Here is a 231,578-nt window from a genome sequence, read left to right as displayed (position 1 = left end):
CACCCCTTTGCTATGAAGCCCATAAACAAGATTTGGTGGGACAAATTACCTTCAGAAGTCACATAATTAGTTAAATAAAGTCCACCTGTGTGCAATCTAAGTGTCACATGATCTGTCACATGATCTCAGTATATATACACCTGTTCTAAAAGGCCCCAGAGTCTGCAACACCACTAAGCAAGGGGCACCACTAAGCAAGTGGCACCCTGAAGACCAAGGAGCTCTCCAAACAGGTCAGGGACAATGTTGTGGGTTGGGTTATAAAAAAATATCGAAAACTTTGAACATCCCACGGAGCACCATTAAGTCCATTATTAAAAATGTTAAAGAATATAGCACCACAACAAACCTGCCAAGAGCGGGCCGCCCACCAAAACTCACGGACCAGGCAAGGAGGGCATTAATCAGAGAGGCAACAAAGAGGCCAAAGATAACCCTGAAGGAGCTGCAAAGCTCCACAGCAGAGATTGGAGTATCTGTCCATAGGACCACTTTAAGACGTACACTCCACAGAGCTGGGCTTTACGGAAGAGTGGCCAGAAAAGTCTTCGCTTAAAGAAAAAAATAAGCCAAAAGGCATGTGGGGAACTCCCCAAACATATGGAAGAAGGTACTCTGTTCAAATGAGACTAAAATAAATTTTTGGGGGCCACCAAGGAAAACACTATTTCTGGCGCAAACCCAACACCTCTCATCACCCCGAGAACACCAACCCCACAGTGAAGCATGGTGGTGGCAGCATCATGCTGTGTGGATGTTTTTCATCGGCAGGGACTGGGAAACTGGTCAGAATTGAAGGAATGGGCCTCCCGGGTGGCGCAGTGGTCTAGAGCACTGCATCGCAGTGCTAGCTGCGCCACCAGAGTCTCTGGGTTCGCGCCCAGGCTCTGTCGCAGCCGGCCGCGACCGGGAGGTCCGTGGGGCGACGCACAATTGGCATAGCGTCGTCCGGGTTAGGGAGGGTTTGGCCGGTAGGGATATCCTTGTCTCATCGCGCTCCAGCGACTCCTGTGGCGGGCCGGGCGCAGTGCGCGCTAACCGAGGGGGGCGGGTGCACGGTGTTTCCTCCGACACATTGGTGTGGCTGGCTTCCGGGTTGGAGGCGCGCTGTGTTAAGAAGCAGTGCGGCTTGGTTGGGTTGTGCTTCGGAGGACGCATGGCTTTCGACCTTCGTCTCTCCCGAGCCCGTACGGGAGTTGTAGCGATGAGACAAGATAGTAATTACTAGCGATTGGATACCACGAAAATTGGGGAGAAAAGGGGATAAAATTTAAAAAAATTATAATAATAATAATAATTTAAAAAAAAGAATTGAAGGAATGATGGATGGCACTAAATACAGGGAAATTCTTGAGGGAAACCTGTTTCAGTCTCCAGAGATTTGAGACTGGGATGAAGGTTCACCTTCCAGCAGGACAATGACCCTAAGCATACTGCTAAAGCAACACTCAAATGGTTTAACGGGAAACATTTAAATGTCTTGGAATGGCCTAGTCAAAGCCCAGACTTCAATCCAATTGAGAATCTGTGGAATGCACTTAAAGATTGCTGTACACCAGCGGAACCCATCCAACTTGAAGGAGCTGGAGCAGTTTTGCCCTGAAGAATGGGCAAAAATCCCAGTGGCTATATGTGCCAAGCTTATAGAGACATACCCCAAGAGACTTGAGGCTGTAATTGCTGCAAAAGGTGGCTCTACAAAGTATTTACTTCGGGGGTGAATAGTTATGCACACAAGTTTTCCGTTTGTTGGTGTTATTTCTTGTTTGTTTCACAGTAAAACATATTTTGCATCTTCAAAGTGGTAGGCATGTTGTGTAAATCAAATGATAACAAAACCCATCAAAAATCAATTTTAATTCCAGGTTGTAAGGCAACAAAATAGGAAAAATGCCAAGGGGGTGAATACTTTCGCAAGCCACTGTATCAGAAAGAACGTTGCGGTCCCGCCCGCCATTGGGGAAAACAACCTGTGGTTAACTAGGTTACCCCAGTTGCTCACAGCAAACACTTGACCTTTTTCAATAGCAATTGTCTTGTCTCCTTGTTTTAGTCAATTACAAAACTATATTTAAGAAAAGTACATGCATAACGATTACTTTTCAACATTGCCTACTCATTAGCGTTCTCACTAATTAGAAAACCGTAATATTGTAGGGCTTCCCTCATGCCCCTTTTCATGACGGTGCTAACAGACACGTGGGTGAGTGAGTCACTAGCTAACTACTGACCGGAACTTTAAACTAGCCAAGACCAACAACACAAACAAACGGATTATACAGCTACAAGTAGTGAATAGTTACAAATGGACCATACTAAACAAGTTAAATGTTTTCCGCACACAGAGCTAGCGCTCTAGCTAGGTGTAGCCTACTCGGACACCCTCTCCCACACCGAATAGCCTGAAGCCACAGGGCTTTTCTCGCAAGCTTCTGTTTCCCTACGCGGGAGCATTGCGAACCATAGGCTGGGAATTCTGACCTGGTTACATGTACATTGAACAACACAGCAGCTTTTCGGCATGTTTTGTTATTTCTGTATAACAAAAAAAGAAATGACAAAGTTGGCTCTTTTACACTGAGGGTAAATGAGAAAGAATGTTTGTTTTCCAATTTGTGTGCGTGGTTGACGGGAATTTCTTATTATGGAAAAATGGCCTTTTATAAACATTTCTTGCAAGTCTACGTAATTGTACATGTTAGCAAAATCTTTTTTTAATACCACACAAATTACCCGAAATTACAGGCTAAGAATGGACAGAAAGATAGGCCTATGTGTTCATCTTATCATATTTCTCCAATGCCAAATCAGTGTCTTCTTTCCAACTAAACTGTCCCTGTTTGCAAATAATTTAAATAATTTAATCTAAGACGTCATTAGGAATCTGAGCATTGTACTTTCAAAAGTTAGGTCTACCCAAGACAGAGTAGGCCTACTGATGCAGAAAAATGTAAGCTTTAACTGCTGGCTACTCTCCTTCCATGTCTTAACCCAGGTCACAAGTGTTTCCCTAAAAGCTGTCTGGGTTTAAACATCTTCTATTGTACAGAGAGTGAATAAAGTAGTTTAATCAATTGATAGTGACAGAATTAGATTACTTCTCAAGTCAGGCTCTGAATGTCAAAGAAATTAAACAATGATATCCCCAAATGCATCAGTCACGTCTTTCCCGAGTATTTTACAGCTTGTTTCTAGCATAAAGTATCGCAGACCAAAGCGCTGTTACAGATCGCTTTATATAATCTGATCCGTTTTAAGCTGTGCTTTTTGCAATTTTCTTTAATAAAAGGTAGGCCTATGGCATACCCCCTCAATTCGAGTGTTGGTTTTAACTTAACAGCCCTTCACTGACATGGAGGTAGGCATGGTGGGTGAAGGAATTGACCAACAAATCTATAGATATAGCATTTAGTTTAATTTTGTCTGTCAAACAGGTAGGCCTACCTCTTATTCCTAGGAACAAATTGTTGTAAGTCTAATTAAAATGAAGACGGTTTAAATGAATTATGTCTACTCAAATTTGCCTACTTTCTGCACCATGAGCTGTCCATTTATAATTGATTGTGCCACGGCTGCTGCTTCAAATATCAGCACCACAATGTAAATTACTCTAATCTGTTTTATTGTGAGGTCAATAACTCATAAATACATTATGGGCAAAACACATATTGTTTTTATTAAAATCAATTATAGTAGTAGCACGCTATCAAAGTTGCCCTCTGGTCCTCCTTCTCATCTTCGTGCTCTCCTTCTCAAACTGAACAGAACATAGGCTAGTCTATGTGTAAAATAGTGATTTTTTGGGGGACTATGCCTAATCAAAAACTGCAGGCACTTCATGTTTTTGATTTAACCGACCTGATCAATTAGCTCAGTTGGTCAGGGCTGCGTTCAGTACACAAAAACGTAATAGAACGTTCAATTGAACGGAAACAGTGCTGTACTGAACGACCAGTTGAAAAACTGCGGCACTCAAGGAACAGGGTTGCCTACCCCTGCTCTAGGGTCCTGTGGTGAAATGATTGCTGTGCAAGGTATTGGGCAACAGCTTTCTTCCAGGGCCCATTCTCACAAAGCATCTGGGGAGTAGGGATTGTGATATAAGATAACCTCCCCCTTGTCAATGTAACTGTACTCAGTGTGAAGGCAAAACTGATCCTGAAATCAGTACTCCTACTCATGGATTCTTTGTGAATATGGGCCCTGGCCTGTCAGTATGCTGGCCGGTCAGTAATGCCACTCCATCTGAAATGCAACAAAAACATGAAAAAGAATTTGCTTAGTCAGTCAGTAACTTTGCTAACTAGCAAATGAAACAGTCATGTAGCGAAATGTGCACAAGCCCCCCAAATCAGCCAAATTATATGAAAACAACACCACAGTTCTGTGGGTGTGGCTTGAAGCAATGAGTGACGTATTTAAAGGGCAGCGGTACATTTTGAACCCACAACCCATCCACATTTTTCAACTGATCGTTCAGTACAGCACTGTTACAACTGAATGCCTTCAACTGAAATGTGTCTTCCACATTTCACCCATCCCCTCTGAATCAGAGAGGTGCGGGGGGGCTGCCATAATCAACATCCACAGCACCCAGGGAACAGTGGGTTAATTGCTTTGCTCAGGGGTGGAACAACAGATTTTTTACCTTGTCAGCTTGGGGATTCGATCCAGCAACCTTTCAGTTACTGGCCCAACACTCTAACCACTAGGCTACCTGCATTGTGGATCAATGAAATTGGCTATCAGCCTATTCAGTGACACCCACAGAACACAACTGTGAAGTGTTTACACACATATTAACCTCATCGCTCTTATTGCAGGACTTTGTTGGACATCACCTCACTATTCAGCCTATTGTGAATATTGAACATTCATATTGTAATGTACAGCCTTACCTATGGATCTTGGGTCCATGCAAATGGGGTATCAGCCTACTCAGTGACCTCCAGAGAATACAACTGTGAAGAGTTTACACATATTAGTGTAATAGCTCTTATTGCAGGACTTTGAGTGTGGGAAATCACCTCCCCAGTAAGTCTATTGTGCGTATTGCACATTTATATTGCAATGTACAGCCTTACCCCATTTCATGGACTCAAGATCCATAGGTATCAGCCTACTCAGTGACAGCCACAAAACACAACTGTGAAAAAAAAGTTCACACAAATATTAGTGTCGAAGCTCTTTTTGCAAGACTTTGACACCCCTGTGAAATGAGCCACATTAGTTCACAAGTCAACCTACTATGTGTATTGAACATTCAAATTGCAATGTACAGTTTTACCTAGGGATGTTGGGTCCATGAAATTGGGTATGAGCCTACTCAGTGACACCCATAGAACACAAATGTGAATAGTGTACACAAATATTGGTGTCGTAGCTCTCAGGACTGACTGTGGGAAATCACCTCACTATTCAGCCTATTGACTGGTGAGCTAATGTGGCTCATTTCACAGTAGTGTCAAAGTCCTGCAATAGGAGTTGTGACCTTAATATTTGTGTAAACTCGTCACAGTTGTGTTCTGTGGGTGTCATTTAGTGGGCTGATACCTATGGATCAAGTAACGCGCTGTGACATTGATCGACCAATGATTTGATCAATGTCACAGACATTTGACTGGCTCACCCTTATTATCATATTGGAGGAATAAATAAATAAATAAATAAATGAATAAATATATAAATGAATAAAATTAATTAAAGTTAGAATAATTAGATAATACATACAGAAATAATTAAATACATACAGATATGTAGAGAAAATATATACATTTTAGTCAGCATTTTAGTATTTCCTTGCTCATTTATTGAATTATGTGTGGATGTATTTATCTATTTATGTGTGTGTGTTTATTTATTCATTTCATTCTAATTATGGCAGGTTTGGTCTTCCATACTGGAAGGGTGTTTTCACACTCGGTCCCTTTCAGACTATTTTTGTGAAGTCAGTGCTCTTCACATAATTTTTTCTGCAGTGTGAATGCTCCAATTGAACTCAGACCCCTCAAATGAGCCCTGGGCTGTTTTTGGACATTGATTAGTGATTGTCAAGTATGAAGTTTTGTACCGACACAATGTTCAGATTATTTGTTTGAAATACTGTATGTGATCTATAGGCTATGAGACCTTCATAAGCTGTTTATTCAGATGTGGGTTTGAATCAATAATGTATATAAACCCTTGATTGCTGATGCTACGTATTTGCCATTGAGAGGCTTTGAAACACTCGGTTCGGCCATATTGGTACTCCCCAGTAGGAGCAGTCCTCTATAGGAATGAATGGAATTCTACAGTATTTCAGTTAAATGTTTCAAGGACAAATTACATGTATTTAAGTGTTTTTTGTTGTTGTAGTGGGGACAGTAATAATTATAATCTCTTAAAAAGTGTTAGGTTTTGGCCAGGACTATTCAGGTTTTGGTCACTAGATGCCCCCATTGCGCCTTTTTGAACCTTTAGTTTTTTCCCTTGTTCTATTGTTTGCACATGTGCCTTATTTCCTTGTAGGTATTTAAACCCTTAGTGTTCCTCAGTTCTTTGCTCTGTGTTTGTATGTTAGCACCCAGCCCCAGCCATGCTGTGAACATATATTTCTCTAGTTGGATTTTCCTGAGGTACTCTGGTTTTGTTCTTGTTTATTTTTGATTAGTCATTTGAGGTTTGTTTTTTCCCTGCTGTTCTTACCACTTTGTGGATTTTCATTGTATTTTGGAGGATATTCATTTTTTCTCTTGGCTTTACTTTCTCTTTGACTTTACTTTTTATTTTTTGCCTGAAGATCTTTTACCTTGATTAAACCACCGTCTCTAGTACTGCTGTGTCTGCCTCATCTTCTGGGTTCTCACACCGGGTCCTGACAAAAAAGATCCTTTAAGGAAAATGTTTTTAGATTTGATCATGTTTAGCGTATATAATATAATTTAAAAGTATGTATTAAGGTGTCTGTAATATAATACATGGGGCAAAAACTAATGTAGACATTAATAAATGCATTTCTATAGCCTACAACATATTTTTTACAACAGTGGGGGAATACCAAGATGGCTTCAACACAGCGCCCCTATGCACCCCTATCTGTCATCTAGTGTATATATGAATCATTGGTTTGAATAGTGTGAGAAAACAACAATATTTGGTGAGAATCACAACATCGGGTACAAAATCAATGCTAGCTCATAAAGCGGCAGAAGGCTACATTGGGTGTACAATTTTCTGCTATTTATTCTGTTACCAATATCATATATCATGTACATGTTAATATTATCTTCTGATTATATGTATTATATCTCATCTTTCAACTAAAAGCAATCTTTCAGCTTCCAAAATGTAAGTAGGTATATCTAGATGTCCAGGAACACGTTCTGATAGAATGGCTTGTCCTGCAATTTGTAAAAACCCAGAGTGCATTGAGTGGATGTTGGAAAATGATCTTGGTTATTTTCTAAACATAGCAATGTGAATGCAAAGATGACACAGACCTCAAAATAGGTGAAGTGAACTGGCAAAAGAGTCCACATTCACTGAGTTCTATAGCTTTTTTTTTTTTTACCCCAGAGTTCACTTTAAAGAGGTGCTATGCTTCGGGGGGCTCTTTGAAGGTGTCTATGTTTCTTTGGAGTGTTAACACTGCACAAAAAATAACTCGAACCGCACTGAGTTCACAGAAATGGGTGAAAACACCCTTAAAGAGGACTATATGTGACATTAATTCCTATGGAGGACTGCTTTTCTGAGTAGTGCCAATATGCCCTCTTATTGGCCAATACATAACATCGGCAATCCAAGGTGGCAAGTAGCCTAACGGTTGGAGAGTTGGACCAGTAACCGAACAGGTCGCTGGTTTGAACACCCGATCTGACAAATAAAAAAATCTGACAATGTGCCCTTGAGCAAGGCACTTAACCCTAATTTGCTCAAGTGGCACTGTACTTCTATGGCTTACCCAGTAAAACAACACATTTCACTGCACCTATCCAGTGTATGTGACAATAAAACACCTTATTCTTATAGACATCATTGAGGGATACCCATGTTGCTGGAGATCAGAAGTGTCCGGTTAGAGAAAGACAGGTCGAGGTTGCCAGGGTCAGAGTAGCACACAAGGTGTCGTATTCTGAGGCAGTGAAGAGGGTAGTAGAGGAAGATGGGTCCAGGGCAAGGCATCCTAAGAGGCTCCCTGTGAGTAGGTCAAGGCCAATAGAGAGCAATGGGAATACCATGTGCTTCAATAAGGTTGCCTTCTTAGCATTCAAAGCCATGGTTATCAACTGTACTGCAGAAATGGAATGTAAATCACATAAAATAGATGCTGTGGTGGCAGCTGCAGAGAAGTACTTGGGTGTACAAGATGGTTGAAGATGGTTTGCTGTTCTCCCAAGCTGGGCCTGGTGTAGGATCAGATAGGGCCAAGTAGCGTAATACTGTTGAGTTGTTGTTTATAGGGCAATATTTCTTCCCTTTTCCCTTCCATTTTTGTATAGCTGTATAGGGATACAGTCAGTGGCCCGTGACCGGCCTCACACTCAGGACAGGAGGTGGCGGTGTATGCACCTCACAGTTTGACGCAATCCGCCAATTCAATTTAAAGAAGAAGAAGAACGGCGGGGCCTATTCAAGAAGGTGTGCTTATGGCGTTGACGGAGATTGCGGTAAATAGCTTGCTAAATAAGTTAAATATGAACTCAGTTATTGTTTTCTTTGTTCTGTTTGTTTAATAGTTGTGCGTATACATCTATTGTGGGAATTACGGGTTTATTCCCATTAACCATGTTTAATTTACAAAACCTGAATTTAGGCATGAGGCCTTTTAGCTAGCTAGCTTGCTATCTACTGCGACAATTTGCTGCTGGCTAATGCTATTTAGTTACACAAATAAAGCAATCGCTAAATGTGTCGTATTTGTAGCCAACTAATCACAGATCGAGCTGCTAGTGTGACAGACTATTGTTGGAATTACAATGCATGAGTCATGATGGAAAATGGTGAAATGCTATTTAGCTTAACGATGCAACGACCAGCTTAGCTAGATTGCTACGTTAACTAGTTAACTGACTATAGCTCGCCTAACGTTAGCCCGACCGACGTTAAATTGAGCTTTACTGAAGTGTATCAAGTCAGTCAACGAACTAAGCTAGCTTTGTATTGCTTCTATACGAACACTATGCATTATATACTAACTAGCTACATAGTTATCTAGCTAAATTGGTAGGAAATTAGCTAGGCAAACACTCGGTGCAAATGGAGGATACCAAGTTTACCGCCTTGCAGCTGCTAACATATTAGTCTGAAAACATTTTCTCTCTCAGACTTTTTGAATTGTTAAGGCTCCCCATCACTCTTCCCCTTGGGGTTATCCTGCCTCTGGTGGTCCCAGCGTTTATCAGGTTGTAGGTAAGGAAATCATCTCTTCGCACCCATTGTGCGTTCCAATCACTGGTGACTGGTCTGATTTTGTGCTTTTAGGCCTATAACTATCCAAATCAAGATTAACTGCATCCCCTTTTCCTGTACGATATATGCACTGTGATGATTCTCAATCTCTATACCTCAAATCTCTTAAAGATGGTCATAGTAGAACAGAGATGCAGCGTACCAAATGTGCAGTGCATGGCACAGCAAATGTTATTAATTTCTCCAATGAATACGTGTTCCTGTCTCTGAGGATGCTCAGATGTGTATTCATTTCTTTCTTGCTGTGGTTCTTCAGGGAGGGACAGCTCTGATGATGGAGAATGGACAGGGCACAGGTGGGAAGCTTGGCCTGCCGCCTCTCACCCCGGAGCAGCAGGAGGCTCTACAAAGGGTGAGCCTATTACATAAACATGACTAAATACAGGTGTATACGTAATGACTCAAGATCAGTCAATTTGCCTGCAGTTCCACTATTCTCTCTCACGCGGACTGACTTTTCTTCAGGCAAAGAAATATGCTATGGAGCAGAGCATTAAGAGTGTCTTGGTGAAGCAGACCATTGCCCATCAGCAACAGCAGCTCACCAACTTGCAGGTGAGACGTGCTGAATTCTGTACTCCTGCAACTAAACTCTCCATCCTCTTGACCATATGTTCTTCTCTTAACACCAACCACATGCACTCAATTTTAGCCTTATTTCTAAGAGTAACTTGGACTATCACATATACAGTTAAAAGTATCTGCCCTAGTAACTTTGTCGTTACAAACATTACTTGATTGTTCAGTAGCACAAAAAAATAGTAACATCATTCACAACTGCAGCACAGCATATACAAGTATTTCTCTGCTTACGGTGATGGGATAGGGATGTTTGTCCTCTTGCTTCTGCCTCTCTTTTTCAGCTAGAGAAGATCAACATGAAGACTTAGTTAAACATGTTGAATGCTTTGCACTTGGTCCCACATAGGGTGTTTGAATGTCTCGAATGTGGGGAAATGTTGTGAAATGCTTCGGGGCAGATTGGAGTGGGTGGGACTGCAGAGGGAAAGTCATATCAGTCCTGAAAGTCTTTTAGGGGATGTGTGTCTAGCTGATGTATATCAAAGTAATGACATTTGAAAAAGCAAAGCTTAAATATCTAACATACTTTTCAGCATCTTTTTCATCTTTACTGTCTTTCAGATGGCAGCAGTGACAATGGGCTTTGGCGATCCTCTCTCACCTTTACAATCGGTCAATAGATTATTAAACTTTTTTCTCTGTTCGCATTCCTGTTAAAAAGGACGGTTACCCTTCTTTGATCGGCCACTCTGGCCTCAATCATAGCCATAGCAGCTGACCAAAGAACTCATATTTCAAAAGAAGACATGGTTTTTAATATTATAATTATGAGGGACCAGTTCTTACACACACTGTTTCTGCATAATTCAGTCTGGTTATTGAAGCCATGTGTTTGTATGCCCACTGCACCATTTCAGAAGAAATACCCTGAAGTACTTCCACTAGTGGCAACAGCTGTTGATGTGTTTTTTTTTGTTTGTTTAACACTGAAAGTGATTTATATTAGGACGTTATGTATGAATTCATACATTTGAGCACAATATAAACTTCATCGGGGCATTTTAGCAGTATGATGGCTTTTTACACTAGCCTGAAATGGCTATCCAAGGGTGGTTGAGAAAATTAACATGGGGAGGTCCATGTCTTCTTTGTAAATATGCTGGTACGTTGCATTGATTGAAGCTGAAAAAGCCAGCTTTGGTGTGGGGCTAAAGAGGGTTAGCAGTCTCTTTCAGTAACCAAAGATGAGAGAACTGCTCAAACAGGAATTTTTGGCAATCTCAAATTTTTATTTTGTAACAGGGGAAATCACTTTTCTCTTCTGTAATAGATTAGGCTGTTAGTTTTGCCTGTGGGTGATTAGTAAAAGCAGCTATGCTCAAGTAAAAATACTTGAGTAAAGGACCCAGTAAACTCTGCTTTCAGTGGTTAACCATCCCTCACTCCCCTTAGAGACGTAAGTGTAAAATGTTTTCCTTAGGCTTTTAATGGATGCTATTCAACTGATATAGGTGTTTATTTCATTTGTGCACCATGTTGAAATGTCACAATATACAGTATATGCAGCCCTGGACTACAGGTCAGTTTCAGGAGCCAAATATTAGCGGACGTCCATGTTGTCACCTTCAGTGCTTTCACCCATATTAATGCAGTAATGAGAAATATACATTTTTTTAATTACGTAGCTGTTTGGGTGCCTGCATTCACCAAATTGTTAATCTTTGTGTAGATAGTCGCAAAATCGTTGTCCGGGACTCTGTCGCGTATGCCCAGATTGCATCTGTCCCTGACATTGGCCTGTACGTCTATTGTTGGGAAAAGTAAACACCATACAGAATTAAACAAATAAATGACATTTCAATGTAAAAAAATAAATAATAATTTACCCATACACATCTAGATAGATTTATTTTTGTGTGTTCTTGCTTTCTTAGACCCCCTAAACATCATGGTGTGTTTTTCTCCGGGGTTACCAGGTGGCGGCTCAGCGTCAGCGTGCTCTAGCCATCATGTGCCGGGTGTATGTGGGCTCCATATACTATGAGCTCGGGGAGGACACCATCAGACAGGCCTTTGCCCCTTTTGGCCCCATCAAGAGCATTGACATGTCATGGGACTCCGTTACAATGAAGCACAAGGTCTGTGTATAGAGCACCCTTAAACCACATCACACAGCGTTGCAATGTGATTAGAATTAGATCTGTACTAAATTATGTGAGGGGAAACTTTTGAAGCACAGCAGGAGAATGTGGCATGCACGTGTCTGTAATGCAGTGGACTGTTGTCCCATGGTTGTGTCTGTCTGTGCAGGGCTTTGCCTTTGTGGAGTATGAGATCCCGGAGGCGGCACAGCTGGCTTTGGAGCAGATGAACTCAGTCATGCTTGGGGGCAGGAACATCAAGGTGAGTGGCCTGGAGAGTCAGCCTGTCCGGCCCAGTGGAAGTGGACCTCTCAGAACCCCCTCTATACCCCTGGAAAGAGGGGTGCTCCTGCTATTACCTTTTTAACCTTTTTGTTTTCTTTTCATTTCTATCGAGAACGCATGGAGCCAGTTCGAAATCCTCATTTCGCTCTTTCCGTGTAACTGAACTATTATTTCTGTGTGAATCACTAATTGGTAGTCTTTCTAAATTCTGTATGGAAGTGTATCTAAAGCCACTCATTTCTTTTTGTCTTTCTTTGCTTGTATGTATGTCAATTCATTTACAGGTATGCGTGTGTGTGTTTGGGTGCGTGTGTTTTGTGTGTGTGCGCGCATGTCTGTGTGCGCGCGGGTGTTTTTTTTGTTTGTTTTTTGTGAATGTCTGTGCTGTGTTCTGCTTCCATGATGTCATCACCACATTGTTTTAGTGACCAGTTCCTCTAGGAAGCCCGGGCAGCGTACGATGATGTGTTGCTCTGTGTCCGAGATGTGCTGATGATGGGCTGCGCCTGGTTGGTGTCGCTTGGCCGCCCCACCTGCAGCACAGATCATATACTACATAGCCGCTTATAGAGACGCTCCAAACACTAGCCTATAGATGGACAGTTAGAGGAGATGCCTCCGACTTCTCGGTCCTAGAAAGTGTAGTGCTAGCCACACGTGTGGTTTTATTTCCACTAGTTGATCCTCTTTTTTTTTTTTTTTTTCGTGATCTTCGCTCTAGTTAATTTCCAGGTGACGATTTTAAAGTGACTATCTGAGTTTTTGGTATGTTGTCAGTTTTCATAATCCAGAAAGAAAAGGGAGATTGTGAGAAAGACGTGTCAATAGAAGGCGTTGTCTCTACTCTATAGTGCAGGTTGTCACGTTTCACATCACTCGTATTACCTAAGCCTTTGCAGAAAGCCCTGGTGGAAAGATGCTGTTTAGCAAGGCTAGTGGAAACTTGGCAAAGAATACATTGGGCTGCGATTACATTTTAGTTATTTAGCGGATGCTCTTATCCAGGGCGACTTACAGTAGTGAGTGCATACATTTTTTTCTTTGGTACATTTTCGTACTGGTCCCCGTGGGAATCGAACTCACAACCCTGGTGTTGCAAGCGCCATGCTCTACCAACTGAGCCACACGGGACCAATTGCAAAGAGAAATGGTCTCCTTCGATCTCTAATTGCATTGCTCCAGTTGAAGGCGTTAGGTGATTTTGGAGCTCGAGGTGTTGCGTTGCTCGGTCAGTGGGCTGTGACACCCCACTCATTGGCCCTGTGCTGGTATCTGTGCTGTAGGTGGGGCGGCCAGGTAACATTGGTCAGGCGCAACCCATCATCGACCAGCTGGCAGAGGAGGCGCGCGCCTACAACCGGATCTTCGTGGCTTCCGTCCACCCTGACCTCTCAGACGAGGACATCAAGAGCGTCTTTGAGGCCTTCGGGAGGATCAAGTCCTGCACGTTAGCCAGGGACCCCACCACAGGAAGACACAAGAGCTTTGGCTTCATCGGTGAGCAGAGAGGCGTTTGGCGGCCCTCAGGATGTGCTGTTGCTGTGTGTTTGTCCTCCTAACTTCTCCTTTTCCCCCCTCTCTCCCTGGCAGAGTATGACAAGCCCCAGTCGTCCCTGGATGCAGTGTCCTCCATGAACCTGTTTGACCTGGGGGGCCAGTACTTGCGGGTGGGCAAGGCCGTCACCCCGCCCATGCCCATGCTGACCCCCACCCAGCCTGGTGGCCTGCCGCCCGCTGCAGCCGTGGCTGCTGCAGCAGCCACCGCTAAGATAACGGCCCAGGCAAGTATGATTCCCTTCCAAAGGGATCTATTGGCCTTCCAGGTAAATATACCTCTGATATACAGTGAGCTCCAAAAGTATTGGGACAGCAACACATTTCCTTGTTGTTTTGGCTCTGTACTTCAGCACTTCGGATTTGAAATGATACAATGACTGAGGGTAAAGTGCTGACTGTCAGTTTTAATGTTAGGGTATTTTCAGCCGTATCGGGTGACCCATTTAGAAATTACGGCACTTTTTGTACATGGGGGACCAAACATATTGGGACAAAGTCACTTATGTGTATTAAAGTAGTACAAATATTTGTGCTAGCCTCCAGAGTGGCGCAGCGGTTTAAGGCACTGATCCCAATGCTTGAGGCGTCACTACAGGCCCGGTTCAATCGCAGGCTGTGTTGAAGCCGACCGGGTGACCCATGAGGCGGCGCACAATTGGCCCAGCATCGTCCGGGTTAGGGCAGGGTTTGGCCGGCCGGGATGTCCTTGTCCCATCGCGCTCTAGCGACTCCTGTGGCGGGCCGGGGGCATGCACGCTGACATGGTTGGCAGTTGTACGGTGTTTCCTCTGACACATCGGTGCGGCTGGTTTCCGGGATAAGGGAGCAGTGTGTCAAGAAGCAGTGCGGCTTGGCGGGATCGCGTTTTGGAAGACGCATGGCTCTCAACCTTCGCCTTCTGAGTCCGTACAGGAGTTGCAGCGATGCGACAAACCTGTAACTACAAAAAATATATATTTGTGCCTCTAACTTTCTCACTAATCATTACTCACGATTCATTCAGGATTATCCATAATCACAGTAGCATCCACATTAATGTTGAAGTGTTTAGAAACATTCTATTCTTATTTACAATAAAAGTGACTCCAAAATGACTACATTATTTACCATTAATTTCTATTGGGCACAAAATAATCTGAAATGCACCCAAAACAAACAATAAATACATCCAAAAAATGTGTAGAGTCACAAGCTTGATATAGTCATTGCGTGCTATGAATATAGGACCAAATACTAAACATTTTAATATAATACGCAAGTGAATTTGTCCCAATACTTTTGGTCCCCTAAAAATGGGGGTGTGAACTATGTACAAAAAGTGCTGTAATTTCTAAATGGTTCACCCGGTATCAAAATACCCTCAAATTAAAGCTGAAAGTCTGCACTTTAACAGTTACTGTATCGTTTCAAATCCAAAGTGCTGGAGTACAGAGCCAAAACAACTAAACATTTGTCACTGTCCCACTACTTTTGGAGCTCACTGTAGGTAGCTAGGTGTGACCTTTTATTAAAATGTGCTAAGTATAATGAATATACTAACGATAGAAATGTAATGTATGTGTATATAAAGCTGAATGTTCTATTTTCATTAACATATATTTTGATGTGCCCTGCCGTAGAATTTAGTACAGTATTTGATGAATTGATAATGCAGAACCCGTGCAGGGCAATATAAAGTCTTCTATGTTCACTACTCTGTGTTTGCTAACATGTGCTGTGCCATGTCTGCTTGTTGTGATGTGAGCTCAACCCACGGTTGCAAAAGTTTATCCCCTGTGAAAAGAGGGCTGGCCCTCTTCCCTTGTAATTCTAAGTACTATAATACTAAGAAGCAAAGCTCTTCCTGAAAAATATACTGAACACAAATGTTGACGCAACATGCAAACATGCACTATTAATCTGACATGAGCCTTGAGGACTGTAGGATTGGGCTATTTTACAGTATCAGATATTGAAGGTAACAGCCATCGTTGATTGTGACAGACGAGATATATATATTTCAACCTGACTGACACCAAGCAGTAAAAAGCTGACCGGCCACGCCAAGTTGCCTATTCCTTAGGTTATGCAGGCTATAGCAGTTTCAATAAATGTTAAACAATTTACAGAATGAAAGAGCAATGTAGACAGAGCTAAGATTTTCAACAAAGCAGCACAAAATGTCCAGTCAGAATTATTTATTTACAGTTGAAGTCGGAGGTTTACATACACTTAGGTTGGAGTCGTTAACTTGTTTTTCAACTACTCCACAAATTTGTTGTTAACAAACTATAGTTTTGGCAAGTCGGTTAGGACCTCTCTAGGAGGCAGAACGCGTCTCCTTCCTGAGCGGTATGACGGCTGCGTGGTCCCATGGTGTTTATACTTGCGTACTATTGTTTGTACAGATGAACATGTTACCTTCAGGCGTTTGAAAATAGCTCCCAAGGATGAACCAGACTTGTGGAAGTCTACTTTTCTTTTCTGAGCTCTTGGCTGATTTATTTAGATTTTCCCATGATGTCAAGCAAAGAGGCACTGAGTTTGAAGGTAGGCCTTGAAATACATCCACAGGTACACCTCCAATTGACTTAAATGGTGTCAATTAGCCTATAAGAAGCTTCTAAAGCCATGATATAATTTTCCAGAATTTTCCAAGCTGTTTAAAGGCACATTCAATTTAGTATATGTAAACTTCTGACCCACTGGAATTGTGATACAGTGAATTATAAGTGAAATGATCTGTCTGTAAACAATTGTTGGAAAAATTACTTATGCCATGCACAAAGTAGATGTCCTAACCGACTTGCCAAAACTATAGTTTGTTAACAACGTATTTGTGGAGTTGTTGAAAAACAAGTTTTAATGACTAAATTAACAGGCACCTCAATGATTATATGCACCGCAGGATAAGCTAGTTAACCTAGTAATATCATCAACCATGTGTAGTTAACTAGTGATTATGTGAAGGTAGTTTTCTCTAAGTTACGGTAAGTTGCTAGCTAGCATTAAACTTGTCTCCTTGCTGCACTCGCGTAACAGGTGGTCAGCCTGCCACGCAGTTTCCTCGTGGAATGCAATGTCATCGACCATAATCGTCGTCCAAAAATGCTGATTACCGATTATGGAAACTTGTAATCGGCCATGCCGATTTAATCGGTCGACCTCTAATAAAGTTGAAGCCCATTTCATTTTTTTACCGCAGGTGTCTATTTTAAGTCTTTCTCCCGCCGCGCTATTCATGATCAAACAATGAATTTATCTGACTGAATTCTAGGCATTATCTAAAGGAGTTCTCAAAGTTGAGTAATTTGAATAACCTGATCGGCCTAAGATAATGAGGGAGAATAAACGATAGCAAGATTGAAAAATCGAACGAGTTGTTTGAAGAAACCTTATAGTTGAGAAAAGCTTATTCTAAAAGAAATCATGCATGCATCCTTGTCGTTGCGAACCGAACGGCCAAAGTCCAAATCCTACTAATTAAAATAGCCTATCAAAAGCATTAAGACAAGTTAAAGTTATGAGTATTTCCTATATAGGCTATTCTAATAGTGTTTAATGTTCTAAAGTTGCAGCTTTCAAATAGTAACATTTGTGAAAGTCAGTCTATAGGCGATTCTCTATCACATCAGAGTTGTGTGTTCTGCACCCGGGCCCATCACACGACGAACAGCCAGCGAGGCTCCTGACTGTCACTTTTGCGTCGGCGCACACACACACACCTCTTTCGTGCCACAGCTCCAACCGTGAGGAATAATTATCTTAAAATAAAAGATTTGGCTCCAAAATATATTTTGGCATGATTCCTCTCGTCCCTTCCGTTGTCTAAATTTCCTTTCGTAGGATAGCCGCAAGCAAAGTCATCAATAACCGTAGGATGATTGGTTGAGCCTTCTTGTTTGCGTGAGATCACCCCGAGCCCTTACCAAAACATGGCTGATAACTTCTCTCCTCGAACCTAAAACCAGTAGGAACCACCAGCTTCAATGATGGTTCTTAAAATGTGTATCATTTGGCCCTAATCTATGGATTTCACATGACTTGTAATGCAGATATGCATATGTTGGTCACAGATGCCTTAAACATTTTTTTTTTTTAAAGGTAAAGGTGTGGATCAGATCCAGTCAGTATCTGGTGTGACCACCACTTGCCTCATGCAGTGCGCCACATCTGCTTCGCATTGAATTATTCAGGGTGTTGATTGTGGCCTGTGGAACGTTGTCCCACTTCTCTTCAATGGCTGTGCGAAGTTGCTGGGTATTGGCGGGAACTGGAACATGTTGTCGATCTAGAGCATCCCAAACGTGCTCAATCGGTGACATGTCTGGAGAATGTGCAGGCCATGGAAGAACTTGGACATTTTCAGCTTCCGTGAATTGTGTACAGATTCTTGAGACATGGGGCTGTGCGTTATCATGCTAAAACAAGAGGTGATGGCGGCGGATGAATGGCACGATAATGAGCTTCAGGATCTCATCACAGTATCTGTGCATTCAAGTTGCCATCGATTTAAAATGCAATTGTGTTCATTGTCCGTAGCTTATGCCTGCTCATACCATAACCCCACAGCCACCATGGGGCACTCTGTTCACAATGTTGACATCAGCAAACCGCTTGCCCACCCAATGCTATACACGTGAGCTACGGTTGTGAGGTCGGACAAATTTTCTAAAACGACATCGGCAGCTTGTGGTAGAGAAATTAACATTAAATTCTCTGGCATTGTGTTGACACAACTGTACATTTGAGTGGACTTTTTTTTGGTCCCCAGCACAAGGTACACCTGTGTAATGATCATGCTGTTAATCAGCTCCTTGATATGCCACACACTGTCAGGTGGATGGATTATCTTGGCAAAGGAGAAATGCTCACTAACAGGGATGTAAACAAATTTATGCACAAAATTTGACAATCTGGGATCTTTTTATTACAGCTCATGAAACATGGGACCAACACTACATGTTGCGTTTATATTTTTGTTCAGTATAGTTTATCCAGTAACCACTGCATTTTAGAAGGATAGTTACTGACTGAAATGTAGCTAGCTAGCAAACTGGCCAGCAAATAGCCACAAATGTTACTAGCCAACTAGTCGTGGATGACCTATTATTTGATACATTTGGGTTAACTTGCTCATATCAAGCATCAGACGGCTTGCGGGAAGGTAAAAAATAACATTTAGTGGACTCGTTTTATGAAGGATCGGACAGTGAAATGGATTGGTTAGCTAGCTGGTAAGGCTTTAATTTATTTCTTAATTAATCTGAAGCTGGGTTTCCCAAGTTGTTCAGTGCTTAGTGCTCATGCTGGCGAACAAGCTAAACACTTGTGACGTCACTCACCCAAGAAGGCTCAATCAGTCACCTGACTTAACTCAAGAATATTAATGACTTTGCCTCCCGACTGTCCTGCGAGCTCGCACTGGTGGTCCTTTTTTACCGGTCTTTTTAAAAATGGTCTTTTTGTGAAGTCTTTTGGGGGTTGGCCAATAGGGGGCCAATATCATTGAATATCGCAATGTTTTATGGGTACTTAATCACGATAGGACAAGGTGGACATCCCCCAACCCTAATGCAGAGTAGAGCACTATACATGCTGTATGAAGTCTGACTGTGCAACCTCACTGTGTTTTCCTGCTAATGCGTCCCGCCCCTCTCTCAAGGAGGCTGTGACCGGGGCGTCCATCTTGGGGGCGATGGCCGGGGCGAACCAGATGGGACAAATGGGTCAGATGGGACAAATGAGTCAGATGGGACAAATGGGACAAATGGGACAAATGGGCTCCATGGGCATCCCTCAGGCAGTCATGGCTGCCCAGGCCCCCGGAATGATCACAGGTGTGTATCGAGACATGTGTGAGTACAAAGAGTATTGTCCACTGACCTATGCACTCACTTAGGTCTGTTTTGAATCTTTTTAGAGGGTTAGAGGATCGTTTTAAATGATTTCAAGTGTGTATCTTATCTACTCAATGCTACAGTGTTGAGCGGGATTATCTGGTCAGCCAGGTTTTGTAGTTTTTCCATCTGATCCTGCTCATTTGAGATTGTGTTTAAAAAAAAAACTTGACTACAGTTTGTTCACATGCGACCAATTAGACAAACAATGACATTGCAACAGAGGATTTGACTCCTATGAATGGCCATGTTCTCTCGGAGAAACCATATTAATGAAGATGTATTTATGTATGGCTGATGTGTCTGAATGTCCCTGTAGGTGTGACTCCAGTGCGTCCTAACCTGCCAGTGCTGCCCCAGGTGGGCCTGGTCAACCCTGTGCTGGCCTCACCGCCTGTGATCACCAACCCAGCCCAACTCAACCCCTCTCTACAAGAGCTTCAGAAGAAGAAGCAGGAGGAGAAAGAGATGCTGCAGGATGGGACAGGCCAGGAGATGTTGAGCGACCAAGAACACATGAGCATTTCAGGAAGCAGCGCCAGACACATGGTCATGCAGAAACTGCTGAGGAAATCAGAGGTAAGATCAGACATGAAGATGTGTGCGTAAATATAGTTATTTCGGAAAGTTTTCAGACCCCTGGACTTTTTCCACATGGCTACGTTACAACCTCATTCTAAAATAGATTAAATTGTCCCCCCCCCTACCCCATAATGACAAAGCAAAAATAGTTTTTTATAAATGTTTGTACATTTATAATTATTCAGACCCTTTACTCAGTACTTTGTTGAAGCACCTTAGGCAGCAATTACAGCCTCAAGTCTTCTTGGGTATGTATCTACAAGCTTGGCACACCTGTATTTGGGGAGTTCCTCCCATTCTTCTCTGCAGATCCTCTCAAGCTCTGTCAGTTTGGATGGGGAGCATTGCTGCACAGCTATTTTCAGGTCTCCAGAGATGTTCGATCGGGTTCATGTTCAGGCTCTGGCTGGGCCACTCAAGGACATTCAGAGACTTGTCCCGAAGCCACTCCTGCGTTGTCCTGGCTGTGTGATTAGGGTCGTTGTCCTGTTGGAAGGTGAACCTTCACCCCAGTCTGAGGTCCCGAGTGCTCTGTAGCAGGTTTTCATCAAGGATCTCTCTCTACTTTGCTCTGTTCATCTTTCCCTCGATCCTGATGTGTCTCCCAGTCCCTGCCGCTGAAAAACATCACACAGCATGATGCTGTGGGTCGATGTGTAAATTAGGTATCCGGTTTATTTTGAATACATTTGCAAACATTTCTAAACCTGTTCTCGTTGCAATTATGGGGTATTGTGTGTAGATTGATGAGGAAAACACATGTATTTAATCAATTTTAGAAAAGGTTGAAATGTAAACAAAATGTGGAAGATGTCAAAGGGTCTGAATACTTTCTGAATACACTATCTACTATTATATTATACTATTAATACTTTTACATATGCATTCAGACCTTTTGCTATGAGCTCAATTTCGAGTCTCAGGTGCATCCTGCCGCCCCATGGGCCTAGTGGTTAGAGCGTTGGACAAGTAACCGAAAGGTTGCAAGATCGAATCCCCGAGCTGACAAGGTAAAAATCTGTCTTTCTGCCCCTGAACAAGGCAAAGTTAAATAAGTTAAATGCAGCATTGAAGTTCCCCAAGAACACAGTGGTCTCCATCACTTAAATGGAAGAAGTTTGAAACCACAAAAACTCTTCCTAGAGCTGGCCGCCCGGCCAAACTGAGCAATCGGGGGACAAGGCCCTTGGCCAGGGAGGTGACCAAGAACCCGATGGTCACTGACAGCTCCGGAGTGCCTCTGTGGAGAATCTTCCAGAAGGACACAACGATCTCTGCAGCAGTCCACCAATCAGACATTTTTATGGTAGTGGCTTGACGGAAGCCACTCTTCAGTAAAAGGCACATGACAGCCCGTTTGGAGTTTGCAAAAAGGCACCTAAAGATTCTGACCATGAGAAACAATATTCTCTGCTTTGATGAAACCATGATTGAACTCTTTGGCCTGAATGCCAAGCGTCACTTCTGGAGGAAACCTTTAACTAGGCAAGTCACTTAAAAACAAATTCTTATTTACGATGACGGTCTAATCCGGATGACACTGGGCCAATTGTGCGCCGCCCTATGGGACTCCCAATCAATGCCGGTTGTGATACGTTCTGGAATTGAACCAGGGTCTGTAGTGACGCCTCTAGCACTGAGATGCAGTGCTTTTAGACTGCTGCGCCACTCGGGAGCCCATGCTGTGGGGATGTTTTTCAGCAACACTAACCTTGACAAACTTCATCAGATGACAGTCCTATAACATCATATTACACAATACATATATGCTTTGTTCGAAAATGTGCATATTTAGCGGTACAAATCGTGGTTTTACAATGTGAATACGTAGTGAAAATGCAAAAAATTGTCCGGAGAAATCTTGGAGAGTCATCTAATCAAATAACTCATCATAAACTTTACTAAAAAATACATGTTGTACAGCAAATGAAAGATACACTAGTTCTTAATGCAACCGCTGTGTTAGATTTACAGCTTACGTTATAGCGAGACAGCGCCCAAAATCAGGGCGGAAAATATGTCTAAACATTTTCAACAGAAATACGAAATAACATCATAAATGGTTCCTACTTTTGATGAGCTTCCATCAGAATGTTGTACAAGTTGTCCTTTGTCCAGAATAATCGTTGTTTGGTTGTAGAATGTTCCTCTTCGCATGTCGAATTAGCAACCAAAGCGAGCCATGTGGCACAAACGTGCCCAACATCACATAACGCAAAGAAAAGAAAAGGCCGAAAATCGCAATAAACTGATATAACTCGGTTTAAAATAACTACTTTATGATGTTTTTAACACATATATCAAATAAAATCAGAGCCGGCGATATCTAACGTCTGTACCGAAAGCTTTTCAGAACGCAATCTGGGGTCCCTTCTCCCAAGACAATGAAAATTCTGGTCACGTCATTCCAAAAGCTCTTGTTCGGCCTCAGATCAAGCTAGACACCCCATTTCACCTCTCACTGCCTATTGACATCTAGTGGAAGGCGTATGCAGTGCATGTAGATCCATAGATTTTAGGCAAATTAATAGGAAGGCCCTGGAACAGAGCCTCGATTTCAGATTTTTCACTTCCTGTCTGGAAGTTTGCTGCAAAATGAGTTCTGTTTTACTCACAGATATAAAAGAAAATAGCGCCCCCCTATTGAGAAAAGGTTTTAACTGACCCTCTCTGCCTATTCATTGCCATTTTACCTGTTGTTGTCTTAGCTGAATAGCTGTTGTTGTCTTACCCATTGTTGTCTAAGCTAGCTCTCCCAATCAACACCTGTGATTGCTTTGTCTCGCTTTGTCTCTCTGTCAATATGCCTTGTTTACTGTTGTTTAGAATAGTTTTCATTGTTTTAGTTCACTTGCGGAGCCCCTAGTCCCACTCAACATGCCTCAGGTACCTCTTTTGTCCCACCTCCCACACATGGTGACCTCACCCAGCATAACTAGTGCATCCAGAGATGCAACCTCTCTTATCGTCACTCAATGCCTAGGTTTTTATCTCCACTATACCCGCACCCTACCATACCCGTCTGTACATTATGCCCTGAGTCTATCCTACCACGCCCAGAAATCTGCTCCTTTTATTCTCTGTCCCCAACACACTAGACGACCAGTTTGATTAGCCTTTAGCCGTATCCTCAACCTACTCCTCCTCTGTTCCTCGGGTGACGTGGAGGTTAATGTTGCGTGTCCCCAGGTGCTCTCATTTGTTGACTTCTGTAACTGTAAAAGCCTTGGTTTCATGCATGTTAACATCAGAAGCCTCCTCCCTAAGTTTGTTTTCCTCACTGCTTTAGCACACTCTGCCAACCCTGATGTCCTTGCCGTGTCTGAATCCTGGCTTAGGAAGGCCACCAAAAGTTCTGAGATTTCCATCCCCAACTACAACATTTTCCGTCAAGATAGAACTGCCAAAGGGGGAGGAGTTGAAATCTACTGCAGAGAGAGCCTGCAAAGTTGAGTCATACTATCCAAGTCTGTGCCCAAACAATTAGAGCTCCTACTTTTAAAAATCCATCTTTCTAACAAGTCTCTCACTGTTGCCGCTTGTTATAGACCCTCCTCGGCCCCCAGCTGTGCCCTGGACACCATATGTGAATTGATCGCCCCCCCATCTATCTTCAGAGTTTGTACTGTTAGGTGACCTAAACTGGGACATGCTTAACACCCCGGCCGTCCTACAATCTAAACTAGATGCCCTCAATCTCACACAAATTATCAAGGAACCCACCAGGTACAACCCTAAATCCGTAACCATGGGCACCCTCATAGATATTATCCTTACCAACTTGCCCTCCAAATACACCTCTGCTGTTTTCAATCAGGATCTCAGTGATCACTGCCTCATTGCCTGCATCCGTTATGGGTCCGCGGTCAAACGACCACCCCTCATCACTGTCAAACGCTCCCTAAAACACTTCAGCAAGCAGGCCTTTCTAATCGACCTGGCCCGGGTATCCTGGAAGGATATTGACCTCATCCCGTCAGTAGAGGATGCCTGGTTGTTCTTTTAAAAGTCATTTCCGCACCATCTTAAATAAGCATGCCCCTTTCAAAAAATGGAGAACTAAGAACAGACCCTTGGTTCACTCCAGACCGGACTGCCCTCGACCAGCACAAAAACATCCTGTGGCGGACTGCAATAGCAGTGAATAGTCCCCGCGATATGCAACTTTTCTTTTCTTTTTTTTCTTTTTTTCTTTAAAATGTTCTCCCCTTTTCTCCCCAATTTTCGTGGTATCCAATCGCTAGTAATTACTATCTTGTCTCATCGCTACAACTCCCGTACGGGCTCGGGAGAGACGAAGGTCGAAAGCCATGCGTCCTCCGAAGCACAACCCAACCAAGCCGCACTGCTTCTTAACACAGCGCGCCTCCAACCCGGAAGCCAGCCGCACCAATGTGTCGGAGGAAACACCGTGCACCCGCCCCCCTCGGTTAGCGCGCACTGCGCCCGGCCCGCCACAGGAGTCGCTGGAGCGCGATGAGACAAGGATATCCCTACCGGCCAAACCCTCCCTAACCCGGACGACGCTAAGCCAATTGTGCGTCGCCCCACGGACCTCCCGGTCGCGGCCGGCTGCGACAGAGCCTGGGCGCGAACCCAGAGACTCTGGTGGCGCAGCTAGCACTGCGATGCAGTGCTCTAGACCACTGCGCCACCCGGGGGGCCGATATGCAACTTTTCAGTGAAGTCTGGAACCAATACACAGTCAGTCAGTTAGGAAAGCGAAGGCTAGCTTTTTCAAACAGAAATTTGCATCCTGTAGCTCCAACTCCAAAAAGTTTTGGGATACTGTATAGTCCATGGAGAATAAGAGCACCTCCTCCCAGCTGCCCACTGCACTGAGGCTATGAAACACTGTCACCACTGATAAATCCACGATAATCGAGAATTTCAATAAGCATTTCTCTACAGCTGGCCATGCTTTCCTCCTGGCTACCCCGGCCAACAGCTCCGCAGCTACTTTCCCAAGCCTCCTCAGCTTCTCCTTCACCCAAATTCAGATAGCAGATGTTCTGAAAGAGCTGCAAAACCTGGACCCGTACAAATCAGCTGGGCTAGACAATCTGGACCCTCTCTTTCTAAAATTATCCGCCGCCGTTGTTGCAACCCCTATTACCAGTCTGTTCAACCTCTCGTATCGTCCGAGATTCCTAAAGATTGGAAAGCTGCCGCGGTCATCTCCCTCTTCAAAGGGGGAGACACTCTAGACCCAAACTGTTACAGACCTATATCTATCCTACCCTGCCTTTCTAAAGTCTTCGAAAGCCAAGTTAACAAACAGATCACTGACCATTTCGAATCCCACTGTACCTTCTCCGCTGTGCAATCCGGTTTCCGAGCTGGTCACGGGTGCACATCAGCCATGCTCAAGGTACTAAACGATATCATAACCGCCATCGATAAAAGACACTACTGTGCAGCCGTCTTCATCGACCTGGCCAAGGCTTTTGACTGTCAATCACAGTATTCTTATCGACAGACTCAACAATATTGGTTTCTCAAATGACTGCCTCGCCTGGTTCACCAACTACTTCTCAGATAGCGTTCAGTGTGTCAAATCGGAGGGCCTGTTGTCCGGACCTCTGGCAGTCTCTATGGGGTTACCACAGGGTTCAATTCTCTGGCCGACTCTTTTCTCCATATATATATCAACGATGTCTCTCTTGCTGCTGGTGATTCCCTGATCCACCTCTACACAGACGACAACATTCTGTATACATCTGGCCATTCTTTGGACACTGTGTTAACCTCTCTGGGGTATGTGGGACGCTAGCGTCCCAACTGGCCGACATCCAGTGAAAATGCAGAGCGCCAAATTCAAATAAATTGAAAAAAAATTACTTTCATGAAATCACACATTCAATATACCAAATTAAAGCTACACTTGTTGTGAATCCAGCCAAAGTGTCAGATTTCAAAAAAGCTTTACGGCGAAAGCAAACAATGCTATTATCTGAGGATAGCAAACAAACACAGACCATCATATTCCAACCCTCCACGCAGAAATAAAGATATAATTCATGCCTTTGACGAGCTTCTTCTGTTTGCACTCCAATATGTCCCATAAACATCACACATGGTCCTTTTTGTTCGATTTAATTCCGTCGACATATATCCAATATGTCCATTTATTTGGTGCGTTTGATCCAGAAAAACACCGGTTCCAACTCGCGCAACATGCCTACAAAAGTTACCTGTAAGCTTTGTCCAAACATTTCAAACTACTATTGTAATACAGCTTTAGGTATTTCTTAACGTAAATAATCGATAAAATTGAAGACGGGATATACTGTGTTCAATACCGGAGGAAAACAAAGTGTAACTAGCTTTCAGGTCATGCGCCTCTAACAAAGAGTACACTTCCCTCTACCCTCATTCTGAACAGTGTTACTTCTTCATTTCTCAAAGGGAAAAACCTCAACCAATTTCTAAAGACTTTTGACATCCAGTGGAAGCGATAGGAACTGCAAGAAGGTCCCTTAGAAATCTGGATTCCCAATGAAACCCCATTGAAAAGTGGACCCCCCCCCCCCCCAAAAAAAAAAAAACTAAATCTGAATGGTTTGTCCTTGGGGTTACACCTGCCAAATAAGTTCTGTTCTAGTCAGACATGATTCAGTGTTTTCTATCCAAATCTACTAATAATATGCATATCTTAGCTTCTGGGCATGATTAGCAGGAAGTTTAATTTGGGCACGCTTATCATCCAAAATTCCGAATGCTGCCCCCTATCCTAGAGAAGTTAACAAACCTCCAAACGAGCGTCAATGCTATACAACACTCCTTCCGTGGCCTCCAACTGCTCTTAAACGCTAGTAAAACTAAATGCATGCTTTTCAACCGATTTGCTGCCCCCGCCCGACTAACATCACTACTCTGGACGGTTCACCTAGGTGTCTGGTTAGACTGTAAACTCTCCTTCCAGACTCATATTAAGCATCTCCAATCCAAAATTAAATCTAGAATCGGCTTCCTATTTCACAACAAAGCCTCCTTCACTCATGCTGCCAAACATACCCTTGTAAAACTGACTATCCCACCGATCCTTGACTTCGGCGATGTCATTTACAAAATAGTCTCCAACACTCTACTCAGCAAACTGGATGCAGTACATCATTGCCATCCGTTTTGTCGCCAAAGCCCCATATACCACCCACCACTGCGACCTGTATGTTCTCGTCGGCTGGCCCTCGCTACATATTCGTTGCCAGACCCATTGGCTCCAGGTCATCTAAGTCTTTGCTAGGTAAAGCTCAGCCTTATCTCAGCTCACTGGTCACCATAACAACACCCACCCGTACAACACACTCCAGCAGGTATATCTCACTGGTCATCCCCAAAGCCAACTCCTCTTTGGCTGCCTTTCCTTCCAGTTCTCTGCTGCCAATGACTGGAACGAATTGCTAAAATTGCTGAAGTTGGAGACTTATCTCCCTCACTAACTTTAAGCATCAGCTATCTGAGCAGCTAACCGATCGCTGCAGCTGTACACAGCCCATCTGTAAACAGCTCATCCAACTACCTTCCTCATCCCCGTATTGTTTTTATTTACTTTTTTGCTCTTTTGCACACCGGTATTTCTACTTGCACATCTATCACTCCAGTGTTAATTTGCTAAATTGTAATTACTTCGCTATTATGGCTTATTTATTGCCTTACCACCTCACGCCATTTGCACACACTGTATATAGACTTTCTATTGTGTTATTGACTGTACGTTTTGTTTTTCCCTTGTGTAACTGTTTGCCGCACTGCTTTGCCTTATCTTGGCCAGGTCGCAGTTGTAAATGAGAACTTTTTCTCAACTGGCCTACCTGGTGAAATAGAAAATAAAATTGTTTGTTAATATGGACACCAAGGAAGTTGAAGCTCTCAACCTGTTCCACTACAGCCCTGTCGATGAGAATTGGGGTGTGCCCGGTCCTCCTTTTCCTGTAGTCCACAATCATCTCCTTTGTCTTGATCACGTTGGGTGAGAGGTTGTTGTCCTGGCACCACACATCTGCAGAGAAGAATGGGAGAAACTCCCCAAATACAGGTGTGCCAAGCTTGTAGTGTCATACCCAAGAAGACTCGAGGCTGTAATCACTGCCAATGGTGCTTCAACAAAGTACTGAGTAAAGGGTCTGGATACTTATGTAAATGTGATATTTCTTTTTTTGTCTCGTCATTATGGGTTATTGTGTATAGATGGAAGATTTTTATTCGATCCATTTTAGAATAAGGCTGTAATGTAACAAAATTTGTAAAAAGTCAATGTCTCAATAGTTTCCGAATGCACTGTATTTGCCTTGTTTAAATGCAAAAAATTGACAAGTTGCAGTACTTTCACTGAAAAGTAGATATTATTTTTAATGTAATGCGATTTGGGTAGGAATACATATCGACTTGTCTTCCCCTCCCCTCCCCAGTCTACGGTGATGGTGTTACGGAACATGGTGGGGCCAGAGGACATCGATGACGACCTGGAGGGCGAGGTGACAGAGGAGTGCGGCAAGTTTGGTGCCGTCAACCGGGTCATCATCTACCAGGAGAAGCAGGGGGAGGAGGAGGATGCCGAGATCATCGTCAAGATCTTTGTGGAGTTCTCCATGGTCTCGGAGATGAACAAGGCCATCCAGGCACTCAACGACCGCTGGTTTGGGGGTCGCAAGGTCATCGCGGAGGTCTACGACCAAGAGCGCTTTAACAGTAGCGACCTCTCCGCATAAACTGTCCGAAATGGTCGCCCAACACCCATCCCATACCCGTTGCTCAAACTCACTTCAGCCACGATCACTGCTGCTAGAGATTTGGGCCTCTTTTTAAATTGTAATTTTTTTTTATTGATGTTGATGTTAATATTAATATTATTAATGGTCTCTTTTGAGGGATTGGTTAAGAAAATAATATTTGCACCTCATGGATTTTGTTTTGTCACCTACTGTGAAGACTTGATTTATTTTGTATTATTTGCAGTTTTTTTTGTTATCAAATTGAGAAGTCATTAGGTTACCCCCATTTTTAAGTTGTCAGGACTCTTTAAAAAGCGATTTAGAGCTATTGGTTCCCATTTACCCACAAAAATAAATTCTTCAACTATGTGAATGTCTGTTGTGAATTTCTTATGGGTTTGGGAAGGAAAAATCCAATTTCAAATACTAATATTACAAATTTCTTGACATTTCAATAGAACATAGTCATTTCAGTTAGCTACTGTATATTTAATTTTAGTTATTTCAAAATGGTCTGACAGCAATTATTGACCTTGGCTGTGAAGACCACTAATTCATCTTTAAAACATTTTTTTTGTCAGCATCACTGGGGTTTGGGACAATTTTTTTTCACGTTTTTATAAATTGAGTTTCAATGATTTAGATGCATTGAAAATGGATACTGAACACATTTGAATGAGATCTGTTATTTTGTTAAAATGTTTCTGATTGTGGAATTCCCAGTTTCATAAAGCTTATTTTATATAACACTAGATTCTGGAGACTTTTTTTACAAGGTTGAATAATTGACTGGTTGTAGCCTATAATAGGCCTAATTATACTGTATCTTTGCAAGTGTTGCATGAAAATGTGTTGGTAAATGAGTCACCATCTGTCGATAATTGTAAAAATGTTGATTCTGAAAACATATACCTGTACCTATGTTTGTCCTGTACAACCGCGGGTTGCTGAAATTCATACTTTCAATCAAAACTTTGATCGAAAACAGACTTTTTCCTAATTTGTGTTGCTCAACTCAGCACAAGTGTGCTTGTGCCAATTGAATCTCAGTTTGTAATATGTCAAGGCCGCTACTTCTCCAGATGAGCGACACAAATTAGGAAAAAGTTGGTTGTATTCTATACTGAACACAAGTATAAATGCAACATGTAACAATTTCAATGATTTTATTCAGTTACAGTTCATATAAGGAATCAGTCAATTGAAATATATTCATTAGGCCCTAATCTATGGCTTTCACATGACTGGGCAGGGGTGCAGCCATGGGTGGGCCTTGGAGGGTATAGGCCCACTGGGGAACCGGGCCCAGACAATCAGAATGAGTTTTTACCCACAAAAGGGCTTTATTACAGACAGAAATACTTCTGTTTCATCGGCTGCCGCTGGTCTCAGACGATCCCGCAGATGAAGAAGCTGGATGTGGAGGTCCTGCAAATTTTAGTGGCTTTTTTATCACCAAGCACAAAGTACACCTGTGTAATGATCATGAAGGTTAATCAGCTTCTTGATATGCCACAGCTGTCAGGGTTATCTTGGCAAAAGAGAAATGGCCACTAACAGGAATGTCAACAAATTTGTGCACAACATTTGAGAGAAATAAGCTTTTTATGCATATGGAACATTTATGCGATCTTTTATTTCACCTTGTGAAGCATGGGACCAACACTTTACATATATTTTTCAGTATATAAAAGTTGTATTAAAAGTATGAATTGTATCACCCTGCTGAAGGACTGTAGTTGTACAAGACAAACATGGGTACAGGTAAGCATTTTCAGAATAGCCATTTTTACAAGTATCGACTAATGGGATTTCAATGTTACTAGCAAATCGTGCGAACAGTTATCAATACTCAACTCCACCTCCATATAAGAGAACTGAGTTGAGTGTTGCTCAGCAAGCATGAATGAGGTCACATGTCTACCTGTCAGCGGGCGCACTCATGACAATCTGCGATAGGCCTACGCATTTGCTGAATTCGGCTGAGTTTAAGTCTACTTTGCTTTCATTACCGCTAGATGGGGATATAAAGCAACAAAAGCAGAGTGGTTTCGCCACGAACCTAAAGGCAACCATCTTCTAAAAGGCACATTTAAGACCTCCTAGCCCCTTGGGGTCGCTATTACATATGTAAAGTTTTGGGTGCTTGCCGAGGGAGGGAGAAGGAATGAATGGATGCACTTGATTTTATTTTCCTGTGTATGTGTGTTCGCACTGGCCGGCGTATGCAGTCATACCCGCGTGGAGGGCGGTAGTTGTCCTCCAAAAAATAAGAATCCACAATTGTAAAAAATAATGCAATATTATCTCTAGTTGGATGTCTATTACTATGAAGTAAATGTTGAGTATGCACTTGGTAGACATGTGTGCGCCATGAGATGAGCGGCGTAGAAAGTGCGTCTTTGCACCTTTGGGAGGTGTCAGTTGAAAGGGGGTGTAAATCATGCACACCCAGCCACAACAACAATAAGGAGGAGCTGGAAGGTCGTGGTTAGCACTCCCCACCACATTTTTACAACAGCACCACACACCCGGCCGGATAGTGAGGAAACTCCCCAGCGGAGTATTTAACTACAGAGGTTTCCTTCAGACCGGTATTTGGTCAAATAGCGTATGTTTGTTCGCTAAATGAAGACTGAGACAAAAGCCCGAAGACCCACACAGGTTGCCCGCATCCCCCCAGACTCCTGCGTGGCCCTCCAGACGAGCGCAGCTTGCCACAAAGCGGCGGTACCTCCGGTTTAGTGAACATAATCCTGTTGCTGATATTGTGGGTTCAACATTTGTTGGTTTAAACGCTTCATATGACTTCTGGTTATTATTTTCAGTGCAAATAGTTATTGAATGACTGCCAATTGTCGGTTTTGAATTCCTAAGGTCGTTATATTGCAGTTTGTTTCCGTAGCCTAAAGAGGCACGAGAGATCACAAAGGTGGCTAATGTTAGCGACTAGCTCGCGACACAAACGAGTTCCATCTCCATACGTAACTTCGAAAGGTCGTTCGGTGTGCTTACACGGGACTATTCGCATTAAGCAGCAGGACACACATTTGTAACGGGGAGCCAAATACTATTTGCCTAGTTAGTTGGCTATCTTGCTGGACAGGCCAGCTTCCTTGTATCAAATAACAAATGGGCTAGTGTTAGCTAACGCTGACTGAGCTGCATTTAATATTGTCGCACAAGTAAGGAAATGAAGACGTTCATTTAATTTAGTAGTATTTTTATATTATCAGTATGATGGCATTTTAATGAGAATTGACTTTAAGCTAACAATCAAGTTAGATAACTTTAGTTATTATATTTGTATGTATCAATCACATTTTAGTTTGATTTGAGTCGCTGAGAGCCAACGAAAAGGACTGGAGTTGGGATGTCAATTGACGATCGGAATTAATTCTGTCCCTGGTTTTAACCGGATTTTTGGCCTCTTTGGATCGACGTGGGAGCAGCGGGATTTCGACGTCCACTCTTATCTGTCACTGTCGATATTTTTTCCTCTCCCTCCTCCCCCACAACCGTTCCCCGTTTCTTTCTCCGATGCGGATTGTTGAGTAGCACCGGCAATCAAATCAATACGGCAGCCGGACATGCTGAAGTGTATCCCTTTGTGGCGCTGTAACCGCCACGTCGAGTCGGTGGACAAGCGACATTGCAATTTGCAAAATGTCCCCGACGAGATATTCCGCTACAGCCGCAGTCTGGAAGAGCTTCTCCTCGACGCCAACCAACTCAGAGATTTACCCAAGGTAAGCAACCAGTGGTTATAATTAAACACACATTGTGGCCTATATTGGCCGTCCAAATCATTATCATGCACGGTCAAATCAAGGCATGCAACCATGAGAAACTCCCAAGGGACAGGTGGCTGATGTTTTGATTGTCTGCCTGTCACGCATCTGTAAACATGTGTTAACTTCATCAGTATTTAATCAATTGAGCATAGTAACTAACTAATGCAGGAAGAACATTTGTTTTATTTGGAAAGTGGTTTAAATGTCATTAGTTCATATTCCAAACACTGTCTTGTGTGAATGTTGTAGCTACTTTAATATTCTGGGGGGTTATGACTGTGTACACCAAGGTATGATGTTACCTGTATGTCCTATTCTTGCATTGGATAACCATTGACAATGGGAATCAAAGCAACTGGGGTAGGAGGCTGCCTGCTCTCTGTTCAGATTAACACTGATGACAGCAGGGAGTAGGAATCAGAGGAGAAACGGGCCTCTTTCTGCCTTTGGATGCTTGCTGTTGGAGTCACAGGCAGAGGAGGCTCATGCTGCAGTGGAGTGGGCGTGCTGCATGATATCAAATGTGTAGACGGACTCAGCAGATGAAAGGAGCTGGCTGGCACCTCACTATGTTGCCTGCAATAACTGCATGATCCAGTGGGATTGGAAACGGCCAGTGCTATCTGGAATCCTTGGGATGTCCTTACCCTAAACCCTTGCCATAGCCCTAACCATTTTACATTTCAACTTCAATGGGGTAGGGACGTCCTAAGGAATCCGGTTAGCATGGACCGATTGGTAACAGAGGGAGGAGGCTTTTGTGGAATGAGTCTCCCTCCTCCACCCACCCACACTCCTCCTACATGAAAAATCACCAAGGCTTTGCTTGCATGTCCCTTGTTTATTTTAGGGGAGCTGGATGGTTATCTGGCCATGCAACATACTCATTTACACCAGAGCACTGGGGCGGAACAAATTGCCTGACTCTCGTCTCAATTTGCAGATGTGTTCATTGTCCTGCTCCAGTATAAGGGAATGGCTGTGGAAGATAATGGCGCTCAAGACTTAATACTAATTATAATACGTTTAAGTTGTAAAGCGCATTTATCAGACCCAAGTCACACCAAAAAATAAATGCAATCCAGAACACAGGCAACAATCAAAGCTATATATACAGATGTCGCCAGATCCAGGGGACATGAGAACAGAATTAGCAGAGGTCTTTGAAAGCTTTTCTGAACAGCATGGTCTTGAGCTGGAGGACACTCTGCAGCCCTAATAGTGTCTGGAACACAGGAGGTTGGTGGCACCTTAATTGGGGAGGACAGGCATGTGGTAATGGCTGGAGCGGAATGGGTGGAAAGGTATCAACATCAAACACATGGCTCCCATGTGTTTGATGCCATTCCATTTATTCTGTTCCAGCCATTATTATGAGCCCCCCCCCAGCAGCCTCTACTGGTCTGGAAGTGCGTTCTGGAGCCCTGCAACTGAAAGCCCTGTCACCCATAGTTTTTAGTGTGCTGCGGGGCTGGTGAAGTGAGACAGACCTGGACGAGCGACGAGTGAGTGAGATGTGCTGCTGCCATGGGGATAACAACTACCCCCTCTCATTGAAACTACAGAAATTCAAGGCCAACCGTGGTACTGCAGGCATTGTTTGCAGAAAACAGGATCCCCCATTATAGTGAATGGGGAAATGTCAATCTTTGCTTCTAATACACCAGATGCATGTCCTTGAAACAATTTATTTTAAAATCGCACACAGAAGAAGTTCTAAGGATTATTTAGTTGCTAATGGCAGCTTGCAGAACCCCGGTCCGCCTTCAACTTGAGTTACTCAATGAGAGGGGGTATCACTGAGCGCTTGCAACGACACTCCCTGGAGTAGCTCAAACTTCACATGTTATGTCTCCACGAGACGCCATCTTAATCGACTTCATTTGGCTTCAATGCACTATTGAGTCTTCACAGGAATGAATGGTATCTTGTGATCGACGGCTTTGCCCATTCTTTTTAGTCATTGGCTTCTGCTCAGAAGTTCTGAGTCAGGCTCTCAGACATGGCTAATGTTGTACAGTGGTGGTGAGGAGAGTAGCAAGTTGCACAGGCACCAGTAGTGTCTGTGTCCACAATCCCAGGTCATAAGGAGCTACAGTTAGACAACAGAAGAATGCAAAATCCCTAGCAAGAGTTTGAGCACCATTGTAAGTAGTTACTTGTAAATAGTCACTTGTAGGCCTAAGTTGTAGACCATTCTGTTGAGCCCACTTGAGTCGTGCTCTGAGTCCCAGGCCATTCTGTTCAGCTATGAGTTTACTGGATTGTGCTTACAATCTGGTTTGTCACCCTAGACCTTAGTCTTCGTGTCTCTCACATGTTGTCTTTTAGTTTGTACCCAGACGTAATGTTGACGAGAGAGCGTGTGTGTGGTTGTTTGTGCCGACTTCGCCAAGGGACGACTGTTACGAAACATGTGGTTATGTTCACTGGAGGAGGGACTAAGACGGATAAGGAGGGAGTTGTTTAGGGGAGCATCTCAGTATAGCTCTAAGACTCACAAAAGCACACACAGACATCCAGTTGTTTAATATTTAATCTGGCTGCTAGTTAGGCTAGATGCAGACTTGGGTTTCCTGACACAGATCGAAGCTGCTGGGGGAGGCTGTACCCAAGGGTGCATTGCCTGGCCTGCTTGACTCAGCCCAGCCACCGTGAGCCTGGTGGTGCAGGAGGCCGTGAGGCTGGCAGAAGGCATATAATCAGGGCCGCTAACGCACACCAATAGACCCCTGTTCACAGCGCTGGCTTAAGCCGAGAGACAAATATGGTGTGACAGAACAGCTCTAGCGCATGTCTGTAGCCGTGTTGCGTGCAGACACAAAGCATATGGTCCCCTTGCCTGCAGTCCTAGGAGGGCTTCGGCGAGAGGGGGCCATCAAAGGTCCATGCAGGGTCATGAATGTGGAGAGAACCCAGCAATAAAAGAACGCTCTAATATAAAATGATCGCCTGTTCTCATTTGGGCACCTTGTCCTGCGACGACAGCTATTTATGGCATTTCTAGCTCCCTACAGCGCCAATTTTTTTTGTTAACAAATGGACGGTAGGACTGGCCCTTCTGGGGCGTATTTTGCCCATGGTGCCTGGCGTGCTTGTTATTCAGATGTCTCAAAAATAATAATCAGGTCATATCAGCATCTAGTAACTTCTTTTAGGAAACGTCCCCTCTGTGGTTATTCCCTTCCAAAAAGGTCTGTATTCATTGGTCCATTTCCTGGTGAACAAGCAAACCATTAGGCAACAGCAGTTCTAATGGTTTCCATGTTATGGTTTCTAATGGTGAAAGTCCCGAACACACACGATACATATTGAGATGTTTTCTAATCGTTTTATTGAAAAACACAACAGCCGTGCGGCTTGTCACATTTTATTCACTAGCCCAATTCTCCATCTCAGTTTTGGGCTTGTAGGAATAGTCTTAATATGAGAATTGCACCGTATGGATAGCCCTCACAGAGTTGTCATTTGACTATTCAATGTGAGTTGGGCTAAAGCGTTAGGTTGCGAAGAGAGGGCAAACTGAATTGCGTTCATTGAGGACTGGCTTAACTTGTGAGAATGACAGCATAATTTATTTTTAACCATGAGTAAATGTCATTTGTTTTCTACCCAAAGTTGCAAAGATAATGTTGTGTTCCATTTAATAAACAGCAACATTTTATAAAAGGTTGTGGAAGTAGCAATACTCCATACTACAGACACAGAGAACAGATACTGTATGCTGGTTGTATATTGTGTACTGCAGTGGGATTTTTTAACCTTTTCTTGGATTCCTCATGCGTTACTCAATGGTAGGAATACGTTTTGTTCAAATGATCGGATGTAGGGTGCTATAATTATTTAATATTATGTCAAGCCTATAAATTAAAGGGCCAATTTGGATCAAATTTATTTATTTAGCCCTTCTTACATCAGCTGATTTCTCAACGTGCTGTACAGAAACCCAGCCTAAAATGGATGCAGTCAATTAGCTTAATTTCTCAGATCAAATTAAATTTCAGCCAAATAATTTTATAGAAACAGATAAGATTAGCATTCCTAACTACAGAAACTATTTCGGAACAATCAGAGATGGTGGGTGTCATGGCTTGCTGAAATGGGGCTCCCGAGTGGCTCAGCGGTCTAAGGCACTGCATCTCAGTGCTAGAGGCATCACTACAGACCCTGGTTCAATTCCAGGCTGTATCACAACCGGCCGTGATTGGGAGTTCCGTAGGGCGGCGCACAATATGCCCAGCGTCGTCCGTGTTAGGGTTTGGCCGGGGTAGGCAGTCATTGTAAATAATAATTTGTTCCTAAAGGACTTGCCTAGTTAATTAAAGGTTCAATAAAAATGACTTGGACCGACTCGGTCTTCTCCGTCTAATGCGCCACCATGTGTGCCAGATGTCATTGACAATAATTGTCTCACACCACCTTCAAAGTTTCACTGGGCTGTGAAACTTTGTGGGCTGCAGTGGGCTGCAGGGTGGCCTAAGGCCATCACCACTACACGGACCCAATATCTGTACCGAAGTCTGCTTGAGCAATGCTCAATGACACCTGGCACACACAACCCATGAGGCATTCATTTTCGCCATACAGTCAAGAAGGTAAATTTGATGTATGCGATGAAGGCAAATTAGTACTATAATGGGGGTTGGGCTGGGGGGTGTAGAGGGATGGATTTGCTTTATAGGGTTTGGGGAGGGGGGATTTAAGTGTGAACAGATGGAGAGTCAGATGCTCTGACGGTCTTAGGTTCACTGCGGTTTACTTGAGCTCCACCTGGCGACCCTGGCTTATGTGTGCTGTATTGCTTTTATCTGGTTAGCCTTGCATGGTAAAAAAGTACATACAAATGTTTTATTGTCCCATACATCGGATAGGTGCAGTGAAATGTGTAGGTTTTACATGGTCAGCAATAGTAGCGCGGTGCACCTGGAGCAAATGAGGGTTAAGAGCTTTGGTCAAGGGTACGTCGACAGATTTTTCACTGTCGGCTTGGGTATTCAACTTTTCTGTTGTGGGCTGTGGGACTCATTTTGTCGACTGGCTCCGGTCCAGGGTGTTTTTCCCTATACGTTTGTTTCCTTTAGAAATATTACTGAGCCGTTGTATTGCACTGGAAGAACGAAATTGCGTGCTTGGGACAAGTTGTGCAGCTCAAACAGAACCAGCTTACCTGTAAGGCTGGCCAAAAAAAGAAGCTTGCCTCCATTGAACCCTACTTCTGTACTACTATACAGAACAGAACCCAAAAGGACCCTTGGAGAGAGCAAGCGGTCAGGAATTTCCCCTCACGCCCATATGTTCTGAGCTCTTAACATCAAGCTCTGTTTTCTCATAACGCAATGCCTAATCCTGGCTATTCCTTAATGCGTCTTTTGTGTTGCTGCTAAGTAGGGTTCCTCTGTGGTTTTCACAAATACCACTGCCTCGTAATGCCAGTGACAAAAACACGGAGGAGTGCTGAAACGGACTAATTTCAATGTCCACCAAGTGTGTCTCTGAGAAGCAGAGGGCTACGTCATTCTCTCCTGGATCTGTAAATGACTAGAGAAGGATCGCTCATGGATCAAGGTCCTTGTTGGGAAAAGCGTTATCTGCGGTTCCCTCTTGCGCCAGCGAAGCATTTTGTGAATGCGCCGGCCCAGGCACTTGTGAGGAAATGGATGTGGGCGCATCCCAGCCCACTCTGGAGGATCAAGTTGAGGAGACCGGTGGAAGTATCTTTTAACAGTCTTGAAGTCTTGTGACAGGTTACATAGTAGCCCATTCAGCCTTTCCTGACACCCTCTACCTAGCCACTCATATCCAATATCACGGCCTTTTGTCCCAGCACTCTATGTTCTGTCCTGCCCTTGGCTTGGCATTTTACACTCAAAACACACCAGTCAGAAACAGACATTTGCACAAATCGAAGGTTGGCGGCAGAACAGGGCAGGCCTTCAGTAAAGCACACGAGGACATAGTATTTTTGTCTTTTTTAGGAAGAAAGGCAAGGTCACTGTCAAAAGCATCTCCCAATAACCTTGATAAACTTGTCAGTAACTTGGCCCAGTGGCCCCCGTCAGAATTTACAGCTACACTTGCAGCTGCACTTTTTCAGTTCCCTGCTTTTCTAGTTTGAAACAAAGATGCATTTGTCAGAATGCAATCGGCGCAGCAGGCTTGCTAGTGCTACGTTGCGGCTAGAATATATCTGCTTGGTCTTCCATTGGTCTCCCATTGTCCTGTATGTAATGACTGGTTAAAATGCTTGGTGGGTGTGGTGGATGTCTGCACCCAGAGTCTGCAGAACAGGTTTGAAGAACGTCTCTCCCTGTGTTATTACTGTTTTTGGATCAGTTACGCTCGGCATCCTGCTAGTAAACAAACGCGTGAAAACCAACTGCAGGTAGAGATCTGAGGAGCTGGCGAGTTAATGAGGTGGCTGCAGTGTAAGCTAAATCTGCGTTATCAACAAAAGTGTCACTCGCATCTAGGCCTGGCACACTTACTGTGTAACTGACGGTTATGGATGAACACTCATGGTCATGAAAATAAAATAACCGCCATAAGTTTAAAACAATATTTGTATATTTTTTACGAACAGTTTGATTGAAGCTGGAATGGCTGGGCATTCGTGCGGTTGAGTCAAAATCGCAGAAACAAACACGGGATGGAACTTTGTTGCCCCTTGCCGAAACAAGCAAGGTGTTGTAGCAGACGATGAATACAATGGGATTGGAACCTCTAACCCTGCCAGTTTGACTGGTAAACTCATGGTTAAACTCGCAATGGCTGCCTGGTATTGTGATGCAGTAATTTCCATGGTAATGTAGAATGTTCAAATTATGTTAACTGATGTGGGTCATGCAATGGAATATATTTTTTTTATAATGTGAGTTGAATCAACAAATCACAGCACATATTGATAGGTACGCTTCCTGCTTTTACTTCATGTTTTGCTCGTATGGGTACAGTCGCAATGGCTGCCAGTCTGCTCATTATGCCATAATTTACTTGAATTGGGATGGCCGTTCTAATTCTATACGGAACAAAAATAAGAAATGCAACAATTTTCTATGAATTTACTGAGTTACAGTTCATATAAGGAAATCAGGATTTTGGAAATAATTCATTAGGCCCTAATCTATGGATTTCACATGACTGGGCAGGGGTGCTGCCGTGTATGGGCATGGGAAGGCATAGGCCCGCCCACTTGGGAGCCAGGTGCACCACCTTGGGAACCAGGCCCAGGCAATCAAAAGGGATTTATTACAGACAGAAATAGTCCTCAGCACCCTCCGCCCTCTCCCTCAGACGATCCCGCAGGTGAAGAAGCCGGATGTGGACGTCCTGGGCTGGCGTGGTTACACGTGGTCTTCTGTAGGGGACCATACCTACTCTCATCCTCAGTGCGGTTTCATGTCTCTAGGATAAATCTAAACTGTGGGTTGTTTTGAGGACATTTGCAGGTGTGCGTGGAAATGCTGAGCTAAGAATCATGTTTTGACACATTTATCCTGGTTAAGGGGATTAGTGCAGAACAGTAACCAGTTGGCCTACATTTATTAGGGAGGGAGCTAAGTAGCCAACTTTAGCAAGGTGATACATCATGGTGTAATGTAGGCTGTTGCCTGACCTTAAGCTGTCCATCAACTAGACCGTATCTAAAGATTTGAAGACCAAAGTATTTTATTTGAACAGTCTAGAGCAGGTATTGCCAAACTGGGGTACGCCAAATAAAAATATGAATTCACATTTTCTAACAGTCCATTTATATTTTCCAACGGTGCTATACATTTGGGTGAGGTTTTTTTTCTCACCTGAGTAGCCTCGTTTCGCTGCCAAAAATACAATTTTAACTATCTAGTGCTCAGCGAAATAACAACACTATGTCAAATACAGGTAGCCTAGTCAAATAATTAACATCCAATCACATTAACCGTTACTCTCGCGGGAATTCCATTAACGGTCCGTATGTAGCCAAACGTAGCTGCTGTGTGCTTCATTTGCTTGAAAAATGGATAAATGTTTTTAAAAAGTAAGGCCGCGTCCATGGAGACACATACCAGCTCTACTGGTAGTACTGCTACTACCAGCTCTACTGGTATGGTAGTACTGCTACTACGAGCACATCCAATGCTAGCATCAGTAATTCTACATTTGTTGTTAGCCCAGCTAGCATGGACGCTGACAGCTGTGAATCTGATGCAGCCGAAGAGCTACTGCCCCCTTACCTGGGAAAGCACCGAACAGCAGACAGGGACGTTGGACCATCAGAGGCGCAAATATGAGAACATTGATTTGGGGTTCACTTATATTGGGGGTAGTGCCTTTCCTCAGCCACAGTGTGTGTATGTGCAGAACCTCAAAACTCAATGAAACCTTCACTCAAGTGCAGACATTTTAGAAACTAAACATGCCAATTTAAAAAATAAGCAGCGGGAGTATTGAGAGAGAATTCAGACTACTTTCGGGTAGTAAGACCTGTATAAAAAGCAACAGAGACCGTTAAGAAGGGGCTAGAAGCGTCTTATTTGGTGAGCCCCATACTATTGTGGAGGACTGAATTCTTCCAGCTGCCAAGGATATGGCTGGGACAATGCTGGGGGAATAGGCCAAAATAAACATACAGACTATGCCGTCATCAAACAACTCTGTTTCACAACGCATCAGTGACATGGCAGGAGATGTTTTGAAACAATTACTGATTCCCATACCAGTAAATACTATGCGTTACAGCTGGATGAGTCGACAGACGTGGCGGGCCTGGCACAGCTCCTGGTATATATCCGTTACGTTTATGGGGGGTCAATTAAGGAAGACATCCTCTTCTGCAAACCAGGACAACGGGAGAGGATATTTTTAAAGTACTGGACAGCATTGTGACGTCAAATGGACTTTGATGGTCAAGATGTGTTGGTATCTGTACTGATGGCGCAAAAGCCATGGCAGGGAGACATAGTGGAGTGGTTACGCGCATGCAAGCAGTTGCTCCCGACGTCACTTGGGTATACGACAGCATCCACAGAGGCTCTTGCTGCCAAGGGAATGCCTGACCGCTTAAAATACGTTTTGGGCGCTACAGGGAAAATGGTTAAATTTGTTAAAGAAATACCCCTGAACTCTTGTGTATTTTCTGCACTATGAAATGATATGGGCAGTGACCATGTAACGCTTTTACAACATACAGAAGTGCGCTGGTTATCAAGGGGCAAAGTATTGATATGATTTTTGAGTTGCGAGATGAGCTTAGTTTTCTTTACTGACCATAATTTACACTTTTCTGACTGATTGCATGATGATGAGATTCTCACACAACTGGCCTAACTGGGTGATGTTTTTTCTCACATGAATGATCTGAATCTAGGATTGCAGGGACTCTCCGCAACTATATTCAATGTGCGGGACAAATTGAGGCTATGATTAAGAAGTTGGAGCTCTTCTCTGTCTGCATTAACAAGGACGACAACACAGATCTTTCCATCATTGTTAGATTTTTTTGTTGTGTGCTAATGAACTCAAGCTTACATTTGACAATGTCAAATAGCGAAGCACCTGAGTGAGCTGGGTGCGCAATTACGCAGGTACTTTCCCAAAACGGACGACACAAACAACTGTATTAGTTATCCTTTTCATGCCCCGCCTCCAGTCCACTTACCGATATCTGAACAAGAGAGCCTCATCGAAATTGCAACAAGCGGTTCTGTGAAAATGTAATTTAATCAGAAGCCACTACAAGATTTCTGGATAGGGCTGCGCTCCGGGTATCCTGCCTTGGCAAATCGACCTGTTAAGACACTGATGCCCTTTGCAACCACGTACCTATGTGAGAGTGGATTCTCGGCCCTCAGTAACATGAAACTAAATAAAGGCTCAGACTGTGTGGGGGAAATTATTTAAGACTGAGACCAGTATAACCCAACATTGCAGAGTTATGTACATCCTGTCAAGCACACCCTTCTCATTTATCTGTGGGGAGTTATTCACAATTTTTGTTTTATTTAAGTTTTATATGTAAGCTGGCTAAAATAATGAGAGAAATAATTGATTATATTATTTGTGCTAAGGGCTTCACCCGGCCGTGAAAACAGCCCTCAGTCCCCCCCAACTCTGTCTGCCCTCTCGTGCACAGGCCAACCAGGCTAATATGCCCGAGCGAGAGTGTCCTCTGGGACCTCCTCTTTAATTCCGTTCACTCTTTTTGAGCACAAATGGACAGATGATATTGGAGTGTTTATTTTTCTCTCTCCAGTCTCTTGTGTATGTTTGTTCAGCCTTGGGTCATAATTGTAGTCCAAAGGAAAGGGCAATTTGGGACCGCGTTGCTAATACTGAATGTCCTGTAACCACTTCCACTTTTGTATTTATTGATATGAATAATTTGTTTTAAGCGGTCTCTCTTTCACAAGTCAGCATTGTGTTTTTGTTTGTGTTATTTGGATCTCACATCTCCATTCACCCCCTGTCCCACTCTTTAACCTAATGCAGGGATTTTTCTTTCATTGTAATCCTTGGTCGGGCTGCCTAATTTTTATATATATATATAAAATAAATTCTTCGCCTAAGTCCCCAGATATAATAAATAAAGCCTCCCCCCCCCACAATTTTTTAAAGTGTAAACTTAATCTATCCACCTGTGGATGGTGTGGCATATCAAGAAGCTGATTAAACTGCATGGACATTACACAGGTGCACCTTCTGCTGGGGAAAATAAAAGGTCACTCTAAAATGTGAAGTCTTGTCATAACACAATGCCACAGATGTCTCAACTTTTTTTATTTTTTATTTTTTTAATTTTATCCCCTTTTCTCCCCAATTTTCGTGGTATCCAATCGCTAGTAATTACTATCTTGTCTCATCGCTACAACTCCCGTACGGGCTCGGGAGAGACGAAGGTCGAAAGCCATGCGTCCTCCGAAGCACAATCCAACCAAGCCGCACTGCTTCTTTAACACAGCGCGCCTCCAACCCGGAAGCCAGCCGCACCAATGTGTCGGAGGAAACACTGTGCACCTGGCCCCCTTGGTTAGCACGCACTGCGCCCGGCCCGCCACAGGAGTCGCTGGAGCGCGATGAGACAAGGATATCCCTACCGGCCAAACCCACCCTAACCCGGATGACGCTAGCCCAATTGTGCGTCGCCCCACGGACCTCCCGGTCGCGGCCGGCTGCGACAGAGCCTGGGCGCGAACCCAGAGACTCTGGTGGCGCAGTTAGCACTGCGATGCAGTGCCCTAGACCACTGCGCCACCCGGGAGGCCTGATGTCTCAACTTTTGAGGGAGCGTGCAATTGGCATGCTGACTACAGGAATGTCCACCAGAGCTGTTACTAGATGTTTTGAATGTTAATTTCTCTACCATAAGCCACCTCCAATGTCATTTTAGAGAATTTGGTAGTACGTCCAACCGTCCTCACAACCGCAGACCACGTGTAACTACGCCAGCCCAGGACATCCACATCCGGCTTCTTCACCTGCGGGATCGTCTGAGACCAGCCACCCGGACAGCTGATGAAACTAAGGACCATTTCTGTCTTTAAAGCCCTTTGAGTTACCCCCACAAAATCTGATTGGCTGGGCCTGGCCACCCATGGCTGCACCCCTACCCAGTCATGTGAATCCATAGATTGAACTGTAACTCTGTAAAATTGTTAATTGTTGCATTTTTATATTTTTGTTCAGTATAGATATAAAGTATGATGGGTACACTTCCTGCTTTGCTCCTATGGGTACAGTAGCAATGTAGACCACCCTATAATTAGAAAAGATGGTTGACATATTAAAAAAATTGAAAATAATAAAATAAATAATAATTGTCTTAAAGAACTAACATTCGCCAAAAATAAAAGTTAGACCGGGTGAATTGAAAATGCAAAAATCATTGAATTTAGCAGTATTCATTTTATTATGTTGGAGCAAAAGAACACCGCATAATCCATGGCAAATGCGTAGAATTAAATGTATTTTTCTCCACAGATTATGCACTAAAAAAGTGTAGCCTAATGTCTGGCCAGGTATAGGAAGTTCACAGCCAGAATCTAGAACGTACACACTGTACGGACCCTGTTTCCATAAAGTGCTGTACTGCTTTGTATATTGTCTTCCTCTATTCCAGCCATCTCTCTGGGAGGGTAGAGGCCTCCCCTGCGACTCTGCTGGCTGAACTAGGCCAGGACTGGTGATAAATCACACCTGCCACCGGCCTCTCTCTGAAAAACCACATTAGTTCCCCCTGCTCTACCTTCTTGTCACGCCACTGTTCTCTTTTTTGCTTGTTCTCTCTCGGCAGGAAGCTGTGGCGCAGTGGTTCAGTAGCATGGGAAACTACACCAAAGGACACTTCCTCTAGTCTGTATCTCTGATGCAATTTTGTTTTAAGGATCTGTCTGTCATCATAGTGTATGTGCTCAGTCCCACTTTTGAGAAGAGCGTGTTAGGTGAGAGGTAACCAGAAGTGATGAGCTAGTGGAGAACATTGTTTCGAGGTCTCTGTTAATGCAGAAGCACTATTCATCAGGTTCCTTTGTCGGAGCTGATGACCAGCTGGTCTCACATCCTGCTCCCCCTTCCGTCCCCCACCGGAGATGGATTAACAGGAGCCCCCTCCAGAGGAGGAAGTGATCCTGGGTGCCTCAGAAGTGAGCAGGGTAGGTAGGTGCACTCAGCCCCACTAATCCCCAGTCCTTAGGGAGAGAAGAGCGCTTCATCTCTGACCACAGAACAGCCAGGCAGGCTGAGCGAGGGTGTCTGGTGGAAAACCATAGAATTATATTTCTAGGTGGAAAAACAGCCAGCCAGGGAGACTGTCGTGGAGCTAAGAGCCTTGCAAGCCCTAGGGAGGTACACACACGCAAGACCACAGAGAAGGTCATGCCTTGCTTTCTGGTAAACACAGATGATGCCTGATGCTGATGGTCATTGCTCCTATCAGGGTAGTGTCAACCATAAACAGGCGCTTCTGTGTTTCTGAGGTGAGTCTCACAGCTCTCCCTCTTGCACTCTGCACGCAGTCACCAGCCTCCAAGGTAAACAATGAGCAGAGGCAGCAGAATAATTGAAGCTGCAGTGGTGGGAGGTGGCTCAGTGTCTGTGTGCAAGGCTGGTGCGCTGCGATAGGACTGATGTGCCACACGTCCAATAATTAAGAGGCAGGGACTGTGCGACATGGAGTCATGGTGGCCTCGTAAATGTCACACCATTCTCTCACGCTCTCTTTCTCTGTGTTTTGGTATTTAAAGTCGGTCTGGAGCCTCACCGGTCAAGTGCGCTGACCTGCCGATCTTAGATGGCTGAGAGTCAATGTCCTGACAGGATGCTTTCTGACAAAATGCCTCCACATCTGCCTGCCTGCCTTAGGCTTGCAACTTTATAGATTCAATACCAGTCACCAGCATGGTTTTGCTCCATGAATAGACAAACCAAGACATTTAACATACAATAGATGTGTGTTATTTGTTGTAAAAACACTGAACATTTTCAGTGTTCGTTATCCCAACATAAGAGGTGGTAGAACTCTCTTCGGTATAACCCATCTGATCCTATTTAAAGCCTCAAAAGCAATTCACCCGCTGCTCGTGAGTCTCTGAGGTGGAGGTGTTCAAATACTACCCTGACATTTCTTTGGCTGTTTTGGGACCTTTGATCTCCACCGGAGCTCTGGTACTGCTGCTGCGTTGCCACGTGATAGTTCCTTAGAGGGCCCTCCATCAGACTACTGATCACCCCCCACCCTCCAGGGAGCGTATTGACCAGGATGGCACCACTAGTACTGACCACAAACAAATGCTAATGCTGGCCTTAAAGACTGCCTGCTTCATACGGTCATCCAAAGCCTCCGTCTCTGTCTCGCGGAAACCCAACACCACCTCTCCTCTTGTTAGGTGGTGTTCTGTGGCGGTGGATTCTCTGGGTTCCATTTGACTGTACTACCAGCATTAGTGTTCTGTATCTGCACTCTCCTACTTAGTATTTTCAAAACTTCATAGAACTGATGCATCCTCTCCATATACAGTGATCTCAGTGTGCTGTAAGCCCTTTCTCTCTCGGTCAGTCTATGGACTGTTCTCATCACCAGTTTATTAGCCTGGGTAGTTATCCGCCAGTGGCCAGAAGTAGAACAATGTGTCTCTACAGTGCAGTGAGCCCAGCTGATACTAAACTCTTTTTCCCAGACTGTCAGTCCGTGTCTTGAGTCCACACAAAGCGCTGGTTTGTTTCCCCTGAGGGGAGGGGGGGGACTGTCTGTTGGTCAATCGGTGTGGAGGTTCTGGGCCCAGGCCGCTGATATGTTGACGTCCGTGTTTTTCTTGTTGATTCCTTTTTGTTGGGAGTGCCTCGGCGAGCAGGAAGTGTGAATGAATAATCGAGTGAGCAGTGGAATGCGTTGTTTTTGTTTTGGGGGAGGCGCTAGCTGCTGTGAGTACATCATCGCGCATTTCGGCTGTAGACACACTGGGCCTTGTTGTGAGCAGAGGGACACACAGGCTCAGAACCCAGCATAATATGACACACTGACTCGTGATAGCTCAGTTTCATCCTGTCTGTTTTTCTTAATCTTTTCTTGCTATCACTCATTTGCGTTTACTTAACAGTGCCTCTTACATTAGCCTATGTGCCTTCAATCACTCACTCACTGTGACTCGTAGGGCTTCTGATAAGTCTGGGTGGGCCCTGGTGGAGATAAAACGAACGTTTTACGGTGGTGGTGACAGCAGTGTTTAGTATGTAGAGGACTCTTTACACTACTCAAGTGCTCTTTACGCTACTTGCTGTGACTCCCAGTTATATCCGATCATCTTTTAAATATTTTTTTTGCAGTTCAGATTGTCAGATAGGCACTTGCATAATCCCAGTCTCTCTTCTGTAGAGGCGGTTGTCTGAATTTAAAGGAACGTAGGCCTAGATTAAATAGCGGGCCCCACGAACATTAAAGCATTGTGACAGTAATAGGGTATTTTTGAGTGACGACTATAATGTACAATGGCAAACTGTGAGCTGGTAACAACACGTGTGTATGTGTCATACAGTGGGGAGAACAAGTATTTGATACACTGCCGATTTTGCAGGTTTTCCTACTTACAAAGCATGTAGAGGTCTGTAATTTTTATCATAGGTACACTTCAACTGTGAGAGACGGAATCTAAAACAAAAATCCAGAGAATCACATTGTATGATTTTTAAGTAATTAATTTGCATTTTATTGCATGACATAAGTATTTGATACATCAGAAAAGCAGAACTTAATATTTGGTACAGAAACCTTTGTTTGCAATTACAGATCATACCTGTAGTTCTTGACCAGGTTTGCACACACTGCAGCAGGGATTTTGGCCAACTCCTCCATACAGACCTCCAGATCCTTCAGGTTTCGGGGCTGTCGCTGGGCAATACGGACTTTCAGCTCCCTCCAAAGATTTTCTATTGGGTTCAGGTCTGGAGACTGGCTAGGCCACTCCATAACCTTGAGATGGTTCTTACGGAGCCACTCCTTAGTTGCCCTGGCTGTGTGTTTCGGGTCGTTGTCATGCTGGAAGACCCAGCCACGACCCATCTTCAATGCTCTTACTGAGGGAAGGAGGTTGTTGGCCAAGATCTCGCGATACATGGTCCCATCCATCCTCCCCTCAATACGGTGCAGTCGTCCTGTCCCCTTTGCAGAAAAGCATCCCCAAAGAATGATGTTTCCACCTCCATGCTTCACGGTTGGGATGGTGTTCTTGGGGTTGTACTCATCCTTCTTCTTCCTCCAAACACGGCGAGTGGAGTTTAGACCAAAAAGCTATATTTTTGTCTCATCAGACCACATGACCTTCTCCCATTCCTCCTCTGGATCATCCAGATGGTCATTGGCAAACTTCAGACGGGCCTGGACATGCGCTGGCTTGAGCAGGGGGACCTTGCGTGCGCTGCAGGATTTGAATCCATGACGGCGTAGTGTGTTACTAATGGTTTTCTTTGAGACTGGTCCCAGCTCTCTTCAGGTCATTGACCAGGTCCTGCTGTGTACTTCTGGGCTGATCCCTCACCTTCCTCATGATCATTGACGCCCCACGAGGTGAGATCTTGCATGGAGCCCCAGACCGAGGGTGATTGACCGTCATCTTGAACTTCTTCCATTTTCTAATAATTGCGCCAACAGTTGTTGCCTTCTCACCAAGCTGCTTGCCTATTGTCCTGTAGCCCATCCCAGCCTTGTGCAGGTCTACGATTGTATCCCTGGTGTCCTTACACAGCTCTCTGGTCTTGGCCATTGTGGAGAGGTTGGAGTCTGTTTGATTGAGTGTGTGGACAGGTGTCTTTTATACAGGTAACGAGTTCAAACAGGTGCAGTTAATACAGGTAATGAGTGGAGAACAGGAGGGCTTCTTAAAGAAAAACTAACAGGTCTGTGAGAGCTGGAATTCTTACTGGTTGGTAGGTGATCAAATACTTATGTCATGCAATAAAATGCAAATTAACCTCTAACGAGTCTCCCTCCCGGATCCGGGATCCTCCTCATCAAAAAAGCTGACTAGCATAACGGGACAGGGATATCATATAATATAATTTCATGAAATCACAAGTCCAATACAGCAGATGAAAGATAAACATCTTGTGAATCCAGCCATCATTTCCGATTTTTAAAATGTTTTACAGCGAAAACACTATGTATTTATATTAGCTCACCACAATAGCCAAACACACAACGCCATGTTTTCACCATGTTTCCACCGCATAGGTAGCTTTCACAAAACCCATAAATAGAGATAAAATGAATCACTAACCTTGAACAACTTCATCAGATGACAGTCTTATAACATCATGTTATACAATACATTTATGTTTTGTTCGAAAATGTGCATATTTGAGGTATAAATCATAGTTTTACATTGCAGCCACCATCACAAATAGCACCAAAGCAGCCAGAATAATTACAGAGAGCAACGTGAAATACATAAATACTCATCAAACATTTATGAAAAATACTTGGTGTACAGCAAATGAAAGATAAACATCTTGTGAATCCAGCCAATATTTTCGATTTTAAAAGTGTTTTACAGCGAAAACACAATATAGAATTATATTAGCTTACCACAATAGCCAAACGCACAACGCCATTTATTCACCGCCAAAATAGCTTTCACAAAACCTAGAAATAGAGATAAAATTAATCACTAACCTTTGGACAACTTCATCAGATGACAGTCTTATAACATCATGTTATACAATACATTTATGTTTTGTTCGAAAATGTGCATATTTAGAGGTACAAATCCTGGTTTTACATTGTGAATACGTAGCCACAATACGCCAAAATGTCCGGAGATATTTTGGACAGTCACCTAATCTAACCAAAGAACTCATCATAAACTTTACTAAAAAATACATGTTGTGCAGCAAATGAAAGATACGCTGGTTCTTAATGCAACCGCTGTGTTAGATTTTTTTAAAATAACTTTAGTACAGCATGCAGTATTGTGAGACAGCGCTCACATATTCTCCGCCTTGTTGGAGTCAACATTTACCACAAAAATATGAAATAACATAAATATTCTCTTACCTTTGTTGATCTTCCATCAGAATGTTGTGCAAGGAGTCCTAGTTCCAGAATAAATCGTTGTTTGGTTTTAGAATGTCCATTTCTTCTGTCGAATTAGCAACTTTGGCTAGCATTGTGGCGCGAACATGCCCATCAACTGTTGGCGCCTGGAACGAAAAATTCAAAAATTCCCAATAAACGTTGAATAAACTGGTCAAACTCGGTTGAAAATCCTACTTTATGATGTTCTTCTCATATGTATCCAATAAAATCAGAGCCGGAGCAATTCGTTGTGTATACCGAACGCTTTTCAGAAGACAATGTGAGGTTCCCCGGCGCGCAATTGAAAACTGACAAAGGAGCGGACCTGTCACTCCAAAAGCTCTTATTCGGCCTCACATCAAGCTAGACACCCCATTCAACCTTCTACTGCCTGTTGACATCTAGTGGAAGGCGTATGAAGTGCATACAGATCCATAAATTAAAGCCAGTTGAATAGGCAGGCCCTGACACAGAGCCTCATTTTCAGAATTTTCACTTCCTGTGTGGAAGTTTGCTGCCAAATGAGTTCTGTTTTACTCACAGATATAATTCAAACAGTTTTAGAAACGGTGTTTTCTATCCAATAGTAATAATAATATGCATATTGTATGATCTAGAACAGAGTACGAGGCCGTTTAATTTGGGCACGATTTTTCCCAAAGTGAAAACAGCGCCCCCCTATTAAGAAGTTAATTACTTAAATATCATACAATGTGATTTTTCTGGATTTTTGGTTTAGATTCCGTCTCACAGTTGAGGTGTACCTATGATAAAAATTACAGACCTCTACATGCGTTGTAAGTAGGAAAACCTGCAAAATCGTCAGTGTATCAAATACTTGTTTTCCCCACTGTAGCTTACATGCTGCCATGAATAACAAGTGTCAACTAATGAGATGGGCACACTAGAGCGCACCCATACATCTTGTGTGTTTGGCTACAGGATTGACAAAGGGAGCCATTGAGCCCCACCAGCGTCTCTTCCCCCGCCCCAAGCACATCTTTTCATTCTTCAACATAGCAAGAACGCTCCAATTGTCTGCTCAATTTTGCACCAAAAGTGTGTTGCTCGGCGCAGTTAACCCTTTGCATATGGTCTGTGTCCCACCATGACACGGTAGCTCCCTCGGTTTCTTAGAAAGTTGTTCGGATAGGGTAGCCAAAGTTATTATCTAAGTGTTGACAGCTAAGGGCCTATGGCACGTTTTTTTGTGTGTAATGCTGAAGTTATTTGTATGCTTAAAATGTTATCTAGCATAATGCACGAAGCAACACTTTGTGTTTAGAAGTGAAAGGGTCAGTTGTACAACTGAATGTATTCAACTGAAATGTGTCTTCCGCATTTAGCCCAACCCCTCTGAATCAGAGAGGTGCGGGGGGCTGCCTTAATCAACATCCATGTCTTCGGCGCCTGGGGAACAGTGGGTTAACTGTTTTGCTCAGGGGCAGACAGACTTTTACCTTGTCAGCTTGGGGCTTCGATGCAACAACCTTTCGGTTACTGGCCCAACGCTCTAACCACTAGGCTGAGGTAGGGCTTGGAATTGCCAGGGACCTCTCGATACGATGTGCCGATACGATATGTATTGCAATTTGATACTGTGCTTTTATTGCGATTCGATGATCCAAACATATTGCTCACCATATACAGTTGAGGTCGGAAGTTCACACTTATGTTGGAGTCATTAAAACTCGTTTTTCAACCACTCCACAAATTTCTTGTTAACAAACTAGTTTTGGCAAGGCGGTTAGGACATCTACTTTGTGCATGACACAAGTAATCTTTCCAACAATTGTTTACAGACAGACTATTTCACTTAACTCACTATCACAATTCCAGTGGGTCAGAAGTTTACATACACTAAGTTGACTGTGCCTTTTAAACGGATTGGAAAATTCCAGAAATGACGTCATGGCTTTAGAAGCATCTGATAGGCTAATTGACATCATTTGAGTCAATTTGCGGTGTACCTGTGGATGTATTTCAAAGCCTACCTTCAAACTCAGTGCCTCTTTGCTTGATGATATGGGGAAATCAGCCAAGACCTCCACAAGTCTGGTTCATCCTTGGGAGCAATTTCCAAACGCCTGAAGATACCACGTTCATCTGTATAGACAATAGTACGCAAGTATAAACACTATGGAACCACGCAGCCGTCATACCGCTCAGGAAGGAGATGCGTTCTGTCTCCTAGAGATGAACGTACTTTGTTGCGAAAAGTGCAAATCAAGCCCAGAACAACAGCAAAGAACCTTGTGAAGTTGCTGGAGGAAACCGGTACAAATGTATCTATATCCACAGCAAAACGAGTCCTATATCGACATAACCTGAAAGGCCGCTCAGCAAGGAAGAAGCCACTGCGCCAAAACCGCCATTAAAAAAGCCAGACTACGGTTTACAACTGCACATGGGGACAAAGATTGTACTTTTTGGAGAAATGTCCTCTGGTCTGATGAAACAAAAATAGAACTGTTTGGCCATGAAGACCATTTATGTTTGGAGCGAAAAGGGGGAGGCTTGCAAGCCGAAGAACGCCATCCCAACCGTGAAGCACGGGGGTGGCAGTATCATGTTGTGCGGTTGCGTTGCTGCAGGACTGACTGGTGCACTTCACAAAATAGATGGCATCATGAGGGACGAAAATTATGTGGACATATTGAAGCAACATGTCAAGACATCAGTCAGGAAGTTAAAGCTTGGTTACAAATGGGTCTTCCAAATGGAAAATGACCACAAGCATACTTCCAAAGTTGTGGCAAAATGGCTTAAGGACAACAAAGTCAAGGTATTGGAGTGGACATCACAAAGCCTTGACCTCAATCCTATAGAAAATTTGTGGGCAGAACTGAAAAAGCGTGTGCGAGCAAGGAGGCCTACAAACATTACTCAGTTACACCAGCTCTGTCAGGTGGAATGGGCCAAAATTCACCCAACTTATTGTGAGAAGCTTGTGGAAGGCTAACTGAAACGTTTGACCTAAGTTAAACAATTTAAAGGCAATGCTACCAAATACTAATTGAGTGTACGTAAACTTCTGACCCACTGGGAATGTGATGAACAAAATAAAAGCTGAAATAAATCATTCTCTCCTCTTATTCTGACATTTCACATTCTTAAAATAAAGTGGGGATCCTAACTGACCTAAGACATGGATTTTTTTACTAGGATTAAATGTCAGGAATTGTGAAACTGAGTTTAATTGTATTTGGCTATGGTGTATGTAAACTTCCGACTGCAACTGTATCTGCTGCAGAGGGACAAGGGCGCCATGAGAACCAGTTTTGATCAAGATAGGCTTGGGCGGTATACCGTATTTGGAAATGGCCACGGGATGGTTTTTCTATATACCATCAATACCGTTAACCATTTATTTAGTTCGTTATTTTTTTAAATGTGAATATTAGTAATTACTTTTTAAGTAAATACCTGCAGTGAACTTGTGCAATACATTAAGAAATAAAGATTGCATTCTTAATTTCACCTGTCACATAATTTTACATTATGAACCCTTTGTTTGTTTGCAAGCACACACTGTTGTGCAGCCTGGTGATCTACTTACAGTATGGAATTCACAATTAAATGTTTGCCAGCTAGATATCTTATAACTATTAAGTTAACTGTGTAAAATGTGCTAAATTCACTGCAGTTGTTCATTTGGTTTGATAATTTAGTAGCTAATTGACTAAGTGGTTAGCACCTTCCAAAATGTTTTGCTTGCTAACAGCAGAGAATCCCCTCCTGAATCAAGATCCTTGCTGTCTAATTTGTTTTGTGTCCAGCAAATTGTGAGTAGCATTTTTTTTTATATTTTATACTTTTTTTATTTATTATTTTTTTTATAAAAAAAAAATAATAATAATAATTAAATGTTATCCCCTTTTCTCCCCAATTTTCGTGGTATCCAATCGCTAGTAATTACTATCTTGTCTCATCGCTACAACTCCCGTACGGGCTCGGGAGAGACGAAGGTCGAAAGCCATGCGTCCTCCGAAGCACAACCCAACCAAGCCGCACTGCTTCTTAACACAGCGCGCCTCCAACCCGGAAGCCAGCCGCACCAATGTGTCGGAGGAAACACCGTGCACCTGGCCCCCTCGGTTAGCGCGCACTGCGCCCGGCCCGCCACAGGAGTCGCTGGAGCGCGATGAGACAAGGATATCCCTACCGGCCAAACCCTCCCTAACCCGGACGACGCTATGCCAATTGTGCGTCGCCCCACGGACCTCCCGGTCGCGGCCGGCTGCGACAGAGCCTGGGCGCGAACCCAGAGACTCTGGTGCCCTAGAACACTGCGCCACCCGGGAGGCCCGTGAGTAGCATTTTTGAGTTACTTGTACAACTTTATGAGCTGGGATGTCTGTCCTGCCAGTACTTTAGGTCAGAGACTATTAAAATGTTCCCGCCGCGCTCGTTAGCATTTAGTTATCATTCTCTATGGGTTTTTAGATGTACCTGTTAGCATTGCTAACCTACGGATTGCAATGACACCCCTTGTGTTCAGTGCAGCTATTACTGAATATCCCGGTATGGCACAAGGTCGATATGAAGGTATGACAATCTAGATACCGCCCAAGCCTACTCATGGAAATAAAAGTGCTGAAAACAAATTGTCTCCTTATTTAAAAAGATGGAGAACAAGCTATGAAGGAAAGTTTTTGTGCAGGTACAACCAACTAGCGCAAGAATAATATAGCGACATGGCAAAACGATACGCTATATCGTCAACAATAATATCCCGACATGTAACTGTATTGACCACCCCCCATCACTAGTGTATACATTTTCTCTCAATCAAGCTCTTCGATAGTGTTTTCTCCCCCCCAAAAAGTGTTTGCCGAAGTTAACTATTGTTTTCTCCCTCTTCTCTGTTTGGGAGGTAGCTTATGCCAGACTTGTGAGTGACCAATTTGAATGTATTGTATCTTTCTGAATGTGTGTACTGTGAATAATTAACTCACCGTGGGCCTCTGAGTGCCCTAGCACGTGATGCATGCAAGGGGAATGGAAGGAATAACTGGCGCCTCAGCCATCCCCCAACCACACTGATCCCAGCTAGTCGAAATTCCTGGCTGAAGGGGCCACACACAGACACGCTACATGCACACAAACTTAGTAGTTTAACCGCTACTAAGAAACACACGCCACACACACAGGTTTACATAGATGCAATCACACATGGACAAACACAGAAAAGCTACATTCACACACACACACATGTTCTGAAAATGTTCATCCGAGGCACATTGTACTTCAACTAATCAAACTTGACTTTAATGTCGGCCGTATTAAAATGAACGTGCTCTAATTCTTATTTATTTAAGCCGTCCTCTATACCCCAGCGGATTTCACACAACCTGAGCCTGGGTAAGGAGCTGGAAGAATGTAGGAGACATTTAGACAGAGCAGTTCAAAGAACTGCATGGTTTAAAAAACCCTGTTTGGTAATGAGATGGTTTTACAGAGAGCCCTGGTCTTATTCAAGTAATCCTGCCCAACATGAAAGACTGCTCAGGCTACACATTATTCTTTTGAAATGATGCAGTAAGGCTGTCAATATTCCAGATTTACAGCATGGTGTTTGAATAATAGTGAAGTTGTTTTACCTGAAATGCATTTTTGCAGATTTTGCTAGTTTATTGTAACGAGGATATTTTCTCGTTTCAGAAAAGCACTTGCATATTTGAGATCTTGTTGCAGGTGTGTGGGAATAATGCAACTATCTGTTTTTAGATTAAATGTGTTTTCACCACCTAATCTGTGTTTAGAAACCGGTGTATTGTTTGTCCAGTGTGCTTCTCTCGCCCTCCAATCTTCCTTGTGAACTCCAGCTGTCAGCCACTGCCCCAGTCTCACCCTGTCACTCCTGGACAGGACAGCTGCTGGAAGCCCCTGACATGGAGCTCTGGCAGCCACTGCAGTAAAGTGCATTAGTTAACCTACCCTACTGAGGCAACACTCACCCTTCTCGCTGTCACCACCTCCCGGCAACACTCACCCTTGCAATGCTGGGCTGACACCGAAAATGAATGATAATGATGATAAAGTATGTGCACCCCTGGGGTGTTTTCAGGCACACAGACTTTTACGCTCTCTTGTTCCTCATTCTTCTCTCCACTTCCCGCTACAGGTTGAAGTTTCCCCTAGGTACAGATCTAGGATCAGCTTCCCATCCCCCAGTCTTTAACTGTTGGGGAGGAATGCAAAATTTAACCAAGATCAGCCCCTAGGGGCAACTTCCCCTACTTCCCATTTCTCTATCAGAGGCAGTACCTGTTTTGCATGCTATTTTGTCAATAGTGTCACATCCGTTTGCAAACGATGTTAAAAAAAATATATACATATCCTTGAGTTGACGTTGTATATCCTCGTTACAATAAACACTGTAAAGTCCATGGAGAATAAGAGCACCTCCTCCCAGCTGCCCAGTACACTGAGGCTAGGAAACACTGTCACCACCGATAAATCCACGATAATCGAGAGTTTCAATAAGCATTTCTCTACGGCTGGCCATGCTTTCCTCCTGGCTACCCCGGCCAACAGCTCCGCACCCCCCGCACCTACTTGCCCAAGCTTCCCCAGCTTCTCCTTCACCCAAATCCAGATAGCAGATGTTCTGAAAGAGCTGCCAAACCTGGACCTGTACAAATCAGCTGGGCTAGACAATATGGACCCTCTCTTTCTAAAATTATCCACCGCCATTGTTGCAACCCCTATTACCAGTCTGTTCAACCTCTCTTTCGTATCGTCCAAGATTCCTAAAGATTGGAAAGCTGCTGCGGTCATCCCCCTCTTCAAAGGGGGTGACACTCTAGACCCAAACTGCTACAGACCTATATCCATCCTGCCCTGCCTTCTAAAGTCTTCGAAAGCCAGGTTAACAAACAGATCACTGACCATTTCGAATCCTTTCGTACCTTCTCCGCTGTGCAATCCAGTTTCTGAGCTGGTCACGGGTGCACCTCGGCCACGCTCAAGGTACTAAACGATATCATATCCGCCATTGATAAATGACAGTACTGTGCAGCCGTCTTCATCGACCACGGCTTTCGACTCTGTCAATCATCGTATTCTTATTGGCAGACTCAACATCCTTGGTTTCTCAAATGACTGCCTCGCCTGGTTCACCAACTACTTCTCAGATAGCGTTCAGTGTGTCAAATCGGAGGGCCTGTTGTCCGGACCTCTGGCAGTCTCTATGGGGTTACCACAGGGTTCAATTCTCTGGCCGACTCTTTTCTCCATATATATATCAACGATGTCTCTCTTGCTGCTGGTGATTCCCTGATCCACCTCTACACAGACGACAACATTCTGTATACATCTGGCCATTCTTTGGACACTGTGTTAACCTCTCTGGGGTATGTGGGACGCTAGCGTCCCAACTGGCCGACATCCAGTGAAAATGCAGAGCGCCAAATTCAAATAAATTGAAAAAAAATTACTTTCATGAAATCACACATTCAATATACCAAATTAAAGCTACACTTGTTGTGAATCCAGCCAAAGTGTCAGATTTCAAAAAAGCTTTACGGCGAAAGCAAACGATGCTATTATCTGAGGATAGCAAACAAACACAGACCATCATATTCCAACCCTCCACGCAGCAATAAAGATATAATTCATGCCTTACCTTTGACGAGCTTCTTCTGTTTGCACTCCAATATGTCCCATAAACATCACACATGGTCCTTTTTGTTCGATTAATTCCGTCGATATATATCCAAAATGTCCATTTATTTGGTGCGTTTGATCCAGAAAAACACCGGTTCCAACTCGCGCAACATGACTACAAAAGTTACCTGTAAGCTTTGTCCAAACATTTCAAACTACTTTTGTAATACAGCTTTAGGTATTTCTTAACGTAAATAATCGATAAAATTGAAGACGGGATATACTGTGTTCAATACCGGAGGAAAACAAAGTGTAACTAGCTTTCAGGTCACGCGCCTCTAACAAAGAGTACACTTCCCTCTACCCTCATTCTGAACAGTGTTACTTCTTCATTTCTCAAAGGAAAAACCTCAACCAATTTCTAAAGACTTTTGACATCCAGTGGAAGCGATAGGAACTGCAAGAAGGTCCCTTAGAAATCTGGATTCCCAATGAAACCCCATTGAAAAGTGACCCCCCCCAAAAAAAACTAAATCTGAATGGTTTGTCCTTGGGGTTACACCTGCCAAATAAGTTCTGTTCTAGTCAGACATGATTCAGTGTTTTCTATCCAAATCTACTAATAATATGCATATCTTAGCTTCTGGGCATGATTAGCAGGAAGTTTAATTTGGGCACGCTTTTCATCCAAAATTCCGAATGCTGCCCCCTATCCTAGAGAAGTTAACAATGCTCCAAACGAGCGTCAATGCCATACAACACTCCTTCCGTGGCCTCCAACTGCTCTTAAACGCTAGTAAAACTAAATGCATGCTTTTCAACCGATTTGCTGCCCCCGCCCGACTAACATCACTACTCTGGACGGTTCACCTAGGTGTCTGGTTAGACTGTAAACTCTCCTTCCAGACTCATATTAAGCATCTCCAATCCAAAATTAAATCTAGAAAATCGGCTTCCTATTTCGCAACAACGCCTCCTTTACTCACGCTGCTAACACCCTTGTAAAACTGACTATCCTACTGATCCTCGACTTCGGCGATGTCATTTACAAAATAGCCTCCAACACTCTACTCAGCAAACTGGATGCAGTCTATCACAGTGCCATCCGTTTTGTCATCAAAGCCCCATATACCACCCACCACTGCGACCTGTATGCTCTCGTTGGCTGGCCCTCGCTACATATTCGTTGTCAGACCCACTGGCTCCAGGTTATCTATAAGTATTTTCTAGGTAAAGCTCTGCCTTATCTCAGCTCACTGGTCACCATAACAACACCCACCCGTAGCACGTGCTCCAGCAGGTATATCTCACTGGTCATCCCCAAAGCCAATACCTACTTTGGCCGCCTTACCTTCCAGTTCTCTGCTGCCAGTGACTGGAACGAATTGCTAAAATCGCTGAAGTTGGAGACTTATCTCCCTCACTAACTTTAAGCATCAGCTATCTGAACAGCTTACAGATCGCAGCAGCTGTACACAGCCCATCTGTAAAAAGCCCATCCAACTACCTACCTCATCCCCATATTGTTTTTTTTGCTCTTTTGCACACCAGTATTTCTACTTGCACATCATCTGCACATCTATCACTCCAGTGTTAATTTGCTAAATTGTAATTACTTCGCTACTATTTGCCTATTTATTACCCTACCTCCTTACTCCATTTGCACACACAATATATAGATTTTTCTATTGTGACTATACTTTAGTTTATACCATGTGTAACTTTTTTTGTTACACTGCTTTGCTTTATCTTGGCCAGGTCGCAGTTGTAAATGAGAACTTGTTCTCAACTGGCCTACCTGGTTAAATATATATTTTTTTTTAAAGCCGCATACAAGCATTTTGCTACACACTCCAAAGACGCGTATGTGACAAATCAAATTTGATTTAGATTTATTCTCCTTAAGGCAGCTCCAAAAAGCAGGTGTTTCAGCCTAGCTCAGTGCTTTCTGTGGTGGAGGGGCAGCCAGGGAAAATACAGAGCGTAGGAGTTGGTAATCTTTTCTAGTTGTGCTGTGATTGGCTCAGTGTTCTGTTTCATGGGGACACTACTTCACCACAGAATCTACAGGGTGAGCTAGGCAATTCAAGCCCCCTTGGGTGCTGCCATAAGTGCCTGTCCAAGAAGGCTCAAGGTCATTGGCCACAAATGTTGACATCAAATCACGTATCTACCTTAGCTTTGATTGGACTGATCATGTCAACATCATACTTTCACAATCTTAGCTAGCGAGACATCAGTCATCATGAATCACCTTCACAATCTACTGGCAAATCCTTTTCAGGCCTTGTCATATGAACAGATTTTATAGATCAAACACATCAGTGCTCATCGGTCATTGGACATAAACATTACAAGTCGGAAATTGCAAATTCAGCAATGAGTGGTTTGGAAAGAATCATTGGCCGCAAAGCATTCACTGTTTTGCTTGTTATTCGGTGGAGATTGAGGGTGTGTGTGTGTGGTCCAACTCTGGGTTTAAGGATTTAAAACATCTGTTTGAAAGGGTCTCTTTTCCAAGCTTAAAGGATAAACCTACACATGCAACACCATGGGCCAGAAAAGGTTGAATACATTGGCCATACTGTCAATCCAGCATGACTTCTGCTGCGTTCATAACTGAAAACTGGGAAATCTGACTTCAGTGCGTTCAAGACAAGTTTGAATTCTTAAATGAGCTTGGACTGGGAAAATACATCTTGAATGGTGTATTTCAGTCTTCCCGACTGGAAGAGTCGGGAACTCTGGCCTCTTTCTAGAGCTCCGACCTGAAGATCACCGATTTGACCCCGCACGTTTAATTTTTTTAAATTTTATATATTTCTTAGTTGTCTGGAAAGCACCATATATTCAGAGTATGCCAGACTTTGATTACAAAGATTGATGGCAAGGTTTGCCCACAAGAAGGAGCACCGTGCCACGTTCAAGTGAGCACAACAACAATATTGTATACTGCTGCATAAATGTGATATGTATACTGTAGCTAAAAAAGTAATACTACGTGTATGTTGTGTAGTAAGTTGTTAGTAGCCCATGTGTCTCACCCTAAGAACTTGGTCCCTCTCCCCTCAGAACTTAGCCCACTGTTCTGACTTGGTGGTGCTAATGTAGCCTATCGCTTGTTTTAGAGATGTTATCATTGAATATTGTAAGAGCTTTCATTGTCTGCTTATATACCCTCGTTATTTATCCTGTGGTTCTGACTTGGTGTACAGGGAGAATACTGTAAGAATGAACCATGTTCTGAATTCTGTCGATGTCCATTTCAAAAGTGCTGAGCAAATAGTTATATTGACTACTCGCTCATTGTCTTAATCAAAATTACGGCTTGCATCTTATCCGCTCATGGTTCTCTTATGCAATAGTTTGTACATCTTAATTGTTATATTTCTTTATATAGGTCTGTCTCGTTAGTAGCTTATCATTTTAAGCAATGTTGGAATGATTTCATTGTTTTGCTTACGTTATGTATTATAATTAGATACTATATGTTGTTGGGTCTGTAACCATGTTTTCCAGTGACAGTGTCTTCCCATTCAAATATTTAAAAGTAATAGACCAAAGTAATTCCAGTTGATATTGTGAAGGTTGTTTTGTTTGCGCAATGCACTCTGTGTCGTTATATTGTCTGTAAAAGTGGACACCATTGATTTGTATTTTCCTTCCTTTTTAGACCACATAGGCATAATACAATGTTGTGTAGTGGCTTTGCTGGCATGCATTAAAACATATGGTTGAGTTTACCCCACCAAGATTTACATGCCAAAATCACCACTGGTAGGTATCAGAGGTATTCTGCAGGAGCCATACAGACAAGGTGGCACGGCAGATGGGGAGACGGGCACGGTGGCGTGGCAGAGTAGTGTGTCCCAGCTGAATTACTGGGGCGTTGGAACTTGAGAGGTCAAGGACGTGTGTCTGCATCGCTGCCTGGAGGCTACAGTATGACTTCATTAGACTAAACACACACACCAGGGTTAGTCTCAATTGAATTGAGAATCCTCATAAATTCCAATTCAGTTCTTGAATTTGAATTGTAGTAAATAGGATACAGAATTCTAATTGGAATTACAGGAAATACAATTGAATTCAATGACATTCAAATGTCTCATCTATTCTATAATTCTATAACTTTTTTTAAATATGTAAACGCGACATGTAAAGTGTTGGTCCCATGAGCAGAAATAAAAAATCACAGAAATTGTCCATACACACAAAGCTTATTTTTCTCAAATGTTGTGCACAAATTGTTCTCCGGCTGTGGGAAAACATTTTCGAACGGTCATCCGACCTGAAGATCACTGACGTCATGATTTGACCTCGTATTTTTCAGAGTTCCCAGTTGTCTTGAAATCACCACAACATGCAGCTGCTGCTCTTGCGCTGTCTGGCAGATTTTCCGCACGAAGGCTCTATCTGTATGCTGAGTGTGATAAATAAGCTGCATAACAAATATACAGTACACCTGCCAATTTAATTCTACAAAATTATGCAAATTAACCTATGGAACGGTAAGTATGAACAGTTAAATGTATTTCCAGCGACTGCTATTTCTATCAATGAATAGGCAAAAACAGGTTTGTTGAATTGATTAAAAATAAAAACTTAAATACACATTTACTTAAGTATTCAGACCCTTTACTCAGTACTTTGAAGCACCTTTGGCAGCAATTACAGCCTTGAGTCTTCTTGGGTATGACGCTACAAGCTTGGCACACCTGTATTTGGGGAGTTTCTCCCATTTTTCTCTGCAGATCCTCTCAAGATCTGTCAGGTTGGATGGGGAGTTGCTAAACAGCTATTTTCAGGTCTCTCCAGAGATGTTAGATCGGGTTCAAGTCCGGGCTCTGCCTGGGCCACTCCAGGACATTCAGAGACTTGTCCAGAAGCCACTTCTGCGTTGTTTTGGCTGTGTGCTTAGGGTCGTTGTCTGGTTGGAAGGTGAAACTTCGCCCCAGTCTGAGGTCCTGAGCGCGCTGGAGCAGGTTTTCATCAAGGATCTCTCTATACTTTGCTCTGTTCATTTTTCCCTCGATCCTGACTAGTCTCCCAGTCCCTTCTGCTGAAAAACATCCCCACAGCATGATGCTGCCACCACCATGCTTCACCGTAGGGATGGTGCCAGGTTTCCTCCAGACGTGACGCTTAGCTTTCAGGCCAAAGAGTTCAATCTTGGTTTCATCAGACCAGAGAATCAAGTTTCTCATGATCTGAGAGTCTTTAGGTGCCTTTTGGCAAACCAAGAGGGCTGTCATATGCCTTTTACTGAGGAGTGCCTTCCATCTGGTCACTCTACCGTGAAGGCCTGATTGGTGGAATGCTGCAGAGATGCTTGTCCTTCTGGAAGGTTCTCCCATCTGAGCTCTGTCAGAGTGATGACTCTGTCGGGTTCTTGGTCACCTCCCTGACCAAGGCCTTTCTGCCCCGATTGCTCAGTTTGGCCGGGTGGCCAGCTCTAGGAAGAGTCTTGGTGGTTCCAAACTTCTTTCACTTAAAAATGGAGGCCACTGTTCTTGGGGACCTTCAATGGTGCAGACATTTTTGGGTATCGTTCCTCGAATCTGTTCCTCAACACAATCCTGTTTCGAAGATCTACAGACAATTCCTTTGACCTCATGGCTTGGTTTTTGCTCTGACGAACTGTCAACTGTCGGACCTTAGAGACAGGTGTGCCTTTCCAAATCATGTCCAATCAATTCAATTTACCACAAGTGGACTCCAATCATCCTTGATGTTTCTACAAATTGATCACTGGAAACAGGATGCACCTGAGCTCAATTTCAAATCTTATAGCAAAGGGTCTGAATACTTATGTAAATAGTTACTTTTTTTATTAACATTTTCTAAACTTATTTTTGCTTATCATTATGGGGTATTTCGTGTAGCTTGACGAGGATTTTTATTTAATCCGATTTTAGGAACGGGCTGTAACGTAACAATGTGGAAAACGGGAAAGGGTCTGAATACTTTCTGAATGCTCTGTATAATTGTATATTCTAAGCACTAAGGTTAAGAGTATATGAACATTGTTTCCAGAGGAAAGTGATGCATCTTGATGTTTGACCTGTCAGATTCAATGAAACTCGTGAGTTGAATTTCTTTGATTTGCACATAATTAAATTCTACTTCCGGGTCACTCAAATTCTACATCCTCCTGGGGTTTGTTCAACTCAAATTTCAACTCATGATTTGAATGCGAGTCGATTTCAAAATTGAGCCAAACCCTGACACACACACTGGAGTGGGATGACGTAAGCCCTTCTGCTCCTGAGGGGTGTGGAGCCGCTACTCCTGTAATTATATCGTCTTCATAATAGCAATTAATGGGATTTCACTTCATCCTTAGTTGAACCACCCCTGTGCTGTCAGTGTTACTACCTTTACTCAATGGTGTTACATCGTTTCATGGGCCTGCTTTTGTTCTGGCCTCACCCATCTACAAAGGGGTCAATTCACAATCACATATCACAATCACATTTGGAAAGTATTCAGACCCTTGACTTTTTCCACATTTTGTTCCTTTTACAGCCCTAGTCTAAAAGTGATTAAATTGTTTTTTCTCTCCATCAATCTACACACAATACCCTATAATGACAAAGCAAAAACAGGCTTTAAGCAAATGTATAAAAAGAAAAAGATCAATTGAATTTGCCACAGGTGGACTCCAATTTGTAGAAACATCTGAAGGATGATCAATGGAAACAGATGCTTTTTCATTATGAGATATTGTGTGTAGATGGAGGAATTATATATATTTTTCAATACATTTTTGAGTAAGGCTGTAACGTAACAATGTGGGAAAAGTCGAGGGGTCTGAATACTGTCCGAATGCGCTGTAAGTATGCAAATAAGGGTCATTGCGGTCAAAGCTTTAACGCCAGATCATAGCATATGTGCATAGACTAGCTAGTAATGGTTTCCACTTTCATACAGGCAGCTGCATGTTATCTTATGCCCTAGATAAGCTTGGTCATACTGGAGGAAAGAGTCATCCATCCATACTCACTCAGTCATACCCTCAGTTTAAGCTATAGTCCGTCAGATCTCAGTCTAATCATGGATGTTGCTGGCTGCATCTCTCCCTTCCCTCCAATCCAAACGCTGGTCTCCAGGGAGATGTTACATTAATGGGGACCTTCCTGGGGATTGTGAGCTGGGAGTTGTTTACCCAGTATATCTAGAAATCACCAACCCTTCCCACCACAGTGCTGTTCACTCTCAGCCAGCCATGCAGTGTTGCTGTGTGCACCGTGGTTTCCTAGTATCAACATTTTGAGTCTGGCTCTGAATCATAGAGCTGGATAGAGAAGAAATTGACTACTTTAAAATGGAGATGGCCCTCAATGGTTCAACTCAAATTTCAACTCATGATTTGAATGCGAGTCGATTTCAAAATTGAGCCAAACCCTGACACACTCCCTGCCGGGGAGGGGGTGTATTTGGACCCCCCTATGTTTTCTGATGGCCAACACTCCGTGATTTTAATTTGGGAAATCTGTTCCCAAGTGTTTCCTCGCATAATAGCCACGTTATCATATACAAATGTAAGCAATAAAAATAAATAAAACTGGCCTCCCGTGTGGCGCAGTGGTCTAGGGCACTGCATCGCAGCGCTAGCTGCGCCACCAGAGTCCCTGGGTTCGCGCCCAGGCTCTGTCGCAGCCGGCCGCGACCGGGAGGTCCGTGGGGCGACGCACAAATGGCCTAGCGTCGTCCGGGTTAGGGAGGGTTTGGCCGGTAGGGATATCCTTGTCTCATCGCGCTCCAGCAACTCCTGTGGCGGGCCGGGCGCAGTGCGCGCTAACCGAGGGGGTCAGGTGCACGGTGTTTCCTCCGACACATTGGTGCGGCTGGCTTCCGGGTTGGAGGCGCGCTGTGTTAAGAAGCAGTGCGGCTTGGTTGGGTTGTGCTTCGGACGCATGGCTTTCGACCTCCGTCTCTCCCGAGCCCGTACGGGAGTTGTAGCGATGAGACAAGATAGTAATTACTAGCGATTGGATACCACGAAAATTGGGGAGAAAAGGGGGTAAAATAAAATAATATTTTTTTTTTTAAAGATCCCAGATATGTTCCATAATCACAAAGCTTATTTCGCTAACATTTTTTGCACTAATTTGTTTACATCCCAGTTAGTGAGCATTTTATACTTTAACCTCTCTTGGGTACATGAGACGTTAGCGTCCCACCTCTTCAACAGCCAGTGAAACTGCTGGGTGCCAAATTCAAATACAGAAATACTCATTATAAAAATTCAGAAAACAAAACATACTTTACATAGGTTTAAAGATTAACTTCTTGTGAATACAACCACGGTGTCAGATTTTTAAAATGCTTTATGGCGAAAGCATACTTTACGATTATTTGAGAACATAGCCCACTAGACAAATCATTACAAACAGTAACCAGCCAAGTAGAACAGTTACACAAGTCAGAAATAGAGAAAGCTAATCCCTTTGATGATCTTCAGATGGTTGCACTCAGCAGACATTTAATTTACGCAATAAATGTTCCTTTTGTTTGATAGTCTCTTTATATCTAAAAACCTCCGTTTTGTTGCGTTTTCTTCAGTAATCCACAGGCTCAAACGCAGTCAGAACAGGAAGACAAATTGTATCCGTAAAGTTCATAGAAACATGTCAAACAATGTTTATATTCAATCCTCAGGTTGTTTTTAGCCTAAATAATCGATAATATTTCAACAGGACAATAACCTCGTCAATTTAAAAGGTAAACAAAGGCACTCTCTCGGTCTCGCGCATGAAAAAGCTCTGACACTTTAGGGTCCACTCATTCAGACTGCTCTTACTTACTAATTTTTCAGAATACAAGCCTGAAACAATTTCTAAAGTCTGTTGACATCTAGTGGAAGGCATAGAAACTGCAATTTGAGTCCTAAGTCAATGGATACTGTAATGGCTTTGAATAGAAGAAAAAAATAGAAAAGAAACTACTTCCTGAATGGATTTTTCTCAAGTTTTCACCTGCCAAATCAGTTCTGTTATACTCAGACACTATTTTAACAGTTTTGGAAACTTTAGAGTTTTCTATATTATATGTTATATGCATGTTATATCTTCTGGGCCCGAGAAGCAGGCAGTTTAATTTGGGCATGCATTTCATCCAAAATTCCGAATGCTGCCCCCTACCCTAGAGAAGTTAAAGTAATCCATCCACCTGACAGGTTTGGCATATCAAGAAACTGATTCAACAGCATGATCATTACACAGGTGCACCTTGTGCTGGGGACAAGGCTGTTTTGTCATGCAACACAATGCCACAGATGCCTCAAGTTTTGACATGCTGACTGAAGGAATGTCCACCAGAGCTGTTTTCAGAGTACGGCCAACCGGCCTTGCAACCTCAGACCATGTGTAACCACGCCAGCCCAGGACCTCATGCAGCTTCTTCACCAGCGGGATCATCTGAGACCAGCCACCCGGACAGCTTATGAAACAGAAATATTTATGTCTTTCATAAAGCCCTTTTTGTGGGGGAAACTAATTTTGATTGTCTGGGCCTGGCTCACCAGTGAGTGGGCCTGGCTTTGAAGTGGGTGGGCGTATGCCCTCCCAGGCCCATCCTTCGCTGTGAACCTGCCCAGTCATGTGAAATGCGTAGATTATGGCCTAATGAATTTATTTCAATTGACTGATTTCCTTATATAAACTGTAGCTCAGCAAAATCTTTAAATTGTTGCGTTTTATATTTTTGTTCAGTATAGTTGATGATCCCTGCCATAGGAGCTCCTCTGGGATGAGATGCAAGCCCGAGTTTGTTCTTGGGCTCAAAGGTATCTAAATCTGGAGCAGGTTTTTTATGGGGACACGGCAGTGTTTCTGATATCTGTGGACTAGCCTACATGGCTTATGGGCAGTAGCGGATTTAGTTATGGGTGACATGGGCAGCCGCCCAGGGCGGCATCTTGCCGGGGGCAGCACGGGGCGCCCGCACTAAAAAAATTGAAATGGTCACATTTGCGTAACCGGTTTTCTAGCGCTTATTTGCACGTCACGTCAATGATATCATGTCAACTTGTGGGCCTGTGAGTCAATTAACCTTGTCGGAGTGGGTGCCCTGATTCTAGTTTGTAAGCCAGGTAGGCTACAGCCTGGGAAGGTCTCCCCACTGGACGCCCGAGGTAGGGGGAGCGGGGTAATCTATCAAATAGCGCGCCTCTAACTTTGTACAGTACTAATGCAATTAGTAAAATCAGTCACTATGAAATGCTACCAAATAATCCACAATTCATTCATAATACTGTGTGAAACTATATATTCAGACATATTGTTGCATTGTTTTCTGGTTTGTGCGAAATCGTTTAAGAATAATATAAAACCAGTCTGCACACCACCAAGGTGAGTTGGTTAATTCTTGACTCTTGGTTGATAGTGTTGGGGGATAGATAATGTATTGATGCTCGAGTGCCAAATCAACACATGGATAAAGGGTCTAAGCCATCAGTTTAGAAAGAGGAAAGAAGAGAAACACGCAAAAGATAAAGGTATGCAGCTACTTAAAGACGTCTATATTATGCTGATATTTTGTATCTTTTGTGATATTGAGTATTTGTGGTGTCTTATGCTTAGGGCGGCAGGTAGCCTAGTGGTTAGAGCGTTGGGCCAGTAACCGAAAGGTTGCTGGATCAAATCCCTGAGCTGACAAGGTAATAAATTAATAGTGTAATAATTTGATTCTCTCTTGTATTTATATACCATTTGTTTCTATTTGTCTTTGTTACTGATTTTTTTTTAAATATATTTGAGTCTTTTTATTTTTGTATATAGTTTTAAATGTTATTATTTGTGTGTTTCCAAATGGCTGAAGGGGGGTTTTACCCAGGGAGCCATACAAGCTAGAACCGCCACTGCTTATGGGGATGACTTGGAAACGCTCCTGTTTTTTTTGTTCTACTACAATGGTGGATTTTGTTTCCCTCTTGATCTGAATGTGTGCATTTTAATTTTGGGGTCATTGCATGCCAACATGTGTTACGCCGTGGTAGTAAAGAAAAGCTGCATCCCTTATGTGGGTGAAATGAATTAAAAAAATTAAACTTTCAGCCCCTGGGTTTGACTCATCAGTCTGTTGCTACGGTGAGAGAAAAACCCCAACTCACAGCAGTTTAATCCAGCTTTGGAGGCACAACTGACAGATGTTAGTAAGCTCTGGTCCGTGCAAAGCAGGCCTGTCGATATTTGAATTCAGCAGCCCCCCCCCCCCAATGCCAATTCCCAGGCAGTGTTATGACAAATTTGGGAATTTCTGGCAGCGGGTGGCATGCTTTGTTGAGGGCCCTGCTGCTTGTCTGTTCCTGTGTTTAAACCAGTTACTGAAAAGAGGAACGTTTCATTTGGATTTCCTAGGAAGCGAGTTTCTATGCCTTTATTATTAAACAAAGTTGGATCCTTAATTAACATTAAGAAAAATCCATAAACACAACAGCCCCCCCCACATAATTAAAATCACAGTGCAGTTAACACAAAACATTATTTTCTGTGTTATAGCCTAACATGGCCTGGGGAAAGTTGTGTAATTTAAAACCAGAGAGGAAGAGGCGAACTTCAGGCTACTGGTGAATTTGCCAGGCATACAAGACAAGGCATTGCTCAATGCAGATTACCAAGATTTATGCGCACGGTTCTGCCTGCCCCTCTTCCTCGCACTGGCCTACCTGCGCTTTTTCTTTGCTAATGATGCAAGTGTGGTTTCAGTCTTCAGTCTGTTGTATGTAGAATATCCTAGCCTATTCATGGCACTGACGTTTGCGCGACACGGTTATTTTCGGGCCTGTCTTGTGAGCACTGGGTACTCTTTGTTGCTGAGTGGTTTGGGGTGTTTTTGTCTCATACTATGAAATTACAGAAGGCTACCGGTAGCTTGCATCGATTACCCGTTTCAGATGTAATGGAATGTGGCCCCTTGAATGCCCCTCTGCTACGGCATGTTTGTCTGTTAGGGTACGCTACTGCTTTTTAAATGCTGACACTACCTCTGGAGATATGAACAGGCATTTTACTTGTCTGTAAAGGAATGCTGCTTCTGAAGCGGGACTCTGTCCTAAAAAAAGTACTTTAAAGTTAATTAAATTCCGTGACTTACCAAGACATCTAGGAAAAGAGAACCCATCTAGCTACCATACCAGAAAAAAACAGTGTTAAAAAAACAACACGGCAGCACATCAATCAGCAACATTTTCAGGGAAACAATACAGAACATTTTATGCCGGCGCAGAGTTCTACTGTCTGAAAAGGTACAGACTCTTCTGGTACGGCACTCATTTTAATTGTCTGAAAAGTTATCAATTGTCGCTAAGTATTCACACCCCTTGACTTTCTCCACATTTTGTTTGCACAGTCAATTGAGATTGTGTCACTGGCCTACACACAATACCCCATAATGTAAAAGTGGAATTATGTTTTTAGAAATTAACAAAAAAATGAAAAGCTGATTTTTGTCTTGTCAAGTATTCAACCGCTTAGTTATGGCAAGCCTAAATAAGTTAAGAAGTAAAAATGTGGGATATGTAACACTTTTTCAACTTCATATTAATCTCCAGCACCACCCCAACATCAACATGTGTGAAAATGGTGCATTGCTATGTTTTGTAGTAAAAACGAGGAGGATAAGTGTTTCCAATGACATCAGTGTGATTTTGACCAATTGTGAGTAGGCATTGCCTAGTCATTTTCTATTGCACATCACTCTGTGCAATAGTGTTTAACATGATTTTTATGACTACCTCATCTCTATACCCCACACATACAATTATCTGTAAGGTCCCTCAGTCGACCAGGGAATTTCAAGCACAGATTCAACCACAAAGACCAGGGAGGTTTTTCGATGCCTCGCTAAGGACACCTATTTGTAGATGGTAAAAATAAGACATTGAATATCCCTTTGAGCTTGGTGAAGGTATTAATTACACTTTGGATGGTGTCAATATACCCATTTACTACAAAGATACATGCATCCTTCCTAACTCAGTTGCCGGAGAGGAAGGAAATTGCTCAGGGATAAGGCACTAAAACTGCAAAAAATTGTTGTTGTTTTGAATACACCAAATGTTAGGGGCCAATTCAACAAAACCCATTACTGAGTACCACTCTTCATATTTTCAAGCATGGTGATGGCTGCATCATGTTATGGGTATGCTTGTCATTGGAAAGGACAAGTGAGTTTTTTAGGATGGAAAGAAACTGCACAGACAAAATCCTAGAGGGAAAACCTATTTCAGACTGCTTTCCAACAGACACTGGGATAGAAGTTCACCTTTCAGCAGGACTTTAACTTAAAACATAAGGACAGATATACACTGGAGTTGCTTACCAAGATGACATTTGAATGTTCCTGAGTGGCCTAGTTACAGTTTTGACTTAAATCGGCATGAAATCTATGGCAGGGATCATCAACTAGATTCAGCCGCAAGCAGATTTGATTTTAAAATGTAAAAAAAAAAATATTTGCTTAAACTTGGTGCCAAATAAAACCACCCGCGGGACAAATTTGCCCTGCGGGCCACCAGTTGAGGAACCCTGATCTATGGCAACTTAAATGGCTGTCTAGCAATGATCAACAACCAATTTAAAAGGGCCTGAAGAATTAAAATAAATAATGTGCAAATATTATAGAATCCAGGTGTGCAAATCTTACCCAGAAAGACTCACAGCTGGAATCACTGCCAAAGGGGATTCTAACGTGTATCAACTCAGGAGTGTGAATACTTAATTAAATTAGATATATTTCATAAAATCTAAAATGTTTTCACTTCGTCATTATGGGGTTTTGTGTGTAGATGGGTGAGGGGAAGAAGTCTATTTAATCCATTTTGAATTTAAGCTGTAACTGTGGAATAAATCAAGGGGTATGAATACTTTCTTTATGCACTGTATGTAATAGGACCATTCTGTAAATTGACAATGTAAATATTTTATCGATTTAACAGAACCTAAAAAAAAAAATGGCAGGTTAAAAAATAAATAAAAAATGAAGCAAATTTGTCCATTTGTCACATCCCTACTCAAGGGAAGTATCCATAAGTTGTCATGGATACAATGAAAGTATGCCTACTCTTTGTGACGGTATGTACTGTTAGCATGTTACATTTCAGCTTCCATTTGATGAAAAATCCAGCTCGCGATATAGGTCAAGTGTGTTTCTCCGGGGTAGCCAGAAGTGCCATGGCCCTGTTTGAAACAGTCCTGCCTCTGGCTCATCTACTGCTCTGTTCTGCTTTTACACCACACTGAGATGACTGCACCTGCCCAGCCATCTGACACAACCCTGTCTAGTGTTTTTGACAGGGAATGATGCATCTTTCTCACCATCAGATCAACGATATGGAATTTGGACAGCCTCACCAGCGACGTCAGTGTTCTAATGCTCCCCAGTTGTGATCGTCTTGTGCTTTTCAGGCATGATATTATGTTAATTTGCAGATTCTTTGCTTTGTCCTCCCACTAAAACTTTGTGTGTCAGCAGTGGGGTTAGGATCGGTGGCTCCCTGGTGTAGTCGGGGCGCATTCCTCAATGTATGTCTGGGCTGGTGTGTAACCTGCTGAGTGAGGCTGTATCTCAGCAGGTTGTGTGTCTTGGAGAAGGGAGGCAGGCAAGGAGCCTGGTAATGCGGAGGCTGCCATGAAGCCACTGACGCTCAGGCACATGATCCTGTGAGGGGGCCGCTGCAACCTGGATAAACAGAAGCTTTGTGCCCACACATTTTAGATGCAGATAGTTTTGGTCATACCTATCTCGCGCTCACACATCACACACACAGTACACCTAGAGATACTTTTTATTGATTCTTTATCTCTGGACATGAGCACTGGAAAATCGTCTGTCTCCATCAAGGCCAGTGAGAATGTGACAAAAACAGGTATGTGCTTATTGGTTACAGTCATGAGTCGTCACCCCTCCCCACCTATCGTTGACCTAGTTCTGCTGGATTCTGGGTTGTGTCGATAGTGAGCAGTAGTATGGGGGAGACGGGTTTGGGGTGAGACATCTTAAAGTGCAACGGTAGTGGGAGGAGCTGATGACTATCACTTTACAGCTCTACCACCACTGGGCCACACAGCCACTCTCAAACCCTTTATTTGGCTACACATCTAATGGCTGTAACCTACAGTGCCTTAGGAAAGTATTCAGACCCCATGACTTTTTCCACATTTTGTTACGTTACAGCCTTATTCTAAAATTGATTATATTGTTTCCCCCCCCCCTCATTAATCTACACACAGTACTGCATAATGATAAAGCAATAACCGTTTCTTAGAAATATTAGCTTTTTTATATATATATAAAAACGGAAATCACATTTACAGTACCAGTCAAAAGTTTGAACACACCCACTCATTCAAAGGTATTTCTTTATTTGCATTATTTTATACACTGTAGAATAATAGTGTAGATATCAAAACAATGAAATAACACACATGGAATTGTGTAGTAACCAAAAAAGGGTTAAAGAAATCATAATATATTTGAGGTTCTTCAAACCCTTTGCCTTGATGACAGCTTTGCACACTTTTGGCATTCTCTCAACCAGCTTCACCGGGAATGATTTTCCAACAGTCTTGAAGGAGTTCCCACATGCTGAGCACGTGTTGGCTGCTTTTCCTTCACTCTGCGGTCCAACTCATCCTTGGGTTGAGGTTGGGTGATTGTGGAGGTCAGGTCATCAAGTGCAGCACTCCATCACTCTCCTTCTTGTTCAAATAGCCCTTACACAGCTTGGAGGTGTGTTCTGTCATTGTCCTGTTGAAAAATAAATGATAGTTCCACTAAGCGCAAACCAGACGGGATGGCTTATCACTGCAGAATGCTGTTGTAGCCATTGTGGTTAAGTGTGCCTTGAATTCTAAATAAATCCATGTCACCAGCAAAGCACCCCCACACAATCACACCACCACCTCCGTGCTTCATGGTGGGAACCACATGTGGAGATCATCCATTCACCTACTCTGCATCTCAAAGACACGGCGGTTGGAACCAAAAATCTAAAATATAGACACCATCAGACCAAATGACAGATTTCCACTGGTCTAATGTTCATTGCTCGTGTTTCTTGGCCCAAGCACGTCTCTTCTTTTTATTGGTATCCTTTAGTAGTGGTTTCTTTGCAGCAATTTGACTATGAAGGCCTGATTCACACAGTCTCCTCTGAACAGTTGATGTTGGTATGTGTCTTTTACTTGAACTCAAACATTTATTTGGGCTGTAATTTCTAAGGCTGGTAACTCTAATGAACTTATCCACTGCAGCAGAGGTAACTCTTGGTCTTCCTTTCCGGGTTGACTGACATGCATGTCTTTAAAGTAATGATGGGTTATCTTCTGTATACCACCCCTACCTTATCACAACACAACTGATTGCCTCAAACACATTAAGAAGGAAAGAAATTCCACAAAGGATCTTTTAACAAGGCACACCTGTTAATTGAAATGCCTTCCAGGTGACTACCTCATGAAGTTGTTTGAGAGAATGCGCGAAGCTGTCAAAAGCAAAGGGTGGCTACGTTGAAGAATATCAACTATAAAATATATTTTGATTTAACACTTTTGGTTACTTCATGATTTCGTATGTGTTATTTCATAGTTTTGATGTCTTCACTATTATTCTACAATGTAGAAAATAGTACAAATAAAGGAAAAACCCTTGAATGAGTAGGTGTGTCTAAACTTTTGACTGGTACTGTAAGTATTCAGCCCCTTTACTCAGCATTGAGTCTTCTTGGGTATGACGCTACAAGCTTGGCACACCTGTATTTGTGGCGTTTCTCTCCATTTTTCTTTGCAGATCCTCTCAACCTCTGTCAGGTTGGCTGGGGAGCGTTGCCGTACAGCTATTTCAGGTCTCTCCAGATATGTTCGATCGGGTTCAAGGCCGGGCTCTAGCTGGGCCACTCAAGGACATTCAGAAACGTGTCCCGAAGCCACCCCTGTGTTGTCTTGGCTGTGTGCTTAGGGTCATTGTCCTGTTGGAAGGTGAACCTTCACCCCAGTCTGAGGTTCTGAGCGCTCTGGAGCAGGTTTCATCACGGATCTCTCTGTACTTTGCCTTAATCCTGACTAGTCTCCCAGTCTCTGCCACTGGAAAAGAAGCAGAATTTGCAGAGAGCCACATCAATTTACAGAAATACTCATCATAAACTTTGATGAAAGATACCAGTGTTATACATAGGGTTAGAGAAACTTCTCCTTAATGCAACCACTGTGTCAGATTTCAAAAGAGCTTTACGCCAAAAGCACACCCTGCGATAATCTGAGTACAGCGCTCAGTAACCAAAACAAGCAATACAGATACCCGCCATGTTGTGGAGTCAAGTCAGAAATAGCATTATAAATATTCACTTACCTTTAAAAAAAAAAAAAATTATATAAATGTTTTACCCCCTTTTCTCCCCAATTTTCGTGGTATCCAATCGCTAGTAATTACTATCTTGTCTCATCGCTACAACTCCCGTACGGGCTCGGGAGAGACGAAGGTCGAAAGCCATGCGTCCTCCGAAGCACAACCCAACCAAGCCGCACTGCTTCTTAACACAGCGCGCCTCCAACCCGGAAGCCAGCCACACCAATGTGTCGGAGGAAACACCGTGCACCCGCCCCCCTTGGTTAGCGCGCACTGCGCCCGGCCCGCCACAGGAGTTGCTGGAGCGCGATGAGACAAGGATATCCCTACCGGCCAAACCCTCCCTAACCCGGGCGACGCTAGGCCAATTGTGCGTCGCCCCACGGACCACCCGGTCGCGGCCGGCTGCGACAGAGCGTGGGCGCGAACCCAGAGACTCTGGTGGCACAGCTAGCGCTGCGATGCAGTGCCCTAGACCACTGCGCCACCCGGGAGGCCCATATTCACTTACCTTTGATCTTCATCGGAATGCACTCCCAGGAATCCCAGTTCCACAATAAATGTTTGTTTTGTTTGATAAAAGGTAAGTGGGGCGACGCACAATTCTTTTTGTTTGCGCGTTTAGTTCACTAATCCAAATGCACAAACCGCGGGCACTAAGTCCAGACAAAGTTTAAAAAAGTGCCATTACAGTTCGTAGAAACATTTCAAACGATGTGTATATAATCAATCTTTAGGATGTTATCATAAATCTTCAATAATATTCCAACCGGACAATTCCTTTCATTAGAAAAGAAAGGGAATGGAGCTCGTGCTCATGGCCGTGCGTGAGACTAAACTAAAGGCTTTCAGCTGAGGCACCTACTGTGAGTGGTCTAATTCACTCCCCTTTCACAATAGAAGCCTGAAACAACTTTCTAAAGACTGACATCTAGTGGAAGCCTTAGGAAGTGCAATCTGACCCCATTTACACTGGATATTGGATAGGCAATCACTTGAAAAACTACAAACCTCAGATTTCCCACTTCCTGGTTGGATTCTCAGGTTTTTGCCTGCCATATGAGTTCTGTTATACTCAGACATTATTTTAACAGTTTTGGAAACTTTAGTGTTTTCTATCCAAATCTACTAATTATATGCATATTCTAGCTTCTGGGCCTGAGTAACAGGCAGTTTACTTTGGGCATGCTTTTCATCCGAATGTGAAAATACTGCCCCCTTGCATGAGGTTAAGGGGTCTGAATACTTTCCGAAGGCACTTATCTCTTCATATAGCTGCCTGTCAGATTCCTCTGGGGTGATAAGATACAAAATGACTCCCTATATATTCCCTATGTCAATATCGCAATGTCAATTAAAATGTGATTCATTGTTAAGACTTACCACACTGAAACACAAACACACACACCCTCACTAGTGATGCGTGGGGCAGCTGTTTGTTCGCCCACAATTGCTCATAACCCGACTATACAGTATGTGATAAAGTGAAAATCTTGAGTCCTGCACCTGACCCTAATTCGTAAATATAGAAAATGCGCTTTTCAGTCAGATGCCGGAACTGAGTTCTTGACGGAGGTGCAGGATTTTATTTAGATAGGCCTATGTTTCTGCTTGTAATTTCCAACATTTTGGTAGGCTATTTGTTAGTCGCACTGAACAGAAATTAACGCAACATGCAGCAATGTCAAGGATTTTACTGAGTTTACAGTTCATATAAGGAAATCAGTCAATTGAAATGAATGTATTTGGCCCTCATCTATGGATTTCACATGACTGCGAATACAGATATGCATCTGTTGGTCACATACCTCTTTAAAAAAAAAAAAAAAAGTAGGGGCGTGAAAGTCAGTCCGTATCTGGTGTGACCACCATTTGTCTCATGCAGCGCGACCCCATCTGCTTCTCATAGAGTTGATCAGGATGTTTATTGTGACATGTGGAATGTTGTCCCACTCCCCTTCAATGGCTGTGCGACGTTTCTGGATATTGTTGTACTGTTGTCCCACTCCCCTTCAATGGCTGTGCGACGTTTCTGGATATTGTTGTACCCGTCGATCCAGAGCATCTCAAAGGGTGACGTGTCTGGTGAGTATGCAGGCCATGGTGGACCTGGGACATTTTCAGCTTCCAGAAATTGTGTACAGATTCTTGCGACATGGGGCTGTTCATTATCATTATGCTGAAACATGAATGGCACGACAATGGGCTTCAAGTACTTGTCACGGTATCTATGCATTCAAATTGCAATCAGTAAAATGCAATTGTGTTTGTTGTCCATAGCTTATTCCTGCCCATACCGTAACCTTGGGGCACTCTGTTCATAACTTTGACATCAGAAATCCGCTCGCCCACACACCATACAAGCGGGCAGCCGTCTGCCTGGTACAGATGAAACAGGGATTCATCCGTGAAGAGCACACTTCTCCAGCGGCCATGAAAGATGAGCATTTGCTCACTGAATATGGGTTACGACGTCGAACTGTAGTCTGGTCAAGACCCTGGTGAGGACGACGAGCACGCAGATGATACAGGCTTTGGTTTTTCCATTTTATGTTTTGAGGTTGGACTTCAGCATGTATAGCACGTAGGGCGCACAGTTTGGTGTCACCTCGTTAGTCAGTATGTGTTACACCTGTGCTGGTTGCCATCTCATTAGTGGGAAGGAGTTTCACCTGCGTTGGCCCAGTGCTCCAGTTGTCTTGATAGATATGGAGATACCTTTAGTTGGATCTCCCTTTCTGATTTCCCTGTTTTTGTTTGCTCCACTTTTTGGTTTGCTTCCTAACTCATTTTATTTGACCTTTTATTTAACTAGGCAAGTCAGTTAAGAACAAATTCTTATTTTCAATGACGGCCTAGGAACAGTGGGTTAACTGCCTTGTTCAGGGGCAGAACGACAGGTTTTTACCTTGTCAGCTCGGTGATTCGATCTTGTAACCTTTCTGTTACAAGTCCAACGCTCTAACCACTAGGCTACCTGCCGGCCCAACGTTTGGGTTTTTCTTTTGTTTGTTCTTAGTGAGCAAATTTAGTGGGCACTCATGGTGGGTGTCTTTTAGGTCCTAGTTGTTGCTGCTATGCAACTTTCATGAGTGTCTTTTTAGAACCCCTCCTAAAACACCACCTGTTTTGGTGGTTGTCAGTGACTCTTTGTTAGTTCCCCCTTCTGTTTGAGTGACATTTTGGTTTTCTTGCTGGGGAAATGTAACACAGTTTCTGACAGTTTGTGCAGAAATTCTTTGGTTGTGCAAACCCACAGTTTCATCAGTTGCCCGGGTGGCTGGTCTCAGATGATCCCGCAGGTGAAAACGCCGGATGTGGAGGTCCTTGGCTGGTGTGGTTACAGGTGCTCTGCAGTTGAGGCCGGCTGGACGTACTGCCAAATTCTCTAAAACAACGTTGGCGGTGGGTTATGGTAGAGAAACTAACATTCAATTCTCTAGTAACAGCTCTGGTGGACATTCCTGCAGTCAGCGTGACAGTTGCACACTCCCTCAACTTGAGACATCTGTGGCGTTGTGTGACACAACTGCACATTTTAGTGGCCTTTTATTGTCCACAGCACAAGGTGCACCTGTGTAATGATCATGCTGTGTAATCAGCTTCTTGATATGCCACACCTGTCAGGTGGATGGATTATCCTGGCAAATGAGTTTTTCCCACTAACGTATGTAAACAAATTTGTGCACAACATTTTTAGAGAAACAAGTGTTTTGTGCATATGGAACATTTTGGGTATCTTTTATTTCAGCTCATGAAACATGGGATCAACACCTTTTTTATATTTAGAGTTTTAGATCTGTCAGTGTAGATACATGCAGCTTCTCTTCGGTCATTACTTGTTGCCCTAGAAGACTAAATAAAATAGCCTATGTCATACATCGATAGAATGAATGCTTCAATCTAGTTGACATGCGTAAAGTTTCCTTCATCTCACCTTCTCTAGCACAGCAAAGATGTTTAGGGACCGGGGAGAAAATACAATAACTAAACAGAATTTTCAATATTTCCTGTGCAAAATGTTCAAGTTACATCAAAGGTGCAAAATGCAGAAATCGCTCTGCAATCGCTGAAATAGTTAGGCTAATTTCAGTTTGACAAAACAAGCAATGTACTGCATAATGTACAGAATCATTGTACTATCTCGCTGTGAAATGTTTTCAATAACCAAAGATATTGTACACCAGCTTCAAAAACAGCTGAAAATACAACAAAGTAAAAGACGCAAGATCGAAACTTAAGAACGAAAAGCATAGAAATAGAGCACGTAGAACAGAACTACCTCTTAGACTTTCAATGCGTGACAGATCTATAACTACGTTTCTATGTGAATTTGGTTGGGTCGCCCAAAAAGTTACATATTGAAGCTTTAAGAGAATTAGAAGTTACGATTTCAGTTTTGCTTGAACGTATATTTTATGTGTTTGAAATGCCATCTTTTGTGATGCTGATAAAGATGGCACCTTTACAGACAGTCCCTAATTGCGCATTCATTCTCTCAAGATGCTGAAAGAAAGAAATTATATTTCCCCACTCCTGTTCCCGAGTAAAACTTTTACGTTTGGTGTATCATTTTACTGCAAGAACTGCTTAATTCTGCAGGAGTTAATATTGTATTGGGCTATGTGAGAGGTTATATGCCTGCGGTCAGTGTCCAGATTTCAGTTACTATTCTATTTAACCCGTCTGAACAGTACAGTTCCTTTGAGTGCCATATTTAAACCCCCTGTCTTGTGACTGGAATGTGCCTCAATCATCACCCATGAAATCTTCTCCAAACATTAGACTACTGTTCTGGCCCTCTTCTTTATTTTCATCTCTCCATTTTGCAGCTTTTCTCTTGAATTAAACTCTGACATTGTCCAGTTTGCCTCAGTGGGTCAACGTAAACTTTCTGCCCAAGTTCCCAAAAGCATTTGGCATGTATTTGTCACGTGTACAGTTACTGCGTAGGCCTTAGCTTTAGGGCCTAATGCCAGATAAAATTGAAAAAACCCTCAATTATAGCTCTTGTGTTCTGTCCACTCACTCACTGACCTCCCTCATTCATTCCTCGTGTGAGTGCGCAATTGGTGTTTTGGTGATAAGAAGTTATCATATTGGGTGGTCCAATGCAGGCTAGGTCTATAGGTGTGGCTAATCTGCAACAACCGCAATGTGCTACAGTGTTATTAATAAACAGGTAAAAAGGATCCCTGTCTTTATTGCTCATGTATTATCATGTCTAGCCACCGGTTATCAAATACGAGCTCATGTCATGTGTATTTGCATATACAACCAGTGTTGGTGTTTTCTATCTATGGCAACCAGATTTTGTCAATGTTACAGGAATGCCTTGAGGTGGCAGTTCTCCCCCATGCGGGTTTGAGTGCTCACTCGGTGTCATTTCCCTTTTCAAGACAATGCAGTGCTGAAATATTATACATTTGCTTGCATTGGTAGTGGAGGATTGTATCCCTGAAACAGATAGAGAAAGATGAAAGGAATATGCCTTGGAAGTCAAGACATCCACCTTGCTGCTGCTCATTTGAATTTGGCTAAAATGCAAATCTCTGTCCAAAGACTCATGTTACACAGGAAGTCCATCCATTGCGCGTGTGTGTGTGACTGTGTTTGTGATCATACAAATATATAATGAATTAGTGTGTGTGTGTGCGTGTCAGGGTTTCCGTTAGTCGGTAACCCATGAAATTTTCTCCAAACATTAGACTACTGTTCTGGCCCTCCCTTCTCTTTATTTTCATTTCTCCATTTTGCAGCTTTTCTCTTATTGAATAAAAAAATGAAAAACCGATAAACAAAATTGGTACTGGCCAATTGTCCAGGAGAAGGGTAAAAAAATCCCATTGCGATATAATGCTTTTTAGACTATTCATTGACGGAAATGGGTTTGACTGGTCATGCTCATCGGTCTTTGGGTATATTTGCATAATTTAGTGGAATTCAATTGGTGCGTGTGTATATTCCATAATGTATCTTATCACAAGCACAAAGCATACAGATAGAGCCTTCGAGCGGAAAATCTGTCAGACAGCGCTTTTATAAGCCCAATCATTGCGCAACAATTCCAAATGCAATTGTGTGTTAAAGGTTTTTGGGTCACGATTTGAAAAGAGCTTCTATTTTGTATTTCTCAACAGGTAATTGAAGCCAGCTTCCCATTCGCCATTCAAATACATAGGCAACGGAAGGCAGGCTTTTATCAGCGTGTCACACAACACCTTGCAATGAGCTGGAAGCAGTATGCATTTTTTTTGAAAACGTATAGCTACTTAATTCTTTGAAACCTGAAAGTTAAGTAAATATTATGATATAATATTATTAAATATTGCTTCGAAGTAGCCTAGGCAAAATCCGACCATATCCGTGAAGGCAATTATTTTATAAAGACTTCCATATGCCATTGGAACCAGTAGCCCATTTCTCTCGTGTTCTATTGGTTTTCTACTTTCTTTCATTGTCTGGTAGCCAAATGCACATTAGCGTGTAGCTTACTGCCTTGTGCGCATTGCTGCGCTAATCATTTTAATAAATGCTAGTTATCAACAGGTAAACGTTCTGATCTGTTGCATCAGATTCATTGCTTTTTAATGTTATTTTTTGTGTGTAGCCTAGAATTTGGGATCTATCTTCCCACAAATGTTTGGGCTATTTTCTCGACACGCTGACCAATAGAATAGGTCAACTTTTCTACTATATGGGGGGGATAGTAGATTGACAGTCTCATAGGCAGTGAGTCCTTGAAGCTAAGCAGAGGATCGTTAGTTTAAAAAAAGTTGTTGATTGTTTTAAATCACATTTAAATCCTGATATTTCAGGATTTTTTCTTATTTGCAAACATTTCTAAACTCATTTTACTTTTTTTCATTATGGGGTATTGTGTGTAGATTGAGGGAAAACATTTAAAAATCAATTTTAGAAATAAGGCTAACAAAATGTGGAAAAAGTGTAGGGGTGTGAATACTTTCGGTGCATTTTAAGGTAAATTATCTTTCCTAAACTTAACTCACTCGCTGCCTATGTTTGCCAGTTAGGCTCTACACCAGTTGTAAAGCGGATTAATGTGCTTCATTTTTTTGAAGTTATTTGGCCACTAGTTCTGATACCAACCTTATCAAAACATATAGGCCTATGGGCTAGGCTAGATGAGGTGAGGTACTATGTACGATTTAGAAAAAGCTGCACACAAGCTCATCAATCACAAGTGATGGGCTAATGTTGTCACCCATCAGACTATTCTTGATTAAATCTTGTCTATACACATACAAAATAATATACAGTACCAGTCAAAAGTTTGGACACTTACTCATTCCAGGGTTTTTCTTTATTTTTACTATTTTCTGCATTATTGAATAATAGTGAAGTCATCAGAACTATGAAATAACACACATGGAATCGGGTGATTGTGGAGGCCAGATTTTGATTTTCGATTTACATTTGCATTGCTGTCAGAGTGATTTATAGGGACAACGGAGTGCTGTGTACCAGGCAGTTAGCAAGTTTGGTAGGCTACAAATGACCATCAGCAGCATCAGAGCTTGGAGGAGCCTAGTTATGTTACTTAAACGGTCACATGGAATTTGACTGCGGTCATGGTTTGTGACTGCTGGTGTGGTGGTCAAACGGTCACCGTAACAACCCAAAGCACCACATAGAATTGAGGAGCAACAGAAAATAAGATTTTTGCCTCTGAAGACTGAGCTGCCTCATTAAACTGATGGAAAACGACACAGGACACATTTTCAATGTATTGGTATTTAGCCATGTTTCATCTATTGTTGGTCTGTGTAGCCACTGAATTATGGTAGTTGGAACTTGAGAGGAAAAACATATCACAAAATTCACCGCTGGCACAGCGGTGGCACAGCCTCTCACCCCAAGCGCTGCCTCTCACCCCAAGCGCTGCCTCTCACCCCAAGCGCTGCCTCTCACCCCAAGCGCTGCCTCTCACCCCAAGCGCTGCCTCTCACCCCAAGCGCTGCCTCTCACCCCAAGCGCTGCCTCTCACCCCAAGCGTTGCCTCTCACCCCAAGCGTTGCCTCAGTGAATGGTTCTTGCTATCTGGGATACTTTGGGCTGTTGTACCCCATTTGAAGTTTTACATTTAAAATGGTTAGGGTAAAGGTTAAGGCTTGGGTTTAGTGTAGATGTCCCAAGGGTCCCGGATAGCACTAACCCTCAGTGAACAGCATCAGGTACTCACACAGCTAGTTAGTTGGAACTTGTCATGGAAATGGGGGTGGCGAAATGTGTATTTGGACCTGTCCCTGAGAAGTGACAATGAACATCAAAATGTAGCTATGAAGAGCTACTTTGTAACCTGCTATGTTTTTTTTTGTCTCTGAAAACGTTTGAATAACGGCGCTAGAGGAATACCCTTCGCAAAGAGCAAATATAACACACCAGGTTTAGCTAGCTTCACTCAAGGGCTCTAACAAAACTTGCTTTACGTTTGTGCATAGCATCCATTGTTTGTCACGACACCCAACACCCTACCGTGTCACTTCACGTAACAGTTCTATATCCAGTGAACATTTTTGGTACTTTATTGAGCTGGCAAGCTTCTATCTACTCAGCACTCACCGTAGAAGCAGGAACAGTTAGTTCACAGTAATTCACTCTCCTCTAGACTCTGACTGGTGTGGTTGCATTCGGGGATAGTGTCCAGTCTCGCTGTAGCGCCAAGGCAAGATGGGCTTATAGCCATGTAAAGAGCACCCTCTTCAGGACAAATAATGAAATATGGCATTGTATGAAGCTAACATATGTAATTATTTTAATATGGTCATACCGAGTGTAATTTAGCTATATGATGTACAATTCTATTGGTATTCGCCCATAGAAAATCATTGAATCGATTGAACAGATTCATACATGGAAAAAGTCAAATTGTGTCTTGTGTCTGTCCTACATCTGAGAGAGATAATATTTTTTTGTTGTTGCCATATTTAACAGAAAATATTTGGCACTAAACTACTTCCATAAATGTTAAACTGATACTGGGCTACCTTCATACGAGTCTTGTTAGTAAAAATAAAAAGTGTTTTGTGAGAATCTCCCCTTTCCACAGCAGGGTCATTTTAGTGTGTAGCCCAAACTGTTCGGACGCTACAGACAGAAGTTGACAGATTGGTGGTACCGACTTCAGACGAGTCCCGAGATGCTTGTAGGGGTCGTAGAGCAAAACGGAGAACACCATTGTGTTTGTTAGTCATCTTAACATAAAGTGATCATATTAGTTTGTAGGCCCAATAGTTTGTAGGCCAAACCGTTTGGACGCTACAGACAAAGTCCGCACCCCCTTGGAAATCTAATTGACATAAATTCCCCATCCAAATATGTCTGTTTTCAGCTAGATACATCTGTCTTTTGCATGGGCTGCTACTCATTCCACCTCAGATGCGGAAGGCCACCATTGGCGGATGTGGTGCGTTGAGACGCAGCCTATGAAAAAGAACATCTCTAGCTTAAACAGATCGATTTCAAATCAAATTGATTTATAAAGCCCTACATCAGCTGAAATCTCAAAGTGCTGTACAGAAACCCAGCCTAAAACCCCAAACAGCAAGCAATGCAGGTGTAGAAGCAGAGTGGCTAGGAAAAACTCCCTAGAAAGGCCAGAACCTAGAGAGGAACCAGGCTATGAGGGGTGGCCAGTCCTCTTCTGGCTGTGCCAGCAGATGGATTTTGATGGGGCGCAACTCTAGGGGTTAAACGCTGATCCGTAAACAGCTATCAGGCTCTAGTCCAGTCCTCCCTCCCTACTTTGAATGGTCTCCTTTCTTCTCCTGCACTGGGACGGTTTTACTAACCAAAGCACTGATTTAGTCTCTGACTGAGTCCCAAATAGCACCTCCTTCCCTTTTTTATAGTGTACTTCCAGAGTCCTATAGTCTGTTTAAATGTGGTGCACTAAATAGGGAATAGGGTGCCGTTTGTGACGCATCCTCTGGAGGAATATCAGGCTGGATTACTTGGTTATTTTTAACCAACTGAAAAGCGCTCTGAGCACTGTCTCTGCCAGAGATGCTTTGGTGTACAAATCCACCGTTTGTATTCTGAGTCGGGCTTTAGTCAAGGCTTTATTTTTTAAATCTAGAATTTGTCAAATTATTTTGCAGCGTTTAAACTTCATCACACCTAAGGAATGTGTGACTGAGTTAGGCCTGTAAACAATACCAAACCGTAGCTCCCAAACCTTTTCGGGTTCTGTACCACCAACTGAATTTGGCTCTGAAGTACCCTCTTATGCATTTTACTAGTTGGCCTATGGCCTCATGGGTCTTCTCATGTACCCACTGTGGATAGGCCAAGTACCTCTGGTTGGGAATCACTGCCCTAGCTGACTGGATTTGTAAGGTGTAGTAATGGCTACAGGCTGGTTCAGACTCTGTCCTTTACTTTCTTCTCCATGACTATGACATCACAGGCAGGCCTCCCAGGCTTTGTGACGACTTCATCGGCTTTAGCCTTGATCACATGACGGGTCAAAGGGGCCCAGAGGATATATAAACTCGGGCCGGGCCGACATGTCAGGCACGCTGCTCAGTTTCCATCACAGCGGAAGGTCTCCCTCTTTCTCTACCGCATATAGTGCTGAGCATGAGGCTGGAATGGGACAGGGTACTTAACATGTTTGTTCTATACCGGGGTAATAATCTGCATGCATGTACAGCGTCAAATACCTACCGTAATGTGAACTTCTCATGGTTAGCAATTCTACGTACACCGCAAGTTCATTCTCTCCTGTTCTGTGATATGCTTGCGCCTCCCATTTAGCCAATTGGGATTTATTTTTATTTTTAGACCTTGTGGTATTTTATCTGCCTAAACGCTGTGAGATAAGACTTGAGGAAACCTCCAGCCACTGCTGAAGTGTACTGTGAGGTTGACTGGTTTTAGATGTAGTTAGAAGTTGTGTGTGTTTGTGGAAGGAGACGCATGGTTGCTGTGACGTCAGTGTGTGATAAGGGCCTACATGGCACCCAAATTTTTATATATTTTTTATTCCCCCCCTTTATTTAGTGCACTACTGCTGACTAGGGTCCATAGAGCTCTGGTCAAAAGTGGGGCAGGGAATTGCCATTGTTTTTGTAAATTCTTATCAATGTGTCAAGTAATTATCTTTTTGTTTTCTCATGATTTGGTTGAGTCTAATTGTGTTGCTGTCTTGCGGCTCTGTGGGGTCTGTTTGTGAACAGAGCCCCAGGACCAGCTTGCTTAGGGGACTCTTCTCCAGGTTTGGGAATTGCTTCCTTTTAGGTTGTAGAATTTAACAGCTCTTTTTCTGGATTTTGATAATTAGCAGTTATCTGCCTAATTCTGCTCTGCATGCATTATTTGGTGTTTTGCATTGTACACAGAGGATATTTTTGCAGAATTCTACATGCAGAGTCTCAATTTAGTGTTTGTCCCATTTTGTGTTTTCTTGGTTGGTGAGCAGACCACAGACCTCACAACCAATAAAGGGCAATGGGTTCTGTAACTGATTCAAATATTTTTAGCCAGATCCTAATTGGTATGTCGAATTTTATGTTCCTTTTGATGGCACAGAAGGCCCTTCTTGCCTTGTCTCTCAGCTTGTTCACAGCTTTGATGAAGTTACCTGTGGCGCTGATGTTTTGGCCGAGGTATGTATGTATGTATGTATGTATGTATAGATTTTTTGTCAGGGCCCAGGTCTGGCTGAATCTGTGCAGAAGGTCTAGGTGCTGCTGTAGGCCCTCCTTGGTTGGTGACAGAAGCACCAGATCATCAGCAAACATTAGGTATTTGACTTGAGATTCTATTAGGGTGAGGCCGGGTGCTGCGGACTGTTCTAGTGCCCTCGCCAGTATGTATGTTGAAGAGGGTGGGGCTTAAGCTGCATCCTTGTCTCACCCCATGGCCCTATGGAAAGAAATGTGTTTTTTTCTCCACACACCGCCTGCTCCATCTGTCTGCTCGCTCCCGTCCCACCAGCACCTCCACAGCTGCAGCAATAGAACGCCAACCTCTCCCTTGCGCAGCAGTGCTCAAAAAATACTTTGTCAGATATCCAGATATTCAAAATACAAAAATTCATGATAGTATTTCAATAGTGAAATTACTTCAAACCCCTACCCGTAGTCCAAAATAATATTGCGATATTTAACAGAAGTGCACTATATAGTGCAGGGGTATTACGCTCTTACCCTACGAGGTCTGGAGCCTACTGGTTTTCTGTTCTAGCTGATATTTAATTGCACCCACCTGGTGCCCCAGGTCTAAATCAGTCCCTGATTAGAGGGGAATAATGAAAAAATGCAGTGCAACTGGCTGTGAGGTCCATAGTTGAGTTAGGGGCTGGCTGTTAGGGGCCTAGGGGATAGGGTGCCAACTGGGACTCAAAGGTAATAAAGGCAGAGTGAGTGCACTCAGGCCTCAGCGATGTGGTGTAATGGAGCGACTCACTGGGTTTGGCCGTGGAGAGGAGGGGTTCTGTGACAGGGATGCAGCACCCCATGTTTTCTCCACCTGTTCTCACTCAGTCTGGTTGATTGACGGTCTTTCTGTAGGAGTCCACCATAGCATTTTTAACCATACTCTTACCAAAGTATCAACAACTCTTTACTGTTCGCTGTTACTTGTCGTTTACTTAGTAGCCGGCAGTTACCAGCTGCTAAAACCACTATAGAGCATTCTATGTGAATTATTGTAGCAATTGGGTCCTTAACTGCCTTAGACATCTTGGGTTGACCTATACAGACATTTTAAACAAGATTGCATATGAAAAGGAGAGTTTTAGACATTTGGTAAAACTGAGTTACATTATTCAGTAATATTCACAGACTAGCTGCTAGCAAAGGGGGGAGAGTTGCTCTTAGGCTTTATGATGCGCGGCTAACCTGATTTAGGTTTGGTTCACAAAACTGTCATATACTAGTCTTTGAGTCTCTAGACCATGCAGTATACTATTACTGTACTCTGAGGGTAATGTGAAGCATTTCCTCTCTGTGCTGTACTCTTAAGGCCGTGTCCTATTCCCTATATAGTGCACAACTTTTGATCAGAGCGCTATTGGGCCCTGTTCAAAAGTAGTGCACTAGTAGGGAATGGGGTGCCATTAGAGACGCAGCCTGAGTGTTGTTCTTCCAGTCTGAACCTGGTTCCTGAATAGCAGTGCGCTCTTCCTGAGGAGCCCGAGACCAGAGCGTCTTGTTTCCTCACACAGCCACTCCTAGCATCCGTGTGTGTCAGACAAACGGGACCTGGAGGCAGCCCCACAGCATAGGCCTGCCCTGCGCTCCTCCGCTCCTGACTCATCACTAAAGGGGGAAAGATGGACGACACGTTACAGTGCGGCAATCTCCAGAGTGTGTTGGGAGCCTGTTAAGTGTGTGTGTTTACACAGGATATGTATTTATTTATGTACAAAGCATATTAGTGTGTGCGTTACAGTGTATAAACTATTGTCAGTGGAATGTGGCTGTGTGAGTGCCTGCACTTATCGCTCTTTTGTATAAATAGCATTTTGTGTGTATGTGTAACCTGATCCTCTGGGTAGAGAGGGGGACACAGTGAGACATGGGGGGCTGTCAGCTGGGGTCTGTTGGCAGCAGTACAGGAGAGGACACTGCCCTGCAAAGCCTGGTTGTTTTATCAAAGATCAACACACATACGTACGGAGAGGGACAAAACATGCTGTTCCTTTCTGAGGGCCCGTGGCCTGCATGAGGCCTAGCAGGGGAAACCTAGAATGCGTCCCATATGGTACGCTATTCCCTATATAGTGCACTACTTTTGACCAGAGCCCTGTGGACCCTGCTCCAAAATAGTGCACTGAATAGGGTGCCGCTTGGGGAACACCATTAGGCCACAGCAGCCGGGATTGGCTGGTCCGAGCTCTGAGCTGATCACCATATCATCTCCCGCTCAGCGAGCGAGTAACACAATAGGCTCATCATAGAGCCCCTTTGAAAACAACACCATCAGACCAGCGGTGACGACTCCCGACCAAAAATCAAGACCCATCTCATTGCTTAGTTTGTCCTAATCAATTGCTAATATACCATGTCCCAAATGGCGCGTGATGCCATAATCAAAGGTAGTGCGGTACAAAGGAGCTATTGCCATTTGAGGACGCCACAAAGGCTAGTTCATGTAGACTTTTTATGCTGTATCAGGAGAGGGCAGAGACCAGGGTCCTTTTCACTAGGAACAGACGAACCAAAACAGAGGTGGACAACCTGAACGTGTCCAATAAGAAACGCTTGTTTTCGTTTAGGTTGCTAAACTTTTTGCTACGGTGTGCGATAATGAATAGGACCCAGCTCAGCACCTATCCAGTGTGATGGCTCCCTAGAATAGCACAGCACAGTGAGCATTACAGCCAGGTTTGCTCTGTCAGCTTTGCCCAGACCAGTCCAATGACCTTACCACTGTCAACCCTCAGCCTAGAAATCCACTGTAGTTTGGGCTGAATATGCTTCAGTTTAGCTGACCTGTCACGTTCTGTCTTAAATCATGCATCTAAACAGAACAATTTCAACAATCTCAAGTTTACCGGCACGGATTGAAACAGGGTGTTCCCCTTTTCCCTGTTATCTGTAGTGTGTCTGTCCCCTGCATTCACAAAGTGCTGCTGACTGTTGTACTCTTCTCTGGGTTGTGTTGATTCGTGACTGGGTGACTTAGCAAAGTGACTTATGGGACAGGTGCTAGCCAGAGGGCAGTCACAGCCTGTCGGGCCACCCTAACCACACCCAGGCAGGCAGCTCTCTGTGTGGCCCAGCTAGCTAACCACTGCAGGTGAACTGGAAGTGTTTAGGAGGAGTTAGGAGTTGTGTGTGGACTACTGACTACTTACATATGCTGTACTGGAAGCCACACAGTGACAGTACACACCAACACAAACTGTACACACGATTGTGTGCCGAGTAGAGGGGCTAATGTGATTTATACATGCTCTATTAAAGTAAATGCATAGAACAGGCCATTACCAGTTTGTTTATGGACCCATGTGCACAGTAGATTGTGTGTGAGATATAGAGATGTATATACCTGCACTCCTAAGTGACACACGGGGTGTGTGGGAGATTTGAGGTTTGAGGAAGTGGAACGGTTAGGTTAATAGAGGTGAGGTCACTAGCATGCCAGACTGAACCACTCAACACTGTCAACAGGCGAGGGCTTTCGCCTCGGGCTGAACCGTTAAGCACAGACCAAGAGGGGGTATCCACCTCACGGAGCACAGACGTGTTACTGGGGCCCGCATCCATAAAGCGTCTCGGTATGTGTTGTGATCATGAATGAATAAACATGCATCTTGTGGTCAGTCAGGGTTAGTGTTAAACTCACGAGAAAGGCATTTCAACGTACTTGTGCATGTGATGTTAAAAACTTGAAACTTGTAAAATGACTCTCCTGTGGGAACGCCATTGTTTCTCTCCATTGTTTCTCTTCTCTTCCTCATTAATAATCCACCATTTCTCTTTCTCCCTCTCTGCTCTCTCCCACTCCCCCCCCCCTTCCTTCTCCTGTCTATCCCTCTCCTCTTCTGAGTCATTCCTGCTTTTTGTCTTCATTGCTGTCTTTCAAGTCCCCCCCCCCCCCCCCAACCCTCCATTTCCAGACCATTCTTTCCCCCCTCTCTGAATAATGGCGGAAACCCCCATCTTAGCCAGTGGGAGGGGAGACGAGTCGGCCGACCTGTGACGGACAGCTTTGTATGGGGCTGGCCGCTCGGCCGCTCACCCTTTGTTCCCATGCCAAGTAAAATGGAGGGAAAGGAGAGCGAGGTGGAGGAGTGAGGGGAAAGGAGGAGGGGTGGTGGATGGGTAGGGGCTTCATTCATGTGTTGAGCTGGGGCTTTTGGTTTTCAGTCCCCGTGGAGCGAGAGGGGAGGGGCAGACGACGACCCTGTTGTAACAGCACAACAGTGGAACTATTTAACTCACCGGTTCTCCACCAGCATGCTACAGGCAGGGCTTGGAAATAACTAGTTTATTATATACGGCAGGGAGATGGGGGTGGGGGCCACAAAAAAACTGAACTCATGAGGGCCCGCAGTGGCTTGTAGGTCTGCGTACCCACATACATCTTAGCAGCCTCCCTGATGACAGCGAAGAGCGAAATCAGTTTTAAAGTTCATTTCATGCAATTCTACACATTTTGCCATAGGGTGGAGGCAAATGTTTGCTGTTTTTAATATATTAACTGATGATCTATGGGCCCCACCCCGGTTGGTAATTCAACCATGCTTTACTAACTTACCAATCTAAAAAAAAAAAATAGCTGACATGGGCTAATTGAGTAACTGCACAACCAAATTTTTTAATTGTACCTTGTGTATTCCATTATTCTAACTCTGAACTATAAGTTGAGGCCCCGACTGAGTTCCAAAGTAAATTGTGAAATTGGTCCGCGGGCCTACAAAAGGGAGGCCTATGCCCATCCCTATGCCCATTCTTTTGACCAATGGGTAAAAAGTAAATTGTGTAGATGGTCCCAACCTCCCATCTCTATCATAATCTGTTCAAAAGTTTTCACCCGTGTAGGATGGCCAAAATTAGGGTGACAGTTCAATGGAGGCCTAAGGAAAAAGTGGTAAAAAATGAGGAACATGGCTTTGTCAGCTAGGTTGGATGCTGTGCGAGAATTAAGGCTAACTGACAGGCTCACCGTTGAACTCATCTTCTTGAGTCTGATTTTGAGACGTAGTATTTTTACATTTAATTCAGCTCGTGTCATGCAAATTTTAGCTATTTACGACCCGAGGAAACAACTTTACAGATGACCATCGTAAAATCCTCAAGTCGCTGTGAGAAAGCAGCACCGCTCTGTCAAGAGCTTGGTGCTTATTATCGGATGTATTAGGTTACAAAATCCAACTTTTTGGATATAATGCTAATGAATGTGTTAGAGAAAGAAACCACTGAACAATTCAGAACATGAAGAATCATATTTGTCTTGGTAAAATGTATTTTTATAACTTAAGGAAGTTAAATTTCATCACAAGTGTGTTTTCACCCACTCTGGGCAGAGTTGGGTAGACATTAGGGGTGTTAACTGTACACGAACGGGGACCTCTGTTTTGGTCCGCACTGTGAACCCGAATGAATACATAAAAAAGTTAACACTAGGCCTATATAGCCTATGCTGAGTTGTATGCCTTTGCCTCATGTAAATCTGAGCTGAAGAACATTGTAGGCTATTCCGTTAAAACTATTAGTGCCTAGGTGCACGTTGTAATCAAAATTCTAATCATAACTGGGGCATTTCAAACTATCCTTTGTGAGGTGCAGCCTGGAACTAGTTCTGTACGACGACGAGTAGTGGGGTTGATAAACCAGAATTGGAGGATCCTCCATCGTTTAAATCTCCAGTTTGGGAACATTTTGGTTTCACAGTGGATTAGGCTCTGACAGTAGGGTTGTGGATAAAACGTAAACGGTTATGTCGCCACTGCTCAACGAGAGTAGCCTATGAAGAGTGGCACGTGTAGCTTGTTGTCGGCAAGTCACAAGTCATCAACGTGGCACTACAGTCATAGAGCCTACGTGTGTGGCAAAGCAAGATTATCTAATTTAATGGGAGATGGAATTAAAAGTTAAATGAAAAGGATATGCTACAACGACCAGGAGCCTACAGCTACTTAATAATCTGAATGGAGGTATTGTAACTGTAAGATAAGAAAGCGCATGCCGCCTCAATTAGCCTAAGTTACCTTAGCTAGCTAAGATAGCTAGCTTAGCTAGATGGGTACTATATGATGGGTACTATATAATCATATTAAATAACCTAGCTATGACAAACTAGAAGTTAGTATACTAGCTCGAGTTGGCTTGGTATGGTTGGTTGCTGTCTCTCTCCCTGCTCCCTGTGTTACTTGCTCACAGTACACACACCGCATGGCCCCTCCTACGCCTGCTAGAGCGTCTCTCGCTTTATCAGCTCTGGTTAATAAAGTAGCTTACAAATGAACTTTTCTGCTGCTTCCCTCACAAATCTTTGGACCTGTGAAGACCTCTACAACAACCATCCCTGTCACAATAGACAACGCCAAGAACATTGTGAATGCTGTCACAGAAGCTGGACTTAGGCCGCTTTTTTAGTTTTGCATCTTTTGCCAAATAAACTGTTGACATTTTCTTTTTCCCTCAAGTGTGACCCCAAAACCGCAACACGTACCGAACCGTTGGTTTGGTGAACCTTTACACCCCTACTGGACACCCTATATTATATTATGGATTACATGAATCGACTTAATTGAAGTCAAACGCATGATTGAGATATTGGACAGGAGAGCGGGGACACAAGATCTGCATCCCAAATGGTATCCTTTTCCTTTTGTTGTGCAATACTTTTCAAACGTAGTGCACTATGTAGGGATTTGGATATGCCATTTGGGATGCACACATGCATTCACATGCCAGTATCAGAAGGAACCTCAACAGGTTTGTTTGTTTCTCTACTCCTTCTCTTTCCCCAGTTAGCACCATTCTAGTAGTACTGGAAGGAAACCAGCAGTACAGTAGTGTTTATACCGCAACAGACTGCACTTGTGCTATGTATAGAATAATATGAGTGTTGTCATGACATGAGGCCTCCTATTCAAGTGACTGGCCAAGTTACTCCCTCAACCAAATCCTCCCAGAGCTGCTCTTCTCTTCTCTCCAGCCGGGGTCCTGAAAGAGGAGGCCATCACAAAAGCATTTGTTCCCCATGACTCTCTCCCTCCAGTCCCCTTCCCCCCTTTTCAGCCCCTCACCCCCAGCTGTGTGTGTAGAGCTAGGATGTGATCAGTAGAGTGGTGGAGTAGTGTTTGTCACTGGATTAACTAGGAGACGGAGGAGAATGACTACAATAGACCACACTGCCCAGTGTGGCTTCCACTCAAATCAAATTGTATTTGTCACATGCGCCGAATACAACAGGTGTAGGAGACCTTACCGTGAAATGCTTACTTACAAGCCCTTAACAAACATTGCAGTTCAAGAAATAGTTCAAATATTCACTAAATGAACTACAGTAAAAAAATAAATAATAATAATTCATCTAAAAGTAAAACAAGATAATTACATAATAACGAGGCTATATACAGGGGATACCACAACCGAGTCAATGTGTGGGGGTACAGGTTAGTCGGTAATTTGTAAAGTGACTATGCATAGATGATAAACAGTGTGCAGCAGCAATGTGAAAACAAAGGGGTAGATCAATGTAAATATTCTGGTTGTCAATTTGATTAATTGTTCAGCAGTCTTATGGCTTGGGGGTAGAAGTTGTTAAGGAGCCTTTTGGTCCTGGTCTTGGCGCTCCGGTACCGCTTGCCGTGCAGTAGCAGAGAGAACAGACTATGACTTGGGTCATCATTTTTTGGGGGGACTTCCTCTGACACCGCCTAGTATATAGGTCCTGGATGTTAGGTATCTTGGTCCTAGTGATGTGCTGGGCCATACGCACTACCCTCTGTAGCGCCTTACGGTCAGATGCCGAGCAGTTGCCATACCAGGCGGTGATGCAACAGGTCAGGATGCTCTCGATGGTGCAGCTGTAGAACTTTTTGAGAATCTGAGGACCCATGCCAAATCTTTTCAGTCTCCTGAGGGGGAAAATGTGTTGTAATGCTTCTTCACAACTGTCTTGGTGTGTTTGGATCATGATAGTTTAGTGCTGTGGACACCAAGGCACTTGAAACTCTCGACCACTCCACTTCAGCCCCGTCGATTAATTGGGGCCTGTTCGGTCCTCCTTTTCCTGTAGTCCACGATCAGTTCCTTTGTCTTGATCACATTGAGGGAGAGGTTGTTGTCCTGGCACCACACTGCCAGGTCTCTGACCTCCTCCCTGTAGACTGTCTCGTCTTTGTCGGTGATCAGGCCTACCACCGTTGTCATCGTTAAACTTAATGATGGTGTTGGAGTTGTACTTGGCCACACAGTCATGGGTGAACAGGAAGTACAGGAGGGACTAAGCACGCACCTCTGAGGGGCCCCGGTGTTGAGGATCAGCGTGGCAGATGTGTTGAGGCCTACCCGTACCACTCCCTGATGAAAAAGAAGAGGTTGAGAAACGGAGAGGAAAATAAAGAGGGGAAGGGATTGAGAGGGATAATATCAATGCTATGTAATTCCACTTCCTCCTTCCTCCCCGTAGCCAGCTTGGAAATGTGTGTACAGTAGTCCCATTGATCAGATGGTTGAGCGCTTAGTTAATTCAGGCCAGAAAGGCAATCTCAGCCCATGTTGAAGAAACTCTACTTGAACTGTGCCTCACTGATTTGGTCAGTGTTTCTGCCAAAGAGATTAACCTATCAATCTCTCTGGTTTTTCCACTCAAAATTATGTTGATTGCTTGTCTGGGCTCAACGGTGACTTAGGGTTTTTCTAGATTCATAACTTTAGGCCAACAACAGGATACTACAGAACAGCAGACCTGTCTGGGTTTTTCATTAGCCTTTTGCACATTACGTGTGTGTGTGATAGTTTGATTGGAGAGCCGCTCGAGGCTAAATGGAGTCACTTGACTAGAACACTGAAGCCTCTGTCTGTCCCATGGCGCCTCAGCTCAGCAACGCACCTTTACTCAACACACATACCCCTCTCACTCTTACTGTATGTCCCTGTACCCCTCTCTTCCCCCTGTTAGTTGTGGTTCACTTTCGGTCAGGGCTGTATAAGGCAAAGTCTGGGGTATACCCCTTGTGTCTGGGGTGTATTCACCAGGAAGCAAACGTACCACAACGGGGAGGGACTACCTGAATTTGTCCAATAAGAAACTCCTGTTTCTGTTGCAAAACATTGCTACGGTGAGCACAAATGAATACATTCCAGGTGTGGGCTTTCTTCTCATGGGCTCCCAAGTAACCTCACCGCTAACTTGTGCTTGGAAATGGCCGTGATCATCAACATACTGACATTTATATATGTGTGTGTATATGTATATATATGTGTATGTCTATGTGTGTATACACACACGTCCGCTGCACTGTAGGTTACGGGCCTTGCGGTCTCAGGACACACACAAACACACACGCGCTCATTTCTCCCAGTGGATTTACTGCTCTATTCCAGCACACACAAACACCACTAAAACCAAACATGAACCAACGCTCGTATACATAAACACGCAAATATGCACATTAAGTTCTCCTTCCTCACCTACAGTAGCTACTATCTAGCCTAACCACCCTTAATAAGCCTCTGTAAACCGTACAAGCTGTGTGTATACTGGCAGGTAAATAATTGCTCATGCAGCTCGGAAAATTATGTCAATCTACAGTAGGAAAACCCTGGCGAAGTACGCTCCACAAGTTCAAATGAAATCTGCTGTTTTATGGCTGCCTTCAAGGAATAACACCATCTCTGAGAGAAAGGAGACTCTCTCTCTCTCCCACACTCACACACCTTAACCCTGAGAGGGGTGTAGATAAGCCAAGACAGGCTGCAGCTGTGTTTTTGGGGAGGTGCAGATGGGACCCTCCCAGAGCCCAGTGCTACTTGTCACTCCTCTCTCTCTCTCCCACACACACACACACACTGCTCCTGTGGGGTGCTCTCGTATACATCATCCAAGCAATTCTCTGTCATCGGCCTCATGGGTGGCCAGGTCTCACTGACTGACTCCACAATGAGTTGAAGTCAGGCTACACCTGCAGTAATCTAGTAACATGGTTGGCTTGGTACAGTCAGTGGCATGTCAACATCAGTCGCATCATTCATCCAATGTTTGAGAGCTTTTTCATTGGACTGACGTGAGACTAATCTAGGCCTACCTAGGGCTGTTGTGGGGACCGTATTAGAGGTCGACCGATTAATCGGAATGACCGATTTAATTAGGGCCGATTTTCAAGTTTCCATAACAATCGGAAATTTGGCCGATTTTATAAAAATATATATATATTTTTTTTAATATATATTTATCACCTTTATTTAACTAGGCAAGTCAGTTAAGAACACATTCTTATTTTCAATGACGGCTTAGGAACGGTGGGTTAACTGCCTTGTTCAGGGGCAGAACGACAGATATTTACCTTGTCAGCTCGGGGATTCAATCTTGCAACCTTACAGTTAACTAGTCCAACGCTCTAACCACCTGCTTTACATTGCACTCCACGAGGAGCCTGCCTGTTACGCGAATGCAGTAAGAAGCCAAGGTAAGTTGCTAGCTAGCATTAAACTTATCTTGTAAAAAAACAATCATTCCTAATCACTAGTTAACTACACATGGTTGATGATATTGCTAGTTTATCTAGCGTGTCCTGCGTTGCATATAATCGATGCGGTGCGCATTCTCGAAAAAGGACTGTCGTTGCTCCAACGTGTACCTAACCATAAACATCAATGCCTTTCTTAAAATCAATACATAGAAGTATATACACTGCTCAAAAAAATAAAGGGAACACTTAAACAACACAATGTAACTCCAAGTCAATCACACTTCTGTGAAATCAAACTGTCCACTTAGGAAGCAACACTGATTGACAATACATTTCACATGCTGTTGTGCAAATGGAATAGACAACAGGTGGAAATTATAGGCAATTAGCAAGACACCCCCAATAAAGGAGTGATTCTGCAGGTGGTGACCACAGACCACTTCTCAGTTCCTATGCTTCCTGGCTGATGTTTTGGTCACTTTTGAATGCTGGCGGTGCTCTCACTCTAGTGGTAGCATGAGACGGAGTCTACAACCCACACAAGTGGCTCAGGTAGTGCAGCTCATCCAGGATGGCACATCAATGCGAGCTGTGGCAAGAAGGTTTGCTGTGTCTGTCAGTGTAGTGTCCAGAGCATGGAGGCGCTACCAGGAGACAGGCCAGTACATCAGGAGACGTGGAGGAGGCCGTAGGAGGGCAACAATCCAGCAGCAGGACCGCTACCTCCGCCTTTGTGCAAGGAGGAGCACTGCCAGAGCCCTGCAAAATGACCTCCAGCAGGCCACAAATGTGCATGTGTCTGCTCAAACGGTCAGAAACAGACTCCATGAGGGTGGTATGAGGGCCCGACGTCCACAGGTGGGGGTTGTGCTTACAGCCCAACACCGTGCAGGACATTTGGCATTTGCCAGAGAACACCAAGATTGGCAAATTCGCCGCTGGCGCCCTGTGCTCTTCACAGATGAAAGCAGGTTCACACTGAGCACATGAGCACATGTGACAGACGTGACAGAGTCTGGAGACGCCGTGGAGAACGTTCTGCTGCCTGCAACATCCTCCAGCATGACCGGTTTGGCGGTGGGTCAGTCATGGTGTGGGGTGGCATTTCTTTGTGGGGCCGCACAGCCCTCCATGTGCTCGCCAGAGGTAGCCTGACTGCCATTAGGTACCGAGATGAGATCCTCAGACCCCTTGTGAGACCATATGCTGACACATGCACATTTGTGGCCTGCTGGAGGTCATTTTGCAGGGCTCTGGCAGTGCTCCTCCTTGCACAAAGGCGGAGGTAGCGGTCCTGCTGCTGGGTTGTTGCCCTCCTACGGCCTCCTCCACGTCTCCTGGTGTACTGGCCTGTCTCCTGGTAGCGCCTCCATGCTCTGGACACTACGCTGACAGACACAGCAAACCTTCTTGCCACAGCTCACATTGATGTGCCATCCTGGATGAGCTGCACTACCTGAGCCACTTGTGTGGGTTGTAGACTCCCTCTCATGCTACCACTAGAGTGAAAGCACCGCCAGCATTCAAAAGTGACCAAAACATCAGCCAGGAAGCATAGGAACTGAGAAGTGGTCTGTGGTCACCACCTGCAGAACCACTCCTTTATTGGGGGTGTCTTGCTAATTGCCTATAATTTCCACCTTTTGTCTATTCCATTTGCACAACAGCATGTGACATTTATTGTCAATCAGTGTTGCTTCCTAAGTGGACAGTTTGATTTCACAGAAGTGTGATTGACTTGGAGTTACATTGTGTTGTTTAAGTGTTCCCTTTATTTTTTTGAGCAGTGTACATTGGCATGGTCTCGCATGGAGGAGTCTTTCCCCTTAACTGTTTTGGTGTCTCCTGTTGTCCTGACTCATGTGGTTGATATGGGAACCGTTGAACAAATGTGTCTGTCTCTGTGTCCATGAACTTAGTTGACTCCTGTTGAACGTCTGTCTGTTGGTTGGCAGAATACGAAGGTGTGTGTGCGTGCTCTCCCATGGCTCTAGAGTAAACTGTTATGCCAGGAGCGGGTGGCTGCTCTCTCTGGGCCTGTCTTCCATCTGGGCCCGAGCTGCAGTTCACATGGTCCCCTGGCTCTTATTTCCTCTTCCGGTCACCTGATGCCTTTCACCTGCCAGAGCCACCGTACGCCACCCACAACAGCTCTCCCTGCCAGCTGCCAGACCTGGCCCTGCCACACGCATGCACACACTCACTCCTACTCACTCTCTCGTGCGCGCACACACTCTCCATCACGTGCACACACTCCTTGGTGAGAGAGTGCAGCTCACCACCCGGTACCAACCAAATAGAATATATTCTAACTAAGAGAACAGGAAGTATTCTTCCCTCTGGCAGTTTAATTTTAGAGCTGTTTTCTAGCATGTCATATTGTTTGCATCCCAAATGGCACCCTATTCCCTACATAGTGGACTACTTTCGTCCAGAGCCCTATGAAGTAGTCCACTATGTAGGGAATAGCATGCCATTTGAGATGCAGATATTGTCTACACTCCATTGCTGCCTGTCGGCCAGAAACTCTACAACACGAAGCACAAAGGGAGGCCTCAATTCACTCAATCGATATGCCTAAGAACGTTTATGCAACTTCCCCTAGAGACAGGAGTATTGCAGTGGAATTGTGAAACATCTTGATTGGTGGGAACCAGTGAGCAATTTCCAAGATTTTCACGTTAATCATGTCAAACACATAAACCGATGCCTTTCACTCAAGGGAATCCAATATGTCACATTAAGTTGAGTGTATCAAAGTAGATGTTTGGTTCAGGCTCCATGTCTTCTGGTGACTTGGAATGGTATTCTGATTCAGAATCATGGATGTCTGAGTTCCTTCACATTGTTTGATTGCAATGATGCCCTCATTGCCCAGGCAGACACTGGCCCTCTGTGGCTGCAGACTCACGGGGATGATTGAGTATTTAATGGCTGCATAATTGGGAACCTGTTCCCTATGCCTGCCTGCCAGGCTGTGTAGCTAGCAGCAGAGGACACACCGCCTGCCCGCCCAGCCACCCGGTGCTGCCTGCCTGCTGGAGGAATGTTCTGAATGCCGTCCCCTACCCTTTCAACAACCAGCCTCTTGTGAAAATACTTGGCAACGCAGCCCGGGCCTGAGCAGAGCTCTCCTATCCAAAGCCACTTTTATTTATCCGCCATTGCCATAGCGACGCGAGGAGGGGTTTAGGGACATGCCGATGGAATCGGTTCAAAGAAATCCTGAAGAAAGATGTAGGCTAGGCCTGTTCTGGTAAAAATCCAGGGACTTGTGTAGTGGTATATTTCTGATCATGTGTTTGCAACCTGGGGTTTCACAGTGTACAGTGTGGTTTGAGGGGTTGATGGAGTAGAGAGAATTGAGCTAGGAGAAATGCTGATAAATTGTGCACTGCATCAAAAGTCCCACAATCTAACTTTTCTGGTGAACAGCACGATATACAGCTCAACGCTCTGCATTTAGGTGCCCCTTCCAACTCTTTGATCGCATTGACAAATGTTGAGTTGACTGTTTGGGTTTAGCATACATGCTGCAGTTTGAAAGTGTCTTAACCCAGTGGGAGTTTAGATATGCCAGCGACTTGAAGGCTTCGATGGAAAGGGGTCATCGTCTGACTCTATTCCAAGTTCTATTCCAAAAAGGAAACGTTGATGGCATTTTTCAATGTGTAGGTGCTCTTTTATTTATTTAAAGCTGACGTGTTTCAAAACACAATCTATCTTTTGTCCAAGCTTTTTGTAGTCCTAACCCAGTAATTCCCTGTGTCTGTTCAGCCTTTCTTTAGACTTCTGAACCTGCGGAAGCTGGGCCTGAGTGACAATGAGATCCAGAGGCTCCCTCCTGAGGTGGCCAACTTCATGCAGCTGGTGGAGCTCGACATCTCCAGAAACGGTTAGGACACACACACACACTCACTCGGTCGGTGGCCTCCTCTGCTGGGGTCAAAACCAGGTTCAATACCAGCATATTGCAACCATGCATGCAAATGACCACAATGAACAGACAATTATTTTAACGACCAACTAATAAATAACAAATGCTGCTTTGGCAAGCATGCTGCAAACACCACTTTCAGAGAACCAGCAAGAAAGTAAGACCTAGAGCTAAAACCTGCATTCATGGGCAGACAAGCTTCACAAAATACGAGCAAGCAGGCAATTGCCTTATAGACCGATAGAAACAGATTCTGTGGCAGACAGTACAGCACCAACAAGCTGAAAACAACACATTCGACTCACCAATGTCCCAACTCACTCCTGGCCTTGCCAGCCCTGTTAGTTAAACACGGACACAGAAGGGCATGTAAGAAAAGTGATCTGGGATTTAAACCCTACATATACCCCCTAGAAACCAATGCCAGGCGCTCAAGTCCAATCCGCCCTCGATCGTATATGTCAAACCGATCTCAAATGTTTCCTGCTTTATTTAGTCCTAGTAGTTGTTGCCCTCTGTGTCCTTGCTGTAAATATTACATAGTGGGGAGTGTTTATATGAGACATCTGTCCTGGTGCCACAGACCGACTGCATCAGGGGCTGCCAGCCGAGCCAAGAGCTGTGGGAGATGTGGCCTAACGACTTAGTCCATCTGTGCTCAGCTACTGCTGCCTTGGTTCTATTGCCCAGGAGAGTAACACACTAACCAGTCTCCATGTGTCGGACCAGGCTCCTAAACCTAGCATGGATTTCATACTTATGTGTAGGTTAGGTTAGGGCCAAGTTCTGGCAGTATACATACATCTAAGGTTCAGATACAGACCAACCTTAATGTAGTCCCCCAAAGAGAGAGAGTGTGTGTGTGTGTGTGCGCGCGCCAAGCGTTTTTAAATGGTACCGATCAGGCTGATGACATCGACACTGACTGTTACTTGAATGTCTGATCATGTAAGAAAGAAAAATATGGTAATTATCATAGTCTTGTCAATGAGAACAGGTGAAGGGGTTTCCCTTTTCTCTTCGTCCTCTTTTCTGCCCCATCCATCCCTGTTCTTTGTCCCCCTCTCCCATCATCACCAGCCCATCTGCTAGTGATTACAAGGGAGGGGAACCTGAAATGGTGGTCTCAGTAGAATGTGACCCCGCTGTCTGTGTCTATCGTGCTGAGTGTGCCCCCCCCCCCACTCACTCTCTCCGCAGACATTCCTGAGATCCCCGAGAGCATTAAGTTCTGCAAGGCGTTGGAGATTGCAGACTTCAGTGGAAACCCCCTCTCCAGGTTAGTGGATCAGTCCAGGGCCGCCTCTCTCTCTCTCTCTGTCTTTCCTGTTGCCTTTGAGGAAATGTCTGGGCCATACCAAGTTATCATTTGAGATACGTGGGGGGAGGTGCACTTCAGTAGTTCATTGTCATACTTGTGATTCTTTCTTTCTTTCCATAATGGCCTTGAAGATAAACAACCCAAAACAATGAAGTGGACAAAGAAATATTTTAACAAGTTGCTATATATTTATATCTCAAGTTGTCGCCCAGATGTGTCAAAGGCTCAGAGCAGGACCTTTCTCAGTACTAGATTATGTACATGAGCAAAACGTCTAGAGGAGAACAAGGCTTTGTGAGGCTACAGTACGCTGTTCGCTGACCCAGAAACTAGCATGGTATTAAGTATAGAAGTGGAATGCTCGACAAGGCAAACCCTCTCCCTGCTGCAGCTTCCTCCTATAGAATAGGAAAATAACTGTTGGCAGCAGTGGTGATGGTGAGTGCTTTGTCAGATGGATCTGGGCACATAATGTGTGTCCGTCCCAAATGGCACCCTATTCTCTATATAGTTCACTACAGGCCCTGGTCAAAGGTAGTGCACAATAAAGGGAATAGGGTGCCATTTGGGACACACACATAGGCAGGGGAGGAAGCTATTCCAACTGCTTCAAGGGCTGGTGTTGAAGGGCCATTGAGAAACTACCTACTTTCTCTCGTGTTCTCGTCTCACTCACGCTCTCTCCCCCGGGTCGCTCGCTCCCTCCCTCCCCCGGCTCGCTCTCTCCCCCGGGTCGCTCGCTCGTTCTCCGCCCTCTCGCGCTCGCTCCTTCTCCCTTTCCATCTGTTTTCCTGTCTTCTGTCCTCATCACTAGGTTGCCTGATGGTTTCACTCAGCTGCGAGGGCTCGCCCACCTGGCCCTCAACGACGTGTCACTGCAGACACTGCCCAACGACATAGGAAAGTAAGTACACACACCAATGAAATATGCAGACCAACCACCTTGCATGAATGGGTATTTGAACTCCGACACGGGTTTCCTTCTTGCTCTAAACATTTGAACTCCTCGTTCTGTAAAATGAAAGACACTGGTACAGGCCTAATTACATGACACAGTGGGCTCTCAGACAGACAGACTGACTGCTCTGAGTGACCAGATGGACGAGGCCCATCGCCATGCCAAGTTAACCAGGACCAGCAGACACCCCATCTGACTAACTTCTCCTCCTCCCTCTCTCCTGCAGCCTGGCCAACCTGGTGACGCTGGAGCTCAGGGAGAACCTGCTCAAGTCCCTGCCCACGTAAGTGCCCTCTTTAGCCTGGCATAGTTCCCAGCCTCCCTCCATGCTAGCAAAGGTGGTTGTTTCCTAAAAAGGAGTCGATATGACTAGTGATTGATGATATGACTAGTGATTTGAAGCACAATGGAGACCTCAATCGTCACTAGTGTATCTGTTCACTAGTTAACCGCAGTAGTAGCTCCCTTCTCTATTGATGCAGTTGTTGTCATAGGGACAGACTGTCAATTTGTGATTGCTGAATGACAAGCTTGGCTTGTCGTGACTGTGTGTGTGAAAGATTGGGGCGTGATGCTTAGTGATTTAGCATATCTGGTCCTGACTGTAACAGTCCAGATGTCGTCTTGATGTGTTTCTGTATAGATTATAAATCTGTTCTCAAATTGAGTGTGTTTCAACAAGACTGTGTCTATGCAGTAGTCCCCATTACTTCAGGGTTTTTCATGATTGATTGTTCCTCTTATCCAGGTCGCTCTCTTTCCTGGTGAAACTGGAACAGCTGGACCTGGGCAGCAATGAACTGGAAGTATTGGTAAGAACAAGCTCCAAGTGGCACCCTATTCCATATATATATATATATAATGTGTGTACTACTTTTACCAGAGCGCCATGGGCCCTCATGCACTATGAAGAGAATAGGGTGCCATTTGGGACACATCCGTAGTTGTACCCTTGAGTCCTGTTTGTTTGAGCATGGGAACGCCTGCCTGGCTAGCCTTCTCATTGGGACAGGGTAAACAGTGCCTGTTGAGCTGACAAGGGCGTAGTCTGAGCAAACAACCTGACGTCATGCTACCGCCTGACACCCTGCCTGTCATACTGTACACTGCTCAGCCTTGACAGGGATGCTAAGTCTTTTAATGTCATTTATCACTCAGATACAGTCTGGGGTCATTTTTACAGGTTTTGTGTTCTCTGGGATTGATTCCCAATGCCTTTTTTGGAGCTCAAAGTGAATTGCCCCGCAGGGATAATGTTTTTTTCCCATATTGAATTGGAACAGGACCCATCTTGTTTTGGATAGCAACATGCTTTGTTTGGTTTATGGGCATAGCCAACAGGCACAGTGCGTGGGTGTGCATATATAGTTTGTTTTTTTCAGTTGAATCTTGCCCCCTTCCACAGCCATTTGGGGACCCCAGAGTGGAATGGGGGTATTTGGGGCGTATGATGTGTGTTTATGTAGCCACCCCACCTCTTCTCTTCCCAAATTATGCATATTTAAGTGGATGCTGCGTGTTTGTTCCCACTCGCTTTAGCGTACATTGGCTCAGGACACCTGATCGCCTGGCCTCGTGTCACAAAGCAGAGCAACGATGACATACATCATGCCCTCTGTTTACCTTCTCTCTTTTTCCCCTCTATCTCTAACAGCCAGACACACTTGGTGCTCTCCCTAAGCTACGGGAGCTGTGGTTGGACCGTAACCAGCTCTCCTCATTGCCACCAGTGAGTATGGTCCTGGCTCATCATCTATGCCCATCTTATTCGCTTAGACTCAGAATATTGTTCAGTATGAAACCCATCACGTACATTTGAGTGAGTATTCACACTAAAAACGACATTGCTGTGCCTGTGTGTGTGTGTGTGTGTGTGTGTGTGTAGGAGCTGGGGAACCTGCGGAGGCTGGTGTGTCTGGACATGTCAGAGAACCGCCTGGAGGAGTTGCCCTCGGAGCTGAGCGGCCTGCTGGCCCTCACTGACCTGCTGCTCACACAAAACCTCCTGGAGGTGGTCCCTGACAGCATAGGTGAGAAGGAGAGGGATGCAAGGAGGGAGGGAGAAAATATTAACTGATGGCATTCTGTCCCTTTGTACAGTGCCTTATTCACCTGAACTGGTTTACACAGTAGCTTCATTGTCAAACGGAACTTTTTTTAAAGTACTTTGCCAAGGTGTCTGCTTTTTACCAATAAGTAGACCCATGGACATTATCGTTGCATGAATGCAATTGAAGGTAATGCACTTGACTCATGAAGAACTACACTGCCCCCTATTGGGGAAATAATGCTAGTAAATTGACATAAAAGCTTGCTCATGTTCATTATGAACCAAACAGACAATAACTGACTTCAAAGGGGACCTGAACTTGTCCAATAAACACACTTTCATTTTCCGTTACAAAACGCTTTGCTACGATGTGCGCTAATGAATACGACCCGGCTGACTCGATGTTTGTTGTTTCTCCAGGCTCTCTGAAGCAGCTGTCCATCTTGAAAGTGGACCAGAACCGACTGACCCACCTGAGCGACTCCATAGGAGAGTGTGAGAACCTGACGGAGCTCGTGCTGACCGAGAACCTCTTACAGGTGCAGAACCACTGCATTTATAACCAAGTTTCTTTGGTTCAGAACAAATGTACAGTTCATTGCCTTTTAACAACCCCCTTGAGATGCATTATTTTTAATATTCATGAAATGTGTAAATGTTTAATTCTGTAGACTCTGCCTCGCTCGCTGGGCAAGCTGAAGAAGCTGACCAACCTGAATGCGGACCGCAACCGGCTGGGCAGCGTGCCCGATGAGCTGGGCGGCTGCGCCAGCCTCAACGTGCTCTCCCTCAGGGACAACCGTGTGGCCAAGCTGCCTGCTCAACTGGCCGACGCCACCGAGCTCCACGTGCTAGACGTGGCAGGGAACAGGTAACCCCGCTACGCCTCCCATATAGGTCCCGCAACTCGTTGGTGCGATCCTCTCTTATATCTAGTATCGCCGCTCCTCAAGTCATCTGACCTCCTTCGTTTGATCCTTTTTTTTATCAAGCCTTACAATTGAATAGTAATGTAATATATGCAGTTTAGCAGACACTGTTTCCAAAACGAGTTACGGCAGGGCGTGCATATATTTTCATATGAGTTGCCTCAGCAGGAACTGAACCCACGGTCCTGACGTTGCCAGCGCAATATTCTATCACCTGAGCCACACCGGATGTATTCTTATAAATCAGAATAGTACTTTCCATATGTTGCGTCCATGTTGTTAACGGTGTTGTGTGGTGTGCACAGGTTACAGAACCTCCCGTTTGCCCTGGCCAACCTCAACCTGAAGGCCATGTGGCTGGCAGAGAACCAGTCCCAGCCCATGCTCAAGTTCCAGACGGAGGATGAGGAGAACACCGGGGAGAAGGTGCTCACCTGCTACCTGCTACCCCAGCAGCCTTCCTCTAGCCTGGGTGAGTTAGCCTTACACCACTGTCATCTTCATCATGATCTTCTTCCTCCTCTCTCACTACCTCTGTTCTCAGCTTTGTCCTAGGTTTTTCACTATTTACAGACTTTCTTTACCTATTTCTTCACTCTCTCTCTCTGCATATCCTCTTTCCTTCACTTCCTCTAACATAAGGGCTACACGGTAGGTGTTTCACCTGCTACGCTGGAAGTGTAATGTTTGACCAGCGTGAGCAGAACGCAAAGCCACTTGATCAATTGTTCTCGGGTGTGAGCTGTGCATCGAGATCTTGAAAATAAAAACCCCATCCTGGACCCGTGCCGCTTAGGTCTCATTGAAGTGAATAGGAGCGTCTGGCGCTTGGTCACAGTTACACGTCTTACGTAGCAGGCCAGTAACGCCCGTTAGCTCCCTGCTCCATAACGATGACCGTTTGAGTCCAGTGACAATGCTCATCTATCCTGCTGTCATCTAATGTTAACTATTGGAAGCGTAGCCTGTGTTTATAACCCAGAGTCCTTCTCGCTCTCCTGTCGCGCTCAACCCAGATTTAGTTACCATCACTTCTCCTAACATCCATTCATCCCATGTACCATCAAAACATTATTTTTTTCAATCCAGTAATTCATTATCTTGTTAGTTGTTGGAAGGTCCGACCTGATTTGTAACTCGGTCTCTCTCTTCGATCCGGTCTCTCACTACAGAGAACCTGCTCCAGAACAGTGTAGACGACAGCTGGACAGACAGCAATCTGAACCGCGTGTCAGTCATCCAGTTCCAGGAGGAGACCACCAAGCAGGAGGCGGAGGACGACGAGGCGGCCGCGGAGCGCAGGGTAAGAGAAATCAAAATACAGCTGTATTTGTCACATGCTTCATAAGCGACATGTGTAGACGAACAATGAAATGCTTACCTATTAGGCCCTTCCCAACAATGCAGAGAGACAAATTATAACACTAGCAGTACATAATACACAATGAGTAACGAGAGAATTAATACACTTTGTTTTTAAATACATTTTGTAGGTTATTTTGGCACTTTATTTGGACAGTTATGAAATGAGAGGGGGATACAGGCAGGTGGGAGAAACAGTGGGGGATGGCGGACGTGTGGATTGAACCCCGGTCGCTGATAAGGAGCTTTGTTCACGTGACTCCTGCACTGCACGAGCCAACACATTCTAAAGTGAAGCACTCGATGGCTGGCTCTCAACTTCGCTTCCTTGTCCATTCCTTTCCCACTATGACCTCTGATCTGACAGGGCATCAGGTGAAAGTAACATGATGGAGAGGGCGTCCAGTCAGACAATCAGTCATTGTTTCGGCAGCGTCACAAGTTGGTCCTACTTTGTCCTTGGGTCTTGATTTACTGTTTGCCTGAGGAGGACTGTCTGTAATTGACTGTCAGTCTGGGGAGTTTACTGGTGCGTGTGTACAGGGTCTCCAGCGGCGGGCGACACCACACCACAGTGAGCTGAAAGTGATGAAGAAAGGGATTGAGGAGAGGAGGAATGAGGCCTACACTTCCAGAGCTGATGGAGAGACGGAGTCCCCTGGTGCTGAGGTACAACACATCACCAACACGCCACTGGACATCCTACATGGCACCGTACATGAGATCCATGAGCAAAAATATAAATATAAATAAAAGGTTGCGTCCTAAATGTCACCCTATTGCCCATTATAGTGCACTTCTTTTGACTAGGGTCCATTTGGGAGACGGGCACACAAAGTAAAGCATGTGTATCCCAAGTAAGAAGTGGGTTCTTTCTGGGCAGTGTCAGCGTCATGGGTCATTGTGTAACGTTCTGACAGCATCTGAGTGTTACCTGTTGAGTGTTACCTGTTGAGTGTTACCTCTGAGTGTTACCTGTTTTTACATTCCGCCCGTGTGATTGGTGGTTGCAGGAGAAGCGGCTGAGCGATCTGTCCAATCAGAGCCACGACTCTGCGGCGTCCAACAGCACGGCCTCGGCCAACTCCCACGAAGAGAGGCGGGGCCTGATGACCACAGACCTGGTGGGTGGGCGTGGGCCCCAGGAGGAGGAGGAGCTAGATGAGATGGAGGTGGAGTACGTAGAGGTGAGTTTCACTATTCACTACTATGACAGTCTGTTACAATCACCTCCTAGTACTGGAGCTGCCTTTTAAGACCTGGAGTTTTACTTGGCCAGGAAAAACTATGTTCCCTAGTTATACACTTTCTCCTGGTCAGGTCAATTAATTAATCATGCATAACAGTAACTTGAGAGATGTCCTCGTCTTGAATACGATCCCTTCCCTCCTGCTCTTTCTTTCTCTCCCTTTACTCACACCATCCCCTCTCCCACCAGCCCACGGTGCACTTTGCAGAGGAGCCTGTGTACCGGGGTGGGGACGAGAATGGTGACGATGAGGAGGGCGAGGATGGTGTCCCACACAGCTACGAAGAGGAACAACAGAGGCCCCAGTTCCCCACGGAGAAGCAGCGTCTGATCAGGAAGGACACGCCGCACTACAAGAAGAACTTCAAGATCACCAAGCTGCCAAAACCCGAGGCGGTGGCCGCGTTACTGCAGGGCTTCAGCCCCGACGCTCACCTGGCCCAACACCCCGCCTCGCACCACACTGCCCCTGAGGAGGAGGAGGAGGAGGAGGAGGAGGAGGAGGAGGAGGAAGGGGAGGAGTGTATGGTAACTCCACAGCGCCACAACAGGATAGAAGAGCCAGAGCTGGAGGATAGGAGTCTGCTTCATGCCAACTCCTCCCTGCAGCCGGTCAAGGTAACCTGGGCTCGTGGTGGGCTGGGGTGGGGGGTTAGAGAACACATGTTTACAATATGAACATAGTCTATAATGAGTAGTTGTACAAAACTGAAATGTACACACTATCATATCATGCAGCTATCGTGTTCAGGGCCCTCATGTTTTTTCTGATAACTAGACTAACAGGGGTCAGCTGGTCACGCGAAACTCCACGCCCTAACCATGTATCCCAATTTCAAATTAGCCAGGACAACCATGGGACTAGTTTTTCCTTTTGCGTTTTGCCTCATGAAGCTGACAGTTGAATGAAGCTCTTGCACACCTTCTCTCTTCACGCTGACATGTTACTGGCCTGCAGCTCGCCTCTATGCACCCCCTAGACACGCAAGTGCATAGAAGCTCCCCGTCGATCTGTCACCATGCAACCTGCATTCGGTCTGGACTGCTGGCATTGGATTCGATATAGGAGATGACATTGCATGCCGTGTTGCCGTGCATAGGAAAAACAAACCAATGGATACGGGGATGTTTGCCGGGGATGTTTGCCGGGAGTTGTCTTATGGCTTTGCACTCGTGCTTTTACGTTGCTCTCTCTGTCCCACACAAGCAGGTTTCGTTGTTACGTTCACAGACGGCGGCAGCCGGTATTCGGTAACTTGATAAAAGACATAATAACTAACGAGTGGATTTTCTCATTAACAGTATTTGATAAACGTTTTGTAAATGTCGTCAGACAGACCGACGGTCTTACGAACGGACAACCAGCGCACACCAAATCAGGTGTCAGTTGTTTAAACGCTTCGGACATGGACACGTTTCACTCCTTTAGTCAAAGGCTGTGTACCAAATGTCTCCTTAATCCCTGGTCAAAAGTCGTACACTATACAGGGAATAGGGTGCCATTTTGGACAAACACATATTATTTTATCCACACACTACCCAGACTGCTCAGAGTGGAGCTCCCTCTTGTGGCTCCTCTGAGCATCTCAAGGACTACTTATCAATAATACCCATCAAATCTGCTTAGTAAAAAGTGAAGATGATGAATCCCCAACCCCATCAGCTGTGCACTAGACTCCTATGCTGGCCTCCTGCTGGCCTCCTTCACCATGCCTCTGTCTGCCCACCTCAGTACTATGCTTCTCTCCGTATCATTTGCTGTCTGCTGTTGTGTTTTTAATTGGTTAATGAACTTTCCCTTACCTGCTTTCCTACATTTGTGTGTTAGTGAGAGTGTGTGGATATGGCTCTTGAAATGTATGACTCGGAAGACAATTATTGTGTTCAAATTGATTATTAATCGTAATCACCACTAGCGCTGCTAACTAATGTGCGTTGAATGATGGAGGTGTGTATGTCTGATTGTCTTGACCATCCAGAATTTCTCTTGGCCGAGGTGGAAATGTTGAGACCCAGACAAACCGCTTTTTGCTAAATGTACACCTACAGCACGGAACAATCTCTCACCATTTTGCTGCAGATTTCACATTGAAGGGAAACGCACCAATGGCTTTTCACAATTATTTTGTGTGAGGCTGTCACCTTTTTAGCTCTGCAAACACAATCACTTGGAGTACATGCAAAGTCATACAATATCTAATGTTGATTTGAGGTGTTTGGATATAATGATCTGATTCCTGGGTTTTTTGAGTAGTACTTGTAGATACTTGTCAATCATGTTTGTAATCAATCTGAAAAACGACTGCTGCACAGTAGAATGTGTATAAATGAAATGACTACAAAGGGGAACAGGGTTTCCTGTGGTGTCTGTCTATAGGCTGGAGGGGACTTTGCGCTGGGAGCCACTGCTTTCTTTCCCCCGCTTTTCTTTCTGAACACAAGCTGCCCTCCCCGTGTGGCCTGTAACTCACCTCATCCTGGGTCTCGAGTTTCCACCCCTGCCTGCTTCCGCTTCTGGTGGCTGGGGAGTGAGTGATGTGTGTGACCGATGTTGCCACTGTTCAAATGACCTCAACTGGCGATGAAATTGGCCGTATCAAATGTAGTCCCTAGTTCAACCACTATACAATCGTGGATATGACCTTTTGGGGTTTATCCCTGTGGCTGAATGTGTGTGTGTGTGTGTGTGTTATTGTTCTTTGACGTGTTTGTATGCGTGTGTGTGCGGTGTTCTGTTTTTGATTTATCCGATTTTTGTTTTGGTTGGAGTATGCTTGTGTGCATATTTAGTTATTTTGGCCTCACTAATCCGCATGCCTCTCGCTGGTTCCTGTCCTAACAGGGGGTGTCATTTGATCAAGTCAATAATCTGCTGATTGAGCCTGCTCGAATTGAGGAGGAAGAGGTCTGTACTTACTCTCTCTCACTCCATCCATCCACTCTCCCCCCCCCCCCCCCCCCCTCTCTCTCTCGTTCCCCCACTCACTCACCCATTCACCCACCCGCTGGCTCTCAGAGGGGAACCAAAAAATAGCCCACAAAAATCCATGATTAATCCAAGCCAATCGCCAGGGAAATGTTCACCACAACTCTCTGATGGACCACCAGCGTGATAGAACTCGAAGCGGACTACACAGAACTTGAAGGGGACCAAAATGGACAGAGGGTTATAGGATTAAAATGATATCTGTAACAATAAGGTTATACGAATTGTAAGAAAGGTGGGTAGATTTTATCTGGTGCAAAGCTGGTTACCATTCAATGACGTCCTACCCCATTGTCGGGTTCTACCACGCTGTGGCTCGCCCCCCCCTCTTCTTCTTCTCCTCTTCTTCATCCCCCTGTTCAGGCTGAGAGGCCCTAGAGTGAATGGGCTGCTTGTGCTGCTGTCTGTGATGGAGGTCCGTCTTCTTTCAGGTTTTAGTTTCTCACCAGGCACTAGCAGGGATCTGGCCCACACAGATGGAACTTCTAACCAGGACAAATGTGTCTTCTATAAAGATATCTAAAATAATTGCGTACCTTTTTGTGAGAACATGTGCATCATGAAATAACAGTTGAATGGTATGCCAAAACCAGCCGTTTCCTCTGGTACCACACCGTCCATCTATCAACGCATGAAAAAGAAACACACCGGGCTACGTCTCAAATGGCACCCTATTCCCTATATAGTGCACTACTTTTGACGTCAAAAGTAGCACACTATGTAGGGAATGGGGTGCCATTTGGGACTCCGCCTGGCTCTGTATGGTGATTTCAGTCCAGAGTGTAAGCACTTTGCTCAATGATCTGCTCTGATGAATAGCTCAAGAACCACCGAGCAGCTTATCAGTTCTGTTCAGAACTTAACATTCAATAGAGACACCAAGGATATGTGAAACACCTGACACAGTAAATACGATTCTGGTTAAATGTCCATTGTTTGGGATGGATATGATGAACAATGGCTGAATGTGAACTTTAACACCTTCTCACAAAGCAACTGTCTTGATAATGCAGAGGTTCTTGATTCTGCTCTTCACAAGTCCTCACTGTCAGCCCTAGCTATGGAAACAACTCAGTTTCCCCAGTATAACGTAAGTGTATACGCTAGTGTAACACTGGTGCTAGTCAAAGTGTCTCAGTAGGGCGTTGGGCCACCACGAGCCAGAACAGCTTCAATGCACCTTGGCATAGATTCTGGAACGCTATTGGAGGGATGCGACACCATTCTTCCACGAGAAATTCCATTTTGGTGATTTGTCGATGGTGGTATGTACCCCGTAATGGCATAAAAGTATATTTGATCATTCATTTGGTTAAAATGACCTTCAAAGATGTAACACGGTTCATAATGGAGTGATTGTGTGGCTCGGATTTATGGGGGAATCCTTGGTGAGTGACTGCACTTCTGGTGAGGATGCCTGTGGATTGGTTGGCATGTGCGTCATGTGCCCGTGTTTGCATTTTGCAACGGTGACAACGAGTTTGTGAGAGAACGGAGCCTTGTCGTCGTTGACGACCCAACGGAATCACCCTCCGCTGCCCCCCACCAACGCAGCACTTTCACTCAACTCTTTCTTTCCTCTCTCGCTCCCACTTATCTCTCACCCTCACCCCCCCACTCTGCATGGCTTGCGCGGACAGCATTCACACACCCAGTTCAGACCCATACATGTTATGATTCGTAGTGTCTCGTGTGTGTGTACCCCCCCCCCCCCCCCGTTGTGACTGTTCCATGACATAGTATTGTGTTACATACAGCCCCCTCCTCAAATACACACCTTCGTGCTAGTGTCTGAAACTGTTTTTATGTCAAAAGCAATACGTGTTTGTCCAGTTGTTTCACTGTGTCTTTGGGCTAATGTCAATGCATTGTGATATGATGGGTAATTAGTTTAGTACTACTGTTTAATGATACTGCTTTCTTCCTGCTTCAACGGCAAAATGGCCGCCTTTTGATAAATTCATGTAGCTACTCTGCAATGTGAGATGCAAGGCAACACGCTCTTGTTTTTTCCCCCCTCATTCAACATACACTTGAGTTGAGTTTAGCCCTGAGACCAGAGTAGCCCCTGTCTTGTCTGTCCCTAGTCTGTGTCAATGCCGCAGTCCTCATCCCTCTTGTCCCAGCCTGTCTATCTGACGATAGGGCTGTTGTATGGGGGCGTCTCCACTCAGTGCGCTGACCCCCTCTCCTCCATTTCCAGCACAACCTGACCATTCTACGGCAAACTGGGGGTCTGGGCATCAGCATAGCCGGAGGAAAGGGATCCACACCCTACAAGGGGGATGATGAGGTGAGGGCCGAGGACCGCTGTGGACACTCCTAAATGTACCGATGGGCTGCGTCCCATATTCCCCATTTACTGCTCTACAGGGCCCTGGTTCAAAAGTAGTGCACTACATGGGGAACAGGGTACTATTTGGGACGCTTTCCTATTCTGCGGACCTATTGGGCCTTGTGACTGTGTACTAGAGTCCGTCCGTCTGTCTGTCCCTCCAGGGCATCTTCATCTCCAGGGTGTCTGAGGACGGACCTGCGGCCCGGGCTGGGGTCAAAGTGGGAGACAAACTCCTCGAGGTAAAGTCTGTGCACGCACGATAAGATGTTGCGTTCATGGTCTACGTGAACAGGCCTTTTGACTGTAGAGAGAGCCATGTGAACCATGGTCTCTGCTCCCTCCCTCTCAGGTGAACGGCGTGGCCCTCCAGGGGGCGGAGCACCACACGGCGGTGGAAGCCCTGCGCAGCTCGGGCACCGCCGTCTCCATGAGCGTCATCCGGGAGCACATGGTGGAGCCGGAGAACGCCATCACCACCACGCCGCTGAGGCCCGAGGACGACTACTTCCCCCGGGAGAGACGGGCCAGCGGGCTGCCCTTCTGCATGGAGGCCAGCTCCCCCGCAGGCCCCCGACACAGGCGGTCTGCCTGCCTGGTCCGCAACGACAAGGGCCTGGGCTTCAGCATCGCCGGGGGCAAGGGTTCCACAGCTTACCGCACGGGGGACTTGGTGAGAGAGACGCGCGTCCTTAGTGTACAGCAGACAGAGTCACACACGTACCTGCTGAATGTACAGTAGACACAGTGAGACACGCCTTAGAGTTTCCATATCTAGGTCGTGTGAATATTTAATCCCTTCGTGGTGAAACACCGTGTGTGGTGTCAGGTTGTCCCACTTCACAAGTCAACGGCACCTTCTAACTGCACTAGCTACAGCATTAGAGGGAGAAGTCTAGTCAGGAGTGGTACGTTTCCTACCTATTTCTGTTTAATGCCCAGTCATAGCCTTCAACCCCTCCAAGGTTTCCATCATTCAGACAGCCACTTTTCCACTCCTGACGTTTTACAGCCGTCGCCAAGGAGACAGATATGAATAGCGAGCCTTGACACCTGATAGGTCCTGTGTAACTGGGATGTGGGTATTTTTTGGGGCCACCGCATTGGCCACGTTCATGGCTACATGTCCTGTGCAATACTGCTCTCAAACAGACCCCCACAGCCCAGGGAGCCCACGGACAGAAACTGAGACGCACGCTCACCGCTGGAGTCTGTAAGTCATGTTGTGCCTTTTCTGGAATGGATCAAGATGGTCTCTGTTGAGGCGGGCTAGGAGTAGGCCTGCACTTTGCACGTGTACATGATGTTTATTATCTATGCATAGTCACTTCACCCCCACCTACATGTACAAATTACCTCAACTAGCCTGTACCCCCGCACACTGACTCGGTACCGGTGCCCCCTGTATATAGCCTCGTTATTCTTATTGTTTTACTTTTTATTATTACTTTAGTCTACTTGGTAAATATTTTCTTAACTCTTCTTGAACTCCGCTGTTTGGTTAAGGGCTTGTAAGTAAGCATTTCACGGTAAACTCTACACTTGTTGTATTCGGAGCATGTGACAAATAAAGTTTGATTTGATCGTTTGTAAGTCCAAAGAGGAGTTTGGTCATCCTTGCAGCTTGTGGAACTCTCTTCTTCAGGCAAAGGGACTGGAGGGCTCAGGGTCTCCGTGTCACCGTGAGCGGCGGACTCTGTTGTCCATGAGGTGTTACTGGCCTGTAACCTTAGCCACCTCTGAACTTTAACCTCTGAACTTTATTTTACTGCAGTAGGATTGAATTATTACCATTTTTGTTGAGTGCGACCTCTCAATATTTTGTATATGTTTTCAGCTAAATATTGGATTTGTTTGCGTAGTTGTTGGTAGTGGAGTGTAATAAAAGGCATTATGGTGTTCTTGTGCTCACAACCCAACACAGAAATACTTCTGAACAAGCCCAAGCCAACTATTGAGAGCAGCATTAGACTAGTGACCGTGAATATAGGCGTGCAAGGCTATATTTTGTCCTGGCTGTGTGAAGTAGTCGTTACGGGACGTCCCCTGCTGACCCTGTGGTAACCGCCATCCCAGAATAGACTGACTGGCAGTGATGGAGCTAGCATTGCATTGTTGCACCAGTCTCACCCCCTACCCTCCCTGGGTGACCAGGTACACAGCTAGCAGACACGTCACTGTAGGTTAAACCGAAGGGCGTCGCATTATGATCGGTCTCCTGACTCTGTCCGTCTCTTCAGGGGATCTACATCTCCCGAATCGCAGAGGGAGGGGCGGCCCACCGAGACAGCACGCTCCGCGTCGGGGACAGGGTCATCACCGTGAGTACTGTTCCACTCCTCTGTTTTTAGCCCCATGGAGCCGTCCCAAATGGAATCCTATTCCCTGTGTGGTGCACTATTTTTGACCAGGGAATAGAGCCATTTTGGACCTCACCAATGCTTTTCTCTCCTCTCTCTCGCCCCCATCCTCCTGTCTTCATTTAAATTTGATTTGATTTTTCATGCCAATGTTTTAGTTGAAATGTTAACATACACATTTTAGTCATTTAGCAAGCACTGTTTTCCGGAGTGACTTGCTGCATAGTGAGTGCATTTAGCTATGTTGAAATGAAGGCTGCCTGTTCTTTTTGTAACTGTGACAGATGGTTTTGATCAGGTACTGCCATAGTGAAAGACAACTCTTTCCCACTCCTATTCTTCCATTTGTTCACTTTTAGTGAAGGGATCATGCAAAACTTACTGCAGCAAAGTATTCCGCATTACACTGTTATGATCCCCAAGTCTAGTCTTGTCTTAAGATGAATTGGATTAGCTTGGGTTCGGTCTGTGTCAACTTCCTGCAAAACACACCAAGCAAGCGCACACCCATTCGACAACCAAGCGCGCACACACCGGTTGCTACTTCCAAAACAAACACAACTATAATGACAACTAACACTTATCCCACTTGAGAGAATTGGGCCTCTGCTTGTCCTGTGCCGCTGCTGCCAGCCCATCTAGGTTGCGTCCCAAATAGCACCCATATTCCCTGTGGGCTCTGGTCAAAAGCAGTGAGCTATATAGGGAATAGGGAACCATTTGGGACGTAGCGGCTGGACTAACATGACCTTAGCTGATATGTATGTGATTGACAGCTGAAGCCAAGGTTCCTGCTGCATGCTGCTTCACTGTGCGCGCCTCTCTTTGGCATCGTAATGGTGTTCTCATTCTGTAGCACGGTCTTGCCAGAGTTGCATGTACCCTCATGCCCATACCTATGACCATGGTCCATTGGCTGCAAAGATAGGGCCTTGATATGATTTTGTACAGGCTCCTCCAGCTTTAAAAAAAAAAAATTCCTGAACCAATCTCGATTCATTCAATCTCAACATTTGCTAACCTCAGTCACGTTTGTGTGCGGTGTGGTGCGGTGGCCTCGTCTCCTATGGCTACTCCTGTCTCGTTCTCTGAATCATAACCGTTTCTCTTTCTCTCTCCCAAATCCTCTTCTCCCTCCTATTTGAGGGGGGATCATAGAATGGCTCCATGAATGATTCTGTTCCTACCTACTCTCTGCTTCTCTCTTACGCTTTCTTTCTTTCTCTCCCCCCTCTCTATTTCTCGCGCTCTTGCCACCTCTCTCCCTCTCTCTCTCTCTCTCTGCATGGCCACTAATGCACATTGTGTCTCCTTGCCTGTTGGGTGTGGTGGTGAGGGGGGGGGGGGGGGGGACACACACACTCTGGAACGGCTGACGTGGTAACCGCATGTATTACCATAGCAGCAGCCACAGTAAGCATATCAGCCAATGGTAAGAGCCGGTACTGTATGGTCAGTGCTGGCTTCTGTTTGTCACTTGGACCAGAGGACCAATCGGCCACTTTTTCTTCAATCACTCAGGACCTCGTTTATGTAAGTTTACAGACTGCAATCCATCTTCAAATTCCCCCTGCAAAGTAATTGGATAGTTGACCATTTCTGCAGCTTAAGACCAGGTCTAGGAGCAGTACTGAGATGGAGCTGTATCACTCGGCCTGGCCCTGTAGAGAAGTATTAACGACTCTGCGTGCCGTTGCTGACTCAATCAGCCCATTTGGCCGTCATCATATGATATTGCCCTCGGTGTTTTCAGTGAGCAAGGCAATTGGATAGAATGGACATAAGTCAGATTGGCCAAAGTCTTAAATATAGTATATTGCGTTGACAGGACTTTTAGGACTACTTTTTGAGATTGGAATATTGGAGAAAGGGTTTCTCCTACTGTAGCTTCCAGGATAATCTCCTCTCTTGCTAGCTTGCCCTCTGCTCCTCCCTCTCTCTCCTCTCTCCGCCTGCCTCCCTTCCTCTGTATGGATGCTGGCTCCTGGTGTCTTCAGTTATCTCTCTCTCTCACAGTCACACATGCACTCAAACACTCAGGCTTGCTTTGGTACGGTACATCTCAATGTACTATATTGAGCGATGATTGAGTTATTTTACAGTGATGATTTGCAGCTTTATGGCAACGTGATGTTCTTCTACTCAGTAATGACATGAGTCTGAACACATGGCTGTCCGCCCTCACCGAGCCTCCAGTCCTGAGTGTCACACACTGTGGTTGGTCAGTCAGCCTACTGATTCCCACCCTCATTGGTTGTGCCGTTGGATTCAGATCAATGGTGTAGACATGACAGAGGCCAGGCATGACCAGGCAGTAGCGCTGCTTACCGGCACCTCCCCCACCATCGCCCTCCTGGTGGAGCGCGACCAGGCCGAGCCGGGCACCGCAGGGGGCTCCCCGGGCCTGTCCCGCGCCCGCGCCCACTCCCCCCCGCCCCCAGAGACCTCCGACTCGCCCGATCAGGAGGAGGGCAACGACGACTCGCCCCACGGGACCCACCTGAGCCGGCCGCTGCAGGACGAGTACCCCATCGAGGTGAGACTGAGGGAGAGAGGGAAGATGGTACAGTGTGGTGAAGGTGGTGGTTAGTTACCATGAAGGACCTTCAGATTTATTCCAGTTTTAATGCCTTCTCATTTGGCCTTTATCTCAACTGCTCTCCAGCTCCAGAGACGATGGTACGAAGACTTAGTCCTAACCTAAGTTGAATACTGTATGCTAGGATGTTTTAGTGGGGCCCAGTGAAATGCTGTATTATTCAGAGTGAATAATGCCAAGAAGTGGGGTCTGTTCCATTGACTAAGAGCTTAGGCCTGTGTCTAGTCTCATTTACAAGTAGATATGGTAGTTCCATAGATGGTTTGTGGTCTTGTCAAATAGGGGGCTCTCTGGGTTAAGGTATTGAGTTGAAATGTGTATTTGGTATTTGTCTGCTGGAACACTCTGTCTGTGATGTTTTTCTCCAGATACTGTTTTTCTGGTGCCCCTGTCCTAGTCAAAGTCCCTAAAATAAAAATTTATAGACAACACTGTTTACGTTAGTCGCTTCACTTCCTCTCCTGACAGGAAGTGATGTTGGTGAAGGCGGGCGGCCCTCTGGGACTGAGCATCGTGGGAGGCAGCGACCATGCCAGTCATCCGTTCGGCATCAGCGAGCCTGGTGTCTTCATCTCGAAGGTGGCTCGCTCGCTCGCTCTCTCCTCTCATATATATTTTCCCTGCTCCCATGTTTCCTGGTTTGTGTATCTCACCCTCTGTCTGCCTGTGCTAGGTGATCCTGCATGGCTTGGCGTGTCAGAGTGGGCTGCGGGTCGGGGACAGGATACTGGAGGTGAACACCATCGACCTGCGCCACGCCACCCACCAGGAGGCTGTTAAAGCCCTGCTCTCCAACAAACAGGAGATCCGCATGCTGGTGCGCAGAGACCCCTCACCGCCGGGGATGCAGGTGACGTCTCGTAAACACACATGTACACGGAAATAGGCCTACGCACACACACAGGCCTACGCACACACACACACCTTCTGTCCCCTTCTCCACACACACAGTCCCATATCCTGATCTATGTGTCCCTATACAGGAGATAGTGATCCAGAAGCAGACTGGAGAGAAGCTGGGCATCAGCATACGTGGCGGTGCCAAAGGCCACGCTGGCAACCCTTTCGACGCCACCGATGAGGGCATCTTCATATCCAAGGTACCTTTAGGCATTACGTCTTGTCTTTCTCACCGGGTCAACCACTACCCCAATGTAGATGGTTTTCCCATTAGTGGTATTGCCTTATCCCCCCCCCTGCATTGCCCGTTGTAGGTGAGCTCCAGTGGTGCAGCGGCCAGAGACGGCCGTCTGCTGGTGGGCATGCGGATCCTGGAGGTGAGCAACCACAGCCTGCTGGGCATGACCCACACGGAGGCCGTGCGCGTTCTCCGCGCCGTGGGAGACACACTGTTCATGCTGGTGTGTGACGGCTTCGACCCAGGCAACGCTGCCGCCATAGAGGTAAGGGAAACTGACATCCATTCCGGGTTGTTAATGACCCTCAGTTGCAGAGTCAGATTCAAAATGGACGCTGTGTTTATTGTGCGTCTTCACAGGCGTCGCCGGGCATCATTGCCAACCCCTTTGCGGCGGGCATCGTGCGTAAGAACAGCATGGAGAGCATCTCCTCTATAGACCGAGACCTGAGTCCTGAGGAGATGGACATCCTACAGAAGGTGAGAATAATATGACGCAGAAATCCAGTGTGAGGTTCTGTGCTCAGGCTACAATGGATGGTGGCCGGTGCACAAACCATGACAAGGTAAAACCAAGGAGGCCGAGATGCAAAAATATACTACATTTAATCCATGCTCCAAAGAATGACAAAAGGTGCTAGTGCAAAGTGATTAACAAAATAAGGAGCGTATGTTTCCTCAAACGCATAACAGAATGGATGCCCGTTAATATGAAACATTTTGACCTAAAAATCTATTTCCTAGGAGGTGGAGGTAGCGCGAGAGACGTCCCAGTGGGAGAGAGAAGAGGTGGTGAGTGAGACTACGTAGCCAAGTCCTCCCTCGCATGCTTTTGCTGCTACTGTGGCAAATAAACTGAGCACTTTTCTAATGTGTGTGGATTCTATCCTTTCTCTCCTTTTATCTTCTTTCCTACCCCCCCCACTCCCTTTCTCCTACCCCCACAATGTGTCTGGGTCGTCCGTACACCATCTCCACTCATCCCACCGCCACTTCATTTCTCCATGTTTGTCTTTTTGCCTATTTCACTTTCCATCCCACCTTCACTCATTTCACCCTCATTCTCTATAATTACACGTGTGTGTGTGTGTGGCTGGGTGTCGTCCTCCTCTCCACCTCCCCCTTTTCTCGATGAAGGAGCGCATGCGCTTGGAGCGTGAGGAGGCTACTCGCCTGCTAGAAGAGGAGACCGAGGTGAGACTGATACCCCCTGGGCCTCCGAGTCCTCAGCTCAACCAACCATCTCCCTACCAGAAAGAAATCTCCAGTCCAGATGAATTTACTATAATATTTGGATTGGAATGTTCTGGAAACTTGTGCTTCAATACATATTTATGTAATGACGAAGTAGCTTTGGTCAGTTACTGAGCGACACATGAGAGTAGTATGACAGGAAGTCTTCCCCCCCCCCCCCCAGTAGGTCTGACATTCAACCTTCTGTTCCCTCAGAACCTGGGCACTGGACCTCTGAATCTGGACTACCGGACGCTGGCCGCACTGCCCACCACCGCTCTGCAGAAGGTCAACAGGGTAAATTGAAGTTAACAATTTAAGGATTTTACTTGAAAGGTAACGCAAACCCCATTTTGATGATTACGGTGAAATGATGAGGTAACTCTTATATATACCCTGTGATTCCTGACTAAGGCTGTGAAATGCCTGGGTTGAAATGCCTGGACTTGTTTGCTGACTATCTTGGAAATGGCCCCATTGCGACCAGAATAGACCTCCCTGTGGAATCTGCCCTGTTTATCTTCCCGGGAAACTCTGTGACCAGAGGCCAAGCAGGTGCCTCTGGAGGCCAGGGGGAGAATGTTGAAATGCCCCCCCCCCCCCCCCCCCCAATGTTCACAACTTTGACTCCTGCGTTTCTCGCCAACGTCTTGGGCCTCCTGTCTAGCGTATGCCAGGCCCAAAGAATCGACAGCATCTACAATGCAACCTAACCATTCCGTTGAATTCTGTGATGTGATGATGAAGCACTGCATCCCAAAACAGGATCCATTTGTATTGTTAATGGAGACGATTACTGTTGCACTGCAGGTTATGTTGGTGTGTCCACCTTGGCATAAAGACATTGCCTAAAGAAGAAAAAAAGCCAGAGACGAATGGAAGAGCGAGTACACAAAGAAAAACTAAAGGCTGCATAGGAATGTACATCATCTGCTGGGATGGAGGGAAATTATGCAGCCAAAATGGTTGGTAGCTGGTACAGTAAAAAGCACTGGAGTCTCTGGGTTGTTTTGGGGGAGGGGGACAGCTGCCCCCAACACCACCCAGACTCTGCTCGGGGTTATTTTAAACCTGGCTGAGATTGGAGTCGGAGGGGTGCGGGCAAAAGAGGGAGGGAGAGTGTCCCAATGTGGGTTCTCGGTCATTCAGTCAGTGTCCCTGGAAGAGTTTGGTCTGAGTGGAGCTACTGCACCCCTGGTCCCTTCAACCAACAGCCCACAGTGAGTATAGGGACAGTGTCAGACAAGACTGCGGATTGACTGTGCTCTACTTTGTGTCTTTCTGTCTTTATCGTCCTATCTTTCTCATTTCTTGTGCGTTTCCTTCCTTCGTCTATTCAAGTACATTGAGATGCTTTCTGGACCGTCTTTGTGTCAGTTCTGTGTTCCAGCTCCATGTGTGAACGGCAGCCATTTTGCTAACGATGTGAATGATTAAGGATTTATGAGCTGACAAGGTGCTGACTTTGGCCGTCTCAGACCTGTCACTGTTTTAGGGTCTGCATAGATAAATGAATAGGCAAGGCTATAGTTTGTGACAAAATTGCTCTTTTTTCCCCTTGCTTAGTTTGTAGTAGGGATGGTTATTGTATTTCGAGGTATTTGGGTTAGATATTTTTTTTCTCTTTATGCCACAGTGGTTAGATTAGGAATCTAAGCTCTTGTACTAAGCCATGGGGCTTTTCTGCAAACGCTAAACCTAGATAGATGTATATATATCTCCTGCAGCTGTTCTTGCATTATGGCTATGCATTACAGTTGGAATGAGGACCACTGGGTTCAATGACCAGAAGATTATTAGTGCTTCTTAGCATTGAAAGTATGCGGTAAACAGGATTGTCTCGTAATTAAACTTACTTGGCTCCAGCCTTTCCCAGGGCGGCCGGGTAACGTCAGTTGGCATGTTGGTCCCCCCCCCAGCTGTCTTCTACTGTCTTCCGAGCCTGTGCCAAAAGGGTACTTGTTCACATTCCACCCCAGCGGGTGACCCCACTGACCTCCAATACTATAGGCGACATTTTTACCGGCATGTCCGCCAAGACGACACCACAATGTGTCACAATTCAAGACTGCATGTATTCTTAGCAACGCCATTTGGATTGTCATGACATGTCAAGGCCATTGTCGTGGAATGCACGGGACAATGTAGTTCTGAAGTAACTAAGCCTCGTCCGACTTTAAGCCATGGCATATTTTGCACATTACATTTTGAGTTGATCGAAACCTGTGTTGCCTGTGGAACACACCCTGTGACGCCACGTTCTGGTTAAAGAATATTTATTTTATCCAAGGACCTTATCCACAGTTGTGTGCGGTATTGTATCTAGTCACGCATGAAGGCCGGCATTGTGGTTTGCTTCTGTAATGAACTTTCTGTTGTCCCGTATGTGGAGTGTATTGAGGCCTGATTCGTAATGTAAGGAGTAAACTGGAGCCTAAGTGTCTTCTGTCCAACTGTACTGATGGCGTTTGGTTTATTAAAGGCGGTGGCAGGGAAGGCTGCTCCAGTGTTAATGTGAGCGTAACTAGAAGGATAGATAACCCTTTAATGCTTCTGGTATAACGGGAATCAAAAAACGAATCTCCTTCTCCCCAGATGAAATGAACTGTCACATGGGCTGTGCTCCTCCCTTATACACCGAAAGCCCTTCTGCATTAGAGATGTTTTGCGCATGACCTGGACGGTAGGTATTTGAGTGTAAGGCTGAGAATTTTTCCAGATATTCCGTTTGGAAAATTCCCAGAATCAGAAGGGAATAAGCAGGAAATCCGGGATTTCCGGAATACCTGGGGACTTTTGGCAAAGTTACTGAAATTTTGCAGCTGGGTTTTTGGACGCTGACTAGGCTATGGATGTGTCGTAAGGCTTGTTTTCTGAGCATGGTGGTAGCACTATGTGCTGGTAGCACTAAGTGCTGGTCACACATGAGTTTTGTGTTTGATGACTCTGGTATGTGGCCTGCCAGAGTGTCAAGTGGGTCTAACTCTGAGATTAGCTGCGTGTCTATTTTAGCGTTTTACACAACACTGCTCCCCATATCTGTTATCCCATCTGTCGCCACTTCCTTTTCCTCCAGTCTTTATCTAATTTCTTAACACATGGAGATCAGTCTCCATCTCTTGTTATCTAGCTTGGACTTTACCTTCTCTGTATTTCCCTCTCGTCTTTATATATCGGTCTTTTTCTCTTCCTCAGTTCTCTCTATCCCTCCCCCTTTCTGTGTTTTATCGGCATCCCTCTCTGTTCTGATTTCCGTTTTCCTATGCCTTTATCCCTCTCTCTCTCTCTCTCTCTCTCTCTCTCCCTGGCTCCTCCTCAGTTCGCTCCCTCTGTCTGTGTGACTGCCTTCATGGAGGCCCCCCTGCAGACCCAATGTCCTGGCCCCTTAGAGCCCCTGGGCTTTGGCCTGGGGCAGCCCTCCACCTCCCTCTACCACGTGGACCCCCATGCTCTGCCTCAGTCCTGCCCCACTATGATCATAGAGGCCGAGCCCCTCTACATGTCCCAGCACTCTCCGAGTCCCTCCATCACCTCCTTCAATCAAGAAGCAGCTAGACAGGAAGCCCCGCCTACCGGTGAAGAGGAGGAGATTCTGGTGGACTCCCAGCCAATCAACTTCAGTGAGAACCCCTTCCTGGTGGCCAATCGCAAGGGAAAGGGCCGCCCCCCCTCGGAGCGTATCCTATCAGGGCCTCCCATGGGCTACGGGAGCGGCGGCAAGTTGCAGCCCTGGTTGTTCAGCAAGGCAAGCGGCCGGCCTGCGTGTGTGGGTTCTAGCCAGCATGGTGTGTGGCACAGTGAGTGGGATGGTGTAGGAGTAGCACTTCCCTTTGTCTCTGCGCACCAATATAAATGTTTCAGCTCAGAGTTTATGAGAGCGATGTGTTTTTGAGTTTTCCATTGTAACTTAACCATTAGGGTAATAAACTGATCTGACTTATTTTCGTGGCGTTTCTCCCTGTAGTCAAGGATACACGCTTGCTATTGTATGACCTCATCATTGCTAATCACCAACCAGCCAAGATGACTTGAATGACGGAGATGTGTAAAGTCACCTGTTTTGATGGATGTCTCCTTCACTAACCCATTGAAAATAACCATGAGCAATTGAGCATGTGACTGTTGGAATTGAGATGGAGAAATGTCCTGCTATGAATGAGTGTGGGAGTGCACAGCGCAGCAGGGACTCTGCAGTGGAATGTTCCCGCTAGAAGTCCTGGACTGGTAGGAATGTCCACTCAACAGCTGTGAGGAGGAACTCGAGCCTCGATCCTAAACATCTCAAGTATGAGTTTGAAAGGAACGGTAACCATGGTACAGTAGAGACACATGCTAAAGTGCACGGTGTCCAGCGGTAGCTGCTTGTTGACTGATATAAGAAGTGTATGTGCTCAAGGACATGTCTGCTAGTATTTGCTGCACCAATAGGGTTGCAGAAATCTGGTGGCTTTCCCAGAAGTCCCACTGTTGTCCAGAAATCCGGGTCTTAAGTGTTCCACAATAAGCAGGAAAGTAAAATAGGTAACAGCTGCTAAATCTCTGTCTCTCTGTGTGTTGTCTAGGCACCCTCCACTGAGCCCCCCAGGACAGACAGTCCCATTAGAGATGCCCCCTACTCACCTAGCACACAACCGGTAAGTCCACCCCACCCCCAACAAATCCTCTCATTGACACCTCCGCTTTCATAGCACCTATTTATGTTATCTTTTTCCATGTCACTTCAGAGAACAGGGTAGATAGCATTGAGGTACCCTACCTGCTGGTTCACCCTCTTCCTCCTTCCCTCCCTAGCCCAGTGCTCATTCCTCCACCAGCTCCCTGTGTGCAGGCAGGGAGACCCGTTTCGTAAGTGGTCTGCTCTGGCCTGGCTTTGTCCGCTCAGCTTCCATAGACTACTATCAGTAGAGCCTGATCCTTTGCCATTGTGTCAGCTGTTTTTAATGAGCCGTACTACAGCAGAGCTAAACTACAAGTGTGACTGCTGAGCTTGCCATAGCCACTTATTACTGATGCTTTCTCTGCTTCATGCAGTATTCGACTCTGGTTGAAACCCCAAATGGTGCCCTATTGCCTTTTTATAGTGCACTGCTTTTTACCAGGGCCCATAGGGAATAGGGTGCAGTTTGGGATGCGCACTCCGTTTTTGGAGACAGATTCTCTCCCTGTTAAGGACCCTACCCGAAACCTGTGCCTTTTTTAATTCTAGCTTGGCTGGAATTTGTAAGGAACCCTGAGCTTTGCAGTGAAAACGATGTTGAAATATGTTTACCAAGTATTGGAATGTGTTCTGAGCTACTGCAGGTTATTCAGTTTCAGAACAGATGTGTTCCAGAATTCAGAGCTAGCGTTAATTTTGCATCGTCAGGGTAGTAGTGGCGAAAGCGTTTCCATTCTGCGTGAATGTTTGTGTGAGAACCATGTTTTTCGCCTGTACAGACCATGCCTGCATCTTGAAAGCGCCAGGGTGAAATATCCTCTAGGTAAAGATCTAGGATCAGCTTACCCTTCCCCAATCCTAACCTGAACCATTAGTGGAGAAAATGCCAAACTGACCCACGATCAGCATCTAGGGGCAACTTCACCCTATGTTGAAATGCTAACATCGAGGTGTGTGACTTGTCATGTAAGCCATCGTGTCAGCTCCATGCATTCTGCTGTGTTTTCTTTCAGGCAAGCATTCATTTCCCCCCCACTGCACTGCCTGCCAAGAATAACTCGCCATTGAGTCCCTATGAGGTATTGACCTTCAATATAGCACGTATGGGGGCAAGATCTGTGCTCTCATTGTCTTTCATTGACAGTATGCATTCCTAGACCTTTCTCACTGTTGAGACTATATTGAAGTTGTGAACATCTTTGTTGTGGTTTTCCCTTCCAGACGAGGCCGGGTTCCATCCAGCCACTCTCCCGTGGTGGCGGGCGGCCAAGCACCTCGCCAGGCACTCCGGACGGGCACAGCAGAGACGGGCACAGCAGTCCCAACCCCTTCCAGCATGGCCCCTCCCCCATCAACTCCCAGACCTCTGTAAGACCCCTCACCACCACGTAGGGTGAGGGTGAGACCCCCCCCCACCCCTGTTCTGCCGTCTCAAAAACCGGTGCCTCACTGACTCACAGCAGTGTCACGAATGCTAATCGCCAAACAATTCTAAAACATGATTTCATACCATTTCGGAAGCTACTTACCAAAGAGTTTGAACTGGGTCCCTGTCCCTGCATTCATTCGCACACAGAAACTCACAGTAATAGCGCTGTTGTTGAAGACGAGCTCTGTGAAAGTGGACCTGCATTCTCAGCCTAACTCGCTGCGACTGTAGTCAGAGCCAACCAATTGCACACACGGGAGTTCTGGAATGTTTGTTTCATTCCATCTGGTGATTGGGCTAACCCCACGGCATCAGCCCTCACCTATAAGTCAGCTATGGGTTGAATCTCAACCATCCCCCAGTTTCCTGTATATAAGGTTATTATTGCCGCCGAGTTGTGCACATTACCTGAGTGCCATAGCTTCAACAAGGCAGGCACATCCTCATCCGCCCAGCCCTACTGTCTGTCTCTCGAAACATCCCCCTCATGTCATGGTCTGTCTCCTACCTACCTGTTCTCCCACTTTCTTCTTCAGCTTGGCTGTTTTATCTCATAGTCCCTCTCCTTGTCTTGGTCTGTCTCCTCCTCCTTCCCTATGGCTCCTCCCACTTCATGGACCTCCCTCTCTTGCCTCCTGACCCCCTCCCCCAGCTGCAGCCTCGTGCCCCCTCCCCTGACACGATCGATGAGTTCTCCCTGAACCCCAAGCAGGCATACAAGGCGTTTGCCGCCGTGCCTCACTCGCTGGCCATGCTGGAGCCGCCGCTGCAGGTAGGCAGGTTGCCCCGCCCATGCACCCCCTGGGTCCCAACAAGCATGCTGTGGTGGTCGTCTTCACCGTTTGGTTGTGCCCCCGCCCCCCCCCCCCCCCGGACTAGAGCAGGTCCCCCACCCCCCTCGTTTGGGCCTGTAACTGTGGTCCGTACTGTGTTGAAATGCAGTCGTTTGTGGTCATTAGTTTTGTACTGTACACAGCAGCAGCTCTGCCGTCCCGGTGCTGCTGTTCACGATTCACCCTCTGAAAACAATCGTTCCGTCATCAGCCGCCTGTGGCTCCTGTGCTGAGAAGTCCCATCCATTTTAAATCCCATCTCAACCATCCTCATCACCTTGCCTGCTTTGTGTCCATACGTTTGTGCCTCTTCACTGTGTGATGACTGGGCCGTTCCAATGGCTGCTTCCCTCTTACACACTCTCTTCTGCGTCCACCAACAGGACCTGTATGGCCAGAGGAACAACGTCCACTCCAACCTGCCTTCTCCTTCTCCAGAGGTGAGCCTTTGTACCAAATTACAATACATGTTGTAGGTACAGCGTTAATGACCATCAGTGTGTTTTTGTGTTGTCTGTGTGATGTCGAATGAGTTCGAATGGCAACACAGGTCAGAATGTGTTCCAAGAAGTGCAGATAAAAACCTGTATTAAAGTGACATTGGCGGTTAGTTATGTCCCATTGGGCTGACACTCCGGTCACGTGACGACTTCTGTGGCTCTTTCAGCCTGAGCTGAACAACGAGGTGTTTGAGGATAAGGTAGAGGGGGACGGAGGACTAGGTGGAGGTCTGGCAGCCCCCGTCTCTCCCCGACCCTCCCTCTCCTCTGACCGTCGGGACTATATGAGTCTGGCAGCAGTGCCACGCCTCTCCAGAGCCTCAATGGACATGGTTGTAAAGGTACCCCCCCCCACCCCGCCGTGGGTACCCGTAATCGGGCTCAGATCAGGCTGCGGTCCCCTTCGCTTTGGTGGTGATGGCAGTGTCTATATCACTGTTACTTACATAGAGAAGGGGCGCCGGTGCTACATTTAGTGTCAGAGGTAGGATCCTGTCAATCAATCATCCTTCTCAGAATGAATTGTAGCTAGTGGTGTTGGGTTGTGATTCAACTGCCTAATTTATCTTTTTCCCACCTACTGCTTGACAATCAATGAATGCTGTGCTGAATATACTGTAAAAACCTAATCTTCAAAACTGATTATTCTCAGTTCAAAATGGTGAAATGTTGGTTTATCTCAAATCTGCATGTTTGGAAATAATTTCTGTGGGATCTTGCATGTGTTCACGTTTAGCACTTCGTTCTGCACGTCAAACCCTGAATGATGTCTTCTTTGGTCACCGTGGCCATTCCAGAGGGCGGTGTGGGTCACGTTGATGACTGTTGCTCTGCCTCCATCCTAACCCTCCTATCCTGATGGTCCCCTCCCCCATAGACTCCATCTCCTGGGGGCAGAGACAGCCCAGAGCAGCGCTCCTTCAGGGACAGACAGAAATACTTTGAGATCGACATGAAGCAGCAGACGCCTGACAGCAAGCCCAAAGGCCGTGTGTCCCTGGTGGGAGCAGATGACCTAAAGAAGATGAGGGAGGAGGAAGGTTTGTCAGCCAGCCAAATCATACCCTTCACCCACTTCTAGGGGCGGCAGGTAGCCTAGTGGTTAGAGCGTTGGGCCAGTAACCGGAAGGTTGCTAGATCGAATCCCCGAGCTGACAAGGTAAAAATCTGTCGTTCTGCCCCTGAACAAGGCAGTTGTCCTAAGCCGCCATTGTAAATAAGAATTTGTTCTTAACTGACTTGCCTAGTTAAATAAAGGTTAAATTGAGAATTTAAAAAAATATAATAATTGTAGGGTTTCACATTTCCAGTAAGTTTCCAGAAATCCTGTTTGGAGGATACTTAATTAGTTGCATATTCCTTCATGATTCCGGGAATTTATGATTTTTGGGGGGATTTTTGGAAAACCTGGGAATTTGGGGAAAGTTGCTCTAATGTACTCTAATTTTGGTCAGATGGACCAGTGTTTCCCCAAAACCAGTCCTTGAGTACAACATTTATGTTGCACCTGATAAGTCCACCTGTTTCAACTCAAGGGCTTGATGATAAGTTGAATCAGGTGTGCTTGTTCAGGGCTACAACAAACAATGTGTGCTGTTGGGGGGTACTGGAAGACTGGTGTTGGGGAAACACTGAGGTTTTAATGAATCTCATCCTAATGGAACTCATTCTGCACCACCACCAAACCAGAGAGGAGATTCGAGCAGCGGGCGCGGGAGTACCTGATGGATGACGATGATGAGGAGGAGGACGACCTGGTGAAGCAGATGGGAGTGTTGAAGGCCACGGGCAAGGTGTTGCTGGACGGGGTGGAGTACAAGGTGGAGCCTGTGGCCACGCCCCCCAGGCACTATAACACGCCCCCCAGCTACAGCGCCACGCCCCCTAGCTACTGTGGCAGCTCAGGGTAAAGCCTATTCTCTTGTTAGGAAATTAACTTTAAATTAAGATGAATTGATTGCTCAGTATAATTATCAGATGTTTGTTTGGAGTAATGGAAGATTATATGTGGAGTTTTTTTATTTTAAATTCAGCTTATTAATCTTCCCTTATTTATGGTTGTGCCAATAGGGCCTCGTCAGTGGATGGTAAAGGAGACTCCCAGAGGAATTCCTTAGAGGAGAGCTTCAGGTTAGATCAGCAGCGGCCCAACTCCATGACTGGGTAAGGACAACCTAACACTTCCTGGATTTTAAGCCATATCCGTGCGTGTGTTGATTATCAGCATCATAGTCTCTGCAGTGGGACGCGTCTCCTGAACTTGTGTGACACTACCGAGTCTCCTGAAGTGTGTGTGTGTGTGAGCAGTGTGTTTTGACATTGTGTGTTCCTCCCTCTCCTCCAGTCTGATCCCAGTGTACCCTGGAGAGTCGGGGGCTCCCATCCGGACGGCCAAGGCAGAGCGGAGGCAACAGGAGCGGCTGAGGATGCAGAGTCCAGAGCTGGCCCCGGCCGGAGACAAGGACCTGTCCCCCGCCGAGAAACGGGCTCTGGAGGCCGAGAAGAGAGCCATGTGGAGGGCAGCAAGGTACACACACACAATCACACACACTCACAAAAGGACATTTTGAATATGTGTGAACAAAAAAGGACATAAATCAATATATTCTAAGTACTGAGCCAAGTAGAAAACATCAGGGGCCAATATTCCTATTTTCCTTCCCAAGCTCTTTTTCTGTGTTTCTACTGTCTTTGCTTTTGTCAAATGTGTTTCTTCTCATTTTTTCCTCATGGAATTGTCAGAGATTCTATCTACTTCTGATTTCCTCCCTCTCACTGTTTTCATCTCTGCTAGACTGGTCTCATTGGTTTTCCCCTGACACACACTCTCCTATTCGTTTCAATGTTTTACCTCCCATCTCTGCTTTTTTTCCTCTCTCTGTGTCCCCTATCCGCCTGTCCCTCTGTGCGTATTCCTGTCCTCCTCCCCCTCTCCCTGTCCCCCCCTCCTCCTCGTTGCGGGAGCAGGCCCTATGGCCTAGAGGAGGATGTTAGGCAGTATGAGCAGGACCTGGCTAAGAGGCTCTACCAGTCGCGAGTGAGGGCGTCTCAGGGCACCGTGCCGCCCCCTCAGCCCCAAAACGCTGCCGCTTCCTCCGCTGCCTCCCAGCTCAGGTCTGCTCACCTCACCCACTGGCCCAGGCCCACACACCAATGTGGGGGTTGTGCTGCTGTGGGGTGCCATGGTTTGGGGGGGGGGAGGGGTTGAGTTGTAGGGGTCTAACTGTGCTTTTCACCGACTGCTTTTGACGTCACCGCTTCTGCACGTCCTGGCTGGCTGCGTCCATTCGCTCAGTCGCTAGCTTTGTCTCTTACTTTGTTTACGTTCTACGTTCTCAATCTCTCTCTCTTTCTTTCCCTCGCTCGTCTCTTGGTTTTAATCCATCTTTTGTCGTACTAACAGTGTGGCTGCAGCAGTCTGTGAGCTGGGGGCCTGTCTAGGTAGTCTTTCTCCTGGATGCTGTCTGTCATGCTAGTCTTGATACTGTAGTCTTATTAACGAGCATTTCTGGGTTGAGTGAGCCACAGCCGGCCAGGACAAGGAGCACCCAACAGCTGCTGTTGTCTGATTGTCCTCCCCACTCCATTAGAGCACCGTGCCTTAGTATCCTCTCGCTCTCCCTCACTTCTGGCTCTCTCACTTCTATCGCTCTTTTCTCTTTCACTTCTCTCTCTCTCCCCTCTTCTCATTCATTCTCTCACTTTCTCTCCCTCTCGCCTGTCCATCTCTCTATCTGATGGGGTCCTCTCTCTCTCTCCAACAGGATGAAGTCTCTGGAGCAGGATGCTCTGAAGGCTCAGATGGTCATCGCTAAGTCTCGGGAGGGAAAGAAGCGTGGCACACTAGACCAGCTGGCCGAGTCACCCTCGCCCGCCCCCACGCCATCCCCCACCCCTCTGGAAGGTACGTCAGTGGCTGTCTCATGTATTGTCACACAGCTCAGCCCCTACATTAATTCACTCTCACTCAATGTCTGTATCCCAAATGGCACCCTACTTTTGACCAGAGTCTTATGGTTTGCTATATAGGGAATAGGGTGCCGTTTGGGACGCTCGCTCACTCAATACCGCGCCTCAATCATCGACTGGATTCAGACTAATAGTGTCCTAACCCACCTCGTTTTTCTGTCTTGTACAGATTTCAGTCCCAGAGGAGTGACGTCACCAGGCAGACTGGTAAGGATCGAGTTATCTCCTGCTTTTTTGTTTTCATAGAGATGTCTCTACTGACCTATTTCAATCTAGGGTCTTGTTGCTTGGACAACCAGAGCTCATTTTAACTGAGAATAACAATGTAACAGTCTAACTTTTGCCTTCCTTATCTTTTAAGTAGCTGTTCCGGTGAGAGATGTTCCACCATCAAAAGTGTGTTTATTTGTAGACAGAAAAGTTATTGTTAATGGGCTTTAAGGCGCATTGACATTTTTCTCCACCATTATACACAATCATCACTACAGCCAATCAAATGCCAGGATCATCACCACAGCCAATCACATCCCTCTCCCTCCATAAGCCACACTGGACTGTAGTATGAGTCATCCATCCACCTCCTGCTGCCTCCTCTCTTCTTCACTTTCCCTCTTCCCTTTTACCCATCCCTGTCCCTCCTTCACTCTCTCCCTCTTTCCTGACCTCTTCCTCATTCCTTTCTGCTGTCCTTCTAGTCCCTGTCGGAAAAGAAGTTTGACTACCGACAGTTTGCTGCCATTCCTTCTTCCAAACCCGTATACGACATCCAGGTATTGCCTGCATGCTGAGCTCCCAGGCCCCAGCCCTCCCCTTGGCTTTCCCTGCTGCCTCCGCCCCAGTCCCCCTTTTCTCCCCTCTAGTCCTCCAGTAATCAGACCTTACAGGGCTGGTGGTGCCACTGCTTCTACAGCGGCCGCCATTTTGGCTCTCCACCTGATTAGATTTTTCCTTCTGCTCTGCTGCTCCATTTGGGGCATGTGGCTTGCTAGTTGTTACCTCTGATTTAGTTGATGAATAGATCTTGGAAAAATCATGCTAATACACTAATACACCAGTAAGCTACTGACCATGTAATGAAATCAGGCCCTGGGTTTCCTATCAGGATGACCTCTCACCTCCACTTAAAGCTTTCCCTCATCCCTGTTCTCCCACTCACCATCCAACACTCACCAACCAATCCCTTTACCCACCTAACCAACCAGCTTTCACCCAGCAACATCAACACTCACCAACCAGTGATTTTAGCCCCACTATACAGCCACCAATCAGAAACTGCCCAGATACTGCATCTCTCCCTCCTTCTCAGCCACTCTCGCTCTCCCTCTCTCCATGGCTGAGGCTGAGCCCTCTCTGTCCTGGTTCCTACTTACGTCTCCCAGTACCAGGTAGACCTAACAACACAGCATCCTCCATTTGGGATCTTCTGTCATGCTCTTGACTCCTGGTGCATACAATTTTCCAGTCTGTCACTTAACCTAACCAGCATATTGGCGATGGGAACATCCTAGGCTAAACAGAATGTCTCCCTAAGCTTGGATCTCAGCCTGCATGGGGAAGAGTCTACAGGGGAAGCAGGGGGTTCCATTGGGGCCAGGGAGACTTGTTTCTCAGTTGTTGTGGTGGGTTCTGGTCCAGTATTTTGTAGTTGTCTGTACTGCTATCAGTCTTTATTTCCTGAGTTGGGGGGGGGGGGGGGGGGGCTATGGCATCTTCTGGAATGTTATTTTGTATGGTATCTGTGGATTAAATGTTTTATCAATCAGTCTTCCACACTGAAAGGCCACCAAATATTCCTCCGCTGCTCCCGTTGTAATTTGGCCTTAGCGTTCTATATTTAACATGCTGTTCTTAACTAATGAAAACCAAATGAAATGTGTCACCCGCTTGGTAAACAACAGTGAAATGCTTACTTACTTGTCCTTTACCAACAATGCAGAGATGAGAGAAAAAATATTAAATAGAAATAATGACACGAGGAATAACTAGTAAAAATAAAATGGCTATATACTCGAATAGTTCCACCATTTAATCATTTGATGTTCTTGAAGCCAGCTTTCCTAGTCTTGATGTGCCTCGTGACCGAAATCCAGTAGAACTAAAGAGGCCAATAGGCTGCACTGATACTGATATGCTGCCCACTAACTCAGGGGGACACTGGAATGTGCAGAACTTCTCTGGAATATGGTTACTGAGCTGCTATTTGGTGGGCTTTAACAATGTGTGTTGACCTCGGTGTACGTGTGCACCCTGTATGGCTGCGTTCTGATTCTCCACCCTTGTCCCAAAGAGTGCACCTTCACATTCCCTATGATGGAATTAAAGGTTAAATCAGGGAGTGTGGAAGTGCTGAAGTGTTGAGACTCGGGACGCATGTAGGAGTGTGGAATTCACACCAAGATGGGCTACTGTGTGTGCTTAGTCCAGATACCTGTGTAGTGGGCTGGGCTGTGACTTTCTCTGCTGCATTGGTGACTGTGGTTCTGCTCAGTGTCTTGTAATGGTTCCTTGCCTGTGAACAGCTGCTCTCTGTGCTGTACCTGGGTGATGGAACAACCCCCGGAACTGATGGACTAACACAACCGTACCTTTTTAACTTCCTGATTCCTAACATTAGCCTGACCAGACTGCGGTGGCTGTGGGCAGGTGGAACCTACCTACCTTCTCCCCCCCCTTGCTGCCAAAGTGACTGCCTGGGTCAAGACCCACCCACTGCCAGTCCCCTAACCCAACTTGGTGAAGGTGTTCCTGGGATAAAAGGTGGCCACATTCCCTGGTCTTCATCCACTCACACTCTCTCTGTGTCCTTCTCTTGCAGTCCCCTGACATGGTCGACGACTTTCAGTTCATTGACGACGGCTCCAGTAACCCCGGTGAGTGTCAGTTGGTCAGGGTCTACAAAACCTCTTGATAACCACAGCATGTCAGGTCCAGCATCTCTGTTGGTAAATAGGGTACTTTAATTAGGATTAAGCCCAAGAGCTGCAAAATTCCATTAACTTTCCCTAAATGGCCAGGTTTACCAGAAATCCTGGTTGGAGGATTCCCAGATTTCCTGGGGAAATGACCAGAATTTTGCAGCCCTAGCCCATATAATGTACAGTATGTTATCCTGATCACTTTTATCCCTTTGATTCAGGTGACTTCCAGGGATAAGAAACTCCTATTGGTAGGATTCACACACTGCGTGTTTCAGTATGTGTGTGTGTGTGTGTGTGTGAGCACTTTGGCCTGAGTTTGTGTGGACTGCTGTGCGTTAATGTGTCGTGTAGTAGGACCATTCGCTCTCTTGCTCGTGTGTGGCAGGGAATGGTTTTGTCCTGATATTGCTGTAGCCTTTGTAATAGTGTCTGTCGTTGTGGAGGCTACAACCGCATCAGGGCATGGGATGTTTTCCAACGTTGGGAGGGGGTTTGCTTTACCATTGATGGCTTCTCCCGCTTACCCATTCCTCAGGTATCAACCAGCTACTGTAGCTAGGTCCTTCAAAACATGCTTCAGTACTGTACATATTGTTTGGTGTGTTAAACTCACAGTACTGCTGATCCAGATCCTGCATGAACTCAAATTTACTAAACCAAAGACTTAAAGGTGAAGTTGAGTATTTTGCAGCTTCATTTTAGATGGTTCCTCACCTTGAAAGTAGTCTATGGGCCAAGATAAACTAATCCATGGTTCCGTATTCTTTAAAAAGCCTACTACAAACTTAAGCAGACTTTAGCCACTGCTAGCTACTTTCAGGGTGAGGAACCGTCTAACATTAAGTTGGTAAAATACTACACTTCTCCTTCAAGACATTGAGCGTCCAATTATTTCTAATACATTTTCCTTCATTCAACTTTTTTGCTATTTCTACTTCCAAATGGGACTGTTTGGTTTGCAGCTGCTGGTGTTGTTGGGATAAGGTTACTGTGTCTGTTCAGGACCAAGCCTCTCCTTTCCCCCCACTCAGCCCCCTGCCTATTAGGAACTGTATCGCTGGTGTTGCTGGGCAGACTAGCCACGCTTTCTCTCCCTTTCCTCTCTCTCAAAGCAGAGCTTGCTCTTACTGGCCACAGCTCTGGCATTGGGGGAAACTGTTGTCTGTATGATTCACTGAAAGGTGAACCTAGATTTAGTCTCCAGTGTGTTATGTTGATATTGGTTTCTCTGTGCCCGCCAGTGCCCGCTGAGGTGCCCACTGCCACCTCAACGCTGGAGGAGATGGCCCTCTACAGAAACAAGCGCAAGCTGAGGCAGGGCCGCCGCAGCCTGGAGACCGCCGTGCCCACATAACACCTCACACACACCTACCGCAGGAGATTCGGGTGTGATACACACACACACAGAGGTGGCGCTGGGTCACTATACACTACACACACACACACACACACACACACAAGTTTGGGAGATGCGTCCCATGTAACCACTGCAGAGACTATGATGCTGATAATCAACAAACACACATACCATGTCATGTCCTGCGTGCCAGTCTTGCCTTGACAGTCTGAGGATGAGTTGGCATGAACACAAGGCCCAACGTTCCCGATACCAGGGAGGAGGAGGGCCTGTGAGGCTAGCATTACGTTTCAGTTTTCCTTTTTATTTGGGTTATTTTTCTTCAGTTTGCGTTTTAGAAGCTGAATTATATTAACAGGCGACTTATGTTTTTATTTTTGCGCCTCTGATTTTTTGCAGTTTTAAAAGAAAAATGTGTTCTGGAAGAGCAATGGGGGGGGGAAATGAAATGTGTAGCTGTAATACTAACTTTTCAGATGCTATTTTGGAGGTTTTCAGTGAATAGATTGTGAAATGTCAGGGTTTTTAGCGGGCTTTAGGGAGGGGGAGTGTATATATTGTAGGAGGTGGGAACATACTGCTACCTTCACTGCCACGTGTGCAATGCATTTTAAACACTACGTACATATCTCGATTGCACTGCCGCACTGCTTAGAAAACATTTTAATCTTTTTAAATAATTTATTTTGCTTGTGTTTTATTACTCTAATCTAAACCCTCCCCTGTAATACATTGTTGTTAATCCCTGTACAACCAAACAATGGTGCGGTGCATAGCTTTTTATTTATCCCTAATGACATCAAAGCATATGATATCATATTCATATTATTCATAATAATCTTATGAGGCAACCGCCATTCTTTTTTTCACATTTTTTTTTTCATTCTCAACTCGCTTTTTTGGGGGGGACAATGAATACATTTGTTTTCACTTTGTTGCTGCACCGGCCTAAACCAGGTTCTGACTGATGAAACGTCCCTAATGTAGCATGGTACATGTACAGGCTGTCACATACTCTTGTAGGGAAACGGATCTCAGTACAGTTTGTGATATCAGTGGACCAGAGTAAAGGAGCTCCAACTGTCCTAGACCAGGTTTATGAGAGTTTGTCAGAATCCCATTCTAGAGAATGTAACTACACTGGAGAGACCAGCAGACATGCATATATTGACAGAAATCTGATGAGCCTCTAGTCCTAATTCAAAATGGCTGTCAATTTGTGAACATAAACTCAGTTTCAGCTTCATCTCCATTGACATTATACGGTACTTTCCCAGCCCTTTTTGGGAACATAATTTGTCAATGTGAATCTCACTCATATCTTTCATATCTGGATGGTATTCCAGATTTGGCAGGTGAAGGTAGCAGGTGTTTGCTTATTTTTGTATCGGTCTTTGGTTAATTTAAATCTGACGCCACTGAAAATCCTTTATCATTGTGTGAATAATGTACAAAATACTAAAAGGAAAGCAAAACTTAACGGTCGGAACTGAGCCAGTCTACTAAGTCACGACCAAGCAAGTGTCTGGACTGGGGAGCTCTCTCTCTCACTCTTGCTCGCTCTCTCACTCTTGCTCTCTCTCTCTCTCGCTCTCTTTTTCTCTCGCTCTCTCTGCATGTATATTGGCTTTACTGTGAGAACCTGTAGAGGCAGAAAACATTTTGTTAATCCCTCTTGAAATCTCATTCGACCATCATTCTCAATCTGTCTTTTCTCTGCTTTACCTGCTGCTGTCAGTGGATGTTATCTGATTGCAGCATTGTTGGAGAAGTGCATTTTAATCATAGCTTTCTGTGTAGCTCTCCCTGACTGAAATTCAGTTAGGTTGATAACATTTGCAATTGGCTGATTTTCTTAGTAGGTAAAACTTTCCAGACAATGGGATTCACTACATTTTTAAGGCAGAACTGTTTGATCTTTTTTTTGGTTACTCTCTTCTTGAATTCTCTTGGGGCTGTTGTTTTTCCAAATGGGTCAGAGGAGAAGGGCAGAAGTGCTGGGGTCAAGAGTTAGAGCTCATCCAAGACTGTAACTAGTGAATTTGTACAACCAAAGAAGTCTATTTTGTCGTTCAGGAACAATAAAATTTACTTTTCATTTAACAAGCTGATTCATTGCATTGTGTCTTTGTATTCTAGAATCTAGATTCATATGTTTGTAATCTGTCCAAACTGATGAGGAATCCGACAACCTGCAGTGAACCTATTTCTCACGCAGTCAAGGGGTTCGTTTAAATCCATAGCGATTGACATTTAAAGGCAATGTTACCGCGTTCGCAGAGTCTGCATTCACGGTAAACGCTACATATGGTCGGCTCAATTGGAAATTACCTTTTCAGCCTGTGGTGCCTGGCTTTAACACATTTTTGCATTACGTTTTTGGTATTTGTCGATTTAATATTAGTGTTTTTCAAAAGTTTACATATGTCAACTTGATAAATGCATATTTTCTTTTGTTTTCATACTACCGTCACACTTGTGTTTTTAATCACTTAAATTGACGGACAATACTTTCAAATAATTGCAAATCTCACTACATTGAATCACGCATAATTGAGAACGTCAACCTTTTTTTATGCAGTAATTTAGGGCTTTATGTAACGGCAATTTCCTATTGAGCTGACATCTGCAGCGTTTACCGTGAAAGCACTGCTAACATGGGAACATTTACCTTACATTCAATCACGCTGAATCTCCGCCAATACGGGATTGCAGAGCCCTTGCTTTGAAGAGATAGCCTACTTGTCTTTAACTGCCATTTCCTGAAAGTCACTCTTCCCACACACCAACTTATTTTTCTCAGCTTCAGAAGCATCTTCATTCATCAAATTTGGTGTGGTTATCCTTAGATATATATTCTCCAGATACAAAGGGTATTGTCCACATTTCATTCTAGATAAAAAAGCCATGTGTACGTTCAACTTGTAAAAGTTGATTGTGACATGATTGAGGAGAGAGAAAAAAACCTATTAGGGTGTGGTGCCTAGCTTTGAATGTCAACCGCGCTACAATGCAGATCACCTGTGGAAAGGGTTTAATCAAATATATTGTCAGTATATCCATCATGTCTCTCCGCCTTAACAATGGGAGTCGTTGTCCACAGCGCATACATTTTTTGTTGACCAAATTCGACACTCGTTCAAGAACTCCTTGCTTGGTAGGTGAAACAAAGACGCCACCTGCTGGAGGGAGAGATTTTCTGCAGAGCCTCTTTCTCTCTGTTTGAATCAAGCCCAAGGTTTCCTTATTTGATCTTGTTCTAAAGGCATCACAAATATAATTGGTTGAATGTTCAGAATCCAGGTGTGGGTGTCTTCTAATTAGCTAAATTAGTGGGTGGAGCCAAAACGGGGGGGGGGGGAATCACTGAATTTGCAGGTGTAAAACATGGGTTGTGATGTGGCAGGTTGCTAGTTCGATTGCCCAACTTTTTGTTTTTTGTTTCCTAACAACTGTTTTCAAGTTGAGTAAGCTAGAAAGCAACAGGTGAGACTAAACAGGAGAAAAGGCTGGACAGGGTGTAGGGTGTAATATGATGGTAGCCATGCAGCAAGACCTTGGTTTGAATCCTGGTGTGTATTTTTTAAATTACTGCCATAGAAGTGATCAAATTAAAAACAATGTTAGGTCGCCAGTGTGTCTTTATTCAGGACAAATCCAAAATCCGAGGCAATAATTATTGGTGAGAATCAAGCAGTTCTCCTTCAGATGACGGAGAGAATGGCAGGCAGTTTGGTTCTACCAGAGCCCCTTGGTGTAGTCTTCTGGACTGGCGTCTGAGACATGGCCTTGCTGTAGTTCCTCTGCACAGATAGGAGAGACCAGAAGGCAAACAGAACACATACATTTACTCTCTGGATGCTTCCCAAATAGCACCATAGTTCCTTTATAGTGCACTGCTTTTGACCACAGCCCATCAGAGCAAAAGGAGTGCAATTTGGGATGAAGCCTCAGTTTGTGGGTGGGGTAACTAACAGGCTTCTTGTGTGTGAGAGACAACTGCTATAGTAGTATTGTATAGCCACACTGTTGTATTGGTCTGTGTGTGAACAAGTGACAATGTTACTCATTCATTACCCACAATGAGAGTGTGTTTGTGTGTGCGAGACTGACCCTCTGTACAGTCCTGTTCTGAGCATTGTAGAAGGAGATGGCACTGGGACTGTCTGCTAGCAGCTCATAGCGCAGACGCTCAAAGTGCTCCTGCTCATCCTCCTCCTGAGAACAAAACACCACACGATATTAAGATCGACATTGGAACCATGAAATATGAATGACTTCTCTCCTGTTAAAACCACAGTTGTAACCATGTAATATGAATGACTTCTCTCCTGTTAAAACCACAGTTATAACCATGAAATATGAATGACTTGTCTCCTGTTAAAACCACAGTTATGTCCCAAATGGCACCCTATTCCCTATATAGTGCAATACTTTTGACCAGAGCCCTTTGGGCTGGTCAGACTCACCAGTGCCAATGCCTTGTACACAGGCACCAGTCCAGGCCTGATGGGTCCTCCAGATCTCAGCATGGCTTGCACCTCCTCAGGAAGTAGGAAGGACTCATTATACCAGCTCTCAAACTCTGACACACACAAGGGACAGGTTGTCAATGTGGGACCATCACCCTGTGGCTTTCTGAGAGGTACAGCCGGTCCCAAATCACTGCCAACCTCTTCCCTTTTGCCCCTTTTTTTCCTCTGCAGATCTGTAAGGCGGAAGCAATATATGGTGGAAACTCCACCACTGCACTGCTTAAACCTATCCAGGCCCTACAGATCTGCAAACATCTAGGGGTCAGGGGGCCAAGGAGGGAGGGGTAGGGAGCATTTTGGGACCGGCTGGTAGAGTCCTCCTGGTTCATGCTAACTTTATCTCTGTCTATTCAGAAATCAGCCATGGAACAACTGTCTTCTCCCATGATATGACATGACAGTTGGTGTGAAGAACGGAAATAGTGGATGTGATGCCAGGGTTTGAATGCTCACCGGTCAGTAGGCGCGTCCTGCACTGGTTCACTAGGTGCTGGCAGTAGCTGACCTCTGCCTTGGTGCCGCGCAGCTCCTCGTACTGCTGCCGGTACTGAGTCTTCAACTCCCTCAGACGCAGGGCCAGAGACAGCTCTGCCTCATCCAGCACTGGGACCCCCTCCGCACTTACAAACTGACCTATGGGGAGACACACACACACACACACAAGATACAAGTATAAATACAGCAATCAAATGAATGGACCTTTTTTCTGATTGGCATGTGTTTCTACTTTAATGCCAGTGGTGTGTGAGCTTCCATAGTAAATTGTAGCCCCTCAATCTAAGTAACATAATACAAAAATCCCCATCAAATGGTATGACCATCTTAAAACAATTCCATATGTTAGCTTAGTAGACCCCCCCCCCCCCCCCCCCCCAGTCATCTTTACCTTGGCTAAATGTTCACATCACACCACATTTTGGAGTGTATACCACCCGTTTTCAAGTCCATTCGCACATTTTTCCTGCGGCTGACAGGTGATAATGATAAATGGTGTAATAGCCTACATTTTCTTGCCCTCTTTGTTTTAATTATAGGCTCATGATTTACTGGACTGTACCCGCTTACTTTCCAAAAGTACATGCCTATACTTTCCAAATGTATTTCCAAATACATTCTAATATTCAAGTACTTGTGTTTAAAAACATTTTGTGTGTGTGTGTGTGTGTGTGTGTGTGTGTGTGTGTGTGTGTGTGTGTGTGTGTGTGTGTGTGTGTGTGTGTGTGTGTGTGTGTGTGTGTGTGTGTGTGTGTGTGTATATATATATACTCTCAGCCAAAAAATAAACGTCCTCACTGTCAACTGCGTTTATTTTCAGCAAACTTAACATGTGTAAATATTTGTATGAACATAAGATTCAACAACCGAGACATAAACTGAACAAGTTCCACAGACGTGACTAACAGGAATTGAATAATGTGTGTGTGGGGGGGGGGGGGGGTCAAAATCAAAAGTAACAGTCAGTATCTGGTGTGGCCACCAGCTGCATTAAGTACTGCAGTGCATCTCCTCCTCATGGACTGCACCAGATTTGCCAGTTCTTGCTGTGAGATGATACCCCACTCTTCCACCAAGGCACCTGCAAGTTCCCGGACATTTCTGGGGGGAATGGCCCAAGCCCTCACCCTCCGATCCAACACGTCCCAGACGTGCTCAATGGGATTGAGATCCGGGCTCTTCGCTGGCCATGGTAGAACACTGACATTCTTGTCTTGCAGGAAATCACACACAGAACAAGCAGTATGGCTGTTGACATTGTCATGCTGGAGGATCATATCAGGATGAGCCTGTAGGAAGGGTACCATATGAGGGAGGAGGATGTCTTCCCTGTAACGCACAGCGTTGAGATTGCCTGCAATGACAACAAGCTCAGTCCGATGATGCTGTGATACACCGCCCCAGACCATGACGGCCCCTCCACCTCTAAATCGATCCCGCTCCAGAGTACAGGCCTCCGTGTAACGCTCATTCCTTCAACGATAAACGCCAATCCGACCATCACCCCTGGTGAGACAAAACCGCGACTCATCAGTGAAGAGCACTTTTTGCCAGTCCTGTCTGGTCCAGCGACGGTGGGTTTGTGCCCATAGGCGACGTTGTTGCCGGTGATGTCTGGTGAGGACCTGCCTTACAACAGATTTACAAGCCCTCAGTCCCACCTCTCTCAGCCTATTGTGGACATTCTGAGCACTGATGGGGGGATTGTGTGTTCCTGGTGCAACTCGGGCAGTTGTTGTTGCCATCCAGTACAGGTCCCGCAGGTGTGATGTTCGGATGTACCGATCCTGTACAGGTGTTGTTACATGTGGTCTGCCACTGCGAGGACGATCAGCTGTTCGCCCTGTCTCCCTGTAGCGCTGTCTTAGGCGTTTCACAGTACGGACATTGCAATTTATTGCCCTGGCCACATCTGCAGTCCTCATGCCTCCTTGCAGCATGCCTAAGGCATGTTCACGCAGATGAGCAGGGACCCTGGGCATCTTTCTTTTGGTGTTTTTCAGAGTCAGTGGAAAGGCCTCTTTAGTGTCCTAAGTTTTCAGAACTGTGACCTTAATTGCCTACCGTCTGTAAGATGTTAGTGTCTTAACGACTGTTCCACAAGTGCATGTTCATTAATTGTTTATGGTTCATTGAACTAGCATGGGAAACAGTGTCTAGATCCATTACAATGAAGAGTAGTGAAGTTGTTTGGATTTTTACGAATGATCTTTGAAAGACAGGGTCCTGAAAAAATGACTTTTTTTTGTTGCTGAGTTTAAATATATATATATTATATATATATATATATATACACACAGTTGAAGTCGGAAGTTGAAATGTATTTGGCTAAGGTGTATGTAAACTGTTTTTCACAATTCTTGACATTTAATCCTAGTAAAAATTCCCTGTCTCAGGTCAGTTAGGATCACCACTTTATTTTAAGAATGTGAAATGTAGTAATAATAGTAGAGAGAATGATTTATTTCAGCTTTTATTTCTTTCATCACATTCCCAGTGGGTCAGAAGTTTACATATACTCAATTAATATTTGGTAGCATTGCCTTTAAATTGTTTAACTTGGGTCAAACGTTTCAGGTAGCCTTCCACAAGCTTCCCACGATAAGTTGTGTGAATTTTGGCCCATTCCTCCTGACAGAGCTGGTGTAACTGAGTCAGGTTTGTAGGCCTCCTTGCTCGCACAAGCTTTTTCAGTTCTGCCCACAAATTTTCTATAGGATTGAGGTCAGGGCTTTGTGATGGCCACTCCAATACCTTGACTTTGTTGTCCTTAAGCCATTTCGCCACAACTTTGAAAGTATGCTTGGGGTCATTGTCCAATTGGAAGACCCATTTGCGACCAAGCTTTAACTTCCTGACTGATGTCTTGAGATGTTGCTTCAATATATCCACATCATTTTCCGTCCTCATGATGCCATCTATTTTGTGAAGGGCACCAGTCCCTCCTGCAGCAAAGCACCCCCACAACATGATGCTGCCACCCCTGTGCTTCACGGTTGGGATGGTGTTCTTCAGCTTGCAAGCATCCCCATTTTTCTTCCAAACATAATAATGGTCTTCATGGCCAAACAGTTCTATTTTTGTTTCATCAGACCATAGGACATTTCTCCAAAAAGTACAATCTTTGTCCCCATGTGCAGTTGCAAACCGTAGTCTGGCTTTTTTTATGGCGGTTTTGGAGCAGTGGCTTCTTCCTTGCTGAGCGGCCTTTCAGGTTATGTCGATATATGACTCGTTTTACTGTGGATATAGATATTTTTGTACCCGTTTCCTCCAGCATCTTCACAAGGTCCTTTGCTGTTGTTCTGGGATTGATTTGCACTTTTCACAGCAAAGTACGTTCATCTCTAGGAGACAGAACGCGTCTCCTTCCTGAGTGGTATGATGGCTGCATGGTCCCATGGTGTTTATACTTGTGTACTATTGTGTGTACAGATGAACGTGGTACCTTCAGGCATTTGGAAATTGCTCCCAAGGATGTACCAGACTTGTGGAGGTCTACAATTTATTTTCTGAGGTCTTGGCTGATTTCCCCATGATGTCAAGCAAAGAGGCACTGAGTTTAAAGGTAGGCCTTGAAATACATCAACAGGTACACCTCCAATGGACTTATGGAGGTGAATTATGTATTTATGTCAATTAGCCTATCAGAAGCTTCTGAAGCCATGACATCATTTTCTGGAATTTTCCAAGCTGTTCAAAGGCACAGTCAACTTAGTGTATGTAAACTTCTGACCCACTGGAATTGTGATACAGTGAATTATAAGTGAAATCATCTGTCTGTAAACAATTGTTGGAAGAATTACTTGTGTCATGCACAAAGTAGATGTCCTAACCGACTTGACAAAACTATAGTTTGTTAACAAGAAATTTGTGGAGTGGTTGAAAAATGAGTTTTAATGACTCCAACCTAAATGTATGTAAACTTCCGACATCAACTGTATAGTACCAGTCAAAAAACAACCATCTCTGCAGCACTTCATCAATCAGGCCTTTATGGTAGAGTGGCCAGACACCACTCCTCAGTAAAAGGCACATGACTGCAGACTTGGAGGTTACCTAAAGGACTCTCACACCATGAGAAACAAGATTCTCTGGTCTGTTGAAACCAAGATTGAACTATTTGGCCTTAATGCTAAGTGTCACGTCTGTAGGAAACCTGGCACCATCACCACGGTGAAGCATGGTGGTGGCAGCATTATGCTGTGGGGATGTTTTTCAGCAGCAGGGACTGGGAGACTAGTCAGGATTGAGGGAAAGATAAACAGAGCAAAGTACAGAGAGATCTTTGATGAAAACCTGCTCTAGAGCGCTCAAGACCTCAGACTGGGGCGATGGTTCAGCTTCCAAGAGAACAATGACCCTAAGCACACAGCCAAGGCAACGCAGGAGTGGCTTCAGGACAAGTCTCTGAATGTCCTTGAGTGGCCCAGCCAGAGCCTGGACTTGAACCTGATCGAACAGCTCTGGAGAGACCTGAAAATAGCTGTGCAGCGACGCTCCCCATCCAGAGCTGACAGATCTTGAGAGGATCTGCAGACAAGAATGGGAGAAACTTCCCAAATACAGGTGTGCCAAGCTTGTAGCATCATACCCAAGAAGACTCAAGGCTGTAATCGCTGCCAAAGGTGCTTCAAAGTACTGAGTAAACAGTCTGAATACTTATGTAAATGTGATATTTCTGTTTTCTCATGATGGGGTATTGTGTGTAGATTGATGAGGGGGAAAAACAATTGAATACATTTTAGAATAATGCTGTAACCTAACAAAATGTGGGAAAAGTCAAGGTGTCTCAATATTTTCCAAAGGCACTGTGTACACACAGGCCTGTAGGTGACCCAGGCTTCACAGGTGGAAAGTAGTGTGCTAATGCAGACGGCTTGATACATGGCGACTTTGGTGTGGAGGTGGAGATCCCTGTTTTGGAAGTCCCTGCATCGGAGTTTCCCCCGAAGGCAGCTGAGGCTAGCTTGATCCAGTTTTGAATTTCGTAGTCGATGCTGCAGTCCTCCGAGAGGATGTTGCCCAGGTATTTGAATGACGGGACTATTGCCAGTGATGTGTGTTCAATGGTGAAGACATGGTGGCTGGATCTCCATTGGCCGACCACCTCTGTCTTGGTGGTGTTGAGAAAGTCCCATCCTGCTAGACTCTCACAGCCGTTACAAGGACGGACTGAGTAAAGTCATCAGCATACTGCAGCTCAAGACCCCGCTCCATCGAAACCTTGGTGGTTGCTTGGAGCCTTCTGATGTTGAATGGGTTTCCATCCAGCCTGAAGTCCACCGCAACCCCACTGCTGTCTTCAAGCTCCATGTGGAGAAGCTGGGTGACACATAGGAGGAAGATGTTAAAGAGTACAGGTGCCAGCACGCACCCCTGCCTCACACCAATGCGTACTCCAAAGGGCACTGACTCCTACCCTCCTATGGCCACCCGAGTCATCATCCCATCATGGAACTGGCAAAGGATGTTGACAAATTTGGGTAAAATTCCCCATAATAGATCCCTGCTCAGTGTCAAGTCTTGGAGTGGTCGACAAAGGCTATGAAAGGCCTTCTCCTGGAGTTGCTGTGCCGTGAATATCATGTTGACCGTGCTCCTGTTCTTTCTGAAGCCGCATTGTGACTCTGGCAGCAGTTCTTCTGTGATGTTATTCACCAGCCTATGTAGCATCACTTTGGCCAGGACCTTTTCAGCAACAGCAATTTTTATTTTACCTTTATTTAACTAGGCAAGTCAGTTAAGAACAAATTCTTATTTTCAATGATGGCTGAGGAACAGTGGGTTAACTGCCTTGTTCAGGGGCAGAACGACAAGAAGGGATACCCCCTGGCTGTTGCCAACAGATGGACTTGTCACCCTTGTTCTTATAGATGGTTACAATATTTGCATCCCGTCACTGTTGGGGGATGATCTCCCAGTCCCAAACCTCAGTGATGTACTGGTGGAGCGTTCTGGTGCAGAAGTAACCTCCCTTCTTATTAAGTAGCCGGGATGCTGTCAGCGCCAGAAGTCTTGTTGTTCTTGAGGGAACGGATAGCTGATAACACCTCTTGGAAGGTTGGCGAATGGTTGAGGTCTTGAGTGGGTTGACGGACAGGCAGTTCTTCCAGGATGGAGTTGTCTGCTGGAGAGCGCTGGTTGTGTAGTGCTTCAAAGTGGTCAGCCCACATCAACAAAATCTGGTTTTGGTCCTTCGAGTCAGACCGTCGGCTGTTTTCAGGGGGGTGATTGAGCAACTTCTAGGGCCTTAGATAGATTTAGCTGTGCTGTAGAAATTGTGCATGTCGTTTTTGTCGGCATCAATTTGGATTTCCTGTGCCTTATTCGTCCACCATTCGTTCTGCAAAGCAAGCAAGGTTGTTTGTACTTTCTTGCGTGATGCTCACCATTGCTGGTGGAGGGTAGCAGATGTGGGGCTGTTGAGAGTAGCCCTGTGCATATTGTTCAGTAAGGTTGTGTCCGAGTTCTCATCGAACCAGTCCTGATGTTTCCTACCTCTGTAGCCAATGGAGTGGGCCGCTGTCTGATAGAGCACTGAGCTGATAGATGCCTACTTCTGGTCAATGGGGTCCTCTGAGCTCAGAAGAGGCTCAATCTCTCTCAGCCTTTCAGCGAGAGAGTGACGGAACTAATCTCTTACTGGACTTCTGCAGGAGTTGGGGAGGGTATACTCACCTGCAGTGTAGCCAGTGTCATACGGTGATCTGTCCAGCATTCTGCGCTCCTCATCGCACAAGTCAGCAGGACGTCATTGGTGTCAGAACATCTCACTATGACGAAGTCGATCAGGTGCCCGTGTTTGAAAGGGGGTGCATCCATTATGTTTTGTATTTGTTCTTCTGGAACAAGGTGTTAGTGATGATGAGATCATGCTTGGCACAGAGTTAGCAGTCTCATGCCATTTTCATTGACCTGGCCAACACCATGCCTACCCAGCACTCCGCTCCATATCCTGTTGTTCTGTCCCATTCCCACCCTAGCGTTGAAGGCACCCAGCAGAAAGTTCTGGTCATTCCTTGGGATGTGGTGAAGTGCCTCAACTAGGGACTGGTAGAAGCAGTCCTTTGCCTCATTTTCAGATGGTAACGTTGATGTGTATGCACTGAGAAGAGTGGCATAGTGAATCTTGCCTAGAGGGATACGGAGAGACATGAGTCTTTCACTTATGCCGACAGGTGTTTCGGTGAGGCTGGGTAAAAGGCTGTTCTTAATTGCCAGTCCCACACCGTGCTGATGTTGTTCACCCAGAGGGTAACCTTTCCAGAAGGTGTAGCCTTCTCCCTCCTCTTTCAGGGAACCTTCATCCAGGAACCTGGTCTCACTCAGGGCAGTGCTGTCAATGTTGTAGCACCTTAGTTCTGCACCAATCAAGAGCTGTTCTCCAATGGGGTCTATCGTTATCGTTGTCAGTGTCCAAAAGAGTTCTGATGTGCCATGTTGCCAGTTTCAGGGGAATTATTTTCTTTTGCATTTTTCGACCGTGGAACTCCCGATAGGTGCAGTAGCCTATCCAGGAAGGAGTGAGTGGGCAATTTTTAGGCCACCTTTTATAGGCCTCTCCCCAGCTGGGGTGAGCAGTGTGGCTCCTAAATAGGCTGCTCAGTCACACAGGGCTCTGCCGAGAGCAGCTGCCACTCAAGTCCCAACTGCTGGAGATCATAATAGCTCTGTCCCGCTGACATGCAGGGGTCTGATTAAGGGCTCTCTGTGCATTCACTCCTGCCCCCATCACCAGACACCCCAATGCCACCAGGCTTTAGTAATTTAAGTATCCTAAATAGTATTTGAACCTACAGTACCAGTCAAAAGTTTGGACCCACCTACTCATTCAAGGGTTTTTCTTTATTTTTTACTATTTTCTACATTGTAGAATAATAGTGAAGACATCAAAACTCCTGAGTTTCGCGGCGGTCTAAGGCACTGCATCTCAGTCCTAGAGGTGTCACTACAGACACCCTGGTTTGAATCCAGGCTGCATCACAACCGGCCATGATTGGGAGTCCCATAGGGCGGCACACAATTATCCCAGCGCTGTCTGGGTTTGGCCGGTGTAGGCATCACTGTAAATAAGAATTTGTTCTTAACTGACTTGCCTAATTAACTAAATAAATAAATAAATATTAAATTAAAACTATGAAATAACACATATGGAATCATGTAGTAATCAAAAGTGTTAAACAAATCAAAGTATTTTTTATATTATTTAAAGTAACCCCCCTTTATCTTGATTACAGCTTTCACACTCTTTGCATTCTCTCAACCAGCTTCGTGAGGAATGCTTTTCCAAAAGTCTTGAAGGAGTTGCCAAATATGCTGAGCACTTGTTGGCTGCTTTTCCTTCACTCTGAGATGTGTCTGTTATTTATTTGGGCTGCAATCAGAGGTACAGTTAACTCTAATGAACTTATCCTCTGCAGCAGAGGTAATTTTGGGTCTTAATTTCCTGTGGCGGTCCTCATGAGAGCCAGTTTCATCATAGCGCTTGATGTTTTTTGCAACTGCACTAGAAGAAACTTTAAAAGTTCTTGACATTTTCCGGATTGACTGACCTTCATGTCTTAAATGAATGATGGACTGTCATTTCTCTTTTCTAATTTTAGCTGCCATCAAGGCAAAGGGTGGATTTTGAAAAATCTCCAATATAAAATATATTTTCATTTGTTTCACACTTTTTCTGTTACTACATGATTCCATATGTGTTATTTTATAGTTTTGATGTCTTCACTATTATTCTACAATGTAGAAAATAGTAAAAATTAAGAAAAACCCTTGAATGAGTAGGTGTGTCCAAACTTTTGACTGGTACTGTAGGTCTGACACACAACCACACACACACAGTATTGAGCTCCCATACCCTGGCTCTGTCTCTTGTCTCTCCACTGGTGCAAGGCGGTGCTTGTGCTGTCAATCTCTCTCTTGGCCGTGTTCACGCCCTCCGTCAGCTCCCGGAGGCGGGCGCGGCGCTCCAGCAGCACCACCTTGTTCTCCTTCAGGATGCGGTTGATCTCGCTGCCCCGCTCTGCCTTGAAGTCCTCAAAGGCCTCTGCCTTAGGGGGAGGGGAGCTGGAAGAGGGAAACACTAGATCAGACATGTTGTCCCTGTGCATAGAATAACACATGTAATATACAGGACAGATGTTGTATAAAGGGACATAGGTGTGTGTATACTCAGTCCTAAGGGGTTCCTGTGGTCCTTGAGGCTCCTGGCTCTGGGGGTCATGCTCGCGACCCTCACGGTCTCTCTGGACTGGGTTCACAGATTCCACTTGCTTCCCTGGACCAGGACTCCTTCCTTCCACAGCCTCCTTTCTCCCCTGGCTGGACAGTCACATTTGGGGGTTACATTAAAAGATGGTCTTGACATTGGCTTTCAATGAGAAGGGAAGGATTTGACAGTGATGTTACTCAGGCAGCATGAATGGACTGTACTCAGGAGTCAGGACACTGACCTTGCTAGCTCTTTGGTCTTAATGGCTTTGGTCCTGCCTGGAGACAGGAGCCGAATGTGCCTCTCTGATGGAACTGCCAGCCCCACCCCAAACCCATGGCCCTCCACCACGCCCACTGTGCCTTGGGAGCCCTGTGACTATGACACAAAGTAACAACAGCATTCGTTTAAAAACTGTATGAACAACTTGAGCCTTTTGGCTAAGTCAACGTTACGAAAAATGAGAACTGGTTTGCAATTGACCCTCCTGCTTAAACAATATAAAACTAATTCCCCACTGACATATGCAAGAGGTTTGAAGCAGCACCATCGTGGTGGCCACTGGTCCAAGCATCAGGCAGAGACTGACCTTGGCTGCAGTGGAGCCAGCTGTACTCTGGGCTTTCTCCACCAACGTATAGTTCTGACACAGCTGGGCCTTCACCTTCTGCTCCTGCTGCCTGTTCAATACACAACACTTAACACATAAGTGTTAGCCAAACTGACCTCAACACCCATAACATAAACTGATCCTATCATTGGTTGCCTGGTGAGCGTTACTCACACTGCAGGTAGAACTTTTCCTGTAGGCAAAGATCTAGTATTAGCTTAATCTCCCCAATCCTGACCTTAACCATGAGTGGGAAATGTGTCAAATTGTCCTTAGATAAGCATCTAGGGACTCAGTTACTCACTGCATGGCCTGCTTGAACTGGGAAAATACTTCCTGGATCTGCCTGATGCTCACAATCTGTGGAGAGAAGTCAGACATGGGGGAGATAAAACAGTATGAAAATCAGCCATGCTAGAAGAAGTTAGCTCCATGACACAGATCCATCGACAATCCCTCCACCACAGCCTTTCTGAACTGCCTCAGTGCCCTAGCAACAGTAGAAGACCATCGTCTAAGTCTAGACATGCCACTGCCAGAACCCTACATTTGTTGTTTTTGTTTTTAAAGCGTCAGATTCTCTTTGAAATGAAAAGCGCTATATAATATATTTATTTTATGTAGAAATAATGGTTTATTTGAAGTTGATGGATACAGTTTTAGTCATGACCAGAGGGATACCATTTTAGTTATTACACTGTGCCTTATAACCATATGTGGCGTGATAATCTCCGCCATGTGACCTACGTGACCCACTTGTTGTGTGTATGTACTGACATGTATGTGTAAGTGATAGGTGCACATACACACACTACATGTTCATGTTTTTAAATGTATGTAAATTGTAAATATTTTGTCTGCTATGTATTTGTCGTTATGTGTCGGACCCCAGTAAGACTAGCTGTCGCTAATGCGGATCCTAATAAATCATATGAAAAATCCATCTCTCTACTGGGAGAGAATGTTAGTCTCAGGGGGTTCTCACATTGATCTCGTCCAGGCTGCCCTCCAGATACCTCCGCACCTGACTCTGGATCTCTGCAACCTGGGTGTCTGACAGCGTGTCGTAGGACATGCCCATGCGGTTAGCCTGCACACCAGCACACAATCACATACTCTGGTCTTATTCTCTAATTAAACCATAGCCTGGGTCTAAGACCTGTTTGTGTTGTCTCGCCAAACAAATCTGGCACTCAGGCTAAACCAAGCAATACTTAATACTTCAACATTGAACTCTTTTATTCCTTGAGGTTACTCACCAGTGTGTTGTGAATGCTGAGCTCCTGTTTCAGCAGCTGGATCTCCTTCTCCAGCTTCCTGACCTGGAGCTACACAAAACGACACACATCCAATCAGATCTGGAGCTGCACAAAACAACACACATATCCAATCAGATACCATTCAATCCTGGCTAATCACTGCACATGTCTTGCCCCCATAACAATACAGTTATCAATACAATACCAGTACTTCAGTTTCTACAATGCTGTTCATCTGTAGGCAGTGTTATCTTCAATGTATAACCTTTACAAAAACAATCCTACAGGATTCCTTCAAGGTACAAATGACCTTCGAAACAGGTTTTCGAAAGGAATATAATCAATGGACAAACAACAATCAATATGATATAGAGATATAGTAATTAATCCGCTGTCATAATCCAAATGTGTTCTGGTGTGTGAAGTTGAGGTATAATAATCTCACCACAGGGTCGGTGTGTTCGTTGACAACAGGGTCCATCTGCACACACTTCATCCTGCTGGCGAAGCGCAGTGTGGACAGCTACAGTAGAGACAGAGCAGATCACACATCACAGGTCTCCACTTTACTCTAGGAAACGACACTAAACTAGGACTACAGGAAGAAGCCGTTCTCACACAGCTCCGTACTTACTGTCTCTTCTATCTGAGAAGCCTCTCCATAGATGTTGGCCACCAGCACTGTGTTGCAGTTCCCACCTATAGAGAAGAGAGCGGATTATATTGATTTTATGACTACCACTCCCAGACAGCCCTAGAAATTGCTCTTGCTAAGAAGCTGTCTGTGTTTCTTTTTGACCATTTTGATTGAAAACAAATCACAGTAAGGTACTTAATTGTTACCCAGAAATGATATGGTATTAAGATACAAACAGCTGCACTGGGCCTTTAAATCACTTGGACTACAAATTGATAACTTGAACATTGCTCTCGTCTCTGTATTGATTTGGCTTTGGTGGATGTGAAACCAATGTCCTCAGGCAACACTCAAAAACTATTGAACCCTTTGACAGAGACAGTATTTCCTTGTGGTACTGATCTCCTAACCCAACCCCCCCCCCCCCCCCCTCACCTAATGAGTCCTTGAGGGCGTGGGTGAGTTTGGTCTGTCTGAAGGGGACGTGGTCCCTGCGTCGGTCCGCCAGGGCCAGGATGGCCTGCTCCAGGAACGACAGGGACTTGTTGATGTACATGGCCTCCTTCAGCACCTGGCCCTCAGACTGGTCCCAGAGAGGAGAACACAGTTGGACATGGGGGTTAGCACTAAGAACTGGCAGGAACTGGGGGATTTTGTCATGAAAACTTGAAATCCACTCATTGCAATAAATACATAAACTGTCAAAATAACACTATGAGAAAAAAGTCAGGTATGACGCCACTTTGAAACTCACTCCGGTTTTGCCCAGCCTTTCTGACCCGGCTAAGTCCACCAGATTCAGCTTGGAAGTGACATACTTTGCATCGGACAGAGTACGGGAGCGAGACTGTAAAACACAAATTGATAACATGAATTGACACATTACAGAACTATAGAATGGCTGCCACACTGTACACACTGCAACATACAAGACAACATTATAAAATGCATTAATAAGGCTGGAGAAAATGCAGTGAAGCAGTGAGTTGTGTCTACGCCATCCTTACCTCAATGTGGACAGTGAGAATGCAGTGAAGCAGTGAGTTGTGTCTAAGCCATCCTTACCTCAATGTGGACAGTGAGAATGCAGTGAAGCAGTGAGTTGTGTCTAAACCATCCTTACCTCAATGTGGACAGTGAGAATGCAGTGAAGCAGTGAGTTGTGTCTAAACCATCCTTACCTCAATGTGGACAGTGAGAATGCAGTGAAGCAGTGAGTTGTGTCTAAACCATCCTTACCTCAATGTGGACAGTGAGAATGCAGTGAAGCAGTGAGTTGTGTCTAAACCATCCTTATCTCAATGTGGACAGTGAGAATGCAGTGAAGCAGTGAGTTGTGTCTAAACCATCCTTACCTCAATGTGGACAGTGAGAATGCAGTGAAGCAGTGAGTTGTGTCTAAACCATCCTTACCTCAATGTGGACAGTGAGAATGCAGTGAAGCAGTGAGTTGTGTCTAAACCATCCTTACCTCAATGTGGACAGTGAGAATGCAGTGAAGCAGTGAGTTGTGTCTAAACCATCCTTATCTCAATGTGGACAGTGAGAATGCAGTGAAGCAGTGAGTTGTGTCTAAACCATCCTTACCTCAATGTGGACAGTGAGAATGCAGTGAAGCAGTGAGTTGTGTCTAAACCATCCTTACCTCAATGTGGACAGTGAGAATGCAGTGAGATCTGGAGGAGTTCTTGTTCAGGGCATGAGCTCCGATGATGCGATTCATCTCTCCCTGAATGTAGAGCAAAGACCACCCCTCGTCACACAAATATCCATCACCTGTCCAGATGTACAACACTTCAGATGCACAACATACAGGTATATATATTCTTTTTTTTACCCAGTTTTCTCCCCAATTTCGTGGTATCCAATTGGTAGTTACAGTCTTGTCTCATCGCTGCAACTCCCGTACGGACTCGGGAGAGGCGAAGGTCGAGAGCCGTGCGTCCTCCGAAACACAACCCAACCAAGCCGCACTGCTTCTTGGCACAATGCCCACTTAACCCGGAAGCCAGCCTCACCAATGTGTCAGAGGAAACACTGTGCACCTGGCAACTGTCTCAGCGTGCACTGCGCCTTGCCCGTCACAGGAGTCGCTAGTGCACTATGGGACAAGGACATCACTGCCCCATGGGTCTCCCGGTCACGGCCGGCTGCAAAAACCCAGAATCTGTAGTGGCACAGCTAGCACTGCGATGCAGTGCCTTAGACCACTGCGCCACTCGGGAGGCTTACATACAGGTATTTAGCACTCACCTCAAAGAGAAGGTTAAGGGCCGCCTCCTCGCTGTGGACGGGGTGCAGGGACAGCCCCCTGACTGATACCCCTCCCCCTGCCTCCTCCACCACCGCCATGCCCCCTGGCCCTACCCCTGGGCAACCCCGTACAGACGCCAGCAGATCCACCAGAGTCTCATTGTAGATCTCCAGGAAGGACAAGTGGACACTGAAGGCGTGGTCCGAACGCTGCTCCACCTCATGGAACACCTGATCAGAGAGACCAGGGTGAGAAGAACAGAACATGTGTGTGGAGACTGAAAAGCCATTCACTTTGGTCCATTAGACTAGGGCAGGGAAAACAACTGGTAGCCAATGTAATCCAGGGTTGAATGACTTCAAGTGCGCCATGTGGCGTAAATTATCGGTAAGTGTCGGGTGACATAAGTTGTCCTGGTCTACCTCCTGTAGGGCCCGAGGAATGATCCCTCTCTGTTTGTAACTCTCTGTGGCTCCAGTCATGGTGTACGTCTTTCCTGCCCCCGTCTGCCCAAAACACATCACAGTGCCTAAGAGTAAAACAAGCAAGATTTGGGGGGGGGGGGGGGGGGGGAAGTTTCACCTCAGTTCTGCCATGCAGCCAGAAAAACGAACTACCTAGCCTGTGTACCCACCTGACTGTTTCTGCATTCAACATTCGCTACATTCTTGCATTGCCATTGGCTTTGAGCAGAATCAGACTGGTATACAATCAAATTATGACCATGGTAGTGTAAAACATGGGGACAGAGTTAGCCTACCGTTGTACCCCTCCAGGGCTCCCAGCACCACCCCTCGCCCAACGCGGCCATATACCTCCTCCTGGGACACATCATGCAGCACCCCATCCAGCCGGAACGACCAGGAGCTCAGCTGGTTGTTCACCACTCCCTTCCTGGAGTCCTTCCTCTGGTGGACACTCACTGTCTGAGAGATCATCACACAGATAGCCATGTTGAAGCAATTATAAGAATCTGCTCATCAACTCCTTCAACAAACTAACCTGTTTAGGGTTAATAATGTGGTTTGAGATCAATATGATATCATGTCTCATTCATGCATATTAAGGCTGTGTTATTTTAAATGAATGACAGAATCTGTCATTTCAACAACCTATAACCTAAAACCTTGCCACATTGTTTAGTAAGATTCGTTAAGTTACTCACCACTCTCAAATTCAGAGTTAAAAATGTCACGTTTACATAATGCAAATGAGATTGGAGGGGAAACTGCAGCATTACACTGTAAAACATACCTGTCCGTCTGGTAGGTATTTAATGAGCTCTTGAGCAAAATTAGCAGTCGGTCGGCTTCGAATTAACACCCTCACTTCACTGCCAGGGTGGGCAATCATCCTGCCACTTCTAGAACGACAACAGGTCCGAAGCAAAAGTCATGCATGTTGTGGGCCACCTAGCTAAGTTAGCTAACTACTGTTAGATACCAACTTAAGAACTTAGGCAAAAACATATCTACTTACCCGTATTTTTTGCTAATTTGTAAACATCAAACGTGTTTTTCTAGCTAGTAAATAAATCAGCACAAGTGGCTTTTGTAGACGAAATCAAAATGTTCCCATATGTTGACATCTATTGTCATGGAAACAGTGGGCGTGTTTGTGGGATCCTGCATGGGAGACACAGAAATGGAATGAGTAAAAAAGTCCAGGCCTGGATGTCAAAATATTAAACGCATCAATTCAAGTTTTACAATTCTAGATTCAAATCAATTTCATTCCAAGGATGTTTTTTTTCTTCAATTCCAATTCAGACTGTCGAAATTCCAATTCCATTCCAAAAAGTATGGTTTTTCCAATTAAATTCTAATTCCATTCCAAGGTTGGTTCTTTTTCAATTCCAATTCCAATTCAATTCCAAGTAAATTCTCCACTTCATCCTTAAATTCCAGAATTGAATTGGAATTTCAAATTAAATTGGAATTGACCCCAACCCTGGAATCCAGTCTATTTCTGCCATTGCATGTACAGTGGCAAGAAAAAGCATGTGAACAATTTGGGATTACCTGGGTTTCTGCATAAATTTGACTTAGATGAAGATCAGATCAAATTTTAAGTCACAACAATAGACAAACTCAATTTGCTTAAACTAATGACACACAAATGATTGTATTTTTTCTTGTCTATATTGAATACGACATTCCACAGTGTAGGTTGGAAAAAGTATGCGAACCCCTAGGCTAATGCTAAAAAAAAAAAGCTAATTAGAGTCAGGAGTCAACTAACCTGGAGTCAAATCAATGAGACGAGATTGGAGAATTTGATTAGAGCTGCCCTGCCCCATAAAAAACAATCACATAATTTGAGTTTGTTATTCACAAGAAGTATTGCCTGATGTGAACCATGCTTCGAACAAAAGAGATCTCAGAAGACCTAATATTAAGAATTGTTGCCTTTCATAAAGCTGGAAAGGGTTACAAAAGTATCTCTAAAAGTCAGTCCACGGTAAGACAAATTGTCTATAAATTGAGAAATTTCAGCACTGTTGCTATTCTCCCTAGGAGTGACATTGGAAGGACTGCAAGAACACAGCGCAGAATGCTCAATAAGGTTAACCCAGCATACTTCCACAATCAAGGGGAGAGAAACTGAGACCTGGGCCATGACCAAATTATTGTACTCACGGTATTGAATATATTCATATTTGTTGCTTACTGCATACTATTTAGTCTGTTCTAAATAGTATAAAGTATCGTTAGTACATTTAGTAAGCAGTACGCTGGAAAGATTTGACACCGCCCTGATAACCTGTATAGCTCCACTCCACAATGGCACGATCTAGTGGGAAAGACTGACAATTGTGAAAGTGTGCAGTGCAGGTACTGCCTTTAGATTCATATTCATGAATGTTTACACAGTGCGATTGTATCTAATATAAAAATGGGTATAATATATGATGTATATAACACATCGGGCGACATTGTCGTGGTGTAAAAGAGCACAGATCAGTGAAAAAATACCGTAAACCTCATAATCTGGCAGTGTGATTTCATTAGGACATGTTTTTCTACAATGTGTGTTATAAGGAGGTGAATATTTATGCATTGCTCACTTTACTAAACTCTCGTTAGTCCGCGATATGATGTAGCTGCATAAAGTAAACCGCGTAGTGGGTCAATTTCTGCAACAACCAAGAGTGTTGGCGCGCAAGGCTACATTTCTCCACTGTTTTAGTCCCGTGGCTACCACGTTTTAAGAGTTACTCGAACCCGTGTGCAAATACTGTGTGAGAGTGAAGTCTTGGATCTTGTTAATCGTAATATCTGCGGTGCTGCGTGTGCAACGTCATTTCGTTAACTATACCTTTAAATAATATTGTTGAAGACAGGTTTCTGATGAAATCTTGCTGCCATATTAGGGGTTTACTGTGCTATTTTGCACTACGGAAATGTTTCCCATCATATATAATATCCCTACATCTTTATTTACTGGCGTTGAAAAGTATTATTGTCAACTCAATAAAACTATTGTAACGACCCTGGGTTTATAAGCGCGGAAATCGAAACTTCTGCACAAGAATGCTTTTGCGGCACAGTTTATAGCGCGCCGGACCTCGGGCTTGAAGGTCGAGGGTTCGAGACCTGCTCCCTGCTGTTTCATTACACTATATTGAATATATACGGTGGGGTCTGGAATTGACACATTTTAATAAAGATGAGCAAAAATGATTGTCAAATAAATAATTCCAAATACTTAAGAGTTATTTTCTGCTCATGCATTCTCATTTTGACGCCAAACCCACCACTGGTGTCGGTGGCTTAAGAGCTCTATTTGGCATGTCATTTTACCAAAGCACTGGTTCCAATCCAAGTGTCAATGCCGTTAATTTAGCAAACGGCATTTGTTGGATGACATAAAAATAAAGCTCTTTGGTCACGCACAACAGTGATGGGTTTTGTGTCGAAATGAGAATGACTGACCAGAAAATAATCCCATACCTACTGTAAAATATGGTTCTAGATCTATGATGTTATGGGGCTATTTTGCTTCCACTGGTCCTGGGGCCCTTGTAAAGGGCAACGGCATCATGACCTTTACCCATTAGTTGGACATTTTAGCTCAAAACTTGGTTGCCTCTGCCAGGAGGTTGAAACTTAAAGACAATAACCCCAAACACACATCAAAATCCACAAAGAAATTATGAATTGCCCACAAAATCAATATTTTGCAATGGCCATCTCAGTCTCCGGATTTAAAACCCAGTGAAAACCTGTGGTTTGAATTGAAGAGGGCAGTTCATAAGTGCAGACGAAGGATATCAAGGATATGTAAGGATTCTGTATGGACGAATGGTCTAAGATCCCTCCCAATGTGTTCTTCAACTCAAACATTTAAGAAAAAGGCTCAGTGCCGTTATCCTCACAAGGTGAGTTATTGAAAACAGGTGTCAATAATTTTGACCAGTAGCTTTTTGAGAAAAAAAGTATTACTTGTTAAACAAAATCTCTTTCTCTGATTTAATTGTATTAGTATTCCAAATGTTTTGGAGCTTACAATATAGCTCACTATTTGAATTATTAATTTTATACAGTTATTTTTGCTCATCTTTATAAAGGGTGTCAATCATTTCGTACCCCACTGTACCTGCCCTTACAGGTTTGTGTTTTAAACAGTGTGGCCTCTGTGGCTTGACTGATATGTTGAGGTTTCCTAACTGGGAAATGGCAAGTAGGCTGGGATTTCATGTCTGAAGCTGTACTACATGTACAGTGGGAAGAAAATGTATATGAACCCTTTAGAATTACTGGGATTTCTGCATAAATTGGTCATAAAATTCATAAAAATGTGTCATAAAAAAAAAAAAATCACAACAAGACAAACACATTCTGCTTAAACTAATAAAACAAACAATTATAATTTGTCATGTCTTTACTGAACACGTGTAACCATTCACAGTGCAGGTTGGAAAAAGTATGTGAACCCTTGGATTTAATAACAGGTTGACTTTCCTTTGGCAGCAATAACCTCAACCATATGTTTTCTGTAGTTGCGGATCAGACCTGCACAACGGTCAGGAGGAATTTTGTACCATTCCTCTTTACAAAACTGTTTCAGTTCAGCAATATTCTTGATGTCTGGTATGAACCGGTCTCTTGAGGTCATGCCACAGTATCTCATCACCCAAACCATGATGCCATCTCCACCATAGTTGACAGTTGGGATGAGGTTTTGATGTTGGTGTGCTGTGCATTTTTTTTCTCCACACATAGTGTTGTGTGTTCCTTCAAACAACTCAACTTAAGTTTCATCTGTCCACAGAATATTTTGGCAGTAGCACTGCGGAACATCCAGGTGCTCTTTTGCAAACTTCAGACGTGCAGCAATGTTTTTTTTTGGACAGCAGTGGCTTCTTCCATGGTGTCCTCCCATGAACACCATTCTTATTTGGTGTTTTACGTATTGCAGACTCATCAACAGAGATGTTAGCATCTTCCAGAGATTTCTGTAATTCTTTAGCTGACACTCTAGGATTCTTCTTAAGGGTTAGTGTCAGTCTCTCCCCTGGACTGTATTGCTGTGTTGATTGTGAATGTGTGGTGGTTTTGCTCCTTTCCCCTGCCTGTTGTCACTGGGTGCCCTCTTCAACAGGGCAACCTCAGCAACACAGCCGAGCCGCCGCTAGCCGGGTCTGAACTGACACATGGAGTAGAGGATGGGGTTCAATGTGAAAGTTATCATGAGAACAACATGGTGAACGAGACAAAGAGGTGATCTTGGAAGTTACGGGCTAGGATGACAAAGGTGATGATGAAGATGGGGCTCCACATGATGATGAAGGAGAGCATGAGGATGAAGAGAGTGCGGAAGAGCTTGATGTCCTGGTGGAAAACCCTGGGTTACTCTTTAATGATCTGGGAACAGAGGAAGGTGGAACTATAGAGGCTATACTGAACATATGCCTCTGGGGAAGCTCTTGAGCCAAAAAGGGTTCCCTAAATGGACAGAAATAATTTTTTACAGAAATTACCTCATTGGACAGAAAGGGGCATTGGCGAGCCAAAGTTGCAATATTGCAAAAGTTTGTTAGCATAAAACAAAGAATTATGGTTTAATCAAAGAATTATGGTTTAACCATACAGTCAATACTCAAACAATTAACTTGAGTAGTGTATCTTTAACTATGCCTTATCTGTAGTTCTGTTTAAAGCTGGTATGTTCTTATAGATTTCTAAATGGTTTATAATATAAAAATTTCATTTTGACACATATGACCTAACACATAATGCAAATCAATAAAAGCTTGTCCTTTGTCCCCATTTATAAAGCCCTTTCAATTTGTGGGGTTTCTGGTGTCACTAAAACATTTAGTAAAAGATTGTCCTGATCTAACCTTTGCCGTCTTGGGTTTCTCTTTGCTCAGGTGACTCGTTTTCCATTACCTGTGGAGCTGTAGCTTTTTAATGTTTAGGTCCTCTGTAATAAGGCTTCCATTTTTTATATTTACAGATCATGTAAAGCCCTGAACAAACAAAGCCGTTAAACACAGTGTTCACACGGGTGTTCCATGCCTCTGGAATCAATAGGACACACACTTGTTCCACACACACAATCTACATGGCACTAAAACTGTGATTGAGTCCATCAATGGTATGTCCCATGACACTTTAGGCAGAAGGCAAATTGCATTGATGATGATGATAATGTTCCCATTTAAAGCACAATAAAGACAAAAAAAAGTATATAAAAAAAGAAAAAGATGTGGTTTGATCACCACCTGACATGAATGAACATTAGTGAACAATGATTACTGCATGTTTTTTTTAAGTGTACATACATCAAAACATCAAACCAATTTGACAAAAAAAATTATTGTTGTTGTTATTTATGCCACATAAGTACATCATTTAGTCAACGAAAATCAATCTGGCAATGCAGCAAAGTTTTTTGAGTGGTGTCAAACAACAGCCTAGCCATCCTACCTCCAGGATTTTGCTCTAGCTGAGCATGAGTCGAGAGATGAAAAACAGAGGCCAATCTGGTCTGGCCAAACCAGACTACAGATATGCACCTCTTTTTGTGGGACAGGAATAGCAACAAGTTGGGCCGGGAATCAATCCGATCACGCTTTGTCCACAATGCACATTTTAAAGGCAATGTTCTCGTGTTGGTGGAGACCATATTCATGGTAAAAGCTGCGTATGTCAGCTCAATGGGGAATTACCTTTAAATATCTCATTGTCCAAATCTGTGATCCGATTGAATCCCAGCCTAAATTGGTGGTGGATGATGTAAATTTCCTCACTTATCATGCATACAGTTTTAAGATTTTAGACCTAGTGAAACGTGTTAAGACAACCTATTCCATAACAATGAAAATTAATTATGAAGTGTAGGTAGTAGGAACACAATTAGACACTACCATTTCCACACTCCATCCCCAGGTGGCAGCAGCAACCGGGTCAGATGCTCTGCCAGGAAGCCTTGTTAAGGGTTGGTTGTGCACAAGGGTGGAGTCAATCAGCGTGGCAGCTTGCAGAGCTGTGAGGCTGCTAGTGTTTGATGGCCTTTTGATTTTGGAATTATATTTAATTTTGTACATCTATTTTGCAAGTTCCTTTTTGTCTGTATTTATTTTCGTCACCATAAATTTTGAACAAATAATAATCCACTTGGACTGGCCGAACAAAGGGACAAGACGGAGCTGGCCCTGGACCCTGGTAAGTTTGCCGTCTCCTGGGCACATGCGTACAACATGGTCCACATACTCTGACTTCGCACATAAATGCACACATCAAATCAGGTTACAGACCATTTAGCTAGACCTACTGTAGGACTCCTAGACAAAGCGAGTGCAACAATATCAGTAGGCTAGCTAGATGGTTTCGTAACATCATATACAGTGCATTCGGAAAGTAATCAGACCCCTTTTGTCTTTTCCCACATTTTGTAATATTACAGCCTAATCTTAAAATTGATTAAATTGTTTTTTTCTCAGCAATCTACACACAATATCCCATCATGACGAGGCAAAAATAGTTTTTTATACATTTTTGCAAATGTATAAACGAGAATTAATGGAAATATAACATTTACATAAGTATTTGGACCCTTTACTCAGTACTTTGTTGAAGCACCTTTGGCAGTGATTACAACATCGAGTCTTCTTGGGTATGACGCTACAAGCTTGGCCCACCTGTATTTGGGGAGTTTCTCCAATTCTTCTCTTATCAAGCTCTGTCAGGTTGGATGGGGAGCGTCTTTTCACATTTTCAGGTCTCTCCAGAGATGTTCGATCGGGTTCAAGTCCGGGCTCTGGCTGGGCCAATGAAGGACATTCAGAGACTTGTCCCGAAGCCACTCCTGCGTTGTCTTGGCTGTGTGCTTAGAGTCATTGTCCTGTTGGAAGGTGAACCTTCACCCCAGTCGGAGGTCGTGAGCACTTTGGAGCAGGTTTTCATCAAGGATCTCTCTGTACCTGTACTTTGCTCCGTTCATCTTTAATTCGCTCCTGACTAGGTCTCCCCGTCCCTGCCGCTGAAAAACATCCCCACAGCATGGTGCTGCTACCACCATGCTTCACCGTACTGATGGTGCCATGTTTCTTCCAGACGTGACACTTGGCATTCAGGCCAAAGAGTTCAATCTTGGTTTCATCAGAACAGAGAATCTTGTTTCTCATGGTCTGATAGTCCTTTAGGTGCCTTTTGGCAAACTCCAAGTGGGCTGTCATGTGCCTTTTACTGAGGAGTGGCTTCCGTCTTGCAAATCTACCATTAAGGCCTGATTGATGGAGTGCTGCAGAAATGGTTGTCCTTCTGGAAGCAGTGGCGGTTCTGGGGGGGGGGGGGGGGGCAGGTGGGGCCAGTGCCCCTGTGACAACAATTTTGGACCCCCTTGTGGCCCCCCTAAATGTGGAGTACGAAATAATTTTTACACAACTAATTTTTGCTATCGTTCTTTTTTTACATCCGTTATTAGACAGTGGTAACGATGATGATTATGAACATGGTCTTTTGCCTGCTAATGCCTTCAATGCAGTGAAGAAAACGATGACAACAATAACGTCTAATGTAACTGGCCCCTCTAACAGTACAACTGCCCCACCTTGGCCCCCCCAGTTGAAATGGTCTAGAACCGCCACTGTCTGGAAGGTTCTCCCATCTCCACAGAGGACCTCTGGAGCTCTGTCAGAGTGACCACCAGATTCATGGTCACCTCCCTGACCAAGTCCCATCTCCCCAGATTGCCCAGTTTGGCCAGGCAACCAGATCTAGGAAGAGTCTTGGTGGTTCCAAACATCTGCCATTTAAGAATGATGTAGGCCAGTGGTTCCCAAACTGTTTATAGTCCCGTACCCTTTCAAACATTCAACCTCCAGCTGCGTACCCCCTCTAGCACCAGAGTCAGCACACTTTCAAATGTTGTTTTTTGACATCACTGTAAGCCTGCCACACACTATACAATACATTTATTATACATAAGAATGAGTGAAAGTTTTGTCACAACCCTGCTCGTGAGAAGTGGCAAAGGGCTCTTATAGGACGAGGGCACAAATAATAATATAATTAATCATCTATAATTTTGCTCTTTATTTAGCCATCTTACATATGAAACTTTATTTGTTCATCAGAAATGGTGAATAACTCACCACAGGTTAATGAGCAGGGTGTGCTTGAAAGGATGTACATAACTCCGCAATGTTGGGTTGTACTGGAGAGAGTCTCAGTCTTAAATCATTTTCCACACGCAGTCTGTGCCTGTATTTAGTTCATGCTAGTGAGTGCCGAGAATCCACTCTCACATAGGTACGTGGATGCAAAGGGCATCAGTGTCTTAACAGCGCAATTTGCCAAGGCAAGAAACTCTGAGCACAGCCCTATCCATAAATCTGGCAGTGGCTTCTAATTAAATTACATTTTCAGAACCGCTTGTTGCAATTTCAATGAGGATCTCTTGTTCAGATATCGGTAAGTGGACTGGAGGCAGGGCACGAAAGGGATAACGAATCCAGTTGTTCGTCTCGTCCGTTTCTGGAAAGTACCTGTGTAATGGCGCACCCAGCTCACTCAGGTGCTTCGCGATATCACATTTGACATTGTCCGTAAGCTTGAGTTCATTTGCACACAAACATCATACAATGATGGAAAGACCTGTGTGTCATCCTTGTTAATACAGACAGAGAAGAGCTCCAACTTCTTAAATCATAGCCTCAATTTTGTCCCGCACATTGAATATAGTTGTGGAGAGTCCCTGTAATCCTAGATTCAGATCATTCAGGTGAGAAAAAACATCAACCAGTTAAGCCAGTTGTGTGAGAAACTCGTCATCATGCAAGCGGTCAGACAAGTGAAAATTATGGTCAGTAAAGAAAACTAAGCTCGTCTCTCAATTCAAAAAAATGTGTCAATACTTTGCCCCTTGATAACCAGCGCACTTTTTTTCTCCCTTTTTCTCCCCAATTCCGTGGTATCCAATTGGTAGTTACAATATTGTCTCATCGCTGCAACTCCCATACGGACTCGGGAGAGGCGAAGATCGAGAGCCGTGCGTCCTCCGAAACACGACCCAACCAAGCCGCACTGCTTCTTGACACAATGCCCACTTAACCCGGAAGCCAGCCGCACCAATGTGTCGGAGTAAACACCATACACCTGGCAACCGTGTCAGCGTGCACTGCACTCGGCCCGCCACAGGAGTCGCTAGTGTGCGATGGGACAAGGACATCCCTGTTAGCCAAACCCTCCCCTAACCCGGACGACGCTGGGCCAATTGTGCACCGCCCCATGGGTCTCAGAGCCTGGACTCGAACCCAGAATCTCTAGTGTCACAGCTAGCACTGCGATGCAGTGTTGTAAAAGCGTTACATGGTCGCTGCCCATATCATTGCATAATGCAGAAAATACCCGAGAGTTTAGGGGCCTTGCTTTTCACTGTAGTGTCCAAAACGTCTTTCAAGCTGTCAGGCATTCCCTTGGCAGCAAGAGCCTCTCGGTGGATTCTGCAGTGTACCCAAGTGGCGTCGGAAGCAACTGCTTGCTCGCGCGTTACCACTCCACTATGTCTCCCTGTCATGGCTTTTGCGCCATCAGTACAGATACCAACACATCTTGGCTACCAAAGTCTATTTGATGTCACAAAGCTGTCCAGTACTTTAAAAAATATCATCTCATGTTGTCCTGGTTTCCAGAAGAGGATATCTTCCTTAATTGATCCCCATAAACGTAACGAACATATACCAGGAGCTGTGCCAGGCCTGCCATGTCTGTTGACTCATCCAGCTGTAACGCATAGAATTTACTGGCTTGTATGCAAAGCAGTAATTGCTTCAAAACATCTCCTACCATGTCACTGATGCGTCATGAAACAGTTTTATTTGATGAAGGTATTGTCTGTATATTTTTGGGGCCTTTTCCCCCAGCATTGTCCCAGCCATATCTGCGGCAGCAGGAAGAGTAAATACCTGAGCATATTGGAATGCTATCTGACCCTAAACAGAGAGTACACAGTGGCAGAATACCTGACCACGTGACTGTCACAAAATTAAGAAAATCCTTGACTATACAGACTCAGTGAGCATAGCCTTGCTATTGAGAGAGGCTGCCATAGCCTGTCTTCCGAGAGCCAGGTCTGCCTATGTGCACACTGCCCACAAAATGAGGTGGAAACTGAGCTGCACTTCCTAACCTCCTGCCAAATGTATTAGAGATACATATTTCCCACAGATCACACAGACCTACAAAGAATTGGAAAACAAATCAAACATTGATTAACACTCATATCTGTTAGACAAAATACCACAGTGTGCAATCACAGCAGCAAGATGTGTCCAAACAATGATAATATAATGCCTTTGTGAAGGAAATGTTTACTTTTAATTTCTAATAGTTTTTTGTTGATATTGTTTTGTCTTCTCACTTTTTTTTGGCAATGTACACATGTTTCCCATGCCAATAAAGTCCCTTTGAATTGAATTTAATTGGAGAGAGAACCAGTCTATATTTTCATTTGTGAGGCTGTGTTTGCCCCAGCTGTTGCATCATTAGATAAGAGCTTGTGGCTGTTTGAGAGAGGGAGGACTTATCTTACCATGGAGCCCCACAGCAGAGGTGTCATAATACCCAATAACCTGTCTTTTGCAAGTTTTAAATTGACACAAAACCTGTTAGCAAAGGTGTCAGCTAGAGATGACGTGCAGGAGCTTGCAGGGATTTGTAGTTTTGCATGATGTCTACTTTGACGCTATTTAGCATTTTCAAATCTGAGAGTAAATAGAACCAAATATATTGATAAAAGTCACCTTGTCCGAGAGAGATTTACATGGTTATCAAAACGTCACGCCAGGGTAAGCCTACACGAAAAACAGCCCTTATTTAAAGTGTTTCTAAAATCTCCTATGGGAAAATGAATGGTGTAAAAACGAATGGAACCATTTCCCTGTTTGACCGCTAGTTTTATGGGTATTATGACTCATACAATGGTCATCTATTACCAGATAAGAGGTGAGAGGACCCATAGAACATAAAATACAGGACAGCAGGGAGAAGAAATTCAGTCAGATTGTGTAGACAGATCAGGTCTTAAACCTGTTTATTTTTCTCCACGTCTCTGACCTGTTTGTTTTTTTTACAGTATCTAATATCTACTAGATACATATTTAATCTAGAGCTATGCTCATCTTGAATTGAAAAAGAGACCCCCAAAAGGTTGCAGGGAATGAATAAACTGGTAATGAACTTTGGCTGTATCTTGTTTTTAATTCCCTATATGGTAAACATTGTATAATGGCAACAAAAGGGAGGAAGTTGTGTTGAGCAGGATGAGATTAGGTCGTACAGGAAGGACAGAAACTACCTGCCCTCCAGGTCACCTACAGAACTCAATGTCACAGGAAGTCCAAAAATATCATCAAGGACAACAACCACCCGAGCCACTGCCTGTTCATCCCGCTACCATCCAGAAGGCAAGGTCAGTACAGGTGCATCAAAGCTGGGACCGAGAGACTGAAAAATAGCTTATATCTCAAGGCTATCAGACTGTTAAGCAGCCATCACTAACACAGTGAGGCTGCTGCCTACATACAGACTTGAAATCATTGGCCACTTTAGTAAATGGATCACTAGTCACTTTAATAATGTCATTTTAATAATGTTTACATAACTTGCATTCCTCATCTCATATGTGTGTACTGTATTTTATACCATCTATTGCATCTTGCCTATGCCGCTCGGTCATTGCTCATCCATATATTTATGTATTCTTATTCCTTTACTTAGATTTGTGTATATTAGGTAGTTGTGGAATTTTTAGATATTGCTGCACTGTTGGAACTAGAAGCACAAGCATTTCACTACACTTGCAATAACATCTGCTAAACATGTGTACGTGACCAATAAAATGTGTTTTGATTTAACTTCTTCATATGAAAACATGATACTGGAATGTGTATGGTAGAGGAAACTGTTGAGCATGTTGAATTGTTTACTCTATGATTTAGATCGGGGCTTTATTTTATTAGAAATACAGGAGTTAATGGGTAACATACAGCAAGGGGAGGTAGGTAGGCTGGGACCGGCCTCACACTCCAGTACAGTAGGTGGCAGTGTATGCACCTTCCAGTTGTTTGCGATCCGCAAAACAAATTTAAAGAAGAAGTAGCACCTCATTTCCTGTTCCTTAAACACGGATCCGTAGTGACAGCAAAATAACAATACATTCTCTCAACTATCCCTTTCCTACCCAAAATGTCTAAACTACAGCAGATCAATGTATTTCTCAACGAAAAATTAACAGCAGTTCCTTTGGAAATATCCGTGTTAGTAAAAAAAACGATCGCAGAGCACCAGGAAGAAATCTCCCGTTTGAAACGGGCGAATGCACGTCTACGAAGACTGCTGGATTTGGTTTTCAAACCAGAGATAAAGTTGCATAGATTAGCAGGTTTGTGACTACGTCTCTCTATTTGACTTTCATTTTACATTGTAGCCTAATTATAGTCATTTAAATTTGAGGGGCTTTGAGTAGTACACAATTTCGCCTAGTCATACACAGTTGCGGCCAAATTACAATTCCGTCCGACAGATGGCGCTATTATTCCTATTACGTAGATTAGACTGCTGACATACATTCCAGTTGGATGCAGATGACAGACTCGTGTCCCTCGGCGCCGGCTCGTACGTAAAAACATCCCCCATTTAGGCTGCAAGGCGTCGATTTCCTGCTTAAATAGCAAATGATTGGAACCCAGGAGCTAGTACTTGGTTGCACAGCTTTTGGCCAAGATAACGAGAAGCATTCAGTTTTTAGATTATGCACGTTAAAGCCGTCTGGTCTGCGAACATCAAAACGCATGGGTCTCAGATGGAACGTGTTAGCGCCACCTGCAGATGTTTGTTGGTCGCGTGAGTCCGTAGCTCCTTTCAAGGGTGTCAAGTGTGCTATGCCAAAGATTGGATATACTGGCAAGATATCTCTCTGCCCAAACAAGGGAAGTCGTTGTCCACAAAGCGGCACGGCGGGCTCTCTCATTAATGTATTCCTTTTTTGAATATTCGAGGAGGGTTGTTAACGTCAACCGCCTATATTCAATCTAGAGAGACGCTATGTTACTAGGCTCATGCCATCAATATGCATAACCATCTGCTGGATGGAAAGAGATTTTCCACAGAGTTGGACCTCTCGCTTCATCTCTGGTCCAGGGCGTTACGTTAACCACAGTTACTTGTGCAGCTAGCTCGAGCAAATATTTTTATAACTAAACCAAGAGACCACAGCCTGTCGTTTCCAATGGGAACAAATGAGCCATAGTGGGCAGAACAAGCAAGGAGGGTGCAGAGCTAAGCACAAACTAGCAGGATCCTATTGGCGCGTTCTAGCATCTGCATATTTCCGTTAGGGAACGCCGACTCTGAAGTGCGCCTGTCAAATAACTAAATTCGCCTTTGCTCTTCTTCTAAACAAAATATTTCTAAAGACTTTGGCAAAGGATAAAGTCTACAAACTTTAGTCCACTCTTTTCAGATTTTAGTTTTGGAAACAGAAAACTAACTATGTTTCATCGATGAGAAAATTTGCTAAATGTAGGCCAAAATCCATTTCGTTCCATCTTCTCCCATTGCCCGCAAGTGGGCTTCCTCTCACCATATTTGGTGGTGAGTGGAACTGCCAAGCATATGCTTCACATTTATACATTAGGTGAAATATGTGTCTCATTGTTATATCTGTGGCTAGAGTACACACAGATAATAATAGAGGCCAAAAGGCCATATTAGCATGGGCAGCGCCATTGAGGGCTTCCACCATTTTAATGTAGTCAACTGGGTGGGACTTTCAACTTCATTGGCTGATCCCTCCTGGTGACCCTGTTGGAGTCATGTCAAACCAGGTCATCAGGACGGATCAGCCAATCATGAAGAAAATGTACTATTTCAATAGCGCTGCCCATGCTGTCAGACACTATAATGGTACATACTGTAAAACTTATATTAAACGCTGTCTCATATAGCCGCCTGTCCCTTTTAATAGCCGGGCAATGGCACACATTTCAACAAATAAACACCTAGTCTAAATTAATTGTTTACGAGGTTACCATGAATTGTTTTGAGGTTTAAATGTTTGATTTGTTACATTGAGTAATTCAGAAATGACTGGGAAAATGATGGCTATCGTTCCGTTTTTATTACCAATACGAAACTGCTAGCCCTTGGCTGCTAACAGCTGAGAACTGCTAGACAACTGGCAAGCACAAAAACAGTCAACAACTTCTGATCACCTTCTGGTGGCGAAACTAAAAACTGCCAAAAATTCACAGTCAAATGAGAATAATTATTCTGTCAAGGAATTTGTTTGTTTTGAAATAGAGGCACACTAAGACAAAACAAACGTGACACTGTGTAAAGGATAAACACATCAGTGCAGCAAATTAAGACATTTATTAAAATGCTCGAAGTGACCTTCGCCTCTCCCGAGTCCATAGGAGAGTTGCAGTGATGGGACAAGACTAACTACCAATTGGATTCAATGAAATTGGAGCGAAAAAGAGGTAAATGTAAAAAAAAAAGTGAATGCTGGAATTTAAAAAATTCACTATGCAAATGAGCAAACGCTGTGTGTATTAAGGAAATAGACACCTGGCTCAAATAGAAGCCTGTCTCTAATAAGCACCTGTTGTTCAGTGATTTAAGCAAATAAAGGGCTATTAATTTACATTTGACGGTATACGAAGATGAGTTCTCTGTCTCTATGGCTAGTATATACAGCTAGCTAGGTAGCTAGCTGGTACACACTAGCTGTAGTACACACTAGTTAGCTAGTGCACACCAGCTGTAGTACACACCCTTGCTGTTGGTGGCGTTAACACAGCGTTTCTAATCCCAGAGGTGCAACATCACGAGACTTCTGGGAACATTTGCGAAGCAGACTAGGCTGGGGTTTAGGTTTGGAGAAGTCAATGAGCGAAGTAAAAAAAATACTTGTTTAGTTGGTTCTCTCAATCTAAAGGCACAACATTAATTTGCGCCAATGTCATAAGTAGTTGAACATTATTATAACAACCTTGTGAAAGTGTCAAACTGACAACTTTATATCTAAGGAGTGCCTTTGATTTGATGGCCTGCACATGCGAGACGATCGTTAGACTCGATTACGTGTTTCTGTGCATGAGCTTAGCTAGCCAACATCGCCATGACATTGCCTACAAGCGTGATCGGGGACTTCTATTGTAGAAGCAGTTTCTGCCTATGTTCATACTGTACTGTCTTTGGCGGTAACACACCATCCTCTCTGGCACCAATCAACCTGTCTGAGCTCGTATGCCTCAGAGCGTCTGTGTCCTGAGAAGCTATCTGCTGTAGCCAGACCCTATTGAAGACAACTTGCAGACAAATGCTTCTCAAAACCATCAATGAGCTTGCTGCACCTTTCTAATAGCAATCTGTTCAAAAGCAAACTGCTCTAATTCTTTCATGTTTGAGGGGTGCCCTCCACCAACTGCTTTTGTGGAAATTAGGGGAATTATCTTAAGAAAAAGTGCAACGGTGCCAATATACACTGAGTGTACGAAACATTAGGAACACCTGCTCTTTCCATGACAGACTGACCAGGTGAAAGCTACGATCCCTTATTGATGTCACTTAAATCCACTTCAATCAATGTAGATGAAGGGGAGTAGACACGCTAAAAAAATCATTTTTAGGCCTTGACAATTGAGACATGGATTGTGCCATTTAGAGGGTGAATGGGCAAGACAAAAGATTGAAGTGCCTTTGAACGGGTATGGTAGTAGGTGCCAGGTGCACTGGTTTGAGTGTATCAATAACTGCAATGATGCTGGGGTTTTTGCGCTCAACAGTTTCCTGTGTATATCAAGAATGGTCCACCACCCAAAGCCAACTTGACAACTGTGGGAAGCATTGGAGTCAACATCGGCCAGCATCCCTGTCCATGCCCCGATGAATTGAGGCTGTCTTGAGGGCAGGGGGTGCAATCTCAATATTAGGAAGGTGTTCCTAATGTTTTGTATATTTGGCTGCAACTGTAGCTACTGACTAAAAGAACATGTGAGATGTTAGCTCTGCTAGCTAGCCAATTATTATCTGCTTAATAATACTGCAATTACAATATATCAGTTTGGCAGAAATATTGTCAGGAAATGTGGTTTTAGGGTCGTTCCATTTTATTTCCATCACTTTTTGACCACACACCTTTTGATTTGAACAAAACTTTCCATATATATTTGCCCATGGTATCTTTTATCAATGACAAAACATTTAGGAGATAAGAGGTGCTCTATGTTGACCTGGTCAAAATGTGACTAAAATCGTTGACCTGGTCAAAATGTGACTAAAATCAAAGTGATTGTCAACCGTTTTCTATATTTTAGGCCATTTTGTGTTAAATTTGAATGAGTATTTTACTGTTGCAGCACACATTTTGATTGCATACTGTGTGCAGAGTGACAGTTTCAGGATATACCATTGTACATGCATTCAAGTTAATTCACGCTGAAATGACTATCATGCATGTTTAACCAGCCTGGTCTCAGAGCATTTCATATTATTCCTTACGTTAATCAGAGACACTTCAATTAGTATGATATCTTACGTTTTATAAGGTATGTTTTAACATATGATATGTTACAAATTTGCAAAACGTATGACATGTTACGAATTCCAATGTTTTGTTGTGGCTAATATTATCTATGTGACTAACGCTAATGTTAACTAGGCTAGGTGTTAAGGGTTGGAGTTAGGTTAAACTGTTAGGCTTAGCTAACATGCTAAGTAGCTAAAAAAGTAGTAAGTAGTTGAAAAGTTGCTAATTAGCTAAAATGCTAAAGTTGTCTGTGATGAGATTCGAAACTTTGGGTTGCTAGACGATTACGTTATTTTTTATTTTTTTTCCTTAATTAAGTAGCCTTCTGTCTTATGTAACCATACCAAACCTCCCGGATTTAGGTTTACTTTGTTACGTCTTTTCATCAAATGTCATCCTTTCTCCTTACCCCCAGACCTCCAGCTGCTCACTCTCACTGAAGAGGAGGTTAACCCTGAGCAGCAGCACCGTGAGCAGGAATGGAGCGCCAATCTGGGGCTGCAGGAGTCTGATGCTGAAGAGTCTATATGGAACTCTATCAACATAACTGTAGAGAACCGCACAGAATCTGATGGCGAGAGCTACAGCGAGTCCGAATCAACCAGTGACTATGAGCCCCCCTCTGACAGTGACAACAGTGAAAGTGATCATGTACATATGGACAATAGAATACGATTGTCAGGGTTAAAGCCTCTTAAATCAAAGCGAGGAAGAGGACGGCCAAGGAAAGAAACTGGGGCTTTGCCTGATTTAAAATGTGATATGTGCATAAAATGTTTTGCGACAGCAAGTGGTCTGAGAAGGCATCTGCAAAATTGGCACAGTGAAGAGAGACCGATAGGACTGCCAAGGAAAGAAACCAGTGAGTTGTCGGATCTGAAATGTAACGTTTGCGGAAAATGCTTGGCGACGGCACGTAGTCTGAAAAGGCATCTGCAACTCAGGCACAGCGAAGAGAGACCATACATGTGCGACACATGTGGACAATGTTTCGCCTTGAACCGCTACCTGATCCGGCACATGAAGATTCACGCTGATGAGAGACAACATTGCTGCACCAAATGTGGCAAACGTTTCTTTCACAAGGAAAGTCTGAAAAATCATATGGTTAATATTCACACAGGGCTGGTTTTTAAATGTGATTTGTGTGGAAAATGCTTGTCAACAAAAGGTCGTCTGAAACTACATCGGCAAAATCACACTGGGGAGAAATCCCATCCTTGCAAAGAATGTGACAAAGCCTTCGACTGCGAGTCTGGCTTGATAAAGCATATGAGGACTCACACTGGGGAGAAACCATTTCAGTGTAAAGAATGTGGCAAATGCTTCGGCGAGAAGGGAAGCCTGACAAAGCATATGATGACTCACACACAGGAGAAACCACATCGCTGCAACGAATGTGGCAGATGCTTCAATCTAAAGGGAAACCTGACCGTGCATATGAGGACTCATACGGGGGAGGGAGTTCAATGCCATTTGTGTGGAACTTACTTGAAGTTAGCATCAAGTCTGAAGAGACATCTGCGGACTCACAGAAGAAATATTCACAAAGACTAAGAACACGTAACAATGCACTTTGTGTTAAATGGAAGGTAGAGGATGTATCAAGAGGACAGCTCTCTGATCACTGCTCTTGGTTAAGGGCACAGTCTGCCATTTGGAAATCTGTTCAATGGTCATTTTAAGAGACCTTACACTTTCAAGTTCAAGTTTGTCAGATGGCACGGAGTTAGGTCAGTCCGTGCCTGCGTTCTGACTTGTCATATTAAAACATTGAAACGGTTTAGGCCTATTGGCTTATGAAATGAATTTATTAAATGTTATGTGTGTTGTGAGGAGAAACGCATGTTAGTTTGTTGTCAGACGCCGACATTCAATTGGTTTTGGGCACGCCAAATATTTGCTTGAAGCTCTGCTAATTTACTTTGTCTAATCATGCTTTTGCTTATTCATTTTACCATTCAAATGCACATGTTTTGGTTATGTTAAAGGTAGAAATTGATTGCAAACTTACCTGGTAAGGGTCATTTGAAAGGAGAATCGTTTGTTCCGCTCTGTCATGCTCCCCAGCCTGGTCTCATAGACTAGACGTAGCATAGTAAACGTAACTCCTAACCCAGCAAGCCAGCTAGCTAACATTAGCTGCCTAGCTAAAGTTAGCCACACAAAATTGGAATTTGTAACATACATTTTGCAAATTCGTAACATATTGTACATTTTGAAAATTCACATATTACACAAAATGTATGATGGATATCCACAAATTAATACATACCATGCGAAACGTAACATACTAAAAGAAGTGTTGCGGATTTACGTACAGAATATTACAAAATGCTCAGAGACCAGGCTGATGATCCGCTGCATCTGGAGGTGGTGTGTCCAACAGAGCAGCGCTTCTTAGCCTGTGTTACTGGGTTCTGTAATGTGGTTGAATCCCAGGGGGGGAGAAATGTTACACAAATCTATTATATGCTTTATGCAAACACGGTTATTGAAGTGTGTGTGTATTTATGAATTGTCAATGTGATTACCTTATGGTTATTGATAATTTCATTAATGTATTTTGACCATTTAGTTGTGATCGATCAAAAGTGGTACATTCCAAGGTGAGGCTTGAGGGACTTGTACTTAAACCTTGCCATTTAATTGTTGGCCAGACAGAGACAGGGCTACGGTTCCATGCTGGCCGTAGGGGACGCACTTTTCACGGCACATTGATACGAAGTGATTTTTGTAGCAGGTTAGGAGAGCATTTTCTCTAACCCTAACTCTTTCCCTAACCTTAACCTCAATCTCCTAACCTGCTGCGGAAAAGTAATGTCGGTGTCGTAAAAAGTGTTTCCCGCTTGCATAAACCAGGCATGATGGAGGCCTGGTTTATTTTGAGCTCTCCGCTTATTTGATTTGCCCCCAGTTTGTTTCCTCGTCTTGTTATTTTCCGTTGTACATATGTAAAGAGTGTACAGTTTGCCAACTACTCTACGTCACTGTAAATAAACATCCGCCCCTGGACATTGCACCGCTACTTCTTGTCTGCTTTCTCCCTGAAACCTCCACCTATAGGGGAGCCTCCGTTACATCAGACATTATCAGAACTCTAACCGGATAAACCACGTTTTTGTGGATCTAGCTATATGCCTTCACTCCAAATTAATGGAAAATATAACAATCAAATCAAACCAGGGAAACCAGGAAATTATGGTGCTGATATTTTCCATTAATTTGGGATTGAGGTATATAGTTGGGTCTAACACAGCAGATTGCCTGAGATGTTGACATATCTCAACATTAGTCAACTTTTCAGTTCAGTGAAATGTCACTAATTTCTAATAAATAGAATGTGTTATGATTGAGTGACTCAGGACAGATAGGCTACTGGCATAAGTCTGTTCACAAAGCTCTAATGGTGTGTGATGTGGTAACAATGTTGCTATTTAAGGATTATCAGGTTGAAAACATGTTTTCCTTAGTCTTACATGGTTACTTTATTGGAATAACATTAATTTGTATCCACTGTAGTTTTTGAATCACTGCAGAGTTGCTTCCCGTTTCAGTCACCTCTTTGGTCACGTTAGTGTGGGTAAAATAAAATAAAAACGAAATATTGGCAAATAATGCATCCCGCAATGCAGGCGATGTTCAGTAAAATATCAATATCATATGTTCTTACCGGCGACGGTCCTTACCTGTGAGTGTTCTGCTCGAACAACTCGAGGGTGACATGTAATCCATCGTGCAAACAAAACTTGTGGGAGTTGTAGTTCACATGATACTTTTTTTTAAACTTTGAGATGTCTTACTGCTTGAGCATCACATATTTTTATAACAGGCATCGACTATAAATTAATCCACATTTTATTTTAGATATAGGCCTATCTAAAATGACCCCGTTTTTCATGAAATTGATTATACAATTTTGAATCCCATTGAAAACAATACGGGACTAGATACCCTCAATGAAAGTGGAAAAGACCGTCATTGTCCCACCGTTTTAGGTACTAGCCCTATTTGTCTCTTTTCAGCGTTTTAAGTTTTCATCAAATTTCTTCCTTTCTCCTTACCCCCAGACCACCAGAAGCTCACGCTCACTGAAGAGGAGGTTAACCCTGAGCAGCAGCACTGTGAGCAGGAATGGAGCGCCAGCCTGAGGCCGCAGGAGTCTGATGCTGAAGAGTCTATATGGAACTCTATCAACATTATAACCGTAGAGAACCGGACAGAATCTGATGGCGAGAGCTATGGCGAGTCCGAATCAACCAGTGACTATGAGCCCCCCTCTGACAGTGACAACAGTGAAAGTGATCATGTAAATGTGGAGAATAGAATACGATTGTCAGGGTTACAGCCTCTTAAATCAAAGAGAGGAAGAGGACAGCCAAGGAAAGAAACCAGGGCATTGCCTGATCTGAAATGTGATGTGTGCGGAAAATGCTTGGCGACAGCACGTAGTCTGAAAAGGCATCACCAAAATCGGCATCTTGAGGAGAGACCAAGAGGAAGGCCAAGGAAAGAAACCAGTGAGTTTCCTGATCTGAAATGTGACGTTTGCGGGAAATGCTTTGTGACAAGAGGTGGTCTACGAATGCATGAGAAAAATAGGCACAGTGAAGAGCGACCATACATGTGCGACATATGTGGCCAAGGTTTTGTCCTGAACTGCTACCTGATCCGACACATGAAGACTCACACTGAGGAGGGACAACATTGCTGCACCGTATGTGGCAAATGTTTCAATCACAAGAACAACTTGAAAAATCATATGGGTACTCATACAGGGCCGGCTTTTAAATGTGATTTGTGTGGAAAATGCTTGACAACTAAAGGAAGTCTGAAACAGCATCAGCAAAATCACACTGGGGAGAAATTGTATCCGTGTAAAGAATGTGACAAATCCTTCAGCATTAAGGGAAGCCTGATATTGCATATGAGGACTCATACAGGGGAGAAACCATTTCGATGCAAAGAATGTGGGAAGTGCTTCAGCGACAAGGGAACCCTTACAAAGCATATGATGACTCACACAGAGGAGAAACCACATAGCTGCAACAAATGTGGCAAATGCTTCAGTCTAAAGGGAAACCTGACAGTGCATATGAAGGTTCATACAGGGGAGGGCGTTCAATGTCATTTGTGTGGAACTCACTTGAAGTTAGCATCAAGTCTGAAGAGACATCTGCGGACTCACAAAATAAATTCACAATGACTAAGAACACATAACAATGCCCTTTGTGTAAAATGTGTTGCATGGAAGAGACTATTATAAGAGCACATCTCACTGGGCACATACATCAGGTCAACTCTAGTTTCAATTAGGTTGAGTTGTGAACTAACATGTAGGGCTTCCGTAAACGTGAATTCAACGTGAAATCGACAAAACATTTCACCATTGGATTTAGGTTAATAGTTGGGTGAAAAAAATACAATTACCTTACATTGATGACTTTTGGCAAATCCAATCAGTTTTCCACATTGATTCAATGTCATCACATTGATTTGTTGCTGTTTAAATTATGTTTGAACAAAGTTGATTCCACCAGTTTTTGTCCAATAGGATGTCACTATAACTTTACCGGGTCACTTCTGGGACAAGCCAATTTGCTTACTCTAAGTACTTTAAACAATGCATAAACCTAAAGTTTTGCAGTATAAATCACCATCATTGATAAACATTTAAATATAAGCAAAAACATGTACAGTTGAAGTCGGAGGTTTACATACACTTAGGTTGGAGTCATTAAAACTCGTTTTTCAACCACTTCACAAATTTCTTGTTAATAAACTATAGTTTTGCCAAGTCGGTTAGGACATCTACTTTATGCATGACACAAGTCATTTTTCCAACAATTGTATACAGACAGATTATTTCACTTAATTCACTGTATCACAATTCCAGTGGGTCAGACGTTTACATACACTAAGTTGACTGTGCCTTTGAACAGCTTGGAAAATTCCAGAAAATGATGTCATGGCTTTAGAAGCTTCTGATAGGCTAATTGACATAATTTGAGTCCATTGGAGGTGTACCTGTTGATGTATTTCAAGGCCTACCTTTAAACTCAGTGCCTCTTTTCTTGACATCATGGAAAAATCAAAAGAAATCAGCCAAGACCTCAGAAAAAGAATTGTAGACCTCCACAAGTCTGGTTCATCCTTGGGAGCAATTTCCAAACGACTGAAGGTACCACGTTAATCTGTACAAACAATAGTACGAAAGTATAAACACCATGGGACCACGCAGCCGTCATACTGCTCAGGAAGGAGACGCGTTCTGTCTCCTAGAGATGAACGTACTTTGGTGCGAAAAGTGCAACAGAACAACAGCAAAGGACCTTGTGAAGATGTTGGAGGAAACGGGTACAAAAGTATCTATATCCACAGTAAAACGAGTCCTATATCGACATAACCTGAAAGGTCGCTAAGCAAGGAAGAAGCCACTGCTCCAAAACCGCCATAAAAAAGCCAGACTACGATTTGCAACTGCACATGGGGCAAAGACCGTACTTTTTGGAGAAATGTCCTCTGGTCTGATGAAACAAAAATAGAACTGTTTGGCCATAATGACCATCATTATGTTTGGAGGAAAAAGGCCGAAGAACACCATCCCAACCGTGAAGCACGGGAGTGGCAGCATCATGTTGTGGGGGTGATTTGCTACAGGAGGGACTGGGGCACTTCACAAAATAGATGGCATCATGAGGATGGAAAATTATGTGGATAAATTGAAGCAACATCACAAGACATCAGTCAGGAAGTTAAAGCTTGGTCGCAAATGGGTCTTCCAAATGGACAGTGACCCTAAGCATACTTCCAAAGTTGTGGCAAAATGGCTTAAGGACAACAAAGTCAAGGTATTGGAGTGGCCATCACAAAGCCCTGACCTCAAATCTATAGAAAATTTGTGGGCAGAACTGAAAAAGCGTGTGCGAGCAAGGAGGCCTACAAACCTGACTCAGTTAAACCAACTCTGTCAGGAGGAATGGGCCAAAATTCACCCAACTTATTGTGGGAAGCTTGTGGAAGGCTACCCAAAACGTTTGACCCAAGTTAAACAATTTAAAGGCAATTCTACCAAATACTAATTGAGTGTATGTAAACTTCTGACCCACTGGGAATGTGATGAAAGAAATAAAAGCTGAAATAAATCATTCTCTCTACAATTATTCTGACATTTCACATTCTTAAAATAAAGTGGTGATCCTAACTGACCTAAAACAGGGCATTTTTACTAGGATTAAATGTCAGGAATTGTGAAAAACTGAGTTTAAACGTATTTGGCTAAGGTGTATGTAAACTTCCGACTTCAACTGTATGACATTTCAACTGTATGACTATTTGTCATTTTTAAATATTTTTTTTATGGTTGCAAAGGTGAAGGACTCAAATGCCACTGCAACTTATGAACGACCCAATTTATGATTTAATTGTGAGCTAAGCACAACTATTTTCCACTGTTATAATCCAAAATTATAATTCCGATATTATTACTCTGCAGTACACAAACAAAAATAATGACCTTTCCTGTCCGTGTATATCATATCATACACATTTCCAAACGGATCTTGCGCGATATCTGGACTATGGATCGGACAATTTTCCTCCACTTTTTTTTTGCTGAACAAATTGCTTATTCTGTTCTGCATCTTCTGGACTAATCAAACTGATGACATGTCGTTTTCTACTTTCATTTTAAATAGCTAGCCTGTGGGTGTGTTGTCTTCACTTGATCATTGTGTTGTAGCGAATAATTTTCCTGTACAGCAGGAATCGCAAATTGTAGGCTAGTGTATTTGAGGTTTAAAGATGCTTCTAGGATTTGTGATTTGACTTTAAAATGTCAGACTTGATTTTCCCTAACGAATAATGTGTCAACTCCTACGGAGATTTCCATTAATTATTATACACATAATGTTTCACTTGTCCTGTTGCAGCAGGATTATTTTCCCGCTGTGAGAAACGGGGGCGAATTAGGAAAATTGATCTGTATGTAGCAGCCCCATTATCGTTATGGTGGTTATTGGTTAACATCTGGTCTAGGCCTATAGGATCACGTTTTGAATGGATTTCTGTTTTTTTATATTTTATCTCCCTAATATAGGCAGGTTATGGGGATATCACAATTAATGTTCTGATGAAATTGATTTAATGGATTATGTAATCTGAAGGGAATAGTTTAATTTGGAGGGGATACTGTATATGTCTACTATCCTTTTCGTTGTTGTTCTCGATTTTTGGTATTACTGTCAGTTAATGTTTTTCCGATATTGACATCCTTGGTTGGTTTCTGTGTTTTGAATTGTTAGTGATGGTCTCTTTTTTTGCCAGTTGCTCTTTTTTTCGTTTTGTTCTACTTTTCTAGTTATTGGCCAGTTTTTTTGTTTAGTTGCTTCTATCAGCTATCTAGGCCAGGGGTTCTTAAACTTTTTCAGCCTGGGACCCAAATGAGAAATTCTGTGTTTTCCTGGGACCCAAGTTTATGAAATAATGCAACTATACGTAAATATGGGTACATTACATTGCCCTTATGCCTAAAACAAATGCAATATAGAAAAAAACGAATAACAATGAAATTAAATATCCATATACATATCTATTAATGTTTATTTTCCCCCATTAAAAACACTCTTACATATCAGTCTAGGTTGGAACTGTTGCTGTTAAAATACAATAAATCATTTTCATTCTGAACTGGAATAAACGGATTGATCACATCACACAGATGAATAACAGAACACACACAGGCTTTTTGATAGTGCAACCCTAAGTAACAGTACAGATGAAAAATGATCAGGCCTACTGTACATCTTACTGTAAAAACTATTGTTGGGAAAAAGTAGAAGTTGGAACTGTGACTGTTAACTTCCCCGCACAAAACACATTGTGGGCGCTCCTAGTTATTTCTAAAAGTTTGTATGAAACCAAGAGAGAGAAAACTCATCGCTGTATTTGCGTTTCATGACGATTGAGCTCAGTCAGAACTTGTGGCTAGTTGGAGTCAATTCGATGACAGCGGTGATTGACGGTAAGTGGGAATGAGAAGCCAGCGGCTGACAGCGCTTCATCTGCTGCTGAACGACAGCGCTGCAGCGTGTGGGTCGAGTGATCGAGTAATCTAAACCACGAAGCACACGCACATCTCCCTCCCCACTCCTGCAGCTGCCAAACTGAGCAGACACCGCTGGTAAGCAGAGAACGCACTGAACAGAGAGCGCCGTTGCACTTGGCCAAATCAATTCGAGTAATTAATGAAGTAATTATACATTTACTTTGACACGTTGCTACCCACCATTAACAGGTCCACGACCCATACTTTAAGAAAGACTGATCTAGGCTATAATGACCATAAAGTAAATGCACCTCCCACCTGGGGGGGACAAAATGCAATTTCAGAATGTGGATGGGGACATGTCCCCCCACCACATTCTGAAATTGCATTTTGTCCCCCCCAGTTTTATTATTGGAATGTGATACAGAATGAGGCAACGGTGTGCTTTAGGACCATTTGGACGCCTCCCAGCGGTCGGGTAGGCTGTTTGGAGGGTTTATCTGACTGGATAAAACAATGAAATAATAATAATTATGTCCCCCCACTTCTAAAACCAAAGTTGCGTCCCTGAGTGTGTCTATAGGCTATTTATTGTGATCTCAATCAAATGATCCATAGCCTATAGGCTATAGGCTACGAAGTGCATGCTCAGAGAAGCATAGAGCAAAGTTCTATTTCTGAGGTAGCTGCTGGGATGGTGTAAATAAAACTAGGCTGCACTACTCACTGCAATGGATATTCCAACCATGAGCCCCGGCCTGCTCTGTATTTGCTGATTAAAAACTTTTTTGTGTGCTGCCTAACTAATGGATGTGCTGCGTAGGCCTACCATGGCAGTTCAGGAGAGTCAAACGTTTTTTCTGAAAATAATTTTTGATTATTAGAAATCATTGCGGGCAGACTAGCCTATAGCCTATGTTCTGTTTAGGTTGCGGAGGATAGCACGAAGATGAGAAAGAGAACTCACATTTTTGATAGCCTGCTACTACTATAATTGATTTGAATAAAAACGATGTTTCATGCCCATGATTTATTTATCCGAATTATTGACCTCACAATAAACCAGATTCTAGTCATTTACATTGTGGTGCTGGAACTTGAAGCAGCAGCTGCACCACAAACAATCGGAAATGGACAGCTCATGGTTCTGAAAGTAGACAAATTCGAGTAGGCATAATTAATTTCAACATCTTCATTTTAATTAGATTTTACTAACAACAAGAGGGCTTTGTGTTGATGACTATTTCTTCCTACCACCTGGTCCTTTCTGCACTCCAAAGCCAGGTGGACAAGCCTCTCGTACACTTTCTTCACCACCCACTGCTTCGACTTCTTGCAGAAGATTTGCTTCTATTACAAGTCTCCTGGAAAGACCATACAATAAACAAGAGCACTAATTCCCAAAAGTTTTGGGACACTGTAAAGTCCATGGAGAATAAGAGCACCTCCTCCCAGCTGCCCAACTGCACTGAGGCTAGGAAACACTGTCACCACCGATAAATCTACGATAATCGAGAATTTCAATAAGCATTTTTCTACCGCTGGCCATGCTTTCCACCTGGCTACCCCTACCCCGGCCAACAGCTCTGCACCCCCTGCAGCAACTTGCCCGCTTCTCCTTCACCCAAATCCAGATAGCTGATGTTCTGAAAGAGCTGCAATATCTGGACCCCTACAAATCAGCTGGGCTAGATAATCTGGACTCTCTCTTTCTAAAATAATCTGCCGAAATTCTTGCAACCCCTATTACTAGCCTGTTCAACCTCTCTTTCGTATCGTCTGAGATCCATAAAGATTGGAAAGCTGTCATCCACCTCTTCAAAGGGGGAGACACTCTAGACCCAAACTGTTCCAGACCTATATCCATCCTGCCCTGCCTTTCTAAAGTCTTCGAAAGACAAGTTAACAAACAGATCACCGACCAAGTCTGGTTCATCCTTGGGAGCAATTTCCAAACACCTGAAGGTACCACGTTCATCTGTACAAACAATAGTACGCAAGTATAAACAATAGTACGCAAGTATAAAGACCATGGGACCATGCGGCCATCATACCGCTCAGGAAGGAGACGCGTTCTGTCTCCTAGAGATGAACGTACTTTGGTGCGAAAAGTGCAAATCAATCCCAGAACAACAGCAAAGGACCTTGTGAAGGTGCTGGAGGAAACAGGTACAAAAGTATCTATATCCACAGTAAAACAAGTCCTATATCGACATAACCTGAAAGGCCACTCAGCAAAGAAGAAGCCACTGCTCCAAAACCGCCATAAAAAAGCCAGACTACGGTTTGCAACTGCACATGGGGACAAAAATCATACTTTTTGGAGAAATGTCCTCTGGTCTGATGAAATAAAAATAGAACTGTTTGGCCATAATGACCATCATTATGTTTGGAGGAAAAGGGGGGAGGCTTGCAAGCCGAAAAACACCATCCCAACCGTGAAGCACGGGGGTGGCATCATCATGTTGTGGGGGTGCTTTGCTGCAGGCAATGGCTTAAGGACAACAAAGTCAAGGTATTGGAGTGGCCATCACAAAGCCATGACCTCAATCCTATAGAAAATTTGTGGGCAGAACTGAAAAAGCGTGTGCGAGCAAGGAGGCCTACAAACCTGACTCAGTTAAACCAGCTCTGTCAGGAGGAATGGGCCAAAATTCCCCCAACTTATTGTGGGAAGCTTGTGGAAGGCTAACCGAAACGTTTGGCCCAAGTTAAACCATTTAAAGGCAATGCTACCAAATACTAATTGAGTGTATGTAAACTTCTGACCCACTGGGAATGTGATGAAAGAAATAAAAGCTGAACTAAATCATTCTCTTTACTATTATTCAGACATTTCATATTCTTAAAATAAAGTGGTGATCCTAACTGACCTAAGACAAGGACATTTTACTAGGATTAAATGTCAGGAATTGTGAAAAACAGAGTTTAAATGTATTTGGCTAAGGTGTATGCAAACTTCAGACTTCAACTGTAAGTAAGCAGTTCACAGTAAGGTCTACACTTTGATTTGATTTGACTCGAGGCTGTAATCGTTGCCAAAGGTGCTTCAACAAAGTACTGAGTAAAGGGTCTGAATACTTAAATGTGATATTTCAGTTTTTTATTTATAAAATCCTGTTTTTGCTTTTTCATTATGGGGTATTGTGTGTAGATTGATGAGGGGAAAAAATAATTTAGTCAATTTTAGAATAAGAACAAAATGTGGAAAAAGTCAAGGGATCTGAATAGTTTTCAAAGGCACTGTACTTCAGTAAAGATCATGGTCACGCCCTGACCATAGTTTGCTTTGTATGTTTTATGTTTTGGTTGGTCAGGGTGTGATCTGTGTGGGCATTCTATGTTGTATGTCTGGTTTGTATATTTCTATGTGTTTGGCCTGATATGGTTCTCAATCAGAGACAGGTGTTTTGCGTTGTCTCTGATTGGGAACCATATTTAGGTAGCCTGTTTTGTATTGTGGGTTGTGGGTTATTGTCTATGTTATGTTGCATGTTAGCACATTGTTTATATAGCGGTCACGTTCGTCTTATTCGTTTTGTTTTGTAAGTTTGTTTAAGTGTTCTTCATTAAATATGGAAGAATGTATTCAAACAACGCTGCGCTTTGGTCCGCTTCTTACGACGTTCGTGACAATCATTACATTTATATTTTGGTCATTTAGCAGATGGTCTTATCCAAAGCGACTTACAGTCAGTGCATTCAACTAAGGTACATTGTAGATAAAACAATCATGTATTACAGTCATTGCAAGTAAGAACTTTCCTCAATGAAGCAGCAGTAACACAAGTGCTAGTAAGAAGAGACAAGTGTGAGTGTTCGTGAGCAAGAAAGACAAGTACAACACTGAGGAATAATTATAGGATATTGTAGGGGTGCGGAAAAAAAAGCTACCCTGGTTATTTCACAGACTTTAACATATTTGGTAAAGCTTAGCCAGAATAGGTCCTTGGGCCTGATACTGTACTTGAATTTGAAATATGCATATTTTATTTATTTATAGCTTTAAACGGGAGCAGAGCTTATTAACACGCCATCAGGTGTCAGGGGCCAGTTTTCCGGACACAGATTAAACCTAGCCCGGGACTAAGATGCACTTTTCCTGGAGAATCTCCATTGAACATACTTTTCTAGTTCAGGGCTATTCTTAATCTCTGTCCGGGAAATTGGATCTCAATGTTCCAAAATGTGTCTAATCCTACATTTTGTTTTATCAGCAATAGTCACAAAGTTTTGTGCAGAGTCTGGACAATGGTTCGTACATCCACAGTCAAATAGAACGTGGACCAACTATACCCTCTGTCAATTTTGAGGTAAGGGGAAAATTGGTCATTGTGGGGTTATCCATCCCATTCATAATGTCCTATAGCTTACACTTGATCCCATTTTGCAAGCAAAATAGTTTTGTTCTGCCAAGATACTTCAGTCCAAAGGTACAAATTAGATATTTGCTTTGGTTGGTTACCAAATACAGAAAGTGGGTAAACACAAATTTACAGGAATCCATACTCTTACTGTATATAAATAACAATCAGTGATTTAAGGGGTTTTGAATAACCTCAGTCAAATCAGCAAAGGTTCAAATATCAGATCTCAGATTTATTTTGGTTAGCAATTTATTTTGGGGACAAATACTAGAGGTACTCTTAAAAATAATTGCTGAAAGATTAATTACAATATTGATCGGGCCAGATTTGCACCTGGTGCAAATTTGAACAGGGGTCAGAAATATTTACAAAGCGTTTGCATCTGTAGCAGTCATTGGCTAGGTCCCAATACTCCTAATTGGTTTCCTCTCTTTAGCACCGTTTATACCTGGTTCTAACATAAGTCCTTTGTCCTGATCCTGTTCACGTTCTGATTGTGCCCACATTTTTAGACACATGTAGACGAGAAGTGCGTGTTTACACAGGCAGCCAAATTCTGATATTTTGCCCAATTATTGGTCTTTTGTCCAATCAGATATTTTTCCAATAATTGGGATAATTATGATTTAAATGGTTTCACTGTCCAGATCTGTCTACACTTGTAAGGTTGTGTTTACACAGGCATCCAAATTCGGATATTTTTTAATTAATTGGTCTTTTGACCAATCAGATCAGCTCTGAAGAAGATCTGATGTGAAACGATCTGATGTGATTGGTCAAAAGACCAATTAGTGGAAAAAATATCAGAATTGGTCTCCCTGTGTAAACGCAGCCTTAAAGACTCATTGTGATCTGATTGTGACCAGAGCTTCCTGACAACCTCAGGAGGTAGTCAGGCACACATTGTGTCTGGATATCTTAGGCAGCGTTTACACAGGCAGCCCAATTCTGATATCAGAATTTGGCTACCTGTGTAAACGCAACCTTACAAGTGTAGACAGATTTGGAGAGTGAAACCATCCCCTAAAGCCATTGACAGGTGGCACTACTGACTTATGGTATCAATATGCATCTTAAAATAAACAAATAAATATTATTTTGAAATAATATCCGTGAAATAATTTGCGTACAGGGAGAGACCAAGAAATCTGGTCACAATGTGGACACAGTGGACGGATAAAAGACACATTAGAATACCATGTGTAGACGCATTTCTGAAAATGTGGGCACATTCAGAATGTAGGCAAGATCAAGACAGGATCAGGGCTGGCCCTAGCCTTTTGGGGCCCTAAGCGATATTTTGTTGGGCGGAGAGAAGAAAAATACATTTAATAGTTAATTTCTTGCAATTCTACAATTTTGCAATGGGGCGTTATGAAAATGTGGCCGTTTTAACGCAAGTTTGCTGCAATTCTACACATTTTGTATTGTATCACTAATTTCATATAATTTTACTCATTTTACCATAGGGTGAAGAGAAAAATATGCAGTTTTACAGCTGATTTCCTGAAATTATACCAATTTTGCCATAGGGTGGAGAGACAGTTTTTCAGTTTTGAAGATAATTTCCTGCAATTCTACCCATTTTGCCATGACTTATGCCATGTTAATATGCTATCTGAGTTAAAGTGTCTAACAAAATCAATGGGGGCCGCCTGGGTACGTGCCCTTGCTTGCCCGGTCGGTAATGCAACCATAATTACTACAAGTTTAGATAGCTGGCTAGACTAATTTGCCAATCTAGAAAATGTTAGCTGACATGGGCTAATTGAGTGCATGTCAATGACTGACATAACCAAAATTATAAATTGCACCTACTATTCTTACTCTAAACAGTAAGTTGAGACACCGACTGAGTTCCTAAAATACAAAAAACTAATTGTTGTTGGTCAGGGTCAATACTCTTTGGCCTAGTTTATACCTGGTTCTAACATGCGTCCTTTGTCCTGATCCTGTCCACATTCTGATTGTGCCCATATTTTTAGACAGTGTAGACGAGTAGTCTGTGTTTACACAGGCAGCCAAATTCTGATCTTTTGCCCAAATGTTTGCCCTAGTGGCCACAGGGCGTTAAGCGGTCGCTTATGCCTAGGGTTGGCCCTGCACAGGATGCATGGTAGAGCCAGGTATAAACAACGCTTTTGCCTCTTCTTATGGATACTGATGGGAGAAAGGACCTACACTAAACCAGTCAAGTTCTTTGTGGTCAGTAGTCATGAAGTTGAGGAGACAACAAAAGGAGACCAATAAAGAGTGTTGGGGTGAAAATATGTGGTCTTACTGATGTCATAAATGTGCCACTACCTAGCTCCAACTGCTGTAGGGAAGCCCCGCTGCCGCCTTCTTCTCGGCAACGGTTCTTGTGCTTCACCACCTCAAAGGTCTTCTCCATCTCCCTGTCCTTGAAACCCAAGCATTGGATATATTAATTAAACAAACAATAATATGTTTCTACAATCTGTATGTACTGTACTGTATGTGTGCCCACTTATGCATGTATATAAATCAAGTGATGTCTATTTATTTGTTTAAATAAACAAATAAATCATATCCTGGCCAGAAAACCCAATTAATCTCCATCGTTCATTGAAGTTGATGGGTCATTTATAACAGCACCTTTCGCTATTGCCATTCATTTCAATGACTATTTCACTGGTAAAGTGGAAATGACAACATTGAACAGTGAACCATTATAATTTTGCATAAAATATCTAATAATAAAAGAGAAGGATTGCTGTTTTGTATTTGGTCAAGTTAGTGTGGGAGAGATGGAAAAACTATTGTTAACCATCAATAATGATGAGCCACCAGGTATAGACAACTTTGATGGGAAACTATAGAGAATGGTAACAGACTGTATTGCCACCCCTATTTGCTATGTCTTTAACCAAAGCCTAAAGGAGTGTGTGTCCACAGGCATGGAAGGAAGCTAAATCATTTCCACTACCTAAAAATAGTAACGCACCCTTTGTTGCCTCTAACAGCTGACCAATCAGTTTGCTGCCTGTTCTTACTAAACTAATGGAGAGAATTGTGTTTGACCAAATACAATGCTATTTTTCAGAGAACAAGTTAACTACTGACTTTCAGCATGCATATAGAGAAGGGAACTCAACTTGTGTTTGTAAAATTAATTATGTGAGAAATGGCAGTGAAATAAATGATAATGAACTTCACAGGGTGGTGAAAGTGCACGTGATGAGCTTGATGCTTCTTTCCAATAAATACGGAAGGTCTTATTCTGGTGACATGATGACCGATGCTTGACCGCCGTTTGACAAATAAAATAGTCTCACTCTCATTATAATCTCATCATGCAGACCAGGGGTTCTTAAACGTATTCAGCCTGGGACCCAAATGAGAAATGGTGTGTTTTCCTGGGACCCAAGCTTAGGAAAATATGTTTTAGGCATAAGGGCAATGAAATGTACCGATATGTATGTATAGTAATATAGACAAAAACAAATAACAATGAAATGAAATTTCCATATAAATATCTATTAATGTTTATTTCCCCCCATTAAAAACATTCTTACATATCTGTCTAGGTTGGAACTCTTGCTGTTAAAATACAGTAATCATTTTCATTCTGAACTGGAATAAACAGATTGATCACATCACACAGATGAATAACAGAACACACACAGGCTTTTTGATAGTGCAACCCTAAGTAACAGTACAGATGAAAAATGATCATCTTACTGTATAAATTATTGTTGAAAGTCTAGGTTGGAACTGTTGCTGTTAAAATACAATACATATTTCTATTCTGAACTGGAATAAACTGATTAATCACATTGCACAGATAAAGACCAGAAAACACACACACGCAGTCCTAATGAGAGCATGTCTATTCTGGGCTCTGTTTTAGACAGTACAACACTGAGGTCATGCTCAGCCTTGAAACTGTTTCTGTACTTGTTTTTTAAGTATGTCAGATTTGAGAACCCTGACTCGCATAGCTATGTGGCGCCAAATCGGACCAGAACATCTACTGCTTTCTCAGTCAGGCAGGAGACCACTTCCTGCTGTAGATGAGCAACCCAGAACTGTGTGAGTGTGTTTGGCTCAAAAAGCATCTTGCTTCAATCAGTTTGTTCCGGTTAAGAATAACAATCAACAGCAATAGTTCCAACCTAGACTAGTTTTCAACAATAATTTATACAGTAAGATGTACCGTAGGCCTGATCATTTTTCATTTTCATCTGTACTGTTACTAGGGTTGCACTATCAGTAGCTAGCTTACTTTGGCGAAAGTTAGCCATTAGCTGTGTACAAGGCCGGGGGATTGTTTGAAAGAGAAACTCACATCTACTACTATGACAGGTAGCTAGTACTTATTTCTGCTTATCATCACCTGTTATAAAATTACAACAATACCTTGCTAGCTGACTTACTTTTCCACTGTCGAAGCAGTTTCCTGAATCATTTTGCCCTGTTCTGAAATAACTCCGTGGGTTTACCATCATGCTGTGGATGTTTGGTCAGGACGTGTCGTTTTATTAATTTGTTCGTTATGAGAGACTCATTACTAAGCACTTCCACACACAAAACACATTGTGGGCGCTCCTCGTTATAACTTTGTATGAAAAAGAGAGAAATTAATAGCTGTATATGCGTTTCATGACAATTGAGCTCAGTCACAACTTGTGGCCATTTGATGACAACGGTGAGTGATGGCGAGTGGGAATGGCAAACATTGCATCATCTGCTGCTGAACGACAGGGCTGCATCCTGTGTGTCGCGGACTGATCTTCAAGAAAGGCTGATGTAGACTAGCCTACCCATACCCACACAGCCTACTCGCACTGTAGCTGCGAGCTGTTGGCTAGTGGACGTGCCAAGACCAGAGTAGGCACATTTGCTATTACATTTTTTGAGACAACTATCGGTACAGTTGAAAATGTGATGGAAACACATTGAACTTTAGATTTTTATTTTGTGTACAGTACGTCATCACGCACGGATTTTTTATCCGCAACAAGTCATTTGTTGATTGTTTATTAAGTGTGAGTAAAATGTAATACAGATTGTTGGCTACATATGGGTTATTGTAGGGGATTTCTACGCTTGCAATTTTAGAGGCATTATCTGTGTCCGAGAAACAGAACCTTAATGAGCAAGTACCCCAGACACCAGTCGTGGGGTCAATATCAAGTGCAATTGAATGCTTGACATGGTGTTTACAAGGTAATTTAAGTGAACTCATGTACATGTAGTCTGATCCTTCTCATTGAGGCTGGTGGGAGGACGAGCTCATTGTAATGGCTGGAATGGAATTAATGGTACGGAGTCACACGTGGTTTCATGTTTGATACCTTTTCATTTACTCCATTCCAGACATTACAGTAGCTCCTCCCACCAGCATCCACTGGTGGTCTGTATCTCCCCCAACTTCACTCGTTGACTTCCTGTTTACCACTCAAACGCACCCATTGGGGGAATTAAGTTAATTAAGCATTTGCATCTGATATCAACTTTGACACAGCCAGAGATTTACTTATCGTTAGCATCTGTAGCAGTCTTTGGCTAGGTACAGTTGTGGCTAGATAGAGCACAGCTTTCCAACCTTAACCTCCTTCTCCTAACCTGCTACGTTAAGTAACTTACCGATTCAGGTAACAAATCACAGCTGGTGAGATGAACCCTCAAAAACAAATTAAATTACTTAAGATAGTTAAAGACCTCAAAACACCACTTTAGATACAACTATCTAAAGTAGTGTGCACTTTCAGCTTTTAAACTGCAATTACATTTAAGGCTCAACCCCCGATGGTGCTCTGAAAGATAATTTATCAGTGTGCATTATTGTGCCTACTGAAACATAATACTTACCTGTTACTAATTCTAATGCAGAACAGTTTCTCAGTGTGGCCTTTTACGTGAACATCTAGCCTACCCGTGAAATAAACAGTCAGGCCACTTTTAAGTTAAGAACTCAGACAAGACACCCATCACAAAGATCACTGTTTATTTTGTGTTAAACTAGTCTTCGATTAACAGTTCTCAGTAGAAATGTTCACTACTTCCACCCACAACGTTTAGGCAGGGGTCCACAGGATGCTTTGTGTGCTACAGTGCCCTCCACAACTCTGGCCATCCATTTGCAAATTTTAAGTTCCATTACATTTCAAATGACTTCAACAGAAATATGTGAACACAACTCCAACAATTCTTAGTTCTAACCCTCTGTTCAACCTAAGGAAATGCAAACATGGTTATTCTAATCTAAACCACCTGACCTTTTTATTTTACCGCATCGGTTCATGAGAGGAGACAGTGGTCAGGTGGTTTGGAGCCCAAGCGGAAAGATAGCAGGCACTGACTGAAGCTTTCCAGGACCAGGGTTACATGTCATAGATCTGCTCTAAAGATTTCAATAAGTACAGAAACAATACCTCATATTTGGAGAAGGTGCTTTGAGGGCAACTAACTCTATGGGGAAGATGGAGAAAGAGAGTTGAGTTCCATTCTGCAGAATAGGGTAAACTTGAATGTCTTGCACTGAAGCAATTCAATGAATATAGGCGAACGCAAACATATGTACTCAAATGGACAGCAGTATGACAGGCCATACTTACTGTGGTCAATTACAGGCATTGGGTACAGAAGGGTCATTTTTGGGACGCTGTAGCTTGTAACTCTTTGCACCTGTAACAACGTCAGTCTATTTTTCATGTCCCACCTCTACACAATGATGTAAGTTCATGAACACTGGTGGAAACAAAGCCCTCAAAGTAAAACAAAGGACCAAATCCCCAGAATCCTGTAAAAAGTCAAAACATCTACCAAAGGAATGACTTCAGATTAGAAAGGAGCTTTAATAACGGTTTGCCAATGTTAATAATCAAATTTTAAAAGAGATGGGGCGCAAGTCAAACAGTGGATATGAAGGACAGTTAGTCAGTATAATCTTCTGACAAACTACAACTCAGCACTACATTCTTGAAGAGGAAAGGAGGTTGGTTTCTCTTTAAGTTGCGAGATCCAGGAGGCTGGCAACATACCATGAGACAACGAGCAAGTTTCTCTCTAGAGAACGAAGCAGTTTCCCTCTCTCGCTCTTTACAGTAAGGCCACTTTTAAATAGTCATTCTAAATGAGGACCATAACTTCTCTCCTGTGTCCACAGATCTTTGCAGGAGTCCCATTCTTGAGGAAAACAAAATCTTCAAGTTTCTAAGTGAAAGAGCCTGGTGGTCTTCTCGTCTGCAGGCCTGGTGTTTGCCCCACTCACCACCAAGAGCCAAAGCCCGCTCAACATGGTCACCACAGCTATGTGACTGAGGTAGTCTCCCCTCAAGTGCCCAAACCATAACTCAAACACACCAACCAACCATGTGCAGTTTGGGTTATAACGATCTCGCAAAAAAATAGATCTATTCGCAACAACAGTTCGTAAATTCATCCCGCACTATTTTTTTCGTCTTCTTCGATCCTCTGTGGCTTTATAATCAAAGCAAGTTGAAGTCCAGAGAGAAGTTGTACCACACAACTGCTGCTCTGAAAACAATCCACAAAAGACAACCGTACGTTGTCGTTTGCTGTTGTTGATGCTGCAGTGTCGTTCATATGGGTGTATCATATAGATTTTATATTTTTTTGTTTCAGTTAATCACTTGCCACAGCACTTTTGGATGTAGTCCTTCAGTTTTGCCAACCAGGTGCTTTGTGTATGTACTGTATATAATGCATGTAGATTAGTTTATATGTTCACTGTGTGAGGTGTATGAGAGTGTGTTTGTATGTATAATGTATGTATTGTACTGTGGTGTGAGGGAGAGAAGGTCCAGTGTGGTGGTGGCAGCAGCGCCAGCATTCGTTGTCAGGACTGCGCTGTAGTTAGATACACACAGCTGTAGTTCAGCTCCCTCTGGCGGCTGGGCAAGACCACGCTGGATGGGCGGGGGAGGGGAGGGGGGGTTGGGGTGTGCTACTTGTCCCCCAAGATGGCGTACTGGTTACCGAGCTCCAACTGCTGCAGGGAGGCCCCACTGCCGCCTTCCTCTCGGCCACGGTTCTTGTGCTTCACCACCTCAAAGGTCTTCTCCATCTCCCTGTCTCTGAAACCCGAGCATTGGATATATTAATTAAACAAACTAAGACATTTCTACACTGTGTGTGCCCACCTATGCATGTGTGTAAGATGAGTGATATTTAGAGGTGCACTGACCTGCGTGTCTCAACATGCTTGGAGCCGGCCCCGAGTGAGGGGAACTGTGTGTCGCTGAAGATCTCAGGGGGCCCCTGATTGGGGCCACGCTTGGTGGTGGTCAGTCGGGCCCCTGGGGGGCGGTACACCCCAGAAGGCTTTGACTCAGGCACCTCTTCCACCTCTGTAGAGACAAAGAGCAGAGAAGAGAACCAGTCAGTGAAAACGGGGGCAAGGCTCATTAGTAGTCTACATGAATTGCCAAAACTACAGTGTCTGTATGGGAGTAACACTTTAATACTACAATTAAGGGTGTGGAATTAATACACAGCGCGGAGTGAGGTATACCCACCAACAGAGGCAGCGGCAGGTGGCGGGGCACCAGACTTGTTCCAAGGCCCAGACATTTTGTCTCCACTGACCAGGATGATCTCTCCATCTTCACCGACCTCCTCCTCATACTCCTCTTCCTCCTTCTCATCACTGCCACAACCACCAGAGAAAACAGTCAACAAAAACATGCAACTAGTACAAAAGTTTAACATGTCATTAGGGTAGTGCCTACTTTTCAGCCCACTGAATGAATGCAACCCCCCTAAAAATGTTCAGCCTTACCTTATCTGGAGAGCCTGCAGTCTGAGTCCGCTGTAGTCCACCTCCTTCGCCTCAAACTCCTTCCACTCCTCATCCTCCTGCAGACAGAGCAACGCTCATCAGTTACACAACCCACTGACTGATGGTTTAGCAATCCAAATTCAATCTTGAGTGCCAGAGTGCGCCCTGGGCATTCATACATTCAGAGCGTGGTCAGATTGTTTGTAAATTCACAACGTGTCACTCCAGAGCGTACACTGGACACTCTGGCTGAGGAGTAGGTTTGAGCAGTGTTCAGACCTCACAACGGCAGTCAAGCACCCAAGCTAAATGGTTAACGTTGGCTAGCTACTTCCAGACACAAATGAGAACACCTCACAGACTATTTTACTTGCCCTTGCAGAGCTGGTTAGGCTGTTTTCACGTTATTCAGAGCATTGGTGACTAACTCCTGCTGCTGGCAACAATTGAATTACGCTTTTTTGCTGACACTGGCCATATTCAACAGGTGTTGTGCGTTCTTAAATTCATCAGTTATTATGCACTCTGGCACACTCAGACAAGAGTGCTCTGAAATTGGAGTAGATGGCCAGAGTTAATTTGCCAAAGCACCCCAAGGACTCATACATTTGTGTCATATCAATCTCAATTGATCATGCAAACTTGGCCATGAAAAGGAACGCTTGTAAAGGGGACAAATAAAATAGAAACTTGGATCTTGATACAGGCCACGCCCTAACTTGGCATAGTCTCAAAACGTTATTACAACATCCCTGGAACGTGTCAACCTCAGAACCATGTTACCTGCATAAAATGCTAGCTACTAGTAACGTTATCGCCAGTAGGTTCTACTCTTTCTGTGCTTTTGTCTGCACAAAGAAAGGTTCTAAGTTTAACAGCTGTAGTCCAGTCCCCATTTCCCAGGCCCAACCATCTGAACCCTCAGACGAATATTGCAGGCCTAAGCATCTAGCGAATGAGGCCAAATAGCTAGTACGTAAACGTTACTCGTCTTCCAATTTGACAGATGTCAAAATCAATTAGCAAGCTAGTTATATTTACATTCGTCATGACGCATGTTACTACAAGGCTGGCTACATTTTCCAATAATATTGTAATTATTCACGAGCCATGTTGCTGGCTAGCTAACTAATGTTACGCCAGTCATATAATCCAATGTGTGCCAGTTTTCACCTGTCGAAAACATGCTAGCCACACTAACGTTTGCCAGTTAGCGATCTTTGATCAATCGAGAAAGCCGACACTGGCGCGGCCTAAAGTCATCGAGAAATGTCTGCCCGCCGTCTGGAATACATCGTGAGTTTGCAGTCTAGCTAAGTTAGCGAACTCAATTATTGGATTGCTCTTTTAAGTAGCTAACCAACTGGCTAGTTAGCTAACTAAAACGTAGATATTTCTCTACATAAATCATGTGTGAGGCCGGTGTAATAACTAGCCAGCCATTGTGTATTACCAAACAGTCATGGCATGAGTCATCATCGTTATCAGGCAAACTAGCTAGCAAACATATTGACTTAGCTAGTAGTAGCAAGTAGCTTGCTGGCTAACTAGTATTAGCGCGGCGCTAGCTAACATTACCTTCTCCGGCTGCGCATCTTGATTTTCGTTTTTCGTGCCCGACTTCTCCTTTTCCTTCTTGTTCTTTTTCAAGACAATTGGTGTGAGCCCAGCTGGAGCTTCTTTTCCCTTGCCTCCCTTTTCTTTCTTCTTCTTTTTATCCCTCTTGGCAAAGAAATCATCCAGGCTCTTCTCCGGAGCAGCACCACAAGTCTCTACATCCGCCATCTTCTTTCAGAAACAAACGCTATGCAAGGACAATCGTAAATTTCACAACGTCTCTATAACTCAGTTGAATGGGAGGGATTAAATTGTTATTCGACCAGAGCAATCAAACAATTTCCCTCCTAGCGTGAAAAAGAAAATGTAGCTACTGTCTGACCGCCTGTCTTTCAATGTGCCACATTACCAATCTTTGGGGGCTGCGCTCGCTCACTGCTATTTGACAGGCAAACCGGATGTACAGCCAATACATACTTTCCAGGATGCCCCGGATGAACATGAGCAGAAACATAATGGACATGCTGAAGAACCAATTAACTGCAAATAAAAACAACTTTAACCAATGAAATTGCATGTCTTTTTTATCGCCCTATCACAGTAGCATGGTAGTAATCTGATACCACACCATGAGGTCTACTGTTAGTAGTGTGGTCCTCACTGATCAATTGATTGTATTGATCATTGACCAGTTGATCATGGAACCAGAGAGCAGCACTTAAACAAATCTTTATTTTATTAATGCGTTTACTTGTTTTCTCAAAGCCAACATTCCAAGTCTTTACAGTAGAAGTATTGTGGGAGCCTGGATGCGACCTTCGATGAAAACATACTTATTCCTGCTCTCCATTCAATGATAATCTTCGCTTTATATATTGTGTGCTTTCTACAGGCGTGATGCCACCGTGTGAAACTATGGGCTTAGCATGGGACTGGGCTGTCCATAGAGCAGCATTCCTCTATTAGGCCTACTATGACTATTGGGCAGGACAATGACCCAACACACGTCCTGGCCCACCAATATATTTTGTGTAAAGGGCCTACATGGTCCCATCCTAGGGTAGTTGAAACCTCTTACATAATAGTCAAACAATGACAACAAATTACATTGAATATTAGCTTATTTATTAGGAGTAAGCGGTAGGTCATCAATGCACCCCAGGTAGTGAAGCTCTCTAGTTAAGCATTAGCAAAGTGTAGGCTTTATCCAATGACAGTGAGGCCATGTATAGAATGGCCACTAGCCAGATCCAGCAGAGATGAACAGAGAACATTCTAGTCAATGGTTTAGCTGGACTCAGCAAGGCACTGACACATTGCTTTGTCCCAGAGGTTTAATGTACATCTGTCTGCAGCAAGTGGTAATGATTCTTCTCTCATTTTTTAGTTAATGGACAATTAAAATTAAGATAGCCTTGTGTAGCGTAGAAGGTTGATCATATAAAATACCAATTGGCAGTGGCACAATTTCTCAGGAGTACTATGCAGCTACTATGCAGTTACTATGCAACTAAAACAGTCTTCATGGATGAGTGGAAGAAGTAAAATAGATGAATAGTCAGTAAGACACAGAGAATGTTCAAAGCTTTTCTCTTTTATTGCTCTACAGTAAAAATGACAGTGTATGTTACGATACAAAAAATACATGACGCTGGACACAAGATACTGCCCCTCCTCTCCATTCTACATTTAGCAAAATACCCATTCTCTGGTATGGCACCTCATGCCCGTTGCAGCAACACCGAGTATACAAAACATTATGAACTCCTGCTCTTTCCATAACATAGACTGGCCAGGTGTATCCAGGTGAAAGCTATGATCCCTTACTGATGTCACTTGTTAAATCCACTTCAATCAGTGTAGATGAAGGGGAAGAGACAGGTTAAATTATGATTTTTAAGCCTTGAGACAACTGAGACATGGATGGGGTATGTGTGTCACTCAGAGGGTGAATGGGCAGTACAAAAATGTAAGTGCCTTTGAACAGGGTTTGGTAGTAGGGGCCAGGCGCACCAGTTTGTATCAAGAACTGCAACACTGCTGGGTTTTTCCACACTCAACAGTTTCCTGTGTGTATCAAGAATGGTCCACCAACCAGACGACATCCAGCCAACTTGACACAACTGTGGGAAGCATTGGAGTCAACATTGGCCAGCATCCCTGTGGAACGCTCTCGACACCTTGTAGAGTCCATGCCCTGACGTATTGAGTGTCTTCTGAGGGCAAAGGGGGGAGGGGTGCACCTTAATATTAGGAAGGTGTTCCTAATGTTTGGTATACTCAGTGCACATCGAGTAGATTGATAACATATTCAACAAAACGATAATTCAACAAAATTTTCAAACACAGGGTAGTATGATTTAACAGATCAGCGTTTCACACAATGTGACAAGCAGAGGCGGTAGCAAAAGGCAGCATTTAGCAACTACAAACATGTGACAAAGCAAAAGTAAAGCATGATACACAAATCGATTTGATAATGAAACAAAATATGTATGTTTGATTCAACTCTGCCACTGTATGTGCTCACAGTAAATATTCAGGATAAAATATTATCTCAGTATTTTCATTGGTCATGATTTCTACGGCATTTTTTATTTTTACATCCAGAAATTAAATCAAATATCATTCAGTATCTGTACATTACAGTAATAAACACAATTTACTCTCATGGACAAATACTGTACTTATGGAGGGAGATTATGATATGTTTGGTCTCAAAATATTTAGGGTTAGAGAGGGCTAACGTTAAACAAACATCATTGACTGCCAAAACCAGAACCCACTCCATAACACAAATCCATACAGACAAACAGACAGAGATACACACACACACACACAAACAAACAAACAAAAACACACACACACACACACCTTGACAAAGGGAGTTAAGACATGTACGTGGTCCCTCAACAGAGAGGCTGGTGACACGCGAGGGGGAAAGTCCATTTGGTCTATTCAGATACAACCCTATACCCTTTGGGCACTCTCTACTAAAACCTGGCCTCACAAACCTTGCCCTAAACCTCCGTATCCCCTCAAGTACGTAGGTACAGAATTCAAGTTCAACAGGCTTTTCAGTAAGTATTTTGGGTTTGATTTTTAAGAAAATGAAACATAACGTTCTTACATAATGTATTTTCTCTAAAGCAGAATTCAAGTGGCCATGTCCACAATGCTCTCACCATCAAGCCACTGTAACAAAACGCAAATCACACATACTCCGTAGATTATAAAGACATAAAAACCATTATCACAATTAAACTTTTGTAGAAAATGTACATCAGAAAAATATGCAGGCAAACCCTCATAGTAAATAGTTTCTGTTTTTAGCTCTTCTCTTAGTCTCGTTTATGTATTCATAATATACAGTATAAAGTGGGTGTCTCTGAAGTTAACCACATGTATAAAAATGACAACGAAAGGGAGAAAAGGGCAGGGGGACATTTATTTTTGACAGTCTTGTACTGGTGGTATCAGGACATGGCCACCAGACCAGCATCTGTCCGCTCTAGATGTCACAGGCCTTCTCTCTGTTGATGAACAGGGTCTCCTGGCAGAAAGGGTTAACCAGCACCACCCCGCTGTCGCTGTAGTCTCCATTAGGAGGTAGGCACGTCTCCTGCTCCAGAAACACACGCACACAGACACGCACACACACATGCACGCACGCACATACAAAACACACAACACACAAAGGCTAGTGAGATTCAGGACAGAGTGTTTTGTTACTTAGGAGACACAAACAATTCTCTGGGCTTGGGGTCTGAATCGTATGTAGTAGAAAGGTGAGGACAAAAGATGGCTGACTGATTAAGCTAGCAGAAAGAACACAGAGAGACAAAAATAGAGGGAAAGAGGGAGGGGAGTTGAACAGGCTACACAACAGAGAAAATAAGTAAAGAAGGGAAGGGGAGACTCAGCAGAACACAGCAACACAGCAGAGGGAGGGAGGAGTGGGAGAGGGAGAGAGAGACAGAGACAGAGGAGAGTTGGGAGGGAGAGGGAGAGAGAGAAATGGTGGCAGTGACTCAGCTAAAAAGACAGAACAGGGGGTGGGGGAGAATAAGCAGAAAAAGTGATTCAGAAGAACGAGCCTTACAGAAAGAGAGGGGACGGGGAGAGGTACATTCTAGATGGCAATACCCCAAACCCTAACATTAACACGTCACTGTATATAGTACTTGAACTATTGTATCGAAGATACACTAGGATGCACTGGAAAAAGGCTATTTGGCAACAATAGATATTGACCGTAACAGCCATATAGATAAGTCAATTCACGATTCATCTCTATTGTAACAGCATCAGCAAAGCTAGAGGCACTTTAGGGGAATTATAAGGTAAGACAAAGATTGAGGAAGGGAGGGAGGGACGAGGCAGCGCTACAGTGTGAGGAATAAAATAGGGATGCAAGACAACACCTGTGTGTCACCACGAACACCCTAAACACGTTCCAACCTCGGCATTCCCCTCCTGCACCACGGGAGGAGGCATTGATGGAGAGAGAGCAATGGCGTGAGCAGAAAGAGAGGACAAATCAGAAATAGAGGTGTGGTCAGTATGCAGATGAGAAATGATGTGGAGAGCCGATGAGACATGCTGATTTCATAGCAACAAAAATATGTCCGTAGAGTGAATTGAAATGCGATAGACTACACCAAGGATAAGCAACTTTGATGAGGGCCACAAAAAAAATATGTAATCATCAAGTGGGGCCGCAGTGGCTTGCGGGTCTGCTACCCACATCTATACCCACTCATACAGTGTTTTGTGGGCCCTAAGCACCACCCACCCAGTTGCCCATCCCTGAACTATACAACGGATAATCTAACGGTTTAAAATTACCCCAAAATGATTAGTTTAAATTTTGGCTGTAATCTTACAGCAGAGGGCACTATAGTCCACATATATAGTCCACTGTAACCAACATGTTGACCTCGCATCTACTAAAGTACTGGCAACAACACTGCTCACTTATTTACATGTTTTGTATCATTAGTGAATTCTGAAGAACATCTAGTTGAGGAGCCTAACTTGGAGGATTGGAGGAGCCCACATTTGTAATGCCTGTACAAACATAGATTTAGAAAATCCCTTATTTCTAAACTCTAGTCTATGCCATCACACAGATTATGTCAATTTGACCAAATGTCCATTATACCATGCTGAGTCCAGGCTTCACAACAACCATACACATCGGCCCTTTCACTCTATATAATACATCCCCTGTAGAGCAATTTGGTGCCAGATTGGGGGGCTGTAACTTACATACAGGCCCTTCCACTGAAGTGAAACATTTCTCATTTCCTACAAGAATACCTCTTTGGGCTTTATAATAAGATTGTCAGTGACATCAGGAATAGGTGTACCTCAGCGTTGTCTAGGGACGTGATCTCACGAGGCAGCTCCACCGCGTGCCTGTTGAAGTAGTCCATGGTGATGGCATTGTTCCAGTAGCTCAGGTTGTTCTCCTGGCTTGAAGACTTCTTCTTCCTCCTCATACAGCACACAGTCAGCAGGACAGCTGGAGGGGGAGGGAGAGAGGGGGATGATATAACCTCTAATACATCAATCTAAGGTCTTTCATTATGTATCACAGTGTTTCAGTGGATACGGTGGTCGGTATGAAAGTGATCTCAGCCGCCGAAAAGTGTTGGTTAGCCTCCTACTGACACAAACACAATTTCTCTAACCTCTTGTCACCAGAGCCTTCATCAGGTTGCTATTTGATACTCACAGCATGAGGTCACAGGCACACTGATAGCCAACACGATCCACATGATGTCCATCTTGCTCAGGCAGATGGTGGCGCGGGACAGCGGCGAGTCCATAGCGGGGCCAGAGCCGTTGCCTGGACCCCAGGGGTCCCTGGTGGTGGCGGGAACCAGGCGGTTCAGAAAGTTCCCACTGGCCGTGGAGGGCGGCTCCGTAGGGGACGAGCTGTTCCACTGGGAGGAGGGGTTCTTGCTAGGGCTGCCCTCCACACTGCCGTTATGAAAAGTGCCATTGCCAAGTGGGCTTTGTGGGCCAAGGGGGGCATCGTCTGTTGTTGTACCCTGAGGGGGGAGAGGGGGGCCCCCGCCGCTGCCAGTCTCCTGGGCTGTGGTGTCATTGGTTATGGTACCATTGGTGGAGACAGGGCTGGACTTTGGGGCCAGACTGGCATGGGTCAGGGAGGGGGGAGATGGAGAGGTGGGGGCCGGGGAGGGGGGCTTGTCTGGTGGGCTCTCTTTTGGAGAGGCAGGCCCCTCTGTTTTGAGCTCCCTGGTGGGCCTTTCGTTGACCATGGGGTGCACCCCCCGTAGGGTGATGGCGTGGGGTCGGGACAGCTCGGGCGTGGCTTCAACATGCTCCCTGAGGGTCTGATCTAGAGCAGCATCCACTGAGGAAGAGGAGGAGGAGGAGAGGGAGGAAGGCTGCAGCTCAGTGGTGAAGTCCTGCTGACTGGGGTCTGTGGCCTCCTCGTCATTCCCCACCAGGGGGGCATGCGTGTGTGTGGGGGACGGGAGACCACCAAGCTCCGGGTCAAGAGTATGCCCTCTCTCTGTGAGTGGGCTGGGCACAGGAGGAGCCAGGGCAGACCCAGAGTCTGGAGCCACCTCACTATGCGGGCCACCAGAGTTGGTAGGGCTAGGAGGGCTGTTGCCCTGGTTAACACTGACAGTATCTGGGCTACGGGCTTTATTTACACTGAACGAGTTGGGCATGAGGCCCTGGTCTGCACTGAGAGAGTTGGAGCTGTGGCCTTGGTTGAGCGCACTAGAGCTGAGGGAGTGTGCCTGCTTGACTGGGCTGGGGCTGGCAGAGCTAAGGCCAGGGTCTTGGTTAACTCCCACAGAGCTCACAGTGTTAGGACTGACAGTAGCTGCAGCTTGAATGAGGCTGTCTCTACTGGGTGGTGTGACAATGTGTCCCAGGCTGGTGTTGTGGTTTAGATGCCAGCCCCAAGAGCTGTGGGATGCGGTGGGCTGGATGATGCCCGTGGGCATTGCCCCTCCCTGTGGGGACCAAGAGTCCCCGCTGCTGGAGCCCTCCTGCTGCCAGTCTGGGGGGGCCAGGGCCGAGAGCGGGTTAGGGGGGCTGCTGTGGGGTGCTGCCATGGAGACAGGGTCCTGGGGGGTCCGGCTGGGGTACAGCTCCTGGGTAGAAGACACCAGGCCCACTGGCACAGCCAGGATCACTAGGACACCTACAGAGATGGAGGGAGAGAGGGATAAAGACAGAAAGAGAGAGAGATCGTGTGAGAGAGAGGGAGGGAGAATTATTAGAAAGAATGTGTGTGTGCGTGCAAGTATGCATGTCTGAGTGTGTGTGTGTGTGTGTGTGTGTGTCTGAGTGTGTGTGTGCAGGTCTGTCTACCATTTCTCCTGAGGTTCCCTGCTTAGCATATTGAGGCACAAACACTAAGGCCCAGGAGCTGCAATAGGCTGTTTATGAGTCAGGGAGGAACCTTACAACCTTGTCTTGCATCCATTAAAACTCATCACGCCTTAATCAACTGCCTGCACTGTGTTTGTCACTCGCCTGGTTTAACTAGATTGCTTTATTAACCTCATAATGCTGTGTGTGTGTGTGTTTGTGTCAGTGTGTGTATGTTCGTGTGTGTCTGTATGCATGTTTGTGTCGAGTCTATGTGCATGCCTGTGTGTGTGTGTGTGTGTGTGTGTGTGTGTGTGTGTGTGTGTGTGTGTGTGTGTGTGTGTGCGCGTGTGTGTGTGTGTGTGTGTGTGTGTGTGTGTGTGTGTGTGTGTGTGTGTGTGTAGCAGACAGGTTGAGGACTAATGGCACCTCTTGTCTGTCGAGAAACTTGCTCTAATTGTGCCAGCATGACTGAGCCTGCCACACACACATCAAATGCAAGAAGACATACTGACGAGGCGTCTCTATTTCCATGGACAACACAACAAAAGCATGCAGCAGTTATTGTGTTGATTCTGAGGTGACGCTAAGCCACATCTGAGAGGTCTGCAGCAAGAGAAAGATAGAGAGATGGATGACAGACAAAGAATCAAAAAGCCTCTTGACGTTTTCATATGTTCAAAAACCTGACAGCTTCACTCTAACCAGCCAGGCCCCATAGGAAGGCAATGTAGCAACTAGATATTAGAAGCTACCTGGGGGAGAACCATGTCACACTGTTACATTATCTGAGAGAGAGAGAGAGAGAGAGAGAGAGAGAGAGAGAGAGAGAGAGAGAGAGAGAGAGAGAGAGAGAGAGAGAGAGAGAGAGAGAGAGAGAGAGAGAGAGAGAGAGAGAGAGAGAGAGAGAGAGAGAGAGAGAGAGAGAGAGAGAGAGAGAGAGAGAGAGAGACAGAGAGAGAGAGAGAGACAGAGAGAGAGAGAGAGAGAGAGACTCAGCGGAGACCAGCGGGAGCTAATTCATTTCCCTCTGCTCCTTTCCCACCTTGTCTTATTGACACAGTTAAACATGAATATTGTGAACACATCAATACACCGGCCGGGGGTGGGGGGTTAGTTCTACGCTCACCACTGGTGAATACTGCGTTAGTTAGCACAAAGGCAGGCAGGCAGGCGGTAGCACCAAAGCGCTAGCTAGCAAAGCCGTTGTTTTACATGAGAAGAATAATAAGATATTTCTTCATAGCTTGTTTTTCAAAGGCTACCCAGTGGTTAGCGGGAAGGAAGAAAGGACTGATATGAAAGAGACAAAAAAGAATGAAAAAAAAAGGATCTATCTAGAACCTGAAAGGGTTCTTCGGCTGTCCCCACAGTATAACCCTTTGAAGAACCCTATTTGGTTCCAGATGGAACCCTTTTGGTTCCAGGTAGAACCATTTTGGGTTCCATATAGAACTCTTTCCACAGAGGGTTCAACATGGAACCCAAAAGGGTTTAACCTGGAGCCAAAAAGGGTTCTCCTGTGGGAACAGCCAAATAACCTTTTTTGTATACTTTTACCCCTTTTTCTCCCCAATTTCGTGGTATCCAATTCGTAGTTACAATCTTGTCCCATAGCTGCAACTCCCCTACAGACTCGGGAGAGGCGAATGTCGAGAGCCATGCATCCTCCGAAACACGACCCTGCCAAGCCGCACTGCTTCTTGACACACTGCTCGCTTAACCCGGCAGCCCAAAGTCAGCTTGCAGGTGCCCGGTCCGCCACAAGGAGTCGCTAGAGCACGATGGGACAAGGAAATACCGACCGGCCAAACCCTCCCCTAACCCAGAACGACGCTGGACCAATTGTGTGCCGCCTTATGGGTCTCCCGGTCACGGCCGGCTGTGACACAGCCTTGGATCTAATCCAGGTCTGTAGTGATGCCTCAAGCACGGCGATGCAGGGCCTTAGTCCGCTGCGCCACTCGGGAGTCCCGAAGAACCCTCTTTATTTTTCTTAGAGTATAGATGAAAAACTCTGTGTATGGAGGAGTGTTGGGGAGAAAGTGAAAGAGAGAGAAGAAAAAGAGAGGATGTTAAAAGGAGCTGAAAAGACAGACAGAACAGTGTTAGACCTACAGTCATTAAGACTCACTATTTGCAGTTCTTCCAAATAGTATCTTCATTCCTCGTGAATCTGTTCTACAAGTCAGTTACGACTATTGACTACGAAAAGGCTATTTATTCTGTCCTTATTCTTAGTATTGGTCAGATTCTTAGCCTTATTCTTAGTCTCACTGAGCTGCTACACCTTTAGATGTGCCTCACCTTAGGTCGGACAACCCACACACAGGAAAGCAGCTGGGGTGCCTGGCTTATCTACGCTTTGGAAACACACCACCAACCCACACAATCAGTCATACACACACACACACACACACACACACACACACACACACACACACACACACACACACACACACACACACACACACACACACACACACACACACACACACACACACACACACACACACTCACACTCACACTGATTCTCAATGCTACCCATATGACCCAGGTGTTGAAGCTATCGTATCACCATGGTGCTGCCTCGGTATCTATGGAAACCAAGTTTCCGTTTTCCAAACGTGGGGAGTGAAGAGATGGGCGACAGAGCCAGGGAGAGGTGGGAAAACTACTACATATACTGTAATACTGTATGTACATATGGAGAAAATAAAATATAGAAATAAATCAAAGAAGATAAGTATGATCAAGGAGAAAGAATAGCATTAAGAGAAAGAATAGTATTGTGAGAAAGAATAGCATTATGAGAAAGAATAGTATTGTGAGAAAGAATAGCATTATGAGAAAGAACAGTATTATGAGAAAGAATAGTATTATGAGAAAGAATAGCATTATGAGAAAGAATAGCATTATGAGAAATAATAGTATTATGAGAAAGAATAGTATTATGAGGGTACCAGCACACGTCCACAATCTCAAACACTGTACTGATAGAATAGTACCCCCTCTTAACTCCATCATATACCAATACTCAGCATCACACATCCCTATACACTCGTTTCCTTCAGTCCATTATGTATTCCAATACCATGCAAAGGCCTGGAAGCATAGGCCGTTTAAACGTTATCTTAATGTGCGTCCGAAATGGCACCCTATTCCCTATATAGTGGACTTCTTTTGATCAGGGCCCACAGGGCTCTGGTCAAAAAAGAATGCACCACATAGGGAATAGGCTGCCATTTGGGACACAACCGCTATCAAAGCTTCTCCGGCTCGCTAGGTACTGTATGAGAGGGTCCTCTTTCCTCTGCCTTCTATTTACCAAGCCTGTCACGTCCCTAATGCAGAGAGGAGCCTATTCCAGACAGTCCAGACCCATAACCGGGAGATAACAAAGACGGGTTAGTTTGATTTATGACTGGTGCTCTCAAGAGAGATGGTCGCAAGGCAGGGAGACCATATACTCTCTCAGAAATAGCCCAACTCACCCTAGGATTTGTAACCTCATATTTAGACCCATTGTTGATCTCTGATGGTGGTATGTTGACCCCCGGTCTCCCCAGCCCATTGTTACTGTATTCAATCCTACAACACGCACAAACATTATAATTATACTGTGTATGTTTTTCTGTGACATATAGCTATAGTTCCATCCGCACAGAGTAGAGTTGATAACTATAATGTTGATGGTGGGAGGCTGTTAGTAGACAGCTTATGCTACTGTGTTACTGCTATAGACTAAAGCATTGTACTACAGGCCAATAGAGTGTGATTGTGATAGCGACACTGTTTGCCATGCTGTGGTTTGGCCTCAATCACACCCTCAATCAGGATCTAACCCCCCTGTCACAACACAACCTGGCAACCCGGCCCGGTCAGTCAGAAAAGTCTGAATAATACATGAGCTCCTGCTCCACTGGCAACAAAGTGGTGCGCACGCACGCACGCACACACACACACACACACACACACACACACACACACACACACACACACACACACACACACACACACACACACACACACACACACACACACACACACACACACACACACACAGCCCTGGTGTGCTCCTCCTCATCTGCAATAAACATACTTATTAGTATTCATCTGGGAACTTGCTGATCATCATGTTTTATTGAGCAGCATATCTAAAATATTAAAGGAGGCAAAACACCTTTTAAGTTTGGTAACATCAAAACATGTTGCATGATGTTCCTTGTCAGCCCGAGGAATAGTCAATATTTAGTGAAGTGTCTAGATTACTTGTGTGGAAGGCTACAGTATGTGTGGTTGAGTTAATCAATCAATTGAAATACATCTAATCTTGAGAAGCATGTGCACACACATGCATTCACACACACACAAAAACACAGATGGGAAAGGGGGATACCTAGTCAGTTGTACAACAGAATGCCTTCAACTGAAATGTGTCTTCCGCATTTAACCCAACCCCTCTGAATCAGAGGTATAAAATGGTATTGATTCTCCATAATCTCAAACTCCCATTCTCCCTTTCTCTTCCATTTCATTGTGAATTTCCCTTCTCAGACAATAAAGATCTATTGAATTGAAATGAAATGTGTGTCTCTTCCGTACAGTAAGGTAAATGTGAGTATGCCTACTTATGACTGCACACAGGGCCGAAGGTTACGGAATACTAAGGACAACTACGATGGACCTCCAGTTATATCTGGGAGAGCCCTTCACCACTCATAACCCATGTCCTGCTTCTAAAGCTTCCCTGTGAAGACTGTGACTAAGTGTCCTAGGCCGCATCCCAAAATGGCAATATATTCCCTATATAGTGCTCTACTTTTGACCAGGTCCCAGTGCACTATGTAAGGATTACTGTGTCAATTGGGACTCAGCCGTGGTCAACTAAACTGCTGGCCTCCAATGCCCTCTAAGAGAGTGGACGCAGCATGTGTAAAGTATGGTGCTGTTTATGTCATGGAAGGCGGCACGGTGAGGCATGAACCTGATACAAACAGCAGTACATTACAAAACAGAACAGAATAAAACAGCTCCCCAAGCATGTGGGATGGCATCCCACACCGAGCACTCCGTTCTGCCACCTCTGGTCTCTTGGTCCTCCTAACCCCACGGGAGGGCAGCTCCCACTCAGCCCAGTCCAAGCTCTTCTCTGTCCTGGCACCCCAATGGTTGAACCAGCTTCCCCCTGAAGATGGGACAGCAGAGTCCCTGCCCTTCCGAAAAACACCTGAAACCCTACCTCTTCAAAGAGTATCTTAAATAATCCCCCTCCTCACCTTGCCCCCCCCCAAAAAATCCTGAACCAACACTTGCACTTGACCCCCCCCCCCCCAGGCTCTGACTTTTCTGATAGCTACATTATTGAGGAAAAGTGTACTTACTATGACTGAGATATGTGGTTGTCTTAAGATGAATGCACTAACTGTAAGTCACTCAGGATGAGTCTGCTAAATGACTAAAATGTAAATACTGTTTCTGTCGAGTGGGTTTGTGTGTGTGTGTGTGTGTGTGTGTGTGTGTGTGTGTGTGTGTGTGTGTGTGTGTGTGCGTGCGTGCGTGCGTGCGTGCGTGCGTGCGTGCGTGCGTGCGTGCGTGCGTGCGTGCGTGCGTGCGTGCGTGCGTGCGTGCGTTTACCGGTATGGGCTTGTGTGTGTTTCTATTTACTGATATGTGTGTGTGTACCACTAATGTGTGTGTTTGTATGCGGCAGTGGGTTGAGCTGGGTGTGGCAGATTGAGCCATGTAATTTGTCACAGAGCTCCTCTGGCTGGCTGATGAAGTGAATGAGTAAGCAGGACAAACACAGACAGAGAACCTGGGTCTCTCCACCGTGGTACAGTGAGAGGAAATGAACTGGGAGTAAATGAACCAGTGAGATGATCGAGAGGCCAAGAAGAGTGAACAGGATTTTATTAACATCTATTATTGAGCGGGCTGAGGTAAGATGGGAACATGAGAAAGAGAGGGAGGATGAGGAGGAGGAGACGCAAAGGAGGTAGCTGAGGAGAAGATGTGAGGGAGAATGGTGGTGGATGTCTGTGGTGGTTGATGGATGAGGCTGAAGCAACAGTGGTCAGGGAAAGAGAGCCAACTGGTGTGGGACAAAGACATGTTCAGGCAATATATCATGTGTGTTTTTGTGTGTGTGTGTGCGTGTGCGTGTGCGTGTGCGTGTGCGTGTGTGTGTGTAAAATAGCCCCTTTGTTCCAAAACTCCAGAGGAAATTGTCTATTGTCTTCTCTTTCCTCATCCCTCTGTTTGGTTGAGATCCTCAAGCTAGTCTGGACTTGTCCACAAAGAGATTGCATTGGCACAGATGGTTTGGGAATGTTTACTAGATAGATTTCATTAAGTTATTGAGGATTTGGTTTACAGTTGAAGTCGGAAGTTTACATACACTTCGGTTGGAGTCATTAAAACTCGTTTTTCAACCACTCCACAAATTTCTTGTTAACGAACTATAGTTTTGGCAAGTCGGTTAGGACATCTACTTTGTGCATGACACAAGTACTTTTTCCAACAATTGTTTACAGACAGATTATTTCACGTATAATTCACTGTATCACAATTCCAGTGGGTCAGAAGTTTACATACACTAAGTTGACTGCGACTTTAAACAGCTTGGAACATTCCAGAAAATGTCATGGCTTTAGAAGCTTCTTATTGGAGGTGGAGGTGTACCTGTGGATTGGAGGTGTACCTGTGGATGTCAATCCCAGAACAACAGCAAAGAACCTTGTGAAGATGCTGGAGGAAACAGGTACAAAAGTATCTATATCCACAGTAAAACGAGTCCTATATCGACATAACCTGAACGGCCGCTCAGCAAGGAAGAAGCCACTGCTCCAAAACCACCATAAAAAGCCAGACTACGGTTTGCAACTGCACATGGGGACAAAGATCGTACTTTTTGGTGAAATGTCCTCTGGTCTGATGAAACAAAAAGAGGGAGGCTTGCAAGCCGAAGAACACCATCCCAACCGTGAAGCACGGGGGTGGCAGCATCATGTTGTGGGGTTGCTTTGCTGCAGGAGGGACTGGTGCACTTCACAAAATAGATGGCTTCATGAGGCAGGAAAATGATGTGGATATATTGAAGCAACATCTCAACACATCAGTCAGGAAGTTAAAGCTTGGCCGCAAATGGGTCTTCCAAATGGACAATGACCCCAAGCATACTTCCAAAGTTGTGGCAAAAGAGCTTAAGGACAACAAAGTCAAGGTATTGGAGTGGCCATCACAAAGCCCTGACCTCAAACCTATAGAAAATTTGTGGGCAGAACTGAAAAAGTGTGTGCGAGCAAGGAGGCCTACAAACCTGACTCAGTTACACCAGCTCTGTCAGGAGGAATGGGCCAAAATTCACCCAACTTATTGTGGGAAGCTTGTGGAAGGCTAAACGAAACGTTTGACCCAAGTTAAACAATTTAAAGGCAATGCTACCAAATACTTATTGGGTATATGTTAACTTCTGACCCACTGGGAATGTGATGAAAGAAATAAAAGCTTAAATAAATCATTCTCTCTACTATTATTCTGACATTTCACATTCTTAAAATAAAGTGGTGACCCTCACTGACCTAAGACAGGGAATTTTTACTAGGATTAAATGTCAGGAATTGTGAAAAACTGAGTTTAAATGTATTTGGCTAAGGTGTATGTAAACTTCCGACTTCAACTGTACATGTAAAACGTAAGGTGGCTGAGGAGACGAATGACTGTTTCAGAGGAAATACAGTGGAGGACATATCGTCCTTGATCTTGACTCCATCTAACACAAGACAAAAGACACAGAGGTACTTGACTCGCTTTAAGGTTGCTTGTACATTTGAGTGAAAGACCTTGTCTCAGCACCATAAGCCCTCCATCTCCAGGTCTAGGAAGTGGGCAGCTAACGCCGCTATCACAAGCTACAGCCTGCTAGAAAAACGAGGACAAGGTAAATATGACTGTTAAAATTACATTCTGATTTATGTCAGTGATATTAACCAAAAACCTATTTCCATTAACACAGTCCAGAGATTTATCATGGGGATGGGCAATTTATGCAGTAAACTTGCATAAGAAGCTAGTGATATTCATGTATAAGTCCTCCATTGATGAGATGGAGGGAAATGGAACATTAATAAATCATAGGGCTGGCTGCTGCGTCTTGTGCACTTGATCCAATAGCCTTGTCCCCATCTCTCTGTCCCCGTTCCATCATTCAGTATTAGAGTCAAGGGCCTAGAAAGCCAAGATGGCTGCTCGGGGCATAGGATGTTATTGAGTTTGAGGCCTCGTGAAATTAATGCATCCTAATGGAGAAAATTATCAAATCCTCAACATTCAGCCACATCCTCATTGGTCAATCTTTACTCAAGCTACCAAGGCTACACTCTTTAAAAAAAAAGGTGCTATCTAGAACCTAAATTGTGTTTTCGGCTGTCCCCCATAGCAGAACCCTTTTTGGTTCCAGGTAAAAACCCTTTCCACAGAAGGTTCGATGTGGAACCCAAAAGAGTTCTACTTAGAGCCAAAAAGGGTTCTCCTATGGGGACAGCCCAAATAACATTTTTTTTTACAGAGTGTACCAACTGGTGTAGGGGGATAATAGTGTGAGATGTAGCCTACACTACTGCATCCTATATCCACCAGACCAGGCTAATCAATCATAGAAGAGAATCCACTTAGTGTGTGTAGTGGAGAACAGATCAGTGGATATCCCTCGCCTGGCTATGTGATCAATCCTGAGAGAGAGACACTCTCTCTCTCTCTCTCTCTCTCTCTCTCTCTCTCTAACTCTCTCTCTCGCTCTCTGAAGGAGAAATCTCTAGTCTGCCTATGTGGCAGGAGTCTCAGCCCAGTTGTGCTGCATCATCAGTAGTCGGTCGGTCAGTCACAGCGTTTCATTTCGCAAATCCCAGGAAATCTGACATTCCCCAAAATAGGTCCTATAATACGCAGCATCCTCCATCGACAACATTCAATCCCCGGTGGCTGTTCTGCAGGCGCTATTTCTAAACTGTACAGTAAGCCTACGTCCAAATAGGCACAGATCACAGGCACAGCACAGTTTACCCTCCCCAAATCCTCACCTTCACCATTAGTAGGTCAAATCACTAAACTGACCTAAGATCAGTGTCTAAGGGGCAACTTCTCCAAGCTTAACACGCACATCATTCACTGTGATGCCACAGGTGCAGATAATCATATTATCACATCATTAGCTGCTGGTGTATAGGCTAAACATGCATGGGTTGATATTGTATTGTAAACACCGTGGGCACTGATGCATAGCAGTTAGCGATTAAGGATGCCCTCACCGCCCAGTCCCCTATGGACTGTGTTAAGGCTTGTTTATACTAATTGCTAATATGGTGCGCCGCGGATGCTAAGTCCATGGGATCCTCTGTGAGTCCACACGGGAGGTAGGAGGGTTGTCTCTACAGCATCGATCAGAATACCAATAAGCTTCCATCTCAAATCTCACAAAACTCAAACTACACATGCACACACACGCACACACACAAACATAGCCAGCAGCATACCACCCTGCATCCCACTGCTTGCTTGCTTCTGAAGCTAAGCAGGGTTGGTCCTGGTCAGTCATCCCAATGCCAAGGGCATCCCAATGCCCAGGGCAGTGATTGGGGACATTGCCCTGTGTACCGTGCCGTCTTTTGGATGGGACGCTAAATTGGTGTCCTGACTCTCTGCGGTCCCTAAAGATCCCATGGCACTTATGGTAAGAGTAGGAGTGTTAACCCCGGGGTCCTGGCAAGATACCCATATCTGTCCCTCAAACCATCACGGTCACCTAATCATCCCCAGCTTACAATTGGTCATTCCTCTCCCTTGTAACTATTCCCCAGGTTGCTGCTGTAAATGAGAATGTGTTATCAGTCAACTTACCAGGTAAAATAAGGGTTAAATAAAAACACACAAAAACTCCGCTCATATTTGTAAATAAAGCTTGACGGAGCCGAATGAAAGTAGATGTTGGGCTTCTTTTGACAATGTGATTGGTTGAGAAGAGCCTGTGCATTTAACCTCATCTTTAACATGCTATCTGAACAGACCAGATCAACAGATCAAACTGATGAGATTCTTCACAGCAGGGGCACAAAAAGCCCCTTTGTCACGATCGTCTTCTTGAGAAAGAGAGGACCAAGGCGCAGCGCGTGAAAAATACATCTTCTTTAATGAAGGAAAAAACAACCACTTACAAAATGAACAAAACAAACGAATCGTGAAGCTAAACAGAACTAAGTGCACACATGCAACATAGAACATAGACATAGACAACACCCCACAAAAGCCTACTGCCTATGGCTACCTTAAATATGGCTCCCAATCAGAGACAATGAATGACAGCTGTCTCTGATTGAGAACCAATCTAGGCAGCCATAGACATAACTAGACAACATTACTCTACTCTGCCCCATACAACACCCCTAGACACTACAAAACACATACATTCCCCATGTCACACCCTGACCTAACTAAAAAACATAAAGAAAACAAAGAATACTAAGGCCAGGGCGTGACAGTACCCCCCCCCCAAAGGTGCGGACTCCGACCGCACAACCTGAAATAGAAAGGGGAGGGTACGGGGTGGGCCCCATCATGGTGGCGGCTCGGGTGCGGGACGTGGCCCCCACTCCACCATTGTCAATACCCGCTTTGGTAGCCTCCTCCAAATGGCCACCCTCCAAATTAACCCCACCGGACTAAGGGGCAGCACCGGACTAAGGGGCAGCACCGGAATGAGGGGCAGCTCCGGACTGAGGGGCAGCTCCGGACTGAGGGGCAGCTCCGGACTGAGGGGCAGCTCCGGACTGAGGGGCGGATCCTGGCTGGCTGGCGGATCCTGGCTGGCTGGCTCTGGCGGATCCTGGCTGGCTGGCTCTGGCGGATCCTGGCTGGCTGGCTCTGGCGAATCCTGGCTGGCTGGCTCTGGCGGATCCTGGCTGGCTGGCTCTGGCGGATCCTGGCTGGCTGGCTCTGGCGGATCCTGGCTGGATGACGGCTCAATGCTGGATGACGGCTCTGGCTGGTCATGGCTGGATGACGGCTCTGGCTGGTCATGGCTGGATGACGGCTCTGGCTGGTCATGGCTGGATGACGGCTCTGGCTGGTCATGGCTGGATGACGGCTCTGGCTGGTCATGGCTCGCTGACGGCTCTGGCTGGTCATGGCTCACTGACGGCTCTGGCTGGTCATGGCTGGCGGAAGGCTCTGGCTGATCCTGTCTGGCGGAAGGCTCTGGCTGATCCTGTCTGGCGGAAGGCTCTGGCTGATCCTGTCTGGCGGAAGGCTCTGGCTGATCCTGTCTGGCGGAAGGCTCTGGCTGATCCTGTCTGGCGGAAGGCTCTGGCTGATCCTGTCTGGCGGAAGGCTTTGGCTGCTCCTGTCTGGCGGAAGGCTCTAGCGGCTCCTGTCTGGCGGAAGGCTCTAGCGGCTCCTGTCTGGCGGACGGCTCTGAAGGCTCATGGCAGACGGGCGGCTCTGAAGGCTCATGGCAGACGGGCGGCTTTGAAGGCTCAGTACAGACGTGCAGTTCATGCGGCGCTTGGCAGACGGACAGTTCAGACGGCGTTGGGCAGACGGGCAGTTCAGGCGCCGTTGGGCAGACGGGCAGTTCAGGCGCCGTTGGGCAGACGGGCAGTTCAGGCGCCGTTGGGCAGACGGGCCGTTCAGGCGCCGCTGGGCAGACGGCAGATTCTGGCCGGCTGAGACGCACTGTAGGCCTGGTGCGTGCTACCGGAACTGGAGGTACCGGGCTAAAGACACGCACCTTCAGGCTAGTGCGGGGAACAACAACAGGGCACACTGGACTCTCAAAGCGTACTATAGGCCTGGTGCGTGGTACCGGCACTGGTGGTACCGGGCTGAGGGCACGCACATCAGGGCGAGTACGGGGAGAAGGAACAGTGCGTACAGGGCTCTGGAGACGCACAGGAGGCTTGATGCGTGGTGCCGGAACTGGAGGCACTGGGCTGGATACACGCACCACAGGGAGAGTGCGTGGAGGAGGAACAGGGCTCTGGAGACGCACTGGAAGCCTGGTGCGTGGTGTAGGCACTGGTGGTACTGGGCTGGAGCGGGGAGGTGGCGCCGGAAATACCGGACCGTGCAGGCGTACTGGCTCCCTTGAGCACTGAGCCTGCCCGACCAGTGCGGGGAGGTGGAATAACCCGCACCGGGCTATGTAGGCGAACCGGGGACACCATGCGTAAGGCTGGTGCCATGTAAGCCGGCCCGAGGAGACGCACTGGTGGCCAGATGCGTTGGGCCGGCTTCATGACATCCGGCTCAACGCTCAATCTAGCCCGGCCGATACGTGGAGCTGGAATGTACCGCACCGGGCTATGCACACGTACAGGAGACACCCTGCGCTCTACTGCGTAACACGGTGTCTGCCCGTACTCTCGCTCTCCACGGTAAGTACAGGGAGTAGGGCAGGTCTCCTACCTGACTTCGCCACTCTCCCTTCTAGCCCCCCCCCAAGAAATTTTTGGGGTTTACTTACAGGCTTCCTTGCTAGTCGCGTACCCTCATAACTCCGGTTCCTCTCTCCGGTTGCCTCTGCTCTCCTAATCGCCTCCAGCTGTTCCCATGGGAGGCGATCTCTTCCAGCCAGGATCTCCTCCCATGTGTAGCAACCCTTTCCGTCCAAAACATCCTCCCATGTCCACGAGTCCTGGTTTTTTCTCCCCTGTTGCTGGTTCCTCACACGCTGCTTGATCCATGGATGGTGGGGTGTTCTGTCACGATCGTCTTCTTGAGAAAGAGAGGACCAAGGCGCAGCGCGTGAAAAATACATCTTCTTTAATGAAGGAAAAAACAACCACTTACAAAATGAACAAAACAAACGAATCGTGAAGCTAAACAGAACTAAGTGCACACATGCAACATAGACATAGACAACACCCCACAAAAGCCTACTGCCTATGGCTACCTTAAATATGGCTCCCAATCAGAGACAATGAATGACAGCTGTCTCTGATTGAGAACCAATCTAGGCAGCCATAGACATAACTAGACAACATTACTCTACTCTGCCCCATACACATACAACACCCCTAGACACTACAAAACACATACATTCCCCATGTCACACCCTGACCTAACTAAAAAACATAAAGAAAACAAAGAATACTAAGGCCAGGGCGTGACACCCTTATCCCCAGTCAGACCTGTGGTGGGATTTGATTATCAAACCTGTCCATGCTATTCCAATTATGACCTAGCTGCAGTGGTCAATAGGTGTTACTGATGTCACCTACAGTACAGCATGTGATCTGACAGTTGATTGGTGAGGAGGTTGTATTGGTATTCATAAGTCACTCTGGATAAGAAAAACATTTCCACTCATCAAAACAAGGGACTGGTTTTCCATTCGTTTTCCAGTTTAATCCCCAGTATGGGTCCGGGGGATATACAATGGGATGAGGGCCAAATAATAAGCATTAAAAAAAAAATGTAAACAGCATCTCTCCTTAAAGTTCAATACATTTATTCAAACATACTTATTTCTAGCAGCTATGTGCAATCAACCTTAATGAACTCTGTTTTCCAGTTAGGAACTATTCTTGAACAACAATTGTTTTCAGTCGGGAATTAAACAAACTGTCAGTCAGAGGTGTAAAGAGAGTACATCTTTAAAAGTGGCGTAAACAGACAAATTCCACTGGTCTGCTGGTTGGGTGTGCCCGGCCCGCCTGCCAATCTATGGGGGAGAGTGGTTATCCCAGGGGGCTGAGGGATAGATGGGGCACATCCTGTGGACCGCTGGGACTGGGGGGGGGGGACTGGGGAGGGGGTGGGGGTGGGAAATGGGTTAGGGCGGCACAGACGTGAGCTCTGAGAGAGTCTATGGTACCGTTCCAAATAGTACCCTAATAGTACCCTATTCCCTACTTAGTGCACTACTTTTTTAAACAAGCCTTAACACAGTCCATAGGGGACTGGGCGGTGAGGGCATCCTTAATCGCCAACTGCTATGCATCAGTGCCCACAAAACTAGTACACTATATAGGGAATAGGGTGCCAGTTGGGACTCATCCTATCACACAGTGGGATAATGTCTTCATGTTTGAATGTTCTGTAAAGCTTGTCAGATTAGGTCACCCCCCCCCCCCCCCCCACACACACACTTTTTACAACACGGACATGTTTATCCCAGATCCCATATCCACGCTGTCAGAGAACTGAGGAATGAGAGACAAGGAGGATAGGATAGGAGGAAAGGCCCTCTGATGTTTACTGGGGTATTGATTTAGTAGGACAGTAGTTGCCCGGTTGACTGGGGGCTGTAACAGCAACTGGGCCACAGGGCCAGGTCCGGTCCGGTCGGTTCAAACAGGAAGGAAAGACATAAACTAGGAAGTTATTCGGGCTCTGGGGAGAACATTGAGTCACGAAGGCTGAGAAAAACAACGCAATAAAGTAGACCGGCAGCACTGTACCGCTCACACATAATGTATAAGTTATTCAAGATATTGCGGCGGTGTTATGACATTATTACAAGCACAATCTAGTGCCACAATAGAACCCAACCAAAAGGCGAGGAGCGCGGCCATGCAACTCAGATTAGGGAGATTTCTCATAGCTTGCAAATCACTCTAAACACTCTCACAGATAAGCATTTTACGAGCTGACGTCACAATGTAATTTGCACTTGAGTCAAGGAGATGGAAGGAATTGCCGTACTTGGAAGGAATTGGATTGAGGACAGAGGGCAAAACAAACGTTTTCTGAAAATAAACAGTCATTCTTCTGTAGCTTCAGGTGGGCCTGTACAGACAACCATGTTGAGCCAGACAGACATGGAAGGGAAGAGAGAGAACAGAGAAGAAAAAACACCACAGGAAAGGAGGATTGGGACCAAAGGAAATGGGAGTATAGTGTGATAATATCATATCATCCCACTCTCCGTTCTCTCTGAAACCCCTCTCCAAAACCAACACTATAGGCCAACTCATAAAATGAACAAAAATGAACTCCCAAGAATTCTCAATGAGCATTGTTCAATTCAGTTGAAATTCACCCAAACTCTGGTTTATATTACGATCATTTTATTTGTCTATTTATTTATTTGTCCAACCTAAATTTGACTTATACCTTATCCGAAAGACACACATACACAGGTTGGAGAGGGGGCTCGCACACTGGGCACCCATGGAGCAATTGTTGTGGTGGGTTAAGTGCCTTGCTCAAGGACACAATGGCAGGCAATGGCATCTAGAATTTGATACCAGCAGACCCCACCAGATCCGGGATTCGAACTGGCAACCTCCAGTTGCTACAGTAGCTCGCCTCTCTAACCGCTAGGCTACATGCCGCCGCTGGCAGGTACAGGCCAGAATGAGAAATGAGAATAGTCTGTTCTACAGAAAGGCAGCAAGAGTCTCTGGTGGGCTTCTCTGTCTAGACACAAGAACAAGGTACCTAGGCTACCCCCCAAATAGCACTCTATTCCCTATATAGTGTAGTACTTTTGAACAGGGTAGTGCAATATATAGGCAATAGGGTGACATTTAGGATGCAGAGAGTTGCGTGTGAAGAGTCTGGGGAGAGGCAGGCCACAGCTGTGACTCACACAGCACATCTAAGTGAAAAATATCACCTGGACGGTCAATGTTGGGTTCCACAGAAAACTGATGAGACCTCTCAAAAAGAGGCGACAGATCATTTGGTACGAAGAACCACACGGTACCAAAAACAAACTGCAATATGAAAATAATCATCTCATTCTATAATTTCACATATCCTACATTTCTGAGCCAGAGATTCTAAGAAATAGTTTCCTTTCCAAAGGTTCCATTATTTCCGTGGCTGTACCCTCTTCTCAACCCCGCGCCACTGGAGATCCTAGTACAGCATTGGAACACTTTGATTGGACCATCCGTTCTTGAGTATACAACAGCATATCCTATAGGAGGCCTCCTGAGGAGTCAACGACCTTCGTGTATCTGCTGTGTGATATGATTGAGTTAGATTAGTCAGGCCCAGCCTTTAACCTCGCTGCTCTGTTCTGGGCCATGGGGCACAGGGTGAATCATATCATAGTAGAGATGAGCAACCTGCTCCACTAACAGCCTGTGGTAATGTCAGTGGTTCAGCCTGACCCCATGTTCCACATTCGGCTCTGGCCACCTGCCAGACAATCACACCACTTCCCCCCCTGAACCTGCTAATATTCTTAGAACAGCATATACTGTATGACATGATTATGTAACACAGAGGTAGATAAGGATGAGTAACACACTGCAAGTACAATACCTGTTCTCTGTCTACCTGGAACCGGCTGAGACTGTGTTTTGAAGGTCCTTTTCTTGTAGCTGTTATCAGCACTGTTATTGTGCCCTCACTTTTGCTGTTTTCTGTCTTACTGGACTCTATTCTACTGTGCCCTTACCTGTGGCTAATGTGCAGTTTTACAAGTTTGGCTAATGTACAGTAAGCCCGTAGCTTAGCTGTGCTGTTCGTATTGAACTGTAGTTATGTCACGTGTGCTATGAGTGTCAGTAATGCGCCATATGTGATTCGACTGTATCCTATCTCAGCCATGAGGACCCAGCCATGTCTACTCACTCAGCAGCTGGCGGCGCAGGACCTGCAGGCTTCTCTTCATGGTATCATGTGGTCCGGCTCCTCCTCCACAGTGCTCATGGTTCTCTGTGGAACACAACCAGACCAGAGAGACAGACTGAGATACTGCACCGCGGTCAGGAAGCACGGTCAGATACTGATGTGATTAGGTGAGGACATAGGGGGGAGAGAGAGCGGGGGAGAGAGAGAGAAATAAAGAAGAGAGAGCGAGAGAGAGAAAGAGAGAGAGAGGGAAAGAGAGAGGAAGAGAGAGAGAGAAAGAGAGAGCGAGAGAGAGAGAGCGATTGATCACAGCCAGGTGAGGGGCTATCCATTGAGAGAGAGAGAGAAATAGAGAGAGAGAAAGAGAGAGAGAAAGAGATTGATCACATAGCCAGGCGAGGGGATATCCATTGAGAGAGACAGAGAGAGAGAGACAGGACGGACAGAGAGACAGAAATAGAGAGAAAAATACAGCCAGTGACAGACCAGGACAGACAAGACAGTGTTTACAATTCCCAGTCAGGTCACAAACAGGAAAGAACTCAACAAGTATCGAAAAAACACTCCCTCTGACAACAATAATAAATATTCACCATGACAGGCATAAATACTTAGCCATGGAAAAGTAACATAAATCAAGGTTGGATTAGACCATTAATGTACAGGGTGGTCACTGTGTATTTGGCTCCTGAATACTGGCTATGTATGAAATTCAGTACGCTGCACTCACTGCCTAGGCTGGTCAGTAAAACCAATCATGGGTCATTAAACATTGATCAGTAGGGCGTGTAGTGTACTGAGCTATATATCACTAGAGTGTATGCTAACTTCCACGGGTAGTCTTTAGAAGTGACAGAACCTTGATAAATGAAAGGAAGGCCCACACGCGCGAGCTGTGCACACACACAAATTATTTTCACCTCTGGAAAAGCTTGCGTGCATGTGTGTGTGTGTGTGTGTGTGTGTGTGTGTGTGTGTGTGTGTGTGTGTGTGTGAGAGAGAGAGATTGTATTTCCATGTGTTGCCCTGTCTTTGGGGAATAAACACACCTGCACTTCCCCTAAGGTGAATCTCCAATGCATAAATAATCTGGTGGCAGTGGCGAGTGTGAAATTGGATTTGTGCCCCCTAGGACGACGGGGTCTGGATGTGGGCAACCTGTGGATACGTCCCAAATGGCACCCTGTTTCCTATATTGTGCACCACTTTTGACCAGAACCCTATGGGCCCTGGTCAAAAGTAGTGCACTGTAAAGGGGAAAAGGTTCCATTCGAGACGTACCCTGTGTTTCTCTGAAAGCGCAACGCAATGAGAGGGGAAAGGATAAGCAAACAAGCACAGCAGCACTGATCATTTCATCATGTATTGTTCCTTATGAAAATAATCACCTTCATAAATGACTGGATTGAAATACGCACGCTGCAGGCTGCAACTCAATCCGCCTATTACCAGTCATATTGATATTTGGCCAGTCGAATGCCAAAACAAGAGACTGGCCCACTGTGAAAATAACAATTTTGGGCAATTTCACTGGGGTGTCTCTCTCCTCTTTTTCTCTCTCCCTCCTTTCCCTCTCTTTTTCTCTCTCTCTCTTCCCACCTCCCTCATCTCCCCCTCCCTCTCCACTCCTTCTCTTCTCTCTCTCTCTCTCTCTCTCCCCCCCCTGCTCTCTACCTCCCCACCTCTTTCTAGGTGCATTAGCATCATGCTCCAGGGCTAATGAGCGGAGTGGCGGTGAGTGTTTAAGGAGTGCAGCTGAGCCTCTCCAGTGTCCACAGTGATTCCACATCATCGCCCGTACTGGCTACCAGACTACCTTTCATTCACACAGGGCAGAGGAGGTGGAAGAGGAGGAGGAGGGGGGGGGGGGGGGAGAAGGAGGAGGGGTGAGCAGTGAATCATATCCACCTGTTATGATGGCACATTAGCTACAGGTGCGTGCCACGACTTGTCCATACACAGAGAGAGCGGGAGCGAGAGAGCGAGAGCGGGATATGTGGAGAGGCTGTGGATTTAACTACGATAGAGGAAAGGAGAGTATGGGAAAAGCCCCTCAGACCCCGGCAAAGTTCAGCTGGACACAGAGAGTTAGAGAGAGAGATGATGTATTACGTCCTTAAAGTCCAGGAGCTGGATAGGACAAATAGTCCAGAAACAGAGGATTTCGTCCGGGTAGCTGTTTGAAATATGACTCAAGATACCTACCCAAAGATGTAAACACGGTGAGTAAATCACCAATCAACACAGATACCGTTGGTCTGTGTGTTTTCTGTAATGTCAGGGACAGCTAGCAGCTCCATGGTATTCCAACATTTTACAGGAGAATAACAAACGAACCACTGCATGGCAACTGACAACACACACACGCAGAGCGTGGCCATTGCCATGACAACCCTAATAGTACATTGTATTCAAATCTCCTTGCCGAGGACAAATGGGACTCCATCAGAGAAAAAATGTAATAATCCCATCATTTCTAAGAGAGAAAGACTAAATAAAGCACTCACCATTGGGACTGGGAGAATATGACTTTCAGAAACAATCCCTCTCCTCATAGCAACGCAGCGGTCTTTGTGTTTGGGCTCATGTTGACAGCCCTTTGGGTCCCCAAAATGCCTTTGCTGCTGCTGCGACTTGGAGAGTGCAGCTCTGAATAGTGAAACTGGAGGGGCGCACAGAGTTTAAGCCCCAGCCAAGGTCACTCGAGACGGGGTAATGAAATAAATCTGTCACTCTGTCTCCACCAGGGTGCAAGCGCGCAAGGATAACAATGCCTTTACATTTTGGACTTCCCTCTATTTTACTGTAGGGGTCTAGCGTCTAAGGATCTGGCTCGATGCCTGCATGAAGCTGCACCTTCCATAACGAAGGAGGAAAGAGGGCGAGGAAGGAGGGAGTAAGGGAGTCACTGAACGAGTGGACAGGGCTGTGCTCTCATAACAACCCACAGATAACCCAAAGACCTAATCACACTCTTTTATGGGAGCTGATATTTTCCTCCCTCCAATGCAATGTTCTCACGGCTAGGTTCATCTGCTGGTTCCAGCTGCATTTGAAGGAACACACTGTCTCAAATGGCACCCTAAGGGCACTACTTTTGACCAGGGCCCTATGGGTTCGGTCAAAAGTAGTGCACTGTGTCGGGAATAGGGTGCCATTTGGGACGCAAGCACTGTCTATCTGTGAGGGCGGTCGGGAAATGGAGACATGCTCCTGAATTCCTTACACAGATTCATGGAGTCAAATCTCAGTCATAAAGTAAGACAAATCTGAGAAAATGTGGAGGTGTTACATTGACTTCTTTCTTTCTTTCAGATAGCTGAAAAAAGTTATAGAGGTAACAACTTTCCCATTTCTCCACCATTTTAATATCCAAACTCACTGTGGAGTTATAAATAGGTCCATTTACAGTAAGGCCACCATGGCAGCCCCAGAGGACAAACAATGTGTCAGTCCCAAATTGCATCCTATTCTCTATATAGTACACTCTCTACAGTGCACTACCCATAGGACTCTAGTCAAAAGTAGTGCACTATAAAGGGAATAGTGTGCCATTTTGGAAACAGACCAGTTAACATTAGAGGAGTGGATTTACAGTGGACCTCATTGGCATAATCTCAAGGGATTCGGTGATTGCAACAACACCGTGATGTCTATCTCGATCTCCTCCTCCCAGCAGACCAGACAAAAGTGAGGCGCCTTCATGGCGTTCACCCTTTGATTATGTTTCTTTCGCTCCTTTGATGGGAATCAGTAAACAGTTCCTGATACCTCCTCACACGTCAAGCCTTGTCTCTCCATGTGTTTCCTGTGCTGTTGTTGTTGGGGCTTTGGGGCCTCAGAGGGCCTCAGTTTGGGCTGTGGTGACTTAGTAGTGCTGAGTAGTGATGTCTCTGGGGCCCCTCCTCCCTTGCCTTCCTCCCCTCAGTCTTACTTGTCCTATTAGTGACCTCACAGTAGACCAAAGGCTGCTGGGCTTTCATAACAGGAATTCAAGTAAGACCCTGCTGAGGCTGATCCCCACTGGGCAATAGACCAGGGGCCTGATTACAATGAACAATTCCATTATGAAACAAATAACACTTATTCTTCAAGCATGAGCCACAACAACAGCTGGGGCCAGTGAGCAGTGACTCAACCACAGAGCAGCCGATTGGTTGTTGGTGCCCCTGGAGTACTGCTGCGATCACTTAATTGGCTGGCCAGTCAGACAAAACAAATGTAATGTTTACTACAGTATCGATTTGCTCCAATAACGGTGCCCGATGATATAGCACCAGGTATTTACCACAAGCTCTAAAGAAAGAAAGTATTGGTTCTTCAGTATCCCATTGCTCCTCTCCACCACGCCAAATGTGTATCTGCAGGATGCTATGGTGCTGAGTCACTGTCAGTGCTGTGAGTGGACGCTGCCGACCATGGCCCAGATGGCAGGATGAGTTGCGGTTGCTGTGTCATGCAGGCTGGTGGCGGTTGGTGTCGGCTGCGCGGATCATCAATCAGCGCCACCAAGTTCCCCCCACCCCTGCCGCCCAGCTAGTACATGGCAGGCCATTAAAAGGAGTGTCAGCATGACGTTCACCCCACCACGGGGGGGAGGTGGGAACATATCATTACTTCCTGTCACCCTCACTGACTAACTGGTCTGGCTACATGAGTCTCTTACCTCTTACATAATCATTGGGGATTCTCACATACTGTGCTGCACTGTCTGTCTGTCTGTGTGCTTGTCTGCACATCTCCAAAACAAGTCCACACCCTTTAGAGTAAATGGATAGAAAGGAGTAGAAACAGCTGTTTTATAACGTTGCTATAGTCCCCTCATAAGCGGCTCGTATGTAGCAACTCTGTCCTAATCGTACAAGAAGCGTATCGTAATAGCCACAGTAATTAGTGCGCAAAATGCCTCTGCACGAACATTAATCACCAAGAGACACCACTGCCATAAAACACAACTGTTACAACCCTGGTCCACATTCACGGAGCTGTGGCTGTCAATTCCCATTCCTCTCCCTGGGTTAGAGGCTAAGTTAACATCAGTAATGCAGGGCAGAGCAGTGTAGCACCAGAGATGACACACCTGCCAAAAGCAATGCGTGTGACATGGAGCATGGCAGAATAGTGAGTGGGCACCTGTTTAGTGTGTGTGTCAGTGTGTGTGCGGTCTGCTCCTCAGGCATACTCTGCCAGCTGAGCTCTCATAACCACACACACACGCACGCACGCACGCACACGCACACGCGCACGCGCACACACACACACACACACACACACACACACACACACACACACACACACACACACACACACACACACACACACACACACACACACACACACACACACACCTCAACCTGAATGGGTCTCTTACTCAACTCCTGCTGAGCACCTGCACAGTGGCAAACTCCTGGAAGCTGTCGACCATTGTACCGGTGCCTAATCACCAAATGACTTTCGACCTGTTGCCCTCATGCCCCTGCTGGCCAAATGCATGGAGAGGGTTTTCAGGAAGCACCTTACCCTGTCCACCCTGTCAACTGGACCCGCTACAGTTTGCCTATAAGGCACAGAGGGGGACTGTATGATAGTACCCTGACCTTGGTGAACATGGAGTCTAGTCACTTTCAACATGCTAAATCATATGCACACATTATATTTATTGATTTGAGTTCAGCTTTCAATACAATGCAAACATACACACTGCTGAAACGACTACTGGACCTGAACGTCAACGGTGGCCTCGCAGGTTGGATCGAGGACTTTTTAACAGACCGCCCACAGAGGGTTCTCCTGAACGGGGCCCTCTCTGATGAACTGACCCTGTACACAGTGGCGCCCCAGGGGTGTGTCCTTTCACCGCTGTTGTTCTCTATCTACACTAACGAGACGAAGACCCAAAGGAAACAATGTGAGCCTTTTCAAGAACGCAGATGACATGGCTGTGGTGGGACTATTTTTTAAAGATGCTACGTCAGACGGGGACAGCTGTTTTAAACAGGCCAACAACCTTCAAGAATGGTGCTGGTTAATTGCCTTCCACATTAATGTGGACAAGACAAAGGAGCTGATCATCAATGGCAACGACCTGCCAATGTCCCAACAAATCTCTCTGAACAAGCAACCAGTGGAGGTGGTTGAGTGTTTTAAATATCTAGGGACACAAATTGATTACAAGCTGGGCTTTACAGAGAATGCAGAATGTATTTTTCTAAAGCATGCCAGCGACTGTTTTAATGAGGAAATTGAAGGGTTGAAGGGATGTTCTGGAGAAGTTGTACAGCAGTCTGGTGGAGAGCATCCTCACGTTCGATATGACAGTCTGGTGGAGAGCATCCTCACGTTCGATATGACAGTCTGGTATGGCAATCTGAGCGTGAGGAGCAAAAGCAAACTGACCAGAATAGTAAACACAGCCAGCAAAGTAATCGGTCGACCACAGGCACAGTTGAGCAGTCTGTTCCACCAGGCAACCAAAAGGGAAGGCACTGGTTGTCGTTGACGACCCCTCCCACCCACACCCTCACGTTCGAGAGCTTCCCTCTGGCCGGCGCTTCAGAATGCCCATGGCCAAGAAGAACGTGTTCAAACATTCATTCGTTCCTTGTGCTGTTGGACGACTAAATACAACATAAATTGCATCGGTATACGCACTTATCTATTTCTCTATTTTAACAGTGCAGGGCAGCGGTCAGTTGTGAGTAAATGTATCAATGTCCTCTATGTTTTTAGGTTATGCAGTATGATGTGCTGACTGGTTTAAATGTGTGTTATGTGAGAATATATGTGTATTTGATCCTTTTTAATGTAAGGTGATGCCAAAGAAAACTTGTAATCCTGGATGGACAATAAAGTTTTATTCTATTGTATGGTACAGCTCCCATAGACTTCAAATAGTATTATGGTTAGCCACAAAGATGATTTAATAAGATGACCAAGCAGGGTAATAGGGCATTAAATTGGGAAGGATGGGGCTTCCCCAGAGTGTAGACGGACAGTGTCACTATACAGTGAACAGGGTGCCATCGTGAGTGACACGGGCTGCAGTTTGTCTGGAACACACACTTTAGTACAGGGGCCACAAGGTGACACACACATATGGGGCCATGGGAGGGTCACTCCGAGGTACCGTTACATAAGGTGTCAACCCTCCCTGACTAACTGACTGACTGAATAACAGACCCACTGCATGCCACAGAATGGCAAACGATCGCAATGATCTGCAGGCACATTGCCAACACCAATAATGGGATATATAGATGTAGGTAAGGGTGCACAGACACACACACACATACACTCAGTGTGCTAGTCCTATTATCAATCTCTGCTATTAATCTGAGACGCCAAACATCCAGCCATAGCATGGCTGTCATTTAAAGGGAAAAGGTATTTTCACAAATGTGCCTTCTGTCCCTTTGGAGTTATTGGGACGAGCGGTAAAGACAGAGATCGGGATGTAGGGCGTCTCTCTCTCTGGCAGCGTCTCAGTCGTAAATATCTCTCTCCTTTCTCTCTCTCCCTCAATCGGTCTCTCTTTCATCTCTCTCTATCCCCCTCTCTCTATCTCCCTCTCCTCCACCTTGTCTCTGTCCTTGTGTGACCCTGCAGACAGTAATGATACGATTGACTGCTGCTGTGTTGTGCTGGTGCTGCTGACTAACAGTAAAGTGAAGCTAGCAGCGCACCACGTCCCGCTACGCCTGTCACAATCACTAAGAAAGTAATACCACAGAAAAATAGAGAGCGTGGGTTGACACCTAAATTCACCACTTTACACAAAGCGTGATGACGCCTGTCAGAATTTCCTGGAGTGTCTGGAAGCCTCCCAAATGGCACCCTACTCCCTGCATAGTGCACTCCCTTTGACCAGAGCCCTCTGCACTATGTAGGGAATAGGGTGCCATTTGTGATGGAGACTCAGTAGTCTGTCCCTGAATCGGTAGGCACAGCATGCACCCTGGAGAGTGTGAAGACAGGAGCATTTAAAGTGAAGTATTTCAGAGTCGAATCTACTTCTGAGAATACACTAGACAGAAGTGAAGTGAACATGAGTGTATTATAGCTCAGCAAAAGGCAGAATGACAACATCGAAAGACAGAGAGCCTGGGTAGGAGCTAGCTATTAGCATCGCTATATAGGCTAGCAAACACTTGTGTCTGATATGAGGCTCCCTGTGGGAATAGCCTAGCTAGCAGTGGAATTTTACAGCTGCCCCACCGCACCATAGAGTCGTCTGATATTAATATCTTCATCTTTGATCACCAAAGGGAGGCTTGTAATAAGAAGGCTCCCATGGGGGCAGAGGGTGGCGCACTAAAAAATAAACAAAAAAGCAGTCTGCTTCGGTCGAGATGAAAAAGTACAATTATAAACTGGGTGGTTTGAGCCCTGAATGCATACCACGGGTATGACAAAACATGTATTTTTACTGGTCTAATTACGTTGGTAACCAGTTCATAATAGTAATAAGGCACCTTGGGGGTTTGTAGTATATTGGCCATATACCACACCTCCTCGGGTCTTATTGCTTAAGCATATTTTGTCTGCAAAACGCTCTCAGAATGATATAGCTAGAGAGAATCACTCTATTGGAGAACTTGCTGTGCTTATTGTAAGGTATTTTGCTCTCTTTTGCTTTATTCCCCCCATTGTTCATGCTGTATCTGTCGATTCATGATGAAGGGAATAAGAATTATGTTGATAATCTAATCTACTTAATTTCTCCCATCCAAGTGAAAGATGAAGTTCCAGAGAGAAGAAAAGAGGAGAGAAATAATTCAAATATCCAGACAGATAACTCAAGGAATCAGAAGATGGATGCTTCCAACAGCTCTCAACCTTTAACAAACGCATCAACATGCGATTAGAACAGATGGTGTTTCCTCTTGTCCCTTGTGTAAAGATTTCTGAAGCAAAGGGCAAACGTTTCAGCTCTAGTCTAGTTCAAGATGAGCCCCCTTACACCCAGATTGTCTAATCGTTAAAGTTCATAGCGTTGGCTAGATCTGCCAGACAGACATGTCAGAAAATGGGTTATTTGACTAGGCGCTCAATGAGACCTTAGTAGGAGATAACGAGCAAGCATGTAACCATTTACCCTTGATCTATCCAACGCCTGGCTGTCCAGTGTCCGCACTGGTGCACGTCAGGCTACTCAGCTGTGAAAACTGCTTGATTGGCACTTTG

The 231,578-nt window shown here is 44.6% G+C and overlaps 6 protein-coding genes across 20 annotated transcripts; 3 read left to right on the top strand and 3 right to left on the bottom strand.

Moving 5' to 3' along the window:
- Positions 1-8,546: 8,546 nt before the first annotated feature.
- On the top strand, positions 8,547-29,502 carry LOC120051128 (poly(U)-binding-splicing factor PUF60-like). Of its 4 annotated transcripts, none has more exons than XM_038997814.1 (12): positions 8,547-8,651; positions 9,309-9,393; positions 9,710-9,805; positions 9,919-10,008; positions 10,597-10,647; positions 11,952-12,113; positions 12,286-12,378; positions 13,685-13,898; positions 13,992-14,224; positions 19,603-19,777; positions 20,157-20,416; positions 28,831-29,502. In XM_038997814.1, the coding sequence occupies exons 3-12, from the start codon at positions 9,725-9,727 to the stop codon at positions 29,128-29,130; spliced, it is 1,659 nt and encodes a 552-aa protein (XP_038853742.1). In that variant the 5' UTR covers positions 8,547-8,651; positions 9,309-9,393; positions 9,710-9,724; the 3' UTR covers positions 29,131-29,502. The 4 variants fall into 4 exon arrangements, with proteins under 4 accessions (XP_038853742.1, XP_038853743.1, XP_038853744.1 ...); XM_038997815.1 differs by having other exon boundaries at positions 13,992-14,182; positions 28,831-29,130; XM_038997816.1 differs by lacking the exon at positions 10,597-10,647.
- A 2,145-nt stretch (positions 29,503-31,647) lies between these two features.
- On the top strand, positions 31,648-139,774 carry scrib (scribble planar cell polarity protein). Of its 9 annotated transcripts, none has more exons than XM_038997804.1 (44): positions 31,648-31,903; positions 32,462-32,882; positions 101,321-101,438; positions 102,681-102,759; positions 103,616-103,705; positions 103,986-104,042; positions 104,508-104,571; positions 105,414-105,488; positions 105,645-105,789; positions 106,230-106,348; positions 106,481-106,680; positions 107,044-107,210; positions 107,911-108,041; positions 108,644-108,769; positions 109,114-109,287; positions 109,539-109,967; positions 112,192-112,254; positions 114,539-114,628; positions 114,835-114,912; positions 115,023-115,343; positions 116,911-116,991; positions 119,303-119,566; positions 120,098-120,208; positions 120,303-120,479; positions 120,613-120,729; positions 120,844-121,032; positions 121,128-121,247; positions 121,512-121,559; positions 121,905-121,961; positions 122,217-122,297; positions 126,563-126,634; positions 127,671-127,736; positions 127,879-128,025; positions 129,303-129,359; positions 129,587-129,760; positions 130,297-130,459; positions 131,109-131,325; positions 131,490-131,582; positions 131,764-131,946; positions 133,184-133,323; positions 133,558-133,595; positions 134,084-134,158; positions 136,204-136,258; positions 137,548-139,774. In XM_038997804.1, the coding sequence occupies exons 2-44, from the start codon at positions 32,724-32,726 to the stop codon at positions 137,658-137,660; spliced, it is 5,523 nt and encodes a 1,840-aa protein (XP_038853732.1). In that variant the 5' UTR covers positions 31,648-31,903; positions 32,462-32,723; the 3' UTR covers positions 137,661-139,774. The 9 variants fall into 9 exon arrangements, with proteins under 9 accessions (XP_038853732.1, XP_038853737.1, XP_038853738.1 ...); XM_038997809.1 differs by adding an exon at positions 136,525-136,554 and having other exon boundaries at positions 31,648-32,882; positions 137,548-137,659; XM_038997810.1 differs by lacking the exon at positions 134,084-134,158 and adding an exon at positions 136,525-136,554 and having other exon boundaries at positions 31,648-32,882; positions 137,548-137,659.
- Positions 139,775-141,361: 1,587 nt separating this feature from the next.
- On the bottom strand, positions 141,362-158,023 carry kif9 (kinesin family member 9). The gene is made up of 20 exons (XM_038997250.1): positions 157,922-158,023; positions 157,428-157,593; positions 157,090-157,196; positions 156,667-156,897; positions 156,059-156,142; positions 155,168-155,260; positions 154,849-154,996; positions 154,411-154,475; positions 154,222-154,299; positions 153,777-153,845; positions 153,503-153,607; positions 152,822-152,877; positions 152,497-152,587; positions 152,149-152,285; positions 151,868-152,017; positions 151,554-151,762; positions 142,652-142,831; positions 142,133-142,248; positions 141,777-141,881; positions 141,362-141,466 (listed from the first exon to the last, which is right to left on the bottom strand). The coding sequence occupies exons 1-20, from the start codon at positions 158,018-158,020 to the stop codon at positions 141,368-141,370; spliced, it is 2,388 nt and encodes a 795-aa protein (XP_038853178.1). The 5' UTR covers positions 158,021-158,023; the 3' UTR covers positions 141,362-141,367.
- Positions 158,024-170,301: 12,278 nt separating this feature from the next.
- On the top strand, positions 170,302-180,472 carry LOC120051125 (gastrula zinc finger protein xLCGF3.1-like). Of its 4 annotated transcripts, none has more exons than XM_038997801.1 (2): positions 170,302-170,560; positions 178,783-180,472. In XM_038997801.1, the coding sequence occupies exons 1-2, from the start codon at positions 170,365-170,367 to the stop codon at positions 179,916-179,918; spliced, it is 1,332 nt and encodes a 443-aa protein (XP_038853729.1). In that variant the 5' UTR covers positions 170,302-170,364; the 3' UTR covers positions 179,919-180,472. The 4 variants fall into 4 exon arrangements, with proteins under 4 accessions (XP_038853729.1, XP_038853728.1, XP_038853731.1 ...); XM_038997800.1 differs by lacking the exon at positions 178,783-180,472 and adding an exon at positions 175,128-177,779; XM_038997803.1 differs by lacking the exon at positions 170,302-170,560 and adding an exon at positions 171,955-172,661.
- Positions 180,473-194,079: 13,607 nt separating this feature from the next.
- Positions 194,080-198,901, bottom strand: LOC120051124 (protein CDV3 homolog). Its single transcript, XM_038997799.1, has 5 exons — positions 198,471-198,901; positions 196,893-196,969; positions 196,630-196,760; positions 196,299-196,461; positions 194,080-196,188 (listed from the first exon to the last, which is right to left on the bottom strand). The coding sequence occupies exons 1-5, from the start codon at positions 198,675-198,677 to the stop codon at positions 196,059-196,061; spliced, it is 708 nt and encodes a 235-aa protein (XP_038853727.1). The 5' UTR covers positions 198,678-198,901; the 3' UTR covers positions 194,080-196,058.
- A 3,059-nt stretch (positions 198,902-201,960) lies between these two features.
- LOC120050672 (transmembrane protein 108-like) lies at positions 201,961-227,820 on the bottom strand. Its single transcript, XM_038997249.1, has 5 exons — positions 227,772-227,820; positions 222,396-222,479; positions 204,190-205,641; positions 203,822-203,976; positions 201,961-202,074 (listed from the first exon to the last, which is right to left on the bottom strand). Exons 1-5 carry the CDS (start codon positions 227,818-227,820, stop codon positions 201,961-201,963), a joined length of 1,854 nt encoding a protein of 617 aa, XP_038853177.1.
- Positions 227,821-231,578: the final 3,758 nt, after the last annotated feature.

The sequence above is a fragment of the Salvelinus namaycush genome, chromosome 7 (genome assembly GCF_016432855.1).
Source record: "Salvelinus namaycush isolate Seneca chromosome 7, SaNama_1.0, whole genome shotgun sequence".
Lineage (NCBI taxonomy): Eukaryota > Metazoa > Chordata > Actinopteri > Salmoniformes > Salmonidae > Salvelinus > Salvelinus namaycush.
This window is presented reverse-complemented; position numbering and strand designations above follow the sequence as displayed.

Coding starts and splice junctions, on each gene's coding strand:
- LOC120051128 (XM_038997814.1), top strand. CDS start 9,725: ATGATGGAGAATGGACAGGGCACAGGTGGGAAGCTTGGCCTGCCGCCT. Junction 14,225..19,602: donor GGGATCTATTGGCCTTCCAG/GTAAATATACCT, acceptor CCCTCTCTCAAG/GAGGCTGTGACCGGGGCGTC. Junction 20,417..28,830: donor AACTGCTGAGGAAATCAGAG/GTAAGATCAGAC, acceptor TCCCCTCCCCAG/TCTACGGTGATGGTGTTACG.
- scrib (XM_038997804.1), top strand. CDS start 32,724: ATGCTGAAGTGTATCCCTTTGTGGCGCTGTAACCGCCACGTCGAGTCG. Junction 105,489..105,644: donor AGCTCTCCTCATTGCCACCA/GTGAGTATGGTC, acceptor GTGTGTGTGTAG/GAGCTGGGGAACCTGCGGAG. Junction 131,947..133,183: donor GCCATGTGGAGGGCAGCAAG/GTACACACACAC, acceptor TCTCTCCAACAG/GATGAAGTCTCTGGAGCAGG.
- kif9 (XM_038997250.1), bottom strand. CDS start 158,020: ATGATTGCCCACCCTGGCAGTGAAGTGAGGGTGTTAATTCGAAGCCGA. Junction 154,476..154,848: donor CGCCCTCAAGGACTCATTAG/GTGAGGGGGGGG, acceptor TCTTCTCTATAG/GTGGGAACTGCAACACAGTG. Junction 152,588..152,821: donor CAGTTCAAGCAGGCCATGCA/GTGAGTAACTGA, acceptor TGTATTGAACAG/GCAGCAGGAGCAGAAGGTGA.
- LOC120051125 (XM_038997800.1), top strand. CDS start 170,365: ATGTCTAAACTACAGCAGATCAATGTATTTCTCAACGAAAAATTAACA. Junction 170,561..175,127: donor AAAGTTGCATAGATTAGCAG/GTTTGTGACTAC, acceptor CCTTACCCCCAG/ACCTCCAGCTGCTCACTCTC.
- LOC120051124 (XM_038997799.1), bottom strand. CDS start 198,677: ATGGCGGATGTAGAGACTTGTGGTGCTGCTCCGGAGAAGAGCCTGGAT. Junction 196,970..198,470: donor AAGATGCGCAGCCGGAGAAG/GTAATGTTAGCT, acceptor CTCTGTCTGCAG/GAGGATGAGGAGTGGAAGGA. Junction 196,189..196,298: donor AAGCATGTTGAGACACGCAG/GTCAGTGCACCT, acceptor CTCGGGTTTCAG/AGACAGGGAGATGGAGAAGA.
- LOC120050672 (XM_038997249.1), bottom strand. CDS start 227,820: ATGGTCGACAGCTTCCAGGAGTTTGCCACTGTGCAGGTGCTCAGCAGG. Junction 222,480..227,771: donor TGTGCAGGTGCTCAGCAGGA/GTTGAGTAAGAG, acceptor TGTGTTCCACAG/AGAACCATGAGCACTGTGGA. Junction 203,977..204,189: donor TGTGCCTGTGACCTCATGCT/GTGAGTATCAAA, acceptor CTCCCCCTCCAG/CTGTCCTGCTGACTGTGTGC.